Here is a 286,745-nt window from a genome sequence, read left to right as displayed (position 1 = left end):
GGTACCAACACATATTTGATTAACAATTCTTAAAATAAACAACTCACGGTTTAGTTTAGTTAGTATGTAGTTTAGGAACATTACTTTTTTATTGTTAAACCATCAATCAAAACACTTGGAGAGCAATTAAGCAATTTCTAAAAGAAAAAGAGTTGTACTAATTAATTAAATCACTTAGCCAACAGGAATTAAAAACACAAGCTCTCACACTTTTTTGGCATATTGTTTTGGAAAAGGTCGAACCCATCTTTAGGTATACTAAAGATAGAACATTATATTTGAGCACAACGTTTAGAATGACATCAGTGATTAGATAAACTACTGGTGGGATTTTGACTCTGATTTTGGTCACCATAATGAATGAAGATTTCCATGAAGATTGGAAGGAATGGAATAACGGGTACTAAGGACTTGTTTACCATCTTCCACTCCTCTGTAAAATGAAGATCTGAAGTGTACTGAACGACCTGTTGTAATTTATGAACTTTAGGCAACATCAAAAATTAGAATTCACTGCTTTAATTCCAGCTCAACAATATTGATAATCAAAATGACAACAATATCAACTTTTCCTTACAAAATTTACTGCTCTGTATTGGAACTAACGCGTTACTCATGGTCAGTTTTTGCGCATTATTTTCACGTACTGAATCTTGTTAGTTGCCATAAATCTATGCAAAAGTTGGAAATATCAAAGGCCTATGACCAGCTATAATTTGCTACAGCTATTTTTTCAACTTTTTTTTTACATCAAAGATTTATCTTTTGTAACGTAACTATCATCCCAAAATGAAAATAGCTACTAACAATCTGATTTTGTATCATATAATATCATGTAAAAACTGGGCTGCGGCTCGTGCTACTGTTTTCAGTGGCATTTTGGCCCGTAGGGTCAAATGAGTTTGACATCGCTGGTATAGAGCTTTTGCATTTTGGTCCAATAAATTTCGATGAGACGTAGCTGGGGGATCGCAGACTTGAGTGTCAGGGTCGTCGGACAGTCAGAACCTGGCTTTCTTTCGATGCTCCGATTGTTGTTAAATATTGCCAAGATGTTATAGACCCCAGAACAGGCTTATACGACGTCCACAAACTGTCGCACGGTGTCCGTTTTAGACGTTACTTTGATCGTGCAGCCTCCTGCACGAAGCTGCTTAACGTGTTTTGGCCATCACGCCAAGAGTTCGACTAATAGTGGAGTCAATTTTTCTGATAATTCATGGAATTAAAATTATATCAAAATCAGATACAGTTCCATGAGATCAATGAAATCGGTTCCGGTATAGATTCTTGCTCGGTTCCAGTTGGTTCTAGAGCCGGTATGGGTTCATGACCGGTACTAGGACCGGTATGAACTCAGTATCAACTTCTGGATTGGTAGCAGTATTACTTCTGTTGTGCGAGTTGCGCACAGCGTTTGCTGCTTGGGAAAACGGAGACATGACACATGGATTGGGTTGCTGCTTGGGTTGCATTTTTTTGTGACAGCTGAATTGTTACACTCACACATTGAAGTAATAAATGAACTTTAGTCTAGCTTGCGACATCAAAGGAGATAGTCTTGCTTTCTGGGCTCCCGATTTACGGTGAAAGAAACTACTTACCCCACCCCCCTAAAATACAGTCCACTGCTAAAGACACAACAACTTCAAAAACTGATATGGGGGTCTGTGGGATACGAGGTCAATAATTTCGGCGTACAGTTCAGAATAATGGGGATCCTTGTAATTTCATTGCGCAGCCCTGTAGCCTGGCCAAATCAACAAGTTTTGCCCAAAAGATTAAAAATTGAAATCGAATTCTTCTGAAACTACTTACTTCGGTAGGTTGATACGAGTTCAATAGGTTCATACAGGCGCAATAGGTTCATACGAGTTCAGTAAGTTTAGTAGGTTAGATGAATTCAAACGAGTTCAATAGGTTTAGAAGGTTTGATGGGTCTCCACGAATTCAACAGCAATACAGTATGAACTCCCTGGTACGATTGCGTGCAAACTGGGGAGTTCACAATGTATAGAAGGGTTATTTGACAGACGACGAATGTGATGATTAAAAACAGATATTTTTTCTATTCTAGTGAACTCGTAGGCATCTATCGAACCTATTAAAGTCGTTTGAGCCTACTGAACTCGTATGAACTTTTTGAACTCGTTGTACTCACGAGTCGGAGTCGCATATGCTTTGCCGTATCTACTGATCCTATTGGATCCAAAATTACAAACCGAAAAAACTAAATGTTTGACCACTTTTTATGTCTTCGAGTACAACTACAAAAATATCTAAAACATTTTAGGCAATACTAATTCATGAAATTTCATTATGCAGTAATACTATAATGTAAGCCAGTATCGCTCACTCGTCATATCAAACAAACCTCAAAACTTAGTTCCATTCCAATTACATACAGTTTTAAGAATTTTATCACGAGGGTTAGAGACATAATGCGAGAACTATGGAGAATGTACCATCATTGTTTGCAATGGTATAAATGGTTGTGCATGGTAAAAACAAAACTTCTTCCAATTGTTGACGCTTTAAAAGCTTTAATACATATCTCCACCACTACAAATTGCACATCTTTTAGTATATTCATCCTAAAGATCAATAACATTCTTTTCAGCAACAAAAGCTACCAATTCATGCTGAATTCTTTCAGACGCATTCAGCAACTGTTCGAGCAATTCATCCGTACGGCTAGCTGTGGTTGAGAAACACAGAATCAATGATATGCTGGTGGCTAGAAAGAAAACAACCAAATGCCATTCGCTTTTGTGGTTCTGTCGAGCGGTCTAAGCAACAAAGAGGGCAGAAACAAGGTGCGCCATACCAAACCAACACACACTGTGAGAAGCATCTGGTTCAACGTATCCTACACGATTGCCTTCCTTGACACGGTGTGTTGCCTTCCCCCCCCCCCCCCCCCCTATCCTTTACATGCCTGGTGTGCGGGTTTTGGAAATTATCATACGCCGGAGCAAATCGTGCCAATCGCCCTGTGGCGGATCGAACCGTCAGCCGTATTGGTGCTGACTTTCTGCATCTTTAAGCAGGCATAAATACCGCCAACCGCTACTCCCGCTCGCACTCGGTCGTACGCAAAGGCAGCAAAAGCGTTTGCTCGATGCGTTTGCAGTGCCTCGGTGCTGAACGTTTTCTGCTTCGGTCGGGAGAGAAAGTTTTCCGCAAAATTTTCGCAAAACCACCCCTTTTGCTACCATTGTGCGGCCATTATTGGCATTGCGTTCCCGTACAATAGCTCAAGCGCAAGAGCCTGAGAGGGTTAGCTGCGGTGGTGCGATTGGTAGAAGAAAGAGAGAGAAAAAAAACCCCATAAGTTGGCGCTTTTTCCATGGCGCTTAATTCTATTCGGATTTGGTAAAACAACAAATCCCCACCGTCGCTTCCCTCCTCGCAATAGTTTATGGGTTACTTTTTCCCTCTAATTTGTGCGGCCGCGTGTTGCCCGCACGCACCCTTCTTGCCGACCCGTACAAATAGTTCCAGCCCTATTTGATTACCAAAGCCATCGGGGCTGATCGATCGCGGCACGGGTAGCGTGAAAGACCGCAGGGTAAGGAAAAAGTTTTTCCTCTCTCCAATGCCCTGTTCCAATTCCAGACAGCTGCATTTGGCCGCACTCTCTCTCTCTCAGTGCTTTTTCTGCCGATGAAACCCGCCGCCCCGAAACCAATCACAGCCAAATTTGAATGAGCCCAATCTTTCTGCCAGTTTGGCCAAAGCCCATCCACCGTCCGGCCAGAACTTTTCTCGGACGAGAGCACCATTCAGTGGGCTGAGCAGTGGGGGGGGGGGATGGAGTTGCCACTCGATTGACTATTGATGCGAACGGGTGCACTCTCAAGGATGCTTCGGTATCGAATTGCGTTTCCGAGTTTTGTCGAGGGTTGTTGGGTTTTTAGGGAAAAAACAAGTTTTGCGCTGTGCAATGCTTATTTGCTTCAACTTTATCCTTCTTTTTCGGTGGCTTCCCCTAATGCTGCTGCTAGGGTCAGTGCTAGTGCTGGATTTGCCCCCAAAAATCAGCCCAATGCCAGGATTTGGGAATCGCTCAGCGTGCTTAACGCCGGTGGTAGCTGGGACGCAAGTTTTTCCCTTTGCAGCAGTGGTTTTGGGGCTCGCTCTCCAGGATTTGAGCCTGGGCGGTGGGCATCGCAAAAATTCCAAACCTCCACCCCCTCTTGTTCGGTTGACAGACAGTGGGCAGAGCCCCAATTATACCAGCCGCACTAATACTGCCAATTAACCTTACTTTTTTTTTTTGGTTTGTGCTGCAAAGACTTGCTGCAAACGAATGCAACGGCTCGAGCGGTCGAACAATGCACCGACTCGATTGGGCTGTCCCGGGTCACCCCTTAAAACCCTCTCCAATCGGCTCGATAAGCCGCTTAAAACGAATCTTCGAAATCGGCCAGCAATTGCGGGAAGGGGCAAAACCTCCAAATCTCAAACTTCCCTGGACCTTTGCGACTTGAAGCAAACATGTGCGGCTGTACAAAGCAAAAAAATCACTCTCCCACACGACTACACGGCAGGAAAGAGAGGAGGCAGATTAAATTAAAAAAAAACCTTTCCCCCACACGCTAGACGCCGACAGGCCGCCGGCAGTGAGCGGCAGCACCGATGCGCCAGTGTTCATTAAGTAGTATTAGAAATTACTTTTTCCGGGAAAATATAAAACAACCATGTACCGGTCTGTAGCTACCGTGTGTGTGTGTGTGTGTGTGTCTGCCTTCATCCTCCCTTTGCCGACCATCCTTGATGGCCGCTGTCCGTACGCACGACAGCGAGATGCTGCTAAGCCACCATTTGCGTCTGCTATTCTGGGAAGACGCTCTCTCGACTGCTGAAGGCAGCTACGTCACACAGTGGTGCAATGGTAGGACATCCGAGAGAAGAAAGGAGCATATTTATTTTCTATTTCTTTTGGAATGGGAAATCAAATCACAAATCGAGAATGATTCAAATGAGAATCATTCCTAAATAAATAAACGCATTTTCGTGGTTTTTAGAGCTTCTTCCAAGTACCTGCCTATTTTTGGCTGAAGAATAGCATCTACGGCGTGTAAGCGAGGTTTTCCAATAATTGGTCCAAGGAACCAGTATCCAGGATGCATCAAAGTCAGAAGATATGTGTTCTACTTTAGGTGGCCACTACTTTAGGCTCGGATGTATATAAATGTCGCGCCAACATGTCTATAAAAAAATACTGCAACAAATTATCTTCTTTAAGTCGTAACAGATCATGCTGGCTGGTTTTCGAGACTTATTAAGTACCTTGCAATCAGATAATCAATCCTTGCTTTAGACGACGGTCCATGCAGATCCACATAGGACATGTTGTTAAGTCGTCCGAGTTGACGATAGTACCGCAGGACTCGCCGATGAAAAAAACATACCAAATACGTAAACCACTAGACTAAATAGTTCCTTGACTGAGACAGATTCTGGTTCTATTTTTAAGGACGTTTTTAATTCGTCCTTAAAAATAGGCAACCGTATCAGGGCATGGAATGAGGTCAGGATCTGTTCAAGGACCGATATGCAATCTGAATCAGTTCAAGGATCAGTATGGATTTGGGATTAGTTCCAGTACCGGGAGGTATATGTTACAATACTTGAATGAGATCAGGATTTGATCAGGTTTGGGATCAGTTCCCGGAGTGGTACAGCTTTAAGATCAGTCGAGTTAGTCTATGAGGACCGAAATAGAGTCAAGATCAATTCTAGGCCCGTTATGGGATCCTGATCAATTCCACGACTGACACCATGATCAATTCCTAAGCCAAAGTAGGTAAATAACTCATTAAAACACCTGTCGGGGATTTAAATCAGTTCCAGCATCAGAGTAAATTCTGTAAAATTCCAGAATAGTCCATTGCTTGCATCCTAGAGTAGTTAATTCTTCTTCTTCTTTGGCTCAACAACCGTTGTCGGTCAAGGCCTGCCAACACACTTGTGTGGTTGGCTTTCTTTGACTTATTGATTTCCCCCCATAGCAGGATAGTCAGTCCTACGTATGGCGGCACGGTCTATTTGGGGCTTGAACCCATGACGGGCATGTTGTTAAGTCGTACGAGTTGACGACTGTACCATGAGACCGGCTAGATAGTTAAGTAGTAGTAGTAGGCTAGAGTAGTTAATTACCCTAGAAATTATCTTGCATAATGGTTGCAGGGGCAACCGGACCAACTCAACTAGTACTCAAAAATAATACTGAACTACTCCAAAGTAACGCATATAATTGAATGTGATGTAAGCGTAGGAATGGGTTGGTTTTTTCATGGGTTCAAGCCTAGGAAGGAGTTCAAGAGGGCATTGTAAGTTTTAGATGGGCAAGAACTCTCGATGTACAACGATATTGTAGCGTAGACAACAAAACTGAAATTACAAACATTGCTGCTGTCAAATGTTGTCTTGAAAAAAAACAACACCGCACACACAACAACATTAATGAAACCCATAATATGTAGTATACACGATGAGCTCTTAGAAGTTCAACTTCATACCAATTGCTTTTACGACTGTCTAGCTGGTACTTTCCATTTCACATTGGCTGTTAGCGCTTGTAGCTGTGATTCTTCATATTTCTTGTGCTTTAGCTTGGTTTAATATGGGCATTTTCCCAATTTACTAGTTAAGAAAATCCATTCCTTTGAAAACCTTCAAAACGTATATTATCATTAAACGAAATTTGTACGAAATTTAATCAAATTATATCCGTACGGTAGTCCGGTACTGAACACACTGTGCGTCAACATCACACTTTATCTACATCTATAGTGCCCGGACGTAGTTCATTGCACTTCAATTTCTTGTGTCTTTCCATCTTTCCATCGGCAAGAAGAGCACTGAATGATCGTCACGGCCACAGGCAGAATTATTTCCCTGGCCAGAATGGCCGACGATTATGAGTGTTGGTTCGACTGGGATTGGGCCTTCCTGTATTCTCTCCATTTGCCGGTAATCGATAGTGGGCAGTCGGGTCGAAGGTATGGGATGGCTGGATGGTTAATTTCTGCTCGATGTAAATTAGAGTCCAGTGGGCCTTCTGATACGAATCTGCGAACCTTGGACGGCCTTAGTGCCTGGTAAACGTTCTTCGCCTCTGGGCGAGCGTCTCCGTGATGGCAGTGGCCCTTTGTTTGCTTGAGGAACGCGTTTACTCCACTCCCGGGGAGATGCATCCGGTGTAAGGTGTAAAACAAAACATCCACCGCCACAACCCTAGGAAAGGTTGACTAAACACACGCAAATAATGGCAGCCCACACACGGTTTGCTCCGCTCCTGGATGTGCTTAAAAAGTTGCCTACAACAACCACAGCACCGGTCGACTCCCTTCTTCACCTACCGGCCAGCTTCTTTTCCGCCGGTGGTCTCAAGATACAGAAATCCCACCTTCCGTAGCCACACAACCACTGTTCCGAGCGTACACTGCTCATCCGACCCTAACCCAAAGATATGCTGGGAACGTCAGCAACTGACGCAACTCCACCGCTTGCCAATTCCCCTTCGCACGGAGCTGAGACAACACCCCGCGCGAACGATAGTTTTCCCTGGGACGGTGTGCTAATGTTTAGTGAAGCTCACACCAGAAGCAATGGAGAGAGCGAGGGAAAAAAACACAACGCCCACACATGGGCGCACACAAACACCCACAGCAAACTTCAAGCTGTTAGTCAAATAAAAACAGATTTTCCGCTTTCGCTCGGCCGGTCCCGTAAGAGCGTCTTACGGCCGAGGCCCCACCGTCCGAAAGCTGTCCTGGGACACTCCGGTCACCTTTGGGCCGTGTCATCCACCCCATACTCCTAGCAGTACTACTCCATCAAAAAGCAGTTTACTACATGTCACCTTTTTGTTTGTGTGCCTGCTTGCTGCTCCCCCAAAGCTGCTTGTCATTGGACATCGGGAGTTTGGAAGGTTTGCGTCCCACAACAAAGGACAAAACGGGAATCCAGATGAATGTGTGTGTGTGCCAACCACAGACAGGTGCGGTTGTTGAGTTCTCGCCCAGTTTTCACCCAAACTCCTCTCGGCCACGCCGGCTGCAGGAAGAAACCGGTCACGTATGGTCGGATTAGGTCGTAACCAAACCTGTAGGGCAGATTCTTTGGACGGGATTTTCGGAGACTCCCGCAAAACCTCTACGCCCCGAAGGCCCGGGCCCGGGCATGCCTAAGACACACGCATCCCGTTCCTGTGGCCCGATAAATCGGGCCTCGTGCAAAAGATTAAACAAACACACATCACAACCCCGAAAGGCGACCGGCTGCAAGTGAAGGGTGTACATCCTTTACCAGCCCGGTCTCCAAAAAACACCGCCACCCTTGTGCAGCATCTTGCCGTTTCCGTTTCAACAGCACACCCTCACCTCCCCTACTCCCTGCTCCAGGTACTTAGGCTTGCTAAAGCAAGCTAACAAGCTGTTAATCAGATCATTAAAAGAGTAATTTTGTTAGGAACCTTTCGTTATTGAAACTGCTGTTTTGACACACCGCAACGCAGCGTCGCTTTGCGAACGCACCAAACAAGGTTAGTAGCTTATTTTAACAAGTCCGTACCGGGGCTGTGGACTAGTCAACGGACAGCTTTCGGCCCCTGGGCGTAATATCTCGTGCTACACACCGCAAGGTTCTCAGAAACTCTCAAATCCAAAATCTCGTACCCAAAGTTTCGTTACCCCTCAGCCGGCAAAGACGTTCACGGTAACACGGGCACGGGCATCTGCCGTTGTGGCGGTACGGTACCGACACACCGGCCCTCCCACACCCACTCGAATGTTAATTCTCGACAAGTAACAACTGTTTAAATTTAATTATCACACATCAAACGAAACGCCGGTACGTGTTCGTGCCGGTGTTTGTGATGGTTTGCTCTACGCTCCCCTCCTCCCGGGACGAACTCCACACCGAGCAACAACGCACGCAGGCTGACGGATTCAATCGTCTTGCCTGCATCGGATACCTCCATTGCCGGTGTTGTTCGTTGGCAGCTCAAGAAATGGTTGGTAATTTCCCACTGTCTTTAGCATATACTCTCCGCCCACTGCAGTGTTATCCTCCGTTACGACACGGGACACTTTGACACTCAACAGGTTTTGCACATTCCAAACACGTCACCGGTTCGAGCTGTTTGAACTGGGAAAGAAACTACAAACTAGGAATGCGATACCGGTACGGTGGCAGCAGTGGTCTGATGCCTTGTAGGCTTAGAAGGCAGGGGTGAGTTGAAGTTGGGCCATTGGCATTGGCATTGGACCTACTGGACGGTGGACAAAGGATTGAAGCTAAACGAAACCGGCTCGGGTTGAAGCTTGAAACTTTAATTAAAATATCGAATTTATTAGGTATTCTTGAACAACTCCAGCAACTCTGCTGGATGGTTGGAGTGTTTGCTATTGCGTTAAGAACTTCTACCAAATAATTTCAATATTGATTTTTATTGTTTGTTGTTAGTTACACGAATCTTCACTTTTTCCTTTCAATACTCAGTAAGTCTACACACACAGAACATTTTAGCAGAATTATACTATTCTATTCTGAGAATAAATAAAAATGTTGAAGAGTTCCCAACACTTTTCTTTGATGTCTTAGTATCTTAGCGGACGGCGAGTGATGAGTTTTCGATAGTTATCGCTAGCTAGGTTCCGCACGAGGGTCGTTAAAACTAGTGATGAGTACAGTTGGCAAAAATCCGGAGTCTACTCCGACCCGACTCCAAAAAATTTGGGTACCGACTCCGGAAGGCAAGTTCGCCCTGCATTATCCGGTGTCGTTCGGAGTCCAGAGTATCGGTTGGGGTCGGAGTCGTCCGGAATCGGCCGGAGACAGGACGGCTCCTGTTGACTCTGACCGATTCTGATTCCAGTCGATCCCGATCAACTGTAGACAATTCCAAATGACTTCAACTCCGACTCCGGACGACTCCGAACTCTGCCCGACTCCGAATGACTCCAACTCCGGTTGACTCCGGACGACTCAGACTCCGAACGTTTCTGGACAACACCGGGCGACTCCGGACGACTCAGACTCTGAACGACTCCGGACGACTCCGAAAGACTTCGGACAACTTCAGACGACCCAGATGATTCTGACTCCGGGCGGAACTAGTGGTTCGGATTTTGCCGGAGTCGGAATCAGACGAACAATAGCCGGAGTCGGGTCGGAGTTGTGGTTGCGCTCCAAACAGCACATTACTAGTTAAAACCCCTAGCCACACTTCCCGCGCTCTTTCTACTCAAAAACACGTCCTGAATTTCTTTACAAGATTCCATTTCTTCAACACTCATTAATATCAGTCTACACACACGGAACATTGTAGCAGTATTATTCTAGTCTATTCGGAAAATAAATTAAAATGTTGAAGAGTTCCCAATATTCTGCATGATGTCTAAGTATCTTAACGGACGGCGTGTGATGTCTCGGTAGTTATCGCTCGCTAAGTTCCGCCCGAGGGTCATGAAAACCTCTAGTCACTTCCCGCGCTCTTCCTACTCAAAAACCTCCTGAATTTCTTTTAAGAATCGACACTCAATTCTTCAATTCTTCAATACTCTGTAAGCACACACGGAACATTGAGGCAGTATATTAGTACTAGTCTAATCTAAAAATAAATTAAATTGTTTGAAGAGTTCCCAACACTCTTCATCTTAACGGACGGCGTGCAATGTGTCTCAATAGTTATCGCTTAGCTAGGTTCCGCCCTAGGGTCGTTAAGATCTCTAGTCACTTTCTACTCAAACACCTCCTGAATTTCTTCGTCATCGCTCATCGTGGATATCGTGGCCGTCGTCGGACGCTTCACCTTCGTCACGTTCACGTACGGCTCCAGATTGACGCCCGTCTCCGCGACCAGCCGATCGAGCACGACCTTGTCGAGCAGCTCCTGATGGTACCAGTCCGGCTTGCGCTGGGCCAGCTCGCGCACGTAGTACAGCGCCTCGGAGTGCTGACCGGTCGCGACCAGACACTCCACCAGCAGGGCCAGCAGATCCCAGACGCGCACGGGCGGCGCCGGCTCCTGCCGCTCCTCCAGCCGCACCTTGATCAGCTTGATCACGTTGCTGTACTCCTGCCGCTCCGTCGCGTCCTGCAGCTCGATCACGCGCCTCACCTCGGCCATCGCCAGCTGCAGCGCATCGAGGGCGGCCGGCTGCGATCCACCGGCCGCCCCGGGCGCGGCACGCGACAAGCTCTTCACCGCCTCCTGCAGCGCATTCAGCGCCTTGTCGTAGTCCCGGAACTCGTCAATCTCCGCCTGCGCACAGTTGGCGTAAAAGTTGGCGAGCTGGCTGTACGCCTGCCCCTTCGTGTAGAACGTGACGATGTTCTTCAGTATCTTCGCGTCGCTCTGCCAGTTGAGGGCCTGCAGGTAGTTGGCCGCCATCACGTACACGTCCTTCTGGCGCGACATGCCGGCAAAGAAGATGATCTTGTCCGTGTCGCCCGACTTGAGCAGACTCTTCATCGCGCGCACCCGGTCGCCCGCCTGCGTAAACTTCTTCGTCGCCGCGTGGTAGTCGCCCTGCTCCTGCAGTATGTCGCCGAGGCGCAGCAGCAGCGCGGTGCGCTCTCCCTCCGCCAGGTCGTCCTTGCCGGGGGTGAGCAGCTCGGCAAGCGTTTCCGTCACCGGCACCCGGTGCTCGGCACAGACGGCCAGCGCACGGGCCAGCTGGCGGGCGTTCGCGAGCAGCTGCACCGCCTTGTACGGTTGCTCGATGCCGACGAAGAAGTCCGCGCACCGGCCGACCAGGTCCGGGTCGGACGACGCGTCCAGCTCGGACGCGATCACCTGCAGCGACTCGGGCTGCTGCGACCGGAACGCCATCTCGACCGCCTTGTGCAGCATGCCGGCCCGGTGGTACAGCTCGACCGCCCGCCGATAGTCGCCCGACTCCTCGTAGTAGGCGGCGGCGGACGCTTTGTCCCGGGCCCGGGCCGTGCACGCGACCGTCCACAGGTCGTCCGGCAGCTCGTGCTCCTTGCAGATGCGCACCGCGTTGCCGTACGTTTGCGCGCGCGTGTAGAACTGGATCGCCTCCTGCAGCTTGCCGCTGTTCTCGTAGTACCGCCCGAGATGGTAGCAGGCGGCCCGGTCCCCGCTCGCCCGCGCTATCTCGTCCGCCCGGCCGACCTGCCCGATGAAGCAGAGGATGCGCACCTGCGAGAACCAGTCGCCCGACCGCTGGTAGATCTTGAACGCGCCCTCCATGTCGCCGCTGCTCTCGACGTACTGGGCCCACCAGCGCAGCAGCTCCGGGTCGGCCGTCGCCTGCATGTACTGCTTCAGCGCGCCCGGATCGTCCATCAGCAGCTGGCTGATGTTGTGCATCAGGCTGGTGGTGCGCTCGTAGTACTGGATCGCTTTCTGCGTCTTGCCGCACTCCTTCAGCCACTCCGCGTACCGGTGGTACGTGTTGCGCAGGTGCACCCGGTCGAAGTGTTCCGCCACCTCGAGCGCCTCCTCGAACCGCCCGGACGCCTGGTACAGCTTGTTGAGCAGATCGTACCGGCCGCACCGCTTGTACAGCGCTTCCGCCTCCTCCATCATGCCGAGCTCGATCGCCAGCACCGCAACGCGGGCCTCCTGCTCGAGCGTGGCGTCCTCGGTCGCACGGCGCAGCGCCCGCACCGACCGGGCGCGCCGCAAATGCCCCAGGCACACCTTCGCCACATCCAGCCGGCCCGTCTGCACGCAGAGCCGGGCCAGATTCGCCCAAACCGTGTCCGAACGCAGCGACCGGATGCAGCTGAACGCCTGGTCCATGTTTTCCTGCGCCACGTTCAGGCTGAAGTTGAGCACCATTTCGCGCGTGGCCAGATCGCACGTGTCCAGCCCCTTGAAGTCGCGCAGCGACAGACGCGCGATCTCGTTGCGCCGCAGCACGATCAGGTGCGGCACGCACAGCCCGATCAGCTCGAGCTGCTCCCCCGGCGCACCGTTCGGATCTAGCCGCTCCAGCTCGGCCAGTTCCGACTTTGGCGCGTCGACAAACAGCACGTGTATCTGGGACTCTGGCTGGAGCGTGCGAGACTGCTGTTGCTGCTGCTGCTGCTGCTGCTGCTGTCTCGGCAGCGGCTTCGTTTCGCACGCGAGCAGTCGGGCGTCTTCCGTGTCCCAGAAAAATGCCACCGGCAGGCAGTGATGGCCATTCGGAGCGCTACTGGACGCTCCTTCCCCTTGGCCGTCCTTGAGCCAACGGGTCCGGCCGCTCGGTTCGGGGGTGTGGAATTCGCGCGCCGTCAGCACGTTGCTCTCCAGGTTCCAGAGGTACAGCTTGCCATCGGGCAGCAGCTGCTCGTTCGCGATGGTGATCGCCACGTACGTCCCGTTCGCGTTCGTGCGCGCCATAATGATTTCGCCAAACTTCTCGAACAGATCGTACGCGCTTTTGGGCGGCTGCAGCAGGCGGATGTCATGCCGCGACACATCGTACAGGCGGATGTAGCCGTGGAGGGTGAACACGGTTAGATACGGACCGACCAAATCCACGCCGATCGGTTTGCCTGCAATTAAAGAAGAATATTCAGTGTTAGTAAGATGATTTTATTACGTGATTAGCGAAAATTAATGAAGAGTCTCGACTACAACGTGGTCTCGTAAAGACTTGCAACTGATAGCGATCTAAATTATTCGTGGCTTTAATTACTCATTCGAGAGACACATTACGATGAGTGTATAAGTAGGTGCAATTTGAACTGCGACAGCTAAAATTGCCCCTCGATGCTGCAAAGCGTACCGCAACTAGCTTTGTTTATCCATGAATCGTTGTTACTTTACACCTGGTTTGTAATTTAATGGTGTCTTTTATCACTCATGGGTAAACAAATTTAACATTTACAGTAAAATGCGTGTTTTATGTTTGTTTTATTTTCATCGTGGTAGACTTTCGCAATTCTAATTGCACCAAAATGAATAAGTTTTAACCACAAACGGCTTTACCCAATATTGAATAACAGTTGGTACTATTTTTTCGCCGTTTTTCATTCTATCATGATGTATAAACGATCATGACACAAAATATACATCAATAAATGCTCGTTTTAAAGAACATTTAAAAAATTCACATCTTAAAAGAAAGAGCAAGTTTACGTATCACTGGTTTTACTTGGCGGGTTATCTATCAACAACGAAAAGTAAAATTTTACATATATGTAATATTGTTAGTCCGATACCAACTCTGGCAATATCCAATATACCTATTCCACCCGGAGTCGAAGTGGTTCGGAGTCGTCCGGAGTCGACCTGAGTCTTTTGGGGTCGTATTCCGCCGGAGTTCGCCGGAGTCGACGGGAGCTGGAGTCATTCGGAGTCGTCCAGAGTCGGAGTCAATAGAAGCCGTCCGATTAATTGTGCATATGATCGGGTATTTCATTTCATTGTATTTTTTGTTAGTCTTTCACTTTGCACGAGCACTTCGTATACAGATTTTTGTTTCGCAAGCCGACTCCGGACGACTCCCGACTTCAACTCCAACTGATTCCGGATGACTCCGACGACGACTTCGGACGAATCCGGATGACTCCGACTTCCCACGACTCCGGTCGTCTCTGACTGACTCTTAACGACTACGGACGACTACGGACGACTTCGGCTCCAACTGATTCGGGATAACCCCGAACGACTACAAAACACTCTTAACGACTCCGAACGACAAGCAACTTATAGTAGTTCTAGAGCGACGATAGCAACTGAAGAACCTTCCGAAAATGACATTACTAGCGTTATTTTCACAGGCAGCGCCTTTAGAGAAAGGATCTATACGAAACCCTTACATACAATCTATCGAATCTGTATCAATATATAGGTCAATCGAAATCTGTTGGATACCAGGCCATGAAAGCATCACAGGAAATGAACAATCCGAACGCCTTGCGAATGAAGGTAAATTGATCAGTGATCCCTGATGAACGTTGGATCTATCTCCAAGAGGCAATGCGTCCTTGTGGTGGAAAGGACTTATACATCAGAGCACGCAGAAAATATCGAACAAATCACCCATAACAAACCTTAAACAAAATAAAGCAATCATCAGCACCTTGGACCTAACGGCACATATTGTGAACGGCATTATGCAACAATCGTGTGAGGTTTTTCAACAACCCAGCTGTTGAAAAACTTCTTGAAAGATTTGAATAATGCTGTTCACATTGAACACTGAGCCGGAAAACAATGTACAGTGAAACCGTTTTGACGGTCCCTTCATATGAAATACATTTGATGTCTCTTCAAGATGAATATCTCCCTAAGGCGAATATCCTTCAAGCTGCATATGCGATTTGGCAGCCGAAATCCTCTTAGATGAATATTTGGATGACTGTTCATAAAACTATTAGTCAAAGGAAGCCATGCTTTTCCTGTAGTTTATTGGATACTTCATATCAACACCATCGTCAGTTTTCCTCAACATGAATATCTCTCTAAGCTGACGGTCCCTTGAAGATTTACCTCAGAGGGATTTCACTGTATATAGATCAGAGATATCAATCTGGTGGCCGAAATGAAAAGAGCAGCTAACGATCTCATGTAATATCATATAAAAACTAGACTGCCCGTAGTACGTATTTTTAGAAGCATTTTGGCCCGTGGAGTCAGGTGAGTTTAACATCGCTGATAAAGATCAAAATAAGAATCGCCTTTAATCTGTCCGTTTTGTGGATGTGATATGACTGAAGAGTACATCCAAATAGATTGTTTTGGATGCTCTGCCGACAGAATAAAAAACTCAAGCTTAAGGAGCATTTGAACATTATTCTGCCAAACAATTGAAAATGAAATTGTAATACTTTTCAATTTTATGAATGCTAAAACGCCTCATAAAAAATAATAGAACAACAACAAGCTTAAGAAAGCCGTAAGTGGTAATAATAAGGATCTGTTACAATAATTCTTAACAATCACTTTAATTCTATGCTTTTACTCGCTTTAGAGTTGTTTCGTTGTTGTTTTTGAACCCGAAAGAAAATCAATCGTGACAAACAGGCAACAACGCAGCAGGTGTCAAATCGCCCGATCAACTCTCGGCGATGACTTAAAAATACGCTCACAAAATGGAAACGCGAACGGCAAAAGATAAGAAATTTCCAGTTATATAATTTAGAAAAATAATCTATAATAATCTATTGTGAATCAACTCCAATGAAATATCTCATTTCATGTTATTTTTTGTTTTTAATTTTAGTTTTAATGGTAATCCATTTCTCACTATGGGGTTTAAGGTTAAGATCGAGTGGTTTGAATCGATTCTTAAACCGACAGAAGACGTGATTTTTTGCATAAATCGCTATTACTTGAACCAGTTCTAAATATTCCTATTCGAAGCGAGGTAGTTTAGATGCAAAGAAATCCTGTTTTTTTTCATTACTCGCCAAAAAATCAAATTTAAAACAGGAAACTCTTTCAAACTTACTGCGTCAACGAGCAACTAATTGATTTCCAGTTTTCGAGAGTATAAAAATCATGTTGGGAATAAAATGGCTGTTAAAAACAAATACAGGAGGACCCCGAGATACACGTTTAATGGGGACCACTAATTTTTGTATAGTTTTGCCACTTAATTCATTTTCTAATATGATTCTGACTGAATAAAACTGTTTTAAGCCTTTTGAAAAGGTTTTCAACGTTCGATCGAAACTTATTTGACATTTTACAATTGATGTGTCATATCAGTACAATTTTCTCAAAGTACTGTCAAATTCAGAAAACCAAGTACCTCAGAATCCGCGTATAAGAGGTACCGTGTATCTCGGGGACTAACTGTACAGTAAAACCCCTCATAACGTATTTAATCCGTCCCAATGACTCACTCGTTATGCGAAAAACTCGTTATGCGTGAGGCTCTTTTTCATACAATTTGTATGAAAAGTAAAATAATTGGATCCAGGTCAAGAAAAGTGCAGGTATATAAGGTTTATATGCATCACAACCATACGGAACACTTCCAAATGACAAGAATAATGCATTGATCAATTCCTAGCAACAAAATTCTCGCCTTCACGAGCAAGTAGATCAAGAATGCATGCAAGAATACACTCATCAATACACCTCACATTTGTGAAACACACGCTTCTGAGGAAGGTACACTACACACTAAAAATTCACGTCCTGCCCACCACCAACGGCCGAAGCCAAAGAGAGCCTCCAATATTGTCAAATGAGAAGGAAGAAAAGGGAGCAATCAAAGTGAAGAAACTACCTCATTTGCTCTACCTGTCGATAAGCGCAGAAAAACTCTCAGCTCCATTATTTGATCTGAAAAGAGTTATCTGGACATAGAGTGGACGAACCCACGGTCATCTCCGGCTTTTTTCGATTGTTGTATGATTTCGTGAGTTTTGGACTGGCAGTGGGCGTTAATGTGTCACCTCCTTTACACTTTTCATCCACACTTATACACTGCCCCTCATGGAAATAGCTTGATATTTAACGATTCTTAGTATTGAAGCTCTCGAAATGATCACGATTTCTTATCGGAAACAAATATGAAATTGCTCGTTATGCGAGATTTTACTCGTTAAGAGGGATATTTGTAGAGCATTTAGATTTGCTCTTTATGCGTAACACTCGTTATAAGGGGTACTCGTTATGAGGGGTTCCACTGTAGTTCATCTCACAACGATACTCACTCGTGGTTGCGTGTTACAATCTGGGAAAGTTTCAATCAAAGGAGATTTTAATTCACTCACCTTCGTTCGCGTTGAACACCAGCTCCTGCAGTATGATGCCGCTCAGCGAGTAGATCTTGACCTGCTCCGTGCCGAGTGCGACGATGCTCTGCTCGTACAGGTACACCGCACCGCATTCCACCGCGAAGCTGTCCACGTACGACACGGCCAGTGCGTCCGGTTCCGCGCCAGCGTCGGGGCCGGCTGCAAGCCGCGCCCCGGTCGCACCGCGCATCGTACCGGCCGGATCGATCCGATACACCGCCACCGTGCGCCCGTTCGTCACGACCAGGTGCAGCTCGTTCAGCGCGAGATGGATGATGGAGATGTCGGTGTGCAGCAGCGCCTCGCGCCCGTTCGCGTGCCGGATCAGCAGCTCGTTCGATTTCTTCTGCGTGGCCCACAGCTGGCGGGCGTGGGCGGACAGCAGCGACTGCTCCTTCAGTATGAACACGCTCGACAGGCAGTTGACCATCATGCAGGCCCGGTTCGCCTCGGTCGTGCCCCAGACCAGGCTCTTGATGGTGCCCCGCACCGGCGTCACGTTCGTGAGCTGCCACTGGTTCTCGGTGCCGGCGTACGACCGGCCGTACGAACCGGCCGCCCGGCGCCACGTGTACAGGTTGCCCTGGCTCGTGCCGGCACTGAGCGTTTGCGTGTCGGCACAGTACGCGACGCAGGTGAACACTTCCTGGGCGACGGCGGTGGCGGCGGCACCGGCTGCCCCGGTCACCGGGGGCCGATCGGCACCGGTCGCGGTCAACTCCATCGACAACACGTAGTTGTCGTTCGTCTCGATGTCCCAGATGCGGACGGACAGGTCGCCGGTCAGGATCGCCAGTGCGCAGCCAGCCACCCACGTGATGGCGCTCTTCGAGCCGGACACCTTGCCGGACAGCTTCACCCGGTCCAGCTCGGCAATCTGCCCGTTCGTGTCGACCTCGTAGTGCCCGATCGTAATGTCCTCCATCAGTATCACGATCGAGTCCCTGTCGGAGCAACAGAAACGAGTTAAACGTGTTAAACGAGTTAAACGGACGGGCCCGCAGACGAGGCTCAGCGCTTACTGTTTCGGGTGCCACAGTATCTGCATGATCGGGATGGTGTCGCCGCGCACTATCTCCGTGCACGTGCCGGTCTGGTTGATGTAGTACAGTATGCCGGCCTGGGTGCACGCGTAAAAGCAGTAGTTGTCGTGGACGCTCGCGTGCGCCAGATTGCGTACCGCCGTCCGGGGCCGCCAGCTGGTCAGCTGATCCAGGGCCGCCTCATCGCCGGCCACCGCCGCCCTACAATCAAGCGGACAAACGTAATCAGTACACGGTTCGCCGGCCTCTGCGCGCCCCAAGCACTTACCGCGCCAGGTTGGTCAGCTCCTTGCTGCTGGCGCTCTGGATCGATCGGCGAAACGTGATGTGCAGCAGCGGGTCGCGCAGATCGTGGTTAAACATCGTCAGAAACTGGGCCTGCCCGTCGAACCGCCAGCCGGTCAGCACGCCCATCGCGTCCGCCGTGATCACCCGGCCGCCCTTCTCGCTGAACTCGAGCAGCATGATCGGCGACTTGTGCGGCCCGTTCACGCTGGCAAAGTCCCGCTTGCCCTCGAACCAGGCGTGGATCTCGCCGTTCTCCCACCCGGTCAGCAGTATCTTGCGCTCCGGGTGCCACGTCAGCACGGTCGCCTGCGAGGTCGGATGCACCGGGAACGCTACGTCGCGCAGCGGTATGCCCTGCAAGGAAGCGGACGATGTTAGTGCGTGTCGTGTCGTGTCGCGTCACAACCCGTTCCGCCTACCGTGTCGTCGAAGATCGTGACCGAGCCGCCCCGCTCGTTGCTGTACGAGGCGACGGCAAAGATCGGTTCCACCGGGTGCCATGAGCTGACCGTGCTGATCGCCTCACTGTCCAGAAACTGTACCTTGGTGTCGAAGTAAAGCGTCATGCTGGCCGAGCCACGATCACACACGCCCGGAACTGTGTACAGCCCTGTTTGGTTACGCCTTCCCGTGAAGCAGTGCCGTCCGCAAGCCACCTCTTTTGTTTTTTTTTTTCGGCGCGCGCGTGTGTGTGTGAGTTTTCACAGCGCAAAAAGCAAATTTTGTTTACGTTTCGGGCATAACAACCATCACCATGGTGACGCTTTGCCTTGGCAAGGTCAGCTATCGGGAAGCCGCGCGTCAAGTGGCACCCCGCACACCTGTCAAATCGTGTGCTATGCATGTGTATGTGTGTTGTACAGCAAGCTGCTGCGGCGGGCTTCACGCACACAAATATCGTCATCCACAATTTGGCTTCGTACAACGAGCTGCAAGATCGAGCATTACGAATCGGAGCTAGAGATGGGTGCGCTAGAACGCACCCACTGCTCCAGTACGAATCAGGCTAGAATGGTTACGGTTCCGACTCGAGGGAAATGTAATCGCCAGTTCTTTCCGTCCTCATACTCAACTTTCTTTTAGTTCTCATGTGGACAACGTCATAGCAATAAGGTGGCTAAGAAATGTGGGGGCATCACTAGGTTAAACAAAGATCTCAGTTTCTTTGCAAAAGTTCAATTATACAAATCCTTGATCTCACCACATTTTAATTTTTGTTGCACTGTTCTGTTTTTAGAGAATTAACCCAATTTCAGAGATTACAGCATATACAAAATAGAGTTATGAGATTGTTGTTGGGTCTTGGTAGATACACTTGATCTGCTACTCTGCTTGACATATTACAATGGATGTCAGTCAAGCAAAGAGTTTTGTATCAGACTATGATTTTTATTTACAAAATTCTACATGGTATATCCACTAGACGTCCACCGCTATCCTACTCGAAGAGCAAATTAACCAAAAACACCTCACTACATATCCAGGAATGCTCAAAATTATTATTTTTTAAATGTATTGGTATGTACAACTCGTTGCCATCGGAAATAATAAATGCTGTAAACCTTCGGCAATTTAAAAATAAATGTGTAGCCTACATTAAGCAAGTTGTTAAGTAATGTTGTGTTTAGTAGTAATGAACGTTATTCGATTTATGTATTTTTTTTTTATGTTCTGTGTATTTTTGAGTATTTTTGTGTATTTTTGTATTTTGTTTTTGCATATCAACCGCATTCATCAACGTTATGATGATGGATTTTAAATTTGTTTTTCATTTTTCTATTGATTAATACTTAAATAAATCTTTAGAAGTTTCAAATTTGAAATAACAAAGAAAATGAGAGTCTTCATAGATTCGAGACACGCGCGCATAAAGTGGCACCTGATCGGATTCTTTGGTCAATGTCAATCCAACCATCCACTCGTAATTAAATATTATAAATTAATAAGTATATTTTTCTAATTTAATAAATATAAACATATCTTAAGATAATTTCATCATTCTATAACCTATGAAAGGAAAAGGATGGGACCATCATCATCATCATCATCATCATCACAACTGTGAAAGTCAAAGTCTCTTTAAAAAAACAACTGTGAAAACTATAGTTCGTTGGCAAATGTGTAGATAATCAATTTCTACGGGTCGATTAATACAATAATATTTTGAAACAATACCATGTATTAAGTCGAAGAAATGCACAGATTTATTTTTTTTTTGTTAATGTTATTATTATTTTTATTACAGCGCCTACCACAACTGTATGGACAGTCGGTTTTCGCGATGTGTGCAAAATCCGTAAGAAATAGATAAAAACAGTGAATGTATGAGTTGTTCAGAATACTATTTAACATATTTATGTATATATTTTTCTTTTTTTTTTTCAATATTTTTACACGACTTATTACGAGTAAACAAATTGATGGTCGTACATCACTTCGAAAAACTTTTTTTTGTGATAACTAACGCATTTAAACACCGTTCAAAAATTTAAATAACATATTCTAGAAACTTTTTACATAAACCCGTTTTTCTAACGAGTGTTCTACAACTGCTTTTAATAAAAATTGTTTAACAAATCAAAAGTTTTCAAAAAAAATCTTCGCATTTAATGATTGTTTGAAAAATACAAATCAAAATATGAAATATTTTTAAAATGGCCGTAAGAACTTTATCAATTTAGTGAGTAGCGGCTCAAAACTGATCCGATCAAACAAAAGCGACACAAAAACCTCAGCCTCAGGTTTTTTAGCAGAATCTAAATATTTGCTGCTGTTACATACATAGTTAAGGAATGTAATCCTAACTTGAAGGTGCAGAAAATGTAACAAAAAATAAATGACAAAAAATAGAACATGAAATTCCATAAAAATCAATCTCCTATCGTAATTTATTCAAGTGCGGCTATAGAAACTAGACGTCCAAAATAACGGTAATTAATTCTTGCGATAGCTACATACACGGTACAAATGATTTAAAATGTGCAAAGTTCCATTTTTACCACCTTAAACGAACACTCCATACGGACCGATATCGTATCTTTTAAATATATAGCAAAAACACGAAAATTAGGGGTGCAGCCTAGCCGCAGTGTATGCCCAGGTCCCGGTGCCAGCAACGTCAACTTCAAGCATCGACGGAATAGATGTCTCTTACAAACACTTAGATTAGTCCATTCGTTCGCCAAAGATGCGCGCACATACGAATTAAAACACGGGAATATACATCAAATGTTTCTCCTTACGATTCCGACGGTTCCGACAGGTCTGATTGAGCCTACTCTCTGGAACTCTAGCCACCCGGAACCAGCTCCACTTTTTATCATTTTGATCCACCGGAACTAAAATTGATTTAAAAAGCAGTACATCATTGTGAATAAATTATAATTAATTAATGTGATTGAAAGATGACACAAGACAAATAATTCCGATATCCTGATGCTCTAAGTACATAAAAAAACAACAACAACAAGTTACACAATTTCACCAGACCAACTTGCAGCAAGCGAAAAACTGTTGATGATCGTCTGCTTTTTTTTGTGAGTGCGATACACTCATCGAATCGGAATGTCTGACCCGCAGACGCAACGCTTGTATGGACCACTGGAACGGGTGATAAGCAAGCAGTCGCAGATGTGTATTTAGAACCCCTTTCGGAAGCGCATGCTAAAAAAAAATGCTCACAAACTAGAGCGTGGGTGATTAGAAGGCAGGAAGTGAGGCACTACTTCAAAGCCAATTCAGAAACCCCAACGCGTGGACGTGTTGATGTGCCCTTCCAGCAGCCCAGTACCTGTAATGTGAACCTGTAGTGCCCAAGATGGTGGAGTCGTTAGCGATACATCGGTGTGTAGTGTTGCCGCTTGTGATATTGGTAATAGTGTATGCTGCCGGGGGACAGGAAACATCCGAAAGCGCGAATTCTTTTACGGAGGATTCCCTCAGCTCCAGCGAGGAAGATTCCACCACGTGGCAGTTACCTGAGCAAGAGTATCAGGAGCTCGATCAGGCTGGCTCAACCACACAAAACAACGATCAACAGTCTGGCACAGTAACGGAGGACCTCGATCAAGCGCAGTCAACAACTGCTTCCCCCGACCGACGACTGGAGCAAGCGAACGCTCGCTTTCAGGCTAACATTGGCCGGCTGAAGCGGAGCAACGATCGGCTCGACATCGTGTTTCTGATCGATGCCAGCTCGAGCGTCGGCCGGGCCAACTTCCACAGCGAGCTCCGGTTCGTGAAGAAGCTGCTCGCCGGCTTCGACGTGAGCGTGAACCGTACGCGCGTGGCGCTGGTCACGTTCAGCTCGCGCAAAAAGGTAATCCGTCACGTCGATCACATATCGCAGCCACTGCCCGGGAACGATAAATGCCTGCTGCTCAACTATCAGCTGCCGGGCATCGAGTACAGCGGGGGCGGCACCTACACCTACGGTGCGCTGTGGGAAGCGGAAGAGATCTTCGCCCGGGACAGCTACCCGGAGCGAATCATATTTCTCATCACGGACGGGTACTCGAACGGCCAGAGTCCGATACCGATCGCAGAGCGGCTGAAACAGGACGGAGTGCAGATCTTCTCGATCGGCATCGAGAGTGGTAACGAGGAGGAGCTGACCAGCATTGCCACGTCCGCCGAGCATCGCTATCTGCTCGGCAGCTTCGAGCAGTTCGAGTCGCTGGTCCGGCAAGCGCTCCATCTCGACTACCGCCATGGTCCCTCCATGCCGTTGGCTAATGGGGCGCTCTGCGATCGGTTGTGTGACAGAGCGAAGGTGAGAGAGCACGGTACGGAGTTGGTGGCCGGCTGCTGTGATGCACACGCTGTCTGTAGTTGCCTCACCACCTCCGGCCATTACCGTTGCATCTGCCGGCCGGGCTTTACCGGGTCGGGACTGCGCGGAGACTGTCATCCCTGCCCGAATGGGACCTACTGGACGGCCGGTGGTAGCTGTGAGTCGTGTCCGCACGCACGCCACATCACACTGACGCTCGGTGCGACCTCCGAAAAGGAGTGCGTGTGTCCTCGCGGCTACCAGGAGAACGAGGATGGTCGCTGCGTTGCCATCACCTGTCCGGAGCTGCAGGCTCCTGAGAACGGATACTTCGTGATGGAGCCGAAACCGTGCAGTCAGGTGCTGAATGCGGCTTGCGGTACGCGTTGCCGGCCGGGGTATGAGCTGACGGGGAGCAGCATTCGTCTGTGCCAGGAAAATGGCGAATGGTCCGGCACGGAAGCAAAGTGTACGAGTAAGTGTAGATCTGCTGCATGATTATATAATCGCAAGAATTGGCTTTTAATTCAAATCCTTACTTATCGGCTACATTGAATGCTCCAACGCTGCTCCGGAATTCGTCTACACCAGTGAAGAAGTGTCCACCGCTAAACATTCCGTACTACGGTATGGCCGTATGCAGCAATCCGGATCTCGACCTTCTGTACGACTACACGCCCCGAAACAAGTCGTTTCTGCAGAACTACAGCATGTCGGCGGAACGGTTCACCGAAGCGATGCCCATCGATACCGAGTGCTCGTTTACGTGCGGTCCTGGATTCTATCTGAAGGGCTCGCACAACCGAAACTGTCTGCCCTTGTCCAAGTGGGACGGGTTGCAGACAACCTGCAAGCGTAAGAAGCTACCTTTGTACCACTGATCACTCACGCAGCCACTGTTAACGTTATCCGCATTCTTCCCCTTTACTTCCTCCAAGAGATCCTGTGCCCAGCGCTGCCCAAGGTCGCATTCGCCACGTACGATCCGACGGACTGTGCCGAGTCCAAGTCGGCCTTCGGTACGAACTGCACGCTGATCTGCGACTTTGGCTTCGAGATGAAGGGCGGTCCCTCGACCAAGCAGTGCGGCGGCAAACGGACCGGCACGTGGAGCAAGCTGAAAACGCCCCGCTGCATCGATATCGCCCCACCGTACATCGAGTGTCCGGGCAACTACACCGTGCTGATGGACGACGACTTCCCGCACGCGCTGGTCCGCCGGCTCCAGCAACCGTACGTGTTCGACAACAGTGGCGACAACTTTACGTACTGGTCGAAGCCGGGCATCAAGGAGGACGGGATCCGGCTCGCCCTTGGCGATCACGAGTTTAGCTACATCGCGATGGATGCGTTCAAGAATAAGGCCCGCTGTAGCTTCACCGTCTCAGTAATCGATCTAACGCCGCCCGTCTTCGAGCAGTGCCTGGATGGCCCGGTGCACTACGTTAGTGACAGTGCCAACCGGCAGGAAACGGTCGTCCGCTGGGAGGAACCGCTGGTGTACGACAATTCCGGGCGTAACGTTACCGTCACGCAGAACGTAACCTTCGGCTATCTGCCGGCAGGGCGCCACGCCGTACGGTATCTGGCAGTGGACGCCTCCGGCAACGAAGCCGAGTGTGTGCTGACGGTCGAGGTGAAGCAGTACACCTGCGATCACGTACCGGAACCGCGCAACGGCTACTCGATCTGTGCGTACAACGCGTCCCACGCTTGGTGCGAGATCGGCTGCAAGGAGGATTACATGTTTAGCCTGCAGCCGGAGGAAACCATCCGGCTGGTGTGCGATCGAGCCAACCCAACGTGGGGCGAGCAGCTGGAAGTGCCGGAATGCAGCAAGGTGATCGGCTCGTCCGGGGTGGAGAAGATCATCACCATCCGGCTGGACGACGAGATGGACCCCGGGCTCTGCAACGATACGGATGCCATCAACGAGGTGTCGGAAGCGTTCAGCGATGGGCTGCGGCAGGAGATGTGCGGCGATCACGCGGACTGTACGCTGATGACGACCCTGCCGGCCTGTCCTGCCGGCAACGGGGGTACGGAAACCGCGGAGGACACTGCGGTACGGTACAGTATCGTAAAGCGTAGCGTAAATGCGCAGCCATCTACTACTCCCGATCCGGGAAGGGCGAACGATCGGGCAATGGTTAAGATTTTCGTGTACAAGCGCGTCTCCCAGGAACTTGGGCTGTGGCGTCCTGATGGCAAGCAGTCGGAAAATATAAAGGTAAGTATACTTCAAGGTCTGTCAGCTAGATCCTCTCTATCAATGTGAACGATACCTACATTTGAATGAAGTTTTAACTTGATTGATTCGTTGTTCAATAATGAAAACGCTCTAGGCTTGAACCTACCTAGACTACGTCTGAGAGGAAAGATGCAATGTCTTAGATGATGAAAGCAAATTTTGATCCGTAGCATGGATAGAGTTTGATTTCATTTTACAGACCAAACAATAGCAAAGGAATTGTAACTCCGAGAAGTACAACAAAATAAACGGCTCCCAAACCCATTCTGGGTCTAGGAACTAATGTCAAATCTTTGAAATAACCCTTAACTGATCCAGTATCCATGCCGTTTTTGGAGTTTATGTTCTACCTTTAATAGTTTCGGGGATTGATCTCGAAGCCATACTAGTATTGGGGCCCTTCATGATTCTAGTCAGCTTTTTTACATAGAGTTTGACAGTTAGAGGCTGAAATCATGTAAACACTCCACACAAAACCACACACAAAACTAGCCTGCGATTTTCAGCCTAGATTATTCTAGCCTCAAAGCTAGAATTGGATTCGAGTATCTGCTCGAAAGAATTGTCAAAACAAGGTCGCGTTTAAATTTATTCCATGGTGCATTAAAGAGATCAGGTGGGGGAATCTGGATTCAAAGTGTTAGTAGGCCAGGTGGTCTCATAGCCTGTTTTTTATAACCCAATTTGATCTTTACTTTATGACAGGACGGTTGAAGTCTTTTGCTCAAACAGCCTTACTGGTAACATGGCGAATACACAAAACAATCTTCGAATCTTCATTCAGAAGCAGAAGCGATACAAATCAGGTTTCTAAATTCATACACCTTGGGATAATCCCAGCTGTATATTATACCGACTTAGATAGCTGCTCGAAAACTGCTATACAACGCAAATAGCTGACAGGTTAAAATTTTAGCCTACGAACTTACAACGGAAAGGGCTCCATTATTAGTAATGCTGAACCCATTGCCAAATTGGAATTAATCCCGTACCGATACAGGTTCTGGAACTGAGCTCAAAATCATACCCGTCCAAGTACTAATCCTGGAAATGGCACAGAACCCACAATGGACTGCTAATTGGCTCCGCACTCAAACCAGTGCTGGAACTGATGCCAAAATGATCTTGATCTATTCTGGCCCTAGAATTGCTCCCAAATTCCAAATATCCTTAAACTTCTCCCACTATAATTCTGGTTCAAAATAATGAAACTGGATCTATCTCACCAAGGAATAGGATCTTGTTTACAATAGTTGCTAAAGCAGCATCTTTTTCCTATCCTACATCCAAACAGCGTATAAAAGAGGAGCTCGAGAAGATCAATGGAAAGAAGAAGCTGCGCCGTCGGCTTGGTGCTCTGAATTTGGACCTGAGCGTCCTAAAGCTGGACGAGAAGATACGCTGCGCGAACGGGAGCATTTCAAAGAAGTTGGTTTGTGGTAAGTGGTGCCTGCTACCCCTTAGCACGCGCGATAATCTACACCCCAGCGCTTTTCTTTCAGTGCACTGCCCCCGGGGTACGTACCACAACTACACCACCAACAGCTGCCTGAGCTGCCCGGTTGGGTCGTACAACGATCAAACGGGCCAGACCGGCTGCCAGCCATGCCCGGAGCATCATTCCACGCGCAAACTCAATGCCAAACACGCCCACGAGTGTAAACCCCAGTGTCCGCCGGGGACGGTGGCAAGGTTGAAGCTGTTGAAGAAAACAAAATCCAATGGTGGAAACGTCAACGGTGCGGTGAAGTACCATAAGACGCTGATGCCGTTCTGTCGCCTGTGTGAGCCGGGACAGTACCAGGAGCAGTACAACCGGGCCCAGTGTCTCGCGTGCCCATCCAGCCACAGTTCGCCTCGTGGATCGAAGTCAGCCGCCGACTGCTTCCCGATCGGCGGCCAGCTGTGCAACGGTACGGTCGGCAACGTGTGTGGAGTTGGTGGTCGGTGTGTGGTCGACCCTAGCTCGCTGCTCGGCTATCAGTGCGTCTGTGACGAGAACTATGTTGGGGAACACTGCGAGATTGCGCTAAATCCGTGCGGCTCGGCACCCTGCTACAATGGGGGACGGTGCGTGAGCAACGGTAGTGCCGGGTTTGTCTGCCACTGTCAACCGCCTTATACTGGCGGTCCACTGTGTGAGTTTTACGTGGATCCGTGCCGGTCGGACCATTGCAAGAACGGTGGCAGCTGCGTGGAGGTAGACGGTCGTCCATTCTGCGAGTGCCCGCTGGGCTACGACGGTGAGCGGTGCGAGTGGCGCAAAGACTTCTGCACGCCCAATCCGTGCGAGTTCCAGGGTATGTGCATTAATGTCGACGAGGGCTATAGTTGTGCCTGCCCGAGCGGTAAAACGGGACGTCGATGCCATCTGGAACCGTGCGACTATCTGCCCTGCCCGGCGGGCTCGATGTGTCTGAACGGAGCGAACGATACGTCCGGTGGGAACGATAGGTTCACGGTGGTTCTGCAGACACAGCAGCTGCCATCCAACTCAGGCTCACTGGCGTACTCGTACCGGTGTGTCTGTCCAGTCGGATTGAGGGGTACCAGCTGTGCCGAACTGGACAATCCGTGTGAAACGTCCAGGTACTGCCGGAACGGGGCGACCTGTGAACCGGCCAAACTGCGAGTCCTCGGAGCTAGTACGGCCGAAGATTATGATGACGAAAGCTACCGCAAGGTACGATGTCACTGCCCGCCGGAGTACCATGGAAGCAGATGTGAGCTGCTACTGTCGGCCGCCTTCGAGCTGGAGTTTCCTCGTACCGGGGTACAGGCGTACGTCAAGCTGGCAGCAGATAGCAGCGATGCGACGGGTCTGCGGGCGATCAGCATGTGCGGCTGGTACCGGACGGACGATGACTTCAACTACGGCACACTGCTATCGTATGCAACGGCCACCGTCGACAATGCGTTCACGCTGACCGACTACAGCGGGCTGGTACTGTACGTAAACGGTGCCCACGTCGTCACGAACGTCTCGCTGAACGATGGCGAATGGCACTTTGTATGCGTCAGCTGGACAAGTGCAGGTGGACGGTACGCGCTGTACGTCGACGGGGAACGGAGTGCGTACGGGTCGCGTCTAAGCGAAGGTGCACCGATACAGTCGGGCGGTTTGTACGTATTTGGCCAGGAACAGGACGTACTTGGGGGTGGGTTCAGCGAGACGGAATCGTACCGAGGTCGCATGGCGTACGTAGACCTGTGGAAGCGTGAGCTTGAGCTGGAGGAGGTCCGTCATCTCTACCGTACCTGCGCAGCGTACAGCGGGGATCTGGTGCGATGGATAGATCTACGACTTCAGACGGTCGGGCTGGTGCGCATCGTAGCGTCGAGCTTTTGTCGCGACTGTCCGCGGAATCATTCGCTACCGAATGGGTCAGTACGGTACGACGGTAGGAGAGCTGTGTTTCAGTGCGACGAAGGCTACGAGCTGATCGGCCCATCGTTCTCTGAGTGTCTGCGCACGTCCCAGTGGACTGCGGGCGTACAGTTCTGCAAGCGTAAGTAGCCACTGCCACGTGGTCAGAATAGATCGTTTTTTGTGATGGGGGAAATTAACTTTTCATGGGAATAGATACCGGGTATTTCCTTGGTTTTTTGGAATTCTAGAGAGCAGGTCTGGAATCAGTTTTCGGAATCAGAGTCGGTTCCGGCATCGGTTCTAGAATCAGAATCAATTTCCAAAAGCATTTTTAATCGATTTCAGCAAAGAGGTAGTCCTTATCCGTTTTCCAAGTTTGAGCCTGAGTTTTTCGAGCATTTTAAGATTTCAGAATCGATTTCTAAATCGGCAACAGAATCGATTCAGAATACCGCGACCACCAAATTGCTTCCCAAATCGGTTCGATCCAGAACCAGTTCTCAATCGGTTCCAGTATTTATTTCTGAGTCGAATCCAGAAATAAATCTGAATCGATTACAGAAACGATTCCAAAATCTCTTTCAGAATCGATCGATACCAGATTTGGTTCTAGAATTAATTCCAAAATATATTCCGGAATCGGTTCCAGAATATTTTCTGATTTATACTGATCTTTTCCGACACATAATCAATTCCCCGTAACAAGGAGTGTCTTTCCGGTTGCGTGGTACTACGTAGGACGTTACGCCAATCGTTTACAGAATCGTTTCCATCGGTTCTAGAATACATTCCAAAACTTATTCTAGAATCTACTCTAGAACCGATTTCAGAAACGGTTCCAAAATTGATTTCGGAATTTATTTCAGAGACGGATCAAGAATCTATTCCAAAATCGATTCAAAATTGGTTCTAAAATCTATTCTGGCACAGAATCGATTCCAGAAATGGTTCCAAAATTGATTTCAGAAACGATTGCAGGATCTATTCCAAAATCGTTTCCAGAATCTTTTCAAGAATCGATTGTAGAAAATGTTTCAGAATCGGCTACAAACTCAATTCCAGAATCAATTCGAGAATCGACTTCAGAAATGGTTTCAGAATCGATTCCAGGAACGGTTCGGTAATCGCTTCTAGGATACATTCCAAAACGTATTCCAGAAACTATTCTAGAACCGATTTCAGAAACGGTTCCAAAATTGATTTCATAATATATTTCAAAATCGGATGCATAATGTATTCCAGAATCGATTGCAATATTTAGAATCGGTTCCAAAATCTATTCTGACACAGGATTGATGCCAGAAATGGTTCCAAAATTGATTTCAGAATCGATTGCAGGATCTATTCCATATCGTTTCCAGAATCTTTTCATGAATCGATTCTAGAAAATCTTCTAGAATCGGTTACAAACTCAATTCCAGAATCAATTCCAGACTCGATTCCAGAAATGGTTTCAGAATCGATTCCAGCAACGATTCGGTAATCGCTTCTAGAATACATTCCAAAACGTATTCCAGAAACTATTCTAGAACCGGTTTCAGAAACGGTTCCAAAATTGATTTCAGAATCTATTTAAAAATCGGATCCAAAATGTATTCCAGAATCGATTCCAATATTTAGAATCGGTTCCAAAATCTATTCCGACACAGAATCGATGCCCGAACCGATTCCAGAAATGGTTCCAAAATTGATTGCAGAATCGATTCCAAAATCGATTGCAGAAATGGTTTCAGAATCGATTCCAGGAACGGTTCCTGGATCGATCTTAAAATTGGTTCCTGAAGCAATCCCAGATTTGGTTCTATCGGTCTTGGAAACAGTTCCAGGGGCAAAAATCGACTCCGGAAACGATTTCAGAATTTATGTTGTCACTCTAACACGGGAATTATTATCCACTCGCAGTAACACGCTGCGGTACCATCGGTGCTCCATTGAACGGTCAGGTCCTACTAACGAAGACCAGCTTCGGAGGTGAGGCTCGGTTTAGCTGCGACGAGGGATTCCTCATTGCCGGGGCGGAGCTTCTGCATTGCACTGCCCGCGGTACCTGGTCTGGGCCGCCGCCCGACTGCATAAGCATCGTCAAATGTCCGCCGCTGGTGCTGGAAGCGCTCGATGGCCGCGCCCCTATCATTTACGCAACCGAACGGGGTGCCATTCCGCAGCACCTGGATAGCTACGATGTGGGCGTGTTGGCGGAAGTACGCTGCCTGCCTGAGTACGCCCTAACCGAAGACAATCTGCTCACTTGCCTCGAGTCCGGCCAGTGGGATCTACCGCTGCCCGAGTGTGTGCCGATTCCTCCCACGACCACGCCGGAACCGAGCCGGGATACCCAACCGGCCCTCATCATACGCGTCAACCGTCGACCGGATGTGCAGTTCTGGAAGCAGCTGCGCGGCTACCTGTTCCATGGCTGTACGCCGCCGGCCGTACCGGGCCGGGGGCTCTCGCTGTTCTGCTACTCCGCAACCGGCACGATCGCCGGCAACAACTGGACGGATTTGAGCGGGTTCTCGCTGCAGCGCGATGCGCCGCGCCTCACCAACATCGACGTCCGGCTGCTCGGCTTTCTGATGCGCACGGTCAAGCCGAACCTCAGCCGGGTGGTGCCGCAAAACCTGCTGCACTTCATACTGTATGGCTCGGTGGACCCGATCTCGCCGGAGATGCGCTACCCGGGCCACATCGAGAACGCGTACCGGTTCGTGATCTGCCAGTTTATCGACGTGATCCTGATGGACCGGGAGCTCAACTACGACGACGAGCTGGTGGTGGACATCGGGCAGGAGGAGAACACCAACACCAAGATCAAGCATCTGCTCAAGAACGTGGCCCATGCCGTGTATCCGCAGTACCAGCGGCTGCTGGAGGAGCGGAGCGCGCGCGAATCGGCCGCACTGAAAAAGATTATCGAGCTGGCGGATAGGGTACCGGGGAGTACCGCTACGCCCACGACGACGACGACGACGACAACAACTGCCGCTGCGCCGAAGCGATGCCCGCTGAGCCATCTGCCCAGTCCGCCGATCGACAGCCACGTGGCGATGGTTGCGCTGGCCACCCAGCACCGTCCGGCCGGCGAGTGGCGCCTCGAGCAGCTGCTATCGAGCGGCCAGCTGGCCGATCCGGGCGATCGCATCCAGTTCGGTTGCGATGCGGGCTTCAGCATGCGCGGCTCGGCCGTGACCGTGTGCGGTGCGGACGGGCGCTGGACCATGGTGGAAGGCTTCTGCGAGGGGGCCGTGTGCGAGCATCCACCGACCCGGGCCAACATGCTGATTGCGCCCGGCTCGCGGGACAAGCAGTACTACGTGGACGACGAGATCGAGTATCGGTGCGAGCCGGGCTACACGATCAAGGGCCATCCGATCGTGAAGTGTCTGCCGAACGGCCGCTGGACCCCGATGGTGGCGCGCTGTACACGTAGGTTTTTTACTATCTAATAGCTGGAGGGACAACAAGTTGGGCCTTTCTTAACGGGATTTCTCGCTCGTCTTTCGCTTATTTCTTTTGCAGGTATCTCCTGTGGACGACCGAAGAATCTGCCGATGGCCTACATACTAGCGGGCAGCTCGTTCCTGTACGGTGACTCGCTGAAGGTTCGCTGCCGGCAGAGCAGCATCGACATCACCTGCCAGTCCACGGGCCAGTGGACATCGTTCGATCAGTGCTTCCAGGCTGCAGCCGTCTCTGTAGGTCGTTAACATCTGAGTACAATGCGTAAGGAGCAAACGAGACGAGTAACTGTTACATAAGGCACGTTAGTTTCCTTGTAGTTTCTTTGAACCTACTTCAACGGGATATTTAAAAAATAAATCTTTCTCCTGATTAGACGTTTAACTATTGTTGTACAGATTTCTAAAATGAGTGTGGAGTTGTATGTTCATGAAGACAAACTTAAGTTTGCTTCAATGTAGACACTCAATTCTTCATAATCATAATTAGTGAAATTCCATATGTACTCGACTGCTGTTCGAAATGCCTGAAGTTGTGGATTTGTGTGTGATTAATTGTGTTTAAAGCATTAAGAGTTCCATAGTACGTAAATTGGAATTGGGTCTTCTATCGATAAATAATTGCGTGGAGTGCAAGGTGGTAGTGCTACTTCGAAAGACGCCCGCGATAGCAATGTTGCAGAAAACGAGAAATCCCCGTCATATCTGGATGAGATTGCCAGCGGCTTGAAGCAACTTAAGAGCAATAAGTCTGCTAGCTCTGATGGACTAGCGACCGAGCTCTTCATCATAAGGCCGGAGAGGACTACCGTCGAAATGTATCAGCTGATCGTGCGAATCTGGGAACAGGAGGAACTACCAGAAGAGTGAAGGCTGGGTGTCATTCAATCAGTCTACAAAAAGGGCGACAGGCTTGACATGCTTGAATTTTCGAACCGTCACAGTCCTCAATGCAGCCTGCAATATTCTGTTCTGCAGACTTGCACCCCTTGCTACAAATTTTGTCGGCAGGTGCCTAGCTGGGTTTGTTGGAGGCAAATCCCCTATCAACCTAATTTTTACTCTTCGTTAGATTCTCCAGAATTGCCGAGAGCGCCTGATCCTTACGCACCGTCTGTTCGTCAACTTCAAGACGGCTTACGACACCATAGGCCGGAATGAGCTATGAAACATCATCCAGGAACTTCCCTGGGAAGTTGATCCGGCTGTTAGAGGCCTCCATGAACAGGATGCAGCGCAAGGTAAGAGTGTCGAATTTGATGTCGGAATCATTCGAATCTTACAGGGGTCTGAGACATTGGTGACGGACTCTCCTGTCTGGTCTTCAACATCGCCCTGGAATGTGTCATTCGAAGCGCGGGGCTAGACAACGACATCTGTGGCACGGTCCTCTAACGATCTTTCCAATGTCTTGGCTTCGCGGATGACATCAACATCATCGGCAGGACAACAGCGAAGGTGTGTGAGGCGTACACCTGACTCAAACGCGAAGCGGCAAGAATTGGTGCGAGAATCAATGCGACGATGACGAAGTTCAACTGAGAAGCAGTGCATTAATTTACGGCGACAATCTCGAGGTAGTAAAGGAGTTCTGCTATCTTAAGGTTCGAGTATGGAGTTTGGAGTAGAAGGATGAACCACAAGCTTGCTGAGCTGTACGGTGCACCGAGCATCCTGACCGTGGCCAAGACTGGCACGATGACTGGGGCATGTTATGAGGATGCCGGACTCATGCCCCACTAAGAAGGTGTTCGAAAGCGATCGCCAGTTCGGCATGAGGCGGCATAAGGCTTCACTTTAAGCAAAATAGTTCAAAAGCCCGATTTTCATGCACGATAATGTCATCAAGGTAGGGAAATGTTTATCAAGGCTCGGTATAACACTTGGAGCAGAAGGCGAATAAGTGTTTCATCTGTACCATGATCTTCAGTTGTTACGAATCACGTTTCGAAGCTTTCGATCCGATACTATGAGCAGGGTAAAAACACGAGTGTACACTTGAACGATCTCAAGCACAAAAACATGTTGGAACTTAGGCTCCACTGAAGATCACGCAGCTCCGCTGAGGTAGGTTCACAATGAAATTCTCATCAGTAAAGAAAAAGCCCACAATAACAAACAAACAGAAATAGACAAACACGACACGACCACATTACTCAAGTGAATAACCTGTTTGTTTAATTCCGGTTTTGTTTTATTCTACAGTATTATAGTATTATCACCCTCGCTAGCTTAATCCGTCACGGTTGTTTTTTTTGCAAGCACGCACGCACACACCATCTGCTTTCAAGGTGCGCAGGTTTGTAATATGTTTGGGTTTGCAGAATTGTTGCTGATGGATAAGTTGTTCTTCTTCTTTTGTTCTTGTTGTAGTTGTATCTTATCAATCCTCCCATTTCTTCTCGCCTCAATCAACTCACTTGGCTCAGTGGTCTCACCCTACTTTCAGTATCGGACATCTCCGTATGTTTTATGTGTGTGTGATTGTGTGTGGTAAATAAGTAGAATTTGTTTGTTTTTTAGTTTTCTGTACGCTTTTTTTTAAACTATTTGACTGTTTGATTTTTCAAAGAGCAGGAAAATCCCCCCCTTGTCGTTTGGAAATTTGTTGTTAGCTGCTTTAAATATAAGTCCATCTTTCATTCACTCCTAGGAAGTATTGGCCTGCATTAGTTAGAGTTGTCATCTTTCTTTGTATTTTTTTTTCATTCCATTATTATCTCTGTAGTTTGAAATGGTTATGTACAGAAATGGGTAAAAATGTGTTTTGTTTGTTATGTTTTTTCTTCTTTTATATGTGTGTGTGTGTTTCTTTGTAATGTAATATTACACTTCAATAAACAAATATTTGTCTGGCTCGTTTCGTGTGACCGTTTGCATCTTTATAAATGAATTCATTTGCAGATGGTAGTTCTGTTCAACCAAATTTCTTCCTATCTATGCCTGCAACCGTTCACTTAGCGTTTGCTCGCCGTCCGCTGCTCTAGTGCACCCCCATTGTCGAAAACGCTGCACAAACAATTGTGTGCGCGGGTAACAGAACGCATCTGTGTGAATCGGAATATTTCATACTGATATCTGCAGTGGTAGGATCTTTTTTTTTCCTTTTTTGTTAATCCCGAAGAAAGATGGAAACATTATAGAAGACAAAATTAATTCCATAATAGAAGGCGAAATAAATTCACACAACTGTTGTACCATTCATGCGCTTCTCACTCTTGTGTCATCGTTTTCCCACACCACCGTGCAACCGTCTCGATCGCTTTCGTTTTTCTTTGTTTTGTTTTCCCTTTTTTTCAAATAGTTTTGCATTAAATTGTTCTCTTGCTACTGGTTTTGAATTTGTTACAATATCTACATAAAATATTATTTAATTATTTGTGTTTGTTCTGTTTGCCCGCTGTCTCCCGCTCTGCTTAGCCGCTCGCTGTTAACATTTCCCATTTGTGCTGTGTGATGTGTGATGGGATCCGAAACAGTTCAAGCACTGTACTTATCTTTTTCTTACATTTTCATTGACTTTCCACACCCACCCGCTCCACGTCCTTTTACCCCTGCCGGCAAATATTATCATTATTAGATTGGTTTCATATCTATTGCATAGTTGTGAGGGATACCTGCTTGATACCTGGAGATGGGCCGTTATGCTAATTACGTCGGGGTGTTTGTTACGTTAAAATACGCCAAGCTCAACGTAATCATATAGGAGCTCTGTAAACCGTTTGTCTGTACCATTATACTGCGAGTTAATTCCGTCTCGATTTCGGTGAGGGTTAATAGTAATGAAGAAACCAAATTGCATCTTTACACTTCGAGCCTTCCCAGCGACTACAGCCGTCGGTACGGTTTAGATAAAGATATAGAATAATTACCAAAAAAACTTCGAAACAGTTTGCATCCCAGCGCATTCTAATAACTATAATTTAAAAAAAACCCTTAAACTAAAGCAAGGAACGTGTTTTGAAAAGGCAAAATAAAAATTACGAGCAATACGATTCACTGCTCCCGCAAAGGTAAAATGCAAACGGAAGCTTTTAATTGACTGAGACAGAATGGTGCTGGCTGTTTAGCCGAACAATATAGAATATCGCTTGATTTTTTTGTTCAATTTTATTATTGCAGATGTATTTCGTATACATCCAAATTTGAAAGCTATATAATATATCTTTTATTTGTCTTAAATATCTTTTTTTGTTTGTGTTCTGTAATTCATATATCTCTTTATATATATAATATATCTCTTTATTTATTTCTTTTTTCTCTTTGTCTCTCTCTCTATCTCTATCTCTCTTTCTTTTCTCTCTCTTTCTTTTCTTTCTCTTTTCCATCGCTTCTGTGTTCATTGGATTCATTTAAACGTTCATAAATCACTGCTAGCGCTAAATGTGTTGTCATTCTGGATTGTATCTTTTTCCTACCACCTGACTCCTTTATTTCGCTTTTCTTCTCCTTTTTCTCCTTTTTCTTCTTCTTCTTATACTTCTTCTTATTTTTCTTTTTCTTCTTCTTCTTCTTCTTTTCTTCTTCTTCTTTTTCTTTATTTATTTTTTTGTTGTTGCTGTTTTGTTTTCCTACTTATGTTTTAGGCAAATCTACACATTCCACTGTGGCATATACACACACACACATACACCCGCACATTAGATTCATACTCGTTGCACTTTCATTATCATTTTCTTTTCTTGTTTTTGTTTTTTTGTCGTTTTGCACAGTTAATAAATAGAATGGCTGCTGCTAATATATAAGAATAGTAATAGTTTCCTTTGTTTTTCCATTCATTTTTGTTGATTGTTTGTTTTCTCTTCTTCTTTTCCCTTTATTTTTTTCTTTTCTTTCTTAACTGCCCCTCCGTTTAAATTAACTTTCACCTTCACCGTTTGCTCTCCTCCCTCTCCCGCCGACTCTAGCATAAGCTAATAGATTCAATGCTCAATCATATAATTTCATATTCTAGTTGGGTTTGTATCTCATGTGTGTATCAGTATGCTTATAACTCCCGCAGTCTGTCGTAAGTTGGATTTACATAAATTTGTTTGTTTTTTTTTCTCTCTCTCTCTAAGAATATATTTTTCCTCTGCTTTCTGTGTGATTATTTTTTTTACTTCTTCATTTTTTCTCCATAGTTTTTTTTTGTTTAGTTTAGTTTTGTTTGTTTGTTGTCACCATGTATTCTGGTCTGCTAAGATTGAGGGTTCGGTTGGCTGCCGATGTAAATGTAAAGCAACACAGAAAGAAAGAGCATGAGCAGTAGCAAATGGGAGGTATCCAAATTTTCAAAACCGAGATTAAACTGTGTACTGTAACTGTCCGCACCTCCCACTACTACCAAAACACGCCAGGTGATATCCGTTCGTGGTAAATGCTTGCTAACACCATCTATAACATGCTGAACTACTACCGTTCGCCACTACTGTAACGTACCGGATGTGCACTAAATGTGGTAAGTAAATGTTGAACCTGGCTCGCTACGCATTTGTTTTGCCTCTGTCTTAGTCGCTGTCGTTAACCGACCGCCTTTGCTACCGATCATCCAAAGGCTAATGCAACAATAAAAAGAACAGACGCACTCGCACACAGAGCAATGCTTTCGTCTAGTGTAACCCGCTGATTTGTTATAATTTGCTTGCACTAGCTTTTATTTGTATAATATGTATATAGCAACTGATCTACTAGCGCCATACTGATATAAATAGTACGCTGATCACTCAGAATTTGTTCTCCTATCTTTTTTTTTGTATTGCATTAATTTCTTGTTTTTGGTTTGCTCATAACTAGTATTTTATAGTTATATTTGTTTGTGTTTTCTTTCGCTTTTCGTCTGACCCCACTTTGGTATGTTAATTTTAATATATTAATACCCACTAAAAGATACAGCTTCATAGGTTGCAGACAACCACCAACACACCGGATGCGTTGGGAGTGTTTTTTAGTAGTATCTCTTTTTTCATATATTTCTTTTTACCTTTTTATCTTAGTTCTTTTTTTATCTTTTACTTTTAATACAAATATATGAACGTTTGCATAAATCATCAGTGTTAGTAGTAGAAGTAAAGCTAGATGTAATTATACGCCCCAGTTATGCACTGTAGAGATCCATCTGCTTGCTGCTAACGTCACAGTGCAAAGGTAAGGTCCGGGAGGGGTGTGTGGGAAGTGAAGATGGAAACACGAGAGTCAGTCACGTTGCTAACCTTTGATTAACGGTAGCTTTCTGTTGATTACTTTCCCGTAGTTGCCTTTGTTTTTTTCTTTTCCTCTTATCGGGATAACAATTATTGGTATCGGTTTGGTGCAAGTTTTCGTGTTTTAGTGTCATAAACTGAGTAAATGATGTGCGTTTCTATTTGTTTTGTTTTGTTTTGTCATTTGTCTTCAGCAATAATTGACCACAACGTGTGGCAAAGTTTACACACGCACACACACACACTCTCTGTCGGCAGGTTTCCATATAAAACGACACAATTTAAACATGGGACTACACGGGTACATCATCAAAGATCTTTAGTTTTTTGGCCTTTTTGGTGCGGTTCAAACTCAAGTACTGCTCAGAAACGTAACTTTGGATTAAGTTAGTTTAATTTTTGCCCCTTTTCTGTAAATTATGCATTGTTTCTTCCACCTTCCTATATCATCAATTCCAATAAGAACCAAAACGAAACCCACAAAAATTGTGAAAGCAGCATCCGTCGCCTTTGTCTTTGTCTACCGTTGGTTGCATTGCTTATGTCTACAGGCACACCACCACGCTCACTAGACGCATCGTTTGTTTGTTAAATTTCGGCCTTTCCTTTGCCGTTTGCTGTTGAAACTCTACACAGCAGGCAACGCGAAAACTCCTAAACTCCCTAACCCGGCAAGAGGTGAAAAGTTAGTCCCCACTTCATTGGTGGCTGGTGTGTCTAGGGGTGTCTAGGCGGACTGGGAAAAAAAACCGCTCCAAACTATTCGTTGCCCCCAAGCGGGAGGGGATGCACAGAATGCTCGATTGGATAAATACCTAATTTTTTTTGTTCCTGTTAATGCTTCAATTTTCGTACTTCATCCTAAACGGTTTTGCTTGCTGCACACACACACACACACATCCTCAATGTCTGCTGTCTTTTGCTCTCGGTTGTAAGCTGTCACAAACGGTGGGTTTTTTTTTTTGTTCTTTGTATGATTCAGGAAACGCGCACATTCAGCACTGAACGCGTAGGAGAGACGGGAAGAGATTGGGATTTGGAAAAGACGAAGGATACACCACGCTACACGCTACACTAGTTTTTTTCCCCCTACACGTGATTTGCTTAGTTTTGCCGCCGACCGCTCGTCCAGACTTTAATCTTTTCTAAATCGCTACACCTATCCGAGGCATTGAAATTGATTCGTTTTCTGCGCTCACTGTCTTTTGCCGTTTCTGATGCCGACCGCATAAGAGGGGCGATTGATTGGTATATAGGGTAGTAGGGGTTTCCTTTTCCTGTCACGCAGCGCAGGGGCCTTTTCGGGCTCGCTAGCGTTAAGCCTGTGTTTAGGTTAGAAGCTGTGCCACCATATCCGGAGCATACGATTATCCGCAATGAAAATGAAACTGAACCGCTGTGCAACCAAACCAAAACAACAAAAACTGAAATAAAACATAAAGAAAAAATATAAATTTAAAATATATCTTGTAAAAGGGAAAAGAAAAAAAAAGAAACTTAAGAGTGAACGAAAGATAAAAAAAACATGAACTACTTACAAAACTAAAATTAAAAACAAACAAAACGATTGCATAATGTTGAAATAAATTATTCATTTAATTCACGGAACAATTTCCCTTTATATCTGATGCTTTCTTTTGTGTTTTTTTTGCTTCGTTGTAGGATGCTATTGTGAGCTACGAGCTATGCGTAAAGAAAATGTCATTTTGGATACTGTATTTGTTTTGTGCCAAAAATACTGTTTTTTTTTTAAATATCCGAAACTGTGTTGGAATCGGCTGAAAAACAGCTTGCTGTCCGTTAATGTACCTGTGGTTTGCGCGCTCAGCATTTGTTTCTGCATATAGTAAAAGACTGTTTTGTTTTTTTTTTTGTGAAGTGTAATTCGCTCTTGCTTTGCTACTGGCGCTCTATCTGCCCTACGCCGTCCTCTTCTTCGGTTCTCCGTCGTTCTGACCCCCCTGCTTGCTGCTCTCAAATATTGTTAGGTTAGGTAAAGTTTTGCTCGGTAAAAAGTCTGTATCGAAAATATACGTCTTTTTTTATGTAACATTCCGTATGCTTCTATGAGTAAATCAGAATGCATTTCTGCTGCTTAGTTTGAGTGGTGGTATATAGGTTTTTTTTTATAATTTTAGTTCGTTCCTGTTGGTTTATTATTATCCATTCGCGCTCTTCCGTGTCTGGGTGTGTGCTTTTTATTCACTATCAGATTCTGCATCGTGTTTCTTATCTCACACGCGAATAACCAGTTATGGTTTGTTTTTTTTTTAATTCTAATGCTGAATCGCTAAACATGAAGCAGGTTTGATTTGTATGTTTCAGGATGAGGCGAGAAAATAAAAAATTAAAAAAAAACCTTTGCTGCATTATTTTTAACTATTTCACACCGAATGCCGCACGAAACTATTCACGGGAAAAGAAGAGCAGATATGAAGTTGTATGGAGTAATGCATTTGAGAACTATATCGTTTGTTTCCCAAAACATTATCCACTTTCGCCGCGTATGTCTTGCTGTTGGGGAAGGAAAAAAGGTGTAACGTCTTAGTGGTAAGCGTCGTTAGGCGCCGCTCTCAGGTGCTCTATGTGTATGTTTATCTGAATTTAAATGTATCTCTGGGACGTTATGGAGCTATGTCATCAACAGTATCACCAGCATCATCATTATTACACCGTGGCTGCCCTACACTGCTGCTTGATACACAAATTATGAAATACAGTATGAATAGTATTAAAGTGTAATTGGTAAACTAGTAATAATAGTAAATATTAAGTTATACGAGCTCTGTGATTTTGCTTGACCATAGCGGCCTTTCCGTGGCCACTGCGTTGCACCGCCGCACTGTAACACTTGCCATTAAACGTTACGCAGGAACGATGTACCCGCGCGTGTGCAGAGCGAATGTTTCAAACAAAACAAAAACTATATTTGTATATCCTCCATTTTTTTTTTTTTTTTTGCACAATGCTTTGTACAATGTGGCAAGTGAGGTGAATTAATTACGAAGTGCTCTCTACGCCACCGGAACGCGACAATGGAACAATGCGTCCGCCCGAAACAAAAAGCAAGTAGGAAACGCTGCATTCCAGTAGGATACAGTAGGAAACGCTGCGCTGCTACTCTGCCGGGTGCTGCGCGCACAACAGAATCCACCAGTTAGAAAAGTTCGTAAAGCAAGCTGCGGGTATATGATTTTCACAACGCACGTAAATATATTGCTTTCCAGTGTCTAGCCTACACACGCACACCATCGCATCGGACCCGCCCGTTACACGTAGTTATATAAAGCATTACACAGGTAAAACAAAATTGTGATGTTTGCAAAACAAGCCGATTGAGATCCGAATTGACACGTTTTGTTGCTGTAAAAAAAAAAATGCTGCGCTCCTACTACCAGAAAAAGAGATCATGTTTCCTGCTCATGTTCTGCCGTTTTTTTTTGTCTATTGTTCCATTTCACACACCCACACGCACTGCAGGAGCGATTTCTAGGTTATGTTCGCTTTCTGTGAATATTTAAAAACAATACACACACATACACATTTTGCCCTATTCAATAATACATATACTGTTGTTACCTGACAAGTACGTGACGTTGGATGAGATGAGAAAAGAAACGAGCCGAAAAAGCGCTAATATCGATCGATATATGCCGTAGAATTTAAATAATTGTTAAAAAATAAAATTGTAATACGCGATTGCCATTCTTCCATAAATGCGAACGGCTTCCCTCCCGGTATATCATATGAACTAAAGTTTCCCTCTTTCTCGCATTCGTTATCGGTCTACATCCTTGGAAAGTTGCTACACCCTCTTTTATATACCTGTGCTGCGCTATCATAAATTAAGGATTATTCATTTGATTGTACATCGTCGCGTAATCATATAAATATCTAACACATGCCCGCCTCGAAATTGCTACATACTTTAATTTTTTATACTCCTTATTTATCCGCAATGTTGCTGTAAGGTGACGGAATGACGGGGGGGGGAGGTGAATAATTTTTTTTATGTTTCTGCTAACTGCTCCCTTGCATTCAATTCGGAAACAATATACACCTATTAAGAGATAATATCTATTATATCCAATGATAAACCTTTGTTGTTGTTGTTTTTTTTTGTTTTTCTTCGAGTACACACACGAGTGCAAATAGATGAGGATTCTGACTACTTGCCCTGTTACTTTACCAGCCATCGAACCACTCCACAGGCCGCATCTGGATGGTTCAAATGGTAAACACGCTGTCTTTGGAATTGTGAATTATGAATCACGTAATATTTGGATGGCTGCCTGGCGAATCACACCAACACGAAACAGAATGTCGACCGCCGAAGCGTTACTCGTCGAAGATTAAATTACTAAACAAATTGTAATTGGAGACTAAAATTTTAAAAAAACTTACAAACCATTGCCTAAAAATGGGCCCCCAGCTGTCCCACAGGATTATCGCTCATCTGTTTGCACTCCTGTCCCTGCTCGGCAACTAGTTTGCTCTACCTGCATTGCGTAAATGATTCCGTCACACTAATTTAATAAATGCCCATCCCCTCTCCGCCCATCCCCACTATTCTTGTCCTCCTAGTCGCTCCAATTCTGCTTGATTCAATATTCGAGCAAGTTATTGCTAACGTTATTAATCACGCTAAACAAGCATTCAATTATCGATTTAACAACGTGCCTCCCACCCCAAAAATGATACGCTGCTGTGCTAGCTATCTACTACCACCGCGCGTCCGCCGTTTATGAATTCCTGATTTTTTTTGTTTTTGTTTGTTATGCTCTATGCAGTGAATGTAATATGCTTCCGCTAACTGTACACCGACATGGTCATGTTAAATCGAAAACATTTAGAACACACTTACTGAAAACGAAAACTTTATACGAAATTATTTATATTCCCTTTCCTTGCCGCCTTTACTTTATACTTTATCTGTATCTCTCTCTCTCTCTCTCTCTCTCTCTCTCTCTCTCTCTCTCTCTCTCTCTCTCTCTCTCTTTTCCTCTCCTGTTTTTGCCCTCGCTCGCTATTCCTCTTACCCTTTTTTTGTTGCTCTCTCTCTCGCACCTATCTTCCAAATCCTTTTTTGAGATTTTTCTTTATCCGTTTCTTCCCCATCTCTGCCATTCGGCTCATCATCTGTTCCTAATAATGCTTTCTCTCCTAAGCTTCGCCATGCTTCGTTTCATAATGCTTAGATAAATTCATAATGTATATATATATATATATGTGTGTGTTTGTGTGTATGTATATATTCTACGTTTGAACCCTTAAAGTATTATACTGGAATATTTTGTTTTTAAAACATCTACGTCATATATCATCAATATCGAATTTTGCCATACATTATGCTATGATCATTCTCATCGGTGTACTCGGTTTTTAGTTCGGCCAGCAGGTTGGTTTTCCGTGTCAAAATAATAATGTAAGTATCTCGCACCCATGCTGAGCTGTGTGGCATTAACGTCTTGGATACTGGGTTTTCCACGAGTTATAATAGCCGTAGAACACTTTATTGACTCTTTCTTACGTGAAATGAACTTAATGTAATGAGAATTGGACTCTATAGCGTCCTTGTTTAACAAATCCAGTAGGAATGTCCAAGGAGCCTGTCTGAAAAGGATGGCATAGAGTCCAATTTCCAACACATGAAGTTAATTTCGCATAAGAAAGAATCAAGGAAGTGTCCCACAACTATGAGAACGCTTGACAGCCCTGTAAGGGGTTCATCGCAATTTGGGGCATTTTCTGTATTATTAAACGTAATCATTATTACCCCGGTACACGGGCATGTTGTTGGTTGACTTTAGTTTACTTACAAGCGCAAAGAGATAGAGAAGGTGCGTAAAAATAAAAATCGCTAGTACGATTGTAATTGTCGATGTGAGCCCAGTGGCTTATATAAAAAAACTCAATTAAAAAATATGTTACATGCACTGTACACGAATGAAAGACTGCCGTTAACTTAATTAAAAAATATGCCCAAATACAGGGCCAAATCAAAATGCGCGCCTAATAGTTGATAGTGTACCCACACTGTACGTCTCACTTCGCCTCAACTACTACCGGTTTTTTGCTGCTTTGTTTTCTCCACCCTCGCCCAATTCTCACTGCACTGCAAAATACATGCGCGGGTAGCAAAAAGCAAGCCCTGCCGGACCCCGGGCGGGTGTTTCCGCATTGCCCCCATTACGCCTTCGGCGTGACGGGCGTCTGACAGTAAGGACACTCGCGCTGGGTCGTTGCGCACGTATCACAGACGACGTAGTGATTGCACGGCACGAGCGTAACCGAGCGATTCTTCTCCTCGCACTTCATGCACTTGTTGGCCGTCTCTTGGTATAATACTATTTCCACCTCCTCGATCTCTTCGCGCAGTTTCGCCTGCAAAGAAGCAAGGAAGAACCGGTGTGTTAGTGCAGAAAGTGGTACAGCGGGACGGCTTGCTCCGCAGCATTGCCACTGACTGCGATTGCTACCTGTATGCTTTTCAATTTGGCCAGCGGCATGCCGCGCAAATCGCACGGACGATAGTTCGGCGGGCAACCGTTGTTGCCGGACATCTTCATCTGCTCCAGCTTTTCGGTGAGCGCCTTCACGTGCGACAGCGCTTCATCGCGTTGCTGTTCGGCAATGGCCGTCTGAAAAGAGGCGAATGAAAAGGGGTTATATACAGTGCTGCAAAATGTCATGAGCATCGCGAGATGTTCACCAACGAAAACAATGAACATATCCGTGGTAGCTTGTTGCTCATTGCTGATACTCAATGAAAGTGCTGTCTAATTGAGTTTAATGCCGGCGCAAGCATTATCATGATTTTTTTCAGGCTGTGAAAAGAGCCGCAAAAAAACACAAAATGCCACTCAAATGCCACTGTTTTAGTCACCAACAGTCATGACTGAAACGAAGCTCAAACCAGCTCACGTACACAACTGAGATGATCAGAGGTGAGACTCAAACAGTTGAGCCACCAATCATGCTTGGTGACATTTTGTTTAGCACCCAACTCTTGGTCACTCACTTGGACATGACATTTTCTGTCGGTGATAATCACGACATTTTTGGAACATACTTGGCGTATGCTCGCTCTGTCTGCTTTGATTGTCTGTCTGGTCAAATAGAGTGAGAATTCATGCTTATTTTGTTTCTTGAAACCACTCGCAAGTACCGCATATCTCCCATGACTATCGTGATGATCACCAACAGAAAATGCCGCGACCAAGTGACTGACCAAGAGTTGGTTGCACACAATGTCACCAAGCATGTGATGGTAGCATCAAGTGTTTGAGTCTCACCTCTGATCATCGCAGTAGAGCTCGTGACGCTGACATGATTTTGTTTCAGCCAGAATTTGTCATGACTATGTCAGTGACATTTTGCAGAATTGATCACAGTAAAAAAAAAATCATGACATAATGACCGACCAAGCGTTGGTCGCAAAAATGTCACGGAGCATGCATTCACCAATACATTAATTTTGAGTATAACCATTGATTATCACAATTGAGTACGTACGTGACGCTGACATCGATTTAGTTTCAATCAGATTTTTTATGACATTGACAGTGACATTTTGCAGCACTGGTTGTACATGTCTTGGCAGTGTTGGGAGACCAATTACATCAGTGGCAGAACATACCTTTCGGTTGCTTTCCTCCATTTGTGCTTTCCATGCTTCGCAGGCAGTGGTCGCCTGTAGGACGCGCTCTTCCCAGTTGATCGCTTGCTGTTGCTGCTGCTGCTGGGGGACTTGCTGAGCCTGTTGCTGTTGTTGCTGCGAAGGAGTTTGCTGTGACTGCTGTGATTGATGATGTAGATGGTGCTGCTGCTGCGAAGGAGTTTGTGCTTGCGGACCACCCTGATGGTGCTGACCGTCGCCGAACAGCAAATTCGTTGTGTTACTACTTATCTCACTACTGAGCGGATTCAGATCCGACATTCTTCTGCGGAAACGATAAGTGCCGAACGTGGTGGATTAGAAACTGAAATGCCAGCCGGTGGTATCTCTCCCATGCAACATTTACCTAATTTCGGGGCTAGCGGACAGACCGTCGCCCAGCACGGGCGAGATGATGTTGTTCGAATGGAAGAAAAAGTTGTCGGTATGGTTGTGGCCGTACGAGTTGTTGCTAAGCTTCGGTGCCGAACCGCTCCCTATGTGATGCGTGCCGAACGGGTCGTGCAGGCCGAACAGGTTCGAATGGGACGAGGGGCTAAAGTTGTGGCCAAGAGAGCTGCCAGGAATGTTCACCGGTGCGGATGTACCTTGCAGAATGCCTAGAAAGGGAGCGAGAGAATGCAAAGGTATGCTCATGCTTCAAAAACAAACAAAAAAGCGGCTGCAATAGATGCCTTACCGGAAATTGAATTGCCCATGGATGAGCCTGGAATGTTTACCGGGGCCGAGCTGCTAGGCAGAAGTCCCGAGGACATCAGTCCGGACATCGAATTTTCAAAACCATGCATATTGTCGCGCCTAGCTTGTTCGTCTGGAGGAGAGGAAAAACAATAAATCAATAAGCTAGTTGATCTTAACGGGTAGCCTTATCAGGGTGTCCACGAAGAAAGTATAAGCATTATTTTGATGATTCGTGCACGGTGTTGTTTACATTTTAATCTGACATTGGGTATGTTGCAAGTGCTGATGTACTTAATTTTTCGATTTGCGAAATTATATTGAATCAGTTGACAAAAACTAAAGATTAATTCGAGGGAGCAGTTCGTGCCGTGGATTCGGAAATACACTGCGTGAAATAAGTATAGCACTACTTTTTTTTTCATTAATTATGGAATTAATACCGATTGTGATTATTTTCTAGTTCTAAGTGTGAACATAACCTGTGTTACATCTATCAAGCACATTACTTCAATATACAGTGGAACTCCTCATAACGAGTACCCCCCGTGTGACGAGTTTTTCACACATCGAGCAAATCAAAATAACCTCTCGAGTAAAAACTCCAATAACGAGGAATATCTGGGTACGTTTTTCGATGCTGATGTGAAATCAATATCAAGATCGGTAACCATGGAGCATTTCTTTAATTTTGATTTTCGCCCAAACAAATGCTACCTAATGATCGCTCAGACAAATGATACTAAGCATCGTTTAAAATTAGCAGGAAAAAAAGTATCGTAAAACTGTGTAAGGCACAAGTGTGTGGTATGTGTTGAAGACTGTTATTAGCGCATTTGTCTCAATCTACTTTAGCAAGAAGGCGAACGTTTCCACAGTCCAATGCAGCCACTTACAGGAATTTCACATAACTACATACATATGTGTTGTAGATTTGATGCCAATAAAACTATCTAAATCTTTAATGACTTTAAGGCCGCTTTAGACCCTGCTTGAAAGTGAACGTAAAATTTTGTTTGTTCGCTATGTTTAATTAAATATTAATTGGAATATTGCTCATCGTCCACCAAAATAAAGGAAATTCATTTCCCCAACTATTGAGACGATAAAACATGCTAAAATAATGACAAAATGCGCAATTAAATTAAATGAATCAATTTCACCGTGAACAAAGCATGAAATTCTGAGTGGAGCAAAATGCATATCATATTGTTGAAGCGGTTCAAGTTGACCATTTCGATCGGGTGAAAAAAAATGGAATTGATCGTTTCGTTTCACGTTTTCCGGAAAAATATTTCACCGTGAAAAATGCCAACGACTACAAGCCATAGCTTCTTTGAAATTGAAACGATAGCTTTTTGAAATTATTTTTAAGCAAATCAATATAAACTTAGATTTAAATATGTGTTACAATAAAAGTTTATATTAATATTTAACATATTATTCATTTGAATTCGTTCCAATATAATAATTTAATATTATTTGTCTGCTATTATATTGCTTTAATTCATAAAAATATTGAGTAATTAAAACACTCACTAAATGGAAACGAATGTACATGATCTTACAGATTCCTACGTATGGGCGATATGGTCATAACGGGTCTTGTTTGAATCCCTCATTGTTTGTTTTGATTTAAGCTTTAATTTCTCGCCGACAGTGCGATTGGATACGCCAGATTTTAATGTTAAAAAATAAATTGTCAACGTTTCACCAGGCGATTTCACGTTCACGTTCACTTCGACTGTAAAGCGGCCTTTACTTGTGCTGAAGAATGTGCTAACCAAAACAAGACTTTTTCGTACAACGAGTGAGTCAATGGGACGGATTAAACTCGTTATGAGGGGGTTTACTGTGTTGGACATTTTTTATTTATTTTAGAATATTCACCAAAAGAAATGCGAAATGAGATAATCCAGTTGGAATTTTTTTGATTGTAATATATCGAAAACATATTTTTAACACATAGCAAACAATACAGGAAAGAAAATACATTTCATGAATGGAAATGAGGAATGAAAGTGTTACACGATCTGCTCCAAATTTTCACAAATGAGTCATTTTGGTAAGCCACTGTCTGTTTATATCTATTTTCTTTTTTTTTTACTAACACAGGTATCCTAATGATTGTGCACCGTGTGGCAGAGCTCAATTGTTCGATAACGTTTAATCCATTAAGATGCAATATCCAATGGTATTTTTTTAAGTAATTTTAAAATTTTAAGTGCATTGTCATGAAATCAGTGGAAGAACAGCTCTGGTTCAACTTAACAACTTAATCAGTACTACTGCCACACATCAAGTGTAAGCTTCATTTCACCCAGAAAAAGAACGTTTTCACCTTCATTCTTGTTAGAAATATACATTCCGAGCTTACAAATGTAAGCTTCATTTCACCCAGAAAGAGAACGTTTTCACTTTAATTCTTGTTAGAAAAATACATTCAGAAAAAGTTTATACAATTTAGCTTTTGCCACACCATCAAGAAACGTTTGATTTGATATTTATGCTGTTGAAATAATTGGGTATAGAATTTGATACACCATAATGTTTAACACCGAAAATGGTAATCGTACGCATAATTGGTAATTGTCATTGAAATCTTGGTTTTGCTGTAATTTTTGTCTGCCAGGCAGGCGTTTTTGATATTTAACGTTATCCTTTGGACCACAGTATATTTTTAAAAGATTGTAGGACCGTCTTATCAGGGAGAGATACCACTACCACGTTGTTTTTTTTTTTCATTTTCTCTTTTTTTCGAGCGCCAGATCCTACGATCAGCCCTATGCAGGTAGTCTAATGAAAAAATATTGGTTTTGCGTTGGTTTTTTTAATAATACTTCTTTTCTGATGATTACTAACCAAAACTGAACCATAAACTAAACGAAATCCCGAAAAAAAGCAACAGAAAACTGTCTTTACGTGGTCGAACTATTTTTTTTTTCGCGCCTCTTTTGATGAATATTCTATCATAATTCAAAAATGAGAAATAATTTGCTTGGAAGGTGTAAAACAGGTTTAACATTCTGAGCTAAAAGAAATCTCAATCAGCAAATTAATTTCAAAATTATTGCATAAAAAGCAGTGTGATGTTATTTTTATTTCGCGCAGTGTATAATGAGGAGATAAACTTTAAATGGAGATAAATTTACAAACAAATTTAGGCGTAAACTTGGCCCTATGAACCAAAGCCATGACCTTGAAGTTCGTGCAATCTTTCACCCCTAGAAAGAGAGGTTAAAAAAATAGCATAACAAACTAATGATAACAGTCTGAACTGCTGCAAATGAGTACGTCAAGGTAAGAAGACCAATATTTAGTGAACAGTAAAGTAAATAACCGAAACGGTAAAGTAAATAAGCCTTACTGGGACACCCTGTAGGAAAAGCTATCATACATATGCTAAAACTTACACATTTCGAGCGGCGAGCCTACATTAAACATATTAAAAGTCAAACACGTCATGCGCTTGCGCTGTTCGCGTTCGATAGGATTCAGCGAGAGATCATTGTCGATAGCAACCATCTGGAAATTGGGATACAAATGCAATAAAAAAATTAATAAAAGTATTTAAAAAGCAACCCCTTCTCCACAGGCAACCCCCGCCGCACCTGCTTGGATAGGTCCGGATTAAAGTCAAGGTTGGAGAGCAGCGAGCTGGCGTTCGCGCTGCCACTGTTGGCACCGGTCGGGCCGCCGTTGCTGAGCAGCCCGAGCCCGCCGAGCGGATTGCCGGCACCGCCGTGCCCGTTGCCGAGCAGGGCCGACGAGCCGTGCTTCTGCTGCTGCAGGTGCGACCCGGGCGCCTTGTTGTGCGAGCTGTTGTTCGAGCCGAGGCTGCTGGTGCTGGCCGATTCGCTGCTCTCGGCACTGCCGTTCTGCAGCTGCAGCTGGAAGTAGGAGAAATTCTGCCCGCCCCCACCCACATCAGTACACAGGCGCTGCGGCCAAGTGCTGCGCGTTCGCAACGCGCCAAACCACTTACCGCCAGATCCTGCGCATCCTTTTTGCTGTGCGAGCCAACGACGGCCGACACGAGCGGCCCGCCGGGCACGTTGCCGCCCCCAGCGCCCCCGATCACGCCGGGCGCAAGCACGCCGCCGACCGAGACGCCGCCGCTGCCGTTGCCCCCGCCGTCACCGGACGACAGCACGGACGAGCGCATGTCGGACAGGGCCAGCGCCTGCGGATCCTCCTCCATCACCATGTACGCTGCAGAGGCGAGAAGAACACAGATGGGTTAGTGCAATACACGCAATTTGGCTGGTGGTGCGAAACAGAGGCGCCTTCCACTTACGCTCCACGTGCGCGAACGCACAAAACACCGAGCGGGGACAGTAGCCCGCCTGCTGCACATCGTTACACTTGGTCGATTTGTAGATCTCCGGATGGAACTGCTGCTCCGTGCGCGTGTGACAGTACTGACAGTTGTCGCCGGCCTCACAGTTGGCCGGTTCGCCCCACTCCTCCCCGTGCTTCACGTTCGGGCACGGCGTGGAACTGTGTGCGTGGAGTAGAAGAAACCAAAAGATTACAAATCAATTCGCTCGCCCACTTTGCGCACACCTGCTGCGAGTGACACCTACCGATACTTAAACTTTCTCGGGCTGCGCCGCTTGTCCTTGCTGTTGTGGTACTGCGGGCAGGCGTACCCCTGCCGGCAGAGCCGGGGCGGACGCTTGCACTGCTCCGTCTTGTAGTGGGCGAGCACGTAGTTCGTGTCCTGCCACTTCGGGTCCTCGTTCATCAGGTTGCGCTCCTTGTCCAGCACGTTCGGCCCGTTCAGACCGCCGTCGCCCGCGTCCTCCACGTTCTGCAGCGCCTCCAGCTCCTTGATGTCGTACACCGGCGGCCGCTGGTCGTGGATGCCGTGCGCGAACGCACAGTGATGCCCGTTCTTCACGCAGTAGCCGCGCGCGTCCGTATCGTGCACGCACATGCACGTTTTGTAGTAGCGCAGATGGTAGCGCCGCTCGGTATCGCCCGCCGTCCGGTGCAGAAACGGGCAGCTAGAAAAGGGACAGCACACACACACACAAATTAAACGTGCGAATTCGAACAGCGCACGCAGCCGCGGTTGGAGCAGCAGCGCAGGCGACGAACCCGATGGGGTGGATGGATTTATTTTTGTTTGTTTTTTCCCCCCTGTGCCATTCTCTTCTTAACTTCTGCCTGCAGAACATGTGTTCATGCCTCGAAATCGGAGAAGACATTGCTGCATTGCTGCATTGCTCTTACTGCTTTGTTTTTGCCAACTGCTGACACCAATCGTCTGTGAACTTTGCCTAATTAAGGTCTTACGGACATTCTTAGGGACTCCAAGTTCTAATGAATTGAAGTCCCTGTGTATACTGAGTTAAGTATTGATGCGAGCAGAGCCGGAACCATGAATCAGCGGAGTATTTCGTCGACTTAACACCAAAATCCATAGTGTCAGCCATTGGCATACTCCAAAGTGAGGTGTTACCTTAGACGAGCATACCCAGGACATAAACCATTCTAAAACACAAACCCCGACCGATGCCTCCATTAAAGAGCAGCCCACCAGAGCAAGTAGTCATCATGACGGGCTAGTCATCCAAGACACTTGTGAGCTAATCAATTTGCAGAGGCATCATATCGCCTGAGTCTTATCATGACTAGCCCACACGATGCAGAAGTTTAGACGATCACTAACATCACGGTTGCCAATACACCTTCAGCTCTACCACCCGAAGAGTGTGTCACCGTCGCAGAGGTTGAAAGTACCATCCAACGACTTCAAAACAGGCGAAGGCCCCAGGCTTTGATGGTAGCTTCAATACTTCCGTCAGACATCTGCAAAATCGAGCAATGACTCTGCTTGTTCACATTTGTGATGGGTAAATCTGATTCAGATTCACGAACTTTGAATGAATCTTTGTAATGATACAATGAAAGTGATGCGCGGTTGGAAGGATTCTTGAACCTCAAAGATCTTGAAGCTAAAAAGGATTCATGAATCTCGAACGATTCATGATTCTCAAAAGATTCCTACATCTGGAATGCTTGAGCTTGGGCTTCTTCTTGTTGGTATACTTCTTCTTCGCGTAACAACCAACGTGGCCATGGCAGCCTATACAGGCATTCGTGACTACTTGGTACCACGCAGCCGGATAGTCTGTTTTGCTACGGGGAGACGTTCCATGCAAGACTTAAGCCCACGACGGGCATGTCGTGCGAGTTAACCACTGTATCATGGGATGGCGCCAGTTCAATATGTTGGAAATAATAATGAATTCCTGGAGATTTATGCATCTTTATGGATTCTTAAAATCTTGAAAATTCATTAATCTTCATAAATTCATGAATCCATCGAAATTCATGAATCTTCACAGATGAGATTCAAATCACTCATCTCTGAAGACTCATATGAATGAATCTCAATGAAAGATTCATGCAACCAAATATTTTCTCACTCAATATTTTCCCGCAAGTCTGGAAGTACGCCTAGGTGATCCCGAAGCCCGGTGAGGACCCCGAAGGGTAGAACACCAACAGAACTCAGCGCCATGGAGCTCAGCGTTGCTTGAACATCCTGCAGGGCTATGCTGCTGAATGGAGAATCCGCCTCCATAACGCCAAGACCCAAGCTATGATTGTCCCACATCGGCTGAGCCATCGGCTACTGAACCCGATTGGTCATCAACAGACTATGGGAGCTACAACAAGTAGTCAAATCGATTTTTACGACTCATTGCGGATGCCCCTTACTTGGGACTAGATTAGAAGAGCTATACGATACAACCAGTACGCATCCAATTGTCGAAATAGGATACATACTGACAGAACGGCTAAAAGCAAAATGCGAAACGTCAGATTCACCCCTTCTGAGGGCACTGTTTTGAAAGTATGATTCAATCTTTTTTTCTTTGTTGAATTTCTTCTTCTTTCTTGTTGTTTCTTGCTCTTTTTTGTACTACTAGTGTAAAGTAGATTAAAGTTAGCGGTGCTGCAAAATGTCACTGTCAATGTCATAAAAAAAATCTAAATGACATAAAATGTCATGTCAGCGTCACGTACTCAATTGTGATGATCAGAGGTGAGACTCAAACAGTTATTGCAACCATCACATGCTTGGTGACATTTTAGCAACCAAAGTTTGATCAGTCGCTTTATCATGACTTTTTTTTAGTTCTGCAAAATGTCACTGACATAGTCATGACAAATTCCGTCTAAAACAAAATCATGTCAGCGTTACGAGCTCTACTGTGATGATCAGATGTGAGACCGAGTTGTTGCGACCATCACGTGCTTGGTGACATTTTAGCAACCAAATATTGGTCAGTCACTTGGTCGCGACATTTTCTGTCGGTGATCATCACGATAGTCGTGGGAGATATGCAGTGCGTGCGAGACGTTCCGCGCAAAAAGGGGCATGCATTCTCGCTCTGTCTGATCCGACAGACCATCACACCAGACGGAGCGAGAAAACATATTCATTTTATTGCTTAGAACCACACGTTAAGTATATTCCAAGAATGTCATGATTATCACCGACAGAAAATGTCCCGAACAAGTGAGTGATCACGAGTTGGGAGCTAAAAAAAATGTCACAAAGCATGTGATTGGTCCATCAACTGTTTGAGTCTCACCTCTGATCATCACAGTAGTGCTCGTGACGCTGACGTGATTTTCTTTTAGACGGAATTTGTCATGACTGTGTCAGTGATATTTTGCAGAACTTAAAAGCAAGTCACGACAAAGCGACTGACCAAACTTTGGTTGCTAAAATGTCACCAAGCATGTAATGATCACACCAACTCTTCGAGCATCACCTCTGATTATCACAAAAGAGTACGTGACGCTGACATGGATTTTTTTAAGTCAAATTTTTTTTATGACATTCACAGTGACATTTTGCAGCAGCTGTTCGCATGTCGCGTTCGGCATGTCATGGCGCACTTTCATTGAGTATCAGCAGTGAACATCTGTGCTACCACGAATATTTTCATTATTTTCGGTGGTGATGATCACGTGATGCTCATGACATTTTGCAGCACTGGAAGTTAGTTTTCAATGAACTGAAGTCGCTTCAAAACACGAACCATCGCCATCGCAACTGTGTAACTAGTCCTAACCTTAACTGCTAACTATTGCTAACCTTAGGGGGTGCATTTGGCCAGTTTCGTTGCTTGCCCCTTGGTGCTTTACCATATTGTCCGCAACCAACACAAGACCCTGAACAGAAGCGCCTTGCGGAGTGTTTTATTTCTATTTATATTGCCTGTGACTGTTTCTTGCCCGATTGCCTCATCCTATTAACCCTGCCGCTGACCACTCCGCGCGGTGCTGGTGGTTGGAACCTGCCATGCCAGGTAATTTACAAACAGCCCAAAGGTGCTGGAAGCATAATAAAACAAATCGACGGCGACGATCGGTGCCCGCGCGCGCGCGCAGACGCCGGAGTTAATTGATTGATGCCAGTGGTGGTGGTGATGGTGATGGTATAAGCAATCAGACACGATTGTTATCTGCTGCTGATTTGCACATTCCGTTTTAGCGGGGGTCACACCATCATTTCCGTTTCCATACATAAATATATACATATTGTTTAATTGCTTTTGCAATTTTACATCACTGCACACATAGACACTTTCTGCTGCGCTGGTAGGATGATTGCCGGGGCAACGGGGAAAATGTGCTCTTCTCTTGTGAGACGCGAAAACTGCGGATCGCGATGTTGCTCTGTTGGTGCTGTTGATTGTGGATGGAATTGCCGCCATTGCCCGTGGTTGATTGGTGACTGATCAGTGATATTGGCACGTCGTTTGAGCACCGGGAAGACAACTGCACTTCACTGTACGGCATTGGGGAGAACGTAACGCCACACCACACTGAGGTATATTTCCCCCTCCCGCTCGCAAGTTCCCTGCCGGGCAACAAGTGGCCCAGCCAGCGCCACACCTGCCCTGTGTTTTTCTGAGGAGTCCTGCCCAAGGCAACACGGATCTGCGATTGCTGAAAAATGTTACTGAACAGTTTCTGGGCAAATAATAGTTACTGTGGTTCCCTTTTTGCGTTTCTGCTGTCTGTTCCTCGATCGAACAATTTGAACCAAAAAAAGAAAATGGAACTAACTTGTATTTATTTTACTTTTTCCCCCCATTTTCCAACCTACAATCTGGGCCCTCGCTCGCTCGCTTTTATGACACACGCTTGCTTATATTGATGGTTCGCATATTAAAAAACAACGAAAAAACAAAATGACAAATGCACACAATTTTTGCCAATAAATTTTAACCTTGTGTGTGTGTGTGTGAATTGTTGTTTTTTTTTGTTGTTGCTTCTATCGCTCCCAACAAATGCCAACAAACATTAGCACATTTTACGTATTGAGTTTTGGCATGGATGGGATTCTCTCGCACACAAACACAAACACAAAGATGCACATTCAGTAATACGCCATTTACGGACACAAACACACGCACACAACTTGCATCATTTTCTAACATTCTTCCAAACGCACACACACACAAAGTCACCAGGTTACTTTTATCTTATGATTGTGTGTGTGTGTGTGTGTGTGTGTGTGTGTGTGTGTGTGTGTGTGTGTGTGTGTGTGTGTGTGTGTGTGTGTGTGTGTGTGTGTGTGTGTGTGTGTTGGTATGTGTGTGGTCGTTTTTGCTTGAGCCGTAAGGAAGGGAAAGGAAAGGAAGAGAGAAAGAGAGAGGGGGGGGGGGAGGGGAAGAGAGCAAGTGCGTCTCCAAAACAAAGATTACAAAATTACAAATAACAAAGATGGCGCACGCACACACAAAGGAGCGAGCACGCGCGCGCGCACGCACACACACGCTCATGCACAGCCTTTGACACACTATGTGTGTGTTTGTGTGTGTAATGTTACTGCTGGAAGGAGGGTTTAAAAGGAGTGGGGGGGGAGGTGGATTTAGAAGGGGACGGGGTGGTGTCCCATGTTGCTAACGTCGCAATAATCGAAACAGACGCAAAAACGAAGGCACAGCCACAAAAACAGCAAAAAACAGAAAAAGTACGTTAAATTTTACTGCCCCCTCCTTCCCCCTTCCCTCTGTCAGTGCTTCCAATTATGCTCTGCTTCGTTCGTATGTTTTTTTTTTGTAGGGGGACTGGAGACAAAACAACAACAAAAAACATAACGCAACAAATTTAAAAAAATAAGTTGGGGAGGAGGGGGTGGTAGGACATGTTCGCAACCCACCCGCTTTGTCGTGGTTTTTTTTTTTTTTGCTATATCCGCACACACACACCATATTTCGCCTCGCCTCGTGGTGCAGCAAACATATGGTTGGGTAGGAGGGGGGGGGGGGGGTAAATGCGGCCGCGCGTTGCTGCAATTGCACGCAAAGTAAACAAATCCAAATCACGCTCATTCCACCATTTGCTCGCGCTCGTGTGTTGTGTGTGTGTGTGTGTGTGTATATTATTATTATTTTTTTTCATCAACAATATGGAATTGTCCAACAACGCGTCATATGGAGCGTTCAACTTTTTCCACTGCCAAAAGTGCAAGTGCTACCATTGATGACCTCCCCGCACACACAAACACATGTGCGTCGCACATGTAGAAACAAAAGGCGGCGGGGATGCCACAAGTGTGTGAAAACGCGTCCTCCTCCCATTCCCTTTTGATTGCTGCTGACGACGTGATGGTGCTGGTGGTGGTGGTGTGTGGCACACCAAAAATAACGAAACGAACCCAAAATGTGGGCGAGGAGCTTCCCAAAGCTGCTTTTCTTTTTTGTCTCCGAAAATTAACTGCATTCCATCAACGTGTGTGTGTGTGTCTGAGTGTGGTACTCTATGTAAGAGGCACACACAGACACACGGCATAAAACATACAGGGTTTTCCAGCAGTGGGACACTTTATGAACTCTTTCTTACTTGAAATGAACTTAATGCAATGGGAATTGGACGCTCTAGCACCCTTGTTGGACAAATGCAATAGGATTTTCAAGGAGCCTGCCCTATAGTCCAATTCCAACAAATGAAGTTTGCTTCCAATAGGAAAGAGTCAAAGAAGTGTCTCACAACTGGAAAACCCTGTAAGTGGCCGATTTTTCACGGCTCCTGTGTGTTCGCGGGGGGGGGGGGGAGAGCTCTGGTGTGAAGCAAGCATTTGGTAACTCTTGCCCACAAGAAAAGGCAATTTTCTGACTGCTTGGCTCTGAACCTATGCATTCCCTGCTTCTTTTCCAAACATTGTTCCACGCTTCCGAGCGACTGTTGCCCTCTTGCCTTCCCGATGCGCTTTTCTGAAGCTATTTTTTGAGCCTTTTTTTGTTGCTCCTTTTCCCTTCTCTGTTGCGAAGGGGCAGCAGTTTACTTACTCGTCCCCGTCCGGACAGATGCCGGTCGTCTCGTCGTACTTCGGGCAGTAGTTGTCCGCGCTGTAGTTGAACGAGCCGTCCCGCCGGCGGACCGGGCGCCGCCGCCGCTGGTTCATAAAGTGCCAGTTGAAGCAGACGAACGGCCGGTGCTGGTTGCACTTGTGCTGCAGAAAGGAGGGGCACTGCTCCACGCGGAACTCCTTCAGGTAGCTGTGGAGGTTGGGAGGGGGGGGAGGAAAACAACAAATACAAAAATTAGCGTTTTTGTTTGAATGGGTCAAAGGTGGATTTTTTTTCTTTTTTTCTTTTTTTTAATATTATGCACATCCACACACACGCACACAGGAGGATGGAATGCAATATCTCCTCCCTCCTCCCCGTGTTGTTTTTTTTTACACACACACACAGACACACACACGCATGCACATCGCACTTTTTTTTGGCGCTTTTGTACGTTCGCCGTTTGACTCTTTTTCTTTGTTATTGTATGTGTATGTGCGCGCGTGTGTACAACTATGTGTGCATTTGTGTGTGCCAAAAAACGATGCTTTTCACACACACACACACACACACAAAACTTACGTGTAATGGTTGGGCTTCTCCGTTTGCGTAGTAAACAAAGATTTCGTTGGATCGTTTGACGCCATTTTTTTTGGGGGGCTTTTGCTTTGTTTACGCTGTAATTGGGGGGAGGGGAGGCGATGAGTGGTGGAAAACGTTGCAATCACTGGCGGGGACCGCTCCAGCTCCCCCACATGGTGTGTTTGGGTGGTGTGTGTGTATCAAAACACAAAAAAAACAACAAAGCACCGAGCGATCCAAAAATTGCGTCTTTTCCTAAACACTTCCTTCTCTTTTTTTCGCTCACTCTCTCTCTCTCTTACTCTCCCCCTCTAATATCGGTTCCCGTGCTCGAAATGATGGATGAGGTGGATTGGTAGCGGTGGTGGTGGTGGTGCAGAACGCTTGCGTCGTCGCTTTTCCTCGCCGTGCTCCTTGCCCCGCAAAACACGCAGGCACAAGCACAAACACACGCGCGTGCACGACACGATGCTGCCTCACACACTAGCGCTGCTGCTGCTGCTGCTTCTTTGTCACATCAGAGAGACCGCCGCCGTTCGATTGGAGTTCGCACCAGCCAAATGTTCCGACAAATGCATCCTCCACCAAAGCGCACATCGATCCCACACGGAGGGTGTGTGTGTGTGTACAGCTACACAGCTACAATCACATACACGCGCGCAGCGCACGCACGCACGCCCGCACGGGTCAATCACGGAACCGTGGTGGGAGGAACGTGGGGGGGAAACGTGCTAAATGGCGTTTTGTTGTAAGTTCACCACACTTTGCCCGTGGCTTCCTTCACTACTCAGTATATGCACGCACACACAGAGCGAAACACGAGATCAGTGGCGGGGGGGGGGGGGGGGACACACTGAGAGGACACACGCGTACACCGAACGCGAAGCAAAAACATGAAAACACACTCACAAAAAAAAACTGCTGTTCGTTCACGGTCACAGAATTTCACAAATGCATCGCTTGCACACAGTTCACACGCACGCACGCACGCACGCACGTCAGGAGGAAAATAAAACCGAATGCGCTCACTGCGCGCTGGCACGTCCTTTATTCCGTCGTTTCGCGTTTACACTGTATCGCTCTGTCCCCGTGTCTGGTGGAGACGCTGCTGTCTCTCCAGCCGCAAAAACCTACTGCTCCCAGCTACCGATGTCAGACTAATGCGTGCGTGTGTGTGCGCGTGTGTAGATGTGTCGCTGAGTGCCAAAACTACCCTTTTGGGAAGGCCTTTTTTTTTGTTTGCTGTGTTGCTGTGTACGAGTGTTGCCTGATGAACGTGCATGTGCTAGGGCCTATTCGGCCAAGGTTGGTAGAGAGCCGTTGTTAAGGGCGGTGGCAACGCTAATCGGATGCGATTTTATCGGACGAGATTTATATGGGATTTGACAGATAACGTCGGACGACGAAATCGCACGTCCGACGTTATCTGTCAAATCCCATATAAATCACGTCCGATAAAATCGCATCCGATGAGCGTTGCCACCGCCCTAAGAACCAGTGCGGACCTGCTACACCCGCGCGAGAACTAGCCGAGACATTGTTTGAGCAGGAAGTTGGAAAACACTGGGAAGTTTTAAAGCTAATTTGGGGTGGGTCGGCAAATTTTATATTAACAGACAAAAGAAAACAGTCGATCAATAAAGCCAACTTCAGCAACAAGATTTGGGTGGAATGCACAAGAAAAAAGGTAAACATATTTTAAAATACCGAAGAACGTTGATTATTCGGGCAACTCGGGACCAGGTAGATGTCGGTTAATCGATTTCCACGGATAATGGTCCAAGAAATGTTTCATCCTTATAACAATTATAAAATTTACTAGTTTTACTAAGAATTCACCTTAAACCAATCGATTAATCACTGATAGAATATGTGTTGGATCAATAACAATGAATTTAACAATTGTTTTTTTTTAATCAAAAATGAAGCTGAAAAATATCACTAGACTCTAGATAGCTGCACAACAAATGTTTTTGCTAAGCTACCCATCGCAGAAAATGTTTGCCACGATTGGCCAACTGTCAAATAAATACGCACGGTTAAGCCGCCCGCCGGATATTCCGTCCCCGGATAATCAATGTTCTACTGTATTTCTCCTAGGGTTAATGGTTTGATCTTTTTGAGTGATTTGATTACAGCCCCCGAAATGCACTTTTAATGGGGACCGTATCTAGAATTTCTGCGTTAGTCGCATTTCACGGTTTCCAGCCAAAATATGAGTTATTTTGCCGTGTAAGATTCGACCAGAACGGATTTTTTTTTTTGAGCATTTGACAATTCATTTTTCTAGACAGTACAATTTTGCTCAAAGAACAGTCAAATTTAGAACACCGCGTATCTCCGATTGTATTAATAGTCGTGTAGCTGACCAGACGTATTTTTTAATTATTCAACTGGAGAGGTTACCCTACCAGCATTAAACGGCTTTGAAGGCATTCAGAAGGCATTTAAGGCCTTAGTCGCCTTAGAAGGCGAATAAAGATTTCAACCGAAACTTTCACGGCTGAAACGGGATCTCTTCGAAATCTTTCAACTTTTTGATTGAACGAGAACAGATAACTTGCCGCCATCTTAGCTTGTTTATATACTGGTTTTGAGCCCTCACTAATGTAACTGCCAACTAGAGTAGTGACAACGCGTTTAGTTCCGAACCGAGAAAGCGTGTGTTCAAATCCTAATTTTTATTATATTTTTTCTGTGTTTATTTCTTTTTAAATTAATATTTTCTTGCTATAATTAGAACAAATCAAATTTATGTGAAGCAAAATTTTAAAAACACCTTTTTAAAAACATAATAATGACTATGTTTACCCTTCATAATCAGGATGGGAGAAAAATGTATCTCATTTCTCCTTTTACTAGAGTTATCGAAATAAGTTTGATATATTAATACCTTTCAACGGGTTGGTCTTTAACAACCGAATAATGCAGACCATATTTAATAAAGTGAAATAGCTCAGAGCTTAACGCAAGAGAACATAACACGTAAATCGTGCTATCGAATCTCACGCACATATCTGGGAACACTACAACAGCGCAGTGCCGAAGACGCTTGTAAGGTTTTCTTTTGACAGTTGCAATTTCAAATTTCAAATTAAAAGCGAAATTTTTCAATGACATATTTCAAAGGCATTTAATTACTGCTAAATGCACTGCTGATCGCCTTCAATTCGCCGGCGATTATAAGGCGATTAGAAGGCATTTAACGGAAATTTGCGGGTAGGGTAGAATGCTATATAGGCTAAGATAGATAGAAGGTTCGTGAACACACATAGCGAGAAAAACATAGCAATATAATAATGAGTAAAGTAAACAACGTTAAGGAATCATACAAGATATTTGAGGCTCCTCAAGCACCATGCAAAAAAAAGAAAACTTTGAAGTTTGACTGGATTGGGGTTTTCCACGATTTATTGGTCGATTCCCATAATTTTTTGGGCTCGTCTCTCGATCTATTCATCGTATCCCATAGATGTTTGGTTCGTTGCTATAATTTATTGGTATCCTCCGATTGGATATCAATACAATTGTACCAAAAAATTCTGGGAAACAGCCAAAAAATCGTGAGAACGCACAAAAAAATGGGAACCAACCAAAAATTGATGGGAACCAAATAATAAATAGTGGGAAACCCTATAAATACTATTTTTTATCCATCGACCACTAAACGAGTTCTAAACGGCTCAAGCTCTCAACCTAAAAGGAATCTTAAAAGGCTTCGTTTAGCACATAGTGATGCAACGACTGATGCACTCTAAAAAAGCAACAAAAAAGCTGGTGGCTCCATCTGTTGGTGGAATAGCCACACAATGGAGCTTTTCTCGCTTTCAGAGCTTTCTCCTTCTCTCTGTACTGGTATTGGTCCCCTCCGTACTAGAACTAAAATGGTGATGCTATTGTATAAATACTAAAGTCCAATGTGAACCATTAGAACTGAAGCAAGTGAGATATGAGTAATGGTCGTTGTTGTTGATACCCACGTATCTGACTACTCTACCATTCTCATACCATTTTTGCTCGGTAAGTTCGAAGGGTACATAGGCCATTATTACATGAAGATATACGAAACACACTGCACGAAAAGGAGAGCAATATACTGACGAGTTATTAAAACACCATCGATTGAGCAAACCTGTGTAGCTAAAGAGCTTTCGTTTTTTTCCAGCGATGCATAGCTTTAATGTGAGATCATGCAACAGTACAGAGTGAAGATGAAAGCTATCAAAGCGAGAAAACCTCCACTGGATGGCTGTTCATCTAGAGATGGCGCCACTAGTCTTTTTTATCTATTTTAATCGTTCCGGCAAACGGAGTCGTTTAAGATTCTTTTCAGAAAATAATGAATAATTTGGGAATGAAAATCTGGCATTCGGTAGCAAATGTGAAATATCGCTGATTTTAAATTGCTCGTTTGTAAACCAGCAGAATAATAAGAAAAAAATGGTAAAACTACAAATAAATCGCTCGTTCTGGTCACCCTGTGGCTGAGAATGTTCCGAAAAGGCCTTTTTGCAGCTGTAGGCTTGCTGCATATACCGTGGGTAGAATAAATTGTAATTTTAATTTCTTGAATATATTTTAACATTATTCCAAAACCACGGTGAAAACAGTTTGTTAAAATACGAACCCTTTTTTCCTGCACCATTTACAAAACTTTTTTTACGCAACAAGCGAAATAAGCGCATCACAACAGCCACACACACACACACACACACGTTGTGCAATCCCGACCCGATCAGCTGTCAACAGCCGTACGGCAGGTTGGGGGTGTGCAGAATCCAAAACAAAGGCACTTTTCACTTGTTTATTTTTCTCCGCCTCCGTTTCCTGCTGGTGCTAAATTTGAGCACCGTAAAACAATTTAAAACAACACGAGCTGTGCCGTGATTACATCGGATCGGAGCATAGCAAGGAGCATAGGTCGTGTGACAACACGTATCAACACGTGAAGAGGAACGTGGAATGCTGGTTCTGGTAAGATGAGATAAAAATTCAAACATTTGCGTGAACTGTGCGCCGTTTTCTGCACGATACGTATTTTTATTTTATTTTTAGTGAATCACCAATCAGTCGGAAGTGCTGCGGCAGCATGTAAGACACAGAGAGAGAGAGAAAGAGAAAGGAAGCTGTTTATCAGCCCTTCATTGTGTGCCACAAATAGGCAACCGTCCCTGTGTGTGAGTGTCTTTTTTCTCACTCTTTCCCCCTCGGTGCGCACAGTGGCACACGTCTTATCAGTTGTAGGGCGCCATCATTGCGTCGCCGTTCTGAGACACTGACAACAATCGAGGCGGTGAATTCATTGCTGCGTGATTATCGCACCAGCAGGTAAAAGAACCTGCAAAAACCTGTGCCTGAACGCGGCAAAGCCTTCCGTCACGTCACACACCGAGGAACGCAGGAAAACGAAACGGGCCAAATGAACGACAGTAAGCTTGTCCGGGGCAGAGCTGCACAACACGTGCAGGCTGTTATCGTACACACACACACACACACACACACACACAAACACACACAACATACCATACGCTTTACTTTTCCTCCGCTTTTCCCGTGTTGCTTCCCGCTCAGATATCAAGTACGAGATGGACATGAAGATGGAACCGTCCAGCCCGCCGGAGAAGGATCGCAACATGTACTCGCGGTGCTCGAGCGCGGGCAGCATCCACACGCCGACCTCCTCCGCCCACAACTCGGAGGATGAGGAAGACTCGGGCGACAACAAGAGCAGCACGATGAGCTACAAGGAGCGCCGGCGGGAGGCGCACACGCAGGCGGAGCAGAAGCGGCGCGACGCGATCAAGAAGGGGTACGACTCGCTGCAGGAGCTGGTGCCGACCTGCCAGCAGACCGACGCGTCCGGCTACAAGCTGAGCAAGGCGTCCGTGCTGCAGAAGTCGATCGACTACATCGGCTACCTGCAGCAGAACAAGAAGAAGCTCGAGGAGGAGCGGGCCTCGCTGCAGAAGGAGGTGATGGCGCTGCGCATCATCAAGAAGAACTACGAGCACATGCTGCAGCACCAGCAGACGTCGCCGGGCCGGACCGAGGCCCGGCTGAGCGACGATGTGAAGTTTCAGGTGTTCAAGGCGATCATGGACGAGATGTTCGTCACGTTCGAGCAGCTGCCGATGAGCGACTTTGCCGAGCTGACGTCCGGCGTGATACCGTGGCTGGAGGAGCACTGCAAGCCGCACCTGCTGCGGGACGTCGTCAACCGGATGCTGGCCCACATCACCGCGAACTGTACCGCGGACAGTGGGGCGCCCGACCTGGGCAACCGGGAGATGAACTAAGAGAGAGAGAGAGAGAGAGAGAACGAGCGAGTCATCGCACATTCGTTATTATGCACTGTTTGCTGTTGTAAATGTTTTTTCTCCCTATATCCTTTTTTTATGTTGTTACTCAATGCTCAGGAACAGTATTGGACGTGTCTGGGCGGATATATCTATACATCACAAACAAAAAGCGTACGAGCATGTTTGTTATACGTGGGAGGGTCTTAGCTGCCGATTATTCAATGGGAAAAATAGATTGGTTAATATATATATATATATACATATACAAACGTAAATCGCAAAGGATGCAGGATTTGGTATTGTAAGCTCAATTGCAAGCGTTTCAATTTTGTGCGATACTCGTTCTTAATAAGTTTAGTGCGTTGGATTTGGGCTAAATAGTAGTGTTGGGTCAATCAGATTCAGATTCATGAATCTGAATGAATCTTTGAAATGATTCAATGGATCTGAATTTCGATTGCATTGGGATCATGTGAAGATCATGAATCTCGAATCTCGAAAGATTCAAGAATCGTAAAGATTTATGAATCGCAAACATTTATGGATCTCAAAGATTCATGGATCTCGAAAGATTCACGAATCTCTATGGATTCATGAATCACAAGTATACATGAATTTCCAAAAACGAAAAAATCATGAATCTCCAAAGATTCACGAATCTCTAAGTATTCATGAATCTCAAGAGATTCATAAGACTCCAAAGATTCAGCTACAGAGCTTGAGTTTCTTATAACCTACAACCTACGTGGTCATGGCGTAACAACCTACGTGGTCATGCCAGCCAGCCACAGGCTCTCGAGACTTCTTAGCAAGTACCACGCACCCCGATAGTTTGTTTTTCTACAAGGAGACGGTCCATGTGAGGCTTGAACCAACGACGTGCATGTTGTTAAGTCGGGCGAGTTAACAAATATGAGAATGTTCAAATTCAACATTTTTATAAAACATACCAAGTCTACAGGTTGATGAATCTCTGAAGATTTGTGAATCTTAATGGATTCCTGAATCTTATAGAGAATCCTTTGGAGATTCATGAATCTATACAGATTTTTTTTGCAGATTCATGAATGTTTAGAAATTCGATTCGAGACTCGAAAGATGAAATGCTGAAGATTCACATGAATGAATCTCAACGAAAGATTCATGAAACACTAACACTAACTGAAGCTAGCTGCCTCTTTGATACCCTTTCAATTCGTATCCTATAAGATACATAGGGTGTACTTATAATCTCGACTGAACTGTTCGGTCTGTTTTCAATATTTGTATTTTTCACATTTTCAATACCTTTCAATTGATCTGGTCAAGAATTGGCTGTGGTGTGCATAGTTTTGCGAGGCTTTGGCACCATAGGATTTCGTTCGCCGCTTTTCAAGAATTGGTGCGAGAATATCAAATTCTTATAAACGATCTTTTCAACATGCAGTGTGCACAAAACTCCTTCAACGACTCGTTTCAGCAAGTTTGCCAAAAGTCCGATCAAGACCGATTTATACTTAGTTTCTCCAACTATTCCAGGAATAACTCCAGACGAAATCTCCAATGTGAAATGTTCGCCCCAACACGCGTTGCACTCGTACTTTCATATTGGGTTCAGAGGTCCAGAGTTCTTCAAGATTTGAATTATTTTTAATGAATCCGTTAATATCCGCGACAAACGACATTAGAGACGTCAAGAGCCTATATCCTGATAGGTCACGACTGATACTAACTAAAGCTGCCTCTGTTATACCCTTTCCATTCCATTCAGAATTCACGTTCGTTCATTTAGGCTGTAAGGCAGATGTTTGAACGTTCTGTCACGTGTTTTTTTTTTAAGATTGATCATCACGCGAGGTCCTCTTTGATGTCTATCAGACATATTCTATTCTTACAATCGATTCTTTTCGACGTCGGGTTTGAAATATTGCCGGGTAGAACCCTGGCGGGAAATGGATCGATAACGATGTGTTGGTTATTTTGAGGATTTTTTTGCTATAAATGATATGTTTCCTGATATGTGCGACTACTTCGGACTACTACACACAGGTTCTAGTAAAAAGTTATTTATTTGGAGGTCAACTTAGCAGTGAGTATGTGATGTGCTATAGAGCAGCTTATATACTCTGTATGGTTGCAATGAGTTACCATTTCCTCTTCGTTTTCCATTATCTTTGTGGTAACTGGTATCCAATATGAAAAAAGAGAGACACCCTTTAAATTAGATTGGAATTGATTGTTGTTGGATTTCCGAGAGTTGGTTGAATTTGATGACTACTGCGATCCGTGTAATGTCCATTTCTTTTGATGTTCCACAGCAGACTTCAAAATTATTTTCTTATTTCTAAGAGTAATCGAGAAATCTATTACGGTCACACACAATTTCTCCTTTGATAGTTTAAGTTATGAAAGGCTCTCAAGTGATCTTAGCTAAGAGACATGTTTAAGTATCGTGGCCATACATGTTCCGGCAACTCCATCGTTCTGCGTAGGCAACAGTCGTTAAAATGAGTTCTTTAATTTAAACAGTAAAACGTTCCCAGCGACACTGAATCTGGCAAATAAGACCACAGACGACTTTATCTGGGGGATTCCTGTTGTATGGCGCTAGCAGAAATATTGAATTCTTTAACCGGCCACTATCCTGACTAGTGAAGCCTCCCCAAGGATAGTCAGCATGACCAACAGTAACAATTCAAATGTAACCGTAACCGTTTTTTAAGGGTCAGCAGTACTGTTTTATTTTTTCACGCACACCAGACACACATTCTCCAGCGTCACGTCGCTCGTCACGTAGTACTTGAGCGACGCCTCGTACCCGTGCCGCTCCATGTACCGCAGCCGGGCAATGTCGAGTAGCCGTTTGCACCGCCGCCCGATCGCTTCCCGCTCCGGTCGCGTCAACCCGCACCGGTCCGGCCTGTCGTCCTCTTGCTGCCGCTCCCGGCTACGTCCCGTGCCGCAAACGGCCCAGCTCACCATTCGCACGATGCTCTCGAACTCTGCCCGCGTAATGCCGCTCTCCAGCAGGAACCGCTTCCCGGCGAACGTGCGCCAATCGCACCGATGATGACAGCAGAGCGCAAACAGACAGCCTCGCACCGACGACCCGCTCGTGCCGCTGCGCACCAGGCAGCGCAGCGCCAGATCGGTAGCCGCACCGCACAGATGCTTCCCGATGCCGACGACGCCGGACCGACCCGCCCCGGCCTCGATCAGCTCGACCCGGTGCAGCTCCAGATCGGCAATGTCGGCCCGCACCCGCTGCACGATCTCGCGCGTCTCGATCTTGTTGTCCTTCTTGTGCCGGTGCGACGCCCGGTCGACCAGCAGGACGGCGGACCGGGCGAGCGGGGCCGTTTCCACGATCCGCGCCAGCCAGTACGCGACCTGGCCCTTGCCCGCGCCGAACTCCACGAACGTGGTGTCGGGCCGCAGAAAGTCGCACTGCTCGGCCAGCCCGAGCAGGGCGGACGACTGCACCAGATGCTTGAGCGTTTGCGGCCCGTACCCCTCCACCGTCAGCTCGTCCGCCAGGATGCTGTGGCGCGGCGACTGCTCCTTGATCAGCGGCCCGGCCGACTCGTACAGCGCACTCACCTTGCCGATCAGCTCGAGCAGCTCGGCCGGCGGTATGTCGGCCAGCTTCGTCACCTTCTCCTCCCTACCCGCTGCCTCCGGCTGCTCGTCGTCCGAGGAGGTGCAGTTAATGCCCGGCACCAGGTACGGCTTCTGCTCGGCCGGCGGACGGGCGTTGCATATTTTCAGATGCTTCTCCAGCTTGGCCGCCGACACCGAGTGCTTCGGATCGAGCGGGCAGGGTAGGCGGTCGGCACCGGAGGCGGCCACCGGCTCGGCGGCGGTCGGCTCGTGCTCCCCGCAGTACTCCTTCCCGGTGCCGACCGTCATCTTGCAGTAGCGCTTCTTGCGCTGGACGAAATATTTACACCGCACGGCTGATTGGGGCTGGTTGGTGGTTGATTGGAGTTTCGGGCGCTTGCTGGCCGTCGGGTCCGACTCCGGCCCGGCGTCACCCATGGCATCGAGCTGGACACACAGATCACTAGGAACACGGCGGCACGGGAACGTGTGTTTTGGTTGGCAATGTTATGACGTTTCTGATCTGCACTGATCCGACTAGTGATGGGAAAAGGGAGCTTTTGGTCGGAATCTATTCCAGATAGTAGGTCCGGAACCAGTTCCTGGAATTGGCTTTGGAATCGGAACCGACAACGAAATTGGAATGGGGTGTGAAACCTTCACGAATATAAATTTGTTAGCGAGGATGTTGGGGCGGTCCCGTGGTGCAGTCGTCAACTCGAACGGCTCATTAACATGACCCAAATAGCCAAAATTGCTTAAGCAGCTCATTTTGGCATGCTAAAGATCGTTGCTCTAATTCGCCTTTTGCAGTAGATAAACAGCATCAAAGTTCTATTTGGGTCTTTCAAACAGCGCCTAAGCAGCTTCCTTATGCCACGATGCCAGAGATTATTTTTCTTTGTGTTTTATTTTCAAGCAAGCGTCATCGATGAAATAAACAACAAGATTTGTTTCGTTTAAAGACATATGTATATTTTTAAATCTTTTGTATTGATGAATTACACAAAATTTTACACAATTTACTGATAATTCACAATCACTTCACTCAATATTCATCCTTCAATTAACGAATCTAACTTGTGCAGCAGCAATGAGATTATTGCCGGCGTCAGTCTTTGACACTTTGACAAGAGCCATCTCATACCGATGTCATGCATTTAAAAGCTATAAAGTTCCACCAAGTTCGGTACGCTTTCCCAAGCGCCACAGATTAAGCTTAAACGACTGGAAAATTGAATATCCATAGAAAAAAAATGAAAGCTCCACAGCTTCATTGGTTTGATCAATAGATGGCGTATTACAACTCATCATTATATTGCTATCCTTTTCTTGCAATGTGTTTCGACAAGTTGCATTTTATTATGACCTATATAGCCTTCTAACTTACTGAGCAAAAATCTATATAAATGGTCGTGTGGTTAGATACGTGGGTATCAACACCAATGACCATTGCTCAAATCTCACTTGCTTCAGTGCTGGTTGTTTCCGTTGGAGTTTAGTATTTAAACAATCGTATCGCCGTTCTAGTTCTAGCGATGCATAACTTCAATGCGAAACCATACAACAGTACAGAGGAAATGAGAAAGCTCTCCTCCAAGCGATGAAGCTCAACTGGTTGGGGTATCCCACCAACAGATAGCGCCACCAGCTTTTTTGCTATTTTTAGAATGCATGAGTCGTTTGGCGTCTGCTAAACGAAGTCTTTCTATATTCCGTTTAGGTAGAGAACTTGAGTCGTTTAGAAGCCGTTTAGTGGTCGTTTAGTGGATTTGTGGCACTTGGGTTCTTAACAAGCCTTCAAGTTCCACCATGAACCCTACTCATAGTGCTAACCCAAGTGCCACAAATCCACTAAACGACCACTAAACGGCTTCTAAACGACTCAAGTTCTCTACCTAAACGGAATATAGAAAGACTTCGTTTAGCAGACGCCAAACGACTCATGCATTCTAAAAATAGCAAAAAAGCTGGTGGCGCTATCTGTTGGTGGGATACCCCAACCAGTTGAGCTTCATCGCTTGGAGGAGAGCTTTCTCATTTCCTCTGTACTGTTGTATGGTTTCGCATTGAAGTTATGCATCGCTAGAACTAGAACGGCGATACGATTGTTTAAATACTAAACTCCAACGGAAACCACCAGCACTGAAGCAAGTGAGATTTGAGCAATGGTCATTGGTGTTGATACCCACGTATCTAACCACACGACCATTTATATAGATTTTGCTCAGAAAGTTAGAAGGCTATATAGGTCATAATAAAATGCAACTTGTCGAAACACATTGCAAGAAAAGGATAGCAATATAATGATGAGTTGTAATACGCCATCTATTGATCAAACCAATGAAGCTGTGGAGCTTTCATTTTTTTTTTCTATGGATATTCAATTTTCCAGTCGTTTAAGCTTAATCTGTGGCGCTTGGGAATCAGCCGCAAAGTTCCAAAAAGTACCATGTGCCTGTTAAAAAGCTTCATAGTTCCGCAAAGTACCGTCTATCTCTTAATCAGCCACAAAGTACGACATCGGAAAGATTTTTGTTAAACAGCCCCAAATCAGCTATAAAGTACGAGCTGGCTATTTGGACCACCTCGTGCCGATGTCATTTATTAAAAAACTATAAAGTTCCACCATGTTCAGCACACCTTCTTAACAAGCCTTCCATCGCGAACCATAAACATCAGGCTAAACAGCTGCAAGTTTCCAGAGAGTACGGCGTGCTTGTCTTAAAAATAATGATCCCCGGTACCGTGGCATAAGGAAGCTGCTTAAGCGTTTTTTGAAAGACTCACCTGGAACTTTGATGCTGTTTATCTTCTGCAAAAGAGGAATTCAAGCTGCGATCTTTAGCATGCCAAAATTAGCTGCTTAAGCAAAAGTGGCTAATTGGGGTATTCCCCCTCATGTAACAAGCCTATCTTAGCAATTCGCCAACCACCCAACCCAAATAGCCAGAATTGCTTAAGCAGCTCATTTTGTCACGCTAAAGATCGCTGCTCTAATTCGCCTTTTGCAGTAGATAAACAGCATCAAAGTTCTATGTGGGTCTTTCAAACAGCGCCTAAGCAGCTTCCTTATGCCACGATGCCAGGGATTATTTTTCTTTGTATTTTATTTACAAGCAAGCGTCGTCGATGAAAAAAACAACAAGATTTGTTTCGTTTAAACACATATGTATATTTTTAAATCTTTTGTATTGATGAATTACACAAAATTTTACACAATTTACTGATAATTCACAATCACTTCACTCAATATTCATTCTTGTGCAGCAGCAATGAGATTATTGCCGGCGTCAGTCTTTGACACTTTGACAAGAGCCATCTCGTACCGATGTCATGCATTAAAAAGCTATAAAGTTCCACCAAGTTCATTACCCTTTCTTAACAAGCCTTCAAGATCCATCATGAACCCTACACATAGTGCTAATCAGCCGCAAAGTTCCAAAGAGTACCATGTGCCTGTTAAAAAGCTCCATAGTTCGGCAAAGTACCGCTTCATCTCTTAATCAGCCCCAAAGTACGACATCGGAACGATTTTTCGTTAATCAGCCCTAAATCAGCTATAAAGTACGAGCTGGCTATTTGGGAAAGTTCCACCAAGTTCATTACCCTTTCTTAACAAGCCTTCAAGTTCCATCATGAATCCTACACCTGGAAATTTGATGCTGTTTATCTTCTGCAAAAGAGGAATTCAAGCTGCGATCTTTAGCATGCTAAAATTAGCTGCTTAAGCAAAAGTGGCTATTTGGGGTATTCCCCCTCATGTAACAAGCCTATCTTAGCAATTCGCCAACCACCCAATGTACTGGATGCTTCGACCTCTGTATTAGCCGCAAAGGTTTCAAATGAACTTGTAAACGATCTCATAGGGAATTCCGAAACCGAGTGTGGGTCCATTTCTGGAGCTAATGCTGATTTCAAAGGCGGAGCCAAATCCGGAATCGAAATCGATTCCAGCATTGAAATCTACCCGAACGCCGTAGTTCCGATTCCGAGATCCCCACCACTCCGATCCGATCGGCCTTTCAAAACAAACGCGAACAAAACTGACAAACGTATAAATAAAAAGCCGGCAGGCCCCGCTTTTCGCGCCCTAATCGCGTGAGACGCTAAACCGTGAGCATATTTTCTTTTTTGTATTTCGTACATTCCAAACAAGATCACACACAGCACGCTTAAAATGGCCCCAGCCGACAAGGGCAACCCGGACAAGCATCGTAACGTGGAGCTGAAGGCAAGGCTGGGCGGCGAGGAGGGCTACGAGCGTCGTGTCGCGATCGCGAAGCAGCTGACCGGCACGGACGGCACGGTGATCACGCAGAGGGATGTCTTTTTCCACGCCACTACCGGCCGGCTGAAGCTGCGCTACCTGGAGGTAAGCACAAGCAAAACGAGCCACCGAAGCAAACTAACGAAAACTCACTCCTCCCAACAACGCAGGACAAACCGTCCGAGCTCATCAGCTACGACCGGTCGGACGTGGCCGGCCCGAAGCTGTCGCTCTACTCCAAGATGGACGTCGCCGAGCCGGCCCTGCTGGAGCAGATCCTCGCCGAAACGGTCGGCGTGCGGGGGCGGCTAAACAAGCGGCGCCTGCTCTTCCTGCACGGCCAAACGCGCATCCATCTGGACGTGGTGGAATCGTTGGGCCACTTCATGGAGTTCGAGGTCGTGCTGGAGCCGGAGCAAACGCTCGCCCAGGGCCAGGCGATAGTGGACGAAATGAAGCGCTTGTTCGAGCTTTCGGATGCGGATCTAATGACCGGTGCGTACATTGACGAGCTGCTGAAATAAATGCTGGCTTCGCTGGCTTCGCTGCTCCCCTCCCGTTCGAAGATTCGTTTATTCGTTACTGTAAATGCTGTGGGTGAAGGCAAACGGCAAAAACAAACGGACAGGAAGTGGAACGCGCTACGCGTTCGCTACGTTCGCGATGATCTTGCGATAGATGCGGATGCCCTCGAGGTACGTGTCCGCTCTGAGAAACTCATCGTGATCGTGCAGCAGCACGGGCGTGTGGTTCATCGGCGAGAAGCCGATCGCGGGGATGCCGATGCCGCGGATGTACCGGCTGTCGGTGCCGCCGGGGAAGATCTGCGGCTTCACCTGCAGCCCGAGCTCGTCCAGCGCGTCCTTGAACGCGACCCAGTAGATGTTGGAGCCGTCCAGCTTGGTCGGCTTCACGTACGGGCACTTCTGGTCGTACTCGAGCTCGATGCCGCCGCCCGCCTCCCGGCACCAGTCCAGCAGCTGGTTCTCAAACTCCAGATGGTTGACGTCGACCGCCAGCCGAATGTCGAAGCAAACCGACAGCTCCGGCGGGACCACATTTTCCTGCACACCGCCCTATTTGGGATGGAAACAAAAACGAGACGCACCAGAACGGTGTGCGGTCAGTGTAAGACTCGCGGCTAAAGCCCCCCCCCCCCCCCACCAAAACAGGCGCTGCCTTGCCAAACCCACCTTCATGAGCGTGATGTTGACCGTGGTCACATCGCCGATCGTAAAGTCCGGATTGTTTTCCAACCGCTTCACCTCGTTCTCGCGGAACCGCATCAGCTTGTCGATGATGTAGTGCGCCTTCTGGCCCGCCGTACCCTTGAGCAGCAGCGACCCGTGGCCCGGCGTGCCGGATATGTTGAAATACACATCTGAAGCGAAACAAGAAACCCCTATTAAAAACTGCCCATTTGACCCCAAACGGCGCGCGCCACTCTGCTTACGCCACACGCTGCGCTCGCCGTAGAACAGCGGGTAGGTTTCGCCCTCCCCGGCGATGCCCTCGTCGATCGAGAAGCCCGCGTTCAGCTCCCGGAACGATTCCTTGTGCACCCACTCCATCATGCCGAGCTTGCCGCCGATCTCCTCGTCCGGCACGAACGTGGCGTGGATGGTGCGCTTCAGCCGCACGCCGTCCCGGCGCATCGCCCGGATCGCGGCCAGGAACTGCATGCCGACGCACTTCATGTCCTGGGCGCCCCGGGCATAGATGCGCCCCTCGTGATCCATCTCCGCCCCGAACGGTGGGTGGGTCCAGCGCTCCGGGTACACCGGCACCACGTCCATGTGCGAGTTCAGTATGATCGACTTCTGCTCCGGTGCCGTACCCTCCCACGTGATGATCACGATCGGTTTGCGCGGGTTCACCTCGATCACGCGCACCGGCAGGTCGAGCGACGCCGCCTGGCGCTTCAGAAATTCAACGCACTCATCTGCAGTGAAAGAGCGGTGGGGTTGCACCGGGGATTAATAGTTTTTTTTTTCACAACCCAATTGCTACGGAACGAAGGGGAGAGCGCGGACGGCACTCCAGAGACGCTCACATCCGCTCGGAATTGTTTTAGATTAAGCGAATTAGGTTCAATTTAGCTTGCTGTGGGATTTGTGTCAATCGGACGGTCTTTGAAGTGCCACCGCCCACCCCTCTCTTTCCACCATGCGGTCCCCATACCGTAGTTCACATTCGGATGCACCGTTGGAATGCGCAGATATTCGCGAAACAGCTGAATCTCCTCGTTCGACTCCCACTCCTGATACTTCTTGCTGCAGTCGGAGCCGGCCTCACACATGGCGAAGAGGTTGATTGATCGCGTTTGATATGTTGAAGCTGTTCACTGCTCTCCTTTACGGCCGATCAGCTACCAGACCAGGGTGTAATTATTAATAGAAACACAACAAACACAGCACTGTCACCCAAAACCAGCTGAGCTGCGGTGATTGAGCGCTCCGCTACACTATCGGCACCGAGAGGAAAACTGCCAATGGTCTGGATCTGGTCGGTGCAAACACGTTTTATTGGACGCAGCGTGAGGCGACACAATCCCTCTATCCCCCGTGTGCGTCCGCGATCGAGTCTCGTTATCTCGTTTTTAGAGCTAAGCGCTCCCGCCAGCACACACCATACACAACAGTGCGCGCTTTGCATTCTCAAACAAGTCCTCAGCGCTGCTCTCACTCACTCTCTCGCCTTGCAATCGTATCGCGCGTTATCTCGGGAGCGTTGTTGTTTATCTGTTGTTGCGTTGGTGGCTGGCTACCCGCTCGCTATCCCTTCCTCTGGGACTCTCTCATCTATCCAGCAGCAGAAGAGGGGTCTGCTGAGAAGCTGGAAGAGTCTACCATTTTTCATGTGAGTGTGTGGGATGCTCTGCATCGCAGCTCTGATAGTGGAGGCACGGCAGTACCTAGACTTTCTCCGTCCAACTCTGTTCATCTCGTTTACAGGAGGGGAGACCTTGCATATCACCCGTTTTAGTGGTTTCGTGTGCAATGACGGTTACGGGCAACGTGGCGAGAGTCTCAGCCTCTGATATCAGATTGTATTTTTTGTTGTTGTTTCTGTTTGGCTTTGGCGACTTGCTTGCCCACTCGACCCGACCAGCGTTGGAGATTAAATTGTTTGAAGATATGCACGAATCTGAGGAAGCTAGTACGTGGTATCATGGTACAATCACAACTGGCTTAGGCTCTGGTATTCTGAACTTCACCAGAATCGGCTCTACTTGATCTGTGGACCTACAGGCTAAACTCCTCCAATTTCATGTGCAATATTATCTTCTCAGACCTACCATACTATATAGCACAGGTAAGGTTCTGAATGATCAGGAACCTTACAGAAACTATAATATCAGGAAAACAAACCAGTAAAAAAGCAACAGCTTTGCAACAGTTCAGATCCTTTCAAGAATCACGACCTGTAACACCTTTTAAACTGTATTGCGTGGTTCCAGGCAACTTCAATGTCCTTGATAGACGTGATGCTGCAAGGCAAATGTGTATCCCAAAATCCCTGGAGCCTTTCATTACCTGTTCCTCGTGCATGATCGCAATTATTTCACTTATCCAAGCCAAACCTTTTCGCATTGCCTTATCAAACCGCTTTAAACAAGTGTCAACGGATTGCTTCACTTATCGCCATGCAGATAGCGGTGGAACCGACGGTTCGTTGCTGGTCATCATATCATCCCAACAAGCTGCATCTCATCCTACTCCTTCCGACAGGCTCCAAACTCCGCCCCTCCGGTGTGATTATCCACTCGCAACTTGAGTTAAACAAATGATAATCCACTCCGGACAACTGGGGACATCTACACGCAGTAATCTCGGCTGATAAAATGCGCAACCACGCGGGACGGCCGGAGGCGGGCGCATGTGTGGCTTACTATGTGTGTGGTGGCGGCCCTCACAGGCCCGGCAACGATCGTGAGAATTCAACGACCGTGTGAAATCGTTGTAAAAATGCATTGAGAAGAGAAGGAAAAAAGTCACAACCAAACCAAATCAAAACAAAACCACAACGGATAGAGCGAAAATACAAAACCACAAACTTGGAACCGGCCTTTGTTTTATCGCAGAACGGAAGGAACGATTGCAAAAGAACGGTCTAAAAATATTTAAATATATGTACCTCGGGGTCGTTATACACGCCCCACGGTGTATGGCATTCCGCCGCATCACACGCAAGCCCGTTGAGTTGCATTAAGAAAATCTTTATTTTAATCGTAAATTGTTACTCCTTGTGTTTTTTTTTTTTGTTTTGCTCTCTTTCGCCCAATGTTCGTCCTCACCGTTTAGAATGCATTTGTTTGTTTAGCCCTACCGTTTTGTGTTGTTTACTTTGTTTGTTAATGTTGTTGTTATGTTTTATTGCGTTCTCTCTTTTTGTTTTGTTTTCGTTTTGAAGGACTATAGTTTTGTCTGTTTGTTGTTTTGCTTAGTTTTGTAAGTGTTTTTTTTTTCTTCTTCTTCATATGTTTGTTTTATTTATTTTGTTATTAATTTGCTTACATGTACCGGGTTCTGTTGGTTCCTCTTCGCACCTACTCTGCACATTATAAATTATTATTTGCTTGCCTGGTTTCACATACATTCAATTTCTTATATTGCTATGCATACTACTGAGTTAGGGATTTTTTTTTTCGATTTCTTCAAGTCGGTCCATCTGTCAATGTTGGTGGTGTACTACTGATTTTAGTTTAGGCAATGTACGAACTTAACATACGTTCCCTGTGTGATCGTTAGCATCATATGGACGTGGCCGTAGATGAAGGGATCAACTTTAGCAACAACAAACAAAATCCACACGGCAAGCTGGATCCAAAAAGCTGGATCCAGCCAAATCAGCTGTAGACTAGACTAGAGGTTTAAGAGAATTATGACTTAAAATAGCGTCGAGGGAAACGCGGAGTAACCCACTCGCCTCGTTACGAAAATGTGTTTGACGAAATGCGTACAAATGTGTCCTCAACCCCACGTGAGGTGAGTGTGCTATCGGTTAGATTCCGAGCGCCAGCACAGTTTGCTTGACGCTGTGCGCATTCCGTGCTCCGTGGGTCTACTAAGTTGTATAAGCAAAAGGTTACAATATTTGCTGACCACAGCCACATCCTCACTAGTCACGCTTCGTCCGGAGAGTTCGCCGCAATCCTTGCCTGTCGTGCGATTGCCAGCTGCCAATTCCACACTCTCTCGGAATCTGGTGAAGCGGCACAGTCAGTGTCTCCTCTGTTAAATATTGGTAAATGACAATGCTGGGTAGCACAAAAATGCGTATAAACGATAAATACAGCGGGTGGAGGAAATCATAAAAAAAGGGGTAGACATGAGGGAGTCGTTGATTTTAAAATTAGTTTAAAATAACGGAGCCCTCGTATGCCTTCAAAAAAGGAGAAAAGTACAAACACTGTGACTAAAACACAAACTGTGTTTAAACGCAAAAAAATGTAATCAGTCAGTTGATGGCAACAGTTACATGAGAAAGTACTTTCGCTACTTCAATGTAACTTTCTGCCCGGGGGCCGGTACACTATTGGTTTATGCAGAAGTACATGTAAGTGAAGTGAACGTGAGAGAGGAAATTGATGACGAATGTGTAATATGTCCTTGTTTTAAATGTAAAGCCAACATTTGCGGCTGGTTCTGATTGGTTTGTTGTTTGTGGTTTTGTTTTCTTCGTGCTTTTCCCCCTATGTGTGTGATCAAAACGATGCCACCCCGAAAAGCATCATTGCTATACATTTAAGGCATAGAGCGCCCTTAGGTGTGCCCCTTTACGTTTTGCGCAGTTTTTGCTCGTTACAGTTACAGTGTTTTTGCCCCCGTTCTCGGGCCGATTCGCTTGTGTTTCACAACGTGTTTCTTCCTCTTCTTTTTCTTCTTTTCACAAAATCGTCCCTCTTTTTTGTTGTTGTAAGTTTTCTTTTTCCGTGAGTCAGTGGGTGCACAAAAATCTGGCTCGTCATACTACCACCAGCATTGTGTGTTGCCATTACACTTAAAGTAATCTTAAATAATCCACAATTATATGTATACATATAATCAGCTAGCATGTGTGTGTGTGTTTTTTTTTTGCCATCCTATTATAGCACAACACCTTGCCCACAACAGTACTATATTAGGCTATCCTTTAGGTTCCAGACCAGGTTGCATATCTGTGCGATGCACGGCATTACAGTGCAATAATAGGACGCTCTGGCCTTGATGGTAAAAGTAAAAACAAAAAAGAAATATATTAACCTACAACACCCAATACTAGAGAAGTATAATCCCATCGTTTGTGTTTTTTTTCTTCTTCTTCTATTCCTATTACTTTTCTTATGTCCATGTTTAAATAACTGAGTATAATGATACACCTTTGCAGGGTTTTCCGAGCTACGGTCGAATGTGCACATCACTATTCGCCGCCTCCAACATGTTTTTCAACAGCAGTCAAATGTTGCATTTGCATCAGAACAGTTTTTCAGTTCATCCGCATGATTTTCAACGCATCTCAAGCTGGCTTGAGTTTGACAGTTCTTGGTGATGTGTTGAAAATCAAGTGTAAGAACTGAAATTTTGTTGTGATGCATATCAAACATTTGACAGCTGTTGATAAACATCTTGAAGATGGTGAATAATTATTTGCACATTCGAAAGTGACTTGGAAATCCCCGTATGTGTGTGCGTGTGTGTATGTCTGTCCATGCGCTTATTGTTTGCTTCAGTGTTACAAAATGTAGTATTACACGAAAGGTACAAGGGTTTTTCCAAGTCACTTTCGAATGTGTACATCATTATTCAACACCGCCTCCAAGACGTTTTTCAACAGCTGTCGAATTTTGTATTTGCATCACAATAAAGATTTTCAGTTCTTCCACATGATTTTGAACACTCAACATTCTCAACAGTTGAATTAAGTTTGAGACAGTTCTCTTTGTGATGTGTTGAAAATCGTGTCTTCTTCTTCTACTTGGCGTAACGTCCTACGCGGACATTCCGGCGCCTAATAAGGCTTTCGAGACTTAATTCATTACCACACAGCCGGGGATATAGTCACATCCTTGCTACGGGGGGACGCGGTCCGTACGGGGCTTGAACCCATGGTGGGCATGTTATTGAGTCGTTCGAGTTGACGACTGTACCATTGGACCACCCATCAACCATGCGTAAGAACTGAAGTTTTATTGTGATGTCCATACACTATGTGACAGCTGTGGAAAAATATCTTGCAGGCGGTGAGTAATGATGTGCACATTCGAAAGTGATATGGAAAGCCCTGCAAGGACAGCACAGGAAGGATGAAACATCTGAAGCATCGAACCAAAACGGACACGCTTTCCTTTTACGGTTTGATTTTTCTATCGCTAGGCCGTCGAGTAAAGTATATAGCTTCAGCAGGGGAAAAAAGCCGTAGCATTTTTCTGTTGTTTTTGGTATTCCTCCAACACTATCAACACACAGGCCGTTCTGAAATAACCTCAAAGTCGCTCAGTGGTTAAAAAAAAAAGAAGCGATTCGGCAGGTTAAACCGTTCTCGGTATTGTACCAACGTTCCGGGGAGTGCTGCCCGGACACGCGATTGTCGAAAATTAGGAAAATAATTTAAAACATAATAGCTGCCTATGAGCAGCACAGTGGAAAGGTCGATTGTTTTCGGTGTTCGCCCGCTCAAACCCCTCTCGTGTGCAGTTGGGTTCTCCGAGCGTTGTCTACCGTAGTCTGTGCTGCATTTGCGCCGTTCAGTAATTGTAACTATTCCCTAGCTGTATTACAGCACGAAAAGAGGGCGGGCAAGGATACATGGGGTTTTGGGATAAAAGTTGCACAATTTAATAAAGTATGACAAAACATTTAAAAAAAAATCCTAAACATACACCTAAACAAACTATGCAGCGGGGGTAGCACAGTGAAACCTGGACTAGAGAGAACCCCGGAAAACCCGGAAGGGGCCCAGTAGGTTCTCCTTTTTAGCACTACAAGGGAAGGTTTAGCTACGACTCCTGATTGCAGGGGTTGTGTTCAACAATAGAGAAGTATCTCCATTTAAGCAATAAGTAAGTACATAAAAAAAAAGAAAATAATTACAATTGAAACGACACCCCCTTCTGGAGGGAGGGTGCAGTGAATTTTCATACCGGATTACATATTCTAACTGTTGCACGATTATTCAAATTAGGCTCATTTGAAGGGTTCACCGGTCGTCAGGATTCCGGGGACTGCGGTATGTAAAGCCACCTCTACGAACTATCGCCCTTGCCTTCCGACGCGTAAATGATACAGCGCAGTGTGTTGAGGAGGAGTGGAAGCGTGAAAGAATGCTTTCCCGCCCAGCTGTGTGTGCAGAGCTAGCGCAGGAAGCTGCTTAACCTATACGTTCGTTCGAACACTCCGTGTCAAACATGTCTTTTTGCGTATTGATGCTGCGTAGAGGGGTGCGCGCATTGAGTATGTGGCGGTGCATGGCATGGTGCCGTTGTTGGTGTAAATAAAAGCTACTCTTTTGCAACAAACAATAAGTCGCATTCAAAATCATTAGCAGGTAAGTTCGAATCTCTCAATGCTACAAAGCCAGACAATGGTGACACGTTTGTGCGCGCAGGTTCGAGCCTGCTGTAGCGCACAGGGTGGGGAGGGGGGGGGGGGGAGGAATGGTTTAGACTCATCAAACCAATCAAATGTACAATTTTCGTTCCAGCACCGCGTGTGTACCGCGGCGTGGATGTAAATTAATCTAGTGTAAACTAATCCAAAAAAAAAAAAATCTACCTACAGCATAAATTGGATAGCGAGTGTTAGGGGTGTTGGGCTGCCCCACTGTACCCTCTGAGCGTAATGGGTTTGCAATGGAAAAAAAAATTGTAAAAAATAAAATAAAAATGTAGAAAATAAAAACAACCGCTAAAGGCCTAACAGAGGAACGGCCTTAGACGCGCAGTATTTCGCACGCCGTTTTGTAGCAGATCGCGATCCAGTCCGGTTGGGTGGCGCCCCACTGTATCTGGTTGACCTCGCCCTCGGCCGCGGTGTACGCGAGGATCGGGTCCTCGATCGGTCGCGGCATCTGCTGGATGTCCCAGATCAGGGCCTGGTGGTCGTCGCCCGCCGTGCAGATGTGGCAGGAGCTGTGCGGCGCCCACGCGATCCCGTTCACGCACGCGCGATGATTGCTGAGCCGGGCGACCGGGGTGCACGGGACGCGCACGTCCAGTATGATCACCTCGCAGCTGTCCATCGCGACCGTCGCGAGATAGTTCGGGTCCTGCTTGTTCCACGCGAGCCGCAGCAGCGGCGTGTGGGCCGGATCCTCGTAGATGATGGTCGAGTGCTCGAGGTGGCGCAGGTCGAACATGCGCACGCTGCCGTCGGCGCCGACCGACGCGAACATGTCGCGGCCGCCGCCCGCCCGCGAAAACGCAATGTCGTACACCTCCTTGTCGTGCGCGATCAGCTGCGTCTTGACGTGGCCGGAGACGAGGTTGACGCGCCCGAGCGGTTGGCTCGTCTCGAGCCCCCAGATCGTGCAGGTCGTATCGATCGAGGACGTGCCGACCAGGTTCAGGTCGACCTCGTTCCAGTCGAACGAGGTGAGCGGGGCGCAGAAGTCACTGTTCTTGTTGTTGTTCAGCACGCACTCGAGCCGGGTGTCGGGCTCACCGGCCCGCCACAGCCGCAGGTAGTCGCCGCTGGTCGCGAGCAGATCCGGATACACGCCCTTCGAGTCCGGTATCCACATGATCTTGGTCGTCGGATAGGGATGATCGAACGTGCTGGGAGAGAGGATGAGCGTAAAGCGTAGATAGGAATGAGTTACAGAGAGAGAGCAAGAGAAAGTGCTTACTTTAATCATTACTATTCAATATACATTTATGATGATTTCAGTATCTTTATCCGATTCGGCTTTTCTTGCATTTTCTAGCAACTCATTTGCCTGAGCGATAATCAAAATTAAAGAAATGCATTAAATGTTTACCAATCGTGAAGTCTCGAGAGCCTGTAAATCAGACGAAACTAACGTTCTTCCACCTGTATTCCGCATTTCTCGGTACAGCAACAGCTGATTTTCCTCTGGGGAAAATGTTCGAAGCTGCTAAAACTTTCTTTAGACCACCTTGTCATGATACAAGGTTTTCCAGAGATTCTCCTAGTTGTGGGACACTTCCTTGATTCTTTCTTATTGGAAGTAATTTTACATTTCGGAATTTGGACTCTATGACACCCTTTTTGGACAGGCTGCTTGGAAATTCCTATTGGATTTGGGTGCTAGAGCGTACAATTCCCATTACATTAAGTTCATTTCACGTAAGAAAGAGTTTATAAAGTGTCCCCCAGTTATTAGAACTCCTGGCAAACCGTTTAGCGAGGATGCCCCAAAAGTCAACCAAAGGCATGAATTTCCGAGTTGTTGAAGGAAGTTTAATACTATTCTGATGTGGATGACACTGGTGGTAAGAATTTTCAAAAAATTGTAGGGAATCATTTGTGAATTCGAGAAATTAGCAGGATAGATATTACGTTACGAATGCCAAATTAAAACGTATCAAATTGTTGGATGCAGTTACTCAAGTATCGAATATCATAGAGTTTTTGTTTTCTTCAATTTTTTTTGTTCTATATCTATAAGAATTAGGGCAGAAAAGTATTGCCAATGGTAAGAAATGAACTAATTTAAAAGGGGGTAGCTCGTACTGCGGAAGACAGCCGTTGATCTGATCGCGAAAAAGAAACACCGCATTGAACTGATAGGAAAAAATCTGTTGCCAGCGTTTTTCCACATTCGGTCCATTTCCATTCGCGGATTTGTAAATCTGGCGCCGATTTCAAGTAGCTTAACGTGGATTTAACGGATTTCAAATCGAAACTTCTGTAACAGCTCTGTATTTGTTGAGTATTGCGATTTGCTCTTTATGCGAAAAACTCGTTATGAGGAGTTCCACTGTACAAGGAAAAGAGATGAATTGGATAATAGGATAAGGCAACTTTTCCGCGATGCAGAAAAGACACGAATTGAACAGGCTCACGTTCTACCTGGTAAGGTAAAAAACATTGTGTGAACTTGTGAGCCGAACGAAATTCAGGAAACATTCATTTTTTGCTAATGATGCTTTTGGACTGCAGTGGGACTTTTGGCTGTCAGTCGCACTACCGTTGGGAGGCAATGTTATGGTTGCTCAAGTAAAGCTTAAATCATTTAGAAATTAGGTAATTTTCTAGCGTTAATGACATCACCTATGGACATAAATGCAAAACATTGTCTATGACTTGCCTGCTAATAAAAAAACATGAATTTGCTATCCGAATTGATCAGTTCAAAGTTATTTATGATGTTAGAGCTGGTCTCACACAAATTCTTCCGTTAAAAGCATTCAAAAATACATCAAAGGTTGCAAAACTATGATTCTTGTTGTGAGTTTTTGCACACAAAGAAGACCAATCACACCATGGATGCTAACGTGCACGCCAAAAATTAGAACATCAATATGTTGTACATTGGAAAATGTAATATCTCAAAGAGTTAGTTCTGGTTACATAATAAACTAGAAATGTGAAAAATTCTGATTAAACAGAAATAAACCTTTTGTAGATGTAGTGGTCAGATCTTGACGGTATAGTCCCTCCAGTTAATCCAGTAATTCCCGCAAAATTTGTACGGTATTGCTTTGCATTAAGGACACTTAAGACATTTTGGTATCTAATATTTTCTTACTCATTCAAATTTAATTGGTCATACCTCTGTTTAACTCACTTATCTCAAGCAAAACTATTTAGTTCGATGAAAAAGAAGAATTCCAAAACAATATTTAAAACATTGCCAAAACCCCACGAAACTGCAACGCTATTTTGTTTCCTATTCCGGACAGCTTCGAAGAGCTCGCGCTTCAAATTACGGACGTTTTGATTCCGGAATTCCGGACAGGCCCAAAATTTCGTTTATAATCTTCACACTCACATATACACTACACTTTGTTGTAGCTTTTAACATCTTTTAAGGTCAGTACGATCATTAAGGCATTTGTCACATTCATCTTCAAATATCGTTGTTTTATTATTATTACGAAATGATCACTGTCTAAAAACATATTTTATGCAATCAATCACAATTCACAATTCGGCTGTCCGGAATTTAAAAGAAAAAAAAAACTGCTTTGAATTCCGGACAGTATTTAATACGTGTTTTAATTCAGAGCACAATATGTTAAAGCACAGTGGTTGTCACGTTGATTACTACTTCTGCAATGAATTTTGATGTACCTCAATGCATCGGAAGCAGATTAATAGGAGTTATCGAAGCAAGAATGCCTGACGGCGGTAAAATGCCGACTGGATAGGCAGAAATTCAATAAAAACACGGCGAGTGTCCGTTATTTGAATCATAGTGGTACAAATGCGTTAACTTATATCAAATAAAAAAAAAGTTATATTCAACCACAAGCAAGAAATCACCGAGAACATAGGCAAGGTAAATAAATACATGCTTTTCCAAGTCAGTTTAGCATGTAAAAAATATTATTCATCGCGTGAAACATGTTAATCCACATCAATCTGAAATTTCATTTCCATCATCATAATTTTCAATTTCTTCAGCTTGATTTTCAATACTTCAACGGGAAAAACATCATTGGAGGCGGTGAATTGTTATGTGCACATTCGAAAGTGACTTGGAAAGCCCTGTAATGCAACTTGTTGGTTGCCAAACCGTGGCAAAGGCTCGATGGAAAAGTCTGCACAAACAATAAGTCTTCTACAATGAAATCATTCGCTAAACGTTCTATTGCTGGCCAAATGGATTTTGCGATCTTTGGCCCAATTTTGCACTCTACACTACACAGCACTACAAAACCAAACCAAACAAAAAAAAAAACTCGACCGACCGCGTGTGGTGTACGTGTGTGTGTATACCTTTTCGCGCTGAACTCGCTCGTGTCCTCGTCCAGGCTGATGATCTGCACCTTGTTGTTGTACTCCTCGACGAAGCTGCCGAGGGCGAGCCGGAACCGCTTGTCCGGCCGCACCGACCAGTTCATCGAGTAGAGCGGCCATGGGGCGAGATATTTGTAGATCTCCTTGCGCTTGCCCGTCGTGCCGGACATGCTTCTTGGCGGCGCGGGCCGTAACCGGTCGTGCACGGCTGGCTGCTCCGGTTGCTGCTGCTGCTGCTGCTGCTGCTCCAGCTGCCGGCGGGTTTGGCCGCCCCGGTGTGCGGTAAAGCCGGAGAACGAGGACGGGGCAACAACCGTCCTCGGCGCGGAGGAACGGATGATGCTCCCACTCGCGGTGGTGCACGCGTCGGCTAGGCTGCCCGGTGCGTCCTCCTGTACCGCCCCGTCCACCGGAAAGTCCCTGGAAAGATGAATGATACGTCGCAGGTTATCCATTGGGAAGATGGCTTTTTAAAAGGCTTTTTTCTGTTGTTTTTTTTTTTTTTGGTTCTAAAGCGAAAACCCGATTGCACGACGCGACGTGTGTCACTGTGCTGCAAATGCACCCAAATTCCTCGGGTGCAATGTACGCCGCGCGTACCACCCAAAGTGCATTCGAGTTCGTGCATGTGTGTGTGTGTAGGTGATTTTCCTGAACGCCCGCGATCTGATAACTTTCAGGTTTTTCATCGCAACACAATTAGAACTGAAGGGAAGGGGGCATGAGCGGGAAAGCGGGAGCGGGAGAGGATATGACGGAAGAGCAGAACGGTTGATTTTTTTTTTTACTCACCCGGTAGCGCGCGCAAACCTATTTATATCGGGTTTTTGCGATCGGTTCGAACTTGGATTGGAAGCACCATAAATATCTCAACAACAAAAAAACAGACCGACACACACACACACACACACGCTCTTTCTCTGCCACGGCACGTCTCGGCTGCCCTCGGCTCTGCGGGTTGGTGCGGGTGTGTTTGTCAGGTGGGTGCGCGTGGTGATGTTTCACTGTTTCCTTTGCTCCCGTGCTGCTGCTGCTGACGCATGCGGTGATGCCTACGCTTGCGGAGCGGTACAAGCGACGAACGTACAGCCGACGACCGGGACCGGGACCGAAAGGAGCAGGAAAAGCTAACCGGTCACGCTGCACCCTTAAAGGGAGAGTTGGGAAAAACAGGGGGTTAATAATGGCGCTGGCTAGAACAACAATCTTTGTATTTTTACAATATAATTCACAATGACTTGACACTACACTGAGCCACATCGAACGGCAATGTCAGAAAGGCAGGCGATGAGGGAGAGTTTTGCTCAAATGCCTAAACGCAAGCAAGGCAACAAAACGTTTGCAGTGTCCGGTTGTTTCCTTTAAGCTCGACACCGCTTAGGTTGGATGGCGCTTTCCACCACCAACAACGAGACGAATCGAAACGCCCCAAAGTCGCTAGAAGCAAAACAAACAACAACACCGACCACCAACTGGCAACTGGAAGTAAATTCTCCGCCGGCAAGACCAAGCTGCCTGGTAGGACGAATAATGCAGCACTCGGAGAAGCAGGCCAAGATGGGGATGGGATGCGGTGGGGGTTTCACCGTTGATTCATCTTGTTTTGATCGTGCCGCCTTTGTCGCACACACACAAAAAACAACAACAACACCTTCACCAATGCGCTTGGTAACCGCGTGTGTGTGCGTGCGTGTTCGGTGGTGTTGGTTGATTGATTGTGACCAATCGAAGGAGGCGAGCGGGGGGGTGGTGGATCGAGCTGGTGATGGTGGAATTAGTTTTGCCGTTTTGTTGATAGTGTGAGCAACGTTGTCTGCCCCAGGCCAGACAAAAGACGCAATCGATTCGCACTCTTCCCTCTCCCGGCTGCTGCGGTGGCGCATCCTCGGGGGCGCATCAACCTCTCTCGGGCTGTCTGTGGCCGTGGTGGAGCGGCTGGTGGTGGTGGTGGTGATGCGTGTGTTTTCACTTTGCACCCTCGGGGGCCTCGGGGAAGGGAGGTACGTACCGGTGCGGAAGGACAGACACTGTCCCGGCCGGGGGGACGCTTGCACGCACGCACGTGTGATAGTTTTCATTAACTAAAGTAAGTTTTTCACTGGCTATTCGGTTCCCTTTTTTTTTTGTCCCCCTCCCTTTATTACCTTTGCGCTCTAGTAATGACTTCACCCAGCCGTGCCGTGTTTTTGACAGATTTCGCAACGCTTGACGCTTCGCACGCAGCGGCCAGTGGTTTCGGGGATCCGCCGCTAGGGTGCGCGCTCCGTCTGCCGTGAAGCGTTGCGTTCTGTTCGGCCAGGTGTGGTCACACCAGCATGGTGGAGAATGAAGGGCCTACTACAGTGCAGACATGTAGCTCTGGCACTTACCGTTCAAATAGACATAGAGCGACGACGTCTCGACCAGTAGCTCAATTTGGCAAACAGAGCTACTTGGCTCGCGTGACATTTGTTTTGCATCCGAAACAAACAAATTATCCAGTATGTTCACGACCCAGACTAATTTAAAACTCAGGAACAAAATCTTGAACACATTTTATGTTTTTAAATTATAAACATTTATGTTGACTGGGTGCAATGAGCTACTTTGATCTACACGGAGTGAAATTTTGAGCTACTTTTTGTCGCGCGAGACGTTGTCGCTCTATGTTTCTTTCAACCTGTCATTGACTTGATTTGACCGAACGATCCGCTCGAAATGCAAAACCGAGTGAAAATTCTGATTCCCAATCGTATATCTAGCATATGTGTTTCTCAGTGTTATAGCGCCTTAATTGAATCAAGTACGGTTTGCTCCAGAGCTACGTGGATTAATAGTTACCGTAGAACGTCTATAAAGGCCCTATTAGATGGAAGAAAAAACTGTCATTTCTCGATTGGTATTTATCTGGCCAACTCTAATTTACAAATTTTTTTTTTTTATTTCTCGTAAGGGTAATTTACAAAATTGTTGTTTAAACAATAATTTGTAAGGGTTGTGTTCGTGCTTCATCGCATACTATTTTAACGCACGTGCTGTCAAACGAATTTGTTATTCATATTGCGACTATTTGGATGGTTTTTAGAGTTTAACGTTTATGATTAAATACTCGTCCGACGTTATCTGCCAATCCCATAAAAAAGACAGCGCATTACATAAAATCACATCCACTTTAGCACAGATACGTAATCGATTTAATTTTGTTCGAAGAAAAATTTATAATATATAAACATAATTCAAACAAAAGGATATATTTTGCATTACATTTTTTCACAATTTTCACACAATTTTTTCAAAGAACTGTCAAGTTTATAAAACTGCGTATCTCCAACTTCGCATTTAAAGGCTCTATTAGGCTGGAAATACACGAACCGAAATTTTCGCGGTACAATGGATCCCCGTTTATCTGGGCTCATCGGGACTCGATATCGCCCGGATATGCAAATAACACGGATAATGGGTCAATGGATGTTCTTAATCACAAATTCCTGATTTTTTTTTGTAAAACTATCTTATGTTTTGATAAAAAATACCTATTTTTTATTAACTTCATGTTTTTCCATTGAGAATATTTGAAAATTGCCATGAAATATAGTATTTTGTGTTCTTAAAATGTGCTGTAATAATTGTTTTTTTTTTAATATCAACCTTATAACGCAATATCACTTTTGTATTAAACTGTCATTTCTCAACAACACGGATAAATGGACAGCCAGATAAAAGGTACTGTACCATGAAATCAATAAAATGCTAACTATTCTCAACATTAACGAAAGGACAGGCTGAAAGAAAAAAAAAACTCTGCTAAATAATAAATCGAATGCAAAACAACCGATTTAAATCATAGGCATACAATCACAACGAGCACTGTCTAGCGTTTGCGACTGCACTGTTTGCGTTGTGCCAAAAGCCCGACCGTCCATCACTTCACCGTGCGCGACGTATGTACCAACCTGCCAGTAACGGACGGGCCATTCCACAACGCATGACGTACGGTACCGCGTACGGAACAAGCGAGAGAGGAACAGTCCGAAAATGAAAAGCGTGTCGAGCATCTCGCTGCAGTAGCGCTCCGGTAGGACACGGACATCCCTGCGTATCTGTGTGTAGTTGTCTCTGTGTGTGCGTTTGTGTGGTTGCAAAATTGAGAAGAAGCAGCAGCAGCAGCAGCAGCAGCCTCAGCCTCAATGCAGCGCGTGTGCAGCACCTCTTCGTTCCGCCCATAGTGCGGCCGTGAATTCACTACGTTGCAGAAGCATGAAGCAGCCGTGTGAGGAGTCTGCGTGAAGGAAGATGTAAGTGCTTGCTGGTGTAGTATATTTTTGTTGTTGCCGTTAGTTCGTTGTGCTGCTGCTGTTGTTGTTGTTGACTTTTGTGAAATGAGCTAAGAGTGCTTTCTGTGTGTACGTGTGGTCCGGTTCGGCCAGTCGGAGGCGATGGTAAAACGGGGAGAAGAAAAAAGAAAACGGAAGAGGAAAAAGAAACGAACACCATTTTTTATTCTGCCTCGCGCAAGAAGGCTAGAAGAGGGCTCGCACACACCCGTTCAAGGTGCCAGCGAAGCCTGTTTCTTTTTGTGTTTTTTTTTTCTCTGTGTATGAGTGTGTGTAGGCTACTTTCGTCTTTTTCTACGTTTGCCTCTCTTTCTTTCTTTCTCTCGCTCTCTCGCTCTCGCTACAGTGTGTAAGTAAAGGAAAAGTGCATGCTAAATCGTTCGATCTGCGTTCCCATCGCATCTGCTTTAATCCGTGCGTGTGTGCGTGTTCGTGACTTTGTAACATGGCTGTATGTGTGTGATGTAAGTGTGCATGCACTCGCCTTGCACCGTGTGCGTATGTGTGCGTGTATGTATGTGTCACAAACTGAGCTCTGGGGGCTATTGTTTTCCTTTCGCTAGCCAACTGTCGATGATGATCGCGTTTGGGCGAAACAAAAAAAGAAAAGAAAAAGAAAAGCAAACCAAGCAGCTGAAGAAGCGCACCAAAAACCCTTGTCTGTGTATGCGTGCGCGCGTGTGTGTGTTTGTGCGCAAGCCACAAATGCTGAAACAAAACGCCACCTGAACGTTGCTGCGCTGGAACGTCTTTCAAACACGCGCATACACGCACACACACAACCACGTTGCAGTCGAGCTTTTCGTAAGGGAACACAATCTCCATCACCTACGCCACCGCCGCTGCCCCCACCCGTCCCTCTGCCATTCACGCACACACACACACACACGATCAACTATTCGTTCCGCTTCCCAGTAGTGATGGGCCGGTGCGCAACAGAAAGCGCAACCGAGGAACCGAATTCGAATGCTTCGCTGTTCCGGAACTGCTTCCGATCGTCGCCGCTGGTTTTACAGTGGGGGAGCGGAACCGTGTGCCACTGTCATAGAGGTGGCATGGTTTGGAGGGGTTGGAAGGATCACATCGGGTGACTAGTAGAGACTTTGCGACTTGCGACCAGCGCTGCAACAATCGGACTGAAACAAAATCCATGTCAGCTTCACGTACTCAATTGTGATAATCAGAGATGTCAAAACACGATTGGTGTGATCGGTGATCAAAATCTGGCCAATCACTATGTCATGACTTTTTTTTTACTGAGATCAGTTCGTCAAAATGTCACTGACATTGTCATGACAAATTGCAGATGTCAAAACAAAAGTATGTCAGCGTCACGAGCTCTACTGTGATGATCAGAGGTGAGACTCAAATAGGTGATGCGACCATCACATCACTTCACTTGGTCACTTGGTCAGTCACTTGGTCGTGACGCCAAGTATGTCCCAAGAATGTTGTGATTATCACCCACAGAAAATGTTGTGACCAAGTGAGAGTTGGGTGCTAAACAAAATGTCATCAAGCATTGTGATTGATCCACCAACTGTTTGAGTCTCACCTCTGATCATCTCAGTTGTGTACGTGAGTTTATTTGAGCTTCGTTTGAATCATGAGTGTTCGTGACTGAAACAGTGGCATTTAGCAGCCCTGTTCATAGCTCGAAAAATGTCATGATTATGCTTGCACCGGCATTAAGCTCAGCTTGTCTGTCAGTGTATCGCGTTGGACTCATGCATTCGCATGTCGCGTCCGGCATGTCATGACGCACTGTCATTGAGTGTCAGCTATGAGCATCAATATACCACGGATATATTCATTGTTTTCGTTAGTGAACATCTCGTGATGCTCATGACATTCCGGGTACATTGTTTTTAGCACTTTGCTAAATCGATGATCGGAACTTGCTCCGGCGCTACAACCGCTTTTGATGCTTTTTTTTAAGACCGGCTCTATTCCGGTTCCTTCATAAAGATGATCCGGATCATGTGATCGGATCAATCAGACAGTCGTTCGTTCTCTGCTAAGCCTGTCAGTTAATGCCAAATTTGCAGAAAAAGAGAAGGAAAACATACAGGGCTTCTCCAAGGTTTTTTTTGTGGTTGTTTAACAAAATGTGTTATTGGGTTACTCTTTTTTTTAATTGTTTGATGTCTTATGCGGGTACATATTCGTGGTCGAATCCAAAACGTGAGTCGGATCAGAGCGGTGTGACTAGTCATGCGTTTTGGTGTAAAGAATCATATACGTGTAAGATCGATAACGTTTTTCTGTTCTTCTATCTGGGGAAAGATGAACGGTGAACCGAATATCTGCTCACTTGCTCATTTGGAGCATTCGATCATTCACCTCTGTTTAGCTCAGAGAACTGATGATCCGGCTCATTTCAAAAACGGATGCATGTTTCACTCGCTCGCTTTACAGATCCGGATCATTTGAACGAATCCGAATATGATCTTACATCTCGAAGTCGGAACTGCTTGTCGGTTGCTTGCAATGAAAAGAACGCACCTCTGTGTTACCCGCTGCGTTTGTCCATCACCACTTTCCCACACAGCCACACACGAGCTTGGGAATGTGATCGGTATAGCGGATCGGCAAGAGACCACCCCTCAAGAACGGCCACCCACAAGCCAGACCTTATCCCCCCTTTTCCCCCCCACTCATCGATTTTGTCGACCATTCTTCTATCGATCGAGGGAGTGTTTTTTTTTCTTCCATTCTCGTTTTTATTTTTTTTTATTTTTTGGTTTCTACCAGCACCCATGCACCGGAAAGTTGTTGGTGCAGCGCGTGCGTCTCGCGTGCCTTTGTCAAGAGACGACACGAAGCGCCGGCAAGGCGGGAAGTTGGGGAACGGTATGTCCTTTTCGGTGTGAGCGTGCTTCCCGGCTTGCCAAAAAAAAAAATAATAATAATAATAATTTAAAAATGCGCGCACGTGTCTTCTCATCATTTGCTTGCTTTTTTTTTCTTCTTTCTCCACAATTTATTGAAGGAAGACACATGCACATACTTAAACAGCACGCAGACACCCGCTCACCCGTCGCCCATTTTGTGGAGGAGGGGAGAACGGGGAAGGGGATCATGTTGCTCAAGCCACCCGCTAGTGCGCGCGGAATGGAAACAAAAGGAAATGTTGTTTTGCGCACAGGAAAGTGCACCTTTCAATATGGATAGCGAGGGGAAAGGGAAGTGAGAAAAGGGAAATTGAATTGTGAGCTACTCCGATCCCTACACTCCCTCCCCCAGCTGGAAAAAATGATCCTCTACACCCGCGCAAAGCGACGAGATTGTTTGTAATATGCGCGTGCGCACGCGCGCGCACATGGTTAAGGCGAAATGTGGTCGTTTGAGGGGGAGGGGGAGGTGGGAAGCGACAGACACTGTTCGAGTGAAAGATTCCGTTTTCATTTCTTTCTGTCTTTCTTTTTCCCCGTGTTTTTTTTTTGCAATGCACAACAACACATTCCGTTCCGTTCCGTCGTCCCCCTTGCGGTTCGTCGTGTCCCGTGCTGGTTATGGTTGGGGGTTAGGGTAAGGGCATTTTTGTCTGCACCCTTGCTTGGACGGGGGGAGCTCAGCCGACACTGTTTTTTTTTTTTTGCATGCGGGCCCCCTCCCGCGGGGAAACGAAATTAACGCACGTGCGTGAAGCCGAAAGACGGACCAGACCGCACATTGTTCGGGTAGTGCAAGGCACGTAAAGGTTTTTGGGTATGTTTTTTCCAGCTTCTTCTTTCTCTTCCACCTGACACCCACAACTACACTGGGAAACGTATGCAGTGAAGAAGCGAAGGGAAACAAAACAATAAAACACGCGTGCACGATGCTACTGGCCAAGCGAAAGGTGTGTTCAAAGAATTTGTAAGCACGATCAGGGGAAAAGGGATGCTGTGCGGCAGCAAATGGTGAGGTGGTGATGCTCGGTAGGTGTCCGCGCTGCTGTCATCGTGACACACACACACACACACATCATACACACCCATACAATTATCCTTTGCCATCAATTCTGCTTGCATTTGAGGTCGTTCGTTTGTTCCTGGAGATAGTTTCTAGCCTTTGTCAAGCTGAATACGAAATTTGCCCCTAAACGGGAAGGCAGGGCAAAATGGCACTTTTAGGGATTTTGTATTTGTATCCCAACGGGTTCCTCGCGTTGATTATTTTTGACGGCAATCGATGCTTCAACATCTTGAACAAGAAATACAATTAGAAGTATACGTATTTGCACCAAATATAAATATATAAAATTAAATTTAAACGTCTGTTACATCAGTTTACCTTCGTATTCTTTTGGTATTTTTTTGAGCAAGTTCAGGTCATGAGTTTTTGAGACTTAAGTGATTCCTGTTAGGAATATGAATCATCAATTTAATGAACCAATGAAATCAATTGTTTACTTAGTTTCCAAACTTCTCTCGTTTTCTTATGCATTTCTTTGCCTTTTTCCAATATTATCTTTGTGCATACCCTTACACCACAAACTATCTTTGTATATTATCGTAATAAGGAATGTATATTGATGTCTCGTTCTATTGTTGTCGTTGTCGTTCGTAAATGCCCGGAGTCGCCGGGAGTCGGAGTCTTCCGGAGTGTGAAACAAGGTGCTGTATACGAAGTCCACGCGCAAAGTGAAAGACAAAGAAACACAACGAAATGAAATGTTTGATCACAAGCACATAGCGCCGGATGGCTCCAGTTGACTCCGACCAACTCCAATTCCGGTCGGCTCCGATCTACTCTGCACGACTCCGAATGGGTCCAACTCCGGTCGACTCCTGCTGACTCTGAACGACTTCGACTCCCGACAACTCCGGACAGCTCCGGACAACTCCGGACAACTCCGGACAACTCCGGACAACTCCGGACAACTCTGGACGACCCCGGACGACCCCGGACTCCAATTCCAAACGACTTCGGGCGACTTGGGATGACTCGGGAAGACTCTGGACGACTCCAATCGACTCTGAACTAATGATACTAGTGGTCTAGTAAAGTTGATAAACATCTGGAGTCGACTCCCATCCAAATTCGATAATTTTGGAACCAAATCCGAAAGGTAGGTCTACTCAGCATTATCCGAAGTCGTTCGGAATCGTCTGGAGCCGTGTGGAATCGCCGAGAGGCCGAGTTGCCTGGAGTCGGAATCATCCAGAGTCGTCCAGAGTCGCCCGGAGTTGTTCGAAGTCGCCCGGGGTCGTTCTGATTCGTTGGGAGTTGTCCGGAGTCTCCCGGAGTCCAAGACGTCCTGAGTTGTACGAAGTCGTCCGGATTCGCCCTGAGTTGGAGTCGTCCTGAGTTAGAGTCGTCCGAAGTTAGAGTCGTCCGGAGTCGTACTGATTTGTTCGAAGTCATCCGGAGTCGCCCTGAGTCGTCCAGACGACCCTGGATGATTCTGAATGACTCTGACTCCGGACGACTCCGACTCTGAACGACTCCGACCGACTCCGAGCGACTCCAAACGACTCTGGACGACTCTGGACGACTCTGGACGAGGTGCATAATTCTCAGGTGCATCAAACATTTGTATTCGATGTGTTCCAATCATTAAAAGCCAGATAAAAACGTGCTAATTTATTTGCCAATAATGCAGGTGACCATTTTGCACCGCATTCCCTTATTGATGTTTCTTTTTCTCAATTTTTTTAACCTAATCGCGCCTCAGTGACAGTACGGTTTGCGTCATCATTTTTCGTGGTCAGTGAGTGCAACATGCACTGCTTTCTGTGTACCACGGTAGGGCTAGCTTATGTCTATGGCCCGTTCGGAATAAAAAAGTGTAAAACAGCAACTGTAAGCGAATGTGCATGTAGAAAAACGAACAAATTCACACCACGGTAGCACACACACACAAACACACGGAAGGTTGCAAAGGGTTGGGGCGGGTTTGTTTTCGTTTTTGTAGCGTGCGTTTTTTTTACTGTGCGCGAGTTGATGCCAACCTGCAGCAGCAGAGTTCTTAGGTGGGGAGAGGGCTGCGCGCGCATCTCTGTGCCACGCACGCAATGATCGCGTGCGCTGCGTGTGTCTTGCGCGGTGCTGAAAATGCACTTTAAATTCCCTATGCAAATTTAAGAAAAAGAGGGTAGAGAAGGAGGGTATACAAACTCATATGTTTTTTTGGAGAAAGAGAGAAAAACAAATTGCTATTTTTTTTATTCATTTCAGATATTTTTAGGCAAATTAAACTTACACCTCTTTGTGGCGTTAAATGTTGAACCCTGTAATTTGAAGGAGAGGTCCCATTTTATTCTCTGTATTTTCACATTTTTATATTAATTAATTAATTAAGTCTTCTCGGGTTGAACCGAAAAAGGCTTTCAAAGGATTGGACGGGATGTCCTCTCTCTCTCCTAGATGATAGAAGATTTGATCCCACGACCTGTCGGTTAGATCGACCGTGTGCAAAACCACTGCACCATGCGAGCGCCTACCAATCGAGCGTATAATAGTCAGCATGGTTCAGCCTCGTCCAGCAGCCGTCCGTTGTGTGCGAAACAAACAAACCTCTCCTTGCTCTAGGGGCGAGTGTGTGTGGTTTATTTTTAGACGGTGTAAAGCGTTCTGAGCCACTCCAGTTACTAGTTAAACACCCAGTAATCGACCTAAAGAGAAATAGAGAGATATAGAGAGAAGGTTAGAATAACAGAGAGAGAGAGAGAAAAAGGCAAGCAGCTACCATGGCCATGAAGGAGCATCCGACTAGTGCAATGATGGACTCTTGTGCATTAAGCAAAGATGGTTAGCCTTCCAACACACACACACACACACACGGGAGCCAAAAAGCATTTTTTGCGCCTGGAGGCTGACCAGGGGAGTCGCTGACGACCCAGTGGCGCGCGCGCGCCTGTATATGTGTGTTGTTGCTGGTGTTGGTGAGTCTCTGTAGCGCTTTGTGCGCTGTGTGTATGGTGGTACTGGTGGCAAAACTCGCCCGGCGGTGGCGCAACCGTGGGAAACCAAAAACTCACCGCACCCCCCCCCCCTCGTCCACGACCTCGGGGAGGCCCACACGCGGGGCCTATGGGAACGACGGGCGGTTTTTCTTTTCGTTGTTTTTTCCCCACCACCTTTTTTGTTGTTGTTGTTTTGTTTTGGGCAATCGCGGTCGTTATACGGTGGCGACTGCGCGGCGGATCGTAAAGCGAAGCCGCGCAGGGCAATGGTTTAAAAGATGCCTTTTTTTTGAGGGGGGGTTTTACTGTCTAAAGCCTCACACGAACACACCGCGCCAGGGCGCAGGCAGGGAGGCTAACGAACGTCGGACGATAGCCAAAAGACGCAAGCGATTTTATGCCCTCTCCCCCCCATATTCCCCCTTACCAAGCTCTATCCCTCTTTCTCTCTTTCTTACTGGTTCGTGTATGTGTGTGTGGTAGTGGGAGGCTTGGGCGCACTGCGGGATGACCTGTTAATATGCCGTCGTGAGAAGCAGCGGCAAAAGCATAACACAGCGGCGGCACACACACACACACACACGCAACACAAGACCCACAGATGGAAAAAAGGCAATTGGATGATGGTGTGTAATTTGCGGCGGGCCTTAAACCAAAAGGCACTGCAGCAGTCCACACATCAGCACCGGCAGTGTTGTATTTATCCCCTCTCGGTTGGGTTGCGATGATGCGGGTGGATGAAAGGGAAACCTTTTTCTCCCTCCCCTGCTGCGCTGAGCCTGCCGGTCGGTGCGGACTTCCCGAGCTAGAAACGGGCGGAAGGAATCGGAAATGGGAACTGGCCACGGGACGGAAGACAATTGTGTTTGTGTGTGTGTATTCGTGAGTTTTGCTTCAAATTTTATTTTCGGTTAATTTGTGTGTTAACAGCGCACATTTCGGCGCTTTGGCGGCAGCGACTTTAAGGATGCGGGGATGCTGAAGCTGAAGCGGAGCACAACCACCACACTCCTCTCAACCGGAGCATCTCGTGGGCCGGTTCTGCCTGCGTTTGTTTTACCGTCTCATTACTCGACTGCCTATTTTTCACCCATTTTTGCTTTTTTTTTTATTGTAATCGTTTCTGTCTATTTTGGGAAGATTTTTCTCCTAATTTTTCTCACAAAAAGGAAACACACACACGCACACGCTGGTTTTGTACATGTTTAGTGTCTTTCTTCGGTTGTTTTTTCTTTGTGCTATACTTTCTCCTCGCATCACGTACAACTGCTGTGCTGACGGGACGGGTCCCTTGCTCTGCTTGTTGCCATAATGCTCTTAGGCTCGGGGTTTTTTTCTTCTCTTGTTCATTTTTCTTTTCCTCTCCTTGTCTCTTGCTCGTTTGCCCCTTCTGTTTGCGGAGGGGGTTTTTTTGTACGATCGATGTGGGTGAAAAGTCACATTCTGAAAATTGACTTCAATGTTTGGCAAATGACCTTAAAGAACTCGGTACAGGTTCATAAGTAATGCCAGGCTTGTCAAAATACACACTTGTTAACTTCAAACAACACATTATTATTCTGCTGCTGCTGCTGTTGCAAGGAGACAGGGTTTACTTTCCCGTATGACATTTCTATTATTTTCAGTACCGATCTGTTACCAAGATTCGTGCGAAACCCCACGCTTTGCGCCTGTCATAACAATAGACATTTTTCTTCTTATTTTTTATTATGAGGTTGGTAGGATTGTGACCTCCTATACATTCCGTTTCACGAATTGTACATTGAGAGGTGTGTGTGTCCTGTCATGCCTAACGGTACGTGGTTGATGACATCTGTCACGAGAAAAGCGTTACGTAAATAATGCGTGTGACAGCTGTCAAAATATTGCCACTTTTTGACATCTGCAACAGGGTAAATTATGTTCCCAACAATTGTGTGCAGGGGTAAAGTTGACAAAAAACACGGAATCGATTCTGGAGAGCAGGTCCCGAGCTGTTTGGGATCGTCTGGAGTCATCCGAAGTCGTCCGGAGTTATCTGGAGTCGTCTGGAGCCGTCCGGTGCCGGAGCTATTCCGAGTAGTCCGGAGTTTGCCCGAATCATTCGGAGTTATTCGGAGTCGTCCGAAGTCATCTAGAGTCGTCCGGAATTGACTGGGGTCGTGCAGAATCTTTAGAGTCGTGCAGAATCTTCAGGAGCCGATCGGAGTCGAAGTTGCCCAGAGTCTATCAGATTCGGAGTTGTCTTGAGTCTGTCGGAGCTGGAATTATCCGGAGTTATCCCAAGTCGTCCGGAGTCATTTGGAGTTGTCTGGAGCCGTGCGGAGTCGTCCGGAGCCAGAAAACTCCGGAGTACTCCGGAGTTTGTCGGAATCATTCTGAGTTATTCAGAGTATTACGAAGTCATCTGGAGCCTTCCGGAATCGTCTGGAGTCGTGCAGAGTCTTCAGGAGCCGATCGGAGTCGAAGTTGCCCGAAGTCTATCGTATTCGGAGTTACCTTGAGTATGTCGGAGTTGGAATCATCCGGTGTCGTCCCAAGTCGCCCGGAGTCATCTGGAGTTGTCTGGAGCCGTCTGGAGTCGTCCGGAGCAAGGAAAACTCCGGAGTACTCCGGAATTTGTCGGTATCATTCTGAGTTATTTAGAGTCTTACGAAGTTATCTGGAGCCTTCCGGAATCGTCTGGAGTGCAGAGTCTTCAGTGCAGAGTCAGAGTGTCGGAGTTGGAATTATCCGGAGTCGTCTGGAATCATCTGGAGTCATATTAATCATTTTTTCTGGTCAGGTATTTTATCTGCTACTCCGACTCGGACTTCTACTGACTCCGGTCGACCCAAACCGCTATTCCGAGAAAGAAAAGACCGTTGAAGAAGTGCACGAGCAAAGCGAAAGACTTCAACTTCGCCTACTCTGGACGACTCCGGATGACTCCGAGTGACTCTGACACCGGGTGGAGCTAGTGATTCCGATTCCGACACCAGAGAGAGAGAGAGTACACCTCTAGTGTGCAAGGGTTTTTGGGACATTGCTGTGAAACGCAATTTTTGACACGTGTGAGAGGTTCGTCACCTACTATCATAACTGAAGTCTCTTTCCTCCAAAGTGCCATAGTACTCCGGGCTACCATTCCAGATTCTCTCTCTCTCTCTCTCTCTCTCTCTCTCTCTCTCTCTCTCTCTCTCTCCCTTTCTCTCTCACTCTTTCTCTCTCTCTCTCTCTCCGTGTCTTTCCTTCTTTCTCAGTGCAGCAGCATCTCAGCGTGTTCCGGTGTGCCTGTGTGGTCCAAAGCTCGAGCTCCGAATATAGAAAATATTGTTAATTGCATTGTGTGTTTCCCAGCGGCAGCGGCGGATGTTTCGCTTTTTTTTCCACTGCTGCGCCCCTTTCCCTTCCTAGCTGTAGCGGGCTTCCCATCGCTTGCGCACCGCGGCTTGAGGCCACCGTTGCCACGGTCAGGAAGTTGAACGCCAAAAATTTCATTCCACCTTCAACTCGAATCACCTGTTTCTCCCTCCCCCCCCCCCCCCCCTCCCCTACACACAGCCCTGGGAGGAGGGCGAGGGCGGCAGAAAAGCTGCTTTTAAACTTATCGGGGCAGGCCCCGCTAGTTAGCGTAATTAGGTTGATTGTGATCGATTTGGCGGCGGTGGCATTCCCCTTGCTTTGAGGCGGGAGGGGAGTTTGCTTTTCATTTTTCCCGATTCATCTTCTCCCTTCTTCGCGTCGGCTCTGCCCACTCGCTCTCCTCGCCAGTGTGTGTAATGCCGTGCAACAATTCCGAAACGATGCCGCGCCTTTGTCGAAGTAGTTTGCTTTCGTCCAGGTTGCGCGCACCAGTATTTTCACATAATGCTTTATTGTTTGGAGTTTGTGGGAGGGCCGGGAAGGGGGGGGGGCAGATTTTGCCAGATAGTATCTCCTCGCGCCACGAACGCAACACTCCTTCCCACCCTTTCGGAGGAGAGTTTATTCACTTGCCCGATTTCTGTTTTATTTTTAGTTTTCTCGCACATTCACAGACACACACACACACATACACACACCGTGTTCCCAAGAGATCATCCCCTACCCTTCCCCCTGCTTTTTTTGCTGCAAGAATAAGCGGTGTGGCGGAAGGGGGAACGAAGGAGAGCTGGTGAGAAGTTATGGAGGATCCAGCTTTTTCCACTGTTTTTTGCTGCTTCAAGTTTCTCCGAGCTCCCTGTCTCTCGCTGGTAAGGGTGAGAAGAGGGGGTGGTTGGAGAAGGCACAGTGGGAAGGGTTTGTGTTGATTTGCTTTAGGGCGTTAAGCTTTGGAACCCCTTTTGCTCTGCTGTTGTTGCTGTTCAAAAAGCTTCGCAACTGCAACCTCCCCCGAGTGACTTCAAACGTTCTCTTTTTTCTCTCTCTCTCTCTCTCTCTCTCTCTCTCTCTCTCTTCGTTTTATTACACTTGGAGCGTTGCGGGATCTTGCTTCCCACTCAACGCAATACTCCCTCGCAACTTCACCCTTCGCGACTTCACCCCCAAACCCCGCCCCAGTTGATCGTGTCTCGCTCCACAAACTACACACATACACACACACACACTGTGTGCAGTGTTTCTGTTTTTCGGGCTTACCAAACTCCCGTCCTTCATCTACACTCCAAAACCTAACCCCACCCACACCCCGTACTTCCTCCTTCCATCCCTGGCACACCTCCTGCCGTCGGGTTGGTGGTTGGTATCTCTGATGCGTGCCGCTTACTTCCCATTCCAGCCCACCCCTCCCCTTGCCCCCCTTCTTCAAACCATTCAACCCCCCCCCCCCCACCCCCCAAACGCACACGGTGTGTGGCAGTGGTGATGGTACTGTTGGCGAGGGGGTTCGTCGTCTTGTTTAATTTCCTCTTTTTTTTCCTCTTCGGTCAGTTCTTTCGGTTTTGTGGTGCGTTTCTTTCTTTAATTTCAATATATCCATTCTCTCTCTCTCTCTCCCTCTCTCTTCAACTTCTTCTCTTTTCTACTGCTTCGATCTCTCTCCCCCCCCCCCCTTCTTCTCCCCCACCACATTGGTTTTGTTTCGGTTTCTGGTCTCTCTTTTTTATGTTTTAGTTGCCATCTTCTTTTCTTCCGTTTTTTTTCGGGCCGATTTTTCGGGTCTCACGTTCGTACGCGTGCTTTGATCTTACTTTTTCTTCTGTATGTGTGTGTGTGTGTTCATTTTAATATTACTTTTTCCTTCCTTTTTTCATCTCATTTGCCCTTTTTGGTTGTTGTTATTGTTGTTGTTTTTTGTGTGCCTTTTTTTGGGGGGTTATCGGTGATGTTTTACCTTTAACGTGCTGCTGCTGCTAGCGGGTCTTCTTGTTTCTCGCTTTTCTTTTGTTACTCGGATGCCGGCTTTTATTTCCTTATTTTGTTTCCCTTTTTTCTTTTTTTTTTTTTTGGTTGCTTCTCGCATTTTGCGTTATATTCATTCGTTCTGTTTCCCTTCCTTCCCTTCCGTTTGTTTTCCCTCTTTTCTTTCTCTCTCTCTCTCTTTTATTTCCCCCACCCGCCACACACACACACACACACACAACTGTGCGCATCCCATTACGCTCTTCGCCCTTCTTCGTTGCTGACGGCGGCGGCTACGACCAACGACCGTGAATGGACCACCAGAGGAGGTCTTAAACCAGCCCCGGGGATAATACCGTGCCGTGAGCAGTGGGCAACACTGGTGACGAGAACAAGAGCGAAAGAGAGAGAAAGAGAGAAAGAGAGAGAGAGGGAGAGAAAGGTACAGTAAAGTATCGGTCCCGAAACACGACGCTCCCTGCGGTGCTGTGTGTTTGTGTGAGGGCGAACGGAACAAGGAAGCGAAGGGCGCAGCGGAAAAGGAACGGAAGAGAACGGGGCGGGTGTGGGACCATGCTGTTGCGGATTGCGGCAGTACACAGTGCGGTCGGATGCATTGGATGGGAGCAGCAGCAGGTTCATGCCAACGGTTGTGGTAGCAAAGCCGGCAGCCCGTTGTTCTAGTTCGTGAGCGAGTCGTGGATGTGGTGTGCATGGTTTGATTTAAAGACAGCACTGCACACGGCCAACCGACATTTTTGGCCAGTCTGCAGTGTTGTGTGTGTGAGTGAGAGAGAGAGAGAGAGAGGTAGGAACAGCATCTCTCTCGCTCTCGGGGTCGGTTACTGGAACCCAAGAACCCCTGGCCCAAGGAGGAATCGAACCACCAACACACATCGACAATGAGGTAAAAGGCCGGATTGTGGGTTGCATTTCGTAGCCAGAGGGTTTCAAGAAAGGCACATTGTGTGTGTGAGAGAGTGTGTGTGGCGATGTGTATTACGTATGTGGGAAGAAGCCCGAACCTTTCGAGAGGGGCAATGCCTCACGTACGGCGGAGAACACTCCCGGAACAACGATCTCCGCGACGTGCATGTTGTGTAGTTAGGGCAAAGGAAGAGAAAGGGAGAGAGAGAGAAAGAGAGAGGGAGAGAGCGAGAGAGGTGAAAGCAGGAGACGGAATGACTCGGATTCGCCAAGGCACGAAAAATATAGCGCAAAACACGGCTTCTTGCTGTGGAAGTAAACGAACTGTTCCACCGGGTGTGTGCGTGCGTACGTGTGTGTGGTGTGTGGGCCCCAAAAAGGAAAAGGTCTCAAGCAATAGAAAGAGAGCGAGAGAGAGAGAGAGAGAGAGAGAGAGAGAGAGAGAGAGAGAGAGAGAGAGAGAGAGAGAGAGAGAGAGAGAGAGAGAGAATTCTTCCGACTTTGTATGGTGGGAAAGCAAGAAGCGCGCGGCGGGAGTGCATTTTATGGGACACCGGGGCCTTTTGTTGTTGTTGTGACGGGAGGGCAGGGGATCGCGTAAGATTACCGATCCGTCAACCCGCTTCACTCCCCCCCAGAAGCGTAGGATCGTCGTTGGCGTCACGACGGTCTCATCATCGCCGTCAGCACACAAAAAAACCCCGGGAAGAGTGGCACTGAGTGCGAGAGAGAGAGTGGGAGAGGCAAAAGGTAAGGCGAAAAGAAGGAGCAGCGAGCGAGAAATTGGCAGCAGCAGCAGCAGCAGCAAAGCGGAAGAAAACAGAAAAGTCAGAGTCGGTTGGCTGTGTATGTGTGTGCGAAGCGAAAAGGCGAGAGGAAGCGAGAAACCCGAAACCGAAGTGGGTGGTTGGGAAAGGGAGACAGCAAACAACAACTACAACAACACCAAAAAAAAAAAAAACAACAAGAAGGCAAGGGGAATCCACACCGGTCCGGCCAGTCCGGCCCGGCCCTGGACGGGGGAACGTGAAGCGCGCGCAGAGAGGCTGAGAGTGAGCGTTCGGGCTGACAGTTTTGGCAGCATTAGTAGTGCCGGAGCGACCGAACCTGCAACAATTCAATTCGCCCGTGCAGCAACGCCCGTCGACAAACCCCGCTCGCCACTGCAAAACGACCGGGTTGGCTGGCGGCAGCACACGCAAAAATACACGACCATTGCAGTAAACAGTGGAGCTGGCCGCGAGCGTAAGCGACGAACCCCCCTGGTCGGGTCGTCGAGAAAACATTTTGGGCCGCTGTGCAGTGTAGTTTTGTTGTTGTGGTATTAGTTTGTCTGTCTGTTTCTCGTGTCGTCGCGATGTGCAGTGGAATCTGTGGTGCGTGAAGGCGGCGTTCAAACGCCGCACAGCCGAGCGCGTAGTGGCAATCGGTGGGTTAATAGTGAGAAAGAGAGAGGAAGAGTGAGAGGGGGCATGGAAAAGAAACAAACGGAACTGAAAGTGTAACACACACACACACACACATCTTATGTATCGTCATCTTCAAAGTGACCCACACACACACACACACACTCACCCCCAATTCCACCACAAAGGGGGAGTGAGCCAGAGAGCCATTTTTGTTTTGGTTGGGGGAGGAGAACCGTGAAGAAAAACGGAAACAGGAGGGTGGGTGGAGGAGGAGGAGAAGGAGGAGGAGGAGGAGGAGGAGGGGGGATGGTTGGTTTCGCTTCTTTCGTTCTGTGCGGCGACGGCGCCAAGGGTCCATCTTTGCCTTTTTTTATTGCTGCACCCGCCCACCCCTCGCCCTCCACCCCCACCCCCCACGCTTTGTGCGTTCCCACGGTCGGTGAATAATGCACCGTAAGCCGGACCATGAACGACGCCTGCTCATCCTGCACCGGGTCCCGGTGCCTGCAGCTTTTCCCTAAGCGACTTGGTGTGTGTGCGGTTGGGAAGCGACGAACTCAAAAAAATAAAAATAAAACTAAAAAAAATAAAAATAAACTTAATCTAAACCAAAAAAAATCTACGTGCGTGTGTGTGTGTGGGTGTGTGGCGGTGGTGTTAGGAGCGATTGCCCACCCGAATGGGCGTAATTTTTGCATGTTCTTTTTGCACAAAACAAGTTTATAATAATTTCTTTTTCTTCTTCTTCTTTTTCTTTCTTTTCATCCTACGACGTGTGTGCGTGTGTGCCGCTTGCAGTGATTCCGTCAGTGCGTGAAGTATAGTACCGTACCCCACGACGGTGGGTGGGCGGCAGTGGTGGAGGAGGAGGAAACAAGGGTTTGTTCACCCCCCCCCCCTCTCTCTTCCCCTCGTTGTCTCGTTTGCTACAACCGCAAAAGGGGGGCAGCCGGCGGATAGCAACACAACAACAGCAACAAAAACGCCAGAAAGAAAGAAAAAAAAAAACGGCAAAGGAAGCACGAACGCTCGCGCGCAAGGGAGGAGGGCCAACCCCGAAAGGACCGAGCACCGGAGCCCCCGAAACAAGATGAAAATACAGCACCAGCGGGTACGGTTTACGAGCAGCGTATTGTACGATCACAACTTTCACGACATTCAACACCAGCAGCAGCAGCAGACGCGCAAGCAGACGGACGCGAGCTGCCACGACGGAGACCGCTACGAGCAGCAGCAGCAGCAGCAGCAGCAACAGGAACAGCGCCACCGTTGTTGTCGTCGTCGTCGCTGCAGCGCGTTGCAGCAGCGGCAGCAGCTGCCGGTTGCGAACCGCCGTCGCCCGGGTCCGTTCACCACCACCGCGTCCGGTGCACCAGCGAGCGGCCATCATTGAACGCACCGAACACACAGGCGCGCGCTCGCGAGACGCAACACAGCTGGTGCTGTGGCTGACTGAAGGGGCAAGAGCGTCTTTTCTTCCTGTGTGTGTGTGTGTGTGTGTTTTTTTTTTGTCTCAGTCTCTCTTTCTGTGTGGTCGGTGTGTCGAGCCCGCCGGATCCGTGTCCCCTTAAATTCCCTGCCCACGCACACGTGGTGGTGACGCTTAGTGCGAATTGAAGGCGAGAAAAATGACTCTGCCCGAGACAGTTTTGTTGCGCGCGGTACAAGAGCAGCATCAGTGTAGCGACCGTGCAGGCATCTAATATCCGTGAAAAGGAAGAAGCAGAAGAAGAATAAGAAGAAGAAAATCAAAGGGAAGCCCGTAATCCTTGTTTTTTTTTTTGTTTGGTTAAAAGTGAACTGTTGTGTGTCGCTCTGCCGCGTGTCCTGTTGGCGGCATCACAAGTGTGCTCTGGGGAGGGGGAAGCCTCAAGCTAGCAAAAGAAGCAGCAGGTGTGTGTTTCTGTGTGTGTGTGTGTGTGTGTGCGCAAGAGTGTGTATGTGTTTAGCGTGCATTTGCACCAGGTGGCAGTGTCATATTCGCCGACAGGCTGAGCGGCTGACGCGTGCCGCTCTCTTTGGCGTCGCGTGCGTCATCTCCGTGTGCGCGCGTGCTGCTGGTGGTGTGCCGCGTCCCCGCCACCAGGTGTGTGCCTCTTGTTGCATCAATTCAACCTCTCCCAATCAAACAGCAGCAGCAGCAGCAGCAGCAGCCGTCGTCAGCAGAGACCTCCTTTCTGTGTGTGTTTTGTGCTTGTGCCTTACCTTTAACACTGTGTGGCCTTTTCCGTCGAGCCGCAGGAGGAGGAGGAGGAGGAGGTGCCTTTAAAACCCCTCTCTACACTGCAGCAGAGGTTCAAAACATCTGCGCCCGATCGTGTGTGTGTGTGTGTGTGCCTTCGACAGAAGAAAAAAGGAAGAGAAGAGAAGAAAAGAAGAAGAAAAAACAGTGAGTGAAAACAGACACCCGCAAACCCGCAAACCACCGGCCGCTCTAATCCCCGCACTGTCGCAGGGAGGAGGACCGAAGGCGTTTGTTCTCTACTCGATCAACCTGAAAAAGAGAAGAAAAAAAAATTCTACTCCAATAACTCAATCGACCGAAGCAGCAGCAGCAAAAAAACACGGTGGCACGCTTGCCTCCTGCCACATCAATCAACAGGTGCAGCGTGTGTGTGTGTGTGTGGTGCTTCCTTGCGCACAAAAAAAAACACAGACACACGCGCTTACGGCAGGAGGATCTAATATTGCGAGACGTTAGACATTCCGAACCAGCAACAGTCGTCGCCTTTACACGTTCGAGCGAGGTAAGCGTTTGGGTTGGGGGGGGCAGGAGGGAGAAAGGTACACGCTGCCGAAGGGAACCAGGTTTACGGTAGCGCACCGGAGCCGGCACGACCCCCAGATGGTGTGTGTCTTTATTTTATTTCATTTTTTTTGCACAATCAAATTACCTTCTTCGGCAAAGTTTAAGGAACGTCGTTTTAGGGATGCACAAAAGTGTACCATCAAAGGACATGTGCAGAAAGCGGAGGGCGGCCCATATGTCATCCAGCATTATGGCAAGAATTAATCCAGACGGTTAGCTCCAGTTAGTGCTGATTGGTGGCACAAGCTGTCTCTTTATGTTGTATTTCTGCAGTTTTTTGCTATAAAGTGTTACGAGCGTAAGCAACAAAACCATGTTGAGCTGTCTCTAAATCCTAGGAGGCATCCTAGGAGGGATTTGAGTTTTTGAATTTCAAATCTTGTCGGGCTTCGGATGTTCGAATCCCAGTTTAGTCTCATTTCAATCCCAATAAAATCGGAAACGCAATCGTATCCCAATAAAATCCTTATCTCAAACCTAATCCCGATCGAATTCGCAAACGAATCTTCACTTCAAGAGATCCGATCCTGTTCCAATCCGTCAAGTGGGATTCCCGATCCATCTTCTCGTGATTCGGATGTTCAACGAAGCCTAAATCTAGTAGATCAAACGAACCCCAATTTTATCTCATTTCAATTCCAATCAAAACGGAAACGAATTAGAATCGCATTCCAATAAAATCCTAATCTCAATCCCAATCCCGGTCGAATTCCAATCCCAATCATAACCCAATCAAATCTTCACTAGAGATCCGTACCTGTCCCAATCCGTCAAGTGGGATTCACGATCCTTTCTAAGGACTGATGTTCGAATCAAACGAGCTATAACCCAAACGATCAAACCAATTCCAATGTAATCACATTTCAATCCCAATTACATCGGATAGGAATCAGAATCGTATCCCAATAAAATTCTAATCTCAAATCCAATCGTAATTCCGATCAAATTTGCCATCGAATTACAATTCCAATCATATCCCAATCAATCAGTCAAGTGGGATTCCCGATCCTTTCTAAGGGCTGAATCCTGAGACTTCCATATATTGTTGGAATGTTCGAATGTTCGATTCAAACGGGTCTAAACTCAAATGATCAAAACAATCTCAATTTAATCTCATTTCAATCTCAATTAAATCAAAAACGAATCACAATCGTTTCCCAATAAACTCCTAGTCTCAAACCGAATACTAGATCCGATCAAATTTGCCATCGAATTACAATGACAATCCATATCTCAATCGTAATTGAATCTTCACTTCGAGGAATCTCATCCTTTGAATCCCGATCTGAATCGAATCTTTCTAGGAACTGAAGCTTCAAATCTTTCGTGTTCCGAATCTGCCTACACTACTCTAAAACCCGCTGTATTGTGCAGATCAAGCCGTAATCCTATTTGGTATCATAATATATTCCCTTATATAGTTAGCAGTGCATCCTATTCGAGATAGGCTTACTCTGATTCTCAAGACTCATGAATCTGTGAACGAATCTTTAAAGTTTAGGCCGTTTTTCAGTATGTATTACTTTAAATCTTCAGATACATCGACAGATAGTATCGCATTAACGATAAATAAAGTGAATCTTTGGATCTGGATCTCAAATGTTCCAATGATGATACAAGAACCTTAAAAAATGTAGGAATCTCCAAAGATACATCAATCTTCACAGATCGCTGAAGATGTGTGGAAAATTTATAGATTCATGACTCTACCTAAACAATGTCATTGCGTTTCAGAATGAGTTGGAACAGATTTTGAGATAATCCGTTTGCACAGTTATTTTTCACCGCGATTCTTGGCTTGTTGATTTTGTGCCTTGAGATCGCCCAAAGATCACATCACACACGTGTTGCAAACGTTGACGGTTTAGATGTTGATTAATCTGTTGAAACATATGGTGATATCTCCCAAAGGTGTAGTATCCTCAGCAGGAATTGTTTCTTTAGGGATGACCATTTCCAAAGTTCCGTCATATTCTGTAGGTTCTTTGAAGATTGGAGCTTAGAGAGTTCACAGTACATCTATAGAGATTAAAGATTATTCGGAGATTCAACCGAGTATGCCTTTGGGTAAAGAATTTAAGCACGGGGAGCAAACCTGCTCTGAGATCCTGAGAGCATCTGTCACGATGTATTGAAAATTCTGCCAAAGCCGTAATAACGTAAACTCAAATGATTCTTTGGAGATTTTTGCAGCTTTGAAGAATCATAATGAAATAAATCTTTGGGATTCACATCAGAGTCTTTAAAGTATCATTCAAAGTATCAATTACTGATAATTGCAATCAATGAAGCCATACGAAACATTCGTAAAAGCACAACACTCGCATAAATGTGTCATCTTTAAAATCCCCATACATGTAGTTGGTAATTGAAATGTCCAAACCAATCGATCCGAATGGCGTTTTGCGGAAGACATGATGCAGCTCTGTCCAAATCTGTCCAAGCTGGTACGTGGGCTTCGCTTCAACCGGTCAATCTCCCGATCACCTTCCTGGCGCACTTGCGCTTAGCATACTGGCAGCAATAAAAAGCGTTCTTAGCATCGCTCAATATATTTAATCCCGTCCTCTGGGCCCGGTGGTCTCCGGGCAAACGGCACGCATTCAGGCACTTTAACGTGGCGCGATCCAGTTTGTGTGGCGCCTTCGTAAGCCGCCGAGTCCCCGTTCCACGGCCAAGCCCGGCAGGAATCAGATGACGGTGTGGACGCGCAACGAGTGTGGAACCATAAATCGCCTCATTTGCACAACAGTCAACTTCCTGCCGAGCAAGGGATCTGCCGCTGCCAGCGAAAACCTCTCCCGGCTGTTGTTGTCGGCCCGCCGTGGAGCCGTTTTGCATCGATCTTTCGTGTGAGAACGCGCTTGGCGGTACCTGTTAATGAGTTGGAAAATACCATACGTTAATTTCGATTCGCCAGCCCCCGGGTCAGCAGAACGTGGAGGCTGTAAAATCCCTCCCCCCCGCTTAAGCTCGCTCGTAAAACGGTTCGGCCGAACCTCCGAAAGGGTCAACTGCGCAGTAATAAATTGGAATGTTCGGCACAACCGGCCGATTTACGAGGCCACACTAAAGCGCTCCGCCAAGCTAAGCCCCCGTCGTTGCACCGTTGGGTCACACAAATCCCTAATGGGATGCTTGCAATGGAGCGGTGGGGGGGGGGGGGGCATAACCGTCACGCCGGTGCGGACAAAGGCGCCTGTGCTGGTGGGCTGTGCCTTGTTGTGCACCTCGGTCGGCTTCGGTCGTAATAAAGTTCTCCCGGTGCGTTCTCGCGCTCACTTCTTGGTGCCATTTGGCGGTGAGCTCATCGATCGCCGCGGGCGCCTCCGGGCGTGCTACTAAGGCGGCATTAAACCGACCGGTGTGTTGTGGTTTCACAAAACAAACAAATCAACAAAACCAAAAAAAAAAAAATTGCTAATACACGACCGGTTTAATTAAGTTTTCGCTCATTACCCAAATTGCTGCAAAAGCCTTTTTAAATCGCCCCGGTGCAACGATTGATGATTGCATTTCCGTTACCAGTTTACCTGATTGTTCGTTCGCTTCCTTTCTTGCAGATACTTTCCAGCCGTGTTGGCGGCAGCGTGTGCAACGACACCACTCTCCTCGTCGTCGTGACCGCGAAGGGCGGCCACATTCGTTCACAATCTTCTAAACTACAGTACGAAAGCAAAGGAGTAATAAAAAAAAAACAAAGAAGAACCAACCAGCAGAACGCGGCAGTGAAGGACGAATCAGAAGGAGCGGCGCAGCAGGACAAGGAGCGAGCGAAAGAAGGGGCGGCTAAACCCATCAACCTTAACCCACCCCCGCGTGCATGATATACCGGCGGCAGCAACACACTTGGGAGCAATGAAATCAAGTGCAGTAAAATTTTGTGCTATACTACTAATTATGCTGTCATCAGTTGTGGTTCACACAGGTAAGTGTCGCACGCTAGGGGCTGCGAGGCATTTTGGGGGGGGGGGGGGGGGGGGATCAATTAGCCATCCCAACTTTTGCTAATTGGGGAGTTTTCTGCTTATTTAAATTAAAACTAAAAATCAAAAACAATTGAACCGCTGGCGGGGAGGTATAGAGAGTTGAGGAAGGCAGAGGGAAGCTTAATAAGTGTAGGGGACCGTTCAATGTGTGCGCCCGGACAGGCCCAAGCAGGGAAAAAACGAGGGCCGGAAGTTTTTTTTTTTTCGAATTTTTGTCTGCGGCCGCAGCCGCCGCATCGATCTTGTTTGCAGATTAATTAACGATAGAAAGTAGGCACAGAGCAGGCCGGGAAAGGGCTGCATTTATGCTGCTGCTGCATCGTAAAGCTTGTTGTCGCTTCCCCCCCCCGAGAGTGTGGAAAAAAACCGACGGAACGGCGCCACGTTGCTTAAACTAATTTGTCACTGGCTTAGCGCGGTAGTACGCACCACCCTTGCAATGGCTGCCCTATCGAGCGGAGAAAGATTTTAATTGGAGGAGAATCGGTACATTTGTTTGTGTCTTTTGCCTTGCAACTTGGACGCCGCGCCGAAACAATGGTGTGATCGTCGCTCCCCGGCCGGTTCCAAAAATTCGTGGCGACACGCGTGTGTTTTTTTTTTTTTTTTTTTTTTTGGGACAATCGGCAAGGAGAAAGATGGAGAAATTGGAGTTAGAAGCAGCTAATTATACCAGTCCATCGTGTCGCGCCTAGCAAACGGGATTGGGATGGATTTTATTTTTCTTTTGTCAAATTGATCATTTAATTTTTTTTTAATTTGATTTTTTGAGGCTCTCCCTGAAACGGGTGGAAAAGAAATGTGAACTCCCCCCTCCCCCGCGACAGAATTGTGTCGCAATTGTGACCCCAACCGATCGACAGACTGCAATCAACATAATCAACCCATTGCTAGCTTTGGAGGGACTCTAACGGCCAAACACGATCGATGGGAATGGAAAGGGGCACGGTTGTATGAACGGTGGGAGCTTCTTCATCGTGGGAACCAGCAATGGGGGGACAGCCCGGCAGCGGGGCTGAGGGGGTTTCACCCTCTTTATTCGTTCCAATAATTTGATGTTATTTTAGGAAAGAAAAGGTGACGAAAACCAAAAGCTCTGCACTGGGGGTGAATTGACTGAAGATGTACCACAAGTACAAGTTGTCATACAAGTACAGTATTGGTGCACGAAATAATAGGCTCACAGTTACGTGAGCTCACACGTAGATAACACGCGTAGAATAAATCCTTTTTTTTATTTTGTATCAATCTCAAAAAGATTTCTGTCAAAAGTTGCCCGTAATCGGACAATTTACTTCGATGTAGGACAACTACATTTTGTGTTTTGAAAAATCATAGAAAAAAATGTCTTGTGTTGCTAAAATATTGCTTTTTGAAGGGGGAAAATACAGTCCAAGTCCATAAGAATCAGCTTGATGAAGAGTTTTCGGACACTGCCTCGCCCATCAAAACCTTCAAGTATTGGTATGCTATGCTAGAATGTTGTGATATGAGCACCGCGTACAGCAAACACGCCCGAAAGCGGTAGTTAGCGATGTATGTTTTTTTAAATCCACAAAACAATGAAAAACAACCATCAAGTGAAGTAGATCCAGGCAGCTGACAGTCAAAAGATATCAAAGGAGCGTTTTGCATATATTGTACCCGTATATTTGGACACGAGGAAGCGTCTATGCAAAAAGGCTGTCCTGCGAACTCACATTTGATCGAAAACAGCAACGAGTTGTTGGCCAAAATACATGTGCATGGGTTACGAATTACTTCCCCAATCACCGTATGCTCTATTGTAGCAACTATTTCCTACTCTCAGATATCAAAAGGATACTCGCTGGGAAGAATTTTTCGTCGATGAAGATATCGGAACACCGAAACTGAGGACTACTTGGAGAGGCAAATAACAAATCACACAAAAAAAGTGGTATCGAAAAGTTGGAAATTGCCATCACTTTTGAATGCTGGATACTAGTGGTGGGAAAAATGATGTTTTGGTCGGAATCGACTAGCTCCGAATTTTTGTGGGATCGATTCCGGATAGTAGGTTTCTGCAATCGAATCCGGAATCGGCTCCGGAACTGAATCCAGAATAGAATCTGGGATCGGCTACATAATCTACTTCGGAATCGGCTCCAGAATCTAATTCGGAGTCGGCTCCGGAATCGAAGTTGGCTTCGCAATCAGAATTGACTTCGGAATCGAATTCAATTTCAGTATTTCCACTACTAGCACTAGCACTAGCCGTTTGGGTCCTATGCAGCTACGATTGTATCGGTAGCCGCCCAGAACCCAGATTTACTTGTAAACAATCCATTATCATGGAGAATCCGGGACTGATTTCGTTTCTAAATCTTCTGATTTCAATTCTAGAACTGTCTCTGATTCCGAAGCCAATTCTTATTCCGATTCCGGAGCTGATTGCGAGATCCGGGCTAATTCCGATTCCGGAGCCGATTTCGGAATCAGAGTCGAATCCGAAATCTATCCTGGAATCGGATCCAGAATCATTTCCAGGATCGGATTTTTACCCCGGCATCGATTCCAGAATGGGGATCGTTTCCAGAATCGGCATCGTTTCCTGAATCGGAATGGATTCCAGAGTCAGAATCGATTCCAGAATCGGGATTGATTCCAGATTTAGGAGCCTATTCCGGAATCAGAGTCGGTTCCGAACTCTACCCTTCTGATTCCAGAATCAGAATCGATTCCAGAATCGGAATTGATTCCAGATTCAGGAACCTGTTCCGAAATCGGTCGGCTCCTACATCTATCGGATCCAGAATCGATTCCAGGATCGGATTTTTACTCCGGAATCGATTCCAGAATCGGGATCGTTTCCAGAATCGAGATCGTTTCCAGAATCGGAATGGATTCCAGAATCAGAATCGATTTCAGAATCGAAATTGATTCCGGAATCAGAGTTGATTACAGAATCGGAATTGATTCCAGATTCAGGAACCTATTCCGGAATTAGAGTCGGCTCCGAAATCTACCCTGGAATCGGATCCAAAATCGATTCCAGGATCAGATTTTTACTCCGGAATCGATTCCAGAATCGGGACCGCTTCCAGAATCGGGATCGTTTCCAGAATCGGGATCGTTTCCAGAATCGGATATGATTCCAGAATCGGAATTGATTCCAGAATCCAAATTTGGATCCAGAATCAGAATCGATTCCAGAATCGGAATTAATTCCAGATTCAGAATTGATTCCAGAATCGGATGAATTTCAGAATCGTAATTGATTCCAGAATCGGAATAGATTCAAAAATCGGATATGATCCCGGAATTGATTCCGAAAACGGATTCGGAAACGGGTAGTCCTATCACTGGTAGAGGAGTATAGGATATATGTTTAATAAGAAAAATAAATTGCCAGGAAAATGTGACTTACTATCACAGGCCATACAATGTCCTGCCCATCCGTTAGATCAAGCACAGTAATGTATGTATTTTAATACCAAAGCTACGACGAATGTTACAAATTTGATGCTCAAATACGTGTTTGCTATAACTAAAACATTTAGATTTGTTTCCTCAACATGTTCCATGTTTTGCCGTTTAATTCCTGCCAACTAGACAAAATCCAACATTTTCGAGTTTGAGTTTGCAAATTCATTAAAATTTTCTTCGACCTACCACTGATGCTTTTCTCCTCTTCCTGTTCTCCTGTTTTAGACTGCTGTTCTAGCAGATCGATGCCAAAATCAAGACCTCGGCCAGTGTCACACTTTCGCGGTGTGATGACGTCCGCCACCACCACCTTCACGGTGATCCGGCCGGACGCGACCTCCTCGTCGAACAACCGGGAACCGCCGGACACGGCGTCGACGGGGATGGACTCGCGTCTTACCGGCAGCGGTGGCGGACCGGGCACTGGCGGCCTCGGCCGTGGTATCAGCACAAACGGCGGTAAAGCGAACGACCACCAGCAGCAGCAGCAGCAGCAGCGAAACGGCGACGGCACGGTGATAGAACCGCCGACCGGCCGCCGGGACGACCCGAGCGGGCGGGGCAACGAGAAGGACCAGCTGCTGATGCGCATGGGCAAATGCTCGCAGCTGTTCGAGGAGAACTACTGCCTGAACGGTGGCAAATGCTACAACTTCACGATCGCCAACTCGACCATGCCGACGTGCGAGTGCGCGGACGGCTTCATGGGTGAACGATGTGAGTCAAAGTACCTGGATGGGACCTACCTGAGCATGCGCAAGCCGAAGATACACATCGAAACGGCGAGCATGTATTACGGGGCATTTCTTGCCATGATGGTAGTGCTGGCTGTGTTCTACTATCTGCACTGGCTCAACCATTGCCGCTAGCGCACGGCGACCGTGCTGGAGGTGGCCGGGTGGGGTCCCCACGGCACTCACCTTCCCCTCCTCCCCCGGTCCCCGGTGCGGCGGACCGCGCGCACGCACGCCCTCCCTGACAGCGGAGCGCGTGCCGGCCAATGGTACCTACGGAGCCTAACCTCGTAATTGGTATGTCCCATCCTACCCCGAAAATACGATAAAACGCAGATTGCGATCAGAGAGCTAGATCGTGTGTGTGTGTGTGCGTGTGTGCGTGTGTGCGTGTGGGGAAGGCGTGGGCGTTTGAAACCCGTCCACGGACCGGTTTACCTTCAACCTCCAACCCACAGACACTCATACACACACACGGTCGAAACACAGCGTGGCAGTTACATACATTTGCACGGATTGATAATCCGACGACAAAGCAAAACACAACCAGAAGAAGAAGAAAAAAATGCAACACTTAAGTCGACTTTAAGGAGATGGAGCAGGCGACGAACCCCTAAATCCCTTCCAGCCTCTACACTTACTTTGCTTTGCTTGGCAAGGGGCTTTACCCTACACCACTTCTCGCCACCCAAGCCCCTCGCTTCATTGTGCGGCTGCACGTGCGTATCAGGAATGGGTTCGAATTGAGCGACGGAAGCTGTGCAAATCAAATGAAAAGGAGCGGAGAATGGGGAAAAGCGACAGCGATAAGGATGTTCCCAACTCTTCCGGCAGGCGTGTGCTGCTGGGTGGCGGCGTGATTGGCGAGAAATGTACGGTGTGCGCAGCATCGTGGCGCTTGAACGCCTTGAACGGGATCTGATTTAGATTTAACGCTAATATATACATATATACATATATATATATATATATACATATATACATATACAACACTTTTAAGCTAAGGTTAGTGTAAATATGCCGTCGCTCCTCTCCCTTCGGTCACCCTTCCCTGTGGGGGGGTGATTTGGGAAGGGGGCCTCCGCAACACGGGCGACAACGCGAAACAATTGTGTAACATATTCGAATGAGAATTTAGCTATTGTATAAGTAGGCAAGAACTGTGCGTGTGTGTGTGTGTGTGTGTGCGACACGTGATGAACATTCCATTTGTTCATTTACATACACACACACACATACTTTATGACGAATCTGTAATACGAACCCATAAGCAACGCAAAATTACACGAAAACTCGGAACGAAAGTGTGCAAAAAATGAAGAAACAACAGCGTTCCTGCCAAAAATCGAACCCGAAGGTAGGGAGGGGGGCAGGAAAATAAAACCTCCTCAACCCGCTCGAGGCAGGAAACAACAAAATACAGAATGATTCTACATCCAACATACAAACACTCTCATCGATCACACACAACACAACATTTTCGAGCAGTATTTATTCGCGTGCAGAGAGAGAGATAGAGAGAGAGAGAGAAAGAGAAAGAGAGAAGAAGGAGGGAGAGAGAGAGAGACAGAAAGAAGTTTAAAAAAAAGTAACAAGACTAAATATTGGCTGTGTTTATAGGACCGGGTGGGGGATGGGCGCCTCGAGCTCGTTTTTCTCTCTTGCTCGGTGTGCGTGGCTTGGCCCGGAGGTTTCCTTCTGCATCTCGCTTCCGTTTTAAGTGTGCCCAAGTTTTAGCCTAGCTGGCAGACACTAGACGAGTGGCCTTTTTTTTTTTTTTGAAACAATTTCTGCTCTTCTCGTTTTTTTTCTTTGGCACGGAATTTTTGAAGCAAATTTTTCAAATCAAACAACTCCTCCTAAAGCTGCAAGGTGGCAAGCCACAATTCCCCACTCCTTTTGTCTTATCATTCATCACATACACTCACACACACACACACACTCACAAGCTTGCCGGCTATCGAAACCGAGTGCCTCTAACGAAATAAATATAGCAGTGCCTCTACTAAAAAAAACGGATACATTCTGCAACACAATGATCAGCAAACACAGCGGTTGCTCTCTTTTTGTTTGTTTGGTTTTTTTTTTTGTTTTTCGATAACAACAGCGCTTAGGAACATGTAGGAATGTTGTGGAATGCATTGAAAAATTGATACTAGCTAGAATGATTCGAACACGCTGCAAAAACAAACAAACACAGGGCAACCAGGTGCTAATTCCAATGTCTTCGAGCGCCCTTTCAAGTGGTCTTTCGTTCTCTTCTTGCTTGCTTTTTATTTAAAAAAAATAATAAATAAATAAATAATAATTATCCAATTAGATTCCAATTACAAAGAAAAACGAACGTGGCGGTGCATTATGCTGTCGAGGCGTTCGCTTCCACCCTTCGTCCCGCAAGCGAAGGAAACAGTCTCTTGCTAGACATAAAAAAAACCTACACACCCACACCTTGCAAAAAGTGGAGAAGATCGTGAGTAAGTGTGTTGTGCGCTTGCAAATAGGGCTGGTTTTGTTTTCGTGCGTGCCCCCGAGGAAGCGCCCCTCCTGGCTTTCCTGATTAGAGTACGTTTTAGTACTTGCGCCACACGGTATGCTGCTCTCTAAGCTCTGGGGGAGGCAACAACTCCACTTTGCTCTCTCTCTCTCTCTCTCTCTCTCTCTCTCTTGCTGGCTGCAGCAAAGCGTCCGGCAAAGTTTTTTTTTGTTTTTGTTTTAAGCAAGGCCTTATTTAAAAAAAACGACAATGCAACCGCCTTTGCTGTGCCTTATCTTGCAGAAAGAAAAGCACCTTAATTCGAACACACACACTACACAGAGACACAAAACCATTCCAGCGCAGCACTGCATGACAATCGACAGGTGTGTGTGACAGATGGGATTAGAAGGAGGCGGCCCACACTTTGGAAGTGTCCGATCATAGGACGGAAAGAGGCGGCGTCCTTTTGAAGAAAAAAAAAAACATTGCGCTTTTACTAGCTAAGCGGGCGAACGGGAATTTTGCAAATGAATTGCCTTGCCGCACACGAAAGCGAAACAGAAAAGCAAATGGCATCATCACACATTTGGAAAGCGACCGAAACGCGGCCGCAAAGGGAGGAAATGTATGATACAAGCATCAGTATTATTTAAAAAAAACACACACAATATACAATCGTAACGAAATGTAGCCGGGCGGGCGTAAACTATAACGAAATACTATACACTTATATATATAAAGAAAAATGAACGGGAACGGTAGAGCTAGGTGTTGCGTCCAGGAAAAAGGGGGTGTGGGCGATATGACCCACCCGAACAACTCTCTCGCCTTACCCCAACATACACGTCATTACCCACACAAACAAACACACACACACATACACCCACATTGCAACAGGGAAACGGCTCCATGTTTTCCATTAATTATGTATTTTATAAGTATGGCACCAAACACCATGACCTCGATGGGCGAAAAGACTGGAGTAGTGGTACTCTTGTACTCTTTCTTTCTTTCTTTCTTTTGTGCGTGTGTATCTAATCCATTAGAGAGAAGAAGATGAAGAAGAAGAAGTGCGAAGAAGAAAGAAAAAAACACGCAAATGTTAAGAAACTGCCTGGAAAAAAGACAAACAAAAGACAAAAACAAAAACCCCGCAAAAGCAATACAGGAGGACAGTTTTGTTGTTGTTGTTGTTGTTATTGTCCTTGCTACTACTGAAACAAGATAGAGAGAAGAGAACAAAAAAAAAGAAGCAATCATACCATACCAACCCAAACACCAACGGTACGAATACACACACATACACACTCATACACAAACCCTACTCGGAAAAAGCGGCCTTTAAAAAAAATGTACGTCAAATGCCATAATGCGATAAAATTCCATATTTTTTTTGGATGACTCTTGATTTGTTTTGTTGTTTTTTTTTTGTATACTATGTACTTCCAAGGCGCTCGTATACAGAAAAAGAAAAAAAAGACTACATGCGCTAGTAGTATAGAGGGCGACATAGAAAAGAAACAGGGAGAGAGAGAGAGAGGATATTAAGAGAAATAGAGGAAAGTGGAGTTGACATAATATATAATGGCATTATTAATCTGTCCCGTAATGAACTATCTCTTATGCGATCTAAAGCCTATCTAAAGCGACAACACTACCCGAGGATGTTGAATTGTTTTTCTTTTCTTTTTTCGAATCGTTTTTTTTTTATTATACAAAGAAAGGGCAAAGCTTATACTCTCGACGGTATTCTGCAGTGTATGTGCAGATGGTAAGAGCGAGCCGTGGTGTGTACAGCAGAGGGGAAACAAAATGTGAAGCACAGGAAAACATGTAAGCAATTGCAGCACGCGACGTCCGTTAACGGTTAATTAGTTGGTTTTTAACATATTTTTCTCGCTTTTTTTCGGAATTTATAAAAAAAAAAACAAAAAGAGAAAGCGAGAAAAAAACACTTTCACACCCATCCTTCGGCGTTATAAAACAAGAGAGCAAAACAAAAAAACAGAACTGAAATTATATTAAATAGGTGCAAATAAAGCGAACGACAGAAAAAAAAGGAGTAACCACCCCCTTTTTTTATTAAGCAGCTGTGAAAAATCAGTGAGCCGCCTCTCTATTTTGCAAAGAAAATGAAAGCAACACGTGTGTAGTGCATTAAGCCACTCACGGCAAGTTGGTGCGACAAGCAACGAACCCCCCCTTTCTTTTGGCACGATAAAAGAAGTGGTGTGTGTGCCTTAAGGGTTGACTCCTCGGTCCTCCTCTCATGCTGACGCTTTCTTTCCCTTACGCTTTCTTAGTATAAAATATAAAAAGAATTTTTATGTTTAATTTTTTTTTTAATTGCGAAACATATTTAAACAATAACGTAATCCAAGGTATTTAAAGCACGTGGCATTCAATACCACCCACACATATAGACCGACATACAGATTATTATCGTTTGGTTCCTATTGAAATGTAAAGCTAATCTTAATAATTGCCAATACTTGAATATACATCCGCACTTTTCCGTCTGAAACCACGCGTGCAACATTGTTCCGTACTTCGAGGCAGCAGCATTTTTTTTAATTTCCCTTGAGGTGAGTGAGTGCGATCGCCAGGAGCACAGTGTGTGTGTGTGTGAGCTCTATGTGCAAAAAACTGCCCAAAACACCAACAGGAATGGATTTAGACTGAGCAATCGGAACAATAAGGAGTGGAAAAGGGGAGAAAACATATTTTACAATTACAATAAAGCCAGGTTCGTCGCTACAGACGAAGCAGCAGCAGCAGCAGCAGGTACAGCAAAGCGTCCATTGTTCCATTAATCGCTAACGATGTTGCGGGAAGTGTTTATACTTTAGTGTAAGAAGAAATATTAATAAAGTCATACAGACAAACAAACCGCCGGTACGTTTGCGAAGCAGCAGCCCGCACAGTATCAGAAAACATGTGAGAAGGTAATGAGTTGTTTTTTTTAATTATTTTTTTTTATAGAGAAATTTATTAAGTACGTTTAAGTAAGAAACGGTAAAAAAACAACACAAAAATGCACTCTGGCTGGCTGGCGTTTCGTCGTTCTAAAAAAAAAAAAACTAGATTTCGTTTGCAATTGTGTGTTTGTTGTTTTGTTTGTTTTCGCCAACCTTTAATTACCTACTGCTGGCCCTATATGTATAAACAAATAAATACGTAATGGGTTGTACGACGCACGTGCGCGCGGGTATATTGGAAACTGTATGGTACAATTAGAGGAAAGTAAGAAAATAATAATACACCTAATGCACTAGAAATTATACACTAGTATTCTCCCGGTTCAGGCATGCTCGAGCGCTTGTCACTGTAATGCCGCGTAACGTTAACGCAAAAAAAAAAATCAACAATTCCTCCGCACACATTAAAAGACACAAAATCGAACGAAATACTTCGAACACTCTGGCTAATAATTGCCAGACAAAAAGTCTATTAAACAAAGCGTCACTCAACTCGCGCGTTGGTGCATACTGCATGTTGCCCTCAGGACCTGCCTTTACAGGGTTTTTCGGGGGTTCTCATAGTTGTGGGACACTACCTTGACTCTTTCTTATGGGAAGTGAACTTCATATGACGGAAATTGGATTCTAAGGCACTCTTTTCGGATAGGATCCTGGGAAGTTCCTATTGGATTTGTCCAAAAAAGATGCTATAGAGTCCAATTCCCCTTTACATTAGGTTCATTTCGCGTAAGAACGAGTCAATAAAGTGTCCCACAGCTATGAGAACTCCTGGAAACCCCTGTATGTGCTACACACTCTACGCCGCGTAGTTGGCCGCGTGCGTGATTTAATTATGAGAATATTGCGATAAAAGTGTTTCCCCCATCATCTCGCGCTTTTCAAGCGCGAAGAAGGAAACCGGTACACTTCGTGTCAAGGATGATGATACCTAGGCAGATCCCCACCTTCCCCCCCAATCAATGGTGGTGCGTGCAGGGGTGGTGGCCGTGTATAAACTGTTCAAAAAATTAAATTTAAAACTATTTACTTTTAGCTAAAATAGCTCGCGCTCGCTCGCTGACTGTCTTTCATTCCTTCCCATGCCGTGGGCGAGTTGCGCTTCCATCTGCAGCGCATCCTCTCTCTCTCTCTCTCCCCATCACACTCAGTCGTCCTCGGCCGCCTCCAGCGCGTCCAGCTCACGGTCCCATTCCAGGCTGACTTCGTACGGCAGCGCGGTGGACTGGGCGCACGATTCGCCGGTATCGATGAGCGTCGGGTCGATCGACACGACGCCGGCGGGCGATACCGTGCAGGCGGCCCCGCCGTACAGCTGGTTCAGCTGCATCACAAGCACGGCCTGCCCGAACGCGTTCGGCGCGGTGCGGTTGAGCACGAGCGCCTCGAGCACGGGACTGTCGCGCGCAAACCCGAGATAGAGCAGCAGCCCGAGCAGCTCGGACCGGTAGCGAAACGGTGCGCTGCCGCTCGTCTCGCGGTGCCAGTGCTGCGACACCATCTCCCGGACGCGCAGCAGTGTGGCCGTGCGCTGGCTCGCTCGGTCCGTCTCGCCCTGCTGCACGTGGCGGCACAGCGTGACGTAGCGCTGCACGCAGTACAGCACCGCCCGGCACAGGCCGTGGCGAAAGTTGACGCTGCCGCGCGTACTGAACAGCTCGTGCACGAGCGGGTCGAGCAGGGCCGGCAGCTCGGTGGCGTAGTCGTGCAGCTGGGCGAAGCAGCGGGCGGCCAGCTTGCGCACCAGATCGTGATCGTGGCCCAACAGCTGCCACAGAATCGCGCGCAGCTTGGTCACCATTTCGAGGTGCGGCGGGCAGGGTGTGGTGTTGGATGGTGCGACCGACTCCGGATGGTGATGCTGGCCGTACCCGCGGTACTCCAGTTTAGACAGGAACTGGAGCACCAGCAGCTGGAACGGTTTGGTCGGGCAGTGGTCGGGCTGCGTTCGTCGCTTGCTGCGTCGGTACCCGTTTGTCGGCGCCGGCAGCATCCCGTCGAGCTGGCGGATCATGTAGCGGATGGTGCGGGTCGCCTTGCAGGCCACCTCCTCGAACGCGGTGTAGGCCGGCGGCCAGTCGGCGCCCGGATCGCACTGCTGCTGGCCCTGCCCGGTCAGTTTCTGGGCGCAGGACGCGTACAGCTGCAGGGCCGCATTGCGCACGCACCACCGCGGCACGCGGATGTGGCTGAGCGCCACGATCAGCAGCTCGTCCAGGTGGGGCAGGATCGACTCGTTCAGGGCGGTTTCGCGCGCGATCAGATTGAGCTGGTGCAGCCACAGCACCTCCACCGTGACGCGCTGACCGCCCCGCTCGTGGTAGAGCGCACACTCGCCGAGCTTCAGCTTGTGGTGGAGCAGGTCGCGCAGCAGCGAACCCTCCCGCAGGTCCGTCGTGTCGTGGCGCAGGAAGCAGTGCCGCATCCAGATCAGCCCCCGGTTCTCCCGGAAGTCGCCCGGGCTGGCCGGTGCGTAGTCGCGCCACCGGCAGTACACCTGCTTCACCGCCCGGTGCAGGGTCGGGTCCTGCTCCTTCAGCTGCACCGCGTGCCGCACGACCCGGCTGAGGCTGAGCCCGGTCGCCTCGATTGCGCCCCGGTGGCAGCAGCTCACCATGATCGCGACCAACGATTCCAGCTCCTGGCGGAAGACGTCCAGCTGCTCGCCGGCTGACCGGACTTGCCGGTCCATTATCCGGATCGCGTGCTGCTCGAAAAAGATGGCCAGCGCCTGCAGAAAACGCACACAACAAAAGGGATATGTTTAGTTATAAGTTATAAGCTTTTGAACGAATCAAGGGTATAAGTACAGGGGTTTACGACTGATTTTAGAATAGCTAAATCGTTTTTTGCTGTTGTACCGAATCAATTGGTTTTTGTCCGGCAACGTATACGTTTGAGATACACACTACAGATTCTTTAGGCTAGAAGTAATAGATTTTAACAGAATGCTCAAACTGTCAACACACTGAGTTGTTGATTGAATGGTTGCTCCACGTCTAGAGTTGATTGCTTGTATCTCAAATGACAAAAATCAATTATTCATTTACTTATTTACTTTTGTGAGGCGAAAGAGATCCTGAGAGATCCAAAACCTCTCTTAACATTTAAACAGCAACTTATTTATTTGATTTAAGGAATTAATCCTCAAAGGAATTTCCTCCAACGGTACATCCCGGGCGTACTCAATTATCAGCTGTCGTTGATGAATCGCAACTCTTGTTGTTGTTTACATATATAAAGAGGGTTTGGACAAGTGTGATCTCTGGAGTAGTGTTGGCCGTTCCGGTCCGAACCTAGTAAAAAAGTTCCGTTCTTTATGTAGGCCGTTCCGTTCCGATCCTTTATACAAAATCGTTCCGTTCCGTTCATTCCGTTCCGTTCATTCCGTTCATTCCGTTCATTCCGTTCATTCCGTTCATTCCGTTCCGTTCCGTTCCGTTCCGTTCATTCCGTTCCGTTCCGTTCATTTCGGTCTTTCCGTTCTTTCCGTTCATTCCGTTCCGTTCAATTCATTCTTTCCGTTCACTCCGGTCTTTGCCGCTTCAATATTGTTAGCAAGGTGCTATCGTTCGTGCGTTCCGTTCTTTGAAAAAACCGGCATTGGCCGGCTGTTGCTTGCTGCATGCAAGATACTTGTTCACTCTTTCTCGCACACAGTATGTGTTGCCTGTGCACTCTCCCATGCTCACAGGAATATTCATCGCACTTCGTCGCGTATCGTTTATAAAAATCGTGATAAGCGAAACCAAAAATGGTGTTGCATTTGGTATTATGGTGCAATTTGTAACATCTATTATACTTTTTGTTATAATTTAGCTTATCTTAACTAGACAAATAATTATTATAAAATTTAAATCTGTACTCATATGGCAGAACTGGTTGGAAAAAATGTATTATAATATGTGAGTATGAACAACGAAGAATAAAATGTATTTATTTTTTATGCTACGATATCCACTTGATCCATGATTCCAATATTTAGCCATTCGATTCGAAGCATTCTGTTCCATTCGACAATCGTTTGAGTGCCGTGATGTTGTAAACGATTTATGTAAAAAAAACTATTTGTTTTAAGTAGTAAGTGAAATTCAAATAATTAGTCAATCTCGTGATACAATCGTCAACTCGGACCACTCAATAACTTCGGCATGGGTAAAATCCTCGAATGGATCGTGCCCCCATACGCTGGGATGATTATCCTGCTATGGGCATTTAAGTTACTGATTGCCAAGCCTATCAGTGGTACAGGAAGGCTTTGATCGAAAATGGTCGTCGCATCTAAAAAGTTAAAAAATGCTAGATAATAAATGCATGCTTTATATTAGCACAGCTGGTACAGCTTACTGGACATAGATTGAACCCATCTAGATTTGGTGTCAGATATGATTTCAGATTGAAGAAACGCCTTTTTATATCCTGTAACAATTAACACCCAACCCCCCCCCCCCCCCCCCCCCCCGGATGACAGTTTGGCTTCTAAGCTCTAGGTCGGTACTTTTGCACCCCAGGTTCACGTTCCGTTCTTTTTGAAAAATGAACTAGTTCCGTTCCGTTCCTTTTTTTTAACGAAATTCCCAACACTACTCTGGAGCACACCCACAACTCTGATCCAACTCCGACTACAGCAAAATGGGAACTACTAGTTCTGCCCGGAGTTGTAGTCTTCTCGGTCGGAGTCGTTCAAAGTCGTCCGGAGCCGTTGGGAGTCATCCGAAATCGTCCGGAGTCTTTCGAAATCGTCCGGAGTCATTCAGAGTCGTCCAGAGTCGATTGGAGTCGACCGGAATCGGAGTTGGTTGGAGTCAACTGGGCCCGTCCTGTGCAATGTGCATGTGATTAGGTATTTCATTTCGTTGAGTTTGTTTTGTCTTTCACTTTGCGCGTGCACTTCGTAAAAAGGCCTTTGTTTCGAAGGCCGACTCCTACCGACTCCTGACGACTTCAACTCCAAGCGACTCCGGGAGACTCCGGACAACTTCGAACGACTTCAGACGACTCCGAACGACCTCCGGCTTCACCCATCACTAATTTGGACCTCCTTAGGATCCCTTTCGCCTCTACTAAGTTGTTTAGGTAACTTAATACCTTCCAACCACAAGTGTATCAGACTAAACTGGGCTCAAGAAAGTGCTATTTCGAAACATGATTTGCGAACTGTCTAGCAAGTCTGAAAGTAAGACAATAGATGAAAATATGAAGAGACCGAGTTTAGGGTGCCGCCCCTAAACAACTATTAAACCACATGCTGCATGCCACCTTTGCGGTTACCTAAACAAAGAATCGAACTACCAAGACTAAAGGTTGAAACCTTATTCGTAAGCGGATAAAGCATTAGCACACCCGTTTTTCTTGTCTTATAATCTACAATCTAATTCGGCTCTATTCAGATAACTGCCAAAGTTCTTCGCAGGCCGTATGTTTTACATGTCCAATGCAGACTTTCCTCATATATTCGAGAACTCTGCTCACTAAAATATCCCTTATGGGAATTCAATTTTAGATTTCTTTTTGTTTTTCAACTGTCTTCACTGCCATGAAGAGGGTAGGCCTTACAAAACCAGATGTGATCCAAGTTATGATAACCTACTCCACACCTGCAGGTCTTTGTTGTTGCCAGGTTTATGTGCAGTCGAGACATCATGCGAATAAATGCTCTACCTACAGCGAGTCCTCCAAATCATGAGCGAAGGAATACCTTCAGGGCTATCGCATATAAATGTCTTCCGAGAAATCATCAGCGTGCAGCGATGTTAGCCAGCGTGCCATGCAAATCTTCTTGGCCGTGCTGGTATTCACCTTCACCTTCTGCTACCGGTATTAGATGATATTCATATCAAACGAGATTCTGAACGGGTTGTTAAATACAAGATTTACCATTTCAGTTTCGAATGTCAACGTTGTTATTCACCTCGTGCAAGATGTAAATCCATATCAATCTGATATTTAATTTCCATCATCGCATAATTTGTAATTTCTTCAGCATGATTTTCAACGGGCGATGAATTCCGGCTTCAACTCCGGTGAAAAAACGATGACAAGAGCGTTGAAAATTATAATGCAGAAATTAAAAATTATGATGATGCAAATGTAATATAAGAGTGATGTAGAGTCGAATCTTCAAAGATTCATGAATCTCTAAAGATTCACAAATCTTCCAATATTCTTGAATCTCCAAGGATTCATGAATTTCCAAGGCTTCATTCATCTTCAAGGATTCATGAATCTACAAAGATTCATAGAATCTAAAAGATTCATGTATCTCCAGGGATTTATGAATCTTTATGAATGAAGATGTATGATTTTCAAAATGTTGAATTTACTAAATCCCACCTAAAACATGCCCGTCGTGGGTTCAAGCCTCGCATGGACCGTCTTCCCGTAGCAAAACAAACTATCCGGGTGCGTGGTTTTGCCTAGAAGTCTCGAAAGCCTGTATAGGTTGGCATGATCACGTAGGTTGTTACGCCAAGAAGAAGAATAATAAAAAGCTCAAGCTCTTTGAAAGTCTATAGCAGAGATGTCAAACTGATAGCCCGCGAGTTCTTTTGGTTTGGCCCGCGACCGCTTGAGCCTAAATTAATTTATAGAGCATTTCTGCTTCTATAGTACATGTCAGTCAATTGCGGACTTCTGAAATATGAAGAGATTTTCAACTCCGCAGGTTTCTATATGATTTGTCAGACCACGCATCGTCATAAAATCTTGTCAGTTTTTTCTATTTTCTCTCTATACATGTATGCATAAAAAAGATAAGGATTCCAGAAACTGTTGTAGTTATAGAAGGAAAATCAAACATAGTTATTTTGATGAAACTGAGCTTTAAATTCCGCTCATTTTTAGTAAAACGGTTTAAAACTATGTTAAACCTTTCCCGATGATTAAATTTTGTTAGCAACAAATATTTGATGAATAATTCTTCAAAGAAACAACTCACGATTTAGTTTCAACCTCATACAAAATCGTGAATGTCTTACACATGTGTATGTAGTTTATTAACATTACATTTTTTGTTAAGCCATCAATCAAGGTACTTGGCGACCAATTTAGCAATTACTATAAGAAAAAGACTTGCGCAAAGTAACAAAATCGCTCAGCCAACAGGAATTGAAAACGCAAGAAATTCTCACATGTTTTTGAAAGTGTGAAAATGAAGATCTGAACTGGGCTGGACGTCCTGTTGTAATTTATGGACTTTAGACAGCATCAAAAGTAGGAATTCGCTACTTTAATTCCAGTTCCAATATTTTTGATAATCAAAATGACACCAATGTCAACTTCACTTTTCAAAATTTACTTCTTTGTATTAGAACTGTGAAGTTCTAAGTTAGTTGCCATGAAACTTTGCATATTTTGGAAATAGAGGCCAGATGCCTATGACCAATCGAAAAAAATCCAGCTATTTTTTTTTTTACGTCAAAGATTTAACTTTTCTAACGTAACTAACATCCCAAAATGAAGTGAAACGATCTTCAAAGAGTCTGATTTTTGTATCAAATATAATCGTGTAAAAACTAGGCTGTGGCCCGTGCTACTATTTTCAGCGGCATTTTGACCCGCGGTGTCAAATGAGTTTGACATCGCCGGTATAGAGATTTATGAATCCCTTGGGATGAATTTTTGAGATTCATAAATTTTTCCAATCGAGATTCAGATGCATTGATTCATACCAAAGATTCATTCAGAATCTGAATCAGATTTATCCAACATTAGTTTTGTTTCAAGTCTATGAAAGTGATGTTAAATACATCAAAGCCTATCTTTTCTATTGATGCTAAGCTACTGGTGAAGAATAGCCACAATTGTCCATAAAAGTGCTTGATATAACGTCATGATTTTGCTGTTGGATTCAAACTCTAGCAAGGCTTCGAAATTTGCGATCACCCCGGGGATAGATAATGTTGCAACGGACAAGAAAGCAGAGCGTAATTCGATGACGGACAAAATCCAATTGTTGCAATACAAATTCAATCGTCAAACCCCCTTCAAACGCTGAGCTGCTAAAGGAAGCAGCAACGATAACTTACGCGTAACGTTTTCCACAGCGCGACCTGGATCTTCCGCTTGGCGAGGGAAACCTGCAAGCAGTCGGACGATGCAGCCTCCTCAGTGTCATCGGCCACCGTCCGCGTCCGTCGCCGCCACACGTCCGACTGGTTCAGCAGCCGCTCCAGGCACCGGTCGAGCTGCCGGAAGTTCGTCTGCACGATGCACTGGTCGGCGGGCGGCGTGGAACTGAGCGACCGCAGCATGAAGGCGCACACCGTGTCCAGGCAGCAGTACGCATCGAGCAGGTCGTCCCCGCCCAGCACGGAGGAACCGCCAGCCGGGCCCGCAAACCCGAAGCACACCTCCGTGCAGCGCTCGATCAGCCGGTGCAGCTGGCCGGACGGGTTATCCTCCTCCGCCGCGAGGACGGACGCGTAAAAGTCGCGCTTGTAGTCGTCCAGGGCGGCCGCCAGCCGCGCGAGCGTCACGTTCAGCAGCAGCCGCACCGTGGTGCGTACCTGGTCCGGGGCGTCCGGTGTCGCCGCCGAGTGCACCGTGGCCAGCTGGCTCTGGAGCCGCGGATCGTAGCAGAACGCGCCGCCCCGGTTGTACAGCATGGTGAGCGTGATCGCGCGTATGTCGTCGAAGTCGCTGCGCAGCAGATGCTGCAGCCCGTACACCATGGAGCGGAAGGAAGCGCCGAGCTCGGGCAGCGGCAGTGTGGCGGGCAGCAGCGGACCGATCCAGCGAACCGCCCCGTCCGCGCGGATCTGCAGCACGTACGGGCTCGTGGCGGGAAACTCGAAGCACTGCTCGACGAAGGCGGCAAACAGCCGGAGCGCGGTCACGGTCGGCTGGTAGTCGAGCGGGGTCGAGCCGGCGGGCAGCAGGTAGCGATCGTACATGTCGTACGACATGAACTTGGCCAGGTGCGCTTGCGCGTCGAGCGGGAAGGATCGGTGCTGCTCCTGCTGGGTGATGGCGATATGTGTGAGCAGCTTCGCGCAGACGGTGACGCACGTGCGGCAGGTGGCCATCTGGCCGGGCGCTTCCATCGCGCACTGGACGTGGCGCGTCAGCGCGACCATGTGCTGGAGCGTGTCGATGCGGCCCGTCGCCCCACAAGCGACCAGATAGTGGCCGAGCGAGCAGATCAGCAGGTCGAGTGTGGCCGGCGCCAGCGGCTGCAGCGTTTCGGCGAGCGCACACAGCCGCACCAGCAGCGTTTGCTGCACGTCGCTCGACTGCACCTGCTGGCGGAAGAGGTACACTAGCAGGAACAGCTTCTCGTACCGGTTGGAGGAGAGGTACGGTGGCAGCGTGTCTCCGTCGGTCGGCTCGGGGCGTTGCGCGAAATTGTGGAGGATTGCGTCCAGCGCCAACCGTTCGTACACGGTGCGGTACGATTTCGGGGTGAAGAAGCTGAACCAATACTTGACCATCGTCTGCACGATCGCGGCCGGCTCGGACAGGATGACGCCCGTGACCAGCCCGTACACGGTGTCGGCCATGTGCTGGTTCGTGTAGAGCAGCCGCACCAGCGTCTGCCCGCCCGCGTACAGATGCTTGTAGCGCAGCGAGAGCCGCAGCCCGTCGGCGAGCTGCTGCTCCGAGAGCTGCAGCGCATCGCGCAGCTTCTCCCACCGGTAGCGATCGAGCAGCAGGGCGAGCAGGTGAAACTTGTTCCGATCCAGCCACGACCAGCGGGCCCACTCGGGCCGCACGGTCCGGTGCGCGAACGTTTCATCCCGCACGAGCAGCTTCAGCAGCGCCAGCATGTACTCGCGCGCCCCATGGTACGGCGACTCGAGGTTGGTGAGCGCCACGTGCCACAACCGTTCGGGCCGCTCGTGCCCGTACAGGCCGGGCGGGCCCACGTGCCGCGCGATCGCCAGCACGTTCTCGGACGCGGTGTTAAACCAGCGGGTGTAGCCGGCCGCCGGCGACAGGAACAGGGCCAGATTGCGCTCCGCCACCATGCCCGCCAGCCCCGGCACGGTTTGCAGCGGCGTGAGGAACCGCGAGTGCAGCATGCCGTACAGCGCGACACTGTTGTCGTCCGGGTCGGCGAGATCGTGCACGCCCCACATCGTGTAGAGCGGGGCGCCGTCGAGCAGATTCTGGCACCAGACGTTGTAGTACGATTTGGCCACGATCTTCCGCTGGCTGTGCGTTTTCCTCCCATCGAGCAGGTGGGCCAGCAGCCGCCGCGCCACGACCAGGGGCGGCAGCTCGGGCGCAAACGTGTCGAGCGCCGCCGGATCGAGCGTCGCCGGTGGGCTCGGTTGCACATCGGCCAGGTCGATCGCGCCGTACCGTGCGGCGGCAGCCTTCCGGCCCACGGTGTTGCAGATTTCCTACAGAGCCGCACACGAAACAGAAAACAAAACAAATACAACCATCAACCATGACTCTGTGTGTATGTGTGTGTGGTGGTAAAGGATGCAGCACATGCCATACACACCTTGCAGATGAGCGCCAGCCGGGTGAATGGCAGCTTCTCGTCCCTTAGCCGCTCGGCCCAGTCGTTGCAAAGCTCGTAAAAGCGATCCGGCACCTCGTCGTCGGGCGGCAATCGGTGGCCGCTCGTGTCCACCATCCTGCCCGCGTGCTGTTCACCGATCAATGCCCCCACCCCCCTCCCAAAAAACACGCACCGACACGCACAATGTGTTGCAACCCTCGCTATCAGACACTCGATCCCGCCACACGCGCTATTGTTTGGGTGGCCGGTGTTGTATTGTTTGTTTGTTTTTGCCTTTCGTTGCACATGCAAAGGAGGTAAAAATAATTGAAGAAAAAAAAACAAACACACACACTCTCACACACAAAACAAACAAATGCTAGCCAGCCTGCATTACACCGACCGAATGTTGATTGTTTTTCGCGTGTTCGTTCCGCGCTGATAACAGGTTGGATATAACTCGGTCTGGCAGCAACCGGGACTCAGGGCGAACGAACAACACCAAAACGCACATTTTTCCCCCGCTAGCCCTGCATTGTCGGAGCGTTCGGTTTACAGGGGCGAGTTCAGTTCTTGGGGCGGATTGGGTCGCGTCGAACGCAGGCGGGTCCGCTTAGGCAGTGCTCTGCCGTTTTTTTTTGTACCGTGATGCACGAAGCAAAAGCAAATGCAACGCAATAGTATAGCGGTTATCACACACGGGTAAAAACTGCCTTGTCCGAAGGAGTTACTCTGTCAGATGGCGCTTGACAGATACACGCCGTGCTGAATATTGAAATTGGAGTTGGACGATTCGGTTTTGCTCCAAGTTGGTTTTTATATCTCGGATAGAATAGTTTGATGCATGAAAAACGATCAAAACAAAGTAATAGAAGAAATCATTTCTGAGGTTATTGACTACGAAAAAGAATAAAATATCATTAAACCGATTTTAAATAATCATGAACCGTTTTCTTGGCACAAAATAGGATATCACACGTATGACAGGATTTTTTTTTGCCGAAACTGCCACTGCAACAGACTAAATTAGAAAGCCTCTACAGGATTTTTTTAAACAAAAATCAAAGTGTTAGACAGCTTTCTCGATTTTCATTAAAAAATAAAAAAAAATGTAATAAAAAACAGAGCAACAATACAAACAATCAGCCTTATAGACCGGAGAGCGATTGGAGAAACCAACTGGCTTTTAAATCAAAAAAATAATCCCCCCAATAGCGAATTAAAAAATAAAATAACAAGGTCAAATGCAACTTAAAAATGAAAAAATGAAGGGAAAAATTTGGGAAAGAAGAAAAAAAGATACAAAAATAAAAACAAATGACCAAAAGAAAAACCAAAGAGTAAATAGGGAAAATTACATCCGTGATAACGATGTAAAATAAAATCCGGCTACAGAAAAGAGGAAAATAGATATAGGTCTAAACTTCAATGACAGCACGCTCCTGATTATGCCAATAACGTCATAGGAAGATGAAACTCTTCACATATCAGAAGAAGAAGAAGAAGAATAAGGAAATAAAAAAGAAGAAGAAAAGTTCGGTTTCCAATATCTGACGACCCTGAATGACAACCCAAGCGCCTCAGATTAAGCTCAGCCGACCAGAAAATCATATATCCATAGAAAAAAAACGTCGTGTCCACTGATTCTTGGAGCTGCATGCCAGGACGCCAAAATTCGCAGTGATCATTTGAGGAGATGGAACGGCTGCGTCCTTATCGAGAATTTCTTAATAAACCTGAAGCGTAGGAACTAGTTCAACAATTTTATCTCGAAAATTGAGGAGTAATTGCTAGAAAAACAAAGATAAAACTCAAAAATATGTCAAAAAATTGTAAATCATAGCGAATATTCCGAATAACGGATTCTTTAATTTCTCGTAAGAACTACCTACTTTTCCATATCCCTTTATTCCAGGATCGTTCTGATTTCAGCATCAGTTACAAGGCCGGTATGGGTTCATAAACTGTTGCAGGACCAGCGTCGGGTCAGTATCTGTTTCTAGATCGGTGGTGGTTTAGTAACAATTTCAAGATCAGTATGATTTCCGCTTCAGTTACAGGGGCTGAGCATGGGTTCGGGATCAGTTTCATGATTGGAATGGACTCAAAATCGTTTTATTTCACGGTGTGAGTTTGAAACAAATCTCATATCCGGCGTAGCCTTAGAATCAGTTTCAAAAAGGGTATGAGTTTAAAATCAGCACTAATAATCGTTTATATAGGGTTGGTGTGTAGATAGGATCAGTATCCTAGTCCAAGACTGATACTGGAACGGACGCATTTTTAGGAATCCATATCGAATCAGTTTTATTTCCTGTATTGGTGGGGATTTCGTGGCCAGTTTCATGAACTGTTCTAGTTTAGTATGAGTTTCTCTTTAAAGAAACCTGGAATTTACAATCACTTGCAAATTGCATTGCTATTCCCTGTAATCGGGCAAAATAAACTAGTACCTATTAAGTGTAGTTTTAATAAACTACACTATTAGAAGTTTTAGATTTGTAGATAATATTGTAAAGGAACAGGCTTTTCTATGCCAACACTGGTACAATAGTTTTTTTGTTCGTATTGTTTCCCTCACATGATTTGCATACGTATGAGTATGATTGCCCTTATCATATCATTTACTTGTCAATCATGTGTCTGATGCGTTACGCGTTGCCATTCACTCATATATCGCAATTTCAAGCTCAGTTGCCTGCTCTTTATCTCATGCGGGTAGATGTTGAGATACTGTTGTGTATTTTTAATTCATCTTTAGTTTTATAGCAAATGTAGCGAAACAATACACACTTTAAACAGTACTAGCTAGATGATTTGTGTGTCTCTGAATCATCATAACTTCGTCTATCTTAGGTCAAAACATGCGTTCTATTTTAAAATTTCTTATATAAAGATTCGCATGCAACCTCCACAGAAGGCTACCGTCTAGAAACAGTATTCGTTAGAAAATTTCGAAAATCAATCCTGTTTGCTGTCTTCGGTGTACACGGTGTACGGCATTTTTGCGCTTCCAACGCCGCAGTGTAAACTCGCAAATAGAAAGGCTTTATCGTTATCCCGCTCTTCCGCTCTGGGTACAGCACGCTCACTCGTACACTGGGTGCCGTGATTTCCAGCCAGTGTTCCAGCGATCGCTCAGCTTCTTTCCCTTGCTCTCATTCGTCGCTCACGCTTAGGAGAGCGAAAGAGAGAGAGAAAGAGAAGGAAGAAAATAGTGAAAAAGAGAGAGAGAGAGAGAGAGAGAGAGAGAGAAAAAGAAACATACACCGACAACGGCATCGCTCTGTTGTGATCACACGGGGCAACGTCAAACCACGCTGCACACTTGTTCGCAGGCGGCATTCGAAGCGGTTGGACGCTTTCGCTCGATACGACAAAGTTAAAGTAAACCGAAAATAGTGCGGCGACCCAACGGACGGGCCAGATTACACAGCTACACGTTTTGTTACGGAGCGCTTAACGTTTATCGTGGTGTTATTTGCAGTGGAGAAAGAGAGAAAACAAAACCAAAACAAAAGACCAACGTGCTTTCCTGCAGGTGCGTGTGCGATTCTAAGATTTTAGTTTGGTTTGAATGCGTGTTTGAGTGTATGGTGACGAGAGTGTGTTTGAAAAAAAAAAGGCAACCGTCTCCTCAGCGGGGGAGAACTATCTGTTGTCTGTTGGCGCTTAAAACCCCCACACACACACACTCACACTCGGCCTTTATTCAACAACTTCCCGCCCTGGAGGGAGGAAAAACTCCAATTCTCCAGAGCAGCGCTCGCCCCGGTCACTATCAACCGTCGTAATCAACCTTCTGCCTTAACACACAAAAAAATCTAATGTGTTATCCGTTTTCTTTTGCCCCGCGGGAACACCCGTTGACATCGTTGGAATGTGGCGCGCGCGTTGTGTGGACGGGGGGGAAAATAAATAGCAAACGTAAACAAATTCGCACAGTCGAACGGCAGACTCTGGCAGACCCGGGAAATAATCAATCACCAACAGTTTTGTAATGAAATATTTCCTCCAGCAAAAAGCCGGGGATTTAAGTGATTTGCTTTTACCAAAAAAACAAAAAAAAATGCATATAGTTTTGGTTTCAACATATTTTTTCTTTCTCTTTCCTTCTTGTACATTCTGCTTGCTTTTTTTCCCACCGGAACGGAAACCGAAACTTCAAGAACGTTTCAAAAATCGAACGCATCGCGCTTTTTTGCGTTCTTTCTTGTTTCCCCCGTTCCGTGCTCTGCGCCGTTTCGGTGTTGGTTCTTTGTTTTCATTGCACTACTCTAATGTGTGTACTTGTATGCGTGTGTGTGTGTGTTTGTGTGTGCTCGTGTAGTTGTATTGTCCTTGCGCATGCCACACGGACAAACAACGCGCACACACATACACAGGTCATTTACACGCATTTTTTGAACGGCTCCCGTACGCGCACCGTCATCTCGCAACGGCGGCGGCGGCGGCAACCTGCCATGCTGGTCGATTCTTCCGGGGTGTCGGGTTCAGCGACTTTCCCGATGCCGAGGCGCGTTTGTTTGTGTTTTTGGGCTTCCGACTCGGACGTTTCATGGACAGTGGTGGCCTCCCGTACCCCCTGTTCCCCCTCCCGGAAACTAACCTTCTCGTACGCACGCGTATGGCGTTGCATGTACCAGTGTGTGTTGTGTGAGTGTGTATGTGTGGTGTGGATGCTGGAGGGATCCTTTAACGAGACAGAGGGGCAAAACGATATCGAATGGGGTACGGAACGGAACACACACACACACACACACTCTTTGTTGTCTTCACAACCCGCTGAATATCCTTTTTTTGTATTGCACTGTCTCTGTTCCTCGTTTTTTGTAGTCTCGCTTTCGCTCTCCCATGTTCCTTTAATAAGTTTACGAGCTGTAACCATCATCATCATCATTTACGTCTTCGGTAGGGCTTTCCTTGCCTCCGTGCTCCGGGCATTTCCACACTCATAAGTACTTTCAACTAAAAAAGCATACCACAAGTACTTCTGTACTGTATGTATGTTATGTATGTGTGTTTGATTTATTACAGGGTTTGTTATATAATTTTTAAGAGGTTGTTTTTAAAAGCCAATCAAAATGCTGTCCAGTCACCAAAGAATTGTGATTGTGAGGAAAACAGTATAAATATCATATTGCATTATTGTAAACACTTTTTAAACAACTCAAACAAAGTTAACCGCCTCAGAGATGCATTTTCATAAAAAATGTTAACAATTGACGGTAGCAACTAATACTACCCACAAAATTTAAAGAACATTTCAAGTCAACAATTAATATTTTGTTTGCGGAAACGATTGCGACCGCAAATGGTAAACTGTACATTCAAGCGCAGCGAACCCTGTAAGACGAAAAACATTCAATACTACGCGGTGTAGCGTAGAACCGGTCCAGCAGCGCAGCATCTCACGTAGCACATCATCTTTTATAGAGAGCATCACACACACACACACATACATCTAACTATAGATTGTGCACTCATTGCGCGTGCTGTGTTGTTTTTCTGTTGTTTTCAGCAGAAGAAGAAAACGAAAAAATAACAACAACAACAACAAAACCGGCCACATACACTCTCACACACCATTACCGCCGAGCGGGCAATGAAGATAAGCGGGCAATGGATGGATGATGTGATTTAACGAAACGACGACGATGACGACGTGCTTCACATCGTGGTAGTGTTTTTATTTGATTTTGCTGCGCTTCCGTCGTTGTTCCGGTGGTGCGTTGTACTTTTCCATTTGCGCTGCCACCTAACAGCACACACACTCGTACAGACGTGAGCGGTTAGATATCGGGTGCTGCCCAAAACCAGGAAGGATGTGTATGGGTAACGCAAACAAGGGCATAACGTGTGTGTGTGTGTGTTTCTGTTTCGGGGCAACCTTGTGTACGCCGGTGACCGCCATACTGTGACCGCGGACGGACATTGCCACAAGTGTTCGTCCTTGGGAGGGCTAAGGTCATGGGTTCAATACTTGGCCACCAAGTGCGCCGCGGTGCCACTTCTGCGGTCGGTTTCCTTTGCTCCAGGTTCGCTCTTTACCCTTACCGGGTCACAATCGATCGGTTGGAGGTGAAGGATTTCTGCTGTGGTTAGAATCAATATCTGGAGAATCTAACGCTCCAGCTTTGTAGCATTACAGTCGATTCCGCAGGAAGAATGATGTGTTTAACGCAACAAATGTTGGATGTATTTATAGTCCGGTGCTTTAAGCACACACTTCAAGATTTCAATATCTTATGCGATCTACCAAGGACAGAAAATCCACAACGACCAAAGACTGACGCTGAGGCATTCAAAATTACCCGTCGAAAACGTGGCGCTATTTTAACGAAACTTCCTCAAACCAAAATCAGACCCATCGAGACTTCAAAGTTAGATGTTCCAAAATACGGAATCCGTAGTACGCAATGCAATGAGGGGCATAGATCCTCGATTAGGGTCTCTGGAAAAAATTGATATAGGCTTTAAACCTTCCCTCAGTCAGCCGTGTTCAGACGAGGCGAAAGCTCGCTGCGCTGTTTGAGCATGAAGAAGCTAATCCTACACATTTTGGATGTATTTATTGTACGTACCAAAAAGCACACACTTCAGGATTTTAAGATCTCATATCATTGGATCTACCAATGATAGAAGATCCACAACGACCAAAGACTGGCGCTGAGCCTTTCAAAATTACCCGCCGATAGCGTGACGCTATATTAGCGAAGCTTCCTCAAACCAAAATCAGAACCACCGAGACGTCAATGTCAGATGTGAGGCCCAAAAATGCCGTTAGGCTACAGTTCCAAAATACGGAATCCGTGGTACGGAATGCGATGAGGGGCATAGAACACCGATTAGGATCTCTGTGGGAAAAAAGCACTATGACATGGAAATAGTTCGGCTTTAAATCTCCCTCCCTGCCTCAGTCAGCCGTGTTGTTCAGGCGAGGCGAAAGCTCGCTGAGCTGTCCTCAGCGGGCCTGGTGATAAAAATACCTTTCCAATATTCTTTCTACCGCGTATCCGATTTCCTAGCACAAATGGCCTGAAAATGTTTTGCCCAGCCGCCCCTCTCCCGGGTGCCTACGTGCAACATCCTGGAAGCACACCAGACAAGACCTCATCATGAGAGAGAGAGAGAATGAAAGAGTCAGATAAAAGGGAGAAATAGCTAGAGAGAAGAAGAGAGAAAAAGGAAAAAAAGCAACAAAAAACACACACACATCACAGCTCGTGGAACCGATTTCGAAGCGGATTTGAAAATCGAGTGCACTTTCCACGGCGGATCGGTGGCGATAAAGAAGAAAAAAAAAGGCAGATACAACTACGAGCAGAAGACGACGGCAGAAATTGGGTTTTGGCGTCGGATCGTGGGCGGAGCGGGGTGGGTATCTACGGAACCTAGGGGAGCGGTGCGCCCGGGCCGAGCAAACTAATTTCCGTTCTGGTTATAATTGAAAATTGCATTTTCACCTCGGGATGCGCTCGAGACGCGCCCGCAGACAGCGCGGGCTAAGCTTTTCGGGCGAGCGAGCAAAGCTGGCTTCACTGTAGGTCGTGAAGTTACTTTTTCTTCTCTCCCTCACACACACACACACACACACACACACACACACACACACACACACACACACTAGAAAGACACACTAAGGTGTAGATCTTGGTGATGATGTTGGTGATGATGATGATGATGATGGTAATAATAACAAGAGAATCAAATTAGTGTAATTGAAATGTTCCAAAGGAGCTGTCGATGATGGACCAGTAAGCCCTGGAATGTAAAAAAAAACGAGACCTGAAGTGTCCCTGTGTGCATTATGCATAGGGATGGTTTATCGATTCGGTACGGGCTTGCAAACAATCTGTTTCTTTCGCTTCTTTCCAAATTAGTCGCGCGGGAAACATCTTCCGCTTCTGGTGGGAAAACTCTACAAACAGAGGGAATCAATTCGGCGCGGATTTATGGGTGGAACGAGTGCTGGCATTTTCTTATTTTTACTTCAAGATCAAACACAAAGATTCAAGGAATTGAATCCCACAACTTCGCAAACATTTTGCTTTGACGCTGCAAGTAACACGTGTGTCAACTTGGAGAGAGTTCTGGGATGCAATGCATTGCTACTTTGTGTTTGAACCTTTGAATCATTGAATTTGAACTCTTTCATGTCGAGCTGGAAGTTGAGTTATGTATCCGGCTGCTGCCCATGCCCAGGTTTTAAGAACACATTTTCGTCAAACGCATTAAACCAGATGTTGCAGGTTTCCCCCTCGAAAATCAATCTAGCAGCTTCAAACTGAACCGCTACCTCGATTCGTTTGATAGGTCTGCACGCCCTGATGTGTCCCCTTGGTGGTCGCAAACCGACGGTCGAATAACTCCAGCAACGCTTTGGGAAATCCTATTCACACACACTTAAAACCGGGCAGGCATCACATCGAAATAATGTTGCCCGACCGTTGACGATTATGGCATCGTACAATTATTTCGATTGTAAGCCGGATTGTGCAAGCGAATCGCTGCAAAATATAGAAGAGTCAGCAGCAGCAGTAGGCAAAAAAAAAAACACGACACAACACCCCAGCACTTCTGTGTTAACACAATGTAACATGGGTAACGGTCCCACCCTGGCCGGTTGGCTCCCCAATGGATGGAAGATGATTTGTGTGCTGATCTCACTATTATTTCCCTCCCTGTACCGTATCGGGCCGTGGGGAACGCACTGTGAATTGCTCTGGGATGTATAATTTCATTTTTTTTTTTCGGTATGTCTCCACTCGTAGATGGAATAGTGCCAGTGTTAGCAGCGTTTTGTTTGTACAAACGACCATTTCGCTGGAACAATTCTTTTCAGTTTTGCATGGTTGGCAGATGCTATGGCCTACCAAGAGCAGCAGCAAAAAACAAAAACCCCTTTGATTCGAACCTTCGCAAACAATCAAACGAAGCAGTCACACACAACAACAAAATGGGAACAATCTACTACATCACACAACAAAAGAGAAATTAAGTATTGAAGTACAGTCATCTCGGTTTTTGATTGACATTTTAATGTGCTTAAAACTGGAGCACACGCTGCCACTGCCCTGCTAGGGCCGGTGGCAGGGAGGGGTAGGGTGAAGGGGGAAGGAGGGGTTGCGGTCGTGTCAGCATTTCTGTCTCCATACATGCGGCAAGACATATGTTGGGCCGGCAGCAGTAGCAGCAGCAGCGGCAGCAGCATATACGTTTGGCCAGCTAGAAATCGCTGCACATCCTCTCCCCCCCTCCAACCCGCCCGAAGGAGGGTTAGGCGCTTTTCTTTTGCCGATGCGTTTCACTGCGATGCGCGAAAGTAACGTAAGCGCGGGCCGTGCGCTGCCGGAGCGCGGATGACATAAGCGACTTGGGGGATTGCCTCTCCGGTCTCATGCCTTTCTGTAGCATGTTTTCTTCATTTGGATCCCTCCCCCCCCCCTCCCCCCGCTATGATGTTGTCGGTGGCCACGGCCATGGGGTTCTGTTTTACATTCGCTTACGGAATCACCGTCCTCCCAATTGTGTTCGTGACACAGCAACAACGCTGCCGGCAGCGCCGGAGCAGTGCCCAAACATACTGCCCGGAGATGACTGCTGTATGTCCGCCCTGGCCATCCCCACCCCCGCCAAAGGTCCAACGACTTTGGCCGTTTGCTTGCCGTTCGCTTTTCGTCCCAGGCGTTTCCTCTTGGGGCACTCTTCGCGGGGCCATTTTTGTGCTAGCCGGTCGGCTATTGTTATCAGGTAGTTTCTGGAGTGCGGGAAGAATGGTGATTGCCAGCGGAGGTCAGTATTGTTAGGGGTACGTCGTTACCCAAGAAACGGAGCAGTTCGTAAACACCTTGGAAGAAGGCAGTCGGTGTAGTTATAGTAGTGGGTAGGGATTTGGGGGCAATCGAATGTTTCGACATGGTTTTTTGGAGGAGTTAAAAAGAATTGTGTTTAGATATTCTTTGCAGTGAAACAGGACTTATTGGAGGGTTATAGTCAATCGTATTGTTTATTGTTGTGCCATCCACCGAAAACGGTTTAACAGATGTCTGAAGTATGTTGAATATGTTGAAGACAAACTGTTGGACTTTGAAGGGAAGGTGCGATACGTCTGTCAAACCTTGTTTTCTGATAGTTGAATATCCAGTGAATATCTTTGGACTATCTCATATCTGTCTTTTTATCACTCCTATGTACGAAACTGTTACAATTGAACAGTATGCTGATAGCGGTTAGACTAACTAACGGTAATTGAATTCTCACGTCGATTTAAATTATAATCCAAAATGTTTTGTTGCCGGGATTGATAACGTTACCATAGTGAAGCTTACAACTGCTAGAACACAAATTACACGCTCTCTGAATAAATCAATACCATTTATGTGATGGTTGTACCTTAAAGACAAACGCGATCGAGTCATCGACATCACAAAACACTTTTGTGCTAGTTTTTGGATACACCGCTGGTTGAAAACTGTCACTGGACGTGGTATTGTCTCACTGTCAGCTGTAACTTTCTACTGGTATAAATAATTAACCGTCATCCGTTTACAGTAGATAGTAGCACAATGCAAAAATGGATGTCCAAGGTTGCTCGCATGCAGGAACCCCTGACGTGCTGAAAAATTGACAAGTGATGAAATGACCAAATTTTACACGATTTGTGTGGTTGTACCTCTTCAACTTCAACCGTCCCATCATAGAGGCGGCAATCGACTACTCGCTGATGTTTTAGGTCTGTATAACCTAAAGATGCTTAACGAGATAGAAAGGATATGGTCAATATGTTCAATATTCGACAACAACTGCATACAGGCGTTTTTTTTTTTGACATTACCTGTAATCAATGCCATAAATCGACTGGAAATAGTTTTACTATGCCTTAACCTACTATGCCCAACACCGTACGCCGGTAACAGCATCAACGCTGAAGGTTTTATTCGGAAAATTCGCCACCGCTGAGAACAGGATCGATACAGCAGTTGGTAGGCGTATTGCTTATCGCAACACCAACAGCCCTGGAATCAAATCCCGTGCGGTGGTGGTGTGTGGTGGTGTACCACGACCGAGCCAGCGAGAGCGCGGAAGCCTACTGTAGGGGGCGGCATATTGAAATAATTTAAAAATGCCAAAAATAGCAACATTGCTGCGCGCTCTACACCCCCAACTGCTCCTCTGTCTACTTGTGGCGTATCATTTCTCCCAGGACGAGGCTTTTGTCCCTCTCTTTCTCGCTTCTCTAGGCTCTCATTGCTCATAGGTGTATTTACGGATCTTTTTATAATAGATAAGACGGGCCTAAAATCAGAAGAACTTTGTGTTTGGGGGGATAGAGGAGTGACCTGGAGGAGTAGCTTCAGCCACACAGTGTGCGATAGAAACGAAAACCGAGAGGTAGTAACCCCAGAGTTGTGTCTCGAGCCTCTTCTCTCTCTCTCCCATGTGTGTGTGTGTATTACCGTAACCGGACGGGAAGTCTCGAAACGCGTGTACATGTGTGTATGGTGGTGTAGCTCTATGGCTCTAGGATCGCAGCAGTAGCCGCAACCAAAGTGTGTTGTGTGGTTGAGCCCACAGGAGAAGAGGGGCGACAAGCAGCAGTACACCAGCTTCTCCAACCCCCAACACACACACACACCCAACCGCAATTTACTCTCGCCACCCATAGCGTTACGTGCAACCAATTTCGGTTCCCTTACTTACTCAGCCTCCCCTTCCTGCTGCTGCCTGCCACCAGCGCAACCACCGCACCGAAACGCTTACTCTCGATTTCGTTCGGCTGTTGCTTCCCGGGCGCGCGCGCGCGCCTGTTGCCGCCGGTGCGTTGTGTACGAGATTGGTCTGTAATGCAATTTCTAATCTCAGCCCACCGCGGCCAGATTGCAGCCGAAGATTGCTTCCTCCCGCCGAATGGCGGCCAACCACACGCCGTATGGAAGTTGACATACTTTGTGTGGTGTGTACCGTCTTATGGCATAGCTAGGCTACAGACACACTCACGGCACGCCGCTGCTTTATTAATTTATTTGTTAAGGCATCGGCATAAGATGCTGCAGCTGAACAGAGTAGTGATGGGAAACATGAAGTTTTCGTCGGAATCGATTCGGGCTAGCTCCAAAGTCTTCTGAAATAGATTCCGCAATCGGCTCCGGCATCGAAATCGGATCCGGAATTGGCTCCAGAAATCCGGCTTCGAAATCCGAGTCAGTTTCGGCATCTCCATAAGAATTGGCGTTTGGGTCTAATGATGCTACGTAGCGATAGCCTAATAGAATCCAAATTGACTTGTAAACGATCCATTCTCATGGTGATTTCCGGACTGATTTCGCTTCGCAAACTTAATTCAATTCATGAACTGATTCCCATTCCGGAGCTAATTCCAACTCTGGAGTTAATTCTGATTCCGTTTCCGGAACAAAAATCCGATTCCCAGGTTTTGATTCCGATACCGAAGCCCATTCTGATTCCGGAGCCGATTCTGATTCTGGAGCCGTTGCCGATTACAAAATCTCCATAAGAGTTTGGGTCCAATGATGCTACGTATTGATAGCCGTAAAGAATCCAAATTTACTTACAAACGGCCCAATTCTCATGGGGGTTCCCGTATTGATTGCGCTTCTGAAGCTTCTTATTACATTTCAAGAACTGATTCTCATTCTGGAGCTAATTCCAATTCTGGAATCAATTCTGATTCCATTTCCGCAAATTGCAATTCCCAAGTCAATTCCGATGTCTGAGCTGATTCTGATACCGGAGTTATCGGCTCCGGAGTTAATTCCGGAATCGACTCTAGAATCGACTCCGAAATTGATTCCGAGCATGGTATCGAAATCGGGTAGGTCCGATTCCCAGCTCCCACCACTAGAGTAGAGCATTGCTCGGTTCCGAGGCTTCTCGCCGTTCGCCTCAAGGGAACATCCGTGGGCCGGCACGAGGGGTGAATCATTTGATTTGGTGATAGCTGCTGAGGCGGATAATTGTTTGCTGCCCGAGGGAGCCTTGTAGTGTAAACAGATACGATTATCCAACGGTCCTTGGTAAACGGGCCCGTGCGTGTGTGTGTCCACCCGTGGGGACCGATTTGCAATCGCCATTGCGCGTACGGGACGCGAAAAGTGAGCCTCGCTAATCTGTTTTGTGCAGAAATCAACAGTTCCAGCACTAATTTCGACGCCTTCTTAGTGCACAGTAGAGGCAATGTTTTTCGGGGGCTATTTTGCCTGATGTTGATGTTGAAAAACGAAAAGCCAGCCGGTGCCTACAAGTATGCCAACTGTTTCCGAAGATGCTCCGCACAGAACCTTCTCAACAGCGGACCGATTTGACTGGTTTGAACGCGTTCGCACCTCCTTGTGGCGCTGCAGTACTAATCCGATAAAGCTAATGATGGAGCTTAGCGGACATTCGCATCAAATTCCATGCGGTGGGTTTTTTATTGCGCCTCACACTGCGCGCAGAGCAACTTTCGCCCCGCGCGCTCTTGGAAGAGATGTTTGAAATCGATTTTGTGTTGTTGCTGCTGCTGCTGCTTCGTTGTCTCTGCCATTACACACCGCCGTCCTTACTCGGCCAATCTTGTTTATGGTGTTCCGGCTTACACAACCGGCGTGGTTCGCACCTATAATACAATAAAGACACAGAACCTTCAGAGGATTTGCACTTGCTGCACTTCGTGCACGGCGACTCACGCAGCCTGGTGGAGGTCACCCGGTCTCTGTGGGAGAGGGTGGCATTTCGACTACATTACTGCTAATTGCATCAATTGCTACGATTAGACCTTCGGCAGTTCGGTGCTTCTCTTCTTTTTTTTTTTGAGTTGCCAAATACAACATGATGAAGAAGAACACAAGAAATGAGTTCGGCATTGGGAGATTGGGACAGTTTATGGGTGCGAGGTGTCCGCATGGTTAATACATGGGTGGCGAATGCTTAGGCTATTTTTTGTGTTTATTGTTCGCCTCCGTGGAAAGCCGCACAAATGTGAACACTTCCGAATCGATTGCCAGCGGTGCGGGTTGCACCCGATCGGAAGAGAAAGTATTGGCCGGGGCCTTGAAAACCGCAACTATCAACTTCGAGCATGAGCTCTCGCACAACCTCCCCCTATCCCTCCCCCACCTTTTCAAATTAGACCGTTTGTTTCGAGTCGGTTTGTCCGTTTTCTAGCTGGCTTTTGATCGTGGTGTTGCTGGTGCTATTTTCCGCGATGGTTCGGCGTGTGGTTTCCACACTTGTGCGAGCCACCTTGGGCTTGGTCCCATTTTCTCAAGCCCCGCCGAGAGCGGCTGGCATGCCCAACACCACCCCATCACCAGTGGAGCAATTTGGTACACCATTTTGGCAATGTCTTTTTTTTGTTGTGGTTGTTGGTTTGGTTGCTCTCACTCTCCGCTCATTAATTGCTTTTGGGAGCTGGCAAGAGTGTGGTCAAAACCCCCGGTCTGTTTGTACCCGCGAAGGCCAGATCCCTTCAGACATCGAGCGGGCTTTAGCACGAGGTGTCGAAACCACCGGAGACCAGCGAAACCAACTGAAACAGAACTGCACTGCAGCGAAAGCCGCACAGCAACGAGCTGAGCATCTGAAATGTATAAAACAATTCACCTCCAATAAAACAACCCCAAACAAAAAGAAGAAGAAGAAGAAGAAACGCATAATTATTTGGAGGTCGATTCGCTTTTCTGATCTCTTGATCCGGCGACAGCGTTTCATTGTAAGCAACCTTCGGGCGTGCGTTGCGAGGTGCCTTGCTTTTTTGCTACCTTACCCTTGTTTTGGGCCCTGAAGATGGTGTGCAGTTGATTGATTGAGTTTTGTTTTTGGCTACTATGTTTTCCGGCGCGTCGTTGCCGCATCTAACATCCGCCAGCGCGCATCCCGAGCGCGTAGCGTAAGTTAGTTAGTTTTTCCGCGGCTGGTTGCCGGAATCGATTGCCGATTTTCTTTCGGTTTCAATCGGCCGCCAGCCATCTGCAGCCGGCGGAACCGGCCACCAAAAAAAGGGATTGAGAAATTAATAACCTTACGAAAGTTGCTTGCCCCGGTGCCCTCCCCGCATTGCCGTTCTCCCCCGCTTAGCTTGCTGTTGTATCTGTCACTTGTCGGCGTTGTCATGCCGTTTCGGAGATTTAAGGCCTAACCCCAGCCGTCCGTGTGCTATCTGATCTCTCCGTGTCAGAGCGGGCCTTATCGTCGTTTGTGTGTTTGTGTTTGCGGGCGGGGCTGGAGCTCTCCCCTAGCAGGGCCCGATTTCCAGTTTCTTGCCAAGCTGTCAGCGGCCGTGCACGAATGACCTCGTTTGTGAGAACATTGCGCCCTATTCACGCCCCGGCGTAACATTGTGTCTAACGCGCTTTCACACCATCGGGGACGCGGGAGGAGGGGGGGGGGGGGGGAGGTATTCTTTTCATTCCCGTCTGTGTGCGTGTGTGTGTGTGTCTAGGTCATTTCATACTTTCGCGACCTGTCACGTTCCCCATCGCTCACCGCCCGCTGGGAAAGAGAACCGGGATTTGCGCATTCCAGCGCGTTTTGTTGGTTTTGCGCCAGCTGCTTGAGGACCTCCCGCCACTCTGTCAATTCCACGGCTCTGCGCGGCTGACCGGAGAGGTACGCTGGGGCCGGGGGACATGTGGAGGAGTGTGTCGAGAGAGCTTCCAACCGAATTTTGCCTCAAACAAAAGCTACCGTTCGAAGATGCGTAGGAAATTCCGCAACGAGGCATCACTTTTGGTGCACGATACGACCTACCAAACGCAGCTGGCAAAGGGCTCGGCGGTACTTTAATGCTCTACTCGGCACTTGCGGCAAACGATAACATGGCTTTCTGTTTAGTGCGTGTGTGTGTGTGTGTGTGTGTGTGTGTGTGTGTTTGCCCCGTACCTTACCCGCGCAATGGGCAATTCTCTTGGGGCGCTGCGCCACTTGATGATTCTTTACGCTGTCTGCAAGCTGACCGCTGGCTATTAATTTCCATCTGGGATTGTTTTATTTTTTATTATTATTAAAACAGTTCCCTTTCGGTTCGGGCAAGGGAGTTTCTTCTGCACCGCCCGGTCCGAGCAGCTTGGCCGAGGCATGTTTTTCAACACTAAAAAAAAAAAAGCGCGTTTGCGAGCCGGGCCAGACGCGCATGAGATCTCCGACTCACGTTCCCATCCGTCCTCCGGCTTTTGTGTGAGGTGTGCTGCTTGTAATCTATCTTTTATCCCCCCCCCCCCCCCCGAGACTGAGCGCACTTGGTTCGTTTAGTATGTTGTTTTTTACCCCCGTCCCCTTTGCTTCGCCCCATTTTCCAGTGGCCCGGGCTCGTTTCCTGTGGTAGATTTTCCTGCCTTTTCTTACCTTTTTTGGAAACATCGCCGATACGCCACCTTCTATTAGAGCACTGTGGCGAGGAGGGTTGCCGGGGGGAGGGGGGTCGATTGTCTGGGTGAGCGCGAACCGTGAAGGCTGGTGCTGCTGCTGCTGCTATTTGGCCGCTTGAATTTTCGGCGCTGTTATTCCACAATCTTCCACAGCGTGGGGTAGCAGCATCCGATACAGCCAGCCACCTTCCCCATTCCCCCCCGGGGTGAGCGGGCGATTTTTGGAGTGCATACACACTTCCTTGAATTTTCCAACGGGCGCGAAAAGAAAACACCGGCCAATGGGAGGGAGAGTGTGGGTAGCAATGGTTGGGACCATCTTGGCGCCGGCATCCAATGAATTCAATCACGCTCCGAACAAGGGTTGCGATCCAAAAGACCCCCGTGCTGAGTGGCGCAGGCTGCTGCGGCCACCGGGCAGCAGAGCACCTATCGATATCGTGTCTAATTGGTTGGATGCGGAATATTTGTATCAGGTGGTTGAGTAATGCGCTTTGTGTGCGCCCCGTGTGTTACATATGCACATGGTTTCGAGGGAGGCCCGAGAAGGAGATGAGGTGGTTGGCGTGTGGTAGTGACGGACTGGCAGTGAGACCGTGCGCGATTTGCGCATCCCTCGGCGTAGGTATGCCTCGCAAGGGTTAGAATGTCGTAATCTCACAGATTATTGCTTTCAAACGATGTTTCCTGGAGCAAGAAGCATACACGGTTCAGGTCAATAATTTGCTCATTGTGGTTATTTTTGGAAGTCAGCTATAGGGCTTCATCTGCAAAATGGTTTCTGCTACCAACTCTAATGCCCTTTTTGCATTTTGTTGACTAGATATCAAGGTTCAATATCTTGCTTATCTTTCCAGGAGATCTTCTCTTTCAAGAACACTTTAATATCAGTTTTCCTTCAGAAATTAGCTAAAAGTTTTATCTAATTAATACATGAGTTGCTAGTTCCAAATCCAAAACCCTTGCTGCATTCGTTTGACTAGACTTCAAGGTTCAATATCTTGAGGATCTTTCCAGGAGATCTGAAGTCTGTAAACTTGCTCAGCTTGCGCATGATGTTAAATTGGGAGTTTGCTGTCAGAAACTAGACGAAGGTTTTGTCTGGTTTATGATTTCTGGTACCAAATCCAATGCCCTTTTTGCATTGCTTTTACTAGATATCAAGGCTCAACATCTTAAGTATCTTTCCAAAAGATGTTTCCCTGTGTCGTCTCAGACATACGGCCACATCTCTTTAAAGTACACATTAATATCGTCCGTAAATACCAGTAACTAGTTGGAACTAACACAAGTAGCTGAAGCAAGTAAAATTCAATGTTCTGATGAATAACTTGCTCAAGCAGGTAATTCTTGGGTTTTTACTGTCAGAAATTTGCTATAAGTTGTATCTAATACATCATTTGCTGCTTTCAGTTCCATCGCTCTTGTTGTATTTCTTTGATTTATATATCAAGGTCTAATATCAAGAGGATCTTTCCAGGATATCTTTCCATGCATCGTCTCAGGTATACGGAAAGACATCATATCACTTTAGAGTACACATTAATACCGTTCGCAAATACCAGTAACTAGCTGGAACTAACACAAGTAGCATTCTGAAGCAAGGAGCATGCAATGTTCTGATGAATAACTTGCTCAAGCAGGTAATTCTTGGGTTTTTACTGTCAGAAATCAGCTAAATGTTTCATTTAATACAGCCCTTGTTGCATTCCTTTTGCTATGCTTCAAACTTCAATGTCTTGAGATTCTTCTGGATATTCTCCAATCGTTTCCTATGCATCGTTTGATGGCCCGGACATGCCGTCACATCGTTTTTAAAGAAGCGATTAATACCTCCCATAAACACCAGCAACTAGCTGACGTTGGGACCTGTTTTTGCTGACACACGACCGCATCCGTGTGGAATGTGCAACATAAACACCGACGTTGGATCGTTCCTCACGTACTTGATCGCATTTAATTCTGCTCTATGTCATGTTTATACACACATTTATCGCTGCGCCTGTGCTCGCTGGCAAACACCAAGCCACAGCCGGATCTAGTGGATTGTTGGATCGGAAAGTTCTAGCAAGATGTGGTTATAGAACAACGAGCATCATTGTTCGATTACAGCACACTGAAAGGAGTCAAACTTCAAGTTCCACTACCGTTTGCCGTTTTCTTTCCAGTTTACGACGCGCGTGGGGGGCAGCAGGCCTGTTTAAATGCATTATATTTAGCATTTAGAATAGTGCTCCTGTTCTTGACTATTCCGAACACCATGCTACCACCCTTTCCCCGCTACCACGGCCGTTAAGATCAACAACCATCCGTCCCGGATCTAATGCTTCTTTCATCTTCGCTGGCTGCCTTTTGATCTCCAGCACCGATCATGCACTCCAGCAGCACATCGTCTCTCTCTCACTCTCTCCCCCTGTCGCGTTGCATTTCCTTTCTCCCAGACGATAATAATAATAACCTGTTTCTTCTTTCTTCCTTCTTCGGCTGCACCCGTCGTGTGGGATCGGGCCCTAATGCAGCTGGTGGGCGCACTGCTGCACTGTGCAGCGGTTGCGGGCTGCAATTCAAGCAATCTTTCGCCCGGCGCGGCACACAGAACGCTGCGATTGTGCCTTGCCGTGTACTCGCTGGTACTGCCGCGACAACGCCCAGCCCCTGTCCGGTTTGTTGCCGCGGTGGAACATCTGGAGCCGGAGTTGAGAATAGCGCTCGTGGCCTGGTGTGGTGCGTTGCGCTGTACCAGGGCATCAGGGCATCGTAGACGAGGGAAACTTTCCCCGGTTCCCTTCGGGGCGGCTGCTTATCCGAATGAATCGAATCTGTTTGTGTGTTGGGTAGAGTGAACTACGGAGAGTGACAGCGACGGAAAGTGTTCGTACTTGTTTTGTGGAAGGAATGATCTAACCAGCGGATACTTACAGCCATTAACCCCAAAAATCAACGGACACAGCAACGTGAATTGAACAGTGCTCCAATCGGGAGTCATTAAACTGCCAGCATAGACACGTTCTGACCCCAAAACGAAGGAAAAAAAGCGCAGGGCAAGAATTTATCTACCAACCCTCCCTGCCAGTTCCAATTCTAGGCCTCGCCGTACCCCTCGGTTCATTAGAACCGCGCGCTTTCCATCATGCCCCCCTGTCTCTGTGTTTTATGCCCTGCATTTTCAAATCTGTTTCTCATGTCACATTCTTCCATTTCTCCATCTCTCCGCAGAGAGGGCGCCTCGCCTAGAAGTGAAAGCTGAAATCACGTCAACATCACACACACACACACACTCTCTGTCCGTCCCAACCCTTCGCAGCGGGAAGATCTACGTTCTGCGCCCAGGCCCAGCTAAGGGGTAAGGTAAGTGGGTGGCCGCGACCATGTCCCTATCGTATGATTGATGTGTCACAATCCGAATTCTCCCTCCAAAACCCCAAAACCAGCCAATCTGACAGCTCATTAAACAGCGCCGGCAATCAAAGCGGGCAATTTCTATTCTCCCATCCCAATGCCCGGGGCTGAAAAGAGGGAAGCTAGGGTTGTCATCTAAAAAAAAAACTAAAAATGGCGTGGCAATTGAAACACACTAACAGCGCGAACGGACGCGGGGCTGTCGGTTTCGTTTATCTGCTCAAATTTTATGCAAGTGGGCCATCCGCTTCCGGGGCCGCGCCGCCACTGCTGCTAAGGGTGCACTACGATGCAAAAGAGAAAGAGAAGGGATGGATGGGGGAGGGGAAGCATCTCGTGAGAGGGGAGGGCACACAATTGCCCGCGGGAACAAACGAAATGCGGAAGCGATTTGGCACAGTTTTTGGTGCGGTTTTTTTGTAAGAGCGTGTGTGTGTGTGCATTTGTTTTGTTTTGAACTCCCCCGGTGCGGGTGGGGGGAAGCAATAACACTCGCCCGACCCGGCTTTTAACTGCGACACTTAAGCAGCTTTTCATCACGTGCACAGGTGTGTTGTCGCCCACGCATTCTTGTGTGTGTGTTGGGTATGGCTTCCAATGTCATGTTCCGGCGTGTTGTCTATTATGGCAGGCACGCGCGAAGGGTGGGGGAAGTCTCGCACGCCATCCGCATGCGTGCTTCGGAACCGAGGGAAAGTTGAAAGTGTAGACAGTGTGCTGTCCGCCATACAAAACCACGGTGGGTTGTTGAAAATAGCGAGAATCTTGGAGAATCCAGTTGCCTCCAACCGACGGAACGTTGGCACGGAGTGCGAGAACATGGAAGAAGCACAACAAAAATAGATGAACTAACGCTACTAAATCGTCAAGGTCATGTCTAGCTTACAATGGTTTTTTTTTTTTTGGTTGAACGACTTTGACACTGGTTCTCTTGGCGCGCGGCACCGAACCCTGCTAGAATCGTTGACGCAACCGCGACGCTGTAAACGCACTTTGAATGGTTGCGCGTAAATGGCGCGACCACTCGAGCGCGCAAAGTGAACTCGTTTTGCGCCCAGCTGTTTTGCAGGTGTAACAACTGATCAAACAGGTTAGGTCGACGACGACGATTGCAAACTGAAGTTGTACAGTGCTGGGCGTAAATACAGTGGTAGTGAGACAAAAAGGGGTACATTAAATTAAAGTTGAACTGTCTACATCATACAAGAAGAGCTAAAAGTATATTTCGGCATAAATACTATCGACAAGTCGGCTCAAAATCCGAAGAAACTAACCGTACTTTTCAAGGTGCTAACCAGTGCTGCAAAATGTCATGAGATTCACATTATAGTCACCATCGAAAACAATGAACATATTCGTGGTAGTTTGATGTTCATTGCTGATACTCAATGACAGTGCGTCATGACGTGCGGCACTGCGCGACGTGCGAGTGCTTGAGTCAAACCCGATACTCCGACTGACAAGCTGAGCTTAATGCCGGCGCAAGCATAATTATGATTTTTTCTTAAATTAGCTCACGTACACAACTGAGATGATCAGAGGTAAGACTGAAACAGTTGGTGGATCAATCACATTCTTAGTGACATTTTGTTTAGCAGCCAACTCTTGGTCAGTCACTTGGTCACGACATTTTCTATTGGTGATAATCACAACATTCTTGGAATATACTTGAGCATGCCTTCTCACTCTGTCTACTGTGATTGTCTGTCTGGTCAAACAGAGCGAGAAAACATGCTCATTTTGTTTCTTTGAACCACTCGCACGCACCGCATATCTCCCATCACTGTCGTGATGATCATCGACAGAAAATGTCGCGCCCAAGTGACTGATCAAGAGTGCAGTTGCACAACGTGTCACCAAGCATGTGAGGTCGCACCAACTGTTTAAGTCTCACCTCTGATCATCACAGTAGAGTTCGTGACGCTGATATGATTTTGTTGCAGTAGGAATATGTCATGACTATGCCAGTGACATTTAACAGAACTGATCACAGTAAAAAAAAAAGTCATAACATAGTGACTGGCCAAGCGTTGATTGCTAAAATATCACGAATCATGTATTGGACACACCAACTGTTTGAGCATCACCTCTGACCAGCACAATTGAGTACGTGGCTCTGACATGAATTTTATTTCAATCAGATTTTTTTTAATGACATTGACAGTGACATTTTGCAGCACTGGTGCTAACGAAAAGATGGAGTGAAAAAATGCAAAACAAAACATATTTTTTCCTAGGGATTCGTTTTGGGTTTCAAATCAACCGAAAGCACATATGAAATGATCTCGAAAATGAGTTAACAAATCCGCAATTATTAGGTAGAACCTTTTATTAGGCTATTGATGTTCTATTGATGTTGATTTTGGCCAAATCTGGACGTAAGTAAGGGCGTGCTGAAACGCTACCGAATCAAAAGTGTCCTGCTAAAACAGTAACTGAGCAATTTCTCAGTAAATAAATCTTCAAAATGTTCTCTTATTACTCGCTGCACTGCTACCCTGGTAGACGAGTCTTTTGGGAACATTCCCAACTCCAGGGGCAAAAAATGGAAATGAAAACCCCTGCTTCTATCACCCAGTTTTGATTGCAACCAATTGAGTATTCCCCTTGGTACATTTTTTTTCCTTTTTTGACATTACACCACGGCACGGGTGTAAACACGCTTATGCAAATTTGAGCCAGATTTAGCCAGCGAATGCTAAACAACAACACTATGCATGGGATTTTTATCAGTACCGTTTTATAACGAACCGTGCCCCGTTGCAATTCCGCCCGTGCTTTCTCTCTCTCTCTCTCTCTCTCTCTATCCCTTTGGTGTGGAGCGGCGCAGTGTGACGAAATAAAGAGCCGGTACGAAACCCGAGTTAAAGAGGCAGAGCGGAGGAGCTTTTTACCATTACGGTGGAGATTAATGATTCAAAGTTATGCAACTTATCAATTCCACGCAGGACGCCTAGGTGATGTGCCTTTTTTGTGTGCCTGTTGTTTACTTTATTTACTCTTCTGCTGTTTCTGCTGCTGCAAATCGAGCGGCATGCTAATTATTAGCATCACCTACTGCGGCTGGTGCTGGTGGGAATATATCTAAAGCTGACAGGCGGCGGCGGCAGCTGAGATATGCCGTTGGGGCAAACTCGTTCTGGCCAGGCACTTGCGGCCGAGCACTTGTACACGTACGCGCGGCGTGGCCCACGTACGTGCTGTTTAGAGGTAATAGGCAGCAACCAAAACAGTCTGGAGTTTGATAAGAAGTCCCCTCGGGAGGAGTGTCCCTTGGCTGGCAGAGAGGCGCAATCGGTGTGTAAATCTAGCACGAGTTTCGTTCGCTAGCACTATCCTTTCTAAGCGCCCCGCTGGCTTATCCATCCCAACGCGGGGAATGTACGCGGTGAAGTCTCCAGTCAGTGAAATAGGCAAAACCATGCCTGCACGTACGCTTGCTGTGGTTGCGCGACACCGTGCGGATGTTGCAGTGCCGGTCAAAGGAAGGCGATGTGCGATGGAAAATGATGGAAATTGATCAGGTTATGTAACAGTTAACCAACGCCTCGAAACACACTTACACCTGGCCTGCTGCTCCTCCGTCACTCGGGCGGAGAGATTTAGCTCGGAAGTCGGAACCGGTACGCAGCAATGCGCACGCACGCTGACTTACTTTGCACACTGGTCGCACTGAGCTCGTGACGATCGTAACAAGCGTCGAAAGATGCGGTGCTTGGCAGGTATTCCAAAGAGCGGCCGGCGACCACATTGCAGCGTAATTGCTGTCTGGATGCGTTACAGCGACACGATGCTGGTATAATTGATGACGTACCAGAGGTCTCACGTGACTTCTTCACCGCCACATGGCTCGTTAGGTTAAGTCAGTACGGCAACATAGGTGGAGTCGGAATTTCATTGGGAATTTGTCAATTTGGGCTGTGTGAGACATCTCTAATCAGAGATTTACCCATATTCTGTAGTTTTCAAGAAGTTCCTTTAGCTGCCACAAATCCTGATAGAGTATCCTACCTAGTGATGGGTAAAGTTGGCAAAAATCCGGTGCCCACTCCGATCCGACTCCAATAATTCCAGAATCGACTCCGGAAGGTCCGCCCAGTGTTATCCGGAGTCGTTCAGAATCGTCCGGAGTCATCCGGAGCCGGTCGGAGTTGTTCGGAGTCGGAATCGTCCGTAGTCGTCCAGAGTTTTTCAGAGTCATTTTAGTCATTCGGAGTCGGTTAGAGTCGGAGTCAGCCGGAGTCGGCCTTCGAAACAAAGCCCTTTATAGGAAGTGCAAGCGCAAAGTGGAAGACAACCAAACCCCAACTAAATGAACTGCCTTAACACAAGCACATTGCACTGGACGGCTTCTTTTGACCCCGATCGACTCTGGACGACTTCGAATGACTACGACTCTGGACGACTCCGAATGACTCTGACTCTTGTCGACTCTGGACGACTCCGAGTCCGAGCCTAACTAGTGGTTCGGATTTTGCCGTACTAATAAAAGCCGAAGTCGGACCGGAGTCGTGGATGCGCTCTGCGGAGCACATCAGTAATACTGCCCATACCCTAACAACAAGGAAGAGTCTTTACAGCGGATCCTCCGGGGTTTGCCCAACTTCTAAGCATTGGCCGTCTTGCACTGATGATACTGTGTGTTAACTTTGTCTACGCCTAATCCGTAACAGAGCCCGCAGCATACGCACCCCTTCTAAGCACGACTACAATGTACCGACCGCACTTTATACCCACCAAAACCATCCGTGAGAAAATGCGAATCTTCGAGCAAGGTGCGACAGGTGGTATTAATGCTGCTTTGGTGTGCGCTCGAGCTTGTGCTAAATGCGATAGCGTGCTGTAGGTGAAGTACGGCTAGCAGTGAGGCTATACAAATAGTTTTGGGTAGTTGGCAGTCATCTGTTTTTTTTTTCTCACTTCTTCTTCCGCGTCTACTAATGTTTTTATTTTTTTTTGGCGTGCTTCGGTGTGTGTTTCTTTCAACCGTCTCCGAGCAGATGAAACAAACCTAGACGACCGGATCGTCCCAAACGGTAACAGTACATACGCGAGCGCACCAGCCCAGCACCAGCAACGCCGCGCATCGTCGGCCGAACTACACGCGCACCCTACCGGACCAGGAGCGGGAATGATGCGCCCAATCAGCACCAGCCAAAGCGTCATGACCGACGCGCAGGGACTGATCGTACCAAAGAAGCTGGCCAACCCGGTGCTCGAGTCGATCGATCGGCAAAATCTGCACCGCGAGATGATGTTCAACCAGAAGATGTAAGTCAATGTCCACCCTGTATGTGTGTGTGTGTTGTGGACTCCGATTTATAATCCCATTCCTCTGACGTTGCTTTGTTTTTTTTTTTCTTCTTTTTAGTGGCAAGAGCGTCCTGAACCAAAAGTCCGAGCTGCAGCGGGCGCTCGAGAAGCAGAAGGAGCGCCAGGTGCTGGCGGCCCAAAACCTGGCCAAGCAGACGGAGCAAACGATCGCGACCGAGCTCGGGCGCGTCATCATGCAGCGCGCCCAGCGGCTGGAGCAGCAGAAGGGGGGCAGCGGGACGGGCGGGACCGATCCGACCGGCGGCTCGATCAACCCGGAGTATCTGAATGCCCGGGCCAAGCTGCGGGCCACGGTCGACACGAAGTGAGCGGTCCCCAGCAGCCAGCAGAAGGGTTGAGCAAGAGCGGATGGTCCGTGCCGTGTCGGGGCACCAGCGTTTCGTTTTTAAGCTTGCTTTTTTTTACGTTTAGAACCTACTTTTAATTCCTCAACGTTACTCTAACGCAACCTCTCCATAAATGAGCATTAGCATTAGTTGTGCGGCAAAGCATTCGGCAGCGGTAGCAGTAGCAGCCATAGAAATTAGGTTCGTGTCGGGTGTTTGCGATTGGGTGCGCATGCAGCAGGCGAATTTCAGGCAGAATGGAACGCGCCCAGTCGGTTGAAGGCTTCTGGGCGCTTTTACCCACGCGCGTGTGTGTCTGTGCCATTTGACTGAAAACCCGTTAGAGTGTGAATGCGTGTGTTGCAATGTGTGTCTGCGTGTATGTGCGTGTGTGTGTGTGTGTGAGAGTGTCTTTTTTACCCGCCAGTGATACGCGAAGAGCATGCACGTTTGCAGGAATGTTTGGCAGGGAGCAAACAAGCAAAAAAACATGGATGCAGTAGCGAGCGAAACCCGTAGGCTTTAAATAGGATTAGTGAAGAATGCTCTGCTGCCTGCTGCACAATGCGTATTATGTGTTTTAAATCATCATCGAACTGTATCTCCCTCTCTGTATTGTCTGTATTGTACTGTCGCTTTTCGATTTGGAGGTAGGTTTTAATGTTAGGCGCGTATCGTTTTTAAAAACTTCGCAGCTTGCCGGTGTCTGGGAAAAGCAATGGGGCAATCCCTGTGTCACTTAAAATATGAGAAAAAAAAGTATAGCACACACAGACATTCATTTTAAACCCCGAGCAAGGAACTGCGTATGCGTGTGAGTGTGTGTGTGTGTGTGTGTGTATGTGTGTGCATAAGAAGTACTGCTAGCGATACTGTTTGTATAAGAGAACACAAATTTACCACACACACAAAAGCCCCATTTAGCGAGAATGCAATTACAAATACAAAATAGTCACTAATAGTTCTTCCAACAAAAACAAAATGCAAAAAAAAGGTAAACATAAACAGCTGATGATATTTGTAACCCACCATCACCCAGCTGCACTCCCCCGTGTGGCACATTCTAATAGAGACTGCGGTTGTAGGCACGATTGAGAGTTTTATTTATACACAATCGGATTTAGAGTGGATTGTTTCGAACGTAGATAATCAAAAGGCCGTTAGGGGTAGAACCTAATCCCTCCTCTACCTCCCTCTCACCCCTTTAGACAACCTACTCACCACGCCAAAAACGAGTTGCATCATTTCTTGTCTTGTGAGCATTTTAATACCAAATTGCGGATTGGAAAAAAAGAAATAGGAAAACGATAACAAGACTTTGCAAGCGAGTGGGAGTGGGTTAACAGCGCAACACTAAATGAAAGGCTGAACGAGCTGAACGGGTGGAAAATGGTGTAAACTCAATTTATTGCATTGCAACCTAACGGATAACCACTGAAGCATTTCTACCGTATATACAGCAAAGTAGTGGAAGATATACATATATATTATATTATATACAGAGCATTTTCTTCCTCCCAATATAAACCCGTGTTACTCAAGTTACTTGTTGTTCGTACAGGTCTGCCAGGAGCGTATACGGACGGAGCGCAAGCATCAGAAGGACAGGGAGGCTGACGACTAAGGCTATATTATTGCTCAAATAATGCAACAAGAAGGTCGGGCTCGGTGTTATTTGCCGCTCACGCCACTCTCGTTCGTATTAAAAAAAAAAGTGTGTGGACCTCGTGTAGAATTTAACCCGTTTCTTTGACAAATCTCGACACCCTTTGCTCACCAAAACAAACGCCCCCGTTGCGTTTGTGCGTAGGAGTAGAGTAGAGTAACGCCACGGGGTAAGCGATATGCGTATGCGTCCGAACGATGCGCTGCAATCCTGCGTGGGTTGCATTTTTTTTTTGCGAAACAGTAATAGAGCAGGAATAGGACAGGAAAAACCAAGTGTGCGACGATGGTCTAGTTTGTGATAGCAGCACCTAAATCCTACCGGTAAGGAAACAAAACAAAACTCAAATTAGAAACGATATGAGCTCAGTCGACGAATGTCGATGGTATTGGAAAATGCGAAGTTAACACGTGCACCTAATGTAATGGGATTTTTTTCCTCCACTCCACTTTATCCATATCTCCCAAAAGAAACAAAAAAAAACAAACAAATATTTGTAACAATCTAGTAGGAAAGGCAGGGAAGAACATTTATCAAAGAAACAAATTAATAATCGATTGGGAATTCATCTACCTTTATACATACAAAAAAACAAATTGGGCCTTAGCGTAAACATCTTGAAGACTAGTGGGAGTGGTAGAACGGATCCAGAAAAGGAACATACACACACAATCAACAAAATATATGTAAATCGTAGAGATCGAAACGAACCACCGTTGTTAGGCAAGGGACAGAGAGAGAGAGAGAGAGAGAGAGAGAGAGAGAGAGAGAGAGAGAGAGAGAGAGAGAGAGAGAGAGAAAGAGAGCGAATGGAAGGGAGATAGAGGGAGATAGTTTAGCTAATGGAGGAGATATTTTAACGCAATGCAATGCGTAGATTGGCGGCCATGTGCCGGTAATGGATTAGAATGGTGGCCGAGAAGAAGAAGAAGAAGAAAAAAACAATACGGTGCACAATCAATGTGATTATTGGGTGATTTGGAAATTAAAACAGAAAAGTAGTGCGTTGTGTTTTTTTTATTACTAAAATTTAGTTGTTTCTCCTCGTTTTTTCTTGTTTTCGTGTGTCAAGGCGAGAGTAGTAGGGACACATTTGGGAAGCGTTTTAGGAAAAGGAAAAATTGTTAGAGTGAGGTGTTTTTCTTTTTGTTGTTGTGTACATTGCTTGTGCGAAATTTTATCAATAATAGCGAGACTAAATTTATCATCACATCAACACAGCAGAAAGCGAAAGCAGAACGGCCCCAACCCGCTAATGAATTGTGCATTGTGCAACGAAACATTCTCCCCCCCCCCCCCAGAATCACACCATTACAACAATTACCATTGCGTACCCCCAGTAGTGTACCAGTAGTGTACACAGTGCGGTGACATTGAAGTGTCTTTAAGCAAAAATATGGAACAAAACAGCACGTGCGCGTGTTACCGCATGGACATCGAGCGAAGGAAAGCATGTGGGCGGACAGGGATAAATTGACAAGAATGTAGCTTTGGTTCTCTTAATGTACAGACGAGAAGAAAACAAAAATCATCCACAAACCAGAGCCACATACACACACACACCGGAAAGCTCATTAAAAAGCAAAGTATTTACAGTGCACACAAATTGTGAGAAAATAAACAGGAAAATTAGAGTTACACGTAACACAAAAGTAGCTGTGCCTAGAGCTCTCTGGGCGCTGAAGCATTGTGGGAGTAATGTGAGAAAAGAGGGAAACGTTTGGGCGGGGCCGCATTGTGTGTACTCTTCTGGCTGCAGAAAAAGAAGCCAATATTCGTATAAATTTTGAGCCAAAAAATGGGATGCCGCCTCCGCGTTTTGCAACGAAAAAAGCAAAGAGAAACGGCCGGGTTGGGTTTAGAAATTCATCGTGAAACAAAACTAGCGATTTAAAATGCAATCGTTATGCGACAAAGAAAGGTTGAGCAGTGAAAGAAAAGTAGCACGATTTGTGTAAAATGGTGCAAAACAATGAATTACGCTGCACTTTTTTCTTCACTCCTCTGCTGTACGTCATCCATACTCGATTGAGAGCGCGTTTGATAAAATCCATTTCTGAAATAAAAACGAATAAATGTGTTTCAAAATACCGCGGCACGATTCACGATGAATTTCACACCCATTGCCGGGCTCGCAGGGGATGATTGGGCGCGCGACGAATGCATTAACCAATCGGCCGAGAAAGGACAGAAGGATAGGAAAAGTACAGCAGCCAAATTGGGTAGAACTGTTTATTGCGTGTAAGCATTTTTATTAGGTTTTAAAATATAGGGGATCAAACCATTCTTCTCAAAACTAAGCTGTGGTTGTTTTATTTGGTGTTTGGTACAAGCAAAAGCATTTTATTTAAATTTAATTCCAATTCTAATTCTAATTCTAATGTTAAGGTGAGAAAGATCTGCTCGAGTGAGAGCGGGCTGCAGGCGCTCGAATTCCGCCTGGGCGTGAGAAGGTAGCTCGAATCGCGCGCATGGACTAGCGTACACTAGGTGGCGCTGCAACGTTTACAAAAAAGAAACGGTTTGACAAAAAACTCGTTTGCTGCGACCATTTACTTTGTTTGTACATAAATACAACTTTTTAAACACTACAGAATAGAAAAACTTAATGTTTTACATGTTACATTACAATAATGTGTAATGTAATCTATGGAAAACAGTGGCATCAGGCATGAAAAACTTTTTTCAAGTTATAAAACATTGAGCTACATGTTACCTAAATTTAGATATTTTGAACATTTATTAAAGAAGGATTAACATATTTTCGAGAGGCAGCAGAAACAATACAGTTTGTTTATTTGTTATTTATTTATTTATCTACAAACTGAGCTTCAGCACTATCGATGAGGAAACGAGCGACAATTGGGTTTAACTGGTTTTGTTGAGTATTGATGTCAAAAAATCTTGGGTATTTATTGAAACTTTTTATTATTTGGTTTATAGCAGGCCTTACAGGAATGTGCATATCTTAAGAATGGAGGTCTTAACAGTTCCCATGATCTGTGAGGTATCAGGAGCATGGAAATTCAGTTTTTATAAAAGGCTCCGAGTTTTTTTTTATATATATAAGTTGATTTACTTCCCGACAAATGTAGCCTGTATAGCCTAACGTCTATGCTCTATGGTTCGTAAACCAAGCAGCATGCATAGTGACAAGTAATCTAACTGTTGCGATGACGGCCATGGTAGTCGGTATGCTGCTATTCTGGAGAATCTTTTTTCGTTCTGGAAAGTCTTCTCCATCACAACCATCCACAAGTCACAGTATTGGGAGAAAAGCACTGTGTTAGACTCTCGGATGGATCCCACCAATGGATGGATCCTACCAATCCTACTTTCATACATTATGGGTCTTTAATCTCAAAATTTTGCCTAATTACGAGTCCTAACATTCCTATTGGCTTTGCTAGTTATAGAGTGGTAGTGATCGCGAAAGGATAGTGATCTATCGTAATCCTTGGTTGACCTAGAGAACCTGACTGATGACCAACGTACAACGTGTGGCCGTGTAATGAGTAATTATAGCTTATAGGTTTACATTACTCTGGAGCGCGAAACAGTCATCGATTGATCTGATAACTGAAAATAGTGCAGGAGTGTAAATAACAGCGGCTCCAAAAGCCCTTGCACAGCATCTGAATAGTTTTGAATGGTTTCGATGTGATGTTCCCTATTCTTACAAAACGTTATTTACGACAGGTATGATTTCAACCATTTTAACCTACAATTGGTGATATTTTAAGCTGGGAGAGTTTTGCATGAAGGATCTTGTGATTGAGGCAATCAAATTCAGGTGGAAAATCAGAGTACACTGCATCCATTTGATGTGACACTCAGTAACGAACTGAGCTATGCCTGTGTTTACAGATCGTTTAGGTATGAAACCATGTTGATCAACCTGATATGTCATTGATACATGACATGACTAGGTCGTCGTAGATTTTGATTACCAAGATGTTTTCCAAAGCTGCTTAGATATGTTATACCACGATGGTTTGGTGCATCATTCTTAGGCTCTTTTAGGATACGGGGTATTCATGAGAATTTCCAAAGCTCAGAAAATATACACATTTGAAGCGATGCTTTAGAAAACGGTCTCCAGAGGAACGCTCAACGCATCAGAGCACTGTTTCGCCTAGCTGTTCGGTTTACCATTGGTTCCTGGGTTATATTAAGTTTTTAACCAGCCAATTGATGACATTATGGAGGATTTAAGGCATCAATGTAAGTCAATGTGTTACAAATTTTATCTTTAAGGCAGCAATTATTCAAATGTTGTACTAAGTTTGTGGAAATGTGTCGCCTAAATTAAGGTAATGCAGGTTTCTTTATAAATAATGTAATGAATAGTGTTGGGTTTCATGAATCTTTCGTTGAGATTCATTCATATGAATCTTCAGTGATGAGTGATTAGAATCTTCAAATATTCATCTAAAAAGTCACAAATCTTCAAAGTTTAATTAATTTCAAGAGATTCGTGAATCTCTAAATATTCATGAATCTCTAAAGATTCATGAATTTTCAAAGATTCTTGAATCTATAAGATTCATAAATCCATTTCAATTCATGTGTTTCCTGGGTTTGATGAAACTTTTAAGATGTATGATTTTCAAAATATTTAATTTACCCAATCCCACCTAAAACATACTCGTCGTTAGTTCAATCCTTGCTTGGACCGTCTCCCCGTATCAAAACAAACTATCCGGCTACGTGGTATCGCCAAGAAGTCTCGAAAGCCTGTATAGGCTGGCATGACCATGAAGAATAATAAAAGAAGAAGAATAATAAAAAGCTCAAGCTCTATGAAAGTTTAGAGGTTCACGAATCTTTCGAGATTCATGATTCTTTCCAATCGAGATTCAGATTTATTGAATCATTGATTTTGAATGTTTTAATGAAGTCAAGTTGGCAATAAATTTCCAGATACAAACAGTGTTGTCACAAGAAACAATGCAATTCTAATGCAACTTAAAAATCATTAAACATCTGCTCAGAATGCCTTGTGAGTCTATCATTATTTGTACAACAGCCCAAAAACGTTGACTTGTAGACAAAAATTGATGCACAAAATTCAGTTCCTTTAGAGCAAACAGTTAGACAAACGACAACCACATACACCCGCACACAGACACACCTACCTACCCCCACACATATACCCATCGAACGAGGAGAAAAAGGTTCGGTGCGGACGGAAATTGGATTAGTAGCTTATTGTGACTTTTCGCCATTGTGTGCGCCCTTCAGTGTAGCGCGCGTACTTTCCAGCCCCTGTTCCGCCGTGCGAACCCAGCTCAACGCCCGGACCTGTCCCGTACCCCGATATACCCCCGGGTCCCCGAACTTATCACGCTTCCACGGCGGTGAGGTTTCGGGCTGGTCATCGATGGCAAAAGTCCATAATTTACAACGGCTTAAGGATGCGCCCTTTCGGCGGCCCGAAGTTAATCCCGAAAGCCAGTGTAAGGACCTTCTTTTCGGTGGTTGCGAAAGTAAGCCCTGCAAACCCTTTCTGGTGCGTTCGCTCGTTCCTGTCAACAATTGGCAGATAAGCGTTGTATCTTTTGCTTGAGCAATTTACACCGAGCGTTATCTTATCCTGACATTACTGCTTGCGTCTGCGAAAGTGTCTGCCGAGCGTCAGCCCAACCGTCACGGACGTACGGTTGAGCAACGAGAGCCAGCGAAGCCCAATCCGAAAGGAACTCTTCACCGCTAGCCATGCCACCCCACACTACCTGGGTTATTCCACCGGTCCACTCTTTCCGATACGGTTTGTTGGTTTTGCGGGAGAGGATAATTGGATTAGCAGATTTAACCCGCAGCTTATCCGGAATCCGGTCAATCCGGTGTGGTTCAACCCCCCGCAACTGGGGAACCCGTTCTGTCGGGCATTTGCATTTGCAGCACCGAACGGCCTGGGGCGGTTTGCGCGAGGCCAAAGTCCGTCCAAGCGACGGTCGGAGCCCGAAGCATCTGTGCCTGGACGTTGTTGTGTTGTTCGAACGGGCTAAGCTGGCGGATATTACACCGCTAAGCAGCCGTGCCAGAATGGCAAGGAGCGGTGCGAAACAAGGGAACAGAATGGTGGGCGAGCAGGAGCGCTTGATTAGGAAGTGACTTTTTGCTTCCAACGCTGTAATGCTGGTATTATGCCTGGAAAAAGGTAGCGTTGACCAGAAGTTGCCAGCTCTTCCCGAAGTCCTCAACATCGCTAAAGTCCTTGAGTTGCATCGGAGCTTTTGGGCGAGATCTTAAAGCAACATTGGAAACAGTTTTGCATTGGGAGTTTGGTACAATCACCACCAAGTCTGCTGCTTGTCACACTTGCTACGAAATCCCGGCGAACAGGCCAATGCCACTGTCGTCTCCACGCTTCCTGGCAAACTGCAAACGGCTGTGCTCGTGTTCCCACCTGTAAAGATCTCCAATTCACTTCAAAGGACACGGGAAAATGTATCCTTTTTTCGCCCGCCGCACCCATAGGGCACCCAGGCTGGCCATGCCGTGGACGGGCTGGGAAATATGACCTGGGACGGCTTCTGATTTTCTTTATTCTGAATTTTTGGTATTTTTTTGTTTGTGTGTTGCTCCGCTATCAAATACGTTCCAGCGCTACGATCGTCTGTCTGAGCCCTCGGAATAATGCAATAACACAATAACTAAAGCAAACACACACACGCACACACAGACCAGCCGCTCCGGTTTCCTGTTGCCTGACAGGTCGTAGCAGTGGCAGCACCTACGATAAGGCCACGGCTGAACCCTGGTGAAGGTGATCCGAGGTACGCGAAATCGGAAACTCCAGCAAACTTCAGCAAAAGGAGATATCCCGGATGCGCATCGTGTATCTCATATGTGTGTGTGTGTTTTGCTCTTTTTTTTGTGAGTCTCAATCTGTGTGGGAAAGTGGCGGGGGTTTTTCGTACAGCACACACACAAAAAAACAACAACAACGCAATCCAACGGCCCCTGATCCCGTGATCCTTTCAGTGTCAGCACCCGGGGCCTCCACAGGACCTTGCGCGCTCGGCTGGCCGAACGTTCCGAAACCGTATCGGATTACGCTAATTTTTCTCACCAGGTTGTTTGATCGGGTCCCAACAGGGGTGGGAGACCGAGGGTGCTTTTGGTGCGCCCGCGTGCCATCACACCACTCGTGCACTTCGGCATCCTTTCTTCCCTCGGCAACTGGTGGGCCGGGGCATTGCAACAGGAGAAGCGATCGCAATCCGGAACGGAAGGGTGGATGGGGGGGGGGGGGAGGGTGGTTTTGTGCAACCGCTTCTCACCGGAAGCACCACGAGCCCGACACGGCGAGCGAACATGAGAGTAGGTGGTTTATCTAGATGTCCTTCGTCAGCTGCCCGTCTGTGCTCCCGCGAACAATGAGCGGTTCCATCCGAAGGCTCCTCTCGGAAACGTTCTCATCAAATGGTGGTTAGATTATTTTTTTTTTCAGTTGTTTTTTCGTTCGAAGCTAGATCATGCTGTGCCACTTCCCAGACAGTTTTGCTTGAAGTTTGAATCAGTATTGTTTAATTCGATTGTTTGCATGCTTTGCATGGGATGGATAGCCTTTATAGTTGCTCTGTTTAATAACAACGCGCAGAAGAAGAAAAAACCAACAACAACATTATCTTTCACCACAAACCCAAACCCGAAGAGGCCTGGAAAATTGACGTTTGTATCGTGCAGCGGACCTCGGAACTCCGCCACAGGAACTCATTCAGGCTTCCTTCCTCAGCAATTAAAAGCAAAACAAACCCGGCTCGGTTAATAAACAAACAATCGACAACGCAATTCTGGTTTGCGGTCTAGTCTTTGGACACCTACTGATAACTGCTGCTGGGAGAAAATCCCAATCGCACACACACACGCACGCAAACAGAAGTGAAAGAAGGAAGATACCACCAGCGGCGTAAAGGATTGACGGAACAATGCGACCGTTAAGCGCACCGCGTGGCCGCGTGTGCCGCGTGTTTTGCCAAGAAATCGGCATCGTCGTCGTCGTCGTTGGCCATCGGCGCTGGAAGTACGCGGTCGATCGCTGGAGCACGTGATTGTTTGTCAATAAAATCAGTGTGCGGTCCCCGCGGGCGGCTGTAGCGTGCAGCACTCCCCACGGAGGGCTACAATCGACGCTCGGCTCGACAAAGGAAAGAAAAAAACGGGGGATAACGGTTGTACAAATTCAAATGTTTGCTAAAGAGGACGTTTATTATTTGAAAGCAATTATCGTGCGGCGTTCAACTGCAAAGGAAGCATTGAGTGAGCGTCCGATGCCGGCGAGGTGCTGCACACGCCGCAACCCTGGAGAAAGCGTAACGAATTGATTATTGAAGCACAAATCAGGTCACATTTTGTGGTGCAGGAACAAGAACACGGGTGAAAAGAATAAAAAAAATGCAGAATCGGTTACACCATGTTCTTTTCGGATGAGTATTGCCGCTTAGCTTCGCTTTCACGGTTATCCAAATACACCTTTATAGTGTGAATGTGTGTTATTGTGTAGTTATAGCTTCAGAATATTCGACATATTCTAGATCACTTGTCACTAGAGTGCTGATGGGAAGATTTCTTTTTTTCTGAGCGGCATGGAACTATACCATTGTGATTGAAAGATTTATAATAATAATTGGTTTATTATTATTGGTTATTGTTATTATTTGCTGCAGTAAGTTCACCAAATGGTTAAGTTTACATTAATTTAGACCTATCATACTGGAAAAAAACCCCTAAAATAACAAACACAATTAACAAAGCTATGCGTATAATAAAGAGTACAGCGTGTTAAACCAAGAAAAGGCACAAAACGTAGAAAAAAACAACATCTATAACTACAAACCGGTCTCATGGTACAGTCGTCAACTCGTACGACTTAACAACATGCCCGTCATGGGTTCAAGCCCCAAATAGACCGTGCCGCCATACGTAGGACTGACTATCCTGCAATGGGGGGAAATCAATAAGTCACTGAAAGCCAACCCCACAAGTGGTACAGGCAGGCCTTGACCGACAACGGTTGTTGAGCCAAAGAAGAAGAAGAAGAAGATAACTACAAACAGTCAATATGATGAGAAGTAATTGAAAGAAAACTATCGGCGCTTCAACTATTCCATGCATCGGTCGAAAGAGAACTAATTTTGATGCTGCAAATTTGATATTTTAAAATTCCTAAGAGCTAATTCAATATTCACAACGTTTTTAGGATATTTGTTTTTACGTTAGTTTTTCGTAAAAAGTGAGACCGTGTAAGGTGTTCATAGTACAGTACGTGTGAGTCTATTCTTCTCTTTTTTTCGGCAATATCTGGTTGAACATTATTAGCTCTTGCTTACGGGAAGCCTACAATATAGCGAGTTCTTGCTCATTTGTACAGAAAACACTGCTTCTAATAGCGTTGCTTTGAGCGTTGCTTTTGTTAGGATATGTGTAGGAACAACCACTTATCGCTTTCATTTGAACCTAGGTTCGCCAATCCATCGTTCCATTGGAGGCTCAGAACTAGTGGTGTGCTCTCTGAAGCATCTGACTCCGGCTATTGTAAGTTTGATTCTGACTCCGGTAAAATCCGAACCACTAGTTCCGCTTGGAGTCGGAGTTATCCCGAGTAGGCCGGAGGAGTCGTCCTGAGTAGGTTGAAGTTGGACAGAGTCGGCCGAAAACGATCGGTTCAATGTGTTTATGGTCAGACATTCCATTTCGTGGTGTTTTTTCCTCTTCCAATTTGCACGTGCACTTCTTAAAAAGACTCTGGCCGACAGCGGACGACTAGGAACGACTCCGGACGAATCCAGACGACTTCGGACAACTCCGATTCCAGACAATTTTGACTCCGGACGACTCCGATTCCAGACAACTTCGACGCTGAACAACTTCGACTCTGGACAATTCCGACTCTGGACGGCTCCAGACTATTCCGGATGGCTCCAGACCAGTGCTCTCCAAACTTTTTAGGATCGCGGACCACTTGGCTCTGAAAATACATTTTCCACGCCCCACATCCATTGAGAGCATACATTTTTTAGTTAACTTAGTTCAAAGTTTTTGATCAAAAATATGTTTAAAACTTATTCTAGACATGCCTGTGGAAAATTTAATTATGAGTCTGGAGAAAACATATACGATATGTGTATGTATTATTATAAAAATGCAAAGTAATACACTATATTTTTTTAAAATAAATTCATTCGCGGACCACGTCTGTTAACGCCACGGACCACAGATAAGAGACCACTGCTCCAAACGATTGCAAAGGGATCCGGATGCTGGGATGCTAGGCGAATCTACCTTCCGGAGCCGGTTCAGAAATTTTTGGGAGTCAAATCCGAGTCGACTCCGGATCATTGCCAACTTTTTCTATCACTACAGAGAACGTTGGGTCGAGTCGAAATTCCTCAGTTGGAGAAAGTTACTACGAATAAGGTACGCGTAATTGCTAAAATGAGCAGAAATTGAGCAATTGGAGATTTCATGAATCAAGACTCTTTAAGAGGATAGTACCAGACTAAATACTTACTAAAAATGATTTAGTACCCACGATGTCTCATTGAAGCCACAGTTTCGGGAAGGGTTAGTCCTCAGGCGGCATGAACACAAGTTACCAGAATTCTCCCACGCACATTCTGCACGAGTGACGAACCCGGGCGACACAGCGATACCGTTACTATCGTTTTATTAGCCTTCCGTCACGCCCTGCCATTCCCTACATATATCCCTATATGCGTAGGTCTCAGGAGCGCTGCACTGGCCGAGAGCACGGTGAATCTTTGTTCTCCCGTTGCACCGCTGACCGAGCAACCGAATCGAAGATCCTCGATAACGCAGCGAAAACCTTCCTCGCAAGCATCCTCGTCGTCCTAAATCTTTCCAACCATTTCGTTGCGTGTGCAGGTGCAAAACTAGTGTACTATGTGTGCGTGTGTGTGTGTGAATGCATACCTGCGAAATCAGTGGTTCCGATCAGCATCGGATCCGATTGTGTACTGCGGCCTCTGTGATCCTTGCGATGTTGCACCGCGATGATGGTGTGTGACAACTGTTGTTTTCGCGCACACACACACACACACACCGTAAAGGGACAGCCGAGATAACTGGACCGAAAGTTCTCACGCACTATCGCTGTCCGGCTAATCGGCAAAAGGAGTCAAGTGCACTGATAGGTCCCATTGTTTTTTTTTTTTGTGGAACGAGACCGGGCAAACGGTTCTGGGGTGTGGAAAAGTTATCGGGTACGGATTGCGTAACGATGTCCCCTGGGGTCCCCGGCGCAAAGGCCCGGGGGCGTATTCGGTGGGTATTAATTTATTGTGGGCCGCAATTTATGATGGCTCTGTCCGAGGCCGACCGATCCGGGGCCCGCTTGGGAAACGGTCGGGAGGTTGTAGTCGGGCAAAGGGACATTAAAAGGTAACACCGTTAGCGCCGGTGCTTTTGGTTTTTTACACAATTTTAACGATACAATTTGCCGTCCAATTCTTACCGTTGTGGTTTGTTTTTTTATCGATATGTATGTGTATGTGTGTGCGTTGGGTCCGCGTACAAGCGCAGGAGTTTTGTGTACACGTTCGGCAACAACAACGGCAGCGGCTCGTCCCGGTTTTTGGTGACGTTTTTTTTTTAAATTTATTTATTGGAAATATTTAATGTCCTCCTTCCAGGATCCTACCGGCGACATGATTTAAATATGCGAGCCAGCTTGAAATCTGAACCGCATCGAAAATGACCATTTTCTCTGGTCGCTGAGCGGGGTGTTCCTACGGTATCGTTGCGCGCAACTCTAGTTGCTTCTCCGTGCGCGCCTGGCTGTTCCGCATCACTTGTTTCGCACCCAGTGGCGCAAGTGTACCGGAGGATTTTCGCTGCACACACACACACACACACACACACACACACACAAACACGTGTGTGCAACAGATACGCGATACCGGGGCCCTTTTGCTTTTTTTGTTGTTGTTGGTGGCTGTTAAGTTTTGTTGTGTGCAGTAGCCGTCGACGCAGAAGAACAAACAGAAAGAGCGCATCCCGCGCCCTAGTACCGAGCAGGCCGTAAATCGCAAGAAAAGGGACACGGAACAGGGTCCGGGTCCTTTTGTATCGGCTTACAAACGTTTGTCGGCACCCAGCGGGAGGTCGCAAGTCATCAATTGCGTAAGCGTAGTTAGCGATCGAAATAGAGAGACGACAGCAAAAAAAAAAGAAAAGAAAAACGCAACAAGAGCACTAAACGACACAGCACCTAAAAGCCTTCCACGAAGCGAATCCCGGCAAATCCCGGAGCCCTTTTGCCGTTCCTGGTCCTCCGGGACCATGGGTCAAGTTTTTTTTTACATAGAACCATGGAACACGGGACACGAGAAGCACTCCTACCCCGGTGCACATGATGCACTTGATATGGCATCGCAGAGAGTCGTGGTGGACCTGTGCTTCTTCAAAGGTTCGTGTCCTGCTTTGTGGTGTTGTTTTTCCTTCTTGCTTGGAGCGGAGAGCGCCCAAAACGGCCCCGAAGGAAGATGTTCTGGGCGTGTGAAGACAATTACCGCGGCGGGTGGGGGGTTTTTTTTTTTGCAACAATTACCGGGAGAAAGTCAACGGTGCCGGTGCTGTACGGTGCCGGCAGCCGATAGACGACGAACCTGCGAAACAAAGTCATCACTCTGCTCATTGTTGTGCCGTATGGTGCCGTGATCATGATCTGCATGAAATCTGTTGACACGTGTCACACACACACACGCACACAGCAACCCACTCTCTGTCTGATTGTTATGATTTACGATGCGCGGGGACTTTATGGCGTGCTCTAAGTGCGCACGCCTTTACGGCCCTACCCTGCGGGATGATTAGTTTATTGCCGTGCTGTGTGAGGGGGTGGCTAGACCACCAAACCGCTACCCATTTATTGATGCCCGTACAAAAAAAAAAGGTAACAAAACGGTGCAGCATTGTTGCAAGAGGTCAATCTTTTTAACACGCTTGTCAACAATTGCTTTGCCGGGTAGTTCCAGCTCGACGCTTTGACTCTGCAAATCAAACCTTGGTGTCAGAAGAGTGCACGGTTCCTACATAAGCAACATTTCCCTAAACCTTTCAACAGATCTGAAAAATGTTTTATTATGAGTGTACTAAGCCACAACGATTTAACATGTATTTTGAAGATGCTAAACAGTCTTTAAAATTCTAAAACCTTTGAAACGTTCCGAAGATGGTTATAAGATGGTTAATCAATATGTAAACGTGTTTTTAAGCGCGTTTTAACACTTTTTATTGGAGAGAACTCCAGGGACATTTAATGCATTTTTTTTAATAACTTCGTCGATGATCTCAATTGCTCCCCTGATCTCAAGGACGACAAGTCTACAAATAAGCAAGTACAGGATAATCATTGTCGAACACTTGGATTTCAGGCAATGTTCCTGTATCTGTGAAAGCAAAGCAAGCAAAATTCGGTTATTTCTTAGGCTTTCCAAATATGCCTTTTAGATGTACGGCTAAGTTTTGCGTCGGAAAGAGCGAAATTATACAAACATGTTCGTAGAGTTTGAAGTGAAGAGCCAAATTGTTAAACCCAGAGCAAAATTTTGTGAAAGTTCTATGGAATATATGAACATTTAAGAGCCGCCATCGCGATATCAAAGAGACGATCGCTGTACTAGACTAATTGTCAGGTTCTTACACTGGTTAAATTGGTCAATGTCAGGGCAACTGAATCGAGGTAGATCGACTAGATCAGTACTGTAATTTGCAAAGCCTGGAGTGTTAATAACGACAGTTTATCATTTCATTGTTTGATTGATTTCCATATAAAAGACTCTTAGCTTAGAAAGACGACCAAATGTGTATCTGTTTTGAATTCAGTTTTGAAATATATGCAAATTATGTAAACCTGATTACACGCAGACTATAGATAACATTAAAATAGGCAAAAAAGATGTTATCAAATATCCATTCAACATTTAGCAAACAATCTCACACATTGTGATGACTTCATTATCATGACCTCATTACTATCCCAAGAACACATTTCTAGCAATAAGCTGCAATTTTGATATTTTATTTACGCTTCACATCCTAGGTGTCTAGAAATGATTATATTGATTATAATATAGAAATATTATATTTATTATATTGTGTCTTATCTAAGACATTCCTATAAAAAAGGAAGACTTATTGAAGTTGGCGTATCAACATCGTTCAAACTATGATAAGATTTATAATGGTCCTTGGGATATATCGTAAGTAACAAATGCTAACTCTCGGTTGGTTACAAATACGTCTGATTAGCTGCGGTACACAGAAGTACCTAAAACGGGCAGCAAGCTTAAAAAAGCGTTCCACCTTCACCCCGCAGGGTAGTAATGTGAAGAGCTAAGCAGAGCAACAATACTAAACCACTCGAACGCTAGGAAAGTAACAAGTGCTAGTAAGGGTAAAAGGATAAACAAAGACAGTCAAACTTTGTGCGGGGAAAGCTAGCAGCTCCCGCGATTGGGCAACAAATTCGTCGAGTACCTTTGGTTTGCCTGTCCGCTGGGAGATCCTGTACCTTCCGCCCAAGATCAAGCTGTCTGCCTTGTTTAGATTGACTTAAAACAAAATGAGCAAAAAAAGGAAAAAAATTCAAAAGCTTGTTGTTACCCAGAACTACCCCTAAAACCAATGCCTCGACTTGGTAGTTCTTTAACGTAAGTCTTTTTGTGTCATTTTGTGTTTATGTTGTTGTTGTGTCCATTAAGAAAGTGCTGAAAGAATCACACACACACACACGGTGCATTATTTATTCAAGCCACACACACCTTTGAAAACCATCCCTTTTTGTCGGCCGTCGCGACCAACGGCAAACAAACGCTTATTCGAGGCGTTATGATCTAATTATGCTCCATCCGTCCTCGGTTTCTCGGCTTTACCTAGCCCTGCTTTCTCGAAGAAAGAAAAAAAAAGCACACACACACACGAAGGTCATTCTGGGTAGTGGCACGTTGCCACCCATTTTTATCATATTATTGCTTTGCCCTTTTTTTTTTGTTGCCCGCATTTGCCTAGGAAATTGTTGCCCCCGTTCCAGGCCGGGATTTGCACACGGTCCGGAGGTAGCACCGCAGCAAACAAAAACTGCACTCCCCCCCCCCCCCCCACCCAGATGCAGTTTGGCACTGGGAAACAAAACGGAGACATTCATACATTCGCTCCCTTGCCCTTGAGCGTCCCGATTGGATTGGTTTTGGCAAATTTGGGAAGCATGAAGAATCGCGCCACATCCTTCCCTTCGCCGGCTGTTTTATTGTGGAGGTGTCACCCGGTGGGCATAACGGATCGCTGATGAAGTTGTCATAACACCGGGCTGTCGCCAATTGCTCACACAGACACACACACACACACACACACACACACACACACACACACACACACACACACACACAGGGAGGAGGGAGGTTTCGAAGGGTGAACCAAAATAGCTGGGAAGAAGGCAAGAAATAGGCGGCGATGCTGTGCCAACCCCGTACGCCCCATTTAACCCCTTCGGGTTTTAATTCTTCTGCTGCCGGGGTTGCCGTTTGGTCTCTGCTGCCCTTCCTCGCCACTCTACCCGGGCGTTTTTGGTGTTTTGTTTTGGGATGCTGAGCCGGACGATTAGAATCAGAAAAAAAAACATAATTAACTTGTTTCGATGTTTGTCTCACTGAAGGAGGACGCGTTAGGCGCGCGAGATAGAAAAAATCCCGCCTTTTTCCATTGTGGTAAACGGGAAAAGGGGGAAAGTATTGGAAATTAATAAGCCCGAGGGACGGGTGACGTTTGACTTCCAAGCTGAAGAGAGGCTTGTTTAATGGCGATGCATTTAAAAAAAAAAGATTTTAAAATCAGCGAAAAACTATGAGAATTTCAGCAATGCTAGTTGAAAACAAACCTTCAATTTATTCTACAAAATTGTTCGATTCACTCCAAACCACTTTTTACTTTGTTAAGGTCGCTTTAGACCTTGCGTGAAAGTGAACGTAAAATTTTGATTTTTTTGCTGTATTTCATTGAATATTTATAAGTTTAGGGCTTATCGTACACCAAAAGAAAGGATATTCAATTCCCCAACTATTTGGTCTGTAAAATATTTTGAAATACTTGATTAAATACATTTCCTTGTTATTCCCCGCTGACCATTATTTTTCACAGAGAACAATGCGGGGAATCACAAGAAAATCCTTTTATTTTTTAATTTCAATTTTAATTTTTTAATAAAACTCTATGTTTACGGAACCTGTCAATTTGAATTTAAACTATGAAGTGGAATCCTAAAAATACCTTTCGTTTAATCTTGATTTTTACTTTTCGTAAATTTACCATGACATACTATGAGTTTGTATCATAAGAATTATTTTCATAACTTTCTACATTTTCAGTAATATATGTTTTATATTACTGTGTCAACTGGTGGGTTGATTAGGTTTAGTTTATTTAGTTAAGTAGTACATTTTTCAATAAAATTAAATGTATGAATGAAAGAGAACCATAACCCAATTATTATATTTTTTTTGATAAATGATTCAAATGAAGTGGCCTCAAACGGTGCTCATCCACTGATTCCTCGTGTTTTTCGAAACTCTCGCGGACATCGGTCAAAATGTGGCAATGTTACAAGAAATTATCATCATGCAGACATCTTTTAATGGAAACCAAATCATGTAAAACGATTCATATTTTCAATAAAATAAGTTTTTTTCAGTGATTTTAGCCAATCTAAATACGTATTTTTATCCATCCGTCAAATTGACGGGTGTCCGTAGAGATAGGTATATGTGAGACCCTCGTAAAACTAGTGTTAATTAAATGTTTTTTTTTTTAATAGTCTAGATAGTTCGGTAATTGAACATTTTTTTATTTTGGCGTGCGATAAGCAATATTATGAAAAAAAAAGGAAAAATAGTAATAAAACGAAACATTTCTCGTTACATTTCACTGGTGCTCTAACACGGGCTTTTGGGCTGGGTTACAGCTCCAGTGAAATTGAACTTAAAAATTTGGGGTTTTCTGCTACATTTAATTAAATATTGCTCAGAATGTGATTTATAGTACACCAAACGAGAAGATATTAAATTCCTCAACTATTCAGACTGTAGAACATATTGAAGTATTAAATTTAATGCATTTCCTTGTTGCATTCCTCGCTGGGCTTCACGGTGAAGAAATAATGTTCAGCGGGAAATCCCTAAGAAACGCATTTTATTTATTTATTATTTTCAATATGTTTTACAGTCCTAATATGTGGGGAATATGATATTCCGTTCTTTTGCGGTAAGAGAAAACCACATTCTGATAAATATTACATGAACAAAGCAAAAATAAACCAGAAATTTCACGTTCACTTTCATGCAAGGCCTAAAGCGACCTTCAGTGGCAGCTCATGGGTGCTGTACGAGGCACTCTGTTGGGCGTATGTTGAGAAAGAAACCAACGATCAACACGATGTCAGTCAATTTGTTGAATTAATGTAACGTATCCCGCATCCAATTCGATACACCCGTAAATTGTTGTGACAAATAACGCTGCCTCATGCATACATTAGTGTTGGCCGCTTACTGTCGAAAGAGCACGCTGAATCCCAAAACCCACGCACGTCCTGTTTCCTGTTACAGCGAGCTGGATTAGTACGGAAGATGCTGAAGTTGGACTTTTTTAGTTCCGATCCAATATCTTTTGCTTGCGAGACACAATGCACCTCCTTGGAATGTTGTTCGTAATTATCGTTTCATTTCGGGTTGGCTTCGCATTTTCCAGGACGGCTCCGAAACGACATCTCATTTACCGGGACAAAAGGGGACAAAGGAAAGGATGGGGACGGTTCCTCGGTTGTTTTCTCTTGTTGCAGTGTGTTCAGTCTTTCTTTTTCCAATTTTTTTTGTTTGCTAAATACAGAAGCGTCTCCATTCGCTACAATGTCGTAATTCCCGCTGTCGACGCCAGGCAAGCTGCTTTGAGGCCGCGCTGGACCAATAAGGGGTTCCAGCCCATCAGTAAGCCCATTTCTTTAATGTTAACAAAGCAACAAAAAAAAGTATGCAACGCGCACGCACGCACGATGAACATCGTTGTGTGTGTGTGTGTGTGTGTGTGTGTGTGTGTGTGTGTGTGTGTGTGTGTGTGTGTGTGTGTGTGTGTGTGTGTGTGTGTGTGTGTGTGTGTGTGTGTGTGTGTGTGTATTTTTCACTTCGCCAATTTCCGCGTTATCCTTGCAGCAAACCGTTGAGATCGCGAGCTGCGGAAAATGCGCGCCTACGAGAGCCCTTTGGCGTGTGATTGTTTGTGTGCGTGTGTGTGTGTGTGTAGTAATATGATGTTTTGGTGTCGGCTCCGCCCTCTTAAATACAGAGATTTGCGCGATTGGGCCCGGTGTATTAGCGCACGCACTCACAATGGAGCACACACACACAGTCAGACAAGGGGGGACATGGAAGGGGTGGGTACGGTGGTGTGTTAGGCCTTTTGGGATTCATCCCGCTCCCAGTTGACGCGGCGAAGGCTAGCAGGAGGATGCTGCAACGGCGGAAGAAGGTCACGTCATGCTGTCGCGCTAATCCTTCGCCTCGAGTCCCGCGTCGTGAGCGAACGAGACAGCGAGTGAGAGCGAGCCCGAGCGGTGCTGAGAGCGCCCGTCTGCACGATCTTGTTTTTTTTTCATTTTTTTTTTCATGTTTAGAGCAACGACGGACTTAGAAAACCCTCGTGATCCGCTTTTCCCGCTACATCTCGCTCACTCTCTCATACGCACACACGCACACATACTAAAAAAGCACACCTCCTTAGCCTAGTTTTGGTGCGAGCTACGAGATAATTGCCGTCCCGTTTACCCGCTCGCAGCCTCTCGCCAAACCCCTGGAAGCAGCCGAGCGGGGCCACGAAAGGGGCAAGCGAGATCCGAGGTTCGGCGCGCACTCTCCGACGCACCTCAGCCGCTCTGTGCGTTAAACCACGCTCTCCACCTCTCTCTTTCTTTCTTTCTATCATTCGCGCGCGCACGTTCACTCACTCGCTCGCTCGTGCGCGCGCTCTCTCTCTTTATCTAACGCACACGCCCAAAGGCACGGGATAAAATGAACACAGTCCCTGCAGTCGCTCGCACCCTGGGCTCATATCTCACTGCGGTATAGCGAGCTCTGTCTCGCTCCTTTACGGCCCCTACGAGCAGAAACGGGCCGAGCAGGGAAAAGAAGGAAGGAGGATGAGAGATAGAAAGGGACAACACACAACAAAAAAAAATCCAAAAATCCTCACACAGTCGAAATTCGTCAGTCCCCGGATGAGCGAAAAGCGTTTTACGCTGGCAAACCTATAATTAGTCGAAACGTGCCCGTCGTCGGTTTCGCATTGCCTTCTCTCTGTCCGCAGCAGCAGTACTGGCCGCTCGCTTTTTTTCTGTCGCTACATTTGTGTGTGTGTGTGTACTACGAGCACGCATACTTACGTACCTTGCTGGCGAAGAGACTAGTGAACTATACATAGACACACACACTAACAAGCCCTGTTCCGTCCTTGCGGGTGTGTTGCGGGTTGAATTATTTTGGCGTGTGTGATTTTGTGTTTTTTTTTCTCCACTTCAACCTTGTTGTGATACACTCATAAGTGGAGAATCCCCTTTTACCACTATGCGAAAGACTAAAAGAAAACAGTAAATCGACAAAAAAAAAAGTGAACATTACCGTGAACGATCCTCTGGAGCGCCTTGGTGTACTAGGAAAATTCGCCAAAAGAAAAAGAAAGAGAAACAAAACAACAACACAAAACCATGTGCGGTCCAACGACTCGCTCGCTGTTTCCCGGAGCTTGTGTGGCTTACCTGGCAGTGTGAACAAAAGGAGCCGGTCAATGCTCGTGTGTAAAACAAAAATAATAATAAGACAAAAATAGTGCCCCAAAAAGAACACCAGCAGCAGAACAAGAATGTAAACAACGATCAACGACGCACGGGGTAAAAAGCAAAAAAGAAAAAAAGATAATCAACCTCACCCACTATCAAACACACACCCGCGTGTGCCATCCTGTGCGACAATGCTGTGCCTGTGTCCGTCCGTCCATCCGTGTGTGTGTTTGTATTAAATGTGCGTTTAAATGTGTTACAACCGTGATTAGTGTCGATCGACTACCGCAAAAGGAAGAAGGACCACTAAGAGAGAGAGAGAGCGGGAGCGCGAGTGTGCGGGGCTAAGTAGTACGTGCGTGCGTGTGCAAACGCCTTTTCAACGCCCTCCCCCTTAACACACACACACACACACTGCTTCCTCCTTGCCGGAGGGAGGTGTTGATTTTTGTTTTAGGGGCGAGTGCGAGCGCGCGCGCGAGAGAGGAACGAAACACACAACACGACGAAAAATAAGATTTAAAAAAAAAAGTACACCCATCCCTCCAATCTCTGCGAGAGCGCGCGCGCGTGTGTGTGTTTGTGGAAAAGAGATAGAAGAAGGACACAGGGGCAGGATTCTTTTTTTTTTGTATTTTTTTCGTCGCTGCTCTGGCCCAAAAAGGGTCTGGGGTTGTGCGTACGCACGAAAGCACGTCCCGATTGCCGAACGGCCCCGAACCAAACGCCTCGCAAGAGTGAGCGAGAAGGAAGAGAGAGAGAGAGAGAGTGTGAGTGAGAGAGAGAGAGCGCGCGCACAAGGGCGATCGTACACGCGGGCAAGCTGCCCGAGAGCGAGAGCGCTACTACCCGGTGCGAAAGAGAGTGCGCGCGCGATTGAACGAGCGTGAGCGAGAGCGCGGGCCCCGAGAGCGTGCGATGCGAGCGCGCGGGTACCGGCAGCAGCAACTAATGAACGCCGTTCAGTGAGGCCTTAATAATAGTGTTTAGAAGTGGTTAATTTCGGCTTCAACCGCTCCGCGAGGCAGGTCACAAAATATCGCACCAAGCAGCAGCTCTCTCGGCAGCAGCAGCGCCTCATCATCAACTTTTCGGGTCACCACCGTTTGGAGTGTTTGGAGTTGTTGGACGAGCGAGGCAGAAAAAAAGCCCTCCTTTCGGTGTTGTCGTCGTTGTTGCAAATTACGTTCAAAGCAACGGCGCTTTAAAAAAAAAATAGGTGGGCGGCAGGGGAGTATACGTGCGTGCCTGTGTGTGCATGTGTTTATATCGGTCCATGTGTCGCCACCCGCTCAACCCGTGTGTATGTGTTTTGTCGTATGTGCATTTGTTAGTGTTTTCCGGCGTGCTTCCGGTTCCGTGTGTCCTGTCCCGATCCAGCCGACCCAAAGCTCCTTGTCGTGTCTGTGTGCGAGTGTGTGGTAGTGTTTTGCAGTGTGGCAACGGGCAAATGTGTGTCACAGGGCGCAGCCGAAACAGGAGCTAATAACCCACCAATCAAACTAACAACCAAAACCACAAGTCGCCGCGAAGGAACTTTTGCCCCCAAAGCGACTGGCGGAAAGGCAGCGTACATGTAACATGCCGATAAGTGTGGGCCGTAGTAGGAGTAGCAGTTTGTCAGCCCCCCGTTTAATGTGTGCAATTTAACGCCCCCGAAAGTGACGCGCGCACCCCCAAAACACACACACAAACGGCCACAAAATGATGGCATCACCCAGCTTCATGACGCAGTATCACAATCACCAGTGGAACAACGGCACAACACAAAGTCAGGTAGGTGTCCTTGGGTGGGGTGGTTTCAATCTGTTGGCGTCGGAGGAATTTCTGGACGGTCGCGTTTGTGGGACTTTTATTTGCAAATAATTTCCACTAATCCCTTGATGTCTCCCTCTCTCTCTCTCTCTCCCTCTTTCGGTGCAGTTGTCAGCCTTGAACATCCTGCCATATCAGTATCCGCCGCAGCCACCGTCGGTAAGCAGCCTCGGCTCGGTCGCGTCCGTCGGTTCGGCCGGCCTGTCGCCCACGCAGTCGATCGCGTCCTCGAGCGGGGCGGCCAGCAACAGCAGCAGCTTCAGTGCCGTCGGTGGCCCCGCCGGCGGCCCCACCCATCACGGGCCGGCGGCCGCGATCGCGCTCAGCACGGCAGCGGCCGGCGGTGGCTGTGGCGCCGGCTCCTCCAACACGGCCAGCCCGGACGTGACGGTAACGACGGCGGCGGCGGCGGCTGCGGCCGCTGCGGCCGCCTCGAGTGCGGCCGCCGCCTCGTACGGCTTCGGGATGGTGCAGCAGTCCGGTGCGCTTGAGATGACCGCACGGTAAGTCACAAACAGACACACACACATACACACATACACAAACACACTGAAAATCTCAAGTCCTAACTCGCTGCGCAAAGTTCCCCACAAAAAAAGACCTAACCAAAAGAGTGAATGAATTTGAAATGATTCAATGAATCTGAATCTCGGTTGGAAAGATTCATGAATCTCAAAGATTTATGAAACTCAAAAGATTGATATATCTCCAAAGATTCAAAGAGCTTGAGCATCTTATTATCATTCTTCTTGGCGTAAAATCCTGCGTGATCATATGAGCCTATAAAGGCATTCGAGAATTCTTGGTACCACGCAGCCAGTTAGTTTGTTTTGCTACGGGGAGACGGTCGATGCGAGACTTAAACCCACGACGGGCATGTCCTGCTTGTTAACTCCACTGTACCATGGGATCGCACAAATTCAATATATTGAAAATTATACATCGATAAAGATTCAGGAATTCCTGGAAATTTATGAATTGGATTTTCATGAGTATTTACAGATTCATTCAGATCCTTAGAGATTCGAGAATCTCTATTGGTTCATGGTTCTTGGTTCATGGTTTCTTGGAGATTTATGAATCTTTAGAGATTCGAATCAATCATCGCTGAATGTTGTTATGAATGAATCTCTACGAAAGATTCACAAAACCCAACACTAAACCACAATAGTGATGGGTAAATCAGATTCAGAGTCATGAATCAGAATGTATCTTTGAAATCATTCAAGGAAGCTGAATCTCGAAAGATGCATACATCTCGACAGATTCCCGAATCTCCAGGGATAAATGAATCTCAAGGAATTCATATACCTCCAAAGATTCAAAGACCTTGAGCGTCTTATCATTCTTCTTCTTGGCTTAATTACCGACGTGGTCATGCCAGCCTGTACAGTCTTTTGAGACTTCTTGGCAAGTACCACTCAGCCGGATAGTTTGTTTTACTTCTGGGGAGTCGGTCCATGCGAGGCATGAACCCACGACAGGCATATTAACCACTGTACCATGGGATCACGCAGATTAAATATTTTGAATCTCTGTACATCTCTAAAGATTCACGATTCCCTGGAGATGTATGAATTTTAATAGATTCATGAGTCTTATAGATGCAACTATCTTTCATGATTTAGGAATTGTTCGAGATTCATGAAACTTGGAAATTGATGAAGCTTCAAAGATTCAGAAATCCGTCGCGATTAATAAATCTTTAAAAATGTATTAATCCTTGGAGAACCATGAGTCCTTAGAGATTTTTAATTTTTTGGAGATTCTTTTTCGGCATTCGATCAATGATTCGTACGAATCAATGTCATCGAAAGACTCATGAAACCCGACTACACTAAAACCAAACAAGAAACTCCCCGTTCATTTCGTGCCTTTCTTTCTTTTCCTCTTTCCCTCTCCTCACACCGCTGCAGACCGCAAGCAATGCACTACCCGTCGTACGCATCGTACAGCCCGGCCAGCTACTACAACAACGTCAGCATGGCGACCAGCCCGTGGTTCGCGCAGGAAACGATGTACGGCACGGCGGCCGGCTGGCACGGGGCCGCGGCGGACGCGTACGGCCTCAAGCTGGAGGAGTACTCGCACCAGACGCAGGCCCAGCGCCGCTGCGCCCGCTGCACCTGCCCGAACTGCATCAACGAGCTGTCCGGGCTGCCGCCGGTCGTCGGGCCGGACGAGAAGGGCAAGCGGCAGCACATCTGCCACATACCGGGGTGCGAGAAAATCTACGGCAAGACGAGCCACCTGAAGGCGCACCTCCGGTGGCACACGGGCGAGCGGCCCTTCCAGTGCAAGTGGCTGTTCTGCGGCAAGCGGTTCACGCGCTCGGACGAGCTGCAGCGCCACTTTCGCACGCACACGGGCGAGAAGCGGTTCACGTGCACGATCTGCAGCAAGAAGTTCATGCGCAGCGACCATCTCGCGAAGCACGTGAAGACGCACGAGAACAAGGCGAAGAAGATCGCCAAACGGTCGGAGAAGCTGGAGGAGGCGAAGCAGCGGCGCGAGGAAACGAAGCTAAAGTCGCTCGAAACGGCGGCGGTGGTGGTGTCGGTGGGCGCGAGGAAGCTGCCGGCGGTCGGCAGTAGTGGCAAGCTGCCGCCCGCCAAGCGACCGAAGCTCGCCGGCGCCCGCGAAGATACGGCCCGGCGAAGGGAGGACGACGCGACGGAGAGTGGGAGCTTGGAGCAAGGGCAGCAGCAGCAGCAGCAGCAGCACCATCACCACCATCATCTTCACAGCGGCCAAACGTCCGCCGCGACCATGCTGGAGGACATCAACGCCAACATACGCGTACCTGAGATCAAGTCGGAGTATGGCACGACCGGCGGCGGCGGAGGCGGAGGCGGAGGGATCGGTCTGCTGAATGTCCTGACGCCGCCCCCGACCGGCAACTCGCCCACGTCGTCGAGTACGGCTGCGGCGGCCGCCGCGGCCGCTGCCGCCGCCGCCGCCGCTGCTGCCGCGTACCAGAACTACCACCACCATCACCACCATCACCATCATCATGCGGTGGCGGCCGCCCACCACCATCACCACGCGTCCTACTTCCAGAGTCCCTTCTTCCAGGCGAGCGCGGCCGACGGTGGTGGCCCGGGTGCGCCCGGGGGGAAGAGCCACTTTGCCAGCTACGCGGACGGTGGCAGCTTTCACGGCGGTGCAGCCGGCAACAACCTCCGGTCCGCCATGGCGTCCTCGCTGAGCTGCGACAGCAAACCGGGCGTGACGGCGGCGAGTCAGCGAAGCGCCAGAACGACCAGCAGCAGCAACAGCAACAACAACACGAGCGGTAGCAGTAGTACCAGTAGCAGCAGCAACACCAGCAGTGCCATCGCCGAGCTCAGCAACAGCCTGGTGAAGCTGGAGGAGTACGCCAACGGGCACGGGCTGGGCGGCAGCCGGATCGAAGGAGGGGGCGTCGCGGCGGCCACCTCCGGATCGGGCGAAAGCGACGGCAGCTCCAGCAACAACAACAACAACAACACCCTCAACAACCACGTACTACCTCATGGGACGCAGCTGTACCAGTCGGCGTCCCACCACTACCATCCTTACGCGGCAATGAAGGCGGCCGCCGCCGGTGGAGGTGGTGGTGGTGGTGTCGGGATGCCATCGTCCGCCTCCTACGGAAGCATATCGCCGTACGAGCAGGAAGGAGGAGGAGGAGGAGGCGGTGGCGGCAGTCAACATCACGGATCATCGTCGGCCTCCACCTACAACATGATGATGAGCAACTACTCCCTGCACCAGCACCACCAGCACCATCAACAGCAGCAGCAGCAGCAGCAGCAGCAACAGCAGCAACATCATCTTCACCATCACCAGCAACAACAGCACCAGCAACACCAGCAACAGCAACTTCTCAATCAACAGCAGCAGCAGCACCATCAGCATCAGCTGCAGCATCAGCTACAGCTCAACCTGACGTCACAGCCGGCCGGCGCTAGTGCAGGCACCACAACGAACCCTCTGTTCAAGTAAGTCTTCAAGTAGGCAGGTCCCCTTAACACACCACCAGTGATATCAGAGAGAGAGAGACGACGAAGTCATATGAGAGAGTTCTGGAAGGTTCGTTTCCTGCTGGAAGTCCTCTAGCGTTTGAGGACTAAAGATAGAGAGTTTGTAGGTACTACTAGACCACAGAAACTCTCCACTCTTACGCTCAGCAGAGTTGTGCTGCAGAGCTATGTGCTACTTCCTCGACCTCGAACTCGACCTCCAGCTACTCTACCAGCTCTAGTTAACGCGTGTGCCCTCTCAGGGACTTGCCAAATGAATGTTCAATTTTCCAACACTTAATTCTCCCAAAGCGCGCTGCGCAGACACTTACGCTGGCGCTTACTAACGCACCAACACTGCTCCAAAGTCGCTGGCCGAGCTTCAAATCAAGAAGATAGCAGACAAACAACAACAAACACTCCTTTCCACACAACAAGTGTTCGATACAAATAATTTTGTTCCCAAAACAATAGAATAACTGCACACACGCACACACACTCACAAATTGCTTTGAATGTTTGCGCTTCTCGAGAAGTCTTCGAAAGTCCAGACAGCGAGCCTTCGATTACCATCCATGATGGTGTTCGTGTGTACGTGTGTGTTTGTGAGGGAGCGTGTGTGAAATGAATTGTAAATAAAATCCTGTACAGAGAAGAACTTGCGACGTTTTTTTAGAGTGTTAAGTGAAAAGAACAAGAAAAATCTCTTCTTGAACGCGCATTTTGAGCGAAACGAAAGTCGTGGGAAGAAAGAAAGGGCTCTTTCTCTCATTAGTGGTGGCAAGGTTTATGGGTCTAAAAGATGCGATAAAATCTCAGTGCAAATTTATTATGTTTTTTTTTCTTGTTTTCCAATCAGCAAACGCGTGTGTGTACAGTAGGTCGAAAAGTTTGTAATGTTCGTACGGAATTAAAAGTAAATCGTGTGCGTGTGTGCGTGTGTGTGTGTGGGAGGGAGGTGATAGGCAGAAGGAGGAATGTGCAAGCAAAAGAGCAGGGCAGAGCTACTCTAACCTAATACGCCTCAGATATTCTGACGGTTTTGTTTTCCAAAGAAATAGTGACGTTGAGGCAAAAAGGTCCGGTGCGCGAACAAAAACAAAACAAACGACCAGCAAGATCGATGCAGAGCCACACACACACACACACGCAGTGAGACAGAGAGAGAGAGAAACTCCTTTCAGTTATAATTAATAAAAAAAACATATTGTACAGAGAAACAGGAGGAAGCATAATAATAAGAGGAAGCCGAATTTGAGCGCACAAAACGGTTATATTTAGACGGCAAACAAACAAAAAACGGGGTGAATTACTTTAAAGTTTATCTTATACATATAGACTATATACATATATTTATGGAATCACTTCCCCCCAAAAACAACAAAAAACCCCTCCCCCAATCGTCCCTACCCCCATAGTCCCATAGAGAACAAACGGTGAAAGTGCGCGCGCGAACAAACGTAAACACTGGAGTTTGCAAATAAAAACACGCAACAAAACCTCGTCACCTTACCCGGGAGTGATTATATTCTCAATGATGAAAAATAATAAAAACTACAATTTAATTTAAAAAAACATGAAAGCAAATTACATAAAAAAACACTGTGTAAACACTTTGATAGTGGTGGTGGTGTGTGTGCGAAAACGTCCGAAATGAGCCTTAAAAACGACACTCTGTGTAGTTCTGCCGGAAGATGGGACTGCTTTAATGGCTTGGGTTGCTTTGTGTCAAGGTCAATAGGGCACTATCAGTGTCAAGGATTTGATTCGTATTTGTTTCCTATTTTTTTTGGTTTTCTGTTTCAAAGTGGTCCAGTGTCTCTTGTAAAGCATAGTTCATTTAGAAATAAAGAGAGTTTGTTTCAATAATAGTGGTGTCCCCTATGGACAAAAATGGAATCTTTTGACAGCGTTTTGTTGACCACAGAAAACACTACAATTTAGCAAAGGTGCATGCAATTTAGTTATTCCTGCTGCAAGATCTTCGACATGCAAGAGGAGAAGCGAAATCTGATTGTGCACAACTATCTGCTCAATCCATTAGTGTCGTCTCGGGCGCTGGCAAAACGGTTAAGTTTGCCCAAGTCGACTGTTGCGCGAGTGATTTAAAAGTACAAGAAGACACAGACGACTCGTAAGGTGCAAACTAAGCAACGGAGTGGAACCGTGAATTATAAACTGCAATTGAGAGTCGTTCGGAAACTCAAGGCTAACTCAAGCATCTCTAACTACGATTTGGCTAAAAATCTGTACGGCAAATCCGACTCCGAGAAGGGTTTAAGTGTTTTCGAGCCAGTAAACATCCAGATCCAAATGGACCGGTCTGGTGGTTCAGTCGTCAACTCGTACGACCCAACAATATGCCCGTCATGGGTTCAAGTCCCTCATAGACAGTGCCCCCATACGTAGGACTGACTATCCTGCTCTGGTAACAAGAAGTCACTGAAAGCCAAGCTCACTTCACTAGTAAATACAGGCACCTTCTCAGGCCCTGTCGGTCAGGCCTTGACCGACAACGGTTGTTGTGCCAAAGAAGAAGAAACATCCAAATCGAAACATGAATCAACAAGCAATGGCCAGAAACCAGACTCAGAAGCTGTAGTATCAAGTGCCATACCATAACGCATGGTTGCATTTTGATGGATGATGAAACCTACATTAAAGCCTACTTCGAACAAATCCCGGCCGATGCTCGACGCAAAATACCAATAGGCTTAAATTTATTTTCGCCGATAAACTCGTTAAGATATTTATGATAGCAAGGACGTGCAACGAAAACCCTGAATCCACCAAATTGCCCCCGGTTTCGACCAAAAGAGCGATATTGGGCAATTATGTAACAAAAATTAAAGAAAAAGGGAGCAATAACTAAGGAACATCACACAAATGAAGAATTGGTGGAATTTACTGGCCAGAACAGTTTCGAGCAATAGAGCGAAATTGGGCGATAATGATGCAAAAATTAAGGAAAAACAGGAGCAGTAACTAAGGACATCATACAAAAGGAACTGACTTCACTTTAAAGTGGGCGGACTGCGCCCAACAATAACCATATTTAAATGTTCTGTTCGTTGTCTAATGTCTATTGAAAACTAAATTTGACTCGAGAGGGCTTTATAGTCCATCGATTAATAAACACTAAACTAAATGAAGAATTGGTGGAATCTACATATTGAGGAATTTCTTCTTCTTGTTTTTTGGCAATAATGTAACAAATAATGTAATACAAATTAAAAAAAAAAGGAAGCAATAACTAAAAACATCAGATAAATGAAGAATTGGTGGAATTTCCTGGTCACATCAGTAACTGAAGCAGCTGTGCGCCGGTTGATAGGCGGCATCAACAGTAGAGTTCGGGAACTTCTTCGAAAAGGTGAAGATTTTTTTTTCATACATTTTTTTAAAGATATTGTGACAAAACCTATGAATCATTGAAACAATGTTTTCCAACTGCATCAATGGTGTAAAAGATAGATACAAGCAATGCAAAGGTCCTCCATTTCTAAATGATCTAAGCCTTCGCAAACGGAGAAAGGACGACGGCCTCGGCGGATGAGAGTGGGGGCGACATTGCGGCGTGTTGATGTGCATGTGTGTGGTGGGGTGCGATGGGTGTCCGTCCCCCGGGCTGCGGAAATCAATGCATCGCGGTGTGACGCGCGTCCATAGCGGCAAGATGATCGTGTAGCAAGGGGGGAGCTAAGTTCGGAGGTTCCGAGAGACACGGGCACGGGCGAGCTAGTTGATGCATTTTTCATGCCGCTAGAAGCAAAAGAACAAGACATAAAAAAGGAGAAGAATGAAAACATCTCCTCGCACAAACGCTTACCATTGCAAATTCATGCGCTCCTCCGCGATCGATCCGGGCGGTTTTTGGGGCTCTGTGGGTGGCGGTGGTGGTGCAGTCGTCGCGCGGGATATGATGCGCCGGGTGCCGGGCGTGTTTTATAAAATATTTATTTGTTTGCTTTCGTTCCCCTTCCCGATTCTGCGGAGGTTCATGCGGGCATTTGGCAAACTTCTTCGCCCACCATAGGGAGAGTCCGCGGAAATGCCGGCCAACTGGTCCGAAAATAGCCGAGCCGCCCCGAACTGGCGGCCCCCATGTTCAATGTACATGTCCAGATTCAGCTCATCGTACTCTCCCATCTCCCTTCCTCTCTATGACATGTGTGTGTGTGTATCTTTCGTTCTGGATCTGGTGTTACGCTGGGAGGCCCTACCCTGTAGCTCACTCGCTCTCTCACCCACAGCAATACCGTCAATGCCCGGAAGGCAAGGGGTAGTAAGGGTTGATCCCCATTGCCGGGAGGGGGAGGTTGGGTTTGGTTTGGGATCGATCGATTGTGCCGGGGGCATAGGCAACGTTCTCTACCACGCCTACACGGGAGCCCGCACCTAGACGCACTGCCTAAGGTACCGATTCTCCTCTGATCCCCCCCCCCTCCCCCACCGTACGGATGCTGATGTTCGCGCGGTCACGCGGTTTCGGGCTCTCGCGGCACCGGCACGGCACACCGGTGGCCCGCCGGGCGAAACAAAAAGCAACCATTAGTTGGCGCTCGGATACAAAAACCAACGGGCGCGCGCGGTGCCGGTGTGTGTGTTCGCAACGCGGTTGGATTTGTTCTGTGCGTCGTCGTCGTCGTCAGCGTTTGTTGTTGTTGGTGGTGGACCTTCTATTTTTGAAGGGAGGCTAGAGAATCCTTGAAGCTGGCGCTGATCCTGAGACACCAACCAACCCCAAAGTCTGGAGCTCGTCCATCAAAGCAGCGGCGCGAGTCAACCGGTAGGGGAAGGTAGGGACTTTGGGATCCTCAACATCTGAGTGTGTGTGTCTGTTACACGTCGAGTAAAGTAGTCAAGACTTTTGAAGACTCATGCTGCTAAATAAGCGGAGCAACGTGCGCAGCGGAACACTTTAACAAAAGAGTCGATCCCTCTATCAATTCCCTCTCTCTCTCTCTTTCTCTTTCTCTCTCTCTCTATCTCCCTCTCTCTCTTTCTCTTTCTCTCTCTGTCACTGCACAGGAGAAGACCCCTGTTGACGGGCTGCTCATGTCAGTGCTCGTGTCAGTATGGTAGTTTAATTAGGAGCCTACAGACACCTACACACACACACAATCATATAGAACGCTCTGAGATTGAATGAAAATGATTTTAGACTCCCCAAACAATAGAGCCGAACACACCGGACCTGTTTGGAGGTTATCCGTTTAAGCACGGCCACTACAGACTGTCATCGAGCCCGGTTTGCTGTGTGCTTTGTTGCCCGCACAGGTCTATTGTACTGCTCGTGCGTGTGAGTGATAGTGCAGTGATAGCGGATACGGGACACCCGGTTTTGTAGAACGTGTTTCCCTGTGCTGTTGGCGACGAAGGGGATCAAGCATGGAGCGACACGATCCACGCCACTTCTACTACAACGAGGAGCTGCTCACGGTAAGTACACTGTTGACATCTAGCTATTTTCCGATTCTATGTAGTTTTGGAGGATTGGATTGGTTTATGATTATAACACCTTGTTTTTCGAGTCAGTTTCCCCTTTGGTAGACCCTTTTAATATCTTCAGCCTGCCAATTGGACGGTTACATTCTGCCATATTTTTATTTTATTATTTGCTGAGGAAAAATGATGCATTTTAAAATAATGTTGTTTCGTTTTTTTTCTATTTTAACTGATCTTTAATGCTTTTAATATATTAAAAAGTATCAATTCAAACAGATGTTTAACCTTTCGGGCGAAAATATGTTGGCTTCGGTACAAACATTCAATCGTTCATGATCTAACTTGATCGAGCCTCCGAATCAGCGTTTGTTTACATTTTTCTTTGGCTACTACATTTGACTTACTTATTTACTTATTCAACACTAGCGCGATGTTTTTCAACAGCTGTCATACCTTTGTGCTGTTATGGTACTACTCATGAAAAGCGATGCTGTAAACATTGGAAACTGACCGGTAGGACAGTGTAAATCAGTCGCCAATCAGGCTAGTAGACGAGCAAAAGACTAATTTTGCAAAAAAGACGAAGTCTTCCAAAAATGCACACAACTACCTATGCACATGCATCAAAAAAGATAAAAATAAATTCTGACACTTTGGCACAGTGAAAGTACGTGAACAAACTCTTCTTTATGCAAGGTTTGATGTAATATGGATTAGAATCATTATAATCGATAGAACTATACGATTAGAAGGCAGTTGAAATGTAATATAAAAATAAGCTTAAACACTCTTGATTGTATTTTCAACCGCTTTCAAGTTTTCGAAGCAGAAGGCGGAAGATGAGCATTTACAGCGTTTCGTGTAGTGTTGAGTGAAACTGATTCAGAATGAATTTTTGAAATGATTCAATAAATCTGAGTTACGGTTGGTAAGATTCATGATTCATGATAGGATTCATGTTAGGATCTCAATAGATTCACGAATCTCAAGGGATTCATAAATCTCCAAAGATTCATCGAGCTTGAGCTTCTTATCATTCTTTTTCTTGTTGTAATAACCTACGTGGTCATGCCTCTAACGATTCACGAATCTCTGTAGATATGTGAATTTAAATAAATTCAAGAATCTTTCGAAATTCATGTATCCTTGAAGATCCATGAGTTTTATTTGTGATTTATGAATCAGATTCGAATCACTCATCACTGAAGATTCATACGAATGAATCTCAACGAAAGATTTTATGAAACCCTACACTAGTTTCGTGCAAAGGATACATAATTGCTGTTCACAAGCTTGCTCAAACAGATTTGATATTAAAATGACACATATATTAATAAAAAAATGTACATCAACTGGCTGAAGTAAGTTCTCTGAACAAACTCTGCCGAACTCTGTAACGACCATACAATTTATCGGTGGTAGGAGTTTGTAATTTCGTACAATTCTCTGAGTCAAATGGACCAATGTCAACCACAACCTCGCTCTAAACGAACGGAAAATTCCATATTTTGGAAGGTTGTTAGAGAAGTTTCATGTTTCGTGGCCCGTCCAAGACATTGCTTTGTCTCAATGCTCTTGTTTTTTTTCAAACAAAACGCTAACGTGAAGCTCACGAAGAATTCTGAATCTGTTAAACCGTTATCTTGTTTTGTGTATTATTGTTATTCATTGATTATTTTATTTGGGGGACCTTTTCTATCAGAGCTTCAGAGTTCAGCGGTTCTATAATGTGTCTATACTACCTGTGTATTTTGTTAATCTCGAACAAAAAAATAAGCTCTTTCCGTAACTCTGATCGGACGGAAAGCTGTTTGACAATAGCCGTTGTCCGGTGGAGTCCGGTAATGTTTGACAAAATACTTTGCACAGTTAGAGATATCAAACAACAAGATGAATAACTTGTGGTTTATTTAGGATTTATGATTTCCAAAAGTAGTAACTTAACTTCAGTTTTATGTTCCTCTTTGGCCCACGAGGTCGCGTGAGTTTCTCCTCACTGGTACAGACGTTAAGAGCTGTTTCATCTCGGCGTCAAGTGTCTCCCGGGCACTGTGACATCTCCGGGCCACCCAAGTCGTCGCCCAGAAACTGCTAACCGTTTCGCACCACCGACACCGAAAACTCGATAAACGAGCACGATGGTTTTGCCCCAACTTTCCTCCAAGGTTTAAGTTTTCCCTAGTTCCAATGTATCTCGGACAGTCATTTCCGGCAGCCACATGATCGTGCGTGATCTTTGTCCGCTGGTGGCCTGTGTGGTCCGCGAGCGTGATTAATTCTTCGACACTCCAGCAGCATCATCGTGCCCGGATCTTGCGGAAGTGTCATAAGAAAGAAGTGTTGTAGTGCGCGCCCCCCCCCCCCCCCCCCCAAGTATCTGATTACGCTTCCTAAAGGTGGCCTGAAAAATGAACCCCCGTCCCACCCGTCGGAGGAGTTTTCACTCTCGAAGGTGTACCCCATTATGTATATCTGCTCGACTGTAATTGCGCAAGGCATGTGAAAATTCGTCGCATTCGCGCACCAGCAGCATCAAACTCGAAACAAAAAAGAAACCCGCGTAAGAACGCGACATCGATCGGCGCATCTCGGCTTGGGTTCCAAAATTACCGCACACTCCCCGCAACGAATCCCCCATGCCTGCTCTCCAAAAGGCACCCCAAACCTCTTCGGAGCAACCTCATCGCAAATGGGGAGATAAAAAGGCCATAAAAAGTGGAAAACACCCCGGTGTACCGAATGAAATTAAATTCACTCCCCGTTTTTTGTGTGTGTGTGCTCTTTCTTTCTTTGCTCTCTGCTGTTGCTCCTGCCGCCTTTTCCACCGTTCTGGTGGGGTGTGTTGTCGCGGTTTACATGAGTTTTGGGAATGGGGTGGGGGGCGGTAGATGTCCAACATTTCCAACACGATTTGCGCGCTGCTTTGGTGAAAATTAGAGATGGGGTTGCGATGGGGAGGAGCTGTGGCGAAGGGTGAAACGGCGTGTTGTGTCGGATGATGATGATGATGATGATGAGGATGATTGGAAAAAGAAACAGATTGTTATCGCGCGGTAAAAGCAACTGTCATAGCACTGCCGTTTGCTGCCGTTGCTTTCAGCGCTTTTCGGGGACGCTTTCGGTATGATAAAGAGCACGTGAAGCTTATCTTAAATTGCTTGCACACTGTTGCAAACGCGAAGAGCAACCACTTTGCGAGCAAGACTCACGATTGACAACTGTTTCTGTCGGTGCTGATTCTTTGCAAAGTGCTCACAAAAGGTACCAAAACTGGGCAGATAAAAAGAAGAAGAACAATAACAAAACACTAGTTACTCGATTAGTTTTAACAGCAATTACGCTCCGGCTACGATCGCTAGGCGAGCGCGTGTGTTGATTGAGCCGGAAGATGGATGGCTTGATTAAAAAGGAGGGGCAGCAAGAGCCCGCAAACGCCGAACGCCCGGGCCAACATCTATAATGAGGGCTAAACATTGTAGGAAGCGCAGAAAAGGGGGAAAGAAAGAAAGTAAAATAAAATAAATTTATAAAAAAAGCACACACACACGTGCGCGCGCGCTCGCTCGCCTGCAAAGGCAAGTGCAAGTGCATTGCGCCGGCGTTCAACACGGTGCGATTCATTCATATGCGCTGAACCATCCTCTTTGCCCTCCCCCCCTCCTCCTCCCCCTTCTACCCTTGCCAGCATGTCCCGACCGTGTTGGTGAAGGCTGTGTGGCAGCGAAGCCACCTCATCATCACCTCGACAAAAGCGTTTATGGTTTATTTTGTTTTACTTTATGTTGTGGAAAAACATAACAATCATCCCGTCAGTATCACTATCATCAGCGTGATCATCATCATCATCAATAACATGATCGGGCTTTCGGGTATAGTAATCAACATCTTGCAGGGCTGGGGAAGGGGGGGGGGGGGGGGAGAAGGGTGGACATGGGGTGCGCATCATTCAATAGGGTACAATTTCGACCGAAGTGACGAAATGAAAGTGATGATAAAAATTAAGTGGTTGCTGACGAGGGGAAAGGGTCTTGGCGTTACCGGATTGATTGTGTGTGTGTGTGTATGCGTTGTGGGACTGCAGTTGCAGGAAGTCCAGCAGGGTAAAAATAAAGCAAAAACAAAAAAATGTGCAATAAATAATGGAAAAGATGGGGTTGGAAAATAAAAAAAAACACTACAACCGAGGCATAAGCCCCAAACCATCCCTCAAACAGGGCGGATGGGGTTGGGCAGCGCGGAGGCGGAAGATTGCGTGTTGGGATCGGGGTACGGATCATCTTTGCGTGCTTAACGTCAACCGCTCCGGGACAGTGCGGCGCGCGCACTGCTGTTACGCCCCACGGTCGCTGCTGCGGCGTTTGAACTAATTTTGTACGAAATATTAATTTCATTTTAATTTAACTACAATGCCTTTATAATGCTCGGCCTGCGTTGCGTAGCCACGGGTCGATGGCTAAATGCTGCTGTTTATTAACCATTCAGCCCGGCTAACCGTAACAAATGGTGCAGGATAATTTTATCTTTTCTCCGGCCGACCGGTGCGCGCGCGCGCTTCGATTAATATTGCGCCGGTACATGCGATACTTGTTTGCTTGCTAACGTACCGATCGGTGCGACGGTTCGGTAGAGTGGTTGGTAAATGCACCTGCTTTGCAAACGCGCAGTGAGCGAGCGGTGCGTTACCGTGTTCCACCCGCGCCTCTGTATGTGGTTCAAATCTCGAGAGAAAATGAGTATGAACGAGCGTTTGTGTGAGTATTTGTTAGTTGTGGGGTTTTAAGCTATTAGTAGTTGGCTTAACATGGGATAATTAAATTGATGCTGACAGACGAAAGACAGCTACATTATATAATAATGATGTGATTAGGAAAGAGACGACCAGTCGAGTGTGTTTTTTTCCACTGGTGGGCAGAGCCAATATATAGTGATGTTTAGCAGGGGTTTCCTACTTGTCTTTCGATGTGTTGTTCCAGTGTGTATTCTAATTTTATAGCAGCAATAGTGGTTCAGTGGTTGGTGTTGGCACTGAAGCGTTTGATTTGTTTGTTTGTTCAGAGAAAGTCATGTTGAGAGTTGAAATTAACCTTCTTTGGCGCAACAACCATCATCGGTTTTAGGCCTGCCTGTACCACTAATTGACTTATTGATTACCGATAGCAGGTTGGTCCATTCGGATATTGTTTCGTACAAAGTCATACGTGTTGCTGAGTCGCGCAAGTTTACGACTGTACCATGAGACCGGCCCAACCGAAGCCGGATTTGACTACAACTACAATCTATATCGAAAATTTGACCTAATATACGAATATTCTTTGAAGCTTTTCATGTGATGTACATATCTCATAGTGAAGGTATTCGCAATCACTAAATGTATTCTGAAAAGTTCCTGTGTACATCATCTTCATACATCGATAAATTGATTCTGTATTCTTCTTTTATTATGAGAGAGAGTGGTGCCATTTTACGAGAAATTAAAATGTGACCCAGTAACAATGATGTGCTCCACGCTATCTTCAGTGAAATCTCTCTAAAATGATGTCTATTGAAGTCTTTGCGACGAACAATTTGACAGTTGCTTCCATGGACACTCCTTAGCAACACGTGCATTTTGTTAACCTTATGTGACTAAACGGGAGATCCCCTGAAAATTGATCTTAGAGAGATGTAACTATAGTTGGGTCAAATTAACTAAATTTTGGGACAGTAGGCTACATGTGAGATAAACCCTCAGTGTAAATATTGATTAGTTTTCATAAGTTTTTGCCCAAAGACTGCTAAAAGAAGGAGATAGAACATTTTCTGTTCAACTCGTCTGCAACTTTGTCATGCTGGTATGGAAAAAGCCTGTCTGAATTAGAAATAGCAACTGTATCAAGCCTTAATGTTACCTGTCTATCTGAAGTTCCTGATAACTTTCAAAAGATTTTTGTTTTCAATTCCGATTTGTTGATGACTTGATGTTGCAAGGAATATCCAGTAAACAATTAAGAAAATCTTGACAACTTGTTAAAATTTGTTTACCAAGGTACCAAATCGCTGTCGTTGTCTCAAGCTACTATGTGATATCCTTAGATGATTATTTGATAATCTAGGGACTAAGATCCCCTAGATCTCTCCCCTAGATGGCTAGGGCTAATAGAACTCTCGGACAAATATTTAGAAGTAGCAACATGTTTCATGACCCTCTCTGTTTGAAATCACTTTACTGTTGCCTTGTTCGTCCTGTGATTGAGAGGCTTGAGAGGATTTAAAAAAAATTTGTTCGCGTAGCTATTAAGCGGCTTCCATGGAGAAATAACAAAGTGTGTTACCATCTTATCGCTCGAGATGTCAGCTGTTAAGCCTCGATACACTTGAAAATAGAAGAATGATGGACTTTGAATTTGGATGTTTAAATTGTTAACTGGTCGAATTAATGTACCTCTATTACTGAAGAATGTAAATTTTTATGTCCCTATTAGGCCTTGAAGAACTCGATAATTTTTATTGACCGATTTGCGCTATCGTATTTTCTGTGCTAGCGATCCTGAATTATTGATGTCCTTGAATTTGTTTTTCAAATATCATTGAATTGAATTTTAGTGTCCCGAAATGTACAAGTGGTATAGGAGGCTGACTCTTATGTCTAATTTTAGGAACTCATAGTTTCTAAGACATTAGTTGTAATTGTATATATAGGCCACGGAGGCTCGATACCTTAATAAATGAATAAAGAAGCGGATAGTTGCTAAAGGTTCTTTTTTAATTTAGAGCTTAAAGTAGTCAGAATATAGTAAGCTCGTTCGAAAAGTTCAAAATGTTCCCTCCTGATTCAGAAGTTCCTCTGTAGGACTGTTTCTCAAAGCAAACCGTACATACATTACCTCTAACAGTAGCCTTTTTATCAACTGCTGCTCATCACAGTACCATTTTCACTCTAAGAGAGAGGGAGAAGAAAAAAAACAACACCAAGACTTTGTGCCCACTATTCCGGCGGCGGACAAAGCGGGCTGGCGCCAGACACAAAATAAAAAGGAGGTAAAAGCACACACTAGCGCTCACCAGGCCCGGATCGCTCCCGATTCATTTTCGCATTATGAAATATCGCTAGATCGATGTTGTTGTTGAAGCGAACGAGCGGTTGGCTACCAGTTTCGGGGGCATCATCATCATCATCCACGTCCGCGGCGCACCGCGATATGGGTTTAATGGATTAGTGCAAGCCCAGTTGGGACGGTATGGGGGGACGGGGAGAGAGTGTGGTTATATGCCTTCGCTCGGTTCGGTAGCCGGGTACGCGAGGATGCGCGCGGCGGCTGCGCTTAAGTGGGTCCACCACACAAAGTGCACGACGGGGCCGTGCGCAAATGGATCCGATCAAACGATCGATAGTGCGCGATTGCGATCGCCCCCCCCCCCCTCCCCGCTCGGAGAGCCGTTAGAGCCGTTGCAGGGAAGCAGACAAGGGGTGTTCAATGTGGAGCAGCACTTAAACAGCCTGCCCAGCAAACACATACACACACACACAGTGGCGTCGTCGTCATCGTTGCCGCTGCTGCTGCGGTTTTTGGCCGACAGTGTGTAATTCCGATGGGCGAAAACTGCTGCTTCAAATGCGTCCGTCCGGGGCCCGATGGTTGTGGCGGTTTTGGAGGGACAGGGAAGGGAAGGGCTGGGAGATGCTGATCTAAGAAGGCGCAGTCACGAACTTCGGGGAGCCGAAGCGCACTGGCCCGGGCAAGCCCGTAATTAGGATAGAAATGCGAACGAGTCGGCAGCAGGCCCTATGTGGCCCCGCGTAGGACGGTCCGGTCGTCTGCTTCCCATCGTGTGCCGCCTAAACGAGGCCTCTCAACCCCACGGCTAGAAGGCAGCAGCTTCCTAACGGCGGCACGACGGCAGCCTAGCCTTCCCTACCTACACCGAGCCACCGAGCCAGTTGGGCTGTTGGGAGAAAGATGGAAAGAAAAACTGCCAGTTCATCGCGTCGGTGCCCGCTCTCTAGGCACACACACACACACACACACACACACACAGACACGGTCACAACTGTTCCCAAAAACTCTCCCAAAAATCGGAGCACCAAACAGACAATGCGCTTTGGCGAGCCGGGAAAGGACTCGAAAGGCCGCTAGGAAGATACACCGAAGGGGTCTTTGGGATCTAGGTCTAGCAAATTGATAAATAATTACAGGGCCTCCGGGGCCGGTACGTGTGTGTGTGCGTCTTGCGGGGATGCCGGAGGGCGCCTGGCGGGCCTTTTTTTCGGGTCTAAGCGCCACGGTCCGGGCATGGCCCGCGGCCCAGCGACCGCTGCCTTGATTTGCCGCCCGTTTGCTTTCTTCCGCTTTTCTTTTTTCTGCACCCCGCCATCCACCCCCCTGCGCACCTACCGCGGCCGGGTCAAGGGGTGCCGAGCAGTTCGATGCCCTTTTTCGCTAACCTGTCAAGTAAGTGCATGGTATCGGTGTGCCCAGGGAAAAGCTCGCGCGGCCGGCCCGCGTTCACTTTGGGAATCAGCTTGGTCATCTCTAGCGCGGTCATCATCGTCGGCATCCCGGCGCGGCGGCCCTTTGCCCAAGTGCGGGGCCCGCGTCCCCTGGTAGTGGCTCTCCTGCTGCTCTCTGGTCCCGGGGTATCGATGGAGCGCCGATCAATTTCTGAAGATTCATCGGGTGAGATTACACGAGCGCCCGTAAGAGCCATCCGCAAAGGAAGGCTAAGGGGAGAAGGGAGGAAAGGAAAGAGGGAGGGAAAAGTGGACGGGTTGCTTTCGCATATATGCGTAATGGCCTTTATTGAAGGGTTTTTTTTTGGTTGGTGTGTGAGATGAAGTGGATGTGATAGAAGTGTGCAAAGGAAAAGGCGAATGAATGGGTGCGAAGGGGGAGGATGAGGGCCAGGAGAGCGAAGAAGTTGCAGAGGGAGGCTTGGAACTTCACTTCACAAGCAAGAAAAGTCACACAGCGTACGCGCGGGCGCGCACAGACCCATTCTGGTAGCTTAACCTCCGAACTTTTGGTGGACCGCAAAGGTACACCAGTTTGGCTAGTTTGCCGAGTCATGCTCGGTAGTTGTCCTGCGGTCTGTTTTAACTCCATCTTTTCTGTGTGCGTCTGTGCGTGCAGTGTGTGTGTGTGTGTATGCGAGCAGGTCGGATTCTGTGTTTACTTTACGCTCCTCTTTTCATCGCCTCGCCAGCGGGCCATGCGCGCCGATCCCACTTACGTCAGTCGAGGCGTGCGTGTGCGACCGTCCATTGGAGAATTGGTCGGAGGCGCCGATCGAATCCTGCCGCTGACGGGAGGGCCTTTGAAAGTATATCCTGTCATATTGGATGATTGCATCTTCGCTGGGGGAATTTGCTTCGTGAAAGAGCGAACTGCACAGGGGTCATTAGGGGATGGTTTGTCGTTTGCAGTTGTGAAGATACCGCGACACCTTCGCGATGGATATCATTAGGTGGCTACATACCCGGAGCAGCAACTCACCGTCAGCTCATTAGGGCGTATTATTTGGTGCTTGGCATGCTTAGTGTCGGGCTAGATTGGTGCAATTGGGAGTACTTGGAAGTTACACGTAATCTAGGTTTAATAATCACTTCAAATTTCGTAATAGTGTTGAAATCACATCCAGAATACTAAAGTAAGCCATTTTATGGCTGGATATTATAGGATAGGTACATTTAAGGCATATTTAGGGTATTAGGTCTTCTTCTTCTTCGATTAGGCGTAACGTCCTTCGCGGATACCGTATACCGTATACCGGCCTATACTGGCTTTCGAGACTTAATTCATTACCACGTAGCCGGATAGTCAATCCTTGCTACGGGGGGACGGTCCATTCTGGGCTTGAACCCATGACGGGCATGTTGTTGAGTCGTTCGAGTTGACGACTGTACCACGGGACCGCCCCGAGGATATTAGGTATTCTAGGTGTATACGTAAATTTAATTCTCAAGCATCTTGATTCCGTAGATGTCTAGAAGTGAAAATATCTACGAATTAGGATGACAGTTTTAAGATGTTACGGGAGGTTTTACTTCTTCTTTTTGATTGATGCAATAACTTTAGTCGGCTTCGGTCTGCCTAAGTTACAAATGAGCTTGGATATATATGAACATTGTTACGAATTTTTGGTTTTGTTGTTGTTGTTGTTGATGGACCTGAGTTGTAGCTTAATAATCAACATCTTGGGCAACATTTTCCTCAAAATCTTGGTAATATTTCCTCATAGAAGATCTACAGAAGTGGTTTAAAAGGTTAGCACCTTATCTGGATCTGCCATTTGCCGTAAGACCGAGCTTGAAGTGCTCTAAAGCCTTCCCCGAACAAGAAGTACAACGCGACACCTGCGACGACCCAAGAGACCTAGCGTTTGCACGCGTTATTTCGCCTTTTTTATTTTTGGTGTAGTTTGGCAATCAGCTCCGATGCATTCAATCGCCGCTTCCCGACATCAAGACATAATTACCACCACGCTAATGTGCGGCCCTCTCGATATCGCGCTGCACGTTCGTACCGGTCATCTTCATAGTCCGGCGCAAGGGGCTTCGCAAACTGGAACGTCGTCGCCGCCGCCGCCGCCGTCTAACTTGTGCCGAAAACTGATGAGAAAAGGTTAGACGAGGGAAAATGGCCAAAGTCAATTCCACGCACAGGGCACACAGGGGGTGCGCGCCGGGGTCATTTTGCGGTTCACCCGTTCCCGATAAATGGCCACCAAAGCGCCGAAATGAAGAGGAGCTGCAATATCAGCCGTTTGATTAATGGTCCCCCGAAACGACGAGGCAAAGAAGCAAACTCTCCGCAGGCCCAGGCTCCGGGGCAGCGCGTCGGGGAAGTTTTCGGCAAAACCCAGCAAAGCATTCAAGCCTCCCGCTTCCAATGCGTGTGAGCGCTCTCCTTGTGCTCTTGCCTCTCTTTCCTGTCAGATTTTCATCTGCGGACGTGTCGTTACTCTTTCGTTTGCCGGGCGCTGCCAAAAGATGGATGGATGGCCCTGGCACTGGATGGTTTGTTTGTTGCTTTTGTAGCCGTTTTTTTGTTGTTGTAGTTTCTTTTTCTCCTGCTCGTGTGTATTGCTGCTCTTCCGTCCTTTCGGCTCCTTTCTGGCCTTGATGGGAGTCCCGGAATGAGCGAAAATCGACTCAAGCGCGTTTGCCGAAACCGAAACCCACCAACAAGGGCCTGCTGGTAGTGCGGAGAAGCGCGCAGAGGAAATGAAACTAACAACAACAACAACAACAAAAAAAACCCATAACCCCTGGGTCCCGCAGCCACGCACAGGACCGACGGGAACAGAAACATTTATTAAAGTAGATTGATGATGAGAATTGTTTTAATGTCTTGTGAACGATCTAATTTACTTCTGTCTGCCGAGTCTTTAACGCCGACGCCAACGCCGGCAGAGCCGGGGCACGATGACGAACGTTTCCAGGATATTTGACGAAACGGAGCAGGCAGCAACATCAGCAGCAAAGTGACTGGCGGTGCAATGGACGGCTCGAAGCGGAAGAGGCCTGCGCAATCGGGGAGAATGATTGAGTTTTTGATTTATTTCGCGTTAGAGCAGAGCCTTTTGATGGTGCCGTACGTTTGTTTTTCTCTTCTTTCTCGGGCTGGTGAAAGAAGCCGGTGTGCAGTTGGAGAGCTCATCGGCGAGCGACTGGGAAAAGTGGCCCTGACAAATTTCGGCAACAAAACAAGGAGACTAAAATCACGATATCAGCTATATCCTCCTGGTTATGGTAAGATGATTCTCCAAAGTGAATTAACAATCCAAAAGTCTGAAGTCTGCCATGCCAGGCTGTGACATTGCTTTGCCTTTGAATATCTAAAACAAACACCACATGCATTCTTCGTTGATTTCTGATCCTCCAAACTATTCCAAAAAGTGTTTGACACGCAACCGGCACACACATACACACGCTGAGCACCTGCGCATGCATGCCTGATGAAGTTGTCACACTCGCACGAGAGGCCACACCCTATCGCTCCCCCCCTGAGGGCACAGTTTGGATGCGCCGTGCCGGGTTAAGTTAATCAATTTCCATATCAAATGAACGGGCTCCCCGTGTTTTTTTTTGGTGGAAGAAGCGTCCGTTGCAGGAGCTGATGCAAGTTGTTCCTGGGTTCCTTTTCCTTTTTTTTCTGTGTGTAACATGTTGTGTGTGTGAGTGGGTTCTTTTTTTGTTTATTTCTACCATGCAAAAGACCACGCTCTCTTAGACGTCCGAATGCCACCCGCGATGTTACAAAAAGTGGGAAAGGATATTGGTAAAGCAGGCATAAAAAAACCCCCAACGATGCGTCGTTCCGATGTTGGGGCGTCGCCAGCCGTGGCCGCCCATTTTGTGCTACTTAATTTAATTATCTCTGCTGCTGTTGGTGGGGGGGGGGGGGGATTTTAGAGCGCCCAAAAGGAAACTCTTCTGCCGAGTTGGAATGTCTCGAAGGACACACAAACACACGCACACTGGTGGGCTATTAATTTCCCTGGGTTTGTACGGTGATTGTAGCGATTTAGATTTCAGGCAATATGGTTTGCTCTTTTTCTTTGCTTTTGCTCAATATAATCTCGCTTCGTTTACCACCATAATCCAAACATCACCAAAAATCAATTGGTCGGTTGTCCGGGTGAGTTCAGGCGGGAGGGGGCAGTGGAAAGTGTAATTCAGATTTACTGTACGCGCACTGCGCACCGTTCGCAACAGTGTAGCGGCGTTGTACGTTATAATTAAATTTACTGCCATTTCACACTAATGAATTTGATAACGACTTCCAATCCGCAATTGACTTTCCCCAGCCCCGCGCCACCCGCACGCGCTTCGGGTCCGGCGGGTTTCGGTTGGGAAAATTGAAATGAAATTTTTATCTCATTACCGTCCCCGCGTCCCGGCCGTGCCAATGCCACGCCGGCGTACCTCCTGCGGTGCGGATGCGCGCAGCGCAAATGATAAGACGAACGACTTTTATCGAGGACGTCTAATGATGGTGAGCCCGGGAAAGCTTGGCGGAGAAAATCAATGGGCCCTACCTTTGCATGGTGCCTCCACCCTACTCTTCCTGCTGCGGCCTCACCGGCTCTCGGAGTTGTGCAAGAATGGTAATAAATTTAAAAATTACTCTCCGCCGCTAGACGACGGGCCGGGCCACACCCACACGCAATTGGCAGTGAGGGTGAGTCCTCGGAAAAACACGGCCAAATCACGGCGAGGGAAAAACTGCAACCGAATTGCTGCCTCACCACACCGCCGCACCAGGGCCCCCGCTTTAGGGTGGGGGGTTGAACCGTGAAGTTTGCTTTATTTATTTTAATGTAACAAATGAAAAGCAATAAATAAATCGCAAACCCGGGGGCGGTCTGTTTTGATCTCTCTCTCTCTGTCTCTACCTCTACTCTCATCCCTGCCCGTCTGGCAGTTACCTTCCCGGGGATCGTTTTGCGTGCGTGCGTGCATGTCCCTCTTTTTTCGGCTTTTAAACCTGTGCGAGTTGGGCGGTGGGTGGTTTTAGGGGCAAGCACGAGGGACGAAACTGTGTGTGTGTGTGTGTGAGGTTCGGGAGAAAAGGGAATGTTTTTCCCTCGCACAGGCCCGCACCCGCACAACGGGCTCGCGACGCAACCGCATATTGCACGATTGAGAGGGTACCGCCCTCCACTTTTGAGGTTGATGAAGTTGATGAAGTGAGCACCGGCTTTCTACCAGTTCTTTCCCTGTGTGTGTGTGCGTTTTTTTTTTGCAGTAGCAGTTCCTCTATCCGTCTAACCGTAACGCGAGGGAGTTTTGTGAAGTGGCTAGATTTCCCGGCTTCCAGGCTGATGAGATTAGAAGGGCTATTGGATTTGGTTGCGGAACAGCTTTGCTGAGGATCTCATCATCATCATCATCTACGTCCGCAAGAACGCATAAAAAAAGGCATTTAACGCAAACAAAGGACACATCTTGAGCGAGTGGAAACTTTTGATGGTAGGGAGAGAGAGAGTGAGAGAATTTCTTGTTGTTCTGTTTGTTATTGTTGCTCCTTTTGCTCCTTGGAACAGTTGCGTGACGTAATGGGATGAATTTAACGCGCGTTTTGTTTGCTGCGGGTTACGTTCGAAGGACCCGAGTTCGAGCGGGGGAAAGCATAACGAATTGTAAGGAAAATTGGAAAATCGACCCCATCAAACGTGGCCCCGCTTTTAAGCGGTCAACCTCACTATTGACGAGCGCACTGACGGCTCGATTGCTGCCATTTCCACGGAAGTGTAAAATCAATTTTCCAGCATCGTAAATCACGCGCTGTACGACCGTCTCCCACCCATGCCCGGGGAGATATCCCATATGTCGCCCGCTTGGAAGGAAAACGGTTGCTCCCGGGGGCCGCTAGTAGCTGGCGCTAGCAATATATTTTTCCCAGGCACTCGTAAAACACTGCTCGGAAGGCTGGTAGCGCCCGGGCGGCAGGTACAGCCTATCCTCTGACGTGTGACGCATCTAGCGTACGTTTACGCGCTTCGCCCTGTCGTCCCGTCGTCGTGCCGGGCCGGAAGTGTATCGGATTTCCGAAATCTCTCACTCCGGTTCCGAGTGCCACCGGGACCGCTCCGGTTTGCTTACAGACTTACGGTCCGCTGGAGCGTCAAGTAGCTGCCGTGCGTACGCACACTCGCTCGGAACACACATATTCATGACATTGCAGGATGTACCGTTGGGCGTATAAATAACTCAACCTTCCACCCCACCGGTTGTAGTTGATTTTGCAAATTCTGGAATCGCGTACAAGAGAGAAAGAGAGATAGCACACACACACACACACACAGGACCAAAAAAAACCAAACAGGAATAATGGCTTGATGATAAAAAATAGCTTCTGTGCAGCGCCGGAACGGAAGTCATCAAATGCGTCTTCGTTTCGGCAGCTAGGACGCTCTGACCCGTTAATACCGGAAGTAATGCTTCCCGTTGTCACACGAGACTCGACGTCGTCCGTTGAGGCGGCAGGGACGTATGAAGCTACAACTATTATAATAGCAACAACAACAAAAAAGACTGTTCTAAGAAAGCCTACAAAGAAATCTGGAAAGGAAGAAGGAAAAAAAAGTACCCAGCAGAACGATACGATACGCCGGGATTTCTTTCGCCATTATTTTGCAAGGTTCGCGCAGGGGGTAATGGAGATGGAAACGATGTATCTTTTCTACTTTCCGCCTGTCCCTTTTTATGTTAACCTTACCGGCCGCTCACCTCATTGCGATCTATCCCATTTGCTGGCTATTACGACAATGAGTGCACAAACGGTTTCGGGTCCCCTCTTGGCCGCCTCGCCGGCCGGGCCCTGTTAAGTGTCCCTGTTTACGAGCGAAGGTTCGGTAGGGTGCTGCCCGTCGCTCTGTGTGTTGTGTTTATGAGATTGGCAAACAAGACGTAAAGTGAAAAAATAAAACTTCTTCGAGTGGTGGAGGGTGAGGGCTGGGCCGGGGTTGGCGGGCCGTGCGTTGACAGCGTCATCTTTAGTGCCCCGAAACCGTGAACACACAGTGGGACACCGTGCGGGCAATAAAACAGCTGCATAGCAAAAAACGGACCCGAATACACCACCAGGAAGAAACTGAAAGCGAATCGGTTCGGCAACAGGAATCCTGGAGTAGCCTCGGGGAGAGGTGAGAGAAAACCGAGACGTGGGCAGAAGTTACTGTCGTCTTCTTGGTTAATGTTTTTTTTTTTGGTTTGCTGTTGTTGTCCCTGCCGGAGCGAAGTAGCCCGTGGCAGTGGGGCATGCCGGCGGGGACATTAGAGTGTGGTGCTGGTTCTTTATCTTTGTTCGTTTGCTGCCGTCAAATGGGGTTTCGGAAGCGAAGTCATCCGATTTTATGGCGAACACAATGAGGTTGTACTTACGGAGTGGCATTCTGCTGCTGCTGCTGATGCTGCCGTGGTTTAATAGTTTGGTATATTCCCGGTCGTTTGTCGGCACCGTGGGGAAGTGTTTTGTGCGTCCGCTTTAGGGTCGTAGCCACGCGTTGAGGATGTTTTGTTCTCATTGGTTGTCCGGTTGCGTCTATTGGAGCTGGTGTAATGTTGTAGGAAATGACAAGCAGCCCTAACAGACGGTAACTACTATTGTGCCTCTTTAGCTTCAGTCTATTAGCTTAAGAGTTACATCGGTACTTCGAATACAGGTATAAATGCATCTTATGATAAGGTGAGCATTTCATCTCCTTGCAGATCATAAAATAGAAGCTCTACAATTCCTTTTTTTCTGGTGGAAATACAAGCGACATGGAAATACAAGATGGTAGTGAAAATCTTCAACTTTCTGTTTTGGCACATATTCAAAGATCCCAAAGCCGAAGGGCTTCACAGAGTTTTAAGGATCATTGACTAGATTTGTAATAATTGTCTGACTCGGAAACTCAAATATAAAAGACTCACGAGCGAACAGGTTCCAATGCGCTTCCAATCCATTATTGAATCTTGTTTAATGTTATAGGAAAGGTTGGGATATCTAACAGACGGTCCCTACCATTGTGTTTCTTTAACTCCAGTTTATTACTTTTAGAGTTACATCGTTAAGTAGAATACAGATATAATTGCATATTACCATTCTTCTTCTTCTTTGGCACAACAACCGTTATCGGTCAAGGCCTGTCTGTACCCACTGGTGAAGTTGACTTTCTTTGATTGGAGAGCTTTCTTTGACTTATTGTTACCATAGCAGGATAGTCAGTCCTACGTATGGGGGCACGGTCTATTCGGGGCTTGATCCCATGACGGGCATGTTGTTAAGTCGTACGAGTTGACGTCTGTATCACCAGACCGGTCCATATTACCATAAGGTCATTTCAATTCTCACGTTTCCTCAGAAATTCTAAAAGAAATAGAAGTCCTACGTTTTAAAAGTTTTCATATCCATATCCACACATCCAAGAGTCTATTTTTGGCATCTGTTCAGAAAGCTCAAGGCTGAAGAGCTTTACAGAATTTTGAGAATTTGATCTTCGTAATAATTATCTGACTTGAAGAGTCGCACAGCGAAGATTCGCTACCGCATAGGGTCTAATCCGGTTTAAATTCAAATTAGAAACTGGTTTAATGTTGTAACAAAAGACTAGGATATTCAACAGACGGCCACTTCTGATATATTTCCTTAGCTTCAGTTTATTATCTTAAGAGCTACATGTTTACGTGGAATACAGGAATAATAGAGGTGCACCTTACGATGTCATTTGAGCTCTCACATATGATGAAAATATTAGCAGAAATAGAAGCTTTGCAATAGAAAAATCTGTAGAGGATATTCAAATCAGACGGAAGATGCTCGAGAATATCTATAACTATTAATCAATCTATTGTTTGTATTTTTCCAAAGATTTCAAGACTGGGGAGTTTTAAGGTTTTGAGTATCTGGAACTTGGTTCGTATTAGGGATCTGGCATGAAGACTTAAACAGCGAAGAGCCGTGACCATGTCCCAATCCGTTCCCAAGAATTTGGTCTTCTTTTAGTTACCCGAAAGCCGGAATTCAGACGATGGCTGATTCGTATATTGTATAGTATCTCAGAATTTAAATTCATCTTCTAGCCACAATATGTTGCATTCTAGCAGGTTGTAACCACCCATCTGTCATCTGTCATTCTGCCAGGCAAATCTCAGCTTTCTACAGTGCCAATGTGCTACGAATACTGTGATCTGAGTTGCTAAAAAAATCACCTGTAAAAGGCGACTATTCACACTACCGCATGCAGTAAGCCTTCCATAAGTTCATTCCCATTCCATCAGCACCCCCTTCTCCCCTTTCACTTTGCCCTTCATCTTCTAAAACTAGCCCGTACAACAACAACAACAACACAGGTTGTTGGCAACGGGGGCAGCACACGATCGAACGATCGCCACCAGTTGTTGTACAAATAGGGAGCCCGGCCGGAGCCATTCCGTGCAGCCCCGTAACAGAAGCTAAGGCCACCGTACCCGGTAGCAAGGCGCACCCTACCCTTACTCGCTGCTGCGTGCCGCCACTGCAAAGAAGAAGTAGAAGGCAGAAATCCGCAAGTGTAATCATTAAAATGCGCTACCGCATCGATCAAACAGGCGGAGTAGCGGGACGGGCACGGGCGGGTACCTCGTTTTCCGTTGGCCGCACGAACGTGCTGAGTTTAAAACCGATTCCACCCGCAACCCCTGCACCGGAGGGGTGGGGCGGCATGCGTGGAATGCACGGGCAATGGTATCCGGATCCGTAATAAAAAGGTCTCGCACACACAGCGAGCGCCAAACACGATCCTGCGCCTGTTTACTTGCCGTGCGCGCGTCGCTCCGTCTCAGTCTCTCTCACACGCACAGAGCGCGCGCGCGCGCACTCACAAACCGCTCGGAGCACCCACACCATCACCAGCTGCTGTTGCTGCTGCTGCTGCTGGTTTGCAGTACAATTAATTCAATCCGCAGCAATTGATTACTGGCCGTGTAATAGTCTGTAATCAGTTTCGGAGGATAATTTGCTCTCGTTTGCTGCTTACGCTTACAGCCCCGATCACAGTCCCTTTCTACCTTCTGCTTCGTACAGCCAGCGATGTGCGAGCGCGTGTTGTACAGAGCGCACACACACACTCACACACCCACACAGCTAGGAGTGTAGATCTAGTGCCGGCTGCTACACAAGCCGCTACGCCGAGTTGGCAGCAAAATTGTCGGTGCTGTCGGTTGGTGCTGCTTTGCGGTGCCTTTATTTCGGTTGGCGCGCGCACTCACCCTTGCCCCTACTCTACCGGTTGCGGGAGAAAGCGAGACGCGCAGCGAGCCCTGCGCCGGAGTGACGTAAAGAATATTACAAATTGCTCCACAATCAATGGTTGGTGTGGTCCCGTGATTGCTGAAACGGTAGTTTCGTCTTCGCGCACCGCGTCTTCGCCCCTATTTTGCGAACGATCTTTGCAGCACGCGTTTTGCGGGAAGGGGAAGGGTCGTGGCCGCTAGCGATCGAGCCAGCTGTGCCAGGGCCCAATAGTTGCGCAGTAGCAGGCGCAGGCTCACCAGCGGTGGCAAGTTGAAGGTTTAATGTTCCTGGGCAGAGAGACAGAGAGAGAGAGACATGCGAGGAGACAGGCGTCGCCCGGTTGCACTGGCAGGGAGAGAAACATAACAGACACCCCCGTGAACCCGTGAAAGATCGACGTGCATCTCACTCTCGGAAGCACAAACAATCGCCCATCGCCCGTAATCGGCGAGGGCCCGGGTGTTGCATTCCGCGAGCGGATTATTTATTTAAATTCCAATCCATCCAAAGCCCGGCCCGATCGGTTTGCTTCAGGTGCACACACACACACATAAACACGCGGGCACATCGGAATGAAACAAATCAATTCCTCTCAGGCATCGCTTTTCCCTTGGCACATCCCTGCGCACCAATAAACCGGACTGGCGATTCCACTATGGGGCGGCCTCGAAGAAACCGCGGTCATAAGTCATTTTTGTACGATTCACGATATATTTATGATTGTATAATTGTTTAAAATTGTCAATTTACTAGTAAAACAAGATTTTAAGCGTTGGAATCCAGATGGCGCCACTGTACACCGTTTTTACTGGGGGTTTCACTTGTTAGAAACAGTGACCACAATATACAGACATTCGGCTCAATAAACAGACTGAGCAAGGGACTGCGTCATGCTCTAGGTGTTGCTCTTCATATTCTAGAGAAAGTCTTTATTTTGGGTACCAAAGTCTTTCTAACGAGTGAAACCCCTGTATCCCTGTATTTGCTGTGAATCGCCACAGACACATACTTAAATCCGTGAATATAATCGTCATCAGCTTAGTTTGATATTTGAGAATCATTGCATTTGTTTTAATAAAAAAAAAAATGTTTAAAATAACAAAAACAAAATTTAAAAAATATACATAGACAAGTAATTAAAAATAAATAGGTATCATCAATTTTCCAAGTGCTCATACCACCCTACAATAGTCAATCCGTTATTTTTAAAGTAAATGAAAATAATGATTTAGGCATCTACTTTATCTCGATCAACATTTTGAAAGAAAACAAAAATTTGAAGTAATTTGTTTAATATTATTGTCAATTTTCTGTGACTAAAATTAACGAAACGTTTTCAATTCCTCTTATTGTCGCATAATTCATTTGATACATCTTCGTCAATAACGCTGAAGCCTCCCGCGTTAGGCTACATACATACATAAAAAATGTATTATGATTTCTGGATATGTTGTTACAACATGTCAAGTATGTACAGAATACTGCCAGTTTTCAAAAAGTCCTAAAATACTAAGTACTAAGTCCCGAACACACCGCAACCCCAAGAAGAGGGCGTTATCTTGTCTGTGCGGTAGTGGAGGTGAACGATACAAAAAGTATGGCGCGCCGTGCAAAAGGCGCACGCTCCAAACATGTTTGAATTGCATTTTTTTCCCATTTTAGGTTAAATGATTCCGGTTAAATGAGGTTAAAAAAGGTGCTAGAACAAGAAAGGAATATTTTTGTTTTATTTTTCATTAAAAGTGAATAAAATTACCAATGATGTATTATTTGTCCACCTGCCACAAATATTCACAACTTAACTTAAAATGTGGGAATAGGACAAAACTTGGGGAAAAAACGTAGTTTTGAAAGATTTTTCAATTTTGACCAGTCATAACTTCTAAAGTTGAAATGATTGAGTTATAATATAACATATTTTTCTTAACTAACTAATTATTTTTGTAATAAACACGATATTTTGGCAATCTGAGATAATAATTTTTGGACTTCTGACCGCTCTTGCCCCACTGTGGTTTCATCTGGCTCATTTTCCCCCCACAACACACACACACACAGACACACACAGAGACGCGGGGCGCACTAGTAGTGACGTGCAAATGACTATTATCAAATGGCAGATAACGTGCAGCAGCAATGGGGTCGTCGTGAGCTGCATCCCGGTCTGGGGCGAGACGTTTCTGCACTGTTCTCCAGTAGGGTAGGCTCTCTTGGCACAGGCTTTTTCTTTTTTTTTTTTGTTTGCCCCAAGGTTTGGACGTGAAATGAGCGCAAACGGGCAACTCGCAATAAAGTGGCGGATAATCGGCACCGATTATGTGTGTCTGTGGCGGCCCACATCCAACACTCCCGTCCCGTTTCCGCGATCGATTCCGAGATCGAGATCGCCCCTTCAGCGATCCGTGGCGCGGCTGCCAAGTGGGCTTCCAAGTGGGCAAACGATCCACCCCGCGAACGGAAGCATCGAACAGCGTCCCCGCGACGCAACGGGGAAAAAGGAGGGATGTTTTGTGCATGGAAAGCGCTGTGCGCGCTATTAAGCGATTTTCTTCTCGTTTAGTAGAGCCGCTGCCTCGAGAAATCAACCTCGGACTACGCGGGGTCGGGAAAATTCCGAGCTTTCCACTGCCGCTCGGTTTCCCACAGCCGGGGCACATCATTGTGCGCTTGGGTTAGTGCTCCTGCCTGCCTGGGCCGCACCGTGCTGCCACGGTCCATTATTATCCTTTCCTTGCCCCGTTCCGTTTGCTGCTGGTCGCTCGGCGGAGGAAGTACACACAAACAGCGTTCGACATGGGACGTCACTATGGAGCGACCAAATAACAAACAAAAAAAAAGAAGAAAAAGAAAAGAGAAGGAAAAGTCCGAAACCCACCCTCCTATTTTGGTAAAGTAAATGATGAGCCCTGATTATAGTAATGAGGAGATTTAAAATCAATTTGTCAGTTTACTTAGCTTCTCCCGCTCTCTCTCTCTCTCCCTTTCTCTATCTCTCCGTGTCTCTGTGCACCCAGTTCCTCTGTTTTGTCGACTCATTTCCCCGTCGACCCGGCCGTTCGGTCCACGAGGCGTTTGCAGCGTTTGCTCCAGTTTTAATGCTTTTGCAGGCAAACAACATGCTGGCCCGAATGCATCCTGCTGCATTAGGGAGAGAGGGGGAAGCGGCACCGCTGGCGACGGCTGGCGACAATGTGTTTGGCTTTAAACTTTTGGCGGCACGTGAACAACGGGGCGCTAATGAATTTTCCGCTGCAACCATTATCGAGGAGCGTCGGGGCGGCCGGTTACGGCACGTGTCGCCTTGATACTGCCTTTGGAACACATTTGTGTTAAAGTGTTTGTGTGTGTGTGTGACAGGAATGGTTGGGCTAAGGGGAAGCACGTGGTGACAGGCACGCGTCCTTGAAGTTGCAGCAAAGTTGTAACCGTTGACTGAGGCGGCATATGCTGATGGGCATTGATTTTCGCTCGAGGACCACGCAACCCCGTTTCGAGGTCATTGTGAAGTGCCGACACCTCTTGGACGGCTTTGAATCAAACAAGGGAGCCCCTTAAAAGATCCAGATCGAGTGCCCGCTGCCCAGGTTTGGGGAAGTGCAAAGCCCGTCTACGAATCGCTGGTTGGCGCCATCGCTTAATTTGGCAGGTCTACGAAATGAAAAGCGGAGCAGCTCACAGGGCGAGCGAGCGAAGAATACACCGACAGCGGACATCAATGAATGGTGCAGCGTGGTGGCCCTTCTTCTAGCCAGGCCCAGCGAGGCAGGCCAGGCAAAAAAAAGGATATCGATCGATCGCAATCGATAAGCGGTTTGGCTTTTCGCGCAAAGTGGCCGCGGTGGATGGGCCGGCCATCCGTCCCAAGCGATCCGGCGTGGATGAACCTGTACCTTTGCCATTGCTGCTGGTTTAGCCGGCCGCTGGCCTGCTTTGGGAACAAAGCAGGAGCAGAAGAAGTAAGCAAACAGAATAAAAAAAAGCCCGCCTGACCTCAACCCGAACGCTGTAAATTGGGCAAAGGAAAATGGAATAATTGGGCGAAAAGCGCCGACCGCGCTCGTCTAGCACTGTGCACTGTGGGGGTCGGGAGGGAGAAAGTTAGGCTAGGGCTTAGGTAGTGGACCTCAAGAGAGAGAGAAAGAGAGAGAGAGAGAGAGAGAGAGAGAGAGAGAGAGAGAGAGAGAGAGATAGAAAAACAAACATTCACCTCGCTTTGCGAAGAAAATCAAAAAAACGCTACGACACGGCTGGTAAAGGTTGTGTGTGTGTGCGCTAAAGGTCTTTGGAGTTCGGGATAGGCCCGCGGCAACAGTACATCCACTATCACCCCACTCCACTTCACTCCACTCCCCCCTGTGCGCAGAGTGGCCAACAATAGCCGCAAAATTGCCACAAATTAATTAGATTTAATCTAGTGAAATCAATCGAAGCACCTATCGCTGCCCCCTATTATACCCGGCAAACCCCCCCCCCCCCACGCCGCTTCTCTGTTCTCCACACCCTAATGTGCCTCCTCATACCCTCTTGCCCTTCTCCCCCAACCTTCCATTAACTGTTTCGAGCGATCGGTCGTTTTTTGGGACCCAACCAACCTTTAGCGCCTTTACCGTGGCGTCTTGGTTTGTGTGTGTGTGTGTGTGTGTGTGTGTGTGTGTGTGTGTGTGTGTGTGTGTGTGTGTGTATTTTTCGCTCTTTTCCTCCCGTTTGTACACGCCACACCCCGTTTGGGTGCATGAAGGCTGGAAACGCTGTGCCATGACGGCGCATTTTCGGGCTCCTTGGCTCTTTCTCGCAGCCCCGCCGACTTCTTTGCGCGCGTATGTGTGTGTATGCGAGTGCGCGGGTGGTGGGGAGGTGGGAAGGGCGTCGATGATTTTCTCATTTTTTAAAGAGCCTTTACAAACGCTTCCGATGACGCAACGCTTCAAATGGCGTATAAGAAATTAATATGATCGTTAAAGGAGTTGGCGCGGAGTGGCTGGCTGGCTGGTGCCCCGGGGGTTGAAGGCGAGAAAGGGCAGAGAAGGTATAAAGAGTCAAGTGGCGTTGGACGTTCGCGATGTGCCCGTGTGGGAAAGCGAAAAGAGAGTTTGGGTAGAAAGACAGGGGGGAAGGAGGGGATAGAATTAGGCGAGTAAATAAGGCTAGAATTGGGCTATTGGGAGAGGGCGGGCGAGGGGGAAGCGGGCATGGGTTGGGGTTAAAAATAGATTCAGCCAGTGTGCCGCGTCGCTGCATCCAGGCGCATATCTCCGGCCAGGCCGGGGGGCAAACCGCACGATCACAGGGAGCGCTTCCTAATTACAATTAACTGTGCCGTGTGTGAGTGTGTGTGCTTGGATCTTTTTTTCCGATCTCTCGTTATTTGCTGTTATGCGGTTGTAGCTTTTTTCCTTTTTTTGTCGAAACCCACTTGACAAACTAGCTCGAGTTTTTCAGCAACCGTAACAATTGATCCGCTTTGGGAAGATTGTTTGAAGGGGTTTTTTGGTTTCAATTTCTTTCTTAATTGTTTACACATTAGAAATAAATGGTCTAGAACTCATTTTTCTTACATGCCACGCATGCCATTACGACAAACTGTTTTTTTTTTTGCAAAAAAAATTATCAATTTTTTTGTAACTTGTTTTCATTCCTTCAGTACAAAGAAAATCACAGGAAGTTGACAGATGTTGTCCTCTGCTCATACACATACTTTTCGACAGATTATACTTTTTTCGTTGAAAGGAGTCGCTGTACTGTACAATTGTAACACTCACACCACTTTATTTTCTTTAGTTTGCCGAAGCATCGCGAAGTTCTTTAATTTACCGCAGCATACAGCAGCGTACAGAACTTGGTCCTTCGAACCGGATGGTGCCAGTGACGCACAATAGTGTGTAGGTGGTCCATGGAGAAAAGTGGCATGCATTATTACTGTTATAATTTTACTTTAAACTAGAATGGTTACTAGTATAGTATGGTAATTTCATTGAAATTTACAAAAGATACCAAGTTTTTAACATGAAAGTCTTGTCAAATTATACATTATTTATTACAACTATATTCATATGTTTAGGAATATGATCTCGAATCATCCCGAGTTATTTGGAGTTGTGTGGAGTCATCCGGAACTATCCGGATTCATCCGGAGGAGTTGGCTCGAGTCTACCGGAAATTGGAGTCGTCTGGAGTCATTCGTTGACGACTCCCAATGATTCTTAATAATTCTGAACGACTCCAACGTTGGATGACTCTGGAAGGTTGCGGACGGCTCAGAACAACTCCGATTATGGATGACTCTAGCCCTGAACGATTCTAAACAACTCCGGATGGATCCAGATGACTCCGAACGACTCCGGATGACTTCAATTGTCTCCGGATGACTAAGAGTCCGGACGACTCCGGACGGCATCAGACGATTCCAAACGACTCTGGATAATGCTGGGTGGACCTTCCCGAGTCAGTTCTGGAATTTTCGGGGTCGGATCGGAGTCCACTCCGGATGTTTTCCAACTTTTCCCATCAGTAGTTCTAATGTCTTATTTAAAAGATATTAAAAGAACGTATTTCAAACGTAAAGTATTTCAAACGATTGCCGATTGCATGTTAGGGTACCATTTTTTCCTTGAACTTCTTGTTGTTCCTTCTTAGAAGCTAAATTTACACTGAGGTGAAATTCTTTAAGCTATTCTTTAAGCTTAGGTGAAAAAACCCCTTAGATCCTCTTTAATAGCTATCTAGGTATCCAGCAAGTAAGATGGGTAGGATAGCGGATTACAGCATATAACTAATAGATATGTTTTTTTTTTCGAAATTAATCTAATTAGAACACAAGAATACCTCCTTATTAAAAAAAATGTAAATTCAATAGATCAAAAACAAGATGTCAAATGGGTAGGACATTTTGGAAGGAAAAATTCGGAGCAATCACATTACTGATACAACTGATAAACGAACCATTTTAATAGTCGTTAACTGATCATTTGAGCTTTATCGATTCATTATCGTTCAAACCCTTTAACATCTATATTCAAATACTTTAAAGGTGAAACCACAGGTGAAAAAATACGAGCAATAAAAGAAAAGACTGTTAATTTGTATCGCTAAAACACTAAAAAAGATAAATCACTGGAAGAACATAGCAATGTCCACCCATTGCTTTGAGTTGCACAGCTGTTTCGGAGCTTGCAGGCACTTGGTAGAAATTTTTCCTTTATCTGAGTTCTTTTCCTTCAAAACATGCTTCGGCCACCAATTTCAAAGGATCAAATTGTCTTTTTTTTCGGTAAAATAAATTATTTTCCTCATATCGCAGCAGCAACATGGCCGCTTACCTGCGCCTTGTTCCTTCCCCACAAAACAAGCACGGTAGCATTCCCTCTTTTCCGATTAATCACGCTCCAAATCGGCCAAACTGCTTCTCGCTGCGCCGCATCCGGCCGACGGGGGTCGCATCGGTTTTTTTTTGGGGGTTTGATAAGCAATCCGCGGCCAAGTGCGCGAGCACACACACGGCGATTGTTTATCGCAGCAAGATGGGAAAAGCGAACGCCAAACATATTGGCAAAAAATTAAACTCGCAAACGGCTACGGCAGCCCTTCCGACGTGGTCGCTCGGTGGCAAATCTTTGCGATCACACGATTACATTGCCCGCCCTGCCCAGGCCCTCGCCGTGCGTGTCCTCCCGGGACGGTTGGTGCGTTTTTGTTTAAGCTTCCTTTTTTTTGCTGCTGCTGCTGCTGCTGCATTTACCAACGCACACACAATCCAAGGGGGGGTGTGCATGCGTGCGTACGTGTGCATGGGCTGGGTGGGAAAAGTTATTATCTTTTTTAATTATAATTATTATCACTAATAACAGGTTGCTGTAGCGCGATGCGTGGTGGTAATTTTTCCAATGTCCAACACCATTTACCTTTTCGAGCAGCGTAATCCAATCCAGCGTGCATTGGAGTGTTCGCACTGGAGGGGGGTGGGGGATAGCGCTGATAGCCCATTTGGCACTCGCGCCAACATGCAGTCCGGAGGGGAAGGGATTTGCATCGTACTGGAGTAGATGAAAGAATCCCTCTATTGATCAGAGGGAATATTGGAAGTAGATGGGAAACTGTTTGCAAGGAAATCTCAAAATTTTGGAGCATCATTTGCGATGGACTGAAGTTAACGAAAAAAAAAAAGATAAATTTACTTTCAGATAGCATTAGGTCTAGATATACCGAGGCTCTTATTCTTCAGCATCAATCGCATAGTGTCGTTTAACAAACTACGGAAAACAAACAATTCCCTCAAGGTCCCGGACGCAGTCGGTTGTAGTCGCAGACAAAGTCGCAAGTAGCAGCCACAAAACCATTAAGTAATGCTAATAGCCACATGGCAGCCCAACGCTGTCATCATTGGACTTTGATAATGATGCGGCCTGATGATGGGTTTGCCGAGGTAAAAGCGTGATGGAATTGGTCGGCAGCCCGCTAGTAGTAGTAGTAGTAATAGTAGTAGTAGTGGCTGTGTGCGGCCAAAACCTCTTCAGCAAGCCTCATTACATGCGCTACCGTTACAGCTATTACAAATCCCTGCAGCACGTGTTTAAAGACATTGAAAGAAGCCAACTAAACGTACATCCAAAACCGTGCACCAGGAGGAGGATGGGGGTTGAGCACTGGAAAATAAATAACGAAAAAAAAACAACGAGTGACTTCCAGTAACGGCGCGCACTCTCCCGGCGCTGGGCTTGATTGTCGGTATGGCATTGCATGATTATGATATTTAGATAATGTAATTACAAATTACAAAACAAACAATCATTTCATAATGCTTGCCCTGTCTCTCGCTCTCTCTCTCTCTCTCTCTCTCTCTCTTCCCGCTCCTCGCTCCGACCCGTTCGTTTGCACCCTCCGGAAGGGGGTCGTTTTGCAATCCGGTGGGTTCCTGTGGCAGAACCGCAGAAATGTAGGCATTTTTAATGATAGTTTCGGTTTGGCGGTTCGTTTCGCCTGCTTTCGCATCGGCTGCGACACACACAGCCAAAGAGTTTAGAGAGAAGGAAGGGGGGGGGGGGGGGGAATTGGAGGATCGGCTCCGTTGTGCATGAGAAGCTGGTGCACTTGGGTCTTACCAGCTGGCCGCGTACAACCATGATTCCCTAACCGTTTTGTGCCGAGAGGAGGGTGTAATGATAGGACACCCGGGTCGGTACATGTCACTTAGCAGTGACGCCAGAGTGCTCGAGGAGGATCTTTCGGGAGCATAAACCAACATCGGGCGAGTCTCCCGGGCCAACGGTTAGCGGGATGGAACTCGAGGCTCGGATCGTTTGCGATCGTTTAGGGAAGCATTCTAATTGCCATTGTGGCTGTTGTTCGCCACCGGAAGAAGCGATGCACAACCGGTGGCTAAACGCTGCAGAAAAATAGCATTTTTCCGGCAGTGGGCAAGTGCCAGCCACGAAGATTGAGTGGTAAAAGAGTTTCCGGTAGCTTATTTTCCACTACGTGCGTAGAAAAATCCACTTTCGGTTGGCTCCGTTAAAATTGGCTTAGCCTGAGCAATTCATGTTTTGGTCCTTCGAACCGGATCGCCCTACAAACGTCATCCCGGTGTGCTTGTCAGTGGTTGCTTACACTCTCAACACATCTACCCAATGTTGACACTTGTCAATTATCACAAATGTACTCTCTCTCTCACACACACACACACACAGACACACTCACACACGCACGCACAATAGTAGAAGGTGCTACGGTGCTGTGTGGATTGGAAAAATGCAGCCCTGCGGTGGAGTTCCGATGTGGCCACTGCCCGTTATTGCAAAGCCGATACAGTAACCAATAATTTAGACCCCACGGCATACCGTCAACAAATTCCCTCCCCTCCTCGCACCCACACCCTAGGTAACCGTCACACTGCCGCTAGCCATCGGTTCTGCCGCAAGCACTGAAGTAGGGGGCGCGAGTGCGCGCGCGATAGAACGATTTCTGCTGTCTGTTCGCTGCTTAGCGGGCATTAGATAACACAAATTATCGCCCCTGCAAGTAGGGTTCGGGCGCGCTTCTGGCCGTCCACCCAGCAAAACAGCGGTCCGGGGCGAGGGCGGGCGAGGGGTCCGAGACGAAAAGAAAAGTAGCCACACGGGCAGACAGAATGCGCGGTGCAAATTTGCATTTTGCCCGGCTGAATAATGAATTCGATAAACATTCAACGCAAACTACCAGCTTGGTTGCTGGCGGGGCCAATTGGACTCGCCAACAATCGGCGTGGAATATCGGCGAACCCTCCCACTGCGTCCCCTTAACCCTCTTTTCTGCCCGTTCATCCTAGCGATACACACACACACACACTTGCAAGTTGGTGGTGATAAACCTGTCAATTACACCTTCCTTTTTGCTGTTGTGCCCCCTTTTGAAACGCATTCCTCTTGCCGCACTGTTTGGGGCTAAGGGTAGTCTTGCATTCTTCGTGCGTGTGGAACTTCTGCCCGATCGAACGGCAAAATACCTATAAACACACACACACACACACACACACACACACACACAGGCTGAATGGTTAAAGTATGACCAATCCGCAAGCACACTCTAGTTCCGCAATGTTCCGCACGGAGCAGAAGCGGTAAAACGCAACATCGAAGCAAAATCCGCCATCCTTGCGCGTCCTTTGCGTTCATTTTGTGTGTGCTTTGTAGCAGCGAACCAACCAAACAATAAATTGCGCACAAAATGGCATTTGCCACAACGGTGCGATCCTAAATATATATATGTGTGTATATATGACAGCCGAATAATGCCGATTGGCGCGATATCGATCGTATGAATTATTTGCCAAGTGCGCTGCGCAACGCTGGGGCTGCGGCTAATCTCGCGCTCTGCATCTTCGGCGCTGCTCCTCCCACACCGGGAACCGGGTCCGGGTGTATCAGACACACACACACACACTCTGTCCAGTTGCTTCACATGATAAGAATTTTATCGTGATCGTGCATTTGATGCAGCGTAAGAAGCGAACGTACGAACTATATAAGAACGCGCTTGCTTGGTGCAGGAAAGAAGGGTTGTGATTATGTGGGCTCGTTTGTTGTTTTTTTGTGCTGTTTGCTGTTTGGACCTTCATTTTTGGGATACTGTTGCACTCATCCACACAACAAGATGGGGCCAGTGTTTTGTGTTGCCTGCGAAGAACCAAGCATCCAATGCAATTCGGGAAGAATGGAGAGAAATACGACTTTGGAGCATGGCAACGTCTTTTACTATTCTGTTCGGTGCCGGCAATCACAGGGCCGGCAGGTGGGGGAAGATTTGTAACGCTTCATTTTCTCAGCTTTTCAAGAAAATACTTTTCGCAACAACAACAACAACAAAAAGCGGAGCAAACCATTCTCCTGGCCTTCGCCAAATCTTCCCCCTTCTGGCTGCACGCAAATGGAAATGATCCGGTCTGGGAAGTGCATTGCATTGGCCCGCTGGGGAACGAGTAGTGTGTGTAGGTGGCGAGGCGGAAACGCAACGGAAAGAGAAAACCCTGCGTAGACGGGGTCACCTTGCCACCCATTCCCATCCCGTTGGCACGGTGCCAGCAAGAGCCGTCTCAGCGGCCCGAGAACGGGCGAAATAGCCGGAATGAAATGAAGGATATAAATTTAAAACAATATTTATATTTTTCGACTTGGCGCTAATTATAGGCTACGGGTGAAGCCATTTTTCATACACTCTCCAAGCCCCCGGTCCGGAATCACCCGGCCACTTTCAATACCGGAACCGCACCCACTCCCCTCTCCCCCACCGTGTGTGTGTGGCGTGTGTAAGTGTGTAAGCCAAAGGACCACGGTGGTGTTTGGGGCGCTTGGCACGGCAACAAACGAGCCAGTTCAATTGTGTTCCGAAATTCCGCAGCAAAGAAGGAAATAAATTTTTGTACCGCGCGATCCATCCCAACTCCCCCCCCCCCCCACCATCCATCCACCCCATGTACTGCTGCTGCAACCCGGGGGATATTGCATTTGCAATGCACCCGCAGCCGGGGCCAGACAATGCATGCATATGTGCACCTCGTGCACAGTTCGTGCGGCCACTCCCTTGCTTGAGAGGGAAAACAGGCCCACAGACAGACACACCGGCACGAAAAAATAAAGCATAAGCTAAGGCACATACAAACGGGGCATAAGATCTACTCTGAAGAGGGGAGCTTAGAGGCTGGATGTGAAGAAGAAGCTGGAGTTTCGGTAAATTCGAGTCGCGGCTCACGTTGCATTTGGATGCGTCAAGTACTCAATGGGCGAGTGGAGAAAGGGGAAGAGGGAGAATTTGAAGATACAGTCAGCATGAGATCGAGTTGTCAACAAATTTATTCTCTTTATGATAGGCGTATGCATTTATGAAGGTTTACTTAAGCTGAACTGAACATCATTACAGCTGCAGCTATATTTTCAGCCTTGCAAGCTTTACATGATAGTTTTCTGTTTTTTAGGCATTATACTTTTAATTATGACATAAACCCCTTTTATATTCTACGCCAGAAAGCTGAAATTTCCGTCTGTTTGTGGAACAATACTCATCATCCGGGTTGTTACATTGCATCATATTGGATTTAATTACTTACAGAGAAACAAAGATGCATTTTAAAAACATTTTGTTTACAACATTTCAACCATTGATAAGCTAACCGGTTAATTAGCTTTTTTGTGGAATATTGACATGATTCCATCTACCAATTGTCAAACTCCATATAAAAAACTGGCTTTGTTAGATACCCCATTATTATTTCATGATGTAGAGCCTGGGCAGTCCCGTGCTACAGACGTCAACTCGAACGACTCAATAACATGCCCGTCATGGGTTCATGCCTAGAATGGACCGTCCCCTCGTAGCAAGGATCGACTACCGGGCTGTGTGATAATGAATTAAGCCTAATGTGTGGTAATGAAAATGAGCCTTATGAATAGTGATTGCTAGAACTCGCTCATATAAACGAGGGATTGATTTGCTTTGAAGTGACGCAATTATTAGTGAAAAAAAATCCATCTAAACTATATTTGTTCGCCTAGGTATATCAACAGTCGTGTTATAGTGGCTTTTAAAGTGGACAGCGTACAAAACTAGATAATGCCCTATCTGACGAGTTTCATAGCTCTTCCGGTGTCCCCCAGGGCAGTAATTTGGGTCCCTTGTTTTTTTACATTTTTTATCACGGATATTCGACTACTTATACCAGACCAAAACATGCTTATTTACGGTGGTGATATCAAAATCTATTTTGGGGTAAACAACGACTGCAATGGAATGCTGCGAAAACTATACCCGATGTTCCAGAAATACAAGGTTTGTGCGTTCCCTAGGAATCCGCGTCCAATTTCACGTTGTTTTTTTACTTAAATACTAATGATTACTCAATATTTTGATTTTATTTAGTTCTTTTATACACTTTTTTTTATACGATTCGCGCAGATTATTCGCATGTTTCTGGGTTTTAAGCGGATTACATTTTTTAAATAGAAAATTAAATTCATATTGTATTTTACAATTCTTGAAGCAAAAATTTACTGATACGTCATTTGATCTGTCAAAATTAGAAAATCGTGTATCTTCGCATCCGCGTAATGCGAGGACCTACAGTATCTCGGAAACAAATTGTATGTCAACAAATGTGACGTTGTTATTTATAGACTTTATAACTACCTTCTAGTACGTAAAAATGAGAGCCGGGATCTTGGCATCATTCTTGATAGTAATCTTACCTTTCATGATCACTACAAATCTGTGATAGACAAGGCGAATCGAATGCTTGGTTTCGTAATGAGGAACGCTAGAGACTCTAGGGATCCGATGATCTTAAACGTGGTCTACTCCTCGCTACTTGGCTCAATCCTGGAGTTTAACTCCGTAATCTGAACGCCCCACTCTGCAGTTTTTGATATATGTACTTGAGCGGTAATCTGCCGTGGTTTGGCCCTACTAATGGTATAAGTTACAGTGACCGTTGTTCTTAATTAGGGTAACAATACGTGTGTAAGGCAATACGAGAAAAGTAGCTCAAGTTACTTTTATTGCTAAATACCTAGCTAACGAGATTGACGTGCTCCATATTTGTTAGAAATTTTCATTTTGGTTTTGAACCTGGACACTCAGATCGTGAGGAACATTGAGAATACCGCACAGTACCAGTGTTCATGTCTAGCAATGCCCCTATGACTGCAATGAGCAAAATGAATTGAATGAATTTAACAAGTTTCATGACCATAATGAAGAAGAATAAGAAGAAGGAGAAGAATAATAATAATAATAATAATAATAATAATAATAATAGGAAGAAGACGAAGAATGACCACAATGCTAGTTCATCATTATTGAACAGTAAATTATTATACTCTGGGACTTTGAGGGCAAATTAGGAAACATTAGCAGGCAAATTGAAAGTGAGCATGTCAAATACTGATTTCCTGACCCTGATTTCCAGTAGTTATCTGTCAATCGTGATGTGACAGAACAATGCCAAACGAAGGCGAAAGTATTTTCCTTCTTCTAATGAGCCTACCAGTGAAAAATATTTAGTTCTCTTTAGAAAGAGACAGTGCTCGGTTCAAAAAATTGTTTTCCACCATCAAGGACTACATCTAACCACTCGCGATTGTATTCAAAATGGCTGACAATAATGAAAGCGTTTTCGGTTCTTTTCTTTTTGTTCTCGTGTTTTCTGCCACTACGCGATGGTTCTGCTACCAACTGGACACTAACCTGGGGTGGACCCGCATTGACACACACACGCGCCCGCTTCGATCCTAAAACAAACAAAAAAAAGGTGAGTCATTTCGCTTTCTTGTTCCATTTTAATTAGAATCGATTTTTGTTTGCACGCGCTCTCCTTCTTTCTCGCGCTGTAGAATAGTCCTTGATCGACCTCCCTCCCTGTATGTATGCAATGTGTTGCGACTGAATTCATTAGTACATTATCCTCGCGCAGCGGTTGGCGCTAAAAGCAAAATGGCTATCGTATGTCCACTTTGGCGGCAAATTTCCCTGACCTCCGTCCTGGTGGACCCCGCACCGCACCGTTGTGTACGAAGATGTCTCTATTGTTACCCATTTTCGCTAACACTCGGGCACCGATGGGTTTATTCTCGAACGCTCGTAAACAGTGTGTGTGTGAGGGTCTGTCTTCTCCCTTGACCCCTTTCCTATTTGGTTTTCCATTTTCTTCTCCTGCGTGCTTCTATTTTGAGGTTTGGAATTTGCTGCTCGCTTTCGTTTCGTGAGTGTAATTTCACTTTGTGCTGCTCAACTCCCCTTACAACCCCCCCCCCCCCCTTTTAACCCCACACACCACCACTGGCTCCAGGGCGTGGTTCGGGCTCATAAATCAGACCGAGAAGTGACTTCTCGAGTGGAGTAGGGTACAGGTCGACAAGGTCGTGGGTATTTGCCTCCCCCGTTCCACGTCGCCGGCCCAAGAGTCACCCATCGCTCCAGAGCACTCACTCTCGCGTACAAAAACACACGCCATTAGGCGCAACTGCTAATCTGTGGCAGTTGGTCCACGATTTTCACCGGACACACACACACACAGACACACACACCATCGTCCCGTTAGTTTCGTCCTCGAGGACTTCCCGGTAGGCATTAAGAAAGAGCGGCACAAGAGCGCCATCTCCCTTAGGAGTGCCGTGTCGCCCTTTGTGATTGGATCCGAAGAATTGTTGGTTCCAAAAATAGAGTCCTTACGATCCCCTTGGCAGCGGGTGTGGGCGAAGAAAAGGGGATGGGGAGCGTTGCATGCACGCAGGACGCCGTTCCTCGAGGGTGTACTACACGCCGTATCTGAAGCGGTCATCGCGAGGAGGGTTCGCTGGTTTCTCGCGCCGAAAGCGAAAATCCTAGTCACTTCCGGCCGAGCGTTACCTTCCAGGCCCCTTTCCGGGAGGGCAGGGAACCTGTGGGCAGTATTTATGTGTACCGGGAGCTGGAAGGAACAGTTGTGCGTAACAGTCCGTAGCTAATGAAGTGCCCAATGAATTATCTCGCCCACTTCTTTTTCGGCGTTGCCGGCAAAACGCACCGGGGAAAAGCGTACTTTCCCGTCCCGGGCGTCCCGGTCAGATCGCTCCGGCGCGTATGAGCGGTGGCGTTGATTTAGTGTGCCGCTTCACGACATACCGTACGCGTGGGCGCCTATGGCGCTCGTATGCAATCTGTGATAAGAAGACGAACGAAAAAACAAAAAAAACAACAAAAATCCGTGTGAGAAATGGCGGATTTGCTAGACGCGTTCTGGCCTGGGAATGTCCGCAGCAACTTCCCGGAGTTGAGTGGAAGCAGCGATTAAGCCAGCTGGAGCACGGCCAACAACACCGGTGGCGAATTCGCACGCTTGTAATCCAGGGCACAAGTCGTTCACACGCGGCCGATATTGGTGCTGGTGGCTGGTGGCGCCCGCTAAACTCCCAGGCCAGGCTCCCAGGTCGGTACGCTACATACTTTGCCTAAATACGCCACCTGATTATAGTGTTTAGCCGATTATTTCCCCCCTCACATTTTTCGCAACCGCAACCTCACCAGCCTTGCCCGCCCCAACAGGATCCCGGACGCTTTGGCCCAGCTGTTACCGCTCTTCACGCCGAACTGGCGCTTCATCTTGGGCACCTTCCAGTCCCAAGGAAGGCAGGGGAGAATCCTGCGAGTGTGGCGTCCTCGGAAACTCGCAAACAGCTAAACAATCGACTTTCGAGGCAGCCCGGCAAAACCAAAAGCACAGCGACAAAACAACACAATTTCTTCTTTTTCTTCCGTCTATTCACCTCCCGCTTGGTGCGGGATAAATTATTGAGTGCAGCTTCGGGGTGGCAGCTTGCTGGGCGGACGATGGATCTCTCGACGATGGCTCGCTTAAATTATTACATTTTGTTTAGCAGCGGCGTTGATGACCGGTTGTCAATATCGGTTGTTCGAATGTGAAAATTATAACACGTTTTTTTTTCTCCTCATTCTTTTCTTCTATGCCGTGCCTCTGCCGTGCCGATTTGCCCTTCGGTGATCATTAGCATACTTTCGGAAGCATACTGGGACCAGCGGCTGGCTAATTGTGAAGTAGCCAGTGGTTGTTTGGTGATTGGCAACTTCGTCAACCGCTGTTCGATTAGGGCGTTTTCGTGCGCGGTGAAGCTTTCGAGCGGTGCAATGTGCGGGCCTGTTGAACACAGTTTACTCTTAGTTTGGGGCAATCTTAACCTCGATAGTGCACTACAGTGCGTGGCAGAGGATAGCGAACAGTAGAGTTTGATGTGTTTGGGTAAATGTTATCTAAACAAAAAATGCGACAGGAAAAGATGAGAAACGCTGAACAGTTGGATTGATGTTTCGGAAGATATTCCGCACACCGCTCCCACAGTCCCTCATCGTGCGTGATCCACAGTGCTCATCGGTACGGAGTTGTGGCTTATAAATAAACTTCAAGCTCTCCTTGGGCTTCGGTTCTCATTACGCACAACGTTCTGCACGGCTATAATTATAGAGTCCCGAATTGGCGCACACAGACACACACAGACGTAAGAAGCAGCCCGAGGAAGTGCATGTAAATCGGCCGATCTAAGCCCCGGCGAAGGTCCCGAGAAATCCAGCAATCCAAAAACAATGATGACGCTGGGGCGAAGGTGTGCAGTACGAACCACGAACCAAACCCAAACCAACAAAAACGGCCATAACCTGGGCGCCCTACTGCACCGACCTGTATCTGTGTGTGTGTGTCTGTGCATGTGTGCGGATGTGGGGCCGCAAGCGGGGAACCCCTTTCGCGATATGATGGATTCGCGGAAAGATATAGGAGGAAGGAAACGGCTAACGCATCGAATCGCTTTGTTTTCCACGAAACACTAATGGATTTAAATGCATGGGGCCCTCGTTGCGGGATTGCCCTTACGTGTCCTGACGCTTGGGCCGTAAATTTGGTGCGAGGACGCGGACGCGAAACCTAGTGCCGGACCAAGACTTTCCATTCCTTTTTGCCGCATCCCCACAAATCCCCTCCACCGCGGCTAGGGGAAAAAGGCGGGGCGGAGAGGGTTTTGGGTGAACCTTTTTTTTAATGTTGTTGGATGTTGGAGTTTTTGGATTTCCACTCACCGTGGGGATTTGTGGTATATTTTTTTCCTTTGTTTCTTCGGCTGTTGTTGCGTGAATGTTTTGCGAGCGCAGAAATGGAGATAGACAGCACACCTTCTTTTCTTGATTCGCGTTACTAGACTTGTTCGACGGGCCTGGGGGGCCAGAGATACAGAGGGAGAGAGATACAGAGAGAGAGAGAAAGGAAGAATCAAAAAGTCTGCTATTGCGTGCAGAATAGCCCAAATCAACAACGCAAAAAAAAATCTGGAAGATAAAAGTGCACAGACGCGTAGACCCTTCTCAAATGTAGCTGACCGTTGCTGCCAACTTCACATCACTTGGTCTGTGCATCGTATTTGTGTGTGTGTGTGCTCTGATGCTGTCGGTTTGAAATGGAGACAAGCATCATACACGCCAATGACGATCCCCGAGCTGCCAGATGACCGGGAACGGATACGCGGTGGTAATTTCGATCCTAGCAATCGACCGCCGCAGCTTCCCGTAGATCAATTACAAAACATTCCACAGTCTAGGGTAAGCGTCACCGACTGCCCGAAATTCCCTCGCCTCGCTCTGTGCATTCTATTAAAACACCATTAAAAGCTAATCGGTTCTTCGGTGCGCTGTGACGTCCAACCTTCGACTTTGAACTGATTCTAGAATTTCGGATTGTCTGTGTGTGTGCGCGCGCGCGATCATCTAGCTTCGAGCAAATGCTAGAATTGTTACCGGGTTAGGATTAATTACAAACAAACGAGCGGAAGTTGATCGGCTTTGCGGCTCGATCCACAAAAGATATTAGTGCGGAGCAGAACGCAGGATAGGATGGTACAGCTTTGCCTGTGGCGCTAAAAAAAACTCCGGAAAGGGTACGATCGGAGCAAAGTTTCGTGGGTCTGAGATTTGTGGACCGAGGTCTGCTGGCCATTGGAGCATTGCCGAGTTGGGGTGGTGCCGTGGAGCGCGAGCAAAATTAAATAGAGATTATAAGCTCATTATGATGATCTTATTAGCGCCATTATTTTGAGTGTGGTGAAGACGCTGCCTGACTAGTCGAGCAATAGGATGTCAAAGTAGGAGAAGATGAATGGATGGTTTTGTATCGTACTTTTTTTCAAAAGTTGGAGAGGTTCTGGAGTTCTTGAAACGGGACTGGAGGTGAGTGCTTGATTGGTGGAAGATCTGTGTGAAGAGTAGGTATGATACAAACTGAAATAAAGGAAAGATTCACTGGGCATGTACTTCGGAGCATTAGCGGAGGGATTTGATCGATGATTGATGCGTCTTGTTATCATATACAACAAACCTATTACATCTCGAAACAAGCGATGTACTGCTAGGACCTACATTCAATGAGTTAGATGAGAATAAATGCCATTATAATGACGTCATCAAAAGACGTATTTGCAGAAACAAATGTTACCAACAAGCACTCTTAGTATATGTGCACAAAACGACACCTTATATTTATAGATATATAGGTCCAGCTCACCAGGACTCCAAACATTCTTCAGAAAATCTCTCTATATCTTTTTTTCTCTCTTATTGGCTTACTCACGATAGAGCACGTCGGTGTTGCATGACCCGGTCAATAATCATTCTCCAGGATGCTCGGTACCTAATTGCAGCCTCCCTTCCCATGTTGACACCCGATTTCGGACAGGTCTCGCTTCGCTTGATCCAACCATTGAGGTTGCAGTGCTCCCCTGCGTCTTATGAAGAACTGGGGATCGCTGTCGAACACATTCTTGGTGGACCAGCATCTTCATGACATGCCCCAGCCATAGTATCCTGCTTACCTTCTCCACCGTCAGGATGCTTGGTTCACCGTACAGCTCGTGCAGGCTCGTGGTTCATCCTTCTCCTGCAAACTTAATGCACGAACACACCGCCAAAGATGGTCCAGAGGATGCGTCGCTCAAACACGCGCAGAGCGTTTGCACCCAGCGCTCGGATGGTCCTGGACCCATATCCATAGAGGACCACCGGACAAATCAATGTCCGATATATCTCACATTTCGTGCGGGCTCGAAGTCTTCTGGATCTCAACAGTCGGTGAAGCCCATAGTATGCCCATAGTCTCCGCATTTCGCTGCTGATGTTGTTTTCCGAAATCAAATAACACACTGCCTCCCAGTTGGGCTCCATCACGCACTGAGTCTCCGGCAAGCAGGTCCTTTGTCTTCATCGCATTGATTCTCAATCCAATTCTTGCTGCTTCACGTTTGATTCGGGTGGACGCCTTACACACCTTCGCTGTTGTCGATGTCATCCACAAAGCCAAGAAATTGGAGATATTGGTAGAGTATCATGTCACGGATGTCGATGTCTAGCTCTGCACTTCGAATGACACCTTCCAGGGCGATGTTGAAGAGCAGACAGGAGAGTCTGTCCTCTTGTCTCAGACCAATATGAGATTCGAATGATTCCGACATCCGACAAGTTCGACACTCTAACTGCATCCCATTCATGGAGGCCTCTAACAGCCGTATCAACTTCCCAGAGAAGTTCCTGGATGATGTTCCATAGCTCATTCCGGTCTATGTTCCGCCTTGAAGTGGATGGACAGGTGGTGCATTGGGATCTCGCGCTCCCGGCACTTCGGAAGGCTCTGCCGAAAAGTATGAATTTGGTCGTTGGTGGGTTTGCCTCTAACAAACTCTCTCGTTTAATAGCTGCCGACGAAATTTGTAGCAAGGAGCATTTGGATATTTTTTCAGGACATTTGGTGCATTGTTATTCTAAAACTCTGACATGCTCCGTTTTTATTACACTACCCTACTAGACCATACATCTCTCTGTCTTCTGCTAGAAAGAGAACGATTGTCTTAGATGGGAAGAAGAGTATAGCAGTGGCACGACACCCATTCACAGAGAGACTAGAGATCTTAAATTGTTAGCCGTCTTTTATGAGACATTGAAATGCCTCCCTTGCGAATAACTTTTAGCATCACGTAGAAACGTTGTACCGGGAATGTAGTTTCTACGACCAATCCAAGCTTTATCGTGTACAGATGATCTGTCATCTTCCAACCCTACCACTCGCTCGCCCTTCCCCTACAACCCGACAATGGATGCTACTTCGTTGATTACGAAATCTCTCATCCCCAGTGCGACGTAGAAAAGTGCATCGAGGGCCCGTCTCTGTGCTTGCGCTTTCATATCTGAAGGACGGCCACACTGGTTAGCTTAAATGAAAACTCGTGCGCCACCAACCGCTGGAAATGAACGATGGCTGCAATTTCGGCGCCAACACACCAGCCTGCACCGGCAACCAAGGTGTCCGAGGGCAAACAGCGGCAGGGGTAACAAGGAACAAACATACGCCAACGAAGGTAGAACTAAACCAAACGAATAGGGATGGTGGTTTTGGGTGGGGGAAAACGCGAAGATCGTGAGAACTTTTAAATTAACTTTTTCTACACACTCTGTCTCGCCGTTTACACCCCAACCCTTCTGCCAGGGCTGGGTTGCTGCTACTCCCACCTCACATTGTCAGGGTGTTCGGACTCGTGCAAAAACGGCTTTCGCGAATCACACACACATACACACACACACAGACTGGGCTGAAGGAAGCGAACAGGAAAACGGTCCTGTTCGGCAATCTTAAAACCATTAGGCGCTTGGCGCATCGCGTCTGGCCGGGAAGCTGACAATGAGTGTGCGCGCTTTTCGGGCGGTTTCACTTTCGTTCGATGCGCGCAGGATTTGATTCCGGGAAATTCCGCACCAACTTGACTGACCGTAACAGACAAAAAAAAAAAGCCACGGCATCGAGAGCAGAAGGGCCCGCTGAATGGAGGTGGTAGATGCTTTGCTGGTGAAGAAAAATTGATTTACTTTTAATAATACGGTTCGCGTTTCATTAGTGCTTTAGTGCGAGCTATTGGCAACTTTGGGAGGGGATGGGGAGTTGGGGAAGCAAACTCAACACCCTTGTTGCGGCGGTGGCGGCAGCGGCGAAGGAACTACGACAATAAAAATAAAAGCTTGCATTTAATAGGGAACCGCCCGCGAAAGCAGGATCGAACCGAAAAGGTGCGAACGTCGGGTATGCGTGAGTGCGTGCCTCATTAAAATTGGCGGCCCGGAAAGACATCTAAATTAAAATAATGAAAGTTCGCATTCTACCGCGCAAGGAAAGCGGAAGATGGGAAACAAACAGCTCACCCAGCGGCCTAAATTGCATAAACAAAACCACAATAAAAGCTGCGCCGAAAAGCCAAACGCCAAAGCAACAGGGCAGTAAAATCCAAAACCGTGAGGAATATAAAGCATCAGGCTATAAACGCTGTCATCGGACGAAATTTCGCAACCGACTAACCGCTGCCTAATCGGGACCAAAACCGGAGGGAAATAAAAGGGATTCGAGTAGGGTGCAGGAAACTGGAAACTGCAAGCAGATGAAATTAAATTAATAAATGCAGCATCTTGTAATTAAATCGCTTAGCGGTGCAGCAGCGGAATCAGTGTTCGGAAAAGGGGATTTTCTTTTTCTTTCTTGTTGTTGTTGCGTCTGCATCATTTTGAGTGGCTGGGATGGAAGAATGAATTGAACCAAACGCAGCAGCAATAACACAAAAAAAAAAAACGCGCGCGCAGTAACAAAAATACGACGACGGCGACCTGGCGGCGGCAAGCGATTGGTCTCGTTCCCAGGTTTTCCTTGCCCGGGTTGATTCTCAGCACAGAAGTGCTTCGTTTTCCGGTTAAAGCCGGCCAGTCCCGCCCGCCGCTGTTGTCCGGTAGTTTGGTCAGCACAAGAAAAAAAAATATATGGACACATAACGCATTAAGCCACGCACCGGGTCCGCGAGTCTTGCCCGGCCCGAGTTGCGGTCCGCACCGTGCGTAAGCGTACGTTCGAAGTTAAATTAGAAACGATATACACGGTAAAGTATTTACCTTTGGTGCTTCTTTTGCTGGTGCAATTATGCACCGGTTTTTGCAATGGGTCTCCCCCCCCCTCATCCTTGCAACTCACTCTCGCCCTACACCACCCCACGTACGTACATGCATTATCGATCTTTCGATGTTTTTCCCTAATCGAATCCGTGTGTGTGCGGCGGCGGGGCTCGAAAGCCGTCCACAGCAGGGCAGGCAAGGAAAAACGCATCTCGACAGTCATAAAATGGGCAGCGAGCGAGCAGAAGAGATGAAGAAGTTATAGCAACGAAACCAAAAAAAAAAAATCGCGCCCGTTTCCAATCTTTCTACGACCACCGCGAACCGCGTGAGTGGAGCCGTCTTATCAATTAATTAAAATCTTTCCCATTTGTGGTTGTGGTTGTTGATGCTCACTTGCTGTGTTGCTGCAGTAAATATGCACACATCCCTTACTTCCTTTCTTTCTTTCACCTCTCCCAGCGCCCCGTCCGCACACGCTCTCGTTGGCCGATTGATTTTGGGCTTTGCTCCTTGGAAGCTGGGCAGCGCGGTTTGAGCGCGGCACAGCTCGTCGCCTCGGTACGGTGCGTAATCGCTGATGGCCTTGCGCGTTGATGGCCGGATTCGTTCGGCTGCGATCAATCGCACCAGCCCGACTTGCTGGCGGAGGCTGCGTACGGGTGCGCTTCCCGCTCAGTACCTCGATTCTGAAGTGAAGGGATCACTCATTAGGAATGCTAATGGCTGGTAAATGTTTTGCTGCGCAGGGACGCAGGTCGCACAGATTTGATGCGGCGGGTCGCTGATCGCTCATCCGCCTCGCATCCTGGCCGAAAGTGCTCCGGGTACGTGAGTGTCTGCGCTATCTTTGGTTTATTATCTGTGGAATGTGTAAAGATCGGAGATACTAGACGATATGGCCGTGCGGGTGGTTGCAGGGAAGGATTTTTTGTTGTGTTTGTTGGTTCCTAAGATCGCCGATAAAGGATTCCTCGCGCTGCGTAGGCTACGGTCTCCGTGTCGATTGTTTTTATTCAATAAGGTTTGATTGTGTGCAAATTGTGGAAGACTCTTTAGCTGAGCATCATTCAATGCTTTTGATCATTCTCGATTTGAGTTCAATTTCAAGATCCTGAGGTACTGGAGCATGCGTCATGATCTTAGATCTTTTTGATCATCTCTGTTTCTTAAAGTTTTACTTATTCTGCTACGCAGTATATCGGTTCTGACAAAATTGAAAGTTCCAAAAGCATCATCCGAAGATCGTACAGAAGATCATGCGATAAGTTCCAAATCTGCAAGCACGTAACAAGCTTTTTGGTGCGTTCAGTTCCAAAAAATCCAAGATCTGAAAGTATAATTGGGCATCTCATGGTATTTCTATAGCCTCTCAATCTCCTCCATACATCTTCAGGGTTATTGCTGGACATGATTTGAGATCTGTTCAAATATACTAGTTCATAAAGCGTCAGTAAAGATAGTATCCCAACTCTGATTCTTTCCAGTGAGAAGCTCCGGAAGTACAGCACCATTACCTAGAACGCAGTTCATTGGCATCGAAGGTGTGCATGAATAGAGCGTGAGCAGGCGCAAGCAGCACTATTGAATATTCACATTCCCTCACAGACACTCTTAAATTACTTTCCCGCACGTCAAACGGTAGAAGTCCCGACAAGGTTCAACGCCTCTCCCTATTCCCTTTCCCTTTAGCATTCCATCCCGGAGACGGACAATGCAAATAAGCGCCTCGCACCGGGCCTTCCCCCAGTTCCAGTATGGTCCCCGGTGTGCGCCCGAATGTGTCGATTTTAATTTTAACCCAAATCTTCCCGATTCGCCCAGCCGCCTTGGCCTGATTAGCTGCTGACGCGGTGAATTAAATTAAGCCCCGCTCTTTCAGACTATCCCAGGGGAGGGGGGGGGGGCTGGGGATTTGATACTTCTTCGAGAGTGTAATGACAGGCAACAGGAGGGGGTAATAAACGAGGAAAGGAAGTATCGACGCTAATTGTTGCCTGTTTCGCTGTCTGCGCGCTTGTCTTCACCAATTATGGGGCACTATGGGAGGGGGAGGTGGGCTGGGTGGCTGGAGATGATGCGCCGTCAAATATGCAAAACATAAGTACACACACACGCTGACGCACGCACCTGTTTCGTCTGTTTGGGGGCCAGTTGCGTGCCCTCCACACTCTCGGCTCTCTTTTTCCCGGTGCGCTCAAGTGGTGTGTGTTATCAACCGGGCGAGTGGAGTGCGTGCAAAACATGATCGGTACATATGCTCGAATTCGTCCGTCCTCGGCACGCACGGGAACCGCCCTCCTCCCATTCCCTTCCGGCCGACGCCTCCGGTGCTACGAGGTGTTGAGGATGGAATGATCGATTGCCTAAGTACGCCACCGCGCGCGCGCGCTCTCGGCGCAGATCGTTTGATGTGTGTGTGTGTGCTGCTGATGGGCTGGAGAGCTGGGCTAGAACTCTGGCCAACCTAGCCCTGGAAAGTGCACGGGGAGGGAAGTGTGTGTGTGGGGGCTATTATTCCCCAAAAAAACGCTCCAAGCGCTATTGCGCCCTGCAGCACTACTAATGATATTTTAAATGATCGTCAAACGTTGCTTGGCCTCCGAGGGCAATGGCTCAAGCACCGAACGATTCTTTACTAGTGTATAAGAATTGCTGTTTATTTAAAATACAAGCCCCAATGAACCGAGCGGGGCATCATTTTTCGTCGGAATGCGTCGCTGGAGCTCGTAGTGGACTCCGGTTCCCACGGCCCGCCCGTCAAGGACATGAGTCATACACAGGGCTCCGCACACCACGTTTGCTACCCGCCTCCTCGCTTTTGAAGGCATAAAATATGACCACTGGCCTGGGACGCACCTTCGGCCACCGCTCCGGCCGACGGAGGCACCCAATGCCCGCCCGTACACACCGACAAAAAGTTTTTACCGCCCGCCCGGATTGGGCCGGCCCTTAGAGCGCCAGAGCTTGCAATTGCTCGCCCTGACATAGACTTATAGCGTCTAAGTGGATTTAATAAATATGGGGGAATCGCATCGGTTAGCGATTCGCTGGGCAACAGCAACCCCCTGGCATCCCCTCCCTTCGCCGTTCCCGGGCCGGTGCGCCGTGTGCGAATGTGGTGTAATTTTCCTGTCAAATCGCCTGAATTTATGCGCACTGGAATGCACCGAGCGCGCGCGAGAGATATTTTGCTCTTGTGCTGTTTGTCGTCTGTCCGTTTGCTTTACCCTATACTCCCATCGCTTTAAGGGTTTGCACACACACACACATACATATATACATGCACAGAGAGAACGCGAGTCCTTGCTTTGCCGCAGCGTTCCACATCCGATCGTCGACGACTTATTGAATTGTTCCGCGGTGAGCGTTCGCGGATGTCGTCGGATGGTCGACCACAGTCTAAGCACGCCGAGTATGCACGCGGGCTGCGGATGAATCAGTGCGCTTCGCTTGCGTTGGCACTGCTGCAGTGAGCTGCATTCATTCGCCCCCGGAGGGGGATAACATCTGTTGATGTGATTAAAGCAGCCAACGCTAAAAGACCCTACGTTTGGGGTAACAACTTGCGCATTATTCATGGTTATTTATTAGAATACACTGCTCGGACTTGCGCGCGGGCGTACAAACACAACACGCACACACATATACACACACGTAGTTTAAACAACCGTGGAATTAATAAAACTTTATTGCTAGGCCAGTGTATACTGTTGGCACATAATGGGGTCGTTGCAAGTTTGTATGTGCGTGGAAAGCGAAAACACAGCATCAAAAATTCATCCAACCTTTTGGAAGCACATGTATTAAATGAGCCAAACAAACTCGTTGGAAAAAACGCTATAGCAGTATTTGACAATGGATTTGAAAATCTCTGATACGAACTACTATGAGTTCAATGTTACCGTGGTAGCCTTGATTTCTATATCGATTCCTTTTACTTACCTTGACAAGATATAATATCATTCAGAGTAGCACAAGTAGATATCTGAATTACTGGAAATACCATATCTTGACATACAATTAGGCTCCAAGGCTCTAACAACCTATACTATAGCACATCTGCAAGTGGATAATAGATGAGTTTTTTGAATGATTCTGACTTCACAATATTAGCCTCGATAAAATCTTATGATATTGTTTACAACTCATCATTTCAGATTTTTTTGCAAATGTCCAACAAACTTCCGAAATTTTAACTGGAATACATTTGCTCTTGGAATTAATATCAGTTCAATGCCAAAATATGTATGTCTGAAAGCATGTTTTGACCTGAATATCTATTCCTGACCTCGACCTTCCAACAACTTCCAACATCTGAAATACTGCTGTGGAAAACATCTCGTGAGCTCAAACTCCTCTGTCTATGATATCCTGATCGATGAGTCCCTTAGGTCCAGGTCTATACTCATCAAGAAAATTTGTTACCAAATCGTATGATCAAACAAACTGCCTTCCAACATCTGAAATACTGTTGTGGAAAACATCTCGTGAGCTAAAACTCGCAGATATCCTGGTCGATGTGTCCCATAGGTCCAAGTCTATGATAGTGTTGCGAGAACATTCATTGCCAAATCATATGATCAAACGAACTATCTTCCAACATCTGAAATACTGCTGCGAATCTCGTGAGCTCAAACTCCCCGGTCTATGATATCCTGGTGGATGTGTCTCATGGGTCCAGGTCTATGATAGTGCTGCGAGAACATTTGTTACCAAATCGTATGATCAAACGAACTATCTCCCAGCATCTGAAATACTGGTTTGAAAAACATCTCGTGAGCTCAAACTCCCTGGTCTATGATATCTTGGTCGATGTGTCCCTTAGGTCCAAGTCTATGATAGTGTTGCGAGAGCACTCATTTTGCGGTCAAAAGAGAAATAAATCAATTGCTCTCACGTTTATTTGGCTGCAGGAACATTTCCAACCACGTTTGCATAATAAAAAGGGTTAAACAAATGTTTACTAAATTGTAAAACATTAACAGAAAATTTTGCAAATGTTGGCGAAACATCTTCATAGACCCGGTCCTTGATCGTGCGCAATTTGCTCTCCTCCAGTCGCTCAGCATCTGCATCCCAGTGTGAATTAAATTGATTCGCGCGTGTAAGCGTAATGCTCCGGCGGCCCTCGGATGCGCTCCGAGCGTCACGCTGCCGGCTTCCGTCCGCTGTCAATCGCGGCCCCAAAGTGTGTCATAACGTCACGAGATGGAGCAGCGGAGTGACGCTAATCATGGAGAAATTTACAATCGATACGAAATGTGTGAAACACGTACGAGGACCTCCCCAAACGAAGGGCGCATACACACACACACACACACACACACACACACACACATAGACAGTCGCGTTTGCTCAAGATAGGCCAAGGCGTTGGGGCCGAAAGTTCTTGCGTTCGTTTCTGTTTTCTTCGGTCCTCCTTTTCCGCCCCAAAACCGCCGCGCATGTTGTGCGCTAAGGTGTGCAAGTTTGCATCAAATTATTCAAATGTGCTCGTGTGTTCGCATTTACATAATTATGGTCCATTTGAATAAATAAAAGATTCCGCTGGAGGATTGGAACGCGCAAAATCCACCGCACTGGCCGTGTGGGAGGCGGCGGTCGGAAAAATGGTGCCTGGTGGTAGTTTCATTGAAGCTACTCTGTTGGGAAAGGTTTTCCGTTGCTGTTTTTTTGTTTGTTTCGTGTAAGCAAATCTCAGCAAAGGAAGGGAAGTAGAAAACATGGCATCAAATTTGACCGGACTGGAATGTGCCAGCCCGGCGGAACGGACAGCGATAAAGATGAAAGGCAGGTGTATGTGTGTGTGTATGTGCGACTAAGGGGGGCCTTTGGAACGCGATCCTTAAAGCACCAGGATGGCAAATTACCCGGTCCCCAAATTAATCGATCAAACGATCGGCACATCAAACGCTAATTGAAGCGTCATCGCTTGCCAGCTGTCAAAGCGATAAGTGTTATCGTGTTTATAGGCACGGATCGGCCGCTAAGCGACATTGGGCCGACGTTTTTTTTGCGCTTTCGAAAGTGGTGCTCGTTGCTTGCTCGTTTTTTTTTTATTGTTTTCCCCATTCGCTCCGCGATGTTTTGCTAGACGACGATAATTGTACAGTCCGTGTCCGGAGAGGGGGGAGTGCTGCCTAACGAATGGGAACTGGAAACTGTGTGTGTGTGTGTGTGTGTGTGTGTGTGTGTGTGTGTGTGTGTGTGTTGTGTGTGGTTTTTCCAGTTGCTTTTGTTACATTTTCGTGGAAATGAAAGGAACAGCAAAATAAATTTAGTTATAAAATAGAGCAGCAACGCAGTGCAGCGCGCGGGTGGCAGTCACAGGAGCGGGGCTGGTGCTGGTGTTGGTTCAGTTGTTTTTCCGTTTTTCCAGTTATTCACGCGCACCACCGCCTCCCATTCACCGTAGCTAGCGTTGGTATTGAAGCTGTTCCCGTGGTGGTCACTTTTTGTCCAGCTCCAGATTACAACTTCCACTTACAATTTCCTTTCGCTGGTGCACCAGCTGGACCGGGAGTGGGGGGAGGGGGGAGTAAGTTCAGGCTTGGTTGCACGGGATTGGAGCCGACGATCGGTGTACCTTCACGTTTTCCAAAGCCCCCCCCCCCCCTAACCACCACCACCGCGGTGCTTCCCTTTCCGCTCCGGCAATGATTTAATTGAAGGACGATACGGAATGAAGTTACAAACACAAAACGAGAAATGGAATACCAAAAACTCGAATGAATTATTCAATCATGTACAATTATAAACAATTTGCTGCCCCGCTTTTTTCCCAGCCGCCGCTTTCCCTGCTCCCACCCGTACCTTCCCCGGCCAAACCACCCACCCCCTTTCCTGACTATAGCCTCTCTGCGCTCGGCCATTGATTTCGAGGCATTTTATTGTTTTTATTATGATTTCGTCCATTGCCATCCCTCGCCCCGGCTCCGGGCTGTAGGTGTATGTGTGTGTGCACGTTTGTGTGCATTGCCGCAATTTGTTTGCCTTTCACGTGCCTTTTGATTGTCTTCTGGTGCAGGATGCACCCGATTTGTGTACGCGGGCGGGTGTGTGTATGTGGGTGTATTTCTGTGTGTGTTGCTCCGACGCACGGTGAAGAAGAATAATTTAATGTCAATTTTCGGGACAAACAGAGAGCGTGCAATGCTTGGTTGAGCAAAAAAGCTTTTCATTGTATTTAGAATGGTATTGTGTAACATCATTTCAAAAATATGTCAACCCTAGGTATGCTATCTTTCACTAAGACATTTAACCTGAAAGGAGGCATGCCTGTAAGGTGAAATGGCTCCACAACACTCGAAGGTACGTGTATTTACACACGAAACATGTCCAGTACGTGTGTTGCTCACTTGAAGTATAATGTGTTCCGGTTCGAAGGACCATAAACGCCACGTGGCTAAACTATCAAAAGTCTTCAAAATTTATATAATATCTGTGATACATTTCTGCTCGGAATGCCATGCTTTCATGTCATTTCCATTCAATCCAACCCTGTTTCCCAGAGTAGCATTTTCCACTGCGAAAACTCACCGTCGCTTTCCGCCGATTGCTCGCCTGTCGTTCACTTTGCCATCTTGTGTTGCCGCAAAAATGTAATACAATGCCCACGGACCCGAGCGACCGTGTAGATGCTCGCACACATACAATCACACACAAACACACACACATCCACACAGCCCAGGTTTGCTCCCATTGCTGTTCCACTATTTATCCACAACTGACAAAGAATTTTTATTTTTCCCATCATTACGGGACCGTTTTCATTATTTAGCACACACACACACGCACTTTCAACGATTAGTGCAAACTGTGACAGGTTGATTCTGGCCGTGCTATCAAACCGGTTGTGGGAGGAAGAGCAAGCGCTACAGGACGGAGAAGCGGAGGAAGAAGAAGAAGAAACACGCAAAGGGGAAAACGTGCTGAGATTTTAAACATTTGTTACCTCGGTACAGGGAGATCGCCGAGCTATCGCCGACCCAGCAAGCGCCACCGAAAGGGAGTAACTGGTAACGTGTCATTTAACTCAATTGTAACTTCATTTTCTTCCACCGCTCGCCAGCGCACGCACGCCGCCGAACCGGGCATTTGTTCACAGAACGCGGGGTTTTGTGGGCAAGGGAGGAGGAGGCGAATTTTCCATTTTCCTCACCGGAACGGTTCGTTCCGCAGTTCGGGCCAGGTTCAAATCGATTCACACCGTTCATTATCATTTTATGGCTCTATTGTGATTTTCACCAGCTTGTGGCCACCCCCCCCCCCTCAACCCCCCCATCCGTCTGCTTAGTGTGGGTGAGGAAACGGGAATGACTTAAATTTTAGATTATTTCGCTCTTACAGCGTAAAAAGCAGGAAGGCAGGAACCGGCGGTTCCGGCGGTGAAATATTAAAACAAAAGTCAGGTCTGCTTTTTGAAGTTGGAGGGGTTGGGAGTTTGAAACAATAAAAAAATGAACCCAACAAACGCTACCAGAGCCGCTCGTCGAAGAGAAATTGTCGAACGGGTTATGGGTTATGGTCCTTGGCGGCTCGATGACAGGAAGGCGATGGTAAATCCTCGCACTCGGGGTAAGTATACGTCTCGTATACGGTGCTTGTCATCGGTTTTCGACCGGTGGGTATCATTATTATTAACAATAATTGCCCGATTTTTTTTTTGGGATAGTTTTGTCCATCCACCCTGCAGGGCTTTACAAGTAATATTGTTGTTTTTTGTTCTCTCAATTCTCCCAGCCAGTAAATTGAAATTTTGTTCCATATTTATTTGGAAGGACTTATTGACTTTGTGTCGTAGAGGACCCAAAAAAAAAAAAGAACACGAACCAAATTTATATTAAACTACCTATTAGTAGTGCTCATTAGAGGTCCCTTGCCGGAAGTAGATTGGCCGTAGCTAAAGGGAGCATGGGGATCTCTCTTCAGTCCGTAAATATTTAAATTTCAATCACCGGCTTTCGGTGGCGGCCCTTACGGAGGCCACCGCAAAACTGCCGGCAGTTTGGAGCGGGAAATTAAAATTTAATCTAATTCGATGTCTTTCTTTATCGAAGACACATTTATCGTTTAATTAACGTTCAATTACTGGAGCTGATGTTGCCCTGGTGCGGTAGTAAGGTTTTTGTTTTGTTACGATGAAACGATTTGGCGTTTGTTTCAATTCGTTGAAAACAAATGGATTTGAAAAATGGATTTCTAGTTGCGTTAATTGTGTTGCATAATGCTGTTTCAAATACATTCCGAAATGTAATAGCATTTACCTAAAGAGCAGCCATTTGCTGTAGTGTTTTATTTGGCAGCTTACAGTCGTTGTCACTTAATTTTGGCCCTAAGGCATCTATTTTTTTATCATATTTTGACTTTTACTCATCTATTTTTGTCTGTAAATTGTCAATGTTTGACTGTTGTAGGAATCGTGATAATTTTAGGGCATTTTAGCATATTTTTGCCAATTGTAATTTTAAATCACTTAAAACAATATAAAAACCATTTTAATTGATTGTTTTTTTTTTAATATGAAATTTTATAATTTCTAAAGGCATCGTTTACACCTGAAAATCACATGCCAATCTTTTCGCTGCATTTAAACTTCCAAAATTGGCATCATAATTGTTTTATTTTAAATTCTCTCAATAAAATTATTCACTACTTAGCTTAGTTTAAATAATTGCAGGACACACAGTTTCAGTAAGTACGTTTCAGTTTTTAAAAATGAATGCCTTCAAGGCAAAAATTGTGACATACTGTCGAAAATTGGTGCCTTTGAGACAAACATAGGTGAATTAGAGTCAAAATTTAGCAGTAATGGCTGTATAGCTTATAAAGCATAAAGTATTCGATCCACACGGACACATTACGACGACAGAAACGATGCGTTCTACTGTTTGCGTCACTGTTAAAGGATAACGAAATACACACTCTATCGAGCTCAGTTCAGACAAAGCGACACAAAGCGAAAGGAGAAAGCATTTCCTACGGACAACGACCGGATTCTATTCAGCTGTGTGTGTGTGTGTGTGTGTGTGTGTGTGTGTATGTGTGTGTGTGTGTGTGTGTGGTAATAAAATAGGACTGAAACGACAATATTAAAAAAAAAAAACATAATCGACCCCACTTTAAATAGCTGGAGAAGGAAGGAAAAAAACACACACACGAAATGCATAACATAAAACGGGAAGCTGTACGCCCCCTTCCGGTTTGTGGCACCCGGTGCTAACCCTCGTATTGCATCCTTTTCCCTCCCCGACCACGCACCCGCAGTGTACACGCACGTACAAAAGACGCACCGGAAACGCACTCACTTTCCACCCGATCGCTCGATCATCGGTTGCATTTGAATAGAAATGCAATAAAAAGAAAAGAAGCACATCAAACGCACATTTGCTGCGCTGCCTCTGCGAATGTAAAGGATTCCTATTTGACGCACGTAGTTTAGAGTATGGGTGTACATTATTATTAAGTGCAGGATAGGAAAGAAAGAATAAAAACCGCATGGCGTCACTGCCGGTAAATGTGGAACGGTTTCATTTCAGTTGATTAAGTTCGGTATCATTTTGTGTTCTCAGCACACACACACACACACACACACACACACACACACACACACACACACACACACACACACACACACACACACACACACACACACACACACACACTAAAAAACCCCATTTTATCTGTGAGTGTAATGGCTGGAAAAATTATAGCTTTTAAATGTAACCAAATTGCACCACAACAGTGACGCAGTTTCACTTTTGCCATCGCTTACATTTGACCGTGTCCTTAGACCGTGTAGTAAACAAGTGGACCGAAGAGCTCAAACTTCCCATTGAAGGGTTTGAATAGGCGCTCGTCAAGGCTTGTCCCATTTTCCCGGCCGTAAATTGGCGCGTCCTGTGCCGTCCGCTACCCGTCTCCAACTGCTCACTGCCTCATCTTTTTATCGGAAAATTCAAACGGAAAGCCAAAAAAAACGACGAGCTTCTGCAAACCTATATTGGCACTCACTGACACTGTGTCTAAATATTTACAATTGGCCGCTCTTTGATGTTGGATGACACACTTCGGTCCCAAGCACGATGCGCTGTGTGGGTAGTGTTTTTTTTTGGACAGCCTGTGCGTGTGTGTGTGCGAGGGTGGGTGTGAAAAGTATACACCCTTATTGTTTTGTTGCTGCCACAGTCGTGTCCGCGCCACCCATTGCCGGTGTCCGCTTGCTGTACGGCCCCTGCGAACGGGTGAACCCTTTTTTCGCATCTTCTCTCACGAACCTACAAATACGACGCACCGCACAAGATGTGCGTAAGGGATGCGGAACGTGGTGCCAAACGGAAACAGGTGCCAAACGGTGGAACGTATTGCTGTGCAGCCAGCCGGTGCGTGGAGTGCGAAACGTGCGTTTGCTCAGCATCTTTTTCCCCCGTTGATCAAACTTTTCCAATAAATGTCACCCGGTTCAAATGATAGTGGAGAGGGGCGGGTAGGTTTGTTGCCATTTTAAAGAAGATTAGATTTTAAAATTGAGTTCAACAGTGTGCTCTTTTTGTTGCTGTTGCTGTTGATCGCAAATCAGTGTGTTGTGCTTTGAATTGCCGAGAGAACAGAATAAAATGGGGTAGGCTATTGAAATCAATCCTGTTTTTATCTTTACAGTTTTGGAGTATAGAGTATCGAAATAAAGTTGCAGAAAACCTAAATCAGATTTTGCTGTAGCAGATCTTTCTGTAGCGAATAAAAATTGAAATGTTGAAAAAAAGAAATGTCATTGAATTTCGTTTTAAAGACGAATTATCATGTAGTTAGTTTGATTACGGATACGGTCGCCATGTACTAACTTCGAACTCGCACTGACCAGGGTGGTCTTCAAACATCGTTGAATAGACAGGCTAAATAGGCAGAACTGAGGTGGAAACTGCGTCGAACCGGACCTATCGACACTGGATCGTCCAGGCGATCATAGAAACCCTTAAAAGGTTTGGAAATCTAGAGGCCTTACCTTGTGTAAGGGAACATAACTAAACTCTTTGGAAGAGAAGTCGATAGATATAGGAAGGGACATAGTCCTATCCTAACAGTCCGAGCGATTCTAACTTACCATGGTCGGAGTTGATTTTTTTGTACCCAAGATTGAAGATATGGATTTAGTGTTTTTGATTTTGGATTGTGTTTTTATTCTTAATGAATATTAGTTTGTTACATAGTTAGTTTTGTTTATCGTTTGTCGACAAGAACGTTGGTTCTTGTTGCTTTGAAGCTGTTGTGGGTTATAATGTTAACAAGAGCTGCTCCTGTTTTGGGTTCCGATGTCTACACTGTTCTAGTTCTTTAGTGTTTCTCTATCTTTGTATATCATGCGCTTTTGGCTAATCTGACTTCTCTGGAATTTCTTGTTTTCTAGCTCTAAATCAATGCTAAATTTTAGCGTGTAGTTTAACTGATCTATATGAAATTTTACTATTTTTAAGATAAATTAAAAATAAAAATTAGCTACATTATTGAAATGCCTTATTCCAAACCTTTAAAGTTATGCCCATATAGCATGCTTTTATATTGTTTAAAATAAATATTTTTGGTGGTTAACCGAACTTTTAACTTTAAAATAAAACAACCTAATGAATCCAGAGCCACCGATTGGACACTTTCAAGAGTAGGCCGCTTTCATTTTCTACCTTGCTCGATTCATACTTCACAAAGCCCGAATAGAAATCACAGTGTCCAATTGAGGGGTTTCGTTGCTCGATGACGCTTTTACGATGCCGGATTGGCTAGATAACCTTGTAAGTTTCTAAGCGTACTCAATGCACCTACTTTGCTATAAGTTTGTCGCAATTGTTTTTGTGTGAATGATGTGACCTAAATTCTTCCTCATGCGTTATGTTCTGATCAGACGTGATCTGATTTGCTGCGTGTGTTCTAATGAATGTGATGCAATTGGCGTTGCAAATTGTGTTACAATGTATCTATACTTTAGAGTGTGTATTTTAATAGTGTGTTAATAGTCTTTAATAGGCCTTACCGCTTAATGGTTTGTATTGAAGCCTAGCCTCGCTTATTTGCAAGTGTGTAAGGCTCTAAAATCCTAGCTTTTAAGTTATGTGTCGTTAAAATAAAGGCAAATATTTCGAAATGAGTATTGAATTGTCTACACATTGTCAATAGAGGGTCGTTGCATGACGCTATTGTTCTCCAATATTTATGCTGAGGTGTACGTGGTTTTCGGGACTCTATGTTTTCTTCATAATTGAGAATACTTCGTTGATCTTTTTGATCCTGTGAGGTGTTCCGGTTTTGATCGATAGAGCAAATTACATCTTACTCAACAATATCAAATAGTTCATGTCAAACAAACAAATACAAGTTTTGAAATTTATGTGAAATCTTTAACATCCCTTTAGAAATTAAACTCTTTTGGGAATTCAAACACTGTTGCAATAATGAAGCATGTATTTCGATTTCCCATTTCAGTAACATAATTTCCAACCACTAGTTTAACATTTCAGCACACGGCAAGGTGAGCTCCTACCCTCGTTAAACAGTCGATAAATGCAGCATTCGCTCGCGATGGCGAAAAACGGCTTCAACGGCTGCAAGGATTTCATCTCGCCGCTGTTCCTTTGATTAAATTTGTTTTCGCTCCTTGTTCCTTTAATGCCGTGCGGCGTGCAGTAAAGCAGCAGGACACACACCGCATGTGGTGGCAGCATCGTCCCCTCGGATTCCGGTAGCCCAGCGGTTCCGGGCTGCGTGCCCCGTGTATAATGATTATATTTGTAGAAATTAGTCAATAGACAATAAGGCAGGCCGGAGATGCCCTTTCTCTTGGGAGTTGTTTTGTTTTGCTCTGTTCCTTTTTTTTTACTGCTGTTGCAAAAGCAAAATCTGCCCTGGTGCTTCATTTTCCATTCACACACAAACACACACACACACGCATGCACAAGCGCCGCCATCGTTTTCCAATTGGCGCAGTCGGCCGGCAGAAAAGTGGGCGTACCCGTGCGTTCCGGGAAACCCTCCGGCCAGTACAGGCCCGAAGGGAAAGAGGGCGTTACCGAGCCGTGGTACGCGCGTGCTGTGCCGTGGCGTTCTCCTTCCCGAGCATGCAAAGCCCGGCGTTTTCGCTGGCCGAGCGGTAGACGGTAGAGCGAGATCGGAAGCGGTCGGGTGCGGTGGCGTAGCGTTCGTACTCGCTCGCACCGCTCGCACGAACCGCCATCCAAGGAGCGCCATCAAAAGCATCGTTCGAGCGTTGTTTCTCTCTCTCTCTCGCTCGCTCGCTCGCTCGGAACACCCTTTCGCAGCGCGGTCGCTCTCGACTGCGGCGAATGGCGTCGTCCCTTTTCAGCGCCGCTTTTGTTTCTGCCGTTCACACGCGCGCGCCTGTGTGCGTTAAGGGGTTCCGTGCGCTTGCCGGGCGCTGGGTTTGCCGTGCTCGGGCTGGCAGTGCTCCAGTTTGACGACTGCCGGCGATTCTCGGAGACGCACAGCGTGTCTCTCAGCGGCGCACACAAGATCTCGCACCAGTTTGAAGGCCTGCAGCCTGCAAAAAGTAACAGCGTCACTTGCCAGGGTTAGTAGGCACTCCGCAACGGATGCCGTGGTCCCCTACCGCTTTCAAACGTGCCTGCTTAAAAGCGATCCCTTTTCGGCTTCGTTGTTTGATGTAGTTGCGCGTGTGTGTGTGTGTGTGTCTGTTTGTGTATTCGTGTGTTTTATTGGTATATGTGTGTGTGATACTAAGGAAAGGAAAGAGTTTTGATAGGACAGCGCCCAGGACAGTAGCAATAGTAGTAGTAGTAGTAGTAGCCAGCAGTAGTAGTAGTAGTATTTTTGAAGCGACAAGGTACCCGCACCCGTACATCGCGTGACGTTCGTGTGCGTGACTCTCTCCGCTTTAATCCCCTTCCCACTTCTCCTACCCTCCCCTCTGCAACCCTTGTCAAAACATGCGATGGGTAAATCCCTTTCCCCACTCTCCCCCCCCCCCCCCCCCCAGCAATCCCCTCTCCTCCGCCCCGTGGAGCCATCGCCTATTGTTGTGCGGGAGTGGGACCCACTATACATTCATCATTCGGAACAAGTTTGCTTCCCTTGCGCGCGCGCGCGCATGCTTGCCCTCACTCGTGTTCGTGTATGTGTGTGTGCGCTCCACAACAACAACAACAAAAACAACACAGCCCCCCATGCTGGCCCTGGCTGAGGGCTGTGCTGGTGCGCGAGTGTGTTCCCGAGGCCCTAACCGCACACACAACGCTCGCGCGCGCTCTACTGGCGCACGGTGGTTTTTTGCGCTCGGCACTTTGCTCTGCACCGTACACCCGTGCTGCTGCGGCGGCTGCTTTCTGGACAAACGGACAGGTTTTCCGTGGTTAGATCTCTTCTGTGGTAACGGCCGTGTCCAACCGGGGGGTTTTTTTTTTTTGGCCAATTTTTACCAGCTTTGCGGAAAGGGTTTGCGTTTTTTTTGTGGCTTGCACCACGAAATCTGCATTGTGTCCTGGGTGCGTTTCTTTCTGTGTGAGTGTGTGTAGATAAAGTTTCCTTTTGTGTGTAAAACTATAGCTCCCCATTGCTGCTCGGAACACTTGCAACCCCAGCTATCAGTTAGAGCGCTGCGCGGTGCTAGGCAGCTTGATTTCCGCTTCCAAGTGCGAACCTCGTGTGATCCTGTGCTGTGCTTGGATGTGTAAATCAAACACATACACACATACTCAATCAAAACGGACAAATACAGACAAAAATAAAAGACATTCGCGCTTCAAACTCGCATTCTACAATCAAACCCGCAACGAGCTGCATCCTTGGCCCGGCCGTTGTTCTTCGTTTTTTAAGATGAGCTCAGCCATAGAAGGCCGTAGAGGGGTTGCATGTCCCAGCTACTAATATCGTTGATTCCAATTTTTCAGATCTATTCCCAACAAGGCGTTGACACTGTTCGCGTTACGATTTTTTACCTGTCCACAGTAGTGTGTTTGGATGTGTTCCCAACTATGTGAATACAGCAAGTGCGTGAGTGTGTGCATATTTTTTGTTTCGTGTGTGTGTGTACATTCCAGATGACAAAATGACACTTGCAGTGCGATAAACCCGGCGCGCAACGAAACAATCTAACAGCAGCCCGATCAGTGACAGCAAAACAATTAGCACACACCAACACTCATTCTAGCGAAGAGAGAGTGTTTAGAGTGTTTTAGTGTGTATTTGTGTGTGTTTCATTTCGAAGGATCTTCTAGCTAGCGAAGGAGCCGGAAAGCTGCCCGTCTACAATCAAACGCAGAAGGTGTTTCAGCACGATCAAACAGCCAGCTTTTCGAGAGGGGGCTTTTTTCGCCACCTTTGGGGTACAGGCCGGCACGCAGGTAGTACACCCGAGGCTCCACGGAACCCGCCACCCCGGGCAGGCGAGCGAGCGAGCGGGCGTGTGAGGCGCTGGGTAGAGATTCATCTTCGAACCGCCCGTCCGGTGCTGCCGCCATCACCACGGACCATCCGAGGGGAGCCGGTTTCGATCCCGTGTTCAGCATGTTGACCGACATGAGCCCATCGGCCGGGGCACAGTTCTACAGCACCCAGATACCGGCGATGGGCATGAACATCACCAACATTGCCACCCACATGCAGAAACCATCGGTAAGTGTGCACCCGGCGAACCGTTCCCAGGCGGCCCAGTTTGGCCCTGTTTGTGTTTCTCTGTGTGTGTGTGTGTGTGTGTGTGTGTGTGTGTGTGTGTGTGTTTGTGTGTGCTCGATATGCCACAACAGAGTGTTGAAAAATTAATTAGGAAACCCGGTAACTGCATTTCTATCGGAGCATTCAGGGGATGATCTGTAACGCCACGGATCCATTTCCACTGCTTGCCAAAGGTTCCGCCAACCGTCACCGTCTGCGTCTACGTCTCCGGGTGTTCTGTACCCAAACAACCCTTGCCCCATTAAACTGCTCGCTAGGCGCTAACGACTTCCTGGCGTTACCGTCGTCAGCTCAGCTCGGGAAAGGCTCGTTATCGCTCGACACCATCGCTCTGTCGACAACTTCCCTAATACGATAGGCAAGCGTCGATGGGCGTCCACCTTGCGACACACACTGGGTCCTTTATTTTTTTGTTCGCTGCCACCAGGGCCTCGATCGTGCGCTAGCGCTCACGGCTTTATCGCGATGTGTTTGATGTTTAAAAATATATCAAACCATCATTAGCGCGGGCCCCGTGGCCGTTGATGATCGCTTGCTGATCGGAAGCGTGGATAACGCATCCGCACAACAAAGACACCTCCGACGCGTTTACAGCGCGGCACCCGAAACCACGCGGCGATGCGCCCTTCCTGAAGACCGAGCGCTAGGGCGGAATGTACGTCGCTACGAAGGAAATAGGTAAATAAAATTAGTCACATTAGGTCGGATCGGTCCGTTGACACTATCGCCGCGACACGATCGTGTGAGGCTGTGTAAATGAGGTTGTAAATGATAACGAGCCCGATCCGACCGGTGATCCAATTTTATGACCCTACCACGCGGTGCGGCTTCTTGGCCGTCCGCTGCCTTTGCTGCATGAATGAGGGATAGTTTTCTTTTCTTTTCCTTGTGTGTGTGTGTGTGTGTGTGTGTGTGTGTGTGTGTGTGTGTGTGTGTACAATGACAGTGTTCACATGACGATGTGTCCCGGCTGCAATTAATGCATCCAATTGGGATCGAGATTGGAGATTTGGAAGCTCAAGCTACATTGTGCCAGCCGCACAATAAGCCGAACACAGGCGAACAAGCCAGCACGGTTCGGACGGTTTTCCGCTTCACTATTGTTGGGCGCAAAAATAACAGCATTTAGAAGCATTTGCCCCGTTGCTGCATATCAAACCTTTTCTGCTGCCTGCCTTTGTCTACGTTGAGCTCTCTTAGCAAGCGATAATTGCAATAATTGCAACGCGCAAAGGCGCAAAACCAGCACCAACACGCATAACAACAAAAAAGTTTAGATGAATTGTCATCATGTTCACACAATTACTTGCCAGTTTTAGGTTCTTGATCTACATTCCCGTCCACTTTCCACCTCAACAGGGCGCGTTAAAAGCAGTCCCCTCCTAGCGGCTTACCGTTGATCCTCCGAAAATCCTCTTGACCTCCGGCCGGGTTTCGCTCCGGTACTCGGTGGGGGCTGCGGTGTTTTTGTTTTGTCCTTCCACTTGTAGCGCATCGGATCTGATCGGCACGGCCAAAAAAAGGACCATTTGTGACCTTACCTTCCCCTGCACCTTAGCATCGACGGGCGAAAGTTTCGCAGGAGATTGACGGGAGATTAGCTGAATGTTTTTCTTTCTGCTCGACTTTCTCTGCCGCGCTACGTGCCGCTGCTTGCTGCCGTGCGTAAAATACAGGCAGTGTGTTTCGAGTGCACACCGTCGAAACGGTACCGATCACCCGCTGACCTTTCGCGCAGCAGGACACACGCAGGAACCGTGCACTGCTGGCTTACCAGATTGCAGTCAGGCCGCTGTGACAGCTCCTGGCAGCAAGAAAGAGGCACCAGCACACAGGAGGGGGTTCCCTCCGAACCGTACCCGAATTTTGGCCGGACTTAATCTATTTAGCTGGGCTTTGTGCTGCAGCGCAGCGTTTGGAAATGAAGTCAAGCTACGAGGATTTGTGGATATATGGGGAGAACCACGAGAAGGGAGAGGGCATGAGCTGGCAAAATAGCAACGACGAGACCCTTTGCGTTTTGGGTGCGGTTTATTTAGAGCAAAATGGTACACGCCGTAGCAAATGCTAGGAAAGGCGCAGGGAAAGCTGGCCTTAAATCTGAAGTGGAATCTTCTTTCGTCGTATTTTTTTATTTTTCACGTGAATAGAAGTGTGTGAAAAGGTGTGCTTTTGAAAACATGCATGTAGAATAGTTTGTTTGTGGTGGCATGCTTTCGGTGCGACGTATCTGTACAAGTTTAAACGCGCGCCTTTCCATCCTGATAAAGTTGTGTAATCGGTAAGTGGTACGTACAGGTACGTCGCGCGTCACGGATCTATTCTCAAAAACACTCCTAGAGCATTTGCATTTGCTAAAAAAGCCCTTTTTCCTGCTCTTTACAGGACGTGTAAAGATCAATCCTGTAAAATGGCAACACAATTTTGTTGTTTATTAACACCACACACACACCCCCCTAAATGTTATAACGATAGTGCTGACACATCTCGCTAACCGAACTGTGTCGAACGACTTGAAACGCTAAACAGCCGCACCCGCGCCCCGCCAACACTAAATCAAAAGCAACATTTTGGCTACGTTTCATTTGCGGTCCTCTTTCCCGCCCCACGCGAAAGGAGCGGCTCGCCGCTGGAATCATCCGTCAGCCCCAGCAGTCTTTTTGGCCGCCGTGCCGCCGTGCGACGATCTTTGCTGGAAAGTGGAAAGGTTACTTCCCGCGAGAAGAAAAGCCCGCGCGCCAGCAAGACAAATTGTTCGCCCGGAATAAAGAACACAGCCAAACCGCGGCGTGCTGGAATGTATCTATAATAGCACGGGCACGGCACACACACACACACAAAACAGTTCGCGCGCTCGCGGGGGGAATTTATTCAATCTGCGCGAGCTGTTTGGTTCACATTTTTCCCTCCCGGCGGGCCATGCTAAATGTCGCTAAAAATATGCCTCACGCTGTGCCCGCAGTGTGTGTGTGTGTGTGTGTGTGTGTGTGTGTGTGTGTGTTTGTGCTTCCCCCTGGCCAGATCCCTTCGCTCATCCAGTTCATCCTAGACGCATTTGGCAGAACGCATGGCGTATCGGTTGGTGAGCCGTGCAAGCCAAATAATCAAACAATGCTGTGCAACCGAGCACGCGGTTCTGGATTTAAAAAAAAAAAGGTTTATTCTCGCACGACCCGTCGGTGTTTGCTGGGTGACTGGAGTTAGGAGACGCTCCCGTTCGCCTGCTATTGGGCCGGGCAGCCAGGGGTGTGTGTGCTGGTTCTGCGTTCTTGCTCTTTTGCTTCGCCAGCACCACCGTGTTTTCGGGTTTGCATTGCTTCAACCAGCTACTGTTGGCTGCTGTGCGCGTTTGATGTGCTTTTTTTTTGTTTTGGCACCGCGCGCGTAGTGGATGGAATGTTTTGCATGTTTTCCATTGACAAATTGATGCCCCGAGCCGCCGCCACTGCTCGCCGGGCCGGTTGATTGACTGCGTTGGAATACCGAGCGGGAATGAGCTTAAAGTATTTGGTTTATTTATGTTGGTTGCATCAGAATCGGAAGTGAGGTGACGGGAGCATTTAAATAGCGCTCGGTGGTAGCGGCTGTTACAGTTCCAGCACAGTGAAACTGGGGGTAGCTGCAGCAGGTCGGCTTTGACATGCAGTCTCAGACAGGCAACATCAGAAGACGCATTTTCCAGTAGATGCGGTTTTGGAGGTTTTACCTTATCTTGGATCTGGACAGCTTTCCCAATTTAGAGCATTTAGATCGGAATTAAACGCAACTGATGCAAATGGCATCTTTTCGAATTGTTCCTACAGTTATTTTTAATTCTTGACGAACTTTTAGCGTTTTGGAATGAGTATCCTGAATGTACAGGTGTTGAAGATGCTGTAGTAAAGATATGCTTCCAATGACGTCGAAGATTTAAAACATTTATTACAAGTTTTGCGACAGTTGACCTTCAAAAATCTCGAACAAGTCAGATCTCCACACATTGGTGCAGTTGAGCGGCAATCAGCAAGTCCGAACTAAGTGACACCACTCTGAATTCTAAGTGATCCACATTGCTCAAAACAACCAAAAGCCACCCTTTACACCAGCATCATTTGGCTGGAAGTCGGTTTCCAGAACGTTCTCGCACGTCCACCAGCCCCATCTCACGGGGGTGTCGGGCACGGGAAGAAACCTCCCCACTGGAGCACAACAACCTGAACCCATCGGCCAACCGCCGGGCCCATGGTCGCGGCAATTCAAATCAGAATAAAAATTTTAAAAACTCCCAGCAAGAGAGACACCCCAATTTCCAATTCCAACGCCCGCTCTCGCTCTCCTTCACCCCGTATGGCATTAGCGCCCGGTGATGACCTAAGACGACGGCGATCATGACGCCAACAACGGACGGTGTGTTCCATAATGCAAATTCAATTCCTACCTCGGGTAGGCACAGAGCGATCGCTTCTTCGGCAAACAAACAACCGACACACACCGGGCGCTGCAGCTCGTCTTGCCGTGGTCCAGCGGCCCGCTAATCAGCTGCATCCGATTTCGGGACTCCCCCTGCTCGGACCGGGTCTTGTCCACGCACGTGTGTGTGCGCGCAATACCACGGGGCGAAATATGAGTTTGTGGCAATCAAATGAAATCACCATAGAAAGGATAATAACGTCTCCGGGCCAACGGAAGCGTGGCGGGTGGGCGACTGCTGCATGCGATTTGAATGTAAAATCGCAGTCAGTGACCGGGGCATCGGGTTTTCTAGAACGTTACCGAAGGTTTGCCGCGGGCACTGGGTCTTGGCCGCTTCCAAGTGCTTAAAGGTGTTGTAACGGGTGGGGGCCGGTGATCTTGTGCGGAAGCTTCTCGTACTTTCCAAGGTCTGCTGTCGCCTGGCCTGTCCGGCGGTAGGTCCCTCCGGGTGCCGGGAGCAGTTGCGTTCTGCCGGACGTACAAAGTGCATGCCCGCACACCTGCGATGCGCTTCGCTGCGAAGATTCGCCCAAGTTCCGCGACACCAAGTTGCTCAGTGGCTAGTACTCCCAGGAAAACCAGAACTACTTTCACCGCTAGCTAAGGTTGCACATTTTTCGCTACAAATCTATGGTGAGAACAAACTACAGAACCAGTCTCCAGTGCCTGAACAGTTGTTCTGCGGTGCTTCTTCCGGCAGCGCTTCTTCCAAAAGACAACCGGTGAGCGAAGGAAACCGTTCGCAACCGCTCCCAGAGTGCCGTTTTGTGTGATTTATAGTGGATTAATCGATTTGACGTGACGCGTTTCCGTTGCGGCTGCTAAACAATGCAACCTCAGCCGGTGGCGCACCACCGAATTGAATCCTCCGATCGCCATTCTTCCCGATTCGTCCTGCCCACTTGAAAAGGGAAACGCAAGGCCGCCGTTCTGTGCGAAAGGGTGTTTCAATTGTGTTTGTGTGTGTGTGTGTGCCCAGTGTTTGCGTGCGTGACTGCCAGCTACCAGGCTAGACAAATGAACAGGGGAATCTCTTCTCTAAATAGGAAACCGAGAAGACAATAAGAAAAAAATCCAAATCATCACCGCATCACACAGCGAGTGCCCGTAAGTGTCTGAACGAGAAAAAGGGATGTGCGTGAAATCGGGTGGAAAATTTTAACTCCAAAAAGATATACCCCGAAAAGGCGTCTAACGCACGCACACAATATTCACACACACACACACACACACGTGCACACAGTACCCTGGCGCGTAGTGGACGCCGTTGTGGATTTTACCAATTTCACGGCTAATTATGATGCGCCTCATTCGCAATGCGCTAGGAAAAGGGCGTCCGCTACCACACCCTTCCCCTTCGCTAGCAGAACCGGGGGCATCTGTTTGAAGTGTAGTGGGAAATTTGGAAATTTTACACCCCAAGTACCCCTGCCGGGCACGAAACCTGTTAATGGCTATGATTAATGGAAGGTGCGCTTGAACCAAGCATTTGCACACACACATTCGCCGTTTGGTATGGAACCATTACGAGCTGCTGGTCGTTTACTGGCGCTCGGTTACGTTTGAAAGGAGCATCCCTGCCATTCTGGAGGACATGCGGAATAGAATAGGAGTTCTAGATTGTGTGTAGAAAGTGTCTGGCTAATGGGAAAGTGTTTGTAGTCGTGTTGGAATAAACATTTCCGAGCGGTCCGAACATCACGGGAAAGAGAGAGCATTTTGATTGTTAGGATTTTTGACAGCATCTACAAATGCCAACTGTCAACGTTTGTCTAACTCATGCTAGGCTCTTTGTCTAACTTTCCTTGCAAACAGGAACTAAACTTCTCGATGTCGAAAGATCTGCTAGATACTCTGTTGACTTAGGCACGATTTGTTTACAGCATCTAAATGTCATCCAAAGTCTACATAGGATACAGGTCGATGATGCCTAAGGAATTGACAGTATGAAAGTATGTAGAAGAAGTCTCGGTTTGACAGCTGCCTAGTCCAGTTCGTTTGTTTCTAATTTGTATCGGATGCTGCGTCACATTCATAAATTTTGGATTTGATTCCGAAATCATCTTTTAAAACGAATTTGTTTGGTGATATTTCAAGTGTTATCTATGAGTACCATACCCAAAAACACCCAAAAAGTTTTGATACTCTGAAGAATCTGGTGCGAAAGATTCTGTTTACTTAAGCATCATTTGTTTACAGCATGTAAATGTCATCCAAAGTCCATATAGGATACAGATCTTTGTGTGCCTAAGGAATTAACAGTATGAAAGTATGTAGAAGATGAACAAGGCAACTATCAAATCCAAGATCTTTGTGTTAGTGCTAAAAAGAGCTATGCATCGACCTGTATCCTACATGGAGTTTGATGTCATCCGTCAAAATCTTCTACTACTAAGCGTTTGACAGCTGTCAAATTGATTGTCTAGTGCACATGGGTGAGCTGCAATGATATGCATATGCAAGCAGCAACACTAACTAATCCAATTGATGCACCGAGCGAGCAGAACATTATGCTTCATCTTGCTTACAGCTTTAGAACGGCATCTCTGGCAAGAGTACCACATCCTCCGGGACGAAAGGTAGGTTTTAGCGCACTGTGACTGTGACATTTAAGCGCTCACCTTTCACCTTTGCCCCACCCAGTCCCTTGCCCTTCGAGCCCTCTAAGCAAGGCGGAACCCATTCAACCTTTTCCAACCCGTCGTGTGAGGCGTTGTTGTGGGCTGCACTTTTTTTTTGTTGTTGCTGTCGAGCTGTTGAGCTCGGGTGTACTGGTTGCTCGTGTCCCTCACCTCCTCCTCCCATCAGCACCACGCTCACTCCCCCTCCGCACTGGGTGTGGAAGTACAATCAATTTGAATAAAATTCAAATCACGTATCACACGCTGTCCACGCTCTAGGCGAGCATCAAAATCGAAATACAAAAAAAATACAACAACAACAACAACAAACTGCTCTCCCAGCCGTACAAGCACAAGCTCGGAGAGCGAGAGCGCAAAAAAAAAAGAAAAAAGAACCGGTGCGGGCAGCCATTAATTATAAATTATTCACGATTTATTATTAATCCATCCGTGCATCCGGGGTGCACCGGCGAAGGTGCCCGCGAGTGCATGCTGCTGCAGCACACCGTGGTGGTGCCCTTTTTCCTCGGCCCCACTGCCAGCCTTGCCTGGCTGTCGCACCCTTCCCAAGCGGGGTGGGAGAATGTGTTGAGGGCAGCGGGCAATAAAAAAAAGCACAAGTAAAACGGAACCACCGCAACGGTTTTGTAGCTTTGATTGCACACATTTTCATGGTACGGCCAGCGGTGTCCGGGCTGATACGCCAGCTTTTCCTGCGCTCAGTGTGGCACCGCCAAGGCCATCCTGCACCGAGAGCCTGCTGCTGCTGCTGCTTTGTCTCCAAAAAGGATCCCGCCAGCGCACTTACCTACGCGCAAGGAAGGGCGAAAGGGGTTGCTCTGTCTTGCCATGCATGCATCTGCATAATCTTCGATCAAGATCACGGGCACCACGGATACGGTCACAACTCGACGGCTCGCACGGGCAGTGATTTATTATCTCGCTGCACCGTGGGTGCTCTGTTTAACCTTCCCCTCCCGTATTTATGTTGCCTTTTTTGTTATCCCGATGCTTATCTATTGCATATGACGCGCAGCAACCAAAAACAAAAAAAAAACAGCCACAGTGATGTAAAGAAAACACAAGGAGAAAAAAATGTGAAAAAAGGGGAAAATCAAAACGTTCAAAAAAATTCGCTGCCCCATTCAGCGTTCGTTCCACACGAGCCTGTACGCCACTAACACTTATCAAATCGCGCTGATCGAGCGGGCCAAGCGCAAAAGCGCTACAAGAACACTCAAAAACGCAACCCCACCTACTCCCTTACCCTCCCTCTCTCTTTCTCGCTCGGCTCACAGTGCGCCCATAATGCACCGACCGACAACAGCTCGTCAAAGCGTTCGACATTCCGGTGCGCGCATAATTTATGCTGCGAAATGCAGCGAAATGCTTAACCGTAACAAACAAAAATTCGATACGAGTCGCAAAAACCACACACACACACACACACATATATAATCGCAAGAAACTGGGCAAAACTCTTGGCACAAAAGTGCGGAAAAGGTACATCTCAGCGTGGTACAGGCGCACGGGGTGGGGGAAGGGCAGAAATGGCCCTGAGCTAATTTGTGAAACTTATTGGCGGTGAAGCAGCAGAAAGATTGAAATGGCAACAGAAACTGAGAGAGAGAGAGAGAGAGAGAGAGAGAGAGAGAGAGAGAGAGAGAGAGAGAGAGAGAGAAAAATAATACAATTGCAAACTTTATGGAAAGATTTTTTTTCCCCCGAAAGCGCTAAGCGACGAACGTCCGTCCCAGAAGGACTCCTTGCAAGGGGGGTGTTGGCAGCGGCAGCATCCCAGCAAACAACAACAACAACAACAACAAAAGCATCAAAAAAGTGCAATAAACAAATCCTTCATCGCCCTTGGCACAGCAGGCCGGACCTGTTTGGCAGCGAGTGGTTATTAGATTGTCGCCGCGCGTCGCTGTGCCGTCCCTGCGATTCGATTATGGCGCGTTGATTAGACCGTTAAAAGACCACTCGGACGCCCAGGGTGCGGTGGCGCTACTTGGCAAAACCGAAACTGTTGCAGTCACAGCAACTGCACTGGTGTGCTCTCTTTCTCGCATCCTGCAACAGCACACAAATGACTCCCAGCGGGAGCTCCTGCTGCGCCAGGCACAGCTGGACAGCGGGCGCCCCATCGGCCCATCGTACACCGGTAGCGACACCAAGTGCCAAGTGCCCCGGTGCGTGCGTGTGTGTGTGTGCATTTGTCAGCCTGCTGCGAGTGTTGCTGCACGGTTGGAGATTATAACGACCCACAAACACACACTATGAGCTGATCTTTTTAACGCATTTGCAACATAGCTACATCGTTGGGAAGTCCTTGATGTTCCGTTTGTGTGCTTCCCTGTTTTGGGTCCTGTGTGCTACCATTTCTTTCTTTTTTTTTTTTTTGAGAGCACGATTAGTTTGGTTTGAATGTTTGCGATGTTTGCGAACAGCGGCAGCGTTTCGGTGGCGCAAGGGACCGCCAACTGCGAGCGCGCGCGCGCACCCGACGCGCAATCTGCTGGCCACAAAAGCCGCAATTGACAATTGACGCAAACACACACGGCGGCGGCTGTCGAAAAAAAAAAAAAAAACGGTTCGGTCGCAGCCGCGCCAGGACAAATGTCAAGGCATCGCGTGAATCATTAGCCAGTAATGTGGTGGTGCGAGATGTGGTGAAAAACGTGTTGCCCTTTTTTTTATTTATTGCGTGCATCATTTTTTTCTTCTCTTTATTCCCTCCCGTCTCCCGGTTTCCTCGTGTCAACTTTTCCAGCATCTCCCTTCGTTGTCAGTGTCTCCCCTTCGCTCGTGCGTTTGCTTCACTTTCATTTGTGTGCTGATTATCACACTGTTTTTTTGTTTGCGGAGTCGAGTAGTTGGCGAGCAGAAACAGATAGGTGCGTAAGATAGATTCCCTCGGCTCGGTCGCTGTTTGATTGGGCCGGAGCCGTCCCTGCAGTGTCCCGGTTGCGTCTCGCACTCGCCAACCGAAAAAAAACTAGCCCCGCTGCCACAACCTTCAACCCTGGGGTTAGAGATCTTAATTGCCCGAGACCCCCGGGACCCGGGCCTGGCAATCGAGAATCAATTATGGAGTGGTACAACGGGCATTCCTGGAAGCCAAATGTCATTAGCGGACATGCGCGGCAGGATCGCCGAGGAAAGGATTTTTCACCCTCTCAAACCCCTCCTCCCCCCCCTCATCCTCCCCTCGTTCCAATCGATGGGAAAAATCGTTCTCGAGGGTAAATAAATGGAACTCGGCGGTGGTGTGCGAGGCTTTCGGAAGATCTGTGCTCCGCGAACGAGGCGAGGCGAGCGAGCGCTCGGGAGGGACAGACAACTGGTACAGATTTCGAGCTATTATCGTCTTGCGAAGCACGCGATCCGTTTTACTCGCCAGCGATTGGTACGATCGGCCACAAGCAACCTTGGAGCAACGGTGCGAGCGGCGATCGGAAACGCTACAATGTTTCTGGGCGGTGGCGGCCTACGACGAGACCTTCCAGTGCCGACCCCGGGACACAAGGGTCCACGGTAATGAGCTCTGGTTGTGCCTCTTTTAAAATGTAAAAGACGGGACCGGGAGACGCGCGCACACACACACACGCGCGCTTATCAGCTTGACGGTTGCGGATCGCCTGCCCGGTGCCGTGACCAGGATTGGACACGCCACGACGAAGCCGGTGGCTCGTTTGTCTTAGCACTCCGCACTCTGGAGAGGGGGAGGAAGGGCTAAGGTACGCTGCATAATGATTGAGTTTTCTTTTGCTTTACACACACACACACACACACACGTCACCACTGCTGGCTCACCTCGCTTCTCCCGTCTCTTCCCCATCATCATGCGGGTGCGCGACCTCACGCACCAAACAAAAAACAAAAACAAAAAAACGCAGCGCACGCACCGGACGGACTTTGACTTGAGGCGGGTTGAGGAAGGTTTCGCCGTCTGCCGGAGACTGCGGATGCGGCTGATTGGCATATGGGGCGTGTGGCCCTCGATGCACAGCTTCCCGCACACCGATCGCTAGGACAACAATAACGAAAATTGGCATGCTACCGTACACCTATGGCTGCGGCACCTTCGCGAGCCATCGATAGGCTTGCGATGCATCTTCGCCCCTCTGTCCTCCACCTGTCCACGTGTGCGTGTGTGTGCCTGCTCTACTTTGTTGCAGAATCTCGGCCCCGAAACATTGTTTCGCCGTTCGGTTGCGGGGCAGCTGGGGTAGGGAGCTGTTTGCAGTTCGAAATGATTGTGTGCCGGACTGCAGTGCCGGAGGCGGACCGGGCTCCTTCACCGCGCACACGCAACCGAAACCGAACCCAGACCGTTCTCCGGTGGTGCTATTTATTTATGCATTTCCTATCCAACTCGGCATCGTCGCACTGGCGAGGAGGAAAATTGCTTCGCTCACAAAATCGCTTCCAGTGTTCCCGGCTTAATGATTCCTTCGCTTTGCGGATGCTGTGGTGCATCACCTCCACACACTCTCTCTCGCACTGATCGTTTGGCAACCTGGTGAATGCTAATTTCTTGCAATCACATCTGTACACGCTGAAGGTTAGCTAAGATGGCTTCCATTTTTGCAGCAACATAGCTCAACAAACCGGGAAACGAACACGCATGACAACCGATTTTCCGCGAAGCGGCATTACATTGTGACAGTTAGTGTGTGGATCTCTAGACCTGGGAGTTGACGTGATCAATCAAAACTGGTCTTAGCTGGCCTAAACACCTTGGACGACGGGACGGGAAGCGAGTGCTTGCTGTTGATTATCTCACGAAGAGCTATTTAGATGGCGCACAAATTAGCGCGGCACAGTGCAAACAGGTCCCGGCGGGTTTAAATCAAAGTCTAAGGTGGGAAGCGTTCTAGTCACGAATGTGCCATCAGTTACAAAATGGAAATAATGATCTTGCAAGCTATCCCGATGGGACATAGTACAGAGCAGGTTTTGGGGTAAGTTGTCAGTATCGAGCCTAGCTAGAGCTGCTAGCTATTAAAGCGACCTGATCAGTAGCCTGGAAAGTGCATGTACCCAGTCACAAAATGCACTTATAAGTTCTAAACTGATGCTTTTTGGGTTACACTTGAATTCCAGTACAGAAAATCTTAGAACCTATTGGAGCTCTGAAGTCAAATCTTGATGTCAAAGTCTCATTAAGATTACATCAATAACAATAGAAGTAATTCCTACCAAGAATTTTGGAGTGGATTACATATATATTGAAAATACATCAAGAATTCATCACAGAATTGTCTCACAACTTGAACTCCAAAAGAATCGTATATTTCCAAAAGAATCGTAGAATCGGAAGAGGCATTTGATGCTACGAACGATTCAAAGCCAACGGAGGATTTGATAAGCTCTAAACAGCGGCCGTTTTGATTATACTTAATATCTTAGAACCTATTGGAGCTCTTATATCAGAACTTGATGTCAAAGTCTCATTATGATTTTGTCAATAACAATGCAGGTTATTCCTACCAATAATTCTACAGGAATCTATTCTAAAATGTACTGGAATTGATGACACCTGCTGACATTTTGGACCACTGTGGATTACTTATATATTGAAAATACATCAAGAATTCATCACAGAATTCTCTCACAACTTGAACTGCAAAAGAATCGGATATTTTGGAAGTGGCGAATGATGCTACAAATGTTTCAAAGCCAACAACTATGTGCTCAAATAAGACATCAACGTCTAAACCACCCTCAGATGGAGTTCTTGGACCTATTCTGGTAAAAAAACATCCCCATACCGACGCCAGCTTGTGATCAAGAGCACATTTTAATTTGCTGCTAAGCTGTAACCACAATGATGCGATCGCACGCAAATAAGTCGTCAGTTAGACCGCACACAAATCAACAACGAAAACGACTACAAAAAACCCTGCTGGTCAATTAATCAAATGCAGTTGCTTCTGAGGGGCGAAGGTTTTTTTTTTTTTGCTGTATGGTTGATACGTCAGCGAGTACGAACGCTAGTGCTAGAGTCAAATTTTGCGCTTCAACTAACCGAGTGATCGGTCGTTGGCTGGGCTCATGCAAATGGGCGAAATCCGTCGCCGGTTCAGATGCGGTAAGGAGAGCAAGGGGAACGTACAGTTGTGGCGGCGGCATAATGACGAAAGCGCGTACATCCCTTTCGGCGCGAACGCACATACACACACACACACACACACACACACACACACACACACACACACACGAATCTCACCGTGTAACCCGTCCATCGATCCTCTCCTAATGGGTACCGGGCCGGACTAATGCAAAAGACGACCTGAAAATTACGAGTCAATCGATCGTTTGTAGCATTTCGTTGCTGCTGCCGCTGTGCCTTGGCCTCACGCGACCGGCCCGCAGTGCCGCACGCTCTCCGTTCCCTCGCTTTGGCGCGACGATCCCGGTAAGAAATCCCGGAGCGCCAGCGCCTAAGAACGGCAAGGGAAGTCGAACGGGCAACAACACAACAGCAACAAACAAGCAGCCAACGAACTGGCCAAATCGAACCGAGCATCAGGCAGTGCTGGGAGGGCGCACGGCGTGGCGGACGAAAGAATACATAAATTTGAAACCCTCAAGACAACATAATTATAGAGCATCGTTAATATGGGTTTAAGTAATAGTGTGTATGTGTAAGTGTTTGTGCGGGTGAGCAACGCGCGGGGGATTAACGCCGGGAGGGTAGGCGGATAGAAGACCTAGAGAAAAGGGAGCATGCAGTGGGCGCTTGGCGGCAAAGACCACCGGGGAAAGGGAAAAAGGGGGGAAAAGGATCGCGCTGTGTGCCACCGTTGAACCCCGACCAGTGAAACGACAATCGGGATCGCTGATGAAAGTGCCGAAAAGAAGTGATGAAAAGGGGAAGAAGGGGAGAGAGAGTTAGAAGTGGAAGAGAGAGAGAGAGAGAGAGAGAGAGAGAGAGAGAGAGAGAGGACTCATTCAACCAGAAAGTCCATCAACAGCAACTCCCCCGAAATGAGGCGAATATAACAAAAAAAAAAACAGCACCAAATGCGTTCAACCCTTTCCCCCCCCCCCTCCTCACCTTTTCCCAGTAGCCACCCTTCTATTGGCCGCAACACCTTTCTTGGTAACGTCGGGGGCAACATTTTAATGAGTAGATGAGATGCGGGAAGGCAGGCGAAGGAGGTCGAAAGGGAGCAAGCCCAGTGCGCGATTTTCCCGCCCGCCCGTACGTGCGCCTAAAACAAATAAAACCGCTCTCTCTCTCTCTCGCTTCCCCACAATCACACACATACAGATAGAAAACAGGACGTGCAAGTCATTCTACCACTTCGGCAACAGCGCAACGGGGTCCAGGATTCACCTCGTAAAAACCCGCGTCACAAACAGCTCGCTAGCGGGCGGGAGAGAGCAGCAAAAGGGTTTTTTTTTTCGGGGTACGGCTAGTGAAAAGCGTTGCAGGAAAATGGAGCTCCGGGATAGGGGGGGGGGGGATGAGGGGAGAGCGTTTGGAAGTGCAGCGTAAAACAGTCGAAAGCCATTAGCGATCGCTTCGCCGGTGCGTCCGTTATCCGCAAAAGGGAGCGGAGCGGGTGAAAAATGGCAGGAAAAAGCGACCAGTAGGCAAATGGATTCTAACTACTGGCACACACACACACACGCACATACACACACAAAACCACACATTTGTAGACGCGTGCTCAGGGTGCGAGAAAACCTCAAATTGGTTCAATTTTAGGTTTTGTGCTAATAAATACATCAAAAACAGATGCACCGCCGACAGCTAGCGCTTGGGGTTACACGGGGAGTGTGGAATGGACATTGGAGTGGGCAGGGGCGAGTAATCGGGCTGCGGGTGTACCGGTAAGATTGTCCGAACGCTTCTTATCGATTTTCTAGCACCCGCTCGCTTCACCACCAAACCATCAAGGAACACGGGGCGAACGTAAGGTAGTTTTGTTGGAGCAATTTCCCATGACACCCTTGTACTGGCTGCAGTAAATTGAATCATCTTTACCAGTGGCAGTTGGTTAGTTGTTGGGGGAATTTCCGTGTTGATAGTTGGTGCAGTGATATTACCAAGAAGATCCTCAAAAGCTGGGAGTTATTTCAACTGTTCTGTATTATCTTTGAAGAATTACCCAAATTCTTCAAACTTTCGGACATTCAGGATGTGTCTTCTTGAAGTTCCTCCAAAGTGCTCCAAACATGTTGGATATTGAAGTTGATGCTTGTTGTGATGATACTGAAGAGTTACTAAACCAAATTTGAGGATAACATACCCAAAATCAAAAATTATATATCTAGAGCACAGATACCGTAGTCGCTTATCCGTTGTACATAAACCTCCAAACGAAATTACATCGTTCCAATTAAATGTCTGAGTATTGAACTCAATTCCGAACCGAAACGACCGCAATGTCCTTCAGACGTAAGTGGCAGTTCACCTACCGCCAAACTAGCTTCTGTTTCAGTAACTGCTTTCCAACTCCAATCGTTGGGAAATGCCACTGATACTCGTGCAGGACTCATCGACATGTTCTTATACTTATCCTAGCACCCTTGAAACTTGCTCGAAAGTCATCGAAAGTTTCCCGCTCCAAACGGGGTACCCACACACCAACACTTCAAAACTAACTTGTTTTTTTTTTTCGCATGCTAATGGTGGTGTTTTGCACAAATAATTTTCCATTCAGTCGTAAACGCATCCGCGGGTAATTTGGACCGAAACGCAGACCGTGCGCTTGGAAAGTTTTACTACCATAAACAAATTAAACACACTCCACGCACAGCGCCATGGGCGGAAGGGGGGGGGGGGGAGTAGTAAAGGCGGCAAACGTTTTAACATTCCCAAACTGGGTTCCGTTTCTTGCTCTTCCCGCCAGTGCACGCCGACTTATTCGCCCAAAACGAACCCTTTACGACCGAAACACACACAAACACACGAACGCGCGCTCGTGTGTTGTAACAGTGGAACCCGCTCGGCCGAGATAGAAGAACCCCGCGCCAGGCGCCAGTCAGCGGGTGATTAATGCATCGTTCGCAGTAAAAGAAATTAATTGTTAAAAGATCAAGCGCAAAGGCAGCACCAACAGCAACGAAAAAACCACGGTGCGGGATTTTTTTTTCTTTCCTTTTCCTTTTTTGGGCGGGTGGCAACGAGCGATGGTTTCCTTTCCCATGCCTGTTTTGCTGTTTTGTTGCGAATAATGGCGGGTTCGTTTTATTGTTTTCCACCCGGGCACCGGCACGTCAATCGCCGTGCGAACCCTTGCCGACGCATTCGTGGAACAGGGTTTCGCCGTGGTTGCGGCCGTAGAAAGCAGCAGTTGCCCAATTTTGTAGCACCAGTTCCCTGAAGCTGACTGGAAACCTCGATTTGTGGACTGGTGATGGTTTTGTTTTGGTTGCTGTGGACTGTTCAGGACAATTCTTCTCAAATGGTTTGCTTCTCGGTCGCTTGTTGATTAGCTCATCCGTGCGCCATACAACCGTAGCGTAGGATTAGAATATTAAATTTTAGTTACAAATTAAGACATAAACTTTGGAGAATCCCTGTTTCTGCAAGAACCGTTGCCTAACACGCCTTCCCTGTTGCGGTTGGCGACCACATCAGAGGGATTTGAGCTGATGCGTATTTTAGAAGAAATTTGAGTTCGAAATTCAGACTTCAAACTCTAAACTCCAATCCAAAAACTCCAAACATCAAAAGATCTTGAAAGATCATTAAAAACATCAGGAACTTCAATGGTTATTGGGGTACTTGTCACCGAAATCCCAAACCCATCATCCCCAAACCACCTTACCGTACCTTGACTGCCGATCGTAGTAATCCTGCGGCTCCAGCCTCAACCTCAGAACCACCGTTTCGGTGGCAATGCTGAAGTTCCGTAATCGCTCAGCAACGATAGCAACAACAAACCGCGCAACGATGTAGCGTAAGATTACAATCCACCGATATCGCCCGGCGGTTCTCCCTCCTCGCGTGGTTAAACCAGTTCGGGCGGTAAACCGGCAAACTCACACTAGCTGCAAGTTTCCAGACCCTAAATGGTACCGTGCGCGCGGAGTGCGCGGGCAAATTGCACGTTTAACGAGCGCGCCCCGAACCCTTGAAGGTTGTTTTCTTCCTCGTGTGTGTGATGGTGTGTTGAAGTACCAACATGTACAGTACCGAGGTGCACGATCTTGGCGCGATCGATGGTACCGATTTTCCGATCGGCCGAGCGGCCCGCTGATGGCGGCAAAGGGTTTCCGCGGTACCGGGGTCTTACATTCCCTGCCTACCTAGAGCTTGGCACATACACACACACACACAGACTGGTAATCGCATTGATTGATCGGTTGTTTTGATAATGTTTCCTGGCGTCGTTTTTGCTAAGGGCCTACTCCGTCCAGCCCACAAGTTGGCCCACAAGCTTCTGCGCTTCAGCGTTTGTAGCTTGTTACACGCACAAGGTTCAGGTTTATCCCTCGAAAGCATGAAAGGGCCTTAGCGCTAACGCTAATGTGCATGCGCAGTTCGCGTCGATTGAGGAGTTCAGGGGGAGGCCGAGTAGCGGAGAGCAAAGGGATAACGGGTATGCAAGGAGAGGAAGGAAAAAAAAACGGTATGCAACACGGCACAAGTGACGGCAGCAGCAGTGTGTGTTGATGTGCTGATGGAGCTGGAAACTGCTAGAGAAGATGATGGCCCTTGCAACACCGCCAAACGGTGGCGCTTGGGCATTGTTTTAATGAAGAGTGAAATTAATTAATTGGACGATTGTGTGACGGAGCCATGATTAGCCCGGGCATGTCGCCGAGCTGTCGAAAGCGAGATCCTATCGCGGATGCGGATGCGTTTGATGATGCGAATTCTTGGTAGCGGATATCCAAAGCGTCCGACGGGGGCCTCACGCTACTTGCCGGCATCTTCGCAGCGGAGCGATGCATTGACGGTGTCACTTTTCGGAAACGATTGCCAGCTTCTCATCAACTCTTTTTGATGCGCACTTAAGGGGGGTAAAGATCGCGTCAGTGCCAGGACGCGCTGCAGAGACATCGAGGCATCTTCGCGGTGCGTTATCCTTTCCGTACGATCTTTGCAATGGTTGTTCCAAGACATTGATATTGAGCCACCAACAGTAGCTGACATCGATACTGAGCACGAAAGCGTAGTTAGTATCGGACAAACTGCTCCAACCAGCGCCCCGTAATCAGATGTCCTCCTAGATACGCGGCGCAGTTACTAGCTGTGCCTAACCTTTAACATTCCTTCCGTGACCCACCGACCCGTTCGGGCGGCTTTGTTGCGCACGATAAGCCCTTTTGCCTCCACCCCCCCTTGCCTTCGTGGTCCCCCATGTACCTCCGTGTACTATTCAAGGCTAACTACAAAACCAGAGCCCGGGAGTCGGCGACTGTTCCGCCTGCAGGCTGCCCGCTTTCCATACGTTTGAATATCGTACCTTTTTATCTTGCATGTTGCAATCTAGCGCGCAAGGGTGGTGGTGATGGTGGTGGAGGGGGGGTTTAATCGTCACCGCCACCACCGCAGCAACCCGCAACACTTATTCGAGCCCCTACACTGGGGGGGGGGGGCTCGCAGTGCGCACCACTAATGCAATTATCGCGCGGTATTAATATTCTCATCCACCTTCTAGCGATTTACCATTTTTGCAATTAGAAATACATTCATCATTCGTCACAGGCGGTGCAGCAGGCAGGGCTGGCCGTGCCCGGGGCCCCTCCTTCCCCAGCATTGGCGGCATCTCGACGGTGCCGGGAGGAAAAGGGACGGCTGTGCATGGAAAGGACCGGTTTGACCGGGTTGTTTGTTGCCCATTTGCCCCCTCCGCCAGGCTCGGCGCTCGGATCACCGTTGCCAAGAGGGGAGCGAGGGGAGGGGGAGGGAGACCTACCCACACGCTCCGTACACTACCCGCAGCCCCCTCGCATGGAGGAATCTTGTGCAGCGAGCGGATAAAGCAAGGCGTTTGCGCGCCATTCACGCTCCGAGCCCTCCGGGTAATCTTCGGCGATTGATGTGTAATGGGGGCAACCCTGTTGGTATGCCAGTGCACCTTTGTGTGTGTGTGTGTTTAAGGGAGGGACTTGAACGTGCCATACGTCCGCCTGATGCAATATTGGATGTACCCATGTCCCCATGAGCCAGCGAACGAAAAATAAACCAAAATCTGAAAAACCTTTCCCAAATATTGATACCATTGTACGATTTTGGACACACGACGTCCGGTCGTCCCGGAAGGGTTTTTTTTTCTTCGCTCGCCATTAAACGGAGGGCTTCACATAATATTTGTGTTTTGCTTGTTTTGTTCGAAGGATCCCGAAACCTAACTATCAACCAAAAAAAAAGGGCAACCGAAAACAAAATAAACTCAGGGGAAGCAATTAAATCAATTTCTGTGCCTCATCAATTCCGCTCCGGGATGGTGTCAAAATGTTGGTCAAAATCCTTCCCGCCTTCCTCCACCCCGAAGATCTCCAAAATCCTGCCCAGCATGGTTGGTGTTTATTATGAGTGTTTGTGCAAGCCGGTGGATCAATTTTCTCCACCGGTGCACCGATTTATAGAGTCCTGGGCTCGATGGTTGGTTTGTAGAAAAAAGAAAAAAACAGCCTCCCAGCCTCCTCAAACAAACCGTAAACCCCGGGCCGGGGATAGGGGCTCATTGACGCGGGGGATCCGCGCCTGATTGGGTGCGACGGTTTGGTTAGACCGTTTAGTTTTACGACCGTTTGGAAGCTGTAAATGAGTTCCGACGACGGCGACGGCTCATCCAAACCCGGCGCATCGGGGAAGGGCAGAAACGGAGGTTTGATTTTGACGGGGACGAAATGAGCCCAAATAAACCAAATTGGACCATAAAAATCGAATACCTGTGCCCCGGCCGCGGCACCACACCCCACGCGGCATCCTTTAATAGTGCCGCGAAGACGGTGCACAAAGCAAGCGGTCCGTTGGTTGCGTTGGTTTGCCGGGTCGGTCGGTTGCGCCGGGGCGAGAAATACCAGCTCACACATCCTCCCGGGGCGGAGGAAGAACCGCGGGGGGAAAAAAAGGATCCGAACCGGACTGAGCGGCTCCGGAGCCAAATTTTCTCTCGCGCCGTTCCGTTGTGGGTAGGGAAGGAAGTAGGAAAACAACAACAGCACACACCACACCAAAAGAAAGGGTACCTAGAGAAGAGGGAGAAGTGAGTAGAATGAAAAAAAACACACACACACACACTGACAAAGCAACGACACGAAATCCCCATAAACTCAATGCGCATTGTGGCGGCGGGGCCGGTGCTAGATGCGACGGGAGCCTCGGAAAGGGCGCGGCAGGCAGCGGAACGGTTGCCCCGCGTCCACGGTGATCACGGGGAGCCCATTAAATCACCTGTTTTCGGGCACCGTCATGCTACGGGTGGGTTCGTAAAAACAAAGACGACGAGCCCGCCGCTTGACGCCGGCCGCCACCGCCCAAGGAAGTTGTGAATTAAGGCCCGTCGTCGGAAACGAATTATAATCAGCCGACGAATTATGATGGACGGTCGGGGCGAGCGCCCGGGTCTCACGGGGCCTTCATTTTTGTTTGTGTTTTCTTTCTTCAACGGGGCTCTTTTAGGATGGAAACCCCAAAACACAAAGCGAGGGCCCAAAGCGCGACAGCACCCCAAAGGGTACCTCCAGAGTGTAAGAACGTGGCCCAAAATATGCCAGATATCCTTTTGTGATCTTGATAGTTTCCGACAATCTGTGCAGAGCGTGAGAGAGCGAGAAGGAGCCTGCAAATGGTGGGGTAGAGTTTGAACGAGTACTTTGTTTAACTTCGTTACAAGCTGAATAATATCCGCAGTACCGCTTGGGCGCCCTCGAATGTAACTGCAACGCGAGAAAGAGTCAAACCTTACCCTATTCCTTTAATTTCTGCTAGCAACTATCTGCTTAAATTCCGCCACCGTCAACACATCTTTAATTTGTGCTTTTTTTCCTTCTTCCATTTCTTCTCTCCGTGCGCTCTGTGCGCGCCTGCAGGAACATCCGGGATTGCGCGGCACACCGCTAGCGATGCTGGCGGCACAGTGCAACAAACTGTCCAGCAAGTCGCCGCCACCGTTGGCGGACGCGGCCGTCGGCAAAGGGTTCCACCCGTGGAAGAAGAGCCCGATCTCGTCCGGGCCCCACTCACCCTCGAACACACAGTCGGTCGGGCTGGGCGGCGGTGGCAACGGCTCCGGCGTTAGCAGCGGTGGCGGAGGAGGCGGCGGCGGAGGAGGTGGCGGCGGAGGAGGCGGTGGGGGAGGGCTGGGTGGCAATTCTGTGCTGCAGTCGTCGCTTGGGCGGCTCTCGTCGTCCGGAAGCTCGTCCACCATCAGCCCGATGGCGAATCTGACGTCCAGGTAAGGGTCACTCCCCAATATTAATCTTACTTTCGTTTGTGTCGTTTGTTTTAGTGTGCGTGTTGTTTGAGTGTGTGTGTGTGTGTGTGTATTTGTGCATGTAGAAAGAGAGATTGAAAACGAGAATTTACAAATTTTGTTTGATGAGTAGAATTTACAAGTTTGAAATATGGAGAGAGAGAGAGAAATACAGTGAAAGATTCAATATGTCAGTCAAGGTAGATAGTATAAGTAGGATAGGTTGTTCCATCAATTGGATCTAGTGGTTCTTTCCAGTTCTTTGATGTTGATCCAGAGACGATTCCACTAGGGCAGGCATACCTATGCGAGGTTTTAGATCCTTCTATCGTCCTGTGGACTATATCCAACACATCCAATGCAAGACAAATGTTAGAGAGACATCAGTGTTATCTTGTTCTTCGCTTAAGCTACACTCACAGGATAAACTAATTTCTAGATTCAATGTGCTTGGTAAGCGCAAGCTTTGGCTCCTCACTCGCAAGCTACTTCTAGAGTAAGATCCTAAGATCCCAACAAATTTCGTATACTGAAAGCCTCGTCTAGAGAAGACGTGAAAAAAGTATTTTTGATTAGAGCACAAGTTGAGGAGTATTGAAGTATCTTGGGGCGGTATCCTATGACAGCAACAAAGGTCGTCTCAAGTTATCTCAAGAATTGGGATGAGCTCCAATTTTGAGCTGAGGAATATTTCGCAGGAACCATTTAAAATAAGTTCACTTTCGTATTTGTTGTAGTGGAGAAAAGAAGATTTCACCTGTCAAACAGGAAGGTTAGTGTCAACAGAAAGCCAGACAGAGAGAACTGGACTTCTGCCATCTACTGGACAGACTTTTAGTAAAATGGCTTTTGACGCACACACAACCTCAAACACACACTATCACACACATACACAAAGGTTTTCTGATCGATGCATGTTAATTCTCTTTTCTCGTTTTTCTTATCTCTCTTTCTCTCTCTCTCTTTTTCTCTTTTTCTCTCTTTCTCTATGTTTCTTCCCTGTGCCATCGAACGTTCTGCCAAATGTGTCAATCTTTACACCTGTGTATCTACACTTTTCCCTCTATCTCTCTCTCTCTCTCTGTATATATTTCTCTCTCAATGTATCTCTCCATCTCTCTATCTATCTATCTCTTTCGGTTGCACACTTTTTTCTTTCAAACTCATCTACGATTGATTTTCCCTTCTTTTTTTTTTCTTCTTCGGGACCTCACCTCCCCCCTTATCTCCCTCTCTCTCTTCCATCTCGCTCGCCAACAAAAAAAAAACCCCCCAGTGATCTTTACTTTTCCGGCGCGTCCGGGTCGCCGGGTGGCTGCGGGGCGGACAACGCCCACCACAGCCTGCAGCACGCGCTCGGCGGCAAGGTCGGCGGCGACGGGGGCGGCCCGGGCCAGGCGAGCTCGTCGGCAGCGGCGGCGGCGGCCGCCGCCGCCCAGCTCGGCTCGGTGTACGGCCGCCACCCGTACGACTGGCATCCGTTCAACGCGGTCGGCAAGCCGGACGCGAACGGGCTGGGCGGCAACGGGGGCCACGGCACGCCGACCGGCTGGTGGGACATGCACGGGGCGGCCGGCAGCTGGCTGGACATCGGCACGAGCGCGGCCGCCGGCATGCACGCGGCCACGATGGCGAACTATGCCGCGTCCGCGGCGGCCGCCTCGGTGAGCGGCTCGGAGCATTACGCCTCGACGCTGACGCACGCGTCCCTCACCAACACCGCCCATCTGCTCGGCTCCGGCCAGCACCTGCTGCAGGACAGCTGCTACAAGAGCATGCTGCAGCCGGGCGGCGTGAGCGTCGGCCAGTCCGCGGCCGGCGGGTTCGGGCTCGGCCCGCACGCGGGAGGTTCGCCGGCACCGCCACCGAGCGCCCCGCAGGCACCGTCGCCGCGCAGCCAGCGGCGCTACTCCGGCCGGGCGACCTGCGACTGCCCCAACTGTCAGGAGGCGGAGCGGCTCGGGCCCGCCGGCGTGCACCTGCGTAAGAAGAACATCCACAGCTGCCACATACCCGGCTGCGGCAAGGTGTACGGGAAGACGAGCCACCTGAAGGCGCACCTCCGGTGGCATACCGGCGAGCGGCCGTTCGTCTGCAACTGGCTGTTCTGCGGCAAGCGCTTCACGCGCTCCGACGAGCTGCAGCGGCATCTGCGCACGCACACAGGTGAGAAACGATTTGCTTGCCCGGTTTGTAACAAACGATTCATGCGAAGTGATCATTTAGCGAAACACGTCAAAACCCACAACGGCGGCGGCGCGAGCGGCGGTGGCAGCGGCGGCGGCGGCGGTGGTGCTAGCGGTGCTGGCGGCGGTGCTAGTGGTGGTGGTAGTGGTGGTGGTGGTGGTGGTGGTGGTGGTGGTGGTGGTGGTAGTGGAGGTGGTGGTAATGCTGGACCTGGATCGGGCACCAGCAGTGGTGGTGGAGGCAGCGGTTCCGGAGCGGCCAGCTCGGCCAGCACCGGCGGCGGCGGCAACAGTGCGGCCAGCGAGGGCAACAGCACGAGCGGCCGGTCCAGCGGCAACGGGAACGAGAGCACCAAAAAAGGCACTACCTCACAGGCCCAGCAGCAACCGATGGACGCACACTGCAGCGATGGGGAGGAGGGTGGCGCAGGCGGCGTCACCGGCGGCTCGGTCGCTGACCATCTGCACGGCGGACCGCTGGGCGGGCTGGCCGCGGCGCACGGCGTGATGGGCGGGGGTCCGCCCGGCATGCTCGGCGGTGGCTCCTGCCACTCGATGGGCTCGCCCGGACTGTCCCATCAGCAGCAGCAGCAGCAGCAACACCATCAACCAGGCACCGGCACACATCACCATCACCCGCATTCGCATCATCCACATCACGCACATCATCATCATCAGCAACAGCAGCAGCATCATCACCATCATCATCAGCAGCAGCAGCACCACGCGCACACGCCCAGCCCGGGCCTGGAGCACGTCAGCCAGCAGCAGCAGCAGCAGATGGACGTGAAGCCGGGCATCGTCTGAGGGAGTGCGGCGGAGTGGCACTGGTCGCAGCAGAGCCGGCGGGACGGAGGCGCTGAAGGTAGCTCCCACACATACACACCCTTCGAAACTAGCTTAATGTCTAATGTCTAGGTAGTAGTGCGGACTGTTCACGGCCCCGAAACAGGCGGGACGGGGAGCAAAGCAGAGGTAGGGGGAGGGGGGGGGAAAGTACACAGGTGAACCTGTAAACATGTTTACTTAACTTAAACACACAGGCGCGCGCAAAAGAAAAAGCAAACACATTGTTATTTTATCCTCAAGAGTAAGGACGCGCGATTTCCTGAGGAACTTCGTCAAGAGGAGGCTCACTTACACTTGTTTTGTTTTTGTCGACGACGTTTGTCCTATAGGCCTTGTGCAGCATGCAACACAGCAGGACGGCAGAAAGGTGAAAAGGTCATCGCACCGCAGTCGCCAAAGCGTAACGTCCAGCGCGAAAGGTGGCGTCAGTGCTGTAAAATGTCACTATCGATGTCATTTAAAAAAATCTATGTCAGCGTCATAATCTGGAGTGATACTCAAAACTCGATTGGTGTGATCAATGCATGCTTCGTGACATTTTTGTGCACAACGCTTGGTCAATCACTTGGTCAAGTTATGACATCTTTTTTTTACTGTGATCAGTTCTGCAAAATGTCATTGACATTGTCAGGATTAATTCCGGCTGAAACAAAATCATGTCAGCGTCACGAGCTCTACTGTGATGATCAGAGGTGAGACTCAAACAGTTGATGCGACCATCACATGCTTGGTGACACGTTGTTCAACCAACTCTTGGTCAGTCGCTTGGTCGTGACATTTTCTGTCAGTGATCATCACGATAGTCATGGGAGATGTGCAGTGCTTGCGAGAGGTTCCAAGAAACAAAATGAGCATGATGTCTCGCTCTGTTTGACCAGATAGAGTGAGAAGGCATGTTTATTTTGTTTCGTGAAACCACACGCCAAGTATATTCCAAGAATGTCGTGAATATCACCGACAGAACATTTCGTGACCAAGTGAGTGACCATTAATTGGATGCTACAAAAAATGTCACCAAGCATGTGATTGGTCCATCAACTGTTTGAGTATCACCTCTGATCCTCTCAGTTGTGTAGGAGAGCTGATTTGAGCTTCGTTTCAATCATGAGTGTTGGTGACTGAAACAGTGGCATTTGGCAGCCCTGTTCACAGTCAGAAAAAACCATGAATATGCTTGCGTGGGCATTAAGCTCAGCTTGTCAGTCAGTGTATCGGGTTTGACTCAAGCACTCGCACTTCGCATTCGGCATGTCATGACGCACTTTCAGCAACGAAAGCAATGACTATCAGCAATGAATATCAAACTACCACAGATTTGGTCATTGTTTTCGTTGGCGAACATCTCGTGATGATCATGACATTTTGCAGCACTGGGTAGCGTTATACGTAGGCCGTTACCTAGCCGTTACCTAAATTCGCGTGGTACTGTGTGCGTGCGTTTCTATCTTTCCTTTCCTATTTTCTGTGGCGGTTGGTACTTACGTACGTCACCCCCTTCCTCCCCACACAGTCGGAACAATGTAACGCCAAACTACATGCGATGGAATGCGGCGCGGTACCACTTAAGCTGGCGAAGGGATGTTATTGAATATTATATGCAAACTAAATAGCAGCAAAACATAACCATTTAACAAAACAAAAAAAAAGGGGCAGGAAAGGAAACAAAGTTTTTGCGACTCCCACATTTGTGCTGGCTGTAGAAGAAGAAGAAGAACAGGTAGAGGAAAAAAATAACGCACAGAAATGGCAGTAAAGTTATCCGTTACTAATTTAACTATAATCTCACGATGGTCGATGTAAGTATTGTTCGTTTGGCGTGCCGAGTTGTTTGTATGTGCAGGGCTTCACCGGGGGGCCGCTGGGGAAAGGGGGAAGATTTTAGCGCTGTGTGGATCGACACGATCGAAGAAACGCTGTGAAGGGTGGGAGCACTGTACTACCCACACTACTTTAACAAACACAAAACAAACGATTTTACGGGACAGGTCGGGCGTGTGGCGAGTGGGTGAAGCCCGTAGTGCAGAAACAAAACAATAAGAAACAAACAAAAATGTGTTGAAAAAAAACAAAACAAAAAAAAGAACAAGCCAACGCGAGTACGGCGTTAGGGAGCAGGCGAGCATTAAAGGGTGTAATGTATTTGAACTAACTTTAACTTAAACAACTTAAATTACAAAATTCGACGAGACAAGAGGGTAAGCGAAAAAAATATTGTAAAAAAAACACACACACACAACATATGTAAGCACTATTATAAAATTATCTGCCACTGTTGCGCGGCAGTGTGTGTGTGGGTGTGTGCGTATTGAGATACACAGTTAGGGCGGACGTTATGGAGTCCTCCAGGGGGATCAATGTGACTACGTCACAACCGGTCACAACGCTGGCGCCCAGATTGCTATCTCTCTTTTTATTATTATTATTATTATTATTTGTAGGTACTATTTTATTACCATTATTATTATTATTATCACTCCCACTCCCCCGTCCCACCCATTCGTCTAACCGTCATTGATCCTGAGCTGTCCCCTCCCACAGTTCCCACAGTTGCATCAGTTCGTTTAATTAATTAGGGAGGAGGGAGGCGCGCAGCAACAAACAAACAAAAAAACATTTTCTCGACGGGAATGAGTACATTTCACGCAAAAACAAACCTATCGATGGATCGTAAATATACACGTAAATGACACCCAGCTGCCTGGCGTTGGAGTTGGTTTTATTTCCTTCGTAGAGGATTGCGTTCCAATATCACTGTGGATTAAGTAGCACCGAATGGAAAGTGGCCGGTTTTCCCAGCACAGGTGAGTTAGTTAGGGCGGGTACTGGCGCTGGACGTTGCTCCAAGCTCGGAAGCGACATCCAACGAGCTGGCGCACGATCAAAGGCGCACGCGAGCACTCCCGAACCCATCAATCTTGGCCGACCATTAACCGAGGCAAGGAAAACCCGCCCATCGCACGGAGCGAATCCCTTATTTGCGTCCACTCACGAATCAATGCAATGCAGGGCGCTAGTTGATGAGCTAATTGGCCCGGGATGCTGAGGACACAACGCTCGTAATCAATTGCTTCTCGCGATGATGTCCAACGGGCCCGGGGTCGGATTTTCCGTCGTCGCGATGCGAACGGTGCGGAAACCTTCGTCGTCGCATCAATCATCATCCTCGTTTGCGTTTGCTGCACGAAAAGCTGCTTTTGTTTGACATGCGTGCGTATGTGCTAGCTTTTCTTTTATGCAAATTGATGCCCCGTTAAACCGTAGAGCTCCCCCCCCCCTTTCGTGCTTTGAAAAGTAGGAAAAGTGTGCTGTTGACACGGATGAAAAATGAACCTACCTCGTTTCGCATCACGCTGCTTATAGTGGATAAATAAAAACCAAATCAACACACGCACGCACAAAACATCAAAGATCATTACTTTCTGCGTTTGCAAATAAAATGCTAAGCAGCAAACGGGCACATGCCTGACTGAGCTCTCGCCCGTTGTGGACGAACTTGTCACACGCTCCACACTGGTGATGGATTTCATGGATCTTTCGTTGAGCGATAAGTGATTTGAATCTCGAATCGAATCTCCAAAAAATCAAAAATCTCTAAAGATTCATGAATATATGAAAATTGATGAATCTCCAAGGATTTATAAATCTCTAAACAATTATCAATTTCCAAGGATTCACAAATCTTCACGGATTCATGAGTCTTTAGATAAGTTTAATCATATGGTACAGTGGTTAACAACATACCCGTCGTGTGTTCAATCCTCGCATGGACCGTCTCCCTAGTAGCAAAACAAACTAACCGGCTTCGTGGTACTTGCCAAGAAGTCTCAAAAGCCTGTATAGGCTTGCATGACCAAGTAGGTTGTTACGTCAAGAAGAAGAATAATAAGAAACTCAAGCTATATGAATCTTTAAAGATTTATGAATCTTTAAAACAATATGATTTTTTGAGAGTCATTAATCTCTCCAACCGAGATTCAGATTCATTGAATTATTTCAAAGATTCATTCAGATTCATGAATCTGAATCAATCTCTCTAAAGATTCAATGAATCTGAATTTCGGTTGATAAGAGGCATGGATTTCAAAGATTCGTGTATCTTAAGATTCGTGAATCTCAAAAGATATATGTATATCTGAAGATTCATGAATCTCTAGGGAATCAGGAATTTCAAAAGATGCCTAGAGATTGAGCTTTTTGCTAATTATTCATGAGATTCATGCAAAAGATATATATCTTAAAAGATATATGAATCTCTGAAGATTCATGAATCTCTAAGGATTCATGACTCTCAAAAGATTCCTAGAGATTCAGCTTCTTGTTATTCTTCTTCTTGGCGTAATCCTAACATCGTAACGAGGCCATGCCAACTTAAATAGGCTCTTGAGACTTCATAGCAAACACCATGCCATCGGATAATCAGTCCTTGTTACGATTCAACCATCATCAAAGATTCATAAAACTTTTGAGATTAATGATTCATTATAGAATCATGGATCTTTGGAGATTCGTGAATCTTGAGAGATTCCTAACTCATTCGACATTCTTTATAGAATCGTTAAACTTTGGAGATTTAGGATTTTTTGTAGATCTTAGAGATTCATAAATCGATGGCGATTCGAATCGAGAATGATTCGCTGAAGAGTCATGAGAATGCATCTCAACGCAAGATACATGAAACGCAACACTAGTCGACACCAAACGGTAAACAAACGTCCCCGTCTGCAGTGTTTGTGGCGTGTGTGCTGCCAAATGCCAGTGCGTGTAAAATTTGGCAAACCTATAAACTTACACAGTGTTGCAGCGCGGCGGCAGCAGTGAACTGCATACACGATCGTCCACGACCGCATGGCTCGCACGCTCGACCGGCTCTGTGTGTTTGACGTGCCGTGTCTTCATAAAATAAACACTTACCATCCGGCGGCACCGGCAAAGCAGTCAGCCGGTGGGGGGCAAAGGAAGGGCAAAGAGACAACTGTGGCGGCATCTCTTTATCACGGGAGGGTCTTTGGGGACGCGCGCGGCTCATTTAGAAAGAACCGCTCGGCTTTAACCCATATCTATCTGTCGTGACTCTTGCACTAACGCACGCACACAGCGGCATATTGCAGGGGTTGGCGGTGACGCGTTGGGCCGAAGTGTCAAAAACTAATAAATTAAGTGCAGTGCGGTGTGAATGCGGCAACATTATAATCACCAGTCTTCTTCACTTCCCTTCGGCGTACAATGGGGGAAGAAGTAGCAGCGGCAGGGCCCGCGAGGGTTGCGGTTTGTGGCTTCAATGAATCCGAGGAATGATAAAAATCTCTTCGCTACTCTCTCTCTCTCTCCCCATACAACTCACTTCCCCGCTTGCACACGTGCTAACGATGAGCCGAGCCGGTCGGCGAAAATGAACTCTTTCGCTCATCTCGAGCAGCACGAAATCCTAATTCGGGTTGCCGTGTATCTCACGCTTCAGAACGGCAAAGGGAAAACGCACGATGTGAGAAAACTAGCCACTGCTCCTCCCCACCTTACCCACTTTCACCGCGTTTGCCGTTTGAACATTAACGCTTGTCTTTCGCGCGTGTCGGTATTAGCTTCGCCGAACAAAACCAAACAATTTGGTTTCATGTTTGGCCGCAGTAACTTCACCCGCCGCTTGACAGCGTCACCGAAGCTCTGGAGTGCTGGTCTGGTGAAGGGGTGCGAAACGACAGCGCCACGACAAACGACCGAATCTCGAAATCATTAATCAATCAGTCGCTTCACGAGCCTGAGCTGAGTTTGATGGCTCGTTGTCGGTTGGTGTTATTTTGAGGGTTTTTTTGATCTCATATTGTTTGATCCTGTAGATGGCTTTTATTAGTGTGCTAGTTAGCGGCACGGTGTAAGGTTAACTAGCAACAAGGTTCAACAGCAACAAAAATCAAACGCAACTGCTCAACCTTCTTCAGCATCCCAACAGCCTTCAACGTTAACAGGTAAGGAACATTTGCTAGTTAATTTCATTTTACAGAGCGCATCGCTTCAGACCTTCAGATTTGGGGTACACTTTCACGGTGCGTTTGTGGAATGCGTTAATTCAATTCGTATTTACTCCAAAATGCTCAGAAAACAGATTCTCCGCCAACAATACTTGTGCGCTGCGTCTCAAATCAAAACAGATCCGTGCCGCTCTGAGGGCGAACAAACCGGCACACGGGGGTGGAAAATAGCCCAGGGAAATTCGCATCGAAAAAAGGGGTTGCAGGAGCAGGAGAAATTAAAGTCACACATTTCGCACGATTATGCTAATTTCGCAACGAGCGCCTAAAATGTAGTCGTGCAGTTTATTCTTCAATTGGCCACGCGGGACTGCGCGTCGGTGGCAGCGAGGTGGCACTCCAAACGACTCCTTCCCTCTCGCTGTGAAAAACCAATTGAACAATGTTTTCCTTCTCTCCGACGTTCCTCTCGCAAGCCGCACAATCGTGCCGGTCGGACAAAAACTGGGGGAAAAATAAAGCTGAACGGTCTTGATTGAAAAATCTGTGATAGATAATGCGAGAGCCGAGCGGTGGCGCTGGTCGTGCTTCCCTGTTTGGTGCGCCCTAGACAAACGGCGGCAGCAGGGGCAATTTTGGTGAACAATCACACCGGCCCCGACCGCCTTCCCCCGCGGGTGCGGTGGCTCGTTAACGTGGCGTTCGTGAGCACAGGCCCGTGTTGATTTCATTACGTCGGAGCGGGGTGTAATGTTGAAGATTATTCAATAATGCCACTAATGCACACGAGGTAGTAAGCAGACGCTGACTCGCCGGCACGGGGACTGGTTGTTGGAAAACCGCAACCGATTTGCGCTTGGGCTGGGGAGTGAAGATGGGCAGGGGCGGCTCGTTTGTCGGACGCAATGTGACGGGCCGTGCTTTGGTGATCCTTTAAGCGAGTTCGAGTTGGTAGGTTGAGTTCATAATGCACCCGAAAATGTGTGCACAGTAAAAAAAAAAACGAAGGGGAACGGCTTTCACGTTTAACCCGGGAAAATACAACGGCTTTACAGCTTTTCCTTCGCTGCCGGTACGTGCTCGTCAAACTCAGCGATCTGTGGCAGATTGTGAAATTATGCAAATTTCGCTGCTGTCCGGCGTTTTTTTTGCCTTTCCTTTCTCGCAAATACAGGCTAACTGGTGGCAGCTACGATTAGAGCGGCACACAAAGGCGTACGTGTGCTGTTGACAGGGTGGCTTTGGGGTAGGATGACATGTCATCATAAGAAGCTTCAATCTACGTCTCCATTGCCGAGCGCGGTAATTGTGCCACACAACGGTGGAATGCAGAAAGAAACTTGTCACAGGATGACAAATTGCAAGAGGAGTGATGTTTTTTTTTATTTTCACATAAAAAGATGAGAATTGTTTTTCTTATTTTATTATTTTGACTGCTTTTTGTATGTTTTGTTTTTGTTTTTATCTTTTAAATTTTAGCTGCAGCATCTGCTTGTCTGTAATTCCAGTCGAACCCACAAATATGATTTCCATCTGTACCTCACGTCCGCTCCAATTAATTTTTTAGTTACAGTGCTTTGTTTTTCAAAATGGTAATCGTTCTTCCACTGCACTGCCGATCTGGGCCCTGCCACACCAACACCAAAATCAGACCAATCGGAACAAAAAACCGGCCTTTGCCTTTCTACCATTGCCACGTACCAGAGTGGTCGTGAGGCTGGGGCTGTACAAACTTCTGCTCTAATGCCAACAGTCTTACCTTCCAGCCATTGATGCCGATGGTGACGGTTGGTTCGCTTTATTTGCTTGCCAGCGCAATCCGGATGAGCTCCACCTTCGGGGGTTCGTTCTTTACTTTGTACATAGCTGCCCTTTCTCCTGCTTCCCCCATATCCACCCAGCCCGGTGCAGATGTGTACAGATTGTCTACTGAATGAGGCGGAAACATTAAATATTTATGACACGATTGCTCCCATGCGGAACAGCCGCTAACCCGTCCCCAGGGCCACGAAGCGCCCCGGTGTGGTTAGAAGGTCTTTTTTTTTCTCGAACGAAAGCATCCACCGCGCGGTACAAATTAAAAACCATGCAAACAGTCTGTGGGTATGTGTGAGTATGTGTTTTTGTGCGGTAGTTGCTTTTGTTAATCTCTGCCACAGCTTTTGGCTACCATTCTACGTGCGTGTTTTATTACATTTTTGTGTGTATTGCACTATTTTTTTTTCCCCGGTTGCAGGGTTCTGCAAGATAATTTCTGAGGTATTTAATCACTTTAGAATGCGTGAAACGGATTTTTATGTAAGGGACACATTCAGAGAAACTCAATCAGAACCCATACCATTCCTAGGACTGATTCCGAAACCCTGTGGATTCTGAAATTTTACAGAATTCATACTGTTGCTGGAACTGATTCCAATTCCAGACAGGTGTTTGAAGTAGTCATCAACCTACTCTGGCCCTGGAGACCATACCGGTCCTGGAATTAATTCTGAACCCATACCAGAACTTCATCTGAACCCATACAGGTTCTGTAACTGAACCTAATCCCATTCAAATCTTGTAACATGCATTTCAGGAACTATCCAGTCCAGTGGATTCCCTGTTTGTTTTGTTTGTTCATCGGCAGGTCCTGCGGTACTAACGCCAATTCGGGCGACTTAGCAACAGGCGCTTTGTAGGTTCAAGCCTCGCACGAATCGTCGCTCTAAACAAGCATTTACAATCCGACTGCGTGGTACTTAATAAGTCTCTAAAGCCTGTATAGGCCAGCATGACCCGTAATCCCTTAAAGAAGGCAATTTGAAGCAATAACTTTTTTGTAGAAATATTGCCGCTATGTTTTCATACATCGGGACAGTAGCGCACACCTAAATTATGACACAGATCATCTGGCCAGTGTTGCAAAATGTCATGATCATCACGAGATGCTCACCAACGATTATCACCAACGAAATAATTAACATATCCATGGTATAATGATGCTCATTGCTGATACTCAATAAAAGTGCGTCATGACATGCCGAACGTGACATGCGAATGGTCAAGTCCAACGCGACACACTGACTGACAAGCTCAGCTTACAGGGTTTTCCAAGTCTGTTTCGAACGTAAACATTGTTATTCACCGCATCCAAGATGTTTTTCAACAAGCAGTCAAATGGTTTATTTGTTTCAAATTGAAATTTCAGTTTCAACACATGATTTTCAGCACATAACAAAGAACTGTCAAACTCAATCCAGCTTGAGTCATGTTGAAATTCATGCTGTAGAAATTAAAAATTATTATGAGGGAAATGAAATGTCAGATCGATGTGGATTAACATGTTGCACGCAGTGAATAACAATGGTTACATTTGAAACTGACTTGCGAAAACCATGTAATACCGGCGCAAGCATAATCATGATTTTTTATGACTATGAACAGTGCTGCCAAATGCCACTGTTTCAGTACCCTACACTCATGACTGAAACGAAAGTAATGACTGAATGAATCAGCTCATGTTGTGTTGATCAGGGGTGAGACTCAAACAGTTGGCCAATCACATGCTTGGTGACATTTTGTTTAGCATCCAACTTTTGGTCACTCACTTGGTCACATTGTGTGTCGGTGATAATCACGACATTCTTGGAATTTACTTGGCGTTTGGTCTCAAGCAACAAAATAAGCATTCTTTCTCAGCATTATGTCTGCTTTGATTGTCTGTCTGGTCAAAAAGAGCCTTTTTTTTTCTTCGAACCACTTGCAGGCACCGCATATCTTCCATGACTATCATGATGATCGCCGACAGAAAATGCATGTGTTGGTCGTACAAACTGTTTGAGTCTCACCTCTGATCAACACACTCAAGCTCGTGATGCTGACATGATTTTATTTCAGCCGAAATTTGTCATGACTATGCCAGTGACACAAGAATCTTTTTGAGTATTGCCTCTGATTATTACAATTGAGTACGTGACGCTGACATAGATTTTGTTTCAGTCAGATTTTTTTATGACATTGACAGTGACATTTTGCAGCACTGCTCCTGACTTTGAGTCCTCCTGGACAGTTTCTCGAACCACTCACTGGAAACCTTTCCTCACACGTCGTAAATGTGTAGAATTCCCACAGCCAAAGCGATTGCCATTGCATACTGAGCAAAAAGTATCCAAGCAACCGTTGGAAAGTAACGCTGATCAGCCTTTACTAGAATTTTAATACAGAGATGATGATTGTTCATACGGCTAGTGATGGACGGTTATTTCGCTGCCAACTTTTGATACACCGCTGGGAGGCGCTAATTTGGTTAAAAACGAATTTGACATTCTGCATCATTAAACGTAAACGGACAGCGCTGATTGAGCTGCCGTGCCCGCGCAATATTGACGTTTAATTGACGACAATTTCACCATATGATGGCAAATGAGCACTTGCGAGCGCAAGTGAGCTGCAAAAACCCTGTAATTAATTGCACGGGCCACACCATCGGAAGCGGCGGCGGCTAGCACGCAGTATGACAGATGCGAGCACGGTGCGAAACAGCAACAGTGATGCTAATCTCCTGCTCGCATCACCCTTTCTTGTGTGTGTGCGCCCTTTAGTGTCCGATCGCTTCCGGGCACTGCTAGCCGTGAAACCGTGGCGCTTGTTTTCGTTTTCTAATCAATAGTGAGATTTAGCCCAAATTTAATTTTCCATTCAACCGCGTACACACACACACGCACAAATACGGACAAATTATTCATTGTGTTTCTTTGTTGTGTGACGTGTCACACACGAGTCACGAAGCAAACAGTGCAAAGCAACATTTGACGACTGGAGCCCTTCTTTTTTATACCCGTCCCACCAGGGCGAGTCCTAATCGTTCCCATTGCATGTTTCTAGCTTGCCCCGTTACACCGACAAACACAATGGTCGGCCCCCCCTGGGAAGGGTGAGGCGTCGCTGACACGCGTCAAACCGGCGTCAATAAATAATAGGACGACTAATTTAAACAGTAGCGTTGAAATTGGGTTGCTTTTTAAAGAAAATAGGTGATTGAGCGCATTCAAATTCGGTTCACAGCCACACAAACGCGCGCGCCCGTTGTCCTAGGCGACAAATAGCGATTCGGATCGTTTGCTGCTGTCGCCATTAAAATGATATTGTATTCTAGATGTGTGTGTGTGTGTGTGTGTGTGTGTGTGTGTGTGTGTGTGTGTGTGTGTATATGTATGTGTGCATGTAGTGAAGCGTCCGTCCGGGTCGTTGCGGCACGTGGCAAATGGTGGACCGTTTGTAAACTAAATCCTGTCACACGGATTTCGCTCATGTATTCGTTTGATCTTTCTGGCATCTTATTGCGAGACACCGCGGTCACCGGGTTTGCTCATTCCGATAATGAGCGACAGTAATTTGACGCATCTTTCATCACAACCAACAACAAAGACAGCATTTTATTAAAAAAAAAGCAACTGTTCTTTGGGATCGGATTCCTCCCGCCAATCGCAACGCCGCGCCGGTTTCTAGGTCTAGCCCGCAGCCCGACTAATTATTCGCCGCGCTGATAGCGTTTGATTCTGTTTGCGCCGCAGCGGCGCTAAATTAAGGGCACGAAATCGGTGCACCAACGCCCGATCGCATGCAAAGCTTGTATTAAAAAAGGCAGCAAATCAAATTTAAATATAAATGAAAACGCGGGCTAGACTCCCGATGCGATTTGCACGCACTTTTCGCCAAGATTAGCCCGGTGGAGCTGCTCTCTTTTTTTTTTGTATTAAATGCATAGTTTGTGCGTGCCCATCAAATCGCGTGCGCAGTTAAAGCCTAGACCACCGGGACGATTAAAAACGCATACGTTCGGAAATAATGCATTCCCATTTCACCAGCCCGCTGGGCGGATCGGGCAGGGAAGCAGAGGTGCGGACATTGTGTGTGTGTGGATAAGAAACCTTCCGCACGCCTTTCTTTCGCAGGGCGGAAGCCACCCACGGCACGGGTAAGAGCGTTCCAATATTAATTAATTCACTTCAATCAGCCGGCAGCAAAACCAGCAACACCAAACAAAAAGAAAAAACGAACCCGCACAGACAAAAAAAATAATAATGCAACTAAACACAAGAGCATACATTTTTCATGCACGAGAAGCAGGCAGATGAGCTGATTATTAAAATTGAATAATGAGCTAAATAAGGTCGGCCGATGGAAGGAGCGGGTGGATCGCAGTTAAAATTACGCCCCACCTGATACTCCACTCAGACCGTAAATCAAACGTGCCCATTCGTGTGTGCAGGTATGTGTGTGTGTGATTTTATTCGTTTCGAAGAAAACAATTTGATTGCCCCGGTCAGCATAAATCTTGGCACGACACTCACCGAGCGCCGGTTTGATGGAAGCGAGCGCAGGTTTAAGCGCCTGCCTTATCACAGGCCCCGACACCCCCGATTTTATAGCCGGGCTAACCAGGGAGGGGGACACACAAACATTTTTACACCCCGTTCGGTGTCTCGTTCGGGTGAAGATTTATTGCCCCTTAGACCCAGCGGGGGCAGCACGGCAGTTTGCGGGCGGCTCATTAGGCAAATCTCGGCGGCTGCTTTCTCCCAAACGGTGCCACCGGAATTCAGGGAAGCTGCGATCGACTACGGGGACGGGTTGTGTCGTAAATCACAAACCACCTCGGTAGCCGTATGTGCGTGTTTGTGTGGAAGAAAAAGGGTGGCAAGGGTTTTGATCGCCGTGTGAGCTATTGATTTACGATTTACGCACCGACGCTGGAAAAACGAACCGAGGCGGGGTAGCTGTTGCACTGCCGTTGGGTGGCTGGATTTTAACACCTTTATACTGGAATTCAGAGTTCTAGATTAACAAGAATAACCAGGTATCTAATGATGTATTAAGGAAAGTGATTTCCAATTTTAAAGCAATATCAAAGTACTGGAAGGGGCCTAAGCAACTATCTAACACTTTTTAAAAAACTAAGGACCTATCATGAGCTTATCATGGCGTTAGGACATTTAAAATAACTAATAGGCGATTTTGAAAGGGACAGAGAGATTAAAATCTAATCATTGGAGAATCGAAATCTTATTGAAACGAGTTATGGATAACCAAGGTTCATTAAAACTATCCAGTTGCATTTTTAAGTCGACACTTAATAATTTCTGATTTCGTAATGTTTTAGTAGTGCTGGCAAATTAATATGAAGTCTAGCCAATAGATCTAAGGAGTCAATAATGTTTAATATTTTTTGCCGCCTGTACACTTTAGGCAACTCTTCGATTTTTTCAGGTCTAAATTCAAGCACCGTGTGTGATAAGGAGCATCGTGCCAGGGAGTGTTATTGTTTAATAGTAAACGAGTATAGTGGAACGCATCATAACGAGTACCCCTGTAGTTTTCCACAAAATGTGCAAAAGTTGGGAAATCAACATCACGATCGGTTAACATTGAGCATAACAAATAAATACCAATTACCAATAGCAAATTAATTCATCTTATTCTTTAAACAAATTATTCGTCCTGAAGAATAGCTATCCTTTTCAACCCCGGTGAATCCCGGCTTTTGATCGACCAAGGCGATAATAGAAACCAGGT

The 286,745-nt window shown here is 47.0% G+C and overlaps 13 protein-coding genes across 29 annotated transcripts; 7 read left to right on the top strand and 6 right to left on the bottom strand.

Annotated features, from left to right (window-relative positions):
* Window positions 1-9,379: 9,379 nt before the first annotated feature.
* Window positions 9,380-19,845, bottom strand: LOC121595780 (intraflagellar transport protein 140 homolog). The gene is made up of 5 exons (XM_041919995.1): window positions 19,481-19,845; window positions 19,042-19,415; window positions 18,753-18,974; window positions 17,707-18,674; window positions 9,380-13,527 (listed from the first exon to the last, which is right to left on the bottom strand). Exons 1-5 carry the CDS (start codon window positions 19,625-19,627, stop codon window positions 10,754-10,756), a joined length of 4,485 nt encoding a protein of 1,494 aa, XP_041775929.1. The 5' UTR covers window positions 19,628-19,845; the 3' UTR covers window positions 9,380-10,753.
* Window positions 19,846-21,801: 1,956 nt separating this feature from the next.
* LOC121594768 (sushi, von Willebrand factor type A, EGF and pentraxin domain-containing protein 1-like) lies at window positions 21,802-33,410 on the top strand. Its single transcript, XM_041918413.1, has 7 exons — window positions 21,802-24,307; window positions 24,424-24,687; window positions 24,771-26,062; window positions 27,378-27,522; window positions 27,586-29,592; window positions 31,356-32,879; window positions 32,973-33,410. Exons 1-7 carry the CDS (start codon window positions 22,879-22,881, stop codon window positions 33,158-33,160), a joined length of 6,849 nt encoding a protein of 2,282 aa, XP_041774347.1. The 5' UTR covers window positions 21,802-22,878; the 3' UTR covers window positions 33,161-33,410.
* Window positions 33,411-40,665: 7,255 nt separating this feature from the next.
* Window positions 40,666-60,585, bottom strand: LOC121599733 (putative E3 ubiquitin-protein ligase UNKL). The gene is made up of 12 exons (XM_041927778.1): window positions 59,359-60,585; window positions 58,777-58,986; window positions 52,036-52,458; window positions 51,747-51,949; window positions 51,435-51,661; window positions 51,061-51,357; window positions 50,863-50,974; window positions 47,451-47,582; window positions 47,118-47,370; window positions 46,733-47,036; window positions 45,573-45,734; window positions 40,666-45,477 (listed from the first exon to the last, which is right to left on the bottom strand). The coding sequence occupies exons 1-12, from the start codon at window positions 59,421-59,423 to the stop codon at window positions 45,283-45,285; spliced, it is 2,583 nt and encodes an 860-aa protein (XP_041783712.1). The 5' UTR covers window positions 59,424-60,585; the 3' UTR covers window positions 40,666-45,282.
* Window positions 60,586-63,907: 3,322 nt separating this feature from the next.
* LOC121599747 (max-like protein X) lies at window positions 63,908-67,860 on the top strand. The gene is made up of 3 exons (XM_041927800.1): window positions 63,908-64,332; window positions 64,414-64,787; window positions 64,930-67,860. Exons 2-3 carry the CDS (start codon window positions 64,778-64,780, stop codon window positions 65,652-65,654), a joined length of 735 nt encoding a protein of 244 aa, XP_041783734.1. The 5' UTR covers window positions 63,908-64,332; window positions 64,414-64,777; the 3' UTR covers window positions 65,655-67,860.
* Window positions 67,832-69,772, bottom strand: LOC121599737 (tRNA:m(4)X modification enzyme TRM13 homolog). The gene has a single exon (XM_041927789.1). The coding sequence runs from the start codon at window positions 69,672-69,674 to the stop codon at window positions 68,376-68,378; it is 1,299 nt and encodes a 432-aa protein (XP_041783723.1). The 5' UTR covers window positions 69,675-69,772; the 3' UTR covers window positions 67,832-68,375.
* Window positions 69,773-73,284: 3,512 nt separating this feature from the next.
* Window positions 73,285-74,067, top strand: LOC121593652. Its single transcript, XM_041916221.1, has 2 exons — window positions 73,285-73,611; window positions 73,677-74,067. Exons 1-2 carry the CDS (start codon window positions 73,417-73,419, stop codon window positions 74,028-74,030), a joined length of 549 nt encoding a protein of 182 aa, XP_041772155.1. The 5' UTR covers window positions 73,285-73,416; the 3' UTR covers window positions 74,031-74,067.
* On the bottom strand, window positions 74,048-76,016 carry LOC121593645 (aminoacylase-1A-like). Its single transcript, XM_041916213.1, has 4 exons — window positions 75,688-76,016; window positions 74,960-75,448; window positions 74,700-74,887; window positions 74,048-74,582 (listed from the first exon to the last, which is right to left on the bottom strand). The coding sequence occupies exons 1-4, from the start codon at window positions 75,803-75,805 to the stop codon at window positions 74,148-74,150; spliced, it is 1,230 nt and encodes a 409-aa protein (XP_041772147.1). The 5' UTR covers window positions 75,806-76,016; the 3' UTR covers window positions 74,048-74,147.
* A 4,547-nt stretch (window positions 76,017-80,563) lies between these two features.
* LOC121593701 (DDB1- and CUL4-associated factor 7) lies at window positions 80,564-88,661 on the bottom strand. Of its 3 annotated transcripts, none has more exons than XM_041916294.1 (4): window positions 88,556-88,661; window positions 87,204-87,558; window positions 86,391-86,831; window positions 80,564-83,260 (listed from the first exon to the last, which is right to left on the bottom strand). In XM_041916294.1, the coding sequence occupies exons 3-4, from the start codon at window positions 86,579-86,581 to the stop codon at window positions 82,417-82,419; spliced, it is 1,035 nt and encodes a 344-aa protein (XP_041772228.1). In that variant the 5' UTR covers window positions 86,582-86,831; window positions 87,204-87,558; window positions 88,556-88,661; the 3' UTR covers window positions 80,564-82,416. The 3 variants fall into 3 exon arrangements, with proteins under 3 accessions (XP_041772228.1, XP_041772236.1, XP_041772243.1); XM_041916302.1 differs by lacking the exon at window positions 88,556-88,661 and adding an exon at window positions 88,420-88,549; XM_041916309.1 differs by lacking the exon at window positions 88,556-88,661 and adding an exon at window positions 87,632-88,413.
* Window positions 88,662-90,343: 1,682 nt separating this feature from the next.
* LOC121589101 lies at window positions 90,344-119,428 on the top strand. 4 transcript variants are annotated; one of them, XM_041907746.1, is made up of 4 exons: window positions 90,344-90,685; window positions 106,032-107,980; window positions 111,606-111,970; window positions 115,704-119,428. In XM_041907746.1, exons 3-4 carry the CDS (start codon window positions 111,901-111,903, stop codon window positions 116,345-116,347), a joined length of 714 nt encoding a protein of 237 aa, XP_041763680.1. In that variant the 5' UTR covers window positions 90,344-90,685; window positions 106,032-107,980; window positions 111,606-111,900; the 3' UTR covers window positions 116,348-119,428. The 4 variants fall into 4 exon arrangements, with proteins under 4 accessions (XP_041763680.1, XP_041763698.1, XP_041763708.1 ...); XM_041907764.1 differs by lacking the exon at window positions 90,344-90,685 and adding an exon at window positions 103,222-103,804; XM_041907774.1 differs by lacking the exon at window positions 90,344-90,685 and adding an exon at window positions 104,756-105,200.
* Window positions 119,429-121,799: 2,371 nt separating this feature from the next.
* Window positions 121,800-132,652, bottom strand: LOC121592365. Its single transcript, XM_041913769.1, has 3 exons — window positions 132,120-132,652; window positions 129,694-132,012; window positions 121,800-124,397 (listed from the first exon to the last, which is right to left on the bottom strand). Exons 1-3 carry the CDS (start codon window positions 132,252-132,254, stop codon window positions 122,814-122,816), a joined length of 4,038 nt encoding a protein of 1,345 aa, XP_041769703.1. The 5' UTR covers window positions 132,255-132,652; the 3' UTR covers window positions 121,800-122,813.
* A 2,756-nt stretch (window positions 132,653-135,408) lies between these two features.
* On the top strand, window positions 135,409-160,523 carry LOC121589700 (protein FAM107B). 4 transcript variants are annotated; one of them, XM_041908812.1, is made up of 4 exons: window positions 135,409-135,660; window positions 151,703-151,829; window positions 156,886-157,156; window positions 157,257-160,523. In XM_041908812.1, the coding sequence occupies exons 3-4, from the start codon at window positions 157,017-157,019 to the stop codon at window positions 157,525-157,527; spliced, it is 411 nt and encodes a 136-aa protein (XP_041764746.1). In that variant the 5' UTR covers window positions 135,409-135,660; window positions 151,703-151,829; window positions 156,886-157,016; the 3' UTR covers window positions 157,528-160,523. The 4 variants fall into 4 exon arrangements, with proteins under 4 accessions (XP_041764746.1, XP_041764735.1, XP_041764755.1 ...); XM_041908801.1 differs by having other exon boundaries at window positions 151,703-151,834; XM_041908821.1 differs by lacking the exon at window positions 151,703-151,829.
* Window positions 160,524-179,567: 19,044 nt separating this feature from the next.
* On the top strand, window positions 179,568-190,223 carry LOC121589911 (transcription factor btd). The gene is made up of 4 exons (XM_041909170.1): window positions 179,568-180,830; window positions 180,978-181,372; window positions 182,786-184,693; window positions 190,154-190,223. The coding sequence occupies exons 1-4, from the start codon at window positions 180,759-180,761 to the stop codon at window positions 190,221-190,223; spliced, it is 2,445 nt and encodes an 814-aa protein (XP_041765104.1). The 5' UTR covers window positions 179,568-180,758.
* On the top strand, window positions 189,441-273,883 carry LOC121590934 (transcription factor Sp9). 9 transcript variants are annotated; one of them, XM_041911198.1, is made up of 5 exons: window positions 189,441-189,662; window positions 190,038-190,315; window positions 269,808-270,172; window positions 271,467-272,356; window positions 272,417-273,883. In XM_041911198.1, exons 2-5 carry the CDS (start codon window positions 190,265-190,267, stop codon window positions 273,181-273,183), a joined length of 2,073 nt encoding a protein of 690 aa, XP_041767132.1. In that variant the 5' UTR covers window positions 189,441-189,662; window positions 190,038-190,264; the 3' UTR covers window positions 273,184-273,883. The 9 variants fall into 9 exon arrangements, with proteins under 9 accessions (XP_041767132.1, XP_041767124.1, XP_041767115.1 ...); XM_041911190.1 differs by having other exon boundaries at window positions 189,441-189,672; XM_041911173.1 differs by lacking the exon at window positions 189,441-189,662 and adding an exon at window positions 247,941-248,664 and having other exon boundaries at window positions 190,278-190,315.
* Window positions 273,884-286,745: the final 12,862 nt, after the last annotated feature.

This window comes from Anopheles merus, chromosome X, assembly GCF_017562075.2.
Source record: "Anopheles merus strain MAF chromosome X, AmerM5.1, whole genome shotgun sequence".
NCBI lineage: Eukaryota > Metazoa > Arthropoda > Insecta > Diptera > Culicidae > Anopheles > Anopheles merus.
The sequence above is the reverse complement of the archived record's forward strand: the minus strand, read 5'-3'. Positions and strand labels throughout refer to the sequence as shown.

Bases quoted from the DNA above. Each gene is read 5' to 3' on its own strand.
- LOC121590934 (XM_041911173.1), top strand. From the start codon at position 248,557: ATGTTGACCGACATGAGCCCATCGGCCGGGGCACAGTTCTACAGCACC. The intron at 270,173-271,466 runs GTAAGGGTCACT...AAAACCCCCCAG, and splicing joins ATGGCGAATCTGACGTCCAG to TGATCTTTACTTTTCCGGCG. The intron at 272,357-272,416 runs GTGAGAAACGAT...GTGATCATTTAG, and splicing joins GCATCTGCGCACGCACACAG to CGAAACACGTCAAAACCCAC.
- LOC121592365 (XM_041913769.1), bottom strand. From the start codon at position 132,254: ATGGTGGACACGAGCGGCCACCGATTGCCGCCCGACGACGAGGTGCCG. The intron at 132,013-132,119 runs GTGTGTATGGCA...GCGGCTCTGTAG, and splicing joins GGCTGGCGCTCATCTGCAAG to GAAATCTGCAACACCGTGGG. The intron at 124,398-129,693 runs GTAAGTTATCGT...CGTTTTCTGCAG, and splicing joins CGCTGTGGAAAACGTTACGC to GCGCTGGCCATCTTTTTCGA.
- LOC121595780 (XM_041919995.1), bottom strand. From the start codon at position 19,627: ATGACGCTTTACTTCGACACCAAGGTACAGTTTCTGGACAGTGAGGCG. The intron at 18,675-18,752 runs GTAAGCGCTGAG...TTGCTCCGACAG, and splicing joins ATACTGTGGCACCCGAAACA to GGACTCGATCGTGATACTGA. The intron at 13,528-17,706 runs GTGAGTGAATTA...CTTTAATTGCAG, and splicing joins GGTGTTCAACGCGAACGAAG to GCAAACCGATCGGCGTGGAT.
- LOC121589911 (XM_041909170.1), top strand. From the start codon at position 180,759: ATGATGGCATCACCCAGCTTCATGACGCAGTATCACAATCACCAGTGG. The intron at 181,373-182,785 runs GTAAGTCACAAA...ACACCGCTGCAG, and splicing joins GCGCTTGAGATGACCGCACG to ACCGCAAGCAATGCACTACC. The intron at 184,694-190,153 runs TCACCAGCAACA...TTGCCCGCACAG, and splicing joins CAGCAACATCATCTTCACCA to GTCTATTGTACTGCTCGTGC.
- LOC121599733 (XM_041927778.1), bottom strand. From the start codon at position 59,423: ATGGCGTCAAACGATCCAACGAAATCTTTGTTTACTACGCAAACGGAG. The intron at 50,975-51,060 runs GTGCGGCGGGGG...CCCAATTTCCAG, and splicing joins ATCCGGACCTATCCAAGCAG to ATGGTTGCTATCGACAATGA. The intron at 47,371-47,450 runs GTAAGGCATCTA...CTCCCTTTCTAG, and splicing joins CATGGGCAATTCAATTTCCG to GCATTCTGCAAGGTACATCC.
- LOC121593701 (XM_041916294.1), bottom strand. From the start codon at position 86,581: ATGTCCGGCACGACGGGCAAGCGCAAGGAGATCTACAAATATCTCGCC. The intron at 83,261-86,390 runs GTATACACACAC...CCTCTCTCCCAG, and splicing joins AGCGAGTTCAGCGCGAAAAG to CACGTTCGATCATCCCTATC.
- LOC121589101 (XM_041907746.1), top strand. From the start codon at position 111,901: ATGAAATCAAGTGCAGTAAAATTTTGTGCTATACTACTAATTATGCTG. The intron at 111,971-115,703 runs GTAAGTGTCGCA...CTCCTGTTTTAG, and splicing joins ATCAGTTGTGGTTCACACAG to ACTGCTGTTCTAGCAGATCG.
- LOC121589700 (XM_041908792.1), top strand. From the start codon at position 156,597: ATGTACCGACCGCACTTTATACCCACCAAAACCATCCGTGAGAAAATG. The intron at 156,661-156,885 runs GTGCGACAGGTG...GTCTCCGAGCAG, and splicing joins AATGCGAATCTTCGAGCAAG to ATGAAACAAACCTAGACGAC. The intron at 157,157-157,256 runs GTAAGTCAATGT...TCTTCTTTTTAG, and splicing joins ATGATGTTCAACCAGAAGAT to TGGCAAGAGCGTCCTGAACC.
- LOC121593645 (XM_041916213.1), bottom strand. From the start codon at position 75,805: ATGTGTGAGGCCGGCTCCGACTGCAGCAAGAAGTATCAGGAGTGGGAG. The intron at 75,449-75,687 runs GTATGGGGACCG...CTTTCACTGCAG, and splicing joins GCATCCGAATGTGAACTACG to ATGAGTGCGTTGAATTTCTG. The intron at 74,888-74,959 runs GTAAGCAGAGTG...GTTTCGCTTCAG, and splicing joins CGGCGAGCGCAGCGTGTGGC to ATGTGTATTTCAACATATCC.
- LOC121599737 (XM_041927789.1), bottom strand. From the start codon at position 69,674: ATGGGTGACGCCGGGCCGGAGTCGGACCCGACGGCCAGCAAGCGCCCG.
- LOC121594768 (XM_041918413.1), top strand. From the start codon at position 22,879: ATGGTGGAGTCGTTAGCGATACATCGGTGTGTAGTGTTGCCGCTTGTG. The intron at 27,523-27,585 runs GTAAGTGGTGCC...CTTTTCTTTCAG, and splicing joins TTCAAAGAAGTTGGTTTGTG to TGCACTGCCCCCGGGGTACG. The intron at 29,593-31,355 runs GTAAGTAGCCAC...ATCCACTCGCAG, and splicing joins GGGCGTACAGTTCTGCAAGC to TAACACGCTGCGGTACCATC.
- LOC121593652 (XM_041916221.1), top strand. From the start codon at position 73,417: ATGGCCCCAGCCGACAAGGGCAACCCGGACAAGCATCGTAACGTGGAG. The intron at 73,612-73,676 runs GTAAGCACAAGC...CCAACAACGCAG, and splicing joins TGAAGCTGCGCTACCTGGAG to GACAAACCGTCCGAGCTCAT.